Source organism: Melopsittacus undulatus, chromosome 5 (assembly GCF_012275295.1).
Source record: "Melopsittacus undulatus isolate bMelUnd1 chromosome 5, bMelUnd1.mat.Z, whole genome shotgun sequence".
Taxonomy (NCBI): domain Eukaryota; kingdom Metazoa; phylum Chordata; class Aves; order Psittaciformes; family Psittaculidae; genus Melopsittacus; species Melopsittacus undulatus.
This window is the reverse complement of record NC_047531.1, coordinates 36,274,523-36,509,704: the sequence shown is the minus strand read 5'-3', so window position 1 is coordinate 36,509,704 and position 235,182 is coordinate 36,274,523. Positions and strand designations below refer to the sequence as shown.

The 235,182-nt window shown below is 41.6% G+C and overlaps 7 protein-coding genes and 2 long non-coding RNA genes across 15 annotated transcripts; 5 read left to right on the top strand and 4 right to left on the bottom strand.

The window, feature by feature from the left end:
• Window positions 1–2,221: 2,221 nt before the first annotated feature.
• On the bottom strand, window positions 2,222–20,772 carry LOC117436204 (uncharacterized). Of its 2 annotated transcripts, none has more exons than XR_004549627.1 (5): window positions 20,713–20,772; window positions 20,307–20,612; window positions 20,141–20,224; window positions 17,313–17,490; window positions 2,222–2,521 (listed from the first exon to the last, which is right to left on the bottom strand). It is a non-coding gene; the product is annotated as an uncharacterized lncRNA (long non-coding RNA). The 2 variants fall into 2 exon arrangements; XR_004549626.1 differs by lacking the exon at window positions 2,222–2,521 and adding an exon at window positions 5,922–8,434.
• Window positions 3,904–13,619, top strand: ECHDC3 (enoyl-CoA hydratase domain containing 3). The gene is made up of 5 exons (XM_034063059.1): window positions 3,904–4,071; window positions 4,178–4,299; window positions 6,574–6,671; window positions 9,340–9,540; window positions 11,577–13,619. The coding sequence occupies exons 1-5, from the start codon at window positions 3,941–3,943 to the stop codon at window positions 11,904–11,906; spliced, it is 882 nt and encodes a 293-aa protein (XP_033918950.1). The 5' UTR covers window positions 3,904–3,940; the 3' UTR covers window positions 11,907–13,619.
• Window positions 20,773–23,514: 2,742 nt separating the features above from the next.
• LOC115945543 (uncharacterized) lies at window positions 23,515–36,148 on the bottom strand. Its single transcript, XR_004549625.1, has 3 exons — window positions 35,652–36,148; window positions 24,311–24,518; window positions 23,515–24,232 (listed from the first exon to the last, which is right to left on the bottom strand). It is a non-coding gene; the product is annotated as an uncharacterized lncRNA (long non-coding RNA).
• On the top strand, window positions 35,574–61,434 carry PROSER2 (proline and serine rich 2). 2 transcript variants are annotated; one of them, XM_005143354.3, is made up of 4 exons: window positions 35,574–35,705; window positions 45,206–45,421; window positions 56,613–56,865; window positions 57,715–61,434. In XM_005143354.3, the coding sequence occupies exons 2-4, from the start codon at window positions 45,236–45,238 to the stop codon at window positions 58,704–58,706; spliced, it is 1,431 nt and encodes a 476-aa protein (XP_005143411.2). In that variant the 5' UTR covers window positions 35,574–35,705; window positions 45,206–45,235; the 3' UTR covers window positions 58,707–61,434. The 2 variants fall into 2 exon arrangements, with proteins under 2 accessions (XP_005143411.2, XP_033918948.1); XM_034063057.1 differs by having other exon boundaries at window positions 56,613–56,868.
• A 12,093-nt stretch (window positions 61,435–73,527) lies between these two features.
• Window positions 73,528–136,647, bottom strand: UPF2 (UPF2 regulator of nonsense mediated mRNA decay). The gene is made up of 22 exons (XM_005143327.4): window positions 136,544–136,647; window positions 130,692–131,071; window positions 129,120–129,899; window positions 124,593–124,753; window positions 122,363–122,560; window positions 120,316–120,465; window positions 112,124–112,227; window positions 111,529–111,614; window positions 105,412–105,520; window positions 104,088–104,201; window positions 103,057–103,173; window positions 97,058–97,243; window positions 96,327–96,530; window positions 95,501–95,776; window positions 94,536–94,719; window positions 91,821–91,960; window positions 89,180–89,284; window positions 88,173–88,271; window positions 87,275–87,442; window positions 82,665–82,806; window positions 78,621–78,741; window positions 73,528–74,811 (listed from the first exon to the last, which is right to left on the bottom strand). Exons 2-22 carry the CDS (start codon window positions 131,051–131,053, stop codon window positions 74,802–74,804), a joined length of 3,816 nt encoding a protein of 1,271 aa, XP_005143384.1. The 5' UTR covers window positions 131,054–131,071; window positions 136,544–136,647; the 3' UTR covers window positions 73,528–74,801.
• A 7,978-nt stretch (window positions 136,648–144,625) lies between these two features.
• Window positions 144,626–162,302, top strand: DHTKD1 (dehydrogenase E1 and transketolase domain containing 1). The gene is made up of 17 exons (XM_013127547.3): window positions 144,626–144,791; window positions 147,402–147,557; window positions 148,392–148,603; window positions 150,400–150,594; window positions 150,902–151,171; window positions 151,972–152,143; window positions 152,835–153,033; window positions 153,886–154,198; window positions 155,369–155,453; window positions 156,126–156,265; window positions 156,643–156,793; window positions 157,696–157,802; window positions 158,780–158,944; window positions 159,302–159,384; window positions 160,448–160,617; window positions 161,125–161,210; window positions 161,917–162,302. The coding sequence occupies exons 1-17, from the start codon at window positions 144,638–144,640 to the stop codon at window positions 162,016–162,018; spliced, it is 2,760 nt and encodes a 919-aa protein (XP_012983001.3). The 5' UTR covers window positions 144,626–144,637; the 3' UTR covers window positions 162,019–162,302.
• A 1,791-nt stretch (window positions 162,303–164,093) lies between these two features.
• On the top strand, window positions 164,094–180,374 carry SEC61A2 (SEC61 translocon subunit alpha 2). Of its 3 annotated transcripts, XM_005143328.3 has the most exons (12): window positions 164,094–164,316; window positions 165,406–165,473; window positions 169,094–169,159; window positions 170,967–171,045; window positions 173,175–173,306; window positions 173,451–173,560; window positions 174,157–174,310; window positions 175,637–175,797; window positions 176,945–177,142; window positions 177,656–177,847; window positions 177,984–178,060; window positions 179,295–179,681. In XM_005143328.3, exons 1-12 carry the CDS (start codon window positions 164,310–164,312, stop codon window positions 179,479–179,481), a joined length of 1,431 nt encoding a protein of 476 aa, XP_005143385.1. In that variant the 5' UTR covers window positions 164,094–164,309; the 3' UTR covers window positions 179,482–179,681. The 3 variants fall into 3 exon arrangements, with proteins under 3 accessions (XP_005143385.1, XP_030899827.1, XP_030899826.1); XM_031043967.2 differs by lacking the exons at window positions 164,094–164,316; window positions 165,406–165,473 and adding an exon at window positions 165,516–165,606 and having other exon boundaries at window positions 179,295–180,370; XM_031043966.2 differs by lacking the exons at window positions 164,094–164,316; window positions 165,406–165,473 and adding an exon at window positions 167,809–168,241 and having other exon boundaries at window positions 179,295–180,374.
• Window positions 180,375–181,343: 969 nt separating this feature from the next.
• On the bottom strand, window positions 181,344–195,262 carry NUDT5 (nudix hydrolase 5). Of its 3 annotated transcripts, none has more exons than XM_031043958.2 (11): window positions 195,069–195,260; window positions 193,256–193,361; window positions 190,934–191,038; window positions 186,978–187,045; window positions 185,810–185,862; window positions 184,760–184,867; window positions 184,130–184,225; window positions 183,100–183,201; window positions 182,681–182,689; window positions 181,919–181,972; window positions 181,344–181,667 (listed from the first exon to the last, which is right to left on the bottom strand). In XM_031043958.2, the coding sequence occupies exons 3-11, from the start codon at window positions 190,994–190,996 to the stop codon at window positions 181,561–181,563; spliced, it is 660 nt and encodes a 219-aa protein (XP_030899818.1). In that variant the 5' UTR covers window positions 190,997–191,038; window positions 193,256–193,361; window positions 195,069–195,260; the 3' UTR covers window positions 181,344–181,560. The 3 variants fall into 3 exon arrangements, with proteins under 3 accessions (XP_030899818.1, XP_005143387.1, XP_030899819.1); XM_005143330.3 differs by having other exon boundaries at window positions 190,934–191,041; window positions 195,069–195,259; XM_031043959.2 differs by lacking the exon at window positions 181,919–181,972 and having other exon boundaries at window positions 190,934–191,041; window positions 195,069–195,262.
• A 12-nt stretch (window positions 195,263–195,274) lies between these two features.
• CDC123 (cell division cycle 123) lies at window positions 195,275–233,841 on the top strand. Its single transcript, XM_005143331.3, has 13 exons — window positions 195,275–195,437; window positions 196,432–196,503; window positions 200,197–200,251; window positions 201,038–201,070; window positions 205,562–205,657; window positions 206,596–206,702; window positions 215,051–215,099; window positions 217,075–217,150; window positions 220,428–220,550; window positions 224,128–224,156; window positions 229,612–229,740; window positions 231,518–231,655; window positions 232,415–233,841. The coding sequence occupies exons 1-13, from the start codon at window positions 195,364–195,366 to the stop codon at window positions 232,439–232,441; spliced, it is 1,008 nt and encodes a 335-aa protein (XP_005143388.1). The 5' UTR covers window positions 195,275–195,363; the 3' UTR covers window positions 232,442–233,841.
• The last annotated feature ends 1,341 nt before the right edge of the window (window positions 233,842–235,182 follow it).

The following is a 235,182-nucleotide window of genomic DNA, read 5'->3' as shown; positions in this document are numbered from 1 at the left end:
TACAGGCCCTTGTCCAAAGCCTCTCTCTAGATTTCTTGTTGGCCCCTTTAGGCACTGGAGCTGCTCTCAGGTCTCCCCTTAAGGAGCCTTCTCCAGGCTGACCCAGCCCAGCTCTCTCAGCCTGTATCTGCAGAAGAGCTGCTCCAGCCCCTCTATGTATGTATGTCTATATATGCATGTGTTCATGTGTTTTACATTTCCACCATATCCCAACAAGGTCTGCCTTTGCCCTGGGATGAGCTGCTCTTTGTATTGACCACTGGGGTGAAGCATGTATTCCTGCAGGGTGCATTTCCCACCTGGGTGCACTGTAAGCCAAGGAAATAATGACCCCAATAAATATTTGTGCTTCATAAAAGAGGGGATCCTGCATGCTTGCTTTGTTGTCCATGCATGTACAACATTAGAATGGAGACCCTAATGTGCTTTACAACATTCCTGAATTTCAAAACATCTCTTCCTAGCACAGCATGATGCCCTGAAAGTTTCTGTAATGATCTAAGTATGAAGCTGTGTTATGTCCCTTAACATCTCCCTATTATTTCCTATGAAGGATCAATACAGATAAAGGTCAGAAAAGCCTTGTCTGATACTTGCAATCCTGGCTCCAAGTTGCCTCCAGTTGGAAGTGTGAGCTCAGCTGTAACCACAGTGCTGCAGCAAATGCTATAAAAAGGAAAACTCCTGAGACTGGGATGTATCCAGGGTATTCTCAGAGAAGGCAGGAGGGGGTCTGTTTAATGCATGGGGAAAGCTGCAGCCAAAAACAAATCTGTAATGGGGGTGAGTGTGTGTCCTGGGTTCAGCAGTAGCAGTCATTTTTCTCCTTCTTAGTAGCTGGTGCAGTGCTGTGTTTTGACTTTCAGCCTGGGAACAACACTGATAACACCAATGTTTTTAGCTGTTGCTCAGTAATGTTTACTCTGATCAAGGACTTCGTGAGTCTCATGTTCTGCCAGGGAGGAGGGAAGGCCAGGAGGAAGCAGAGACCTGACCCAAACTAGCCAAAGAGCTATTCCATACCACAGCAGGTCATGCCCACTATATAAACTGGGGGTAGTTACCTGGAAGAGCTAGATCACTGCTCGGTTGGGCTGGGTATTGGTTGGCAGGTGGTGAACAGTTGCATTCTCTTCCCTTGTTATTTTCCTCATCATTATTATTATTGATGGTAGCAGCAGTGGGTTTGTGTTATACCTTAGTTACTGGACTGCTCTTATCTCAACCTGTGGGAGTTACATTCTTTCAACTCCCCTCCCCATCCCTCTAGGAATGGGTGGAGGAAGAAAGGGGGGAGTGAGTGAGGGGCTGTGTGGTTCTGGGTTGCTGGCTGGGCTTAAACCACAACAGTGTAAAAGGAAATATGAGGTTGTCAATCAAAGTGAGGAAGAACAGAATTTCCAGGGAGATGAAAACACTATATTAAAAATAAGCTTTCTGGAGAACACAAGAAAAACATTCTTTAGAGATGGACAGAAAAGGGACAAGAAGTTGGAGAAAGAGAAAGAATCAGAAGAAACAAAGTAATGTTGTACTCACAAAGCCACAGTTGCAGGGGATTGAGAGCTCCTCAACAGCTAACACACATGTTATATTCTCTGTGTGCTGGCCTTTGCCTCACCAAGCAGGGTCTTAGAAAACTGCTGTGATCCACTTAAGATGATCTCATTTTCTTCTAAACGGGCAGTTTTTTCTTCTGCTACAGATTCCTCCCACATATTAAAAGTGAATTTGGGAAGAGCTTTCCAGTGAATGACCGTGAAATACAACCAACCATGTGAAAATTAATATGGGCAAGTGGGAAAAGACCAATCCAAGCACTGAGAGGCAATCAGGCCTGTCAGTGTCCTCCAACACTTTAAAATGTACATAAACCCACTCTTGCTATTACAGTAGAGCCACAAAGCCTCGTGATTTGATGGGTCACTGTTTTAGGCAATACAAAATCAGTAAGCAGGAAGTGTATCCAGAGTAAGCTGTAAGAGTAAGATTTGCATATGTATTAAGCACAAACCTGAAGTTGTTCTTGTATGAGGCTGATGCTCTGAACTGAAAAGCCACAATTGCCAGCATAGTCAGATGCTGCTGAAAACTAGAGGCGCATTTGGGAGCCTCCAAGTGCTTTGTAAGAACTCAAAGGAATGGGGAGATCAGGAAGCAGAAGCATAGATTTACATTTACAGAACATACCTGGACACATATCTATTTTATTTTAGGGTACTTACTGCTCTCCCAGAAAATAAGGTACTAACAACAAGGGCTTGCATGTGTATAAAACACTTCAGCGATCAAGACTTTCCCCTCTCATTTAGGAAAGGATACACAAGGAGTAGGTGTGGTAAGGAAGAGCAGGGAATTGTAACTGGGGCAGCCTGTATCTCCTGGAACAACACTGCTTGGTCTTTGGGCCTGTTGGCATTTGGTGGCAGATGAGATTGTTCACTAATTGCCTTATATGCACAGCTGCTGCCTTCTCGGGAGACTGCCTGAGCCAGGTGTGAAGGAAGAGAGGTCACTGCTCCTGCAAGTAGAGAACAGAAGAAAAAAGCAATGTGAGAAGTTACATTGCAAAGTGACATTTTCTGGAAGAACTATTTTGAGTAATTGGGGTCTGCAGAGTGCTATGCATCTCTCAAACTAAAAATGCTTACCATGCATCGTACCAGCAGGTGGCAAAGGAGAGCTCTGGGGTTCTGCAGAAACACAAATGGAGAGGGACCCACTCCCCCAGATCCATCCCTCTGGTAACTTCAGCAGAGACATCAAAGAACCTCTTTTAGAAGCCTCCTGAACCCCCTCTTAAAAGAAACAAGCAAACAGGTTTTATCCATGAGGCTGCTATGGTAAGGCTATGCCACACTCTCATTCATCTAATAGCAGTATCTTTGCTCCTTCATTTCTGGTTCAGATGTGTTTCTGTTCAGTGTATACCCATCTGCTGTAGTGCCCACGTAGTTCTCCATCTTACATAGCCTTTTGCCCTCTCAGATTTCAAAATGCCTGTCCTCACAGGCTCCCCAGTCTTTGGATCACCTTTGTGCTCCTTCTCTGACCCTCTCCAGCCTGTCCACAGCTTCTCTGCACAGCAGGGACCAAAGCTGCACCCAGTATTCCAGGTGTGGCCTGACAGGTGCTGAGTGGGACAATGACATCTTTAACTCCTCTGGTGATGCCCTTGTTGATGCAGCTCAGCATTCTGTCGGGTTTCTTTGCCACAGGAGCACACTGTTCACTCATATTGAGCCCACCAGGACCCCAGGTCCCTTTCCACAGAGCTGCTCCCAGGCAGGAAGATCCCAGCGTGTGCTGGCTTGTGTTGTCCCAGGTGCGAGGCCTTACACTTGCCCTTGTTGAACTCCATAAGGTTCTTGTTACCTCACTCCTCCAGCCTATCCAGGTCATCCTGCAGGGTGGCTCTGCCCTGCAAAGCATCCACTTCCCATTCAGTTCAGCATCACTTCATCGGGGTACACTTGACCCCATCATCCAGATCACTTATGAAGGTGTTAAACAGCATTGAACCCAGCATCGATCCCTGGGGACCCCACTGGTGACAGGTCCCAGTTTAAAAAGGACCCTCTTGACCCAGATCCCAGCTTAGTGTCACTGAAGAGTTTTCAGCACAGTGTGGGAATTAATGTGGTCACAAATGCAAATGCTCAGTGGAATCTAAATAAATTATAGCAAAAGTCCACATTTTATGGAGTGTCTCCAACATCCCTAAGATCCTCATAAACCAATTCCACTTTCCTGCCCGGCACGTCTCACGGCAGAGAAATGGCGCCTCAGGACCGAGGGCCGGTCCCTATATCCGTACCCCGTCCCCGGGCTGCGCTCCCGGCCGCCGGAGCCGCCCCGGTCCGTGTCCCCGGTGGAGCTCCGCCCCTCAGGCCTAGGGGTCGGTGGCGAGCCGGCCGCTGCCCCGTCCCGTCCCACAGCCATGGCGGCCGCCGCTCTGTGGCGGCTGAGGCGGGCCTTGACCGCGGCTTTCAGCAGCGCGGCGGCGGGGCCGGGGCCCGGGCCCGGGCGGCAGGAGAAGCTGACGGTGCGGCGGCAGGCGGACGGTGTCCGGTGAGGCGGCGGCCGGGGCGGAGGGAACAGGCAGAGCTGCGGCCCCGTTCCTGAGGCGGGGGGTGCGGTAGTGTTTGTTGTAGTAACTGTGCTTGTGCTCGTGCAGGAACGTCATCCTGAACAACCCCAGCAGGAGAAACGCCCTGTCCCTGTCCATGCTGCAGTCCCTCAGGGAGGACCTGCTGCACGACGTCAAAAGCAAGGACCTCCGAGTTATTATCATCTCAGGTACTGAGACAGGAGAGAAGGGCAGGGCGAGGGGAAGAGCAGGAATGGGTAATAGGGAGTTTAAACCAAAATCTCTCACAGAGTTAATGTTCAAGTGTTAAGAATGTGTTCAAGCCACGTTGGACACAGGGGTTTGGAGCAGCCTGCTCTAGTGGAAGGTGTCTCTGTCTATAGCAGGGGGGTGGAACCAAATGAGCTTTAAGGTCCCTTCCAGCCCAAACCAGTCTGGGATGCTATGACTCTAGTTACAGAAAATGGGATGGGACTTGCATGTTGTTTTCCATAGAGCTGGCCAGGAACATGCAGGGGTATCTATCCTAAGGGTGCCTTCACCCTTCAGATCTTGCTGTCCTGCTGTTCTTCTATACACACCTCAGTTTCCACTCTCATGTACTTAATTCCTCATTCTTGAACACGGTATTAACCACTGAATTGCTTTTTTTGTTATGTTTTTGTTGACAACTAACATGTCTAAGAAGAAACACCACAGAAACACTCTTCAAAATGTCAGCATTCAGTCAGGTTTTGCAATGCGTTTACAGAGTCAATGAGCTCTTTCCTTTTGTATAAGCAATCAGTAGGTTGAAATAACTGTGTGTAAAGAATACTTTAAACAGAACAAAACCAGGTACTCAGACTAAAGAAATATCATTCCCAGATACAGGATTTTGTACAGGAATGGGCTGAGCTGGAGTGACACTTGTTGCCTTGTAGTAGGTATAGATGGTAGTAAACAGGGCTCACTTGGTTTCTTCAGTGTGTGCTCTGTGCCCCAGCTGTAAGCCAGGATCAGCCTCGTCATCTTTGCCACTGGTTTGTCAAAACCACTTTTAAAACTCTCTGAAGAAGGGCAGGCCAGAACCCAATACTGCAGTCACCCGTAACCTGCAGATGGGAACAGTCTCTGAGCCTATTAGTTTTCTTCCATCTAGGTATTCTGCTGTAGAGTTCTTAAATATAATGAAACTTGAGCTGTTCTTAAGCCATTGCTTTTTCTTCTGCTGTTTAAGATAATTTTCCCCTGCCTCTGTTCCAAACATCTTAGAGAAATAGGTTTATTAATTTAGGATGCTGCTGTTTCATGTATGTAGAGGAAAACACAGTGTGCTAGTGCACACAAACATGAGAGTGGAAGTAGTCTGAATTCACCAGGATGAGTTTAAATATATATATTCAACATTTCAAACAGCAGTTTCAAATTGTGTGAAACACCTCCTATTCTTCTTTGGGAGTACAAAAGTCTGGGAGTTCGCAAGCACAGTTTAATGGGTTTTTTTTGTTTAATTTAAAGAGAAATTTCATGGTTCTGTTGATTTCCAATTCTCTTGCTGAATGGAACACAAAAGAAGAAAGAAAATAAAAGGACTTCTCAGGAAATGGTTTGAGTCTTTAACACAGCCTTTTCAGTGGCTTCTTCCTGAATGAGGCACAAATGCTGTTGTGATTAATTTCCAGATGGGTATTGGTGATCCTGTGAGCTGACTGGTGTTAACTGTGTGGCTGTTTCTGGATACACAGTGTCACAGTAATCTGATTCATAAGAAACGAGTGCACAGATTGTATTTGCGTAATTGTAGCTGGAAATATCACATCCATACAGATACCAGAGGAGTTCTGAAGGATTCAGAAGCATCAAATTGGTTTATTGTTATGGCAGATACCCTCATGCTGAAGGAAAGCTGTTGTAAAGGGTGTTTTATCTTAGCTGCTACTGGTGGCAATCAAGTTTAAAGCTCAGGTCCACAGGAACCTGCTCTTTTGCTGCACAAACCCTGATGTGGTTTTTGGGATTCTCTAGATGACAGTTTTACAGTAGAGGAAGCAATGCCCCAACAAGCCTTCTGGTTCTCCTCCAGCAGAACAAACTTTTTTCCTTTTTTCACTGTGGCCTTGAGCGCTGTGACACAAAAATCTTGATGCTTATTTAGCAGAAGTTAATCATTAATGCTGGGTACAATAAATAGGGACTAACGGTATTTGTGTGAGAGCAGAGCACTCCATCCTTGCTCCAGCTGACTTGTTTACATTGTCCCAAGGAGCTGTTTAGAACAGTATCCTTATAAGAAGCTTGACTCATTCTATTATTAACAGAATTAATTAAAGTTGTTACAAAAAGCAGAAGGCAGTATTTTGGAACTCTCTGTGGAACTCCTTACCCAAGCTCCTTTTTGGCCTTGGACACCTCATTGACATACCTCCCCCTGCGACATTGACACTCCTCTACCCCTGGTTTCTTGATTAAACCAGACTGACTTTTCCTGCAATTCTTTGCAGCTGAAGGACCTGTATTTTGTTCCGGCCATGATTTAAAGGAACTTTCAAGTGAAGATGATGTGAAGCATCATTCCCAAGTATTTGAAATGTGTGCAGAGGTAAGCAGTTCTTACATGCCACCCCTTTGCTTGGTATCAAGAGCAAGCAATGGTACTGGTTCAAGGAAAGACAGCATTGCTTGTCTGCTACCTAAAGCACAAATGGTTGCTCCAGATTCTTTGCTTTTTGCTGCTCTACCATTTTAATATCTGATCCTGGTGAAATTATGAGAATTCCATGGAGAAATCCAGAGATTAAAAGGGCTAGAATGCCAGAGTGCATGTCTCCTAAAATGGATACAGGCATGACGTGTTCCTCTGTTCAACCAGAGTTCCTTGCAGCCTAGTATTCGGGCAATGTCTTTCCTAGAAATCTAGGAATAACCACCTTCAAATTACTTGTGATCAAGTGTTATTTCCCAGCACCTATCTACTAACCCTGGCAGCTCTGCCTGGATTCCATCTTGGTACGCTAGTCACAGAGGTAAGTGCCAGTATGAATGAATTACAGGTTAGTCCCTTCATCGGGAGGGAGCCAAGGTCTGATGGTTCAGCAGCCAATAGTTTTGCAGTTTCAAGGCAGAATACCAGCATGTCGTCAGTGCAAAACTGAACCATGCAGCTTCCTGGTCACAGAAAAGGAAAGATAAGGCAGAAAAAGTGTCAGACTTACTCCGTATAGTGTGCATCAAGAGCTGGTAAATGACGCACTTCAAGAACTAAAAGGATTTAAGTTCTCCTGTGTGTATATAAAGCACTGTGGCTGTATTTAGTATTAATGAGTAGTAGAGCAAGCTTTGATAAATAAAAATAGAAAAACATCAGAATGTCAGATTTAAAGTTAAAACCAAGCCTAGCTATCTTCATGAGAATGGAGCTCTACTGTATAGTAAGTTTAGTATAACAATTTCAGATTAGTATTCTTGAGAGCATGAAATGCAGAGACCTGGAGATACTCAAAACCCAACCGGACACAGTCCTGGACAACCTGCTCTGCTTGAGTCTGCTTGAGTAGAGGAGTTGGACTTGATGATCTTAAGAGATCACTGCCAACCCAAATGCTTCTGTGAAACTGGCAAAGCAAGTTAGGGAAGAAATTAAATGTAAGAGATGAAATGGCATTTGAAGTGATCCCTTTTTTGGATCACTGGTAGGGGTGAGTGCTTTAAACTCTCTACCTGAGTATCCTAAAGGAAATTAAGTTACTCATAAATCACAACTCACTATTATCACTGTGGAGGAAGAAGGCCTTACTGTTAAATAATAACGGCACTTTACAGGCAACAGAAATAGAGAAATTAATTGAGGCTCTAGTGCAGTAGAACAACGGACTTTTGCTTTTGTGGTGGTCAATAGAGAAAGAAAGGTACTTCTGAGGGCTTCCAAAAAGAGATTGTGTTTTCCTGGATTTCAGTACTTCAGTGGAATGGATAATACCCAAATGACATGCCTGCAGCATTGAGGACTAAGGGGTCCAGAGCACTGGACTGGTTTTCAGGAATCTCAGCTTCTACGTCTCCTCTATAATGGTTAAGCAGATCATCTCAGCTGCTCCTCCTCTGTTTCCCCATGTATACAGCAATGCTTGCCATACTATATAATGCAGTATCTGAGAACTAAGAACTTGCCATGTACAAGCTGGGGACAGTTGAGAATATCACATGTCCAGAAGCTTTTCAAATACACAGAAGTACCAGGTTGGGGGTGGTTCAGAGGTCTTGACCTCAAGTTTCTGCAGCCACAAGAGCACTCTATACTTGTATGTCTGCACATGTGCACATACTCTTACTCTTGTGTTGTCTGCTTCTCAAGATCCACTGAAACTAAACAAAGACAGAAGAACAATGACAAAGACCGATCAAATTCAGAGCCAAATGTAGGTAATTTTACCTAAGCAACATAGAATTTGCTGGTTTTATCTTCACCTACTGGAGATACTGTAGTAGCAAACGAGTATTTGTTATCTTGCTACATTGTGCTAACATGAGATTATTTTATTTTAATCCAGATAATAACTGTTATCATTTAAGTAGCATTTTCAATCTTCAGGTATTAAAATTAGGTAAATTTGTTGATTCCCACTGTATGAAAGGGGAATCAGAGTTAGGAAAGTTAAGACAAATTCATCTTCCTTAACTTCAGCTATTTGAAATTGGATGTCCAACCCTCAAGAATTATGTAAGAGAGTGAATGAGGCTTTTTTCCCTTCTTACATCTAAATGGTTTGCTGTCAGGAAAAATGGTTTGCTGTCAGGTCTCTTCCTGGATTGAAGAGTAAGCCTAGAAAGACATCCAGTGATGGTGTTTGGGTGAGACTAACCCAGGCTAGAGATCATGCAGAAACCAACAAGAGGCTGGTTTAATTTCTTGTGACAAAGTCGGTTTTCCATTATAGGGCAAATTAAAGTGGGGATGGTGTGTCTGGGATTCACATCTTCCCACAGCCAGGAACGCTGGCCTGTGGTGCAGAGGTACCCAAGCTCCATGCAGATCTGATTACAAGTGTTTCTGCCTCTGATTCTTGGGTTTCTTTTGGGTTTCATTCTCATGAAACCCCAAAAAAATGGGTTTACTATTTCCACTGGAGTTAACAGGACCAGCTCATGCTACATAAACCCAGCAGATACTGGTACAGCAGTGGTCTATAACTGCACATACCAGGTGTGTTTTAGAACAGCCATCGTTTGAATTTACAGGGCTAACTGACCATTTTCTTTTGTGCATGCAGGTTATGACTTTAATCCAAAAACTTCCAGTACCAGTGATTGCCAAAGTGAACGGGTTGGCTACAGCAGCAGGCTGCCAGCTGGTGGCCAGCTGTGACATCGCAGTGGCAAGTGAGAAATCTCAGTTTGCTACTCCTGGGGTGAACATTGGACTGTTCTGCTCCACACCAGCTGTGGCCTTGGGCAGATCTCTTCCAAGAAAGGTAGGCTTCCTTCCCAGATACTCTGTAATTTTGCAAGTAGCTTCCAATGTTAGGAGATTTCGTTCATAGAATCATAGAATGATTTGGGTTGGAAGGGACTTTAAAGCTTATCCAGTTCCAATCCCCTGCCACAGGCAGGGATACTTTGGTTGTTCCAAGCCCGTGTCCAACCTGGCCTTGAACACTGCCAGGGATGGGGCAGCCACAGCTTCTCTGGGCACCCTGTGCCAGCGCCTCAGCACCCTCACAAGGAAGAATTTCTTCCAGATATCTAATTTAAATCTCTCCTCTGTCAGGTTAAAGCCATTCCCCCTTGTCCTGTCACTACCTGCTCTTTTAAAAACCCCTCTTCAGCTTTCTTGTCAACCCCTTCTATGTACTGGAAGCTGCTCTAAGTTCTCCCTGGAGCCTTTTCTTCTCCAGGCTGAACAAGCCCAGCTCTCTCAGCCTCCACTCTGCAGGAACATCTCCACAAAGTCCATTGCCTGGACTTTATTTTGCTATAGTACAATATTGAAAATACTTTGTTGCAAAAGACATCTTTGTCTAGGACTGGGAAAAATCATAAAGGGATGAACTCTGCTTAGGGAAAGCAGCTTCCTGCTGATGTGGTTCCAGCCAGCATGAGCTCGTCCCAGCAGCACAACAGCTCAGCCATCCCTTTCCTTTCCAACACACAGCTCTGTGTTTTCGCCAGTGATGTTCTCCCCTGATGAGGAAACCCCTGCAAGTTCAGGATATCAGTCCCACAGAGGTATCAACTCTTGCCAGGCAGTGACATTTCACTGCCAGCAGGAGCTGCCTGGGTGTAGATCAAGATGCTTTAAATAGCATCTAAAACCTTCCCATACTTTCTTCCTGCTTTATTTCCTACTGATTGTGGCTACAGATTTCTCACTGCATAAACAACAGTATGATGATCTGTAAAGCTTCTGTAACTGAGAAAAGGCATTTCCAGTTCTAATGCAGTTGGATTCATGGGGACAGACTCTCCAAGCCCAGCAGGGCTCTGCTGAGATGCAGTGAATTAACTGCCCAACTTCAGTTGCTGGGTAAGAGCTTCAACTTTAAATCTCCCATCCATGAGGCTGTCCTCTTTACATGTAGTCTGTCTGTGGGGTTTTGTGCCAAGTCTGCTACAGTGAACAGTCATAACTGTTCCTGAATTGGTATTTCTGGGATTTATCATTACCTTTTTAAAATATGTGGGAAATACTTTTCTCTGTGCCACTTTTCAAAGGAGCAAGAACATTCCCCACAGTTTTCAGGATGACTGATTTTACCTTATAGAATCATAGAATAGTTAGGGTTGGGAAGGACCTTAAGATCATCTGGTTCTACCCCTCCTGCCATGGGCAGGGACACCTTACACTAAACCATGGATCAAATGAATGTGTAAATACCAGAACAAAGATACCAACAAGGATCATCAGTTCTTACAGTTCAGGGCATTGGGTAATTACATCAAGAGTCATGACAAAACATTGTTAGTGTTATACAAGATTGAGTAGTCACTATGTATTTGGGGGACATCTTCATTCAAAACCTCAAGTACAAGATGGTGGAAGCAGCAGGAGACTGAAATAGTTAATGGCTTTAAGAAGGACATATTTAAAACCAGCCCTAACCAGCTTAACACTAAGGCTGGCATTTTCAAAACCTACACATTCACTTAATAAATCTTTACTTCTTATTATATGCCCATCTTAAAATGCTGAGTTCAGTCATTTCAGTTTGTGAACCACCCACATCTCTCAATTCCTACTGCAATTATGGGCTTTTGAAAAGAAACCCAGAGGCATCAGCCTAGGACAGTGGGAATCAGTGGGCAGGTTTGAAACAAGCCAGCTTTACACCCAGTCCTCTTTGCTGAAACCTCTTGACAATTCCATGGCAGCTTAAAGAAGATAAAAGATTTAAATCTTAAGTTTATGAAAAGAGTAACTTGTACTTGAAGGAGGAGGCTGAAGCTGCCCAAACAAACCAAAGCGATAAGGCAGTTGAACTGATGTAATACCATGTTTTGTCTTGTTCAGGTGGCATTAGAGATGCTTTTCACGGGTGAACCTCTTTCTGCCCAGGAAGCATTAATGCATGGACTTGTCAGCAAGGTGGTACCAGAAGACAAGCTGGAAGAAGAGACCATGAAGATCTCTCACAAGATATGTGAAAGCAGCAGATCTGTCCTGGCCCTGGGGAAAGCCACCTTTTACAGACAGATGGCCCAGGACCTCGATAGTGCTTACAGAATAACTACGCAGGTCATGGTAGACAATTTGACTTTGAGAGATGGGCAGGAAGGGATTGAAGCCTTTATTCAGAAACGTAAGCCTGTCTGGTCACACTCTCAGGATGAGAAGAAATGAATCTTGTTTCTGAGCTAACCTTAGCTGTGCTTTACGATTCTTCACGCAGTTGCCTTTGGGAACTCTATTTTTGTTCTTACTGAAAGTGAAATGCCTCTTCTTACATATGCCAAAGACACAATAAATTTATTCTAAGTATATAATAAATGTTAGGAAAAATCAAACACAATGGGTTTTTTCAGCAATGAATTTAATCTATGGTTTTAGAAGGAACTTCATGCTGCAAAAATCAGTTTAGCATGTCCCAGGTTACTCAGGGAATCATAGGGACTGGGAGATAGCCCAGATCACCCTGTTCAGTACCTGTCTCCATCATTCTGGAAGAGAATTGCCATTACTGTTATTAATAGAGAATTAAATGGCTTGGACACATTCCAGATATGATGGTAATGCGTATCATGATGGATTCCAGTGCTGTTTAGATGTTACAGACAGAAGCCTATTAACAGTACCCCATTGCTCCCTACAGATACCTCTGCTTATGAACTGCAGCATTACTAGTTTGTCTCCCTCAGCAAATCCTGGTTTTCCATCATCATCTCAGTCACTTATCCCAACTTCAGAGAATTTTGCTGTTGACTCCAGTGAGGCTGAACATGTTTTAGGAGTGTTTAGCTTCACAAAGGGCACACTGTGAAATCCACTGCCTGTCAGCTTCAGCAGAGATTCTCACCTTGGCAGGGTTTTGACCCAGCTGTCATTTACAGGCTGTAAATCTTCAGTTTATCACAGAATCTCAGATGTGTTGGTTGGAAAATCCATCCATGTGCTCAGAGCTGGGATTTTACTAACACTGAAGCAGCTTCTCCATGGATTTATGTTCTTGACAACAGGCATTCAGCTGCTCCTCTGGGTAACCTGTTACAGTGCTGTACAGCCCTTCTGATGAAATGTTTTTTCTTAATGCCCAGTCTGAGCCTCAAAGCAGCAACTTTTTTGGCCACTGCTCCCTGGTACATGGTGGCAGTGTGTTCCCCCCACACAACCTGACCTTTATTTCCTGTATCCCTGATCGAGTGACAACCAGTTGTGGTGTTCATAATGGATGTGTCTGGTTGTGATGGTTGCATCTGCTTTAAGGTGGATTTGGGGAGACAGGTAACACCACAATGGCCAAGGGTTAATCTGAGCAATGCACCCAACTGACTGCAGTGTTGGTAAATGTCCAATTCAAGCCAAATCTTGAAAAAACTAACTCCTGAAGTCAGCATGTGAATGTGACTGTGAGTGAATTATCCTACTCCACAGATAGTGAATGGCATACATCCTGTGGAGCTCTCCTGCATGGCAGTGGGCTGTGTGCCAGGATCTCCCCTCTAGCAGGGACAGCTCAAGGTCCCTCCGCAAAGTTTAGAGAATCCTCATCACATTCGGTACTAAATAATTGAACTGGGAGTAAAAGCACTGAAAATCTGAAGTATCACACTTGTAAGTGATATAAAGGATTAATTACACATCATAAACTGTTGACCAAATCTGCATCCAGCTGCACTTAGACTCCCCTCTGAGAAGGAGATTAGAAAGCAAGGGCGTCCTTCCTGAACCTCATGACTCAACAGGAGGGGCTCCCTGACTGTTTTGTCTCACCCTGTTCTCTATGTAGTAAATAATCAAGTGTACCTCGCCGCAAAATCTTGTTAAACCACTATTGCATTTACTATCAAATGTTGTTAAATTGCTGGTTTATATCAATAAAATACATTGCTGCTTCTCTGTGATGAGTGAAGTGCCTCACTCCATCCACAACATACATTATCTGACACCAATGAGAAACTTCAGCTCCATTACCTCTGTAATTCTCTTCATGTAGTCACAAGCTACAGTTGCACCAGACTTGGACTCTACTGTGCCAGACTGAACACATGGAGCTTCCTCCACTTTCCTTGTAGGTCATGTTCTCTAGGTAACCAGCTTGGTAACTCTCCAGTGGACCAGTTCCAGCTACTCCACAATCCTTTTGTACTGGTTGTGCCAAAACTGGACTGTATTCCAAATAATGGCTTCACCAGTGCTGAGCAGAGGAGAACAAAGCATTTCTTCCATCTGCTGGTGTCATGGGTTCAGCAGTAGCAGTCATTTTTTTCTCCTTCTTGTGGCTGGTGCAGTGCTGTGTTCTGACTTCTGGGCTGGGAACAGTTGCTGATAGCAAGTATGTTTTGGGGGTGTTTTTGTTCAAGGCTTTTTCTGAGCACGTGCTCCAGCCAGGTGGCGGAGGGGAGGCCGGGAGGAAGGAGAGACAGGACACCTGACCCAGGCTAGCCAATGAGGTATTCCATACCATAGCACGTGATGCTCAGGATGCAACTGGGAGAGAGAGAGCTGGAAGGGTGGAGCTCTGGAGGAAAATGGAGGAGGGAGCACGCGGTGCTCGGCCGGGCAGGGTGGAGTGAGTTATGGGTCGGTGGCTGGTGGGGTGTTGTATTCTTTTTGCTTGTTATTGGCTGTATCATTATTATTGTGTTATGCCTTAGCTATTAAACCGTTCTTATCTCAATCCGTGGGGGCTACATTCCTTGGATTCTCCTTCCTAACTCTCCAGGAGTTGGGGGACTTGGTTTAAACCACGACAGCTGGCCACTTTCAGCCAGTCTAAAATGCTCAGTACTCATTACTTGTGATGAGAGTGCACTGTTGGCTTATGTTCAGTCATCCACCTGCTGTGAGCCTGGTTTCAGCAGGACTGCTGCTCTGCCAGTCACCTCCTAGCCTGTACTGGTCCTTGGGGTTATTCCTCCCCAGGAGCAGCAACTTGTGTTTCCCCTTAGATTATGGTTCTTGTGGATTGAAGTCAGACCACTCGGTACATCAGCCATTCCCCCCAGTTTCACATGATCTGTAAATGAGCTGAGGATGTATTATTGATGATGATCTTGAATGATAGGAGCCTCAGTATCAACCCATGGTAATCAACATGGGATGGCCTCTCAGCATTTGTTCTGAAGTTCCATGTAGCCAGATTATGAAGGCTCATCCATTTCATATTTAAATAGGCATCTTAGAAAGGTGAAACACACTACAGATGGGTCCTTTTTCCTTTGTTGACAGTCAAAGTAGCCAAAAGTGCTTAGTTCAGATTCAGTGTCTAAAGTTAGACCAGCTGAATCCTACCAACAGCTACTGAAATTCCAAATGTGGAAATAGCATGAATCAAAAAGGATTTTGTTTAAGGTATGTTCGCTCCTGCATCCTTGGTTCTCTGTCTGTATGAGTGTTAGTTCACTCCTCAGTCCTCCTCTGGAATGGCAGATACTCAGTAAACTCCTGGGACAGTTCTCTCCCTTTCAGGTTAGATCTAAGGAAGAAGTTCTTTACTGTGAGGGTGATTAGGCACTGAAACAGGCTCTCCAAAGAAGCAATAAATGCTCCATCCTTGGCAGTGTTCAAGGCCAGGTTGGACAGGGCTTGGCCAACATGGTCTAAGGCGAAGTGTCCGTGCCTGTGGCAGGGGTTGGAACTGGATGATCTTAAGGACCTTTCCAACCCAAACCATTCTATAATTCTATGATGCTGCGGGGATCCATTACTCCTGATCTGTTATGGATAAGTCCCCATCAGCTTTGGCTTACTCAGCCCTTCATGGTGCCCTGATAGTCTCCCCGTAGGCTTTGCCTAATGCTGCTGAGCATCATCAGCAGTGCTAAAACCCACCCTGCTGAAGGCCTGCCTGTTACTGCAGGTACTTTGAACTGAAAAACTGCTGCAAAGTTACCACTTTTGTCTTTGGGTCTTTGGACAATGATGGTACTGTATGGAAGCAGAGGAAGCCCAGGCCCAGTGCTGTGCACTGCAGTTGTTGCAGGTCTACTTCAGAGCAACCTGATCATGAAGCCACCTTGCAAAGGGTGTTGATGGCAGTGCCAGCCTTGCGTGTTGTCCCCCTGTTACTAGAGGTGGTCTCATGGTTCTGGCAATCTGCTTCTGACATAGTAGCCATGAGCTGTACTCTAGCAGGTGCACTGCTGCGCTCAAGGCATTGAATGACACTTTGCTTCCTGAGTAGTGGAATGAAATTGTTATTCCTTATACTGGAACAAGACCTGGACTGATTGGAGTAAAAATCAGCCTCTCTTCTTTCTAATTGCCCTACCCAGTTTCATTCAAACCAGTGATACTCATATCATTTATGCATATACAGACCATCAAAGTAAGTCTCTTTCCATCTGTGTTGGAAATGAAAAACAGTGAAAAGAGCAATAGTCAGTTCTGCTGCTATGTTTAATTTGAGGAATGGAAACTTAAACTTGAATTCACCCTTAAACATAGTTTCTTTCTATAGGAATGTGAAAAATGTGGATCATTTGGAATAATTGTTTTAAAAATACAACATTTTATTGTTACCACTAGGAAAGATGGGGAAGTTTTATATAAACTCACATAGTCTTTGTAGGTTAGAAACTATCAGGAGCATTTAAGAGATAGAAGGGTTAAATCTGGAACTCAGTAACCTTCATCATGTCCTTTTTTAATGCAGTAAGATGCTGCACTTAGCCTCTGTTCCCACATGCTGCTCTAAAAGCATTAGGAAAGAGTAAATTGTTTTTAAAAATATTTATATTTAATGGCTATTTTGTAACTACTCAGCAAATCTCTACTGGGTCTTTTGTTCCAGGCTTTTAGAAATAAGTACATTATCTGATTTTTGCAGAACAAGGCTCTTTCCAGCTAGCAGCAGTAATCAAATGGTGTCACTGGTCATATTAAAACATGAGGGATAGTTTAGATGAGAATATTCTCTTAAGCATTTTGAAATATTCCTTCTGCAATTGCCACCTACATGAGATGGGGTTTGGCATTGTTATTAACTGGTGGTTATAATTTTTGAAGAAAAAAGCCCTGTGTTTTTAAAGAATAATTACTTCATTTGAATTAATGCAATGGGATTGAATTCTGGTAATCTTATTTCTGTGCATGGAATTTCTTGAACTTGAATGGCCTCGTAACATACTACTAGTTCAAAGGCATAGAGGTCTTTGCTGGTGAGGGACTCTTCATCAGGGACAGTAATGACAGGACAAGGGTTGATGGGTCCTGACTTAAACAGGAGAAGTTCAGGTTAGATATAAGGAAGAAGTTCTTGACTGTGAGAGTCGTGAGGTACTGGAATGGGTTGCCCAAGGAAGTTGTGAATGCCCCATCCCTGGCCGTGTTCAAAGACAGGCCGGATGGGCTTGGAGTAACCTGGTCTAGTGTGAGGCGTTCCTGTCCATGTCAGGGGATTGGAACTGTATGATCTTCAGGTCCTTTCCATCCCTAACTATTCTATGATTCTAGCTACAGTTAGTGTTTTTCACTATGAGTTCAGAACAGACACACCTTAGCAAGACAAAATGGTGATGGGAGGGGAAATTAACCATCAAAAATGGTGCTCTGGTTGTTCATATGATAGGCAGAAGGTAGAAACTTTACCTTATCTTTGGCTTTCCCTGTAAAAGACCAAGCTCCTTCACAGTTCAAATCCATGGAAGCTGAGGAAGTATGGAGCTCTGGACAACTGAGTACAGATCCTTGAGGACACTGCTTCTCCAGGCTCGTGGTCTTTCAGTCTTATTCATGGGTATGAAAAATGTTTGTGTTGTCTTCAAATCTTGAAGAGAAAAAAATATTTGTAAGCATGTTTTAACTGAATTTTCACAGTACTTGTTTGTACTATTTCATGCAATAAAGTAATTGTGCAATTAGTAATCATCAGTTCCAAAAAGGGTGGCATCCACAGGAACACTCCATAGAGTCATAGAATGGTTTGGGTTGGAAGGGGTCTTGAAGCTTATCAGGTTCCAACCCCCTGCCATTGGCAGGCACACCTTCCAGTAACACAGGTTACTTGTCCCACTTGCTGAACCACTAGACACAAAAACTTCAGGTTTCAGAACATTCTTGCACTATAGCTGCACTATAGGCCCCTATAGCTTGACTAAGCAATATAATTTTTCATTTCTGTTTAATTTAATGGATTTACAGGCTATTCCTGCAAAACAAACTGGATCCAGTATTGCTAATTAAGTTCTACATCCAAGAAACAGCAAACCAAATGATGGACTGGGAGCCTTTACCGCTGTGGCTATCTGCTGCCTGAGGATAAGTTCTGTCCCAAAATAGCAAGGAGCCTATCCCTTGTGCCCCTGTTTATTTTTATCAAGGGATCTGCTCTGCAGCAATGTCTGACAGGTAACTAGCCCAGTTTCAGGTGACCTTAAGAGCATGTGGCATATACACAGCCTTGCCTGGAAACTAAGTACGGCTCCATCTGCATACATCTTCTAGGATGCAGTTTATCCCTGCAAGTGACAGGGACATGTTTTCTGCCTGTATACACAGAAACAGCTGGAATAAAAACTGATTGAGAAAATGCAAGCAAGGGATTGCTGGTGTGAATGTAATGAATGATCCAGCCACTGACCTCAGACTCCATGGAGGTCTTAGAAGACTGGCTTTGAGTCTTCACCTGGAAATTTCAGACAAGATCTATATGCAATACCTGGAGGGTATGATCACATCCCCATTCCTGGCAGTGTTCAAGGCCAAGTTGGAAGGGGCTCGCAGCAACCTGCTCTAGTGGAAGGTGTCCCTGACTGTGGCAGGGGGTTGGAACTAGACGAGCTCTAAGGTCCCTTTCATCCCAAACCATTCAGTGATTCTCTGATGCCGTATCACTCATGATACAGCTTCAGGCACCCCTCATGAACAAGGCAAACAAAAAGCCAGGGTACAGCAACAGCTAGATAAACACTCATCACAAGGTTGTTCCTCATTCATGGACCAGGCAACAATCTGCCTTGCCACATCATTTAGGATGTATAAGCTGAAGATATAGAGAGGTCTTGGGTGATGAGCAAGGTATTTAGACCTTCCACATTCCATGGAGGCAAAGCACAGAATGGGACTTTATATAAGCTTTTATATAAACTTCGTGTGGTTTTCTCAAGGCCTCCCAGCCTAGAATTAGGCAGACTGGGTGAGAATTAATTTTGTGTTGGTGTGAAGTAATCTCCTGTGGCTGTGAAGAAGAGAGCTTGAAAATATGTACTACAAATGCACAAAGAGCTGGACGTAGTTAACATTAAAAATACATGACTAACTCACTGGCAAAACAGCATCACAGTTTTTACCATCTAGCTCCTGATTCCTGAGCATTTAGACGGCAACACTGTGTCCTTCACGAGATTGTCGTTGGGTAATTCCTATATGGTCACACCTGTATTGCAGATGGGGAAATTGAGGCCAAAGCTGCTTTGCCTGAGGTCTCATGGTGACAGTGGCATTCAGAATGCCAACACCTGCTCTTTGCACTGCTTCAGCAACTAAGTTTTCAGTAAAATCAGCAGAAATGCAGGATGATGGCATGCCCTGGAGAGACTGCAAAGGCTTATGAACAGGAATTATGAGCTACTGCATCAAAGGCCCCACACTTGACATTTATTGGCTTTTTGATGAATGCTGGGGTAATTTTCCTGTCAACAGTCTCTCATTAGGAGCCTAGCAATGTTCTTTCTGACCATTATCTTACTCAATATCACATTGGGTTGCTACAAAGAGCAGAAATTGTATGTACACCCCATCTATCTCTGTAGCTGCAAAACCTTCTAATCATTCTACATTTAAATTATCTCATGAAAATGTGGCTGCCTTCTCCAAGCAAGCAGGGGAATAAACAAATGGTTAAATTTCCATGAGGACCTAAAGCTGTAGGACAAATCTCATACTGCAATTAGTAGGACTCATTTGTCTTGATTTCACTGATACTGCACTTCAATTATACTATTCCTGAATTTAGCCACCAAATAACACATCCCCATCCTGTTGTATGCTCCCAAAGGAGGGAAAAACCATCAAAGCTGTACCTTTCTGACTCTTCACTGTAGGATGTACCATCTCCTGGCTGCTTGTTGTCAATATTAGGAGTTATTTTTGACAAACCCATAGCTTTTACAAAAATCAAATAGTAGAAATATATTCTTAATACCACTGTGGATTTGGAAAGGCTAAATCATTCATTAAACTTTAATGTGGCCAATGGTAGTTATTTTCATGATATGACCTTAAAAAAGGTAATTCTTACTTTAATGTTAGTATCCTGGAGCTGTGATCATGGGAGCATCCCAGAGGTATTGTATGTTCATAATAGAAACAAAATCAAAACCAAAACCAGATGATAAAGTAACAAGTTGAATTTTTACTGCTAAAATCTCAGCCAGATTCCTGGATTGGATTCATGGCTCTTGTTCATAGCTACTTACCACAAGAGATTTTCATTTTTCCTCCTTAGGTAGGACAGTATTTTCAGCCTGCTGAAACCAAGACTTGTCATGCTGTGAAGTTAACTGAGAATAAGAAACATTCCTGTAGCCTAGATCAAAACAGAGCCAACTCTTTACACTAACTTAAACTGCAGCACAAGCTCACCTGTTGGACTTGATAGGGATATAGGTATTGATCTCATTTACTGATCCTGCTGAATGCAAGTCACCTCCTGGAAAGGCAGGGCAGGAATGGATGGCAACATCTTAGACTATCCGCAACCTGGCTCATTAGAGCTGTATGTCAGGGAGATCTGATGTAATGGATCATGTCTAACCATTGGCTGCTTTCCGAAGAAGTTTTTAAGGACAAATCAACTGCAATAAGAGAATGCTGACATTCAGGCTGCCTCAGCTGCTGATGACAGAGGAAGTGCTAGTGGCACTTGGATTTTATTCCAGATCTGTCCTCCTATAAACAATTACAGGGGATGAAATCATTTTTGGAAAGATGAGCGATTATTTCCTTGTCAGCTCTGCCCTGTCAGCATCAAGGATAATGTGATATATACCTGCTCTGCTCTTCTCCACTTCCTGGCCCCAAATCATTCTTATTGTAGACAGAGTGATGCTTCTGTAAAGGAACAATAAAGAATTATTAAAATGTATATAGAACGTGGGGGAAAGGAGAAAGCAAATGAATACATGAAGTAATTCTCCTAATGTGGTCTTTAGTCTATATAAGGATATTTTCTTGTACCTGTTTCATGAAATATACCCTTCATGCCATTAAAACTTTATCATCTATTCTTTAACGCAGTTAATCCTGTAACAAAAATCTCTGTTCTCAGTGTTAGGATATTGTATAAATACAGACTTCTCAATCAGCATCCCTTCTCTTTCAAGACCCCACTAAATTAGGTTAAAATACTTTAAAATTAGTGGCTTTTTCTTGGTTTTTTTTTTGCTTCTGAGTTCTTAGTGTGAAGTCAGAATTCTTTGGGTTTTTTTTCTCTCCCTCCTTGGGGGTTATTTGTTTTGTGAATGCTGAGATTCTTATATAAGTACATACAAATACAGAAAGCTTTACAAAATACCACATACCATAAAATCATGGAATCATAGAATGGCTTGACTTGGAAAGGACCTTAAGATCATCCAGTTCCAACCCCCTGCCATGGGCAGGGACAACTCACACTAGGCCATGTCACCCAAGGCTGTGTCCAACCTGGCCTTGAACACTGCCAGGGATGGAGCATTTACCCCTTCTCTGTGCAACCTAACTGGTATCACGACTGGATTGGGGGAAAGCATCAGGTTTTAATGCAAAAACTGTAAGAAGTGAAATTTAACAGATGAAAGAGCAGGGTAATGAGAATGTTTGGTTCTCTGACAAAAGGGCCTGCAGGAGGAATACAAAGGTGCTCTCCAGAGTGCCCACACAGAGGACTGGAAAACTGACCTATTTACCCCTTTTTTCATTGGGACCAGCAAGAATATTCCTGCAAGGATAATCAGCCCCTTATTCATTAGCCTGAGGTTATTACTAATCATCAATATTATTACTTACTGTTGCTGTTATTCTTGCTATAACCTATTTAATACAGTGACATCACTACAGTTCAGAAATTACAATGTTATGCCTTCCCCCCAGAGCTGGGCTTGGAAACTGGTCTGAATCCCTGAAATCTGAAGCCTCTGCTGCTTGAACAGGGGTATAACATTTATCTGTCAGCAAGAGAAGACTTTTGTCCTTTTACACAGCCTGTGAAAAAAAACTTAGTACTTCCCATGTACTCAGCATGGTAAAATGAAAGCTGCCAAAGATAAAGTCTTTTTGTTTGCTGTCTGTGGATATTCACATAAGCTTTTAGTCTTTTTCTATGTGAGCATTTATTTAGAGCAGATGATCCAGGAATACTTCCATGGACAGCTTGAAATCTTCATGAGGCATTGGATGTTTGCAATGCAACATCCATTTATTCAGCACACACAGTTACCAAAGCAGCAAAATGCAAACAGTAAATTTACCTCAGCAAAAGTCCTGGTATAGAGCTCAGTAGCACATAGGCTATAAAAAACTCTGCTAAAATGTCCTAGACTTTTCTGTCACATCCATCACTATAATATTTAAATGCATTCCTATAATGAATTCATATATATATATATATATACAAATAAAATTCCTATAATGAATATAAAGTTCTATAACGACATGAGGATGGTGAGACACTGGCATAGGTTGCTCAGAGAATCATAGAATCATAGAATAGTTAGGGTTGAAAAGGACCTCAAGATCATCCAGTTCCAACCCCCCTGCCATGGGCAGGGACACCTCACACTAAACCATGTCACCCAAGGCTCTGTCCAACCTGGCCTTGAACACTGCCAGGGATGGAGCATTCACAACCTCCCTGGGCAACCCATTCCTGTGCCTCACCACCCTAACAGTAAATAATTTATTCCTTATATCCAATCTAAACTTCCCTGTTTAAGTTTTAACCCATTACCCCATTGTCCTATCACTACAGTCCCTAATGAAGAGTCCCTCACCAGCATCCGAACCATCCCTGGCGGTGTGCAAGGCCAGGTTGGATGGGGCTTTGATAAGGACACTTTTGACCCAAAACATTCTGTGATTCTGTAATATGATTCTATCAGCCATTTGTTAGTTCTGTAATGTAAACCAGAGGGAAAACAGTTCAAAAACCTGTGAAAAACCAAACCTGGATTCCCTACCCAGCTTTCTCACAGAACTCCATTGCCAGTGTGACCTTGGGCAAGCTGATGGAGGCAAAAAAGTAATGTGACTCTGCAGTCCAGCCTCCTACTTACCACAGGTCATTTCTTCCTGGCCTGCTTACCCCTATAAGGCATCGGACTGAATTGCTAAGGAAATATAACCTTGTGAAGAAAAAAAAGAAGGAAAACAAAGTGCCAACAATGTGATCCATTCCTCTTGCAGTAAGAACTTGCAGCTTATTTCTGCTTTGAATTCATCTGACTACAGCTTCCAGGCAGGCCAATAGAGCTGCCTTTTGTGGGCTCAGCTAGATCCTTCAGTAGCTCAGTGGCCTATATGTGAAATGGAGCTTATCGTTCCCTTTTTATGCACTGTCCTTTATCTGTCTTGTCTCTGTAGACCACAGGCTCTCCAAGGGAAAATTGGCTCTATGTGTACACTCAGTGCTTTGCACAACAGCTTCGGCTGGACTCATCTCTGATGTGGGATGGTTGATATATAGCATGGAAGTTGCAACATTGAGAAAGGACACTAAAAAATCAAGCAATAAACCCCGAAAATCTCTGTCTGATGGAGATTTACTGCAGATCTTCAGAAACTTGTATTACCACACAACATACATTTTAAGCCGATGGCACTATGTAGCAAGCTGTCAGCAGAGGGCAATATTAGCTCACATCTTGAGGCAATTCCTGGTTAATGTGATTGGCCAGTTGGTTTTCTCCTCGTTATCCCTCAGGGAACGGTTTAATGAGGCAGCTCTCTGAACAGCATATGTGAGAAAGTGCTCTTGAAGTCATGCAAGTCGTAGGTCTAAAGTCTCTTCTCCCCCTTTCCTTAAAGCCCCGAGAGTCTTTGTATCCTTACTGATTATGTTGGAGGACCAGTCACAATCCAGTTTGTCAAGATTGGTGACTTGGTACCAATCTCTAGGAAGATATTTGGAAGCGGGAGGAGACTCTGTTCTGCTTTAAGAAATACATCTGTAAGATATACAGATGTGTTTTGGGACCTGGACCATTCAGCAGAGCACAGTTTTCGAAAGCCTGGCTAGTCTGGCTTCCTAGGGAGTTCTATTTATAGATCCAAATGAGTTTGTGTAGAAAGGTAAGAAGTCCTGGAGAGAACAAGGGATTCCAAAAGACCTTCCAGGAGCCTGGGTCAACAAGACATATAGAAGAGGTGAGCAGAGTGTGACAATCATGCCTTCATGCCACAGATTTTCAGGAATAGGTAGCAATCCAGAGGAAAGGTGTCCCAGACAGAGTTCAGCCCACCAGGATCACAGTGTCACCCTTTCCATCCTCCTTAAGTGGTGAACTCTCCTCTCCGTGACTCAGTTTCCCCATCTGTAAAGGAAGTTACAAAGTTTTCTGTGACATACTAAAAGCAGTGAACGGTAAAAACTCATCAACTGTGCTACTCACAACCTGGTGATGAACTGATGTGCTTGTCACACTGCTGGCTGTGTAGAGAAGAAAACTGCTGAAGGTGTTAGTCCAGAGGAACTGTAGATGCCAAGGCACAGGATGTTGACAAAGAGTCCTCACCCAACAGGAACAATATTCCAACTGTAATGCAGATAGCCTGCTGAGTCATTCCATCCCTCAGGGCAGGTGAACACTTTGCAAGAGTCTGCAACGGTAATCATTAGACTATTGTAAATATTAAAGAATACAAATGCCAGGTGTCTCCTTATCTGAGCTTCAGCTTTTATGCCTGGCTTCACAAAAAGTAAGGAAGTGTGACCACCTGTAATGAATACCATAAATAATACTTAGAATCTCAGGGCTCACTGATTATCAGCCTGAATTAACCATTCTCCCCCAATTCCCAAAACAATGGGGAGTGATTACATTGTTGAAAGCCACTGTAGTAAAGGAAGCCAAGAAAAGCTGTGGCTGCTCCATCCTTGGCAGTGTTCAAGGCCAGTTTGGAGCTTGGAGCAACCTGCTCTAGTGGAAGGTGTCCCTGCCTTTGGCAGGGGGTTGGAACTGAATGAGTTTTAAGGTCCCTTCAATCCAAACCAGTCTGAGATTTTATGATTCTAAGCCTGTAACTTCAAACATCAAAACAGGCAGGATACCGAGCTGTGCTGGAGCTGCAGAGGAATTCACATAAACAACATTCAATGACCAGTTCTGGAATGCAATGAACCCAGGTAGGTCAACAAGCACAAGATAAATCTGCAAGGTGACAAGTGGGGTCCAGCCTAGGCTAAACCTCCAGCAGTCCATGGTAATGGGGTAGAGGTTATGTCAGCTTTGTGTCTGGCAGCTTCTGCACAGCTCTCACCAGCACACTGAGAAGATGTGACCTAACCGCTTTTACTCCAAAGGCTCCACTTGGAAAAGAGCCACCCCTGTCAGGCAGGATTCAATGCCTTCTCCACTGAACAACATTTGGTCCTGTTGTACAATCATGCTCCTGCAAAGCTGAGACAGACATGACCTGTGCCCTCTGTTTCATTTTCCTCTCTGCCACTCTAGATCTCTCTCTGACTCACAGAAGCCACTTCAGACCATGGCCATCTGTAGCCACAGAAATTGAGGCACCACCAGCAATAAAACTAAAAGCAAGCAATCGAAACTTGGAAACAAAAAGCAAATGTTACCTCAGGCTGATAAGCAGCTCTAATAACAGACCTGGCAAGACAGTATTTTAAGCCAAAAATGCACTAAAAGAATAGTTTTGCAACCTTTTCTTCAAAGAAGCTAAAATGTTGGGTTTAGGAAAAAGGACTGAACGTCAGTTTTCAGCAAAGTTATGGTGTTTTTTTCTCAATTAGAAACTTACATCTTAAAGGATTTACACAAAAGTTTATGTAAGCATTTCCATGTAGATGAAAAAGAAAATAACATTCATTATGTGCACAGAGAGTTACTGTTAACGTGGTTGCATAGATGATACAAAAATAACTGGGAACATAAGCACATAGGGGATGCTTAGGTGCTAATGAGACTGCTCAGGGCTGATTCAGAGCTGCCCTGCAGGCATTCAATGACAGCTCTTCCAGGAGGTGTCCCCAGCAGCCATGAGTCAGGTCCCTGCCTCTGTGTCAGTCCTTCTGCAGGAAACTCCTTACAAAAGAGCTGGCAGGTATGTCATTAAAGGCAAAGGAACCAGGGTCTTCCCATGCTTTAGCTCTTCCAAGTGCAAGAACAAATCGAGGAGAAAGCTTGAGGTGAGCACAGACAAAACCAGCCTGAGAAGTGTACACAGAACAAGCAGAACCCATCTGCATTGTAAAGATACAATAGATGGCTGTAAGCCAGTTTTGTTCCTGTTGGTCCTTGAATTGATGATGGCTCTGACACTCTTGTGATCCTGAACACAGGCCTAGAGGACAGGCTTTTTACTGCCTGAATTGAAATTCTGCCCTCTGTTACCCTAGGCAAGGTTAATGACTGTAATTTATTAAAAGGTCTGTAATGATTTGTTAAATGATGTTGAAAACCTAGTTTCATGAAAACAAGTTACAAAGTGTCCCAACAACAAAAGATTTGCTCTTTACTTCATTTAAAAGTCCTTTTACTTCCCTTAAAGCCTTAAAATATCAGTTAAAAGTTATTTGTCACTTCTTTTGAGCCAAGAACAATGCATGAACTATATATATTTGTATCTATCTACCTTGCACATGCAGGTGCCCTGTACCATACTGGTTGTTGATGCCCCAAATGCAACTGAGTGATGGTTTCCTTCCCATCATTTGTACTCCATGGGCTTCAAGAGCAGCACCTACAGCAGAGTTTGTATGGAAAACTATAAGTGATCTGACTGCAAATCACCTCTCTCATCACTGTCTTCCTCTAGCAATGTGAAACAGTGAAGCATGCCCTTCCTTGTGAGAATCAGAAAAATCCACTGGCATTAGCTTCCAAGAGGCAGGGCTGGCCGGAGAGGAAGGGATTAGTGCACAAGTGATCTCGCCTGTTCTGTTTGTACTGATGTTATTCATAAAACACTTCTACAGCTATTCAAGCAAAACTCAATATTGAAGACTGGCAATGTTACTTTGGTATTTAGCATTTGCAAGAGCCTTTGCATGACTGGAACTCAAAAAGGCCTCCAGTATTCAAACCATTTTCTTCTGTTCCCAGGGTCATATTCTCTCACTGCAAATCCCCTGATATCCAGGGGATGGGTCCCCAGCCAAAAATGATATCCAAGCTCAGAGCTAATTGTCTAAGTTCCTTCTGTAGTTATAAAGAGAAACAAATGCTTCAAAAGATCAAACCACCCAAAATATGGGGAGGTAGGAGCTGCCTGGTAGGAACTGATGTCTCTGAGCACCTGACTTTCTCCAGGGAACTCCCTGGGAACTGGAGTCTGACACACTAGGAATATTTTCAGGAGTAGAACAGAGCTATTGTTTTCCTCTTGAAACCCACGGATATGAAAATTATCTTTTAAAATGCTAGTCTACACTTCTACATAGTGACTTAGCACTTATTTAAGGGCTTGAATATTGTTCTCATCTTGATACAAGCCTTTTTTGATATACCCTTGGTTTTTAAGTAGGGAATGCCTCCCCTGTTCCAGTTTTAGAGGTGCACATGATAGCAGTGTCCTAACCTTAGAAACTGAAGTGTTACTTCAAGACCTAGTACTGTCACACTACTTCCATGTGTCTTTGCACAGCATAAAGAGGGAAGGGGGGAGGGGGGGGGAAACAGCAACAAATGTACTTTCATTCTTCACTTTTAAGGGTGAGATTTCCCTTTTATGGAGACCTCTCTCAACTTATTTACTACGGGAACATGAAGTCTTTAATGATACCTTCTTGCACCAAGAGAACAAATTATTCTGTAGAAAAGCCAGCTCTTTGCTGCCACTGCCAGCCTGTTACAAGTACAAAGTTACAAAGTACTCACTTAAATGAAGTGCATACTTCATTAAACAATTAGGCAATAAGGCAGAACAAAGGCTGTGGTTTGCAGGCCTTGTTCTGTAATTGTATCCTCCCATATTAGGATAAGCAATGCCGGTTGCAATTTAGGATTATCCTCTAATGGCCTTGTCCTGTGGGATTAGTGGATTGTCACAATGGGGAATTCTTTTATCTGTCCGTGGCAATGTAAAATACATGATTTGTGTAGGTTTAGAGGTGAGGATTTTAATCCCTCTTTCTTCCTTTCATTTGTGACACCCTGGTTAGAAGCTTTTATCTTTGCTTTTGCTTTCTGAGCCATGAAGGCTATAAACCAGCCCAGTTTCTGTGAAGGTCCAGTACACAGAAACACACTTTGTAACTAAATATCACTGAGCCTCCCCAAACACACTGTAGACAGGTTGAGCCTGAGCGACACTGAGGATGGGAAATGGCTAAGTTACTATGTTGAACGAGGTGGTGCTTTTGCTGAGATTCTCCCTTCACCTCATACAGCACGTGCAGCTGGTGAACTTTCAGGTGAAACTAAAGAGGCACCTACAGAGATGAGGTAGATGCAGGATTAGATGGCTGGTAAACAGAGATTGAAGATAAAATTCAAATGTCTAAAGTCCACGTACAGTCTGCTAAACCCCTTTCCTGGTCTAGTATTCATCTCCTAATGAAATTACCAGTTTCTGTTCCACTGACTTGAAGTTGACCCTGGACAGAGCCCACAACCCTATCAGAATCCCCTTCTACACCAGTTACAGAACACCCTGGATGCCAGCAGCAATACTTTTGCTCAAACATGATATACAAGGAATCTCTCCATGCCCTTCTCCATAAACCACTCAGTTCTGCTGAAACAGAAAATAGAGTTCAAATGCAAAATACAGCTCACTGTATGACAGGACACCCTGTCCTTGGGAACTGGAATTAAAATCATCCAGACTCATATCATGGGCCAACGGGAGACCATTAGAAGAATTAACTTACAGTTCTAACAGGAATCAAACTAGAAATTAAAACAAGAAAAGAATGAAAAAGAAGAAAAAGGAAATGAAGAAGAAGGAAAAGAAGAAAAAATAAAAGATCCAAACCCTAAAAAGCCATAACACTTTAAAAAAAGTTTATTTCTGAGTACTTATATTTTATGCTTTCTTGGAACTTTCTATATTTTCTACTAACATTCCTTCCCTTTGGAAATTATATTTATTATATTAAACATTAAATATAATGATTAAATTAATATTTAATTCAATTCAGTGATACATGTCTCCACTCCACACAGGAAAATAAGTTGCTTTCATTTCAAACTCACTGACATTGGAATATAGCACTTATTGGGATGCATGGAAGAACAAACTACTATTAAATGTCAGAAAATATATGTTTTAAATAGTAGAAGCCAAGGAACAGCTATTTGGAATACTTTTTATTGCATTAATTCTACAGGAGCCTGCTAAAATTGGGCCACTTTCAACCAGATACTGCAAAAACAGCAGAAGGCCATCCCACTCCTCTCTCTTACTCTAAGAGTAGGATCTGCTGAAGGAAAAGATGAAGGACTAGATCCAAGAAAGGATTTAAGAGGCAAACCGAGAATTTAAGCGAAACTGAGATACTGAATGCCAAAAGTACACCCCAGCTCCTCTTCCTCTCCCCACAGCTGAACTGCAGACAAACCCTGCAGTCAGCACAACTCATTAGGTAGCTACTTCTTCCACTGCAGATTTTTCCTCATACCTGAAAATCTTGTTTCGCCAGTGAGGTGCACTAACATCAGAAGTAAGGAGATAAGAGAAATTAGGTCCAAGTTAATACACAACTCACTAATATGCCCAGGAGATCAGGCTCTGGAGCCAGCAGCAAGGAAGAGGAACATGGCTTGATATGGAGAGAGGGCAGTAGGAAGCCACCAAGGCAACATGGAGAGTTCTGGTTATAGAGAGTAGGTCAAGAAGCACTGATGGGGTGGGGGTGATGGTGGAGGAAGCAGAAGGAATGGCTTGGAAACGGTGAGACGGCCTCAGCAATACAGGAAAGAGATAAGGTACTGAAGAGAGAAAGGAACAGGGGTGAATTGGGGTACCCAGAAGATAAAAGGAAAACTGGCTGGAGAAGTTAATAACTGCAGCTCTTGATGCCTCCAGCTCTGCTTCTGCACAGAACAGCCAGCCACAGCAGCTTCAGGGCTATTTCTCAATTAATTTAGAACATAGCCTGGAAAAGAGGTATTCTTCTGATTTAATCACAAACAGGACTAAATGCTAAAGTTGTTCCTGGAAATAAATGCTGACTGTATGTTCTTCACAGATCCTATCTTGGCCATTTTGTACAGCAAGTGATGGTATCTCAAGTGCCTTGTCTAGGAAGTGTTAATTCAGGACGCTCAGTTGTCTCTGAACCATCAAACTGTTCAAACTCATCTCTCACTTTCCACACATGTACCCTCATCACCCAGGGGAGGAATGGAACTTGCTCTCTGCAGCTCAGGCATATTCCTGTCCTTATGGCAGTGGATCTGGTTCAGAGGTTGCTATCTGTCTTCCTTAACCTAGAGTTTGGGTTTGTCCCACAACACTCTAAACCAAAAGTAGAAATAGCTAGGTAAAAAAGAGATACAAGCTCCTTTCAAAAATGTCCATAGAATCATAGAGCAGCCCAGGCTGGACAGGGTCCTCAAAAGATCATCTGTTCAAGCCTTTCATGGCAAAGGGAGTGAGCCTAAATGAGATTATCCAGCACCATCTCCAGTCACATCTTGAAAACCTCCAGCAATGGGGACTCCACCATGTCGCTGGGGAGGTTGTTCCAGTGAGTGATTGGTCTCACTGTAAAGAAAGGTCTTTCTTAAATCAAGATGAAACTTCTCTCAGGACAGCTCATACCCATTGCCTCTTGCTGTCTCCATGTGGCTCCTTGTGAAGACAGCCTCTGCTGTCCTTGCAGCAGCCCTCTAAGCTGCTGCAAGGAGCTTAGAGTTCTCTCAACTTTTCCTTACACAGCTTTCCAGACCTTGAATCATCTTTGTGGGCCTTCTCTGGACCCTCTCCATCCCATTCACATGTGGTTTTTCATATAGCAGGGACCAAAACTGCACACAGTATTCCAGGTGTTGCCTTGTTTCTTTTTGTCTAGTTCACTACACAAACTGCCTGACTGACAACCCCACAAAAGCCATTGAGCTGGCACGAGAAAGGCAGCAGAGACATCTGAGCTAGGATGTCAGCCTTCTGCTGAGTCATGGAAGAATCCCAAAGTTTTGACTACTCTAAGTTTATCTCACTGTTCGGAAATTCATTCTGCCAGCTAGACACTGAAAAGCAAATTGTGCTGTGACACCAAAGCTTTTCATCATCTCTTGCTGGAAGTGCCTTGCCAAAAACAAAGGACATGGTCAATCATGAGGAAAAGTTGTGTGAATGAGTCATGAAGCATATTTCATGTGGGATTACTGATTGTAAACAAGAATAACAGTAGCTTTATGCTACCTGGTATTTGTACAATACTTTGCATAAGCCATGGTCTTGTCTTGAGATTTCCAGTGGCCACCCTTATACAAATAACACATCACAATACCATGTTGATCACAACAGGAAGTCAACTCTAATGACCAGGAACGTAACTCAACCTTTACATTGGCTAAACCCAGTTTCATTCATGACTATCTCATATCTCAGTGAACACACATTCCCTATTTTGTCTATCTGTTTCCCTATGTACAAAATGTAAACTACCAGCTTTCTAAAACAGTTGCTTTTGGGCTTTTGATTGTTTTCTTTTTTTTCTTTTTTTTTTCTCTTTATACCACATGATCGCAGAATCAGAATGATTTGGGTTGGAAGGGACCTTAAAGCTCCTCCAGTCCCAACCCCCTGCCATGGGCAGGAACACCTTCCACTAGAGCAGGTTGCTCCAAGCCCCATCCAACCTGGCCTTGAACACTGCCAGGGATGAGGCAGCCACAGCTTCTCTGGGAACCTATGCCAGTGTCTCACTACCCTCACAGTACAGAACTTCTTCCTGATATCTAATCTGAATCTCCCCTCTGTCAGTTTAAAGCCATTCCTCCTTGTCCTGTCACTACAGACTTTTGTACAGAGCTCCTCTCCAGCTTTCTTGACAGCCCTCTTTTAGCTACTGGAAGCTGATCTAAGGTCTCCCTGGAGTTTTCTCTTCTCCAGGCTGAACAAGGCCAACTCTCTCAGCCTCTCCTCATAGGAGAGGTGCTCCAGCCCTCTGAGCATCCCTGTGGCCTCCTCTGGATTCACTCCACATCCTTCTGACATTGTTGTCTCCAGAGCTGGACAGCAGACTGCAGATGGAGTCTCACAAGAGTGGAGCAGACGGCAAAATCCCCTCCCTCAACCTGCTGGCCACGTTCTTTTTGACACAGCCCATGATATAGTTAGTTTCTGGGCTCCAATCTCACACTCCCAGCTCATGTTGAGCTTCTCATCACCCAATACTTCTGAGTCCTTCTCCTCAGGCTGGTCTCAATCCATTCTACTCCAAGCCTGTACTTGTGCTTGGAGTTGCCCTGACCCAGGTGTAGGACCTTGCACTTGGCCTTGTTGAATTTCATGATGTTTGCACTGGCCCACCTCTCGAGCCTGTCAATGTCCTGAATGGCATTCCTTCCCTCCAGCCTCACCACACAGTTTGGTGTATAAGAGTATATATCTTGGTGTATACAGCTTTGTGCATATACACTGCCTCTCACAAGGGGGTTCTGACTTTTAACTGTGGAGCTTTCTGAGCCTATTGAAATTCAAATAACTAACAGATCCCTTTCCATCATTCTGCATTTTCTTTCCAACTGCTCAGTTCTATCAATTACTCATCAAATCCGTGCCACATGCAGAGGGGAAAAAAAATCCAAAATAAAAAGTATATGTGAATGAAGTCCAAAACATATAAATAAAATCCTCTCTGACCACGCTACTTAGCTCAATGTGTCTAGTCTCATCTATTTGCAGTAATAAGTGCATTATCTGAGAAGAAACTTGCATTTTGGCCTGTAACACAAGATAAAGGGTTCAGATTGCCAAGAGCTTTGCAAACATGGGCTTGTTCTAGTGGTTCTGTTCTAGGTAGCATTTCCAGAGGGGCTGTAGAATGAGCTTCCTATAGGTAGGACTTTACTGACACTAACAGTTGTGACATCAATGCTAGATTATGATAGGAGGAGTTAGAAATGCACATAAAATACTGTTTTGCTTTATTAAGTAGCAACCAGAAATGTCAGTATCACATGTTAATTAATGATTAATGTTAGAGGAAGGAGATGCATACCTGACATTTTTAAACTGGTAGAACAAGTTTTCACAGCACAGAGGAGGGAAGTTCTCTGTAATACACAGTAATGGGCTGTGTACTTGGAATCGTGCACAGCGAATTTCCCCACCTTCAGGACAGAATGTATCAACACACAGTTGCTCTCCCAGAATAAAGTCGGTGCTGGGGTAAGCAGTGGGTAATGTTGAAGAATGAGGAAAGAAGAAAAAAAAGCATACAAATGATGATCAAAAGGGCACAAAAACTCTTTCAGGCACGCCTGGGGTAAAAAAATGTCAACAGAGCACATTTTTAATGTAAGACTAGACCTCATATTACAAGGTGCTGAAAGTCAATCAAGAAATAAAGAAAGCAACACTGTGGAGCTGACAAAGCCCTGGAACTGTAAGGTGTTCCTCAAGGTGATGTCCTACTTCGCAAGGAGTTCTTTAGGTCAGGCAGGGTGAGTTAGTATACATATAATGCTGTAAGAGTAATACATTGAAGTTATACAACATCCCACACTGATAAATCTCAAAGCACTCCAGCCTGATATTCCCACAATGGAAATCAGTACATACTTGCCTTTAAGTGTATGTAGTAGATACCACTCCTACTTTGCTCCTTGATGAAACAAGGCACTTTCGTCTCCTGCACTGTTGTGTAATAGATGCTACATGGGACAGTCATATGATCCTCTACCAAATCATTGGCAGAGCCAAGAATACAAAATAGAGGTAGGATTCATCAAGCCTAACATTAGCAAGCTATAAACTAGGCCTCCAGTCAAGAAAGACACATAGGACTCTGCTCAGACTTCATCACTCTACTACCACTGGAGACACGTTTCCTCACAATCTGATTCGCCCAACCTCTCTTAAGGCGCTGGATTTACGCTGTGTTGACTGTAGAATGACCAAACAGCTTCGATTAGAGACCAACTTTAAAACAACCAAAAATCACCTCAGGTAAATCTCTGGGATCTCAACCATTTGCTCTTCTTCTGGACACCACTCCTGTGGCTCTGAAGGATATTCAAGAAATCTGCAAACTGGGGATGATCTAACCATCTCATCTTGCTGACTTACTTTGCACAGTTCCCCCTTTCTGCTAGTGTTACACCATTTCTTTTGGGTAAGGTCACAACTTGGAAACATTATATATAATCCATCTTCATATAATCCTAGAATCAGAGAATAGTTAGGTTTGGAAAGGACCTTAAGATCATCCAGTTCCAACCCCCTGCCATGGGCAGGGACACCTCACACTAAACCATGTCACCCAAGGCTTCATCCAATCTGACCTTGAACACTGCCAGGGATGGAGCATTCACAACCTCCCTGGGCAACCCATTCCAGTGCCTCACCACCCTCACAGTGAAGAACTTCCTCCTTATATCCAGTCTAAATTTCCCCTGTTTAAGTTTTAACCCATCACCCCTTGTCCTATCACTACAGTCCCTAATGAAGAGTCCCTCCCCAGCATCCCTGTAGGCCCCCTTCAGATACTGGAAGGCTGCTATGAGGTCTCCACGCAGCCTTCTCTTCTCCAGGCTGAACAGCCCCAACTTTCTCAGCCTGTCTTCATACAGGAGGTGCTCCAGTCCCCTGATCATCCTCGTGGCCTCCTCTGGACTTGTTCCAACAGTTCCATGTCCTTTTCATGTTGAGGACACCAGAACTGCACACACTGCTGCAAGTGAGGTCTCACTTTGAGGTATTTCCTGCTCTAGGCATTTTTCTGCCACTACAGTGTGGATGAGAAATAATCATTTCTGAGTGAGGCTTGGAATTTCTAGTGTTTATAAGGCAAATGGTTCATTTGATGGTTGCCATAGCTTTTCACAATGAAGGAAGGGACGTGATTACTTGATAAATAACAGTGAGTATGATGATATACTGGCAATAAATAAAAGTGCATATAGGCAATATTTGTTATTGAGCTGTTAAATACATGGGTGGCACAGATTAACAAGGCACGTAGACCTTTCTTTTCCTTATTGAAGGGGAAGGCTGAGGCAGGAGGCGGGTTAGGACAGCCACTTTTCACCTATTTTACCCTCAGCATTTCCCAGTAGCTCCGTGGCAGGACAGCCTCCACAGATCCACCATAATTTACCCTTCACGATCGGGCTATCCCTGCCACCGGCCCGGAAGGGTTTTACCTCAGGGTTTTCAGACGAAGGCAGAGGTATCGCCTTCCTCCTCACCCACCGCGGGCCGCCATGACTCCCGGCCCTTCCCGTCCTCACAGGGTGCTGTGGAGACCCACGGCCGCCACCCGGCGCACACTGCTGGGGAGGACACGCGTTTACACCGTACACCGTGGGGTTCTCCATAGCAAACTCCCTCCCAGCAGACCGCGCTGCCAGCAGCCTCAGAGGAGGCAGCACCGGCCTCATGCTCTGCCCAGCGCCCGGGACAGGAGGGACCGTCCGGCCCTGGCGAGGCGGAGCCGTGAGGAGCCGCCGCTCCCCTCACCGAGCTGCACCACCCCGCCCCGGCGCGGCGCCTGTCACTTTAACCGCCCACCGTGGGTGGCGGCGGGGCGGAGTGCGCATGAGTTCGGGGCTGGCTGCGGCGGAGCCCGGCTCTGAGCGGGGTTTGGACTCTTACCGCTCTTGTTCCCGTTCCTCGCTCTGCTCGGGAGAGGGCTGCTCCTTGGAGCCGGTGAGTGCAGGCTCCCCTCTCGCTGCGCGCAGCCTCGGGCTGAGGGGATCTTAGCTTCTATTTTACCTTTGCTTCAGCGCTCGTCTCCCGGGAGCTGGCGGCGAGTGAAGCCGCTGGTGTGAGGCGATGAGCTCCGACCGTCTTTCTGCGCTTCCCTCAGTCCTTTTCAGCCTGTAGGGAGAGGTCGCGGAGCGCTGCACGCGTCCGGCAGCCCGCGACAGGAGCTGTTCTGTTGTGGTGTTATTGCTCGCTAATGGGTTTTTAATGATTTCCACCCCTTGTCGCCGGCTGCAGCGGTCGGGACGGCGGCTGCTCCGTGTCGCTGTGTTGGTTCTCGCCCGCTGCTCCCCCGGGTTGGGGCTGCGGGCTGGGACCTGCTTGTAACAGCTTTGCCAGCGCGGGGAGCGGCTGGTGCTGGAGAGGAGAAAAGCTCCCAGTTAGTAACTGACTGCTTCCCGCTGTGTGCGAGGCGTAGTTCACAGTACTGAGGTGTGCGAAGGGTTATTTTAATTCTGTTCCCCTTGTATTTCTTGTTCTTCCCCATCATATCCTGTCTGAAAGCAATCTGCGTGTCTTAACTGGCTACTCAGCGAAGTCAAGGTTTCGTAGCCGTGCATTGTTAAACTTTGGATGCATGGTGTGACTAAGGGTGATGGGAAAGAGCTGCCTTACTCCTCCTCGTTGTTTTCTGACTGTCTGCAATTGAATGTTGCCATTGGAAAAAAATGTTGGTGTAAACAGTAGCAGATTCTAGTTCAAAACGCTTCTTTTCCCTACCTTCTATCAGGTGCCTTTTCCATCTGGTGATGGTATGTGTGAGATGGCGGGTTCTTATTAAGGTAATCCTAGGTAGTTCAGGCGAGGTTTAGTGTGTGTGAGAGAACCACAGCCTTAAAAGCACTCCCGGCATTTTCAGTAATGCAGGATCTCAGTGGCATGTTTCCTGAGTAGTTTATGCTTTAGTGTGGCACCGAGAGGAGCTGAACGCGGAGCTCTGGTGCTCTTGGTCCCGTGCATGGCTGTAGCAGATGATTCCTGTGGGAACAGGGATGCAGGTGAAAGGAAAGAAATTTGCAGGATGTTGTCTCTGTTCTGAAAACTTTGCAAGGCTTTTAAGTTATAGCAAGCTTCAGAAGTGTAAATAACAATTATTTCCTTTCCTGTTCCTTTTATGAAGGGCATAGGAGGAAACACTTATTTCCAAACCCTAAAGCATAAGTCTTAGTTTTAAAGGCTTTCACAATTTCTAGCTTAGGCTAATAAAGAGGTTTTATTTTAAGACTTTTCTGCAGATCGTTGACTAATGGAGTGTTGCAGATGGACTAATTTGTACAGGTACTACTATGAAGAATAGTGGTTGTGGCTGTTTCGCTTTCTTTGCAGTAATTACTGCTGTATAAGGGGGAACTGGTGTTTAAACAGGAAAAAAAGAAGTTGCTCACTGGTATGTCCAAAAAATGAAGACAGTCATTATTTCTTAGAAGTTGAATAGGTTTTTTCAGCTGTGTCTTTCTTATCAAGGATTTGTTTAGGGTTTTTATAACAGTGTGAATGAATAAAATGTATTTTTATGCCTGGAAATACAAATAATACCCAACATTGGAAAGGAACATAGAGATTCCATATTGCATCTCTTTTGTCAATAATAAACCTCTTCTCCTCCTGTCTGTTGTAACTGCTTTTTCTCGGCATGCCTCTGAGAGAAATATTAACCAAGAATGTTGGCAGAGGGGCTTGCTCTTTGGATATAGTAACTGGAACAGCTCAGCTCCTGAGCAGTTGACAAGGCTCAGGCTGAATGACCTTCTGAAATACTGGAGCATGAAAATAAATGAGGAGATGAATGTGGCTTTCAGAGCCAGCCAGGCAGGCTGTGTCAAACATGTTACCAAGGCCTCCCTCCTCTTTTTTTTTTTGTTTTTGTTTTAATTAAGAAATGAAAGCAAGGAATTTTAATTTCCAGTGTAACCAACTGCTTGATGAGATCCTTTTCAAGTGGGTGTGTATTGATTATCCCTGCACCAAGGAAGGTCCAGGGTGAAACTTGACTGCTGTTTTCTGTCAGTGCTGTTCTCAGCTCTGTTTGCTTTGGGCAGGCAGACCTTTATGTACTCACATAGGAATGAAATGAGCATTAAATAAGCTGCTTTTTAAAGTAAACACCTCGGCTTTGTGCTTTGGATGTCTGCTGCCCTCCTCCCTCTGCCAGCATAGCAGTAACAAGAAGAAACATAGGAAAGCAGCCTAACATCCAGCTGTGAGACTGTGACACAGCCATGCCAGAGCTGAAAATCATGTTGCTGTCTTAAATACTTTGTAAAACAGGATTTAGTTCACCTTTGCTTTGACTGTGGCAGTACTTGCATAATGAAACCCTAAACCCCAGTGATGCTACACCTCTAACAAGACAGAAGTTGACTAATTACAGAGGAGTCTGTGCCTGAAACTGTTTATGTGGATTTCATGTTGCTGAAGTGTTGGTTGTCACAGATAGCACCACCCTGATGTTAACAGGGGAGGTGCAAAAAGATGTGACTTTAAAAGAATTGGGCACTTTGTTGAAATTTGCATAAGGGCATGTGAAATCAAAGGAGAACTCAGTCATCAGCTGAATGTCTAAATGTGAATGTGATGTATGATACTGCATAGTATGATGCTGTGATGTATGATACTGGTCTCTGGGTATCATGGTTAGCTTTACTACTAAGCAGATGCTGGCCATCAAATCTCAACTGGAGAGAATCAGTGAGAGCCTTATGTTTGTCCTTGGGTAAGATCTTAATCTAAAGAAAAGTAACTACTTGTCACCTGCTTTAGTTTTATTTTTAGTTGGGGCAGGGAGGGATTTTGTCGATGTCAATGCTTGGGGAATGTGAGCACTTCAGGCTTTCTCTGTGGATACCTGTGTTGGATGTGTACCTTTGCCACTGGCCTTGGCTTTAGGCAATGGGCTTCAGCTGAAGTTGTGATTGATGTAATGAACTGGGAGCAGTTTCCTTCCAAGGGATAAGGCAAAGATGCATGAGAATATGTCTCACTATTTTTTTTTCCTAGATAAATTGTGTCTAGAGAGTGGACCAGTGTATTTAGCATCATCAAATCCTGCATTAGTATTCCACTGTAAGCAGTATTTCCCAAACACTCCAGAGGATAATGAAGTAACAATGATCTAAGCTGTCATCTTGTGTTGCTTTGGTTGTCTTCAGTAGGTAATAAAGTTTCTGAAGTATAGGGTCTCCAAAAAACCTAAAAAACCTGTTATTGAAAACCCGGACAGACCAGTTAAGAATGAAGCACAGTATTAAACCCTCTTTTTCTGCTATCTTGAGGCATGGATTAACGCGGTCAAAGGTATGACCTTAGGCATTGTTTCTGAGCAAAGCATGATTTGGAGATTTCAGGGTAGTAATTGATTTATTACTTAGGTGATGAAAATGTTAGTTTGTGATTGTTTCCATTCTTTTTAAGTGGTTGCTACATATAATTTGAGATCCAATTCACCAAACCGTTTAAGCGTGTGATGAAATGTTGTAGTGAAGTCAGCTGGATGTAACTTTTACTGAATTGGTGCCTTGCCCATCTAGTTCTTTTAAAACTTATGTACACAGGATTAATTATTTCACTGTTGGCAGCTCTCACAAATTCTAGTGCGAGTTGTATGAATGACATTCAGTGTGTTTCTTGAGGCTCCAGCTTCTATAGTTACAACAAAGATTCTCTCAGTCCTCCTAATTTTAAAACTAACGGATTTTGTAGCCTGTAGGGGAAAGTTTGAATTGTCACAAATGCACCACAGAAACCAGTAAGTTTAAAACAAAATATTGGGGTTCTTTGCATTACATTCCCTTGAATTCCGGGAGTCTTGTGTGGTTGCTGGCACTCCAGTTACTTTGGTTGTAGTTGCATGTCTGTCCTGGGATATTCTCACGGTAGAGTGGTAGCCTGAGTTCACACTTTGCTAAATATTGTTCAGACTTACTCATCACCCCTTCTGTGAATCTCAGCCAGAACTGATGCCCAAGTCTCTGTAAAGATGCTGTTGGCCTGGTTCTTGTTCAGAGGATGATACTGTCATAGACTGGGGGAGTGGGGTTTCTGGTTTTGTTCTTTTTTCTTTTTAGTGGTTACCATTTCTATTTGGCTGGATGTGCTATTGGGACAGTCCCTCTCTAAACAAGGGCAGGACCTGGTTACTGGATGCTAAATAGCCACAGATGTTTCGGACAGACAGGATTGCTCATGAGCAGATAAGGAATGTGCATCAAAATAAAATGCATTAGCACATCATAACCATCTATAATTATGATATGGAGAAGAAAAGTCAGAATTTAACTGTGTTGGCCAGTTTTGGTTTATCTTGGTTCCTAAAAATCAGGGGTTGTCATCTGTTACTTCAGTTTTGTTCTGACTCTTTCCAGTACCTAAAGGGGGCCTAAATATAGAGAGGGACTTTTTACAAGGGCATGTAGGGTTAGGCCAAAGTGGAATTGCTTTAAACTGAAAGAGGGAAGATTTAGATTAGATATAACGAAGAAGTTCTTCCTGTGAGGGTGGTGAGGTCCTGGCACAGGTTTGTCCTTTGTAGACAGTACTGTCACTTATCCTATTCTTGTACCAGAAAGCTTAAATTTTATTGTATATCACAAGAGTTGGACATGGGTTACCTCTAAAGCTCAAGGATTTACTCCTCATTTAATACACTGAAGAAGAAAAGAAGAAAGGTGCTGATAGCTCTGCTTATAAGGAGGAAATACATCCACCACACTGGATCAGTTAGTTTTGAGGAGCTTATAGCAGCAACGGCTCAGTGAAGATGTGTGTCATAGGCCAGTGGGTTTTAGTTTAGCTGTGATCTTGTACAGCAGGTTCAAAGGTATGTTGCAGGAGCACTTAATATAAGGAAAAAATCATCAGGTTATTAGACACAAAGACCTGGCCGGTTTTGAGAAGCCCTGTGGTCTCCTGACCACAATGTGCAGGAATGTGAATGAATTCCTACTTGCTGCTTGTCTTGTTTTACATACTCATCCCTCAGCACCTGCTGCTGTCAGAGGCCAATGCAGATGTAGGTCTCTCATCTGTCCCTATATAATCTCTACAAAACCTATTCCATGGAATACTTCAGTGACCTCAGTACTTCCAGTTGTGTTTTTAAAGATGTTTAACTCTCCAAACTTGAGCACTGCCAAGGAATGCAAGACAGCTGATGGTGTACACAGAGCTGTGTGCATTGGTATATCTGTATACAGCTGACTGCATACACATACTTTGAGATTAAAACTGGAAGTTCACTGGTCAGTTCTTCTGTTTCAGTTGTATCACTAAGAAAAAGCTGTTTGAGAACAGGAAAAGTGTGTGTAATGACTCTCAGAGAACAGTCCAGGCTTAGAAATCTAGCTTGAGAAATCTTTTCTGTAAAGAGCATTCTGGAAATTCTATGTATAGAGAAAGGAGGGGGAGACTGATATTGCACCCCTTTAAAAATGTATGATAACTATCTAAAAATTGTCAGCTCTGCTTACCTTAAATGTATTGTGCAGTAAATAGCATGATGCTGTCAGCTGGCTGGCTTTGGCCTCCTGGCTTATGGAACCCTTGACTTTAGCCTCTAAATGCCTTCCATTTTCATGGGATTGATTTTTTTGCTTACTAAGCTCAGCCTCAAATAGGATTGTTAAACAATTTTTCCTGTTACTACAGGAACAGTCCCTTGTAAATGCTAACATTGAACTTCAGTGAAGAGGTGATCTTAGTCAGCAAAAATAGCCCTTTTAAAAGGACAGGCTTATCTCAATGGCAACTTAATACAGTCTCTCTGAATTATGTGCTTCTGCCAAAGCAAAATTAAATCTTCAGAGGTAAAATTCAATGTTCACTTCAGTTTTTTCCTCCTGCCCTCTGACAGCTATGCATGATATGTGAATTGCACTGTTTTACATATCTCATAAGGCTAGCGCTAGTGTAACCAAGATAATTTCAGCTGATAGAATCACAGCTGCCTTAAGATGCCTTTTTGCTTTAATATTTGTGATCTTCTCTCCAAATAGTACTGCTTCTGTCACTTCTGCACTCCTGTATTACAATCTGAATTTTTTATTGCATTAATCCCTAATGGTAGACACACTTCGCTTAAACCAGGCAAAACCTCCCCTAATGCATCGAATAGACCAAGCAAGTAATCCTGTTGTGAGCAACTTTCATATTTAATGCATCTCTGAAGGTCAGTAGGAGCAGCCACCTGTCATCCTGCTGTTCTTGCTCTCTTTGAAGATGCGTACCTTGTGTTTGAACCCTTGCTTGTTGCCTAGACAATCTCACTGAAACAGGCAGTGGGGTCATCTTGAAATTCATTACATTTTTTTTTTTTTCTATTTCTATCTTAAATCCACAGTCATTCACTTAATAGAGGGGTCATAAAAAGGGTGAAGGGACTTCTGTGATAGCCATAGATAGGAGGGGGATTTGTCTATAAAGTGTGCTGTATGTATTGCAGCAGTGCTGGGTGGCCTCACATCAGCTGTAGCTGTACCAGGCACTGTACAGATATATAGGAGTTTCTCACTTAAACATCAGAAACCCAGAAAAGCGGAGAAATAATATATACGAATGGGTTATGATCTTACTGACGTGTGCCCTTGAAGTGTTAAAAGTTACGTCAGAGAGAGAGAGCAGGGAAAAAGTTTTCCCCCCGTGCCCTGTTTACAGGCTCACATGCCTTTCTGAAATGAATAAAACCTCCAAAGAAGCCACAGCTTACAGCTCAAAAGTGGAACTGGTGTGGTAATGCTTGCTACTTGATCCTGTGTGGGTGGCTCTTCTTAACCAGTGGCACTCACTGCCTTTATTTGTTGTTCAGGAGCTTTGTGTAACATCTGAGTTTGAGCTCCAAAATGAGTAACAGGAGCTTGTGGGAAGCAGAGTTATTTGTTGTCGTTGTTTAGAACTTGTGGGTTTAGTGTTTACTGCTACCGAATCTGGGTGTTCCTGCTGTCCTGGGAGCAGATAGCTTAGACCTGGTTCTGCTGTTGGAGAATGCAGAACAGTACTCTTAAATACGTTCTTCTCCATCAAAGTTTTGGGTTATTGTTTGGTTTCTTGATGGCTTGGATTAACATCTTAATTTGGTTAGTCTTTAAATGTGGATCTTGCCTATGATACCTGTTGTCATCTGGAGCTATGACCTCTCATACTCTATAAATGAACAGTTTGGAGTTTAATTCTGAAGATCTAGTAGTTGTCTGTAATAATCCCTGAGGGACTGAGCAAACATGGCATGCCCAGTTTGTATTGTGGGCAGCTGGATAAAAACTGGTGCTGCAGTTTAAAAGGGCTGATGAGAAGTAATGCATATCTTTCTTATGTTGGATGTCAGTACTTGCCTTCTGCTGGTCCCTCCTTAGAAAAATACTTGTTTTTATAGCATCATAGAATCAACTAGGTTGAAAAAGACCTTTAAGATCCTGAAGTCCAACCATCTGAATAGTTTTCCATCTGCACATCACCTTAAGCCATGGGATAAAATCCAAAATCAGTGGGAGTTTTTTGTGAGTTTGAGATGTTAAGTTTTTCTCTGATAGTTTTGCCTTCTGAAATACATATTTATGTATTTCTGCGTGTAGCATGACAGGCATCAGTATCTCCATGGATTGTGTTGCAGTCTAAAAATGATGTATGTTTTCTTGTGTGTGTGTTTGTGTGCGGCTGTTCAGTGCCATGGGTTTTGTTGCAGATGGAGCTGTGGTTGCAGGATATGTTCTCGATTCAGGCTGCTCTTTTTCAGTGTAGCTTTCAGCAGCACACAGCTTTTTGGTTTGAGCCTGTATGTGGCAACCAGAGGTACAGCAGCTACTGCAGTGCTTTTGTGTCTGCCTGGCTTGGGATTCTGAAAACCAGGACCAAGAATATGTTTCTAGCCCTGTGGCATCACTTAAAGACTGTTATCCTGAAGATGGATTTTATCTATTATTAATATTATTAATAGAAGAAAGGAAGAATGTATTTTTTATGTAAAGGCAAGGCTAAATTGTAATCATTAGACCTAATGTTCATCAGAAAAGCTATCAGATGCTTTTATTGTGGCAATCCAGTGCTCTGTTTATGTGGGTTGTGCTCCCATGTTTAGCTACATTGTGTGGGAGCCTTCCCACAGGACACATGCTGGTGCTACAGCATAGATGAGGGAGTGTTCGTACGTACCTCTGGTAATGTCATAGCCCTCTCCTGGGAGGAAAGGATCAGTGGGATGGAATTGTTGCTCAGTATTGGCAGATGTTATCTCTCTGCTATGAAACACTAATCAGCTTACCAGGAGGCTCTGGTTTCTCAGCCCTCAGCTGACAGGTAGGGAGGAAGGAGAAGTAATCCGATTGAATTGGAAATGCAGACTTGACTTTGCTTCTCATGTCACCTCTTGAACTCTAATAAAGGGAGAAACACTTGGGAAGCAGGACCATCTCATTTAATTTGGACAATGTCAGGGTAACGGTATCCACTTCCCAGCTGGTTGCATATAACGTGGTACTTAAGAATGAGCTGCTGCTTCCTGGTCATAGGCAGGGTGAGTGAAAAGATGGACTGTTAAAGAATAATGCAGTTTCCTGTTGCAAGGGAAGTCTTACTGTGTGGAAAAGGGAATGTAACTAGGTCCTACTTTTTACCAACCCCATGTTTGTGCTGTTAGTGCAAAAGGGTGACTTTCGTCTTTGTGAGACTTTGAGAATGAAGCAAGAAATTCTGCCAGAGTGTCCTGGGAGATGACAACAGTTCAGAAAGGTACTACAGAACTGAGCACTAGGATACCTTGAACTGGGAGCTTTTGCTCCAGTAAGCACTGGTGCGCGTCTCTTCCATTAAGCATCTTCCAAATGTACAAGCACTGTTTCTTCATGGCTGACTGAAATAAAAGCTCTGTTGCCTTAAAATGCAATTTTGCTGTGTAACATGATGGTGCAAAAATGGCACCAAGTTCTGCTCATGGATCTTTCACCAGGAGCAGTTGGCATAGAGCTGCTTCAGTAACACACAAGTTAACTACAGCAGTGTTAGGAAATGGACTGGATTCTATTTCCCTCATGTGATCCAATAAACAGAGTACTTGTCAAAAAAGCTAATGAAAGATGAAGACATCTGAACTGGGTCAGTTGGTATCTCAGCTGATGGGATTTTATTACTGTTAATGATGTGTCTTAATGGAAAACACAAACCCAGTTTGTAGGATGGGTATGTATGTGTGGTCCATGCTTGTAACTCAGAGACGTCCGATTTGGAACCACATGAGATGGGGTACAGAACCTTGCTATGTTGGATTTTTAAAGTCACCTTCTAGAATAAGACCAGTTCTTCTAAAAGGTGCCCATAGGTAGTAGCTATGCTTCAGAACATAAAGATATGCCCTTTATTAACTTGTGTGGGATCTCTTTTCACTACTTATTTTCCACTTCTTTTCAAGTACTTTAAAACCAGATTTAAATGTAACACTGTTTTCATTTCTCTGTTTTCAGAAATGAATAAAGCTAGCAGCCATACATAATATGCTGATGGCATTCTGTGCTGCATCGGGATCGATACATGAAGAGAGTGTGATGCCTGGAAATCTCCTCTGTGATTCTCCTGAAATGGCATCTGAAGGCTCTCCAAAGCATGCACATGGGAGCGTGGAGAGGGGTGGCAGTGTGGAGAACCGTGGCAGCCAAGCTAAGGGCAGAAATCTTGCCTTGGTAAGTGTTTAATGAGCCTTATGCTGAGTGATATAAATTACATTACTAGCTTTGTTTAAATCACAGGATTATTTGTGTTATTTAAGCATTGATATTTGCCATTTCTGGTCCTAAATGGTTGTTTGTGGTCTTAGTTATTAGCAAACTGAAAGGCCAGAAATGACTATCCTGATTTGGTACAGCAGTTATTCTGATCTGATTGTGTCTGAGAGCTTGGAGTGTGCTTCTCTGACCATTCCTCACAGAGAACCAGAGATGGTGGTAAGGATCACAAGTTACATTGGACTGATGATCCAGCCACCACCGATTGGTATACATCTGCCTTCACATTAAGTAGCTTGTAAAGGAACTTAAGGATAGTGTTTCATGCTTAAGCTTTTTGTTGACACTACTGAATGACGGTCTCAGCTTATTCCATCTTCATGTAATTAGGTGAGTAACAAGTACGTCACCATAAACAAAGGTGTCTTCACATTAGTGAATATGAGTGTGCGGCCATTTAAATAGTATGTGAGTAATTGAGGGAGTAGGATGCACTGCTGCATTTTTTTGAATGATCACGATGATTCAGGCAATGAACCCAGCAGTACTGTTTGTACTGTGACAGGCTAAGTCTAGAAAGCAGCTATGGTTCCTTGTATATGGTTTTTGTCATTGCAACCATTTGATAAATATCCATTTTTAATTGAGGAATCTGGTAAACTTGCGTCCTCTTAATGTGGAATTAGGCGTTTAATGTCTTTCTTGCTGTCCTTCCTGCTGGCTTCCTTGGAGTGAAGTTTTCTGTGAAAGAATAAGTGGTAAAAATAAGTTAGCAAGTTGATACCTGTATTTATCTATATACCTCTGTGGTTTTGTGTTACTTCATGAGCTTTTTGGTAACTGGAGGTAATTCTAAAGATACTCCTTTTTTGTTGTTTCTAATGAAAATACATCTCTTAATACTGTGCTTGTATCCTCCAGCTTGTGCTGCTAGCTAAAACACAAAACAAGTATTACTAAATGTAGTCCCTCAACTGCTTCTGATCTGTGCTAGAAAAACGTTGTGGGGGAGCCCAGGAGCATAGCCAAGTGTTCCATTTGGGCTTAGGTATTTAGAGCATGATGTTTACTGTATGAAAACTGTTTGGATCTTAGAGAATTACAGTGGGAGTTGCACTTAGTTAAGGGATTACACCTTCATTTGATGCAGAATTATAAGTTAATTGTATGCATTACTCTGACTCCAGTTTTTCAGGTTATCAAATCATGTTTTCATGCAGTTTATTCTTAGCTGCAGTAGCAGGTGTGAGACTGGCCATTTGAGAGAATCAGTGTTAAGTAATGAGGCTATGTATAAATCGGTGTGTTTGTCCAGCCTCACCTTGAGTCTGCTGTGTCAGAAAATGACTTAGATTCCCTTAGTCTAAGTAGATAACATCATGTGATAACCTAGATGATGATGCATCAGCTAGAATTGGAATCCCTTCCTGCTCTGTAATGTTGTAATTTATAGATGGAGAAAAAGCTGGCTTCAGGTTTAGGCAATTCCCATCAGACCTATGCATCAGCAAAAGAAGTTCCAGAAGCCTTTAGTTTGTCTTGTTTGAGTTTATGCATGAAGTGAAGCATGTACCAATGAGTTTAATTCTGATGCCACAGATTCCCTTCCATGACTGTTCTTCTGGCATGTTCTAGACTGATACGGCTGACAGCTATCAGGCATGGAATAACAGGTTAGGGAATGGAAATGCCTTTCAATAAAATCATAATTTCAGTTTGAGTTTGAGGCTGGGTTTGAACTGAGTGTGAAGGAAACTGTAAATTGTGATTGGGTAAATAGTAGTCAAGTCTTTAGTGCTGCTCACATCTTTCCTTTTTGTGATCTGATGGAAGTATTGTTCCTATGCCTGATAGCTTTTGTCTCTTCAGTACTGAAACAGGCTTTAGAAATCCTCAGGATAAAAAGCAGTATTCTTCAAATATTTTTTATATCCTTGTGTAATTGTCTATTAAAAGCATGGGGTTTATAGCTCATGTGGGGATAGGGGGATTTGTAAGAGGAAAAGCTCGTTGCTGGAACATGCTCCTGGAGACCTTAACTTCCTGTTTCAGTAGTTTTGTTGTAAAAGCTCAGAAGATGCAGCAGCTTTGGCCTAATGAGAAGGCAGGGATAGATAACTGTAGACAAATAATCTCGTATTGGACCAGTTCTGAGAAAGGAAGGGGCAGATTTTCGGACACGCAAGTTGGAAATGGAAGTAATTGCAGACTTACCTTCCTCTTACTGTATCACTTTTCTGTGTTGGTGCACCTAGAGACACAGCAAGGAAGGTCAGAGTTAAGTCTGATTTATAATTCTAATTTACAATTACATTTAATTTATAATTTTAATTTATTTTAGTATTAATGGCTTTGCAAAGGAGCAAAGTATGGCAATGTGGTTTTTACGACAGGCCTGTACTGCTGTATGTTTCTTCCTACTTGATTACAAAAAAGAGCTACTTAAGCTTCTTGGTGTCAAACTACATTAGTCACTAAATATAACCTTTGTATTGCATCTGTGGAATTCAGACCTAGGGATGTGATAATAAAGACAAACACTTGGACCAGCTTTAGCCTAAGCTGGCTGCTTAGAGCTGGTTTGGCTGACTGTTGGCTGTCCTTGCATACTCTGTGTCTGCGCTGGCATTGCTTGCTGTGGAACTGGTTGTCAGTTTAGGGATGATGGATGTGAATTGCCATGTGCCAAAAAGGTCTTAAAATTCCATGTCAGTGATTCTTACCAGTCAGCTGTTGTCAGTTCAGTTTAATTTTGGCACGTCTCAACTTCTTACCTGCACAGGGGTGCTTTAAGTTAATCTTTGACAATTGCAGTCTTTAAAGCCAAAAGTATTTATTTTTAAATGGAAAGCAAGGTGCTGATATCCCGTCTTCATTGCAGTAGAATTTTCCATATAAATAATACATGTTTGGGTCTGTATTCATGCTGCCAAATCTATTGCAGCAGCTGAAGACAAGAGCTTACTTTTAGATGGGAGGGATGCTGGCCTTTATTTTAGTCTCATACCAACTTCTATAACCATAAAAGCTCTTATATGTAAAGACATTAATTTGAACATATATTCTGTTTTTTTTTTTTATCAAGGTGGTATCCATAGTCATGCTTGGCAAAAGCATGTGACAGTTGTACCTTCCTGATACATGGAATCAGTTGTACTATCCAAAGAGAAGGGAAAAACCCCAGCTCTGTTCTCCTTGGCAATTCTGACTGCTGAAACCCATTCTTGAATGACACTCCTTGATATGTGGTGTAAGAATTAACTTGCAGTGAAATACAGTTGCAGCAATTTCAGGACACTTAATTCAGAGATAAAACTAGGTCTTTGAGTTTTTAGAAGCAATTTGACTTGTTCCATTGACTAATGAGAACAGACCAACTTCCTAAAACCAGTCCTTCTTATTCAGTGCTTCACTCTGGTAATTGTACTGTGCATCTACTCTCAGCCATGAGTAACTGCTTTAGTTTCTAGGTGTGAATAAGATGCTAGGACAATAGTATCACCTGTGCCAAAAGGTGGTGGTTGTACCTGAAGTGAGCTGTGCTATTTAGAATAAGCTCTATCAGTGCCTCGGATCTGTTGATATGACTTCAGTGTTATACCTTCTGTATGTGAATATATTTTATTGAGTCATAGGTTTGAGAGATAGTGAGTTCTTGCTCTCAATGGATCATGCTGTGGTGATATTGATTTCATTTTTGCCTCTGGTTCAGACAGATCCTCAGTTAATGCTAGAGTTCATCACCACTCTTTTTGGGGCAATGGTGACCCGCAGACTTTGGTCAAATGTCTCTTTTGTGGCTTAAATAGGCAGATGCCCAAGATTCTAAATAGATGTTGCTTATTCTGTTTAATTCTTCATACAAGCTTCCTCTGTGACTCTAAGACTTGACACCCAGTCACTGAAGATGGTTTATCCCTACCAGGCACCTTCTATGGTACAGGAGACATGCTGAACACTGGTTACATAGACAGGAAGAGCAAGTATCTTAAGAGTAGTCTGAACTGTCTCAGTATCTTATTTCACACACTGGGCCATTTAACTGAGGGTTGACCTGGTTATTTTGTAGAGATGTTTCCTGGAGCCTAAAAATGATAGTTGCTATGGCCTTTATCTGAATTTTTTTGATCAGTACAGCTAATTCAAATGCAACAGACCTGTCTTTTAAGTGCACTATGTCGCTGTCTCTTTGCCCCAGCCTCTCTGAGGAGGTCCTGGGATTCCAGTGTGGTTTTAGGAGTTACTGGGAAAAGGCATCTTGTCTGTTGGCCCACTGCCACTTTTTCTGTCATAATTTGAGTGTGCAGAGTCTTGTGATACTGAGCTGCACTTTAGGTACAGTAAAGGGAAAGTCCCGAGAGACTCCTTTGATAAATTAATGTGTGTTTTCACCTTGATATAGATACTCTGCAGGCTTTACTGTACTACAGGCCTTTCACCATGCCTAAGGTCCTTGCCAAATAACAATACACACAAAAATGAGAAGAATTTTTGACTGTTTTCTATTTTCTATGATTACAGCTGTCTTTAGGCAGGTGAAAGCCATTCCTTACAGGGTGTGGAGGGTGCTGTGCTATATTTCACCCACTTGAAATTGATATTAGTATGACTTGGAAGCAGTATGCCTTGGCAAAAATAAGATTCATTGTTCCTACCAGCAGTAGAGAGGAATTGGGGCTGGAGGACTGCTTGCTTTGGAGCATGAATGTGGAACTAGGGTTCCCACTAGCAAGGAATGGCCTTGCTGTGAAATGTGTTGGTGAAAATACAGATCCTGAATGCAATTTAGTCTCTGCGCATAAACTGCATCATAGAATCATAGAATAGTTAGGATTGGAAAGGACCATCCTTCTGTTTCAAAGCAGGATGTGGTAGATGAAGCTGCAGGTGGGCAGCTCTGCTCTGAAACCCTCACTGATAAGCAATCCTGAACTCCCAAGGTGGTTTCTTTGTGCTTCACTACTTTTCAAGGAATACTTGGATTAGAGTTTCTATAATGTGAAAGCAAATTTCCACTTGCCTTGCCTTCTGTGCACGTAGAGGTTTGTTGTAATGATGTGGGTGGTGAGCTTGTATACTAAAATACATACAGGCTGAATCTACCTACCACCCATTCATTCTTCCCTGTTTTAAAACATAACATGCTCCATTCTCCCAGCCTTCCTGTGCAGCTACGCTCTGAGCACTCCTTGCGTTGTTCTGGACCCTGCCCAACTTGGCTGCATCCTTTCCAAAGTTCAGTGACTGAATCTGAACTCTGTGTTCCAAATGAGGATGTGCTGCTATTTCATCACCCTGGTTAATATATCCCAGAATGACACTTGCATATCTGAGCTGAGCTCTTTTGACCTCTTTATACCACTAAAACTGACCTACAACTTGTGTTGCCACTAAGACACTTCTTATCACTCTATATTCATGTGGGTTTTAGCTGAATTTCATCTGAAGGGCTACCAGCACACTTGTATGGCTCAGGAAGGTCTCATTCTGTCCTGCCCAGCTCTTGCAGCAATGTGTTCCAGCAGAAGGGGATTAACAAATACTTAGTTAATTGTCTGCTGTTAGTGAAGCATCAAAAGTTCAGAGGTGTCAGGATAAATCTGTTTAGGACTTGTCTCATTATACAGTTTATGATGCATCATGATACTTTTCAAAGCCAGCAGTCTCTGCCCTGCCCTTCAGTTGCAAGGATACCTTGCAGTAACTTCATCCAGGCACAGCTTCCTTATTCATCTATGAGTGTATTTTTGGGGGCCATGTCATAAAGCCTTCATATTGAGATACATGATGTCTTGTGCTTATACCTATTGGCCAAGTCACTACCTCTCTTGTGAGAAATAAGATTGGTGTGAAATGACTTGTTTTTTGTAAAAAGTGTTTAGTGGCTGTTGCCTGAAATGTCTCCCAATTTTTCTCTGTGTTATTCCAACATAGAAATTAAAGGGAAGAAGAAATTACAAGCTGATCAGCTTAACTCTGATAACCAAAGAGCTGTCTTCAGAGTTTCAGTAGATCTGGCATTGCTTTAGCTTGCTTTTTTAAAAGTAGGTTAGGAATAGCTTAATCTGTTTATGACTTTAGTTTATTTTTATATACTTCTAGATGATTTGTTTCCTCACTTAGGACCTATTGATTATATGCTTTGCTGACTATTAGAAAGCACACAGGTACAATTATGTTAATAAACTGAAGGAGACATCATTCACTACTATAGTTTTCTTCACCAAATGAAGTGGTATTATCACAATCATCAGATAGTGGCTTGTAAAGGAAGTACTTTTTGACACAGCACACAATTAATCTATGGAACTCATTGCCACAGAATGCTGTAAGTGCCAGCCATTTACATGAGCTTAAACAATCAGATGAATTCATGCTGGAAAAGCTCATTAAGGGCTATTAAGTTCAGATACGGATGCAACTGGGAAGTCCTTAAGCCATGTATTGCTGTAAACTGGAAGGGTGTAGGGAAGAAAAAGATAAATTCATCCAGTTGATGGCACTACTCTTCCCCTCAGCCCCATTCCCCTGACCTGAGCATTACTGGTGGCTGAAGGCAGGCTACTGAGCTAAGTGGGCTTTTTGTGCTGATCCTGTATGGTAGTTCATGTTCTTATCTGTAATTCACTCGCTTCCAACTTCAGCAATGCAGCAGTATAAGCCATTGTTTCCCCTTTCTGCAAACATAATCAGAGGTACTTGCCTTTTTCTTCTGTGCTGAAGCTTTTGTACCTGTTCTGATCCTGTTCTTACATTCAGGGCTTTCTGTTTCACCCTTTTCACAAGAACTGCCTGCCTTGTTACTAACAGCCTAGGGCCTAAGTGGTGCTGCACTGGTCTCTTTCTACTACATATTAGAATAGTTTGCTCCCTTCATGTTTTTATTTGAGAAGCATCCACTCACTTCTCTCCCATGGAACCGTGCCTGTGAAGTCTTTGGCACTGTCAAGTGATTGATGACAAAAATCAGCTGAATCTGGTGTTCTCCTGGTATTTTGCTAATTGACTGCTTGGTTCTCTAGCAGTGATCAGAAGAATGATGTTTCTTTTTTTAACCACTGCAGATGCCTTGTGGCTTTCCCTGCTGTTCTGCTTCTGTCAAAGCTGTGCTGGGCTTACGATAGTAGGTTTGGATTCAATGTGAAGAATTTCTTCAGATCAGGTGAAAAATTGTGGGCCTCTGCTAATAAGTCCTTGTTTTGAACAGATAGGAAAGGGATCTTCTCTATGAAACAGTTTCTGTTCTTTTTTTTTTATCCCTCCTTTTTTTCTTGTTTCTTTATTTTTTCCCCTCTTTTCTACCAAACACTGTCATAACAGACTCTTCCTTTTTGGTGTAAGCAGGAAATGTTTGGCTGCACAGAGATCTAAAATATTAATGCCAGCTGAGCATACTCAGCTATTTCAGCTGTTTGCATCCCAAATTCCTTCTGTCCAAGCAGTCTTTTTAATCCTCAGCTAAAGCACAGTGTTCAAGTTTCAAATTTGGGTGTCTTTTTATTGTAGCATTAGTCAGCAGTGTAAATCGCATGTGAGATTTAGTTTTGGGAGATGTGTTTGTGTATTAAGAGTAGAGAGTTGGTGGAAAGTATGAGGCAAATAACTTGAGTAGCTGAAAAGACTCTGGTAAAACCCAGGTTCTTCAAGGAGAAAGGCCTGGACTGGAAAACCAGCCCAGAAGGAAGAGGAACTGTGCCAGTCCTTGGAGTATGTGGAAAATGAACTAATTACAAATAGATGTGGCAACCTGAGCTGAAACTGGCACCTGTTAACTATAGCATTCCTCCCATCTTTCTGAAAGCTTTACTATATTGCAAGTGATACAAGTGGGCATTTTATAATACACCACTGTTGTCAGACCAGTGGTAAAGCACGTCACTGCTTGCTTTACATCTCTGAGCTCCTTTGGTTTGACCAACTTGAGTAGGTTTATTTTCACTGTGCTATTATGTGTAAAATGGGATTAATTCCGTTTGTCTCGCAAACTGCAACATGCCTTGCCTGAGGGAGTTTGTAGCCAGGTTGGATGCCTCACATCTCAGTACGGTGACCTGCCATAACACTGCCCGTTCTCCAGAGCTGCTGTCCTTTGCTGAGGAAATGTCACATTGGTCATCTTGAAGGGAAACTGCATGAGGAAAGAGATGGAAGTGCTAACTGAGATGAGGTTGGCCTTTCACATCTAGGTATGTGTTTTACTACAGATGTATTTGCAAAGGGATGGTCACTTATTTCAGGTCCTTCATCTAACAGGAAACTGCTCATTTCAACAAGATCATAGAATCATAAAATCATAGAATAGTTAGGTTTGGAAAGAACCTTAAGATCATCCAGTTTCCACCCCCCTGCCATGGGCAGGGACATCTCACACTAAACCATGTCACCCAAGGCTTCATCCAACCTGGCCTTGAACACTGCCAGGGATGGAGCATTCACAGCCTCCCTGGGCAACCCATTCCAGTACCTCACCACCCTCACAGTAAAGAATTTCTTCCTTATATCCAATCTAAACCTCTGCTGTTTAAGTTTCAACCCATTACCCCTTGTCCTAGCACTACAGTCCCTAATGATCCATGAGGAATGGTAATTGGGCAGAGCTCTGCTGACCAATCCTCCTGCAAATCTTACCTGGTGTGGGAAGACACTGTGTCTTACAGTACAGAAATAGATGGATGGAAGAAAGGCCTTTTGCAAGTCTTTGCTTCAGTTCACATACTGTTTTACTGAGGTCTTGATCAAAGGAGTGAAGCTCATGTGGGAGCAGTTCTTTTAAATGAAGTGTGGTGCAGTCACTTCTGTATTTCTCCACATTCTGGATATGCTGCCCACTGTGAACTTGAAAAGAGGGGGTTGTGTTTGTTTGCCTGTGGAAGTCGGGCTCTTGCAATGAGCTCACCCACAACAAAAGTCTCTTGGAGTCCTGTCCAGCTCCAGCTAGTGCCTACCTAACAACAGCTCCTTTCCTGTCATTCTCTTGCCTACTACACATAGCAGCTGAATGAGTATTTGGGTGGGGAAGGAAGGAGATTGCAACATCCATTAGGGAAAAAAAGAGAAGAAAAAGGCCTGTCTGTGTCTGACTTTTCAAGTGCAGCTGTAAAACTTTCCTTGGCCTTTGAAAAGGGAGCTCTGCCATGTGGTGGGTGCAAGCTGAGGAATACGTCAGCCTTTGAAGTTAGTCCTTTAAATAAGCAACTGCAAATGGCATCAAAACTTCAGCTTTGGTAGCAGTTTTGCTGCAAGCTGGAGTAAATGACTTACTCTGACAGTGCACTGTGGATGGTAAGACTTCAGTTACAAACACCCACACCTCTGTGTGTCTTTCCCAGCCATTAGACCATATTCACCCTGATGCCAGGAAGTCTGAATCTCTAGGACTGTAGTCGTAGCATGAACCTCTTGCAGGGAAACACAACATTGGTTTCAACAAGACTCCAGTGCTCTGCTTTAATAGAAAACTTTGCCAGCAGTGACTGCAGACTGCTGTATTCACATGATTGCAGCCACAGATAAGAGAACCTGCCCTGAAGTGTCTGAACTAAGAGTGGCTGAAAGGCTGTGTCTGTCTGCTGTAAAGAAATGCATGAAATACAGGGCAAGTGTTCTACAAGCCACACAGCAGAAGGCAACCAAGAGCCCTAAAGCATCTATTTTCTCATCTGTAGTGTCTGGAGTGCTTAGATACTAACTGCCACATGGTACAATGCAGCACTTCAGAGCTCTTAATCTATAGGCATTGCTTTTCTACAGAGGTACATTGTTCTTATTTTTAATGCTGAGGATGGGGATAAAAGCTTTGTGCAAGGAGTTGAGTTAACAGGTAGAGCTGCACACAGCTTAATCTAATGTAAGATGATCTGAACAGGTATGGTGAGTTTGAAGCAAGTTGTGCTGCCCTGGCAAGAACATGTCTACCTCTTGGGTATTTGTACTGTATACCTTAATGGATTTACCTAAATTCTCCCAATCTTCCATTGAGAAGTAGCCTTGTTACCTTGCCTGTATGCATGATTAGATGTCCTTGGAGAAGTGAAAAGTAGAGATGAGAAGGGAAACTGTCTTGTATTGCTTTGCTGGTGCCTTCTTTTTAACTGATGGCAAAGTTTCCAGTGTATGCTTGGTGGGGGAGAAATTCAGCCCAGAAAAGGGAAAACCTCACTTCTCAACAATAGTTACATTCCAGAACTTACAGAGCTCTCCTGGGAAATGTCTTTCCTGTATCCATTGTCTTAATGTAGTGCCTTTCCTAATCGTTCTTTGTCATCTCCAAGCTTCTGGAAAAGTGAGTGTTTCCCAGGGTGTAGGTGGAGGGAAAAGAGTTTGTGCATTGCTGCCTTGTTTCTCATAGTGATATTGTGTTAATCAAGTTAATCAAGAGCAGTGACTCATAGAAAATGAAGACTGGGTAACCCAAGTGGTTACTTATCACTTCTGTGCTCTACAGGATTGCTTCCTGCTGGAGAAAATAGCCCAAGGCACTTCATGAAGATGTGCTCCCTAGCAGTATTTATTCTAAGTTTTTCCTTTCTGTAACTCAAAGGTCTTTAGACACCATCTCCTCCTTACTATTAGTTCCTTGAAATCTGCCTCTAGAAGGCAAGTCCCATTTGGTCTGGAGCAAAGAGGGAGTCAGCTTATTTGCTGGACTGCCCCAAATGTACTTTTTCCCTCCCATGCTGCTCCCCAAGCCTTGTCCCTGAACCTGGCACAGCAACTGAAGCAGCTTACTTCACTTTGGAGCCTGGAGAAACTTATCTTAACCCTTCTAAAAACACAGATTTAGTTGTTCCATTTCCCCTCTGCTTTTTATGATCTTCTAGCAATTTGTTCAGTCCAACTCAAATGGATGCTTCTTTGCTCAACTGAAGTTAGATCCTTTAAAGGATGAAATACCAGTTGCTGTTCTTCAGTCAAAACTAATGCCCTGTAAACTCCTGTATTCTGTTTTTTTTTCTCCTGCATTGTACAGGAGAAAGTGCCTCTTTGGGCAGGGATGAAACAGCAAGCAGGAGTTGTTTCTGATGTGACTGCTGCCTGTTCATCCTGCCCTTTTCTACCTTTGAAAAGGAGCTCTATGTTTGCTATCAGTGGACTTTTACCTGTACTTGCCTGTAGGGTGTTAATCTCTTTTTTTCCTTTTTCCCCATAGGATGACGAGAGTCTGAAATACTTAACTGATGAAGAGCAGGATGTCCTCATGTTCTTTGAGGAAACCATAGATGCCTTAGAAGATGACTTGGATGAGCCAGTCCTACGTGACAGTGGCATCCACTGTCAGTCTCCACGATCAACGGAAGAAACTGTGTCCAGTCATTCAGAGACTGAAGATATCATCGACTTAGTACAGTCCACACCTGAGAGTAGTGACCATGAAGGCCCTCCTAGCAGAGATACAGAACCAGGTAGTAGTATTGCTTGAAAGTGTGTGTTTTCCCTTTGACCCAGCCCTACATATTCCAGTTCTCCTTAGAACAGCTAAAGAAATTCTGTACCTTCCTTACTACCTCCAGATGAATCTCTTGCACATTGGGAGCAGTAAGGACCATGATCTTAATTTGACTCAGGAGTCCTGAAGTTCCTGTTGTTATTATAACGCTTTTTCCTCATCTCATGGAGGTCATGGCTATGATTAAGTTGTTGGGCTGCTATCTCAGCCCCTGCCTGGTGACTGCGGTGTAACAGAACTGAGTGTTGTGCAGAGTCATTGCAGCAAGGCAGACTGGTGCTCATCAATGTGTTCATGCTCTGCTTCTCTTTAAGACCTTTTAAGACCTTCTCTAAGAGTTTTAGGACAGCAGATTGCTTGTAGTGTTACTTTGTGTGAGGCACATGATCCTATCACAGTAAGTTTGCAACAAGATAGTGTCATGGTCTTCACCCTGGGGAGTTTTCTCTCTCTGTTTCTGGAGCGTGAATTTATCAAGTAGTACATCCAATGTGATGTAATGTGTTTATTAAAAATAAGAATTGCAAAACTGACAGAAGAGCAGCCACTGAAATGCTATTTTGTTGAATGAGTGGCAGAAGCAGCATTCTAGTGAATGCATTGTAAATATGGCAATGTGAACTACAGTGTCACCTATGAGATGCCATTGCTTGGAGTTCAGTTAGAGTTTCCTCCAGCAATGTGAGCTGAGTTTTGAGTTGGAAAGTTTGGTGAGGGGAATACTGATTCTTGCTGATCCTAGGTGAAAGCAAGCCTTGTATTCTGCTCTGTGTGAAGGCTTAATGTTGCTGCTTTGTCTTTCCAGTGTTGGATGCTACCAGGAGAACTGAGAGCCCGAAGCCAGCTGTACCGGCTGACCTTCCCCCACATCCCCCTGTACCACCACCACTGATGCCTGAGACCCCCCCGCTTCCTCCTCCACCCCCTCCTCCAGTGCAGCATCCCAAACTGCTTCGTTCCATCCCCACTCCACTCATCATGGCCCAGAAGATGTCTGAGCAGCAGGCGGAGAGCAGGGCGCGCTTCTCCAGCGCCCTCAAGGAAGGGAATTCAGACAGGAAGAAAACCCCAGTAGCCAACAGTGATTACTCTGTGGCTCCAAAGCACCCTCCTGCCCCTGCACCCAAACTGCACCGGTTCCCCAGCAACATCAACATAACAAATGTCAGTGGCAAAGAATTCAATGAGACTATTTCCAAAGCAGCAGTTAATGTCCAGGAGCGGAGAGCTCAGGTGCTGGCCAACATCAATGGAGGAGCTCTTCTGGCAGCTGAACTGGAGGAGAAGCTGCAGAAGAATGATTTCTTGTCACGTAACAGAAGTTCTTCCTTAAGGGATCTCTCCTCTGAGCAAACACGATATGAGGCCCTGACAAAACTTGGCCTAGTTAAGGGAAAGACAGCTCAGGACCAAGTGGACCATGCCCCAAGCACTCAGCGGCTTGATGTGCAGCCCAAACAGGCAGATGCTGTTCCCAATGGATATCAAAACATCCATGAGATCTTAAAAAGCGAGCCCAGCCCTTTCCTTCCTATGGGCAAAACTGTAACAATCAAACCAGAGGTAGCTCTTGCTGCTAAGAAGGTCAGCAGCACACAGCAGAACACAGCAAAAAGCTTTAATGATTATAAGCAGCCTAGTCTAAACGTGGATATGAGGAGGAGGTCAGGTTCACTGCCTCGACCTTCAGGATTTCGATCCCAAGGGATAACGGTGAAGTTTTCCGGCCGTGGCTCAACAGAAGAAGCAAGGAGAGAGGCACTTCGGAAACTGGGACTGCTGAAAGAGACTGTGTAATCCAGATGGGAATGTTGTGGCAACAGGAGAAAGTCATGGCATGGCTTTGTGCTAGAGAAGTCCCAACAGGACTGGGATCCATTTGGAATAAGGAAGGGGAAGTTCTCTGCTTCAGGCAAGCTAAAGAGGTACTAGACACTGTGGAATGACCACTTGTGTTTATCCCAGAAGGACTGGCACCACATTATAGTCATCTACAGCAGAGGGGTTCAGCTCTCCTTCCTACAGAGATACTTATCTCTTGCTCTTTGTGACTAAGAGGAACTGTATTGAATGCTGTAGCAGACAGCAGGGTGTTAATGGAGAGTACAGTGCAGTATTGTTGTACATAGCAGACTGAATGGTGAACCCTCCTCCTGCTTTTTCTGCAGCCAAAACAGAGCGCTCTGTTTGTCTCACCCACACGTGTGTGTATGCCTGTGGGAGCTTGAGATAATGTCAAAGCTGAAGTGACTGTGGCCTATGTTATCTGGCTTGGCTTCCTTCCCTACAGTGGTGGAGTCTCCTGCTTCCTTGTGCCCGCTTGACTCAAGACAGTACAAAGGGTGGTTCTTTTGACCTTCTCAACAGAGCAGCCCGGGATCTGAGTGGGGACTGCATCCCTCTGCTGCTTCGCTTTGAGTCCTGCCTTTCTTCCCAGCCACCTGCTTCTTGGTCACGCTCTGGCAACCCATGTGTCCAGTGAAAGGCACCAGATAAGCCTCAAGGATAGGCACCATGCACCGGTTCTCGCACTGATGGCCAAAGAGTCTCCTGACAATCTGTGACCCCAACTGTTCTGTCCTGGTGATGATCTTGCAGCAGAGTAGCCATAGGAACAAGTTAACTTTGTACCAAATGGAGAACCTTATGTCAAAAGTCTTATCTTTTCGGGTTCCTATAAAGAAAGTGTTACTTTCTGAACAGTAGCTGGACTACAGGGAGTAGTTGTAAGGTCTGTTACTTCTAAAAGGTGTCATTTGGTCTTCCTGTAGTTTGACAGCACTAATAACCCTCTGTTCACAGCCTTATTTGTTTCTGCCCTGCCAATGCATAAGAGAAGTTACAGCCAAAATTCTTTCAGGCTAAGTGGAGTTACAGGAGAGCTGTATGTTAAGAGCACAGTACTCATGGTCCAAGTTGGTGTTATTTTGTGTTTGTTCAGTAGAACTGTTTTTAAAGATGGTCCCAAAACAGCTTTGTATGTTGTTATGATGGGTTTTTTTGTATGGTAAAGATGTTCTTCCACATTAAACTCCCTTTGCTTTTTGTACACCCAAAACCATCACGGATAGCCATTTAAAAACCATATGCCAAACTCCAGACCCTCTAAGTTGTGTAATATTCCTCCATGTTGAAGAGTTCTCAGTGGTTTGGTTGTTTTCTACAGGGGAAAACTCACTCTCTGCACTTTCTAAAGCCTGAAGCAACCCCCTCTTCTTTCCTGAGTAGCTGAGTAGCAAACCTTGGAGCAGAGGAGGGGAGTGGCTATACCAGAAACTGGCACACCCTTCAGCCAGGAGCTCTGACATAACTGTGATAAACAAGCTTGTAGTTCTGATAAAGTATTTCAGACTTGCCGAGCTGTACTTGTAAGTGAAGCTGTCGTGAAGGAAAACTCTTTGCGTCATTCTCAACCTGCCTCATAAGTTAAAGGGGGTTTTGGGGGGTTTATTTTAATTATCTGCTTGCTGCTTCAGTTTTGAATTGTGTTATGGTATCTGCCTGGTTCTGTTATGTACTTATTCTTCTCAGCCTTTTCACTGGGTAGCTGATCGTGTTCCTCACTGTGACAGGCTTACTATACCTAAGCAATCAGTAATTAAAGTATGTGGCCTCAGCCTGGCAGAGCACTTGTGCATGCATAATCCAATGTGAGAAGTGCTGCTGGAACAAAAACCGCTGCTTGTATGCTGTGAGTACAGCCCATACTTATCTTGCTGGCCTCTGAGTCTGTAGTCCTAAATCAGAAAGACAAGGGAGTACATAAAATACACCCAAGCACCTAATTCAGTGCAGCCTGGAATGGAGTGGCTGCTGCATCATAACTTATTAACATAACCTGCTGAGTAAATTTAAATGTTTCATCACCTTTGTGCTTTTAAATCCTGTTAAAGCAAATTCTTCATTATGGATGTGAAGTGTGTACAAAGCAATCTTCACGTCTGTATCATTTCTTGCTAGCTCTTCTTTGAGTTGTTTACAGCTAAGAGTCCATGCTAAGCAAACAAGGGGGAAAAACCCCAAACCAACCCTGACGCTAATTGTATTCAGGCCTATTTGGTAACTTTGTAACATAGCCCTACTTAAAAACCCATAAGGTAGATGTTTAGTATCTAAAGTATAAATTTAATGCAGTCTGAATTAGCTGGGTCATGTTCTTTCATCCTTCGTGCAGGGCCATGTCCTCAACCGCTGGGAAGTGAGAGTTAGATCTTCATTATGTAAACCCATTTCTGGCCATTAGGACTTGGGGCAAGGTATTCATTGCAGCCCTTCATTATAGCAAATATCCTACTGGTAAATTCTTCTCTGTGCCTAAAACTGTAGTAACTAAAGCCATGTACTAAATGAAGTTAAGAGTCTAGCTGCTAATAACCTGTATATAAGTTTAGCTCTATTTTGTGTACCTTGTTTTGTGTGTATATGTTGCTGTGATTTTATTTTATCCCTTTGTGTTAGAGGTAACTGTCTTGCACAAATCTGATAAATCATCTATTAAACTGGGATAAAACCAATGAAGCCATGACTGATGGGAGGTGGCATTTTATTCCGTGCCATGCAGCAGTATGCAGCTTTCTTGGAGAAGGGAAGTAACCTGTTTTAATGGCTGATAGCAATTGAATAACTTTTCTTTTTGGAACAGTGGATGTGTGTGTGAGCCTGAGCCCAATCCTGTCACACAGTGTGTGAATGAGGAAGAAGGGGAACAAAACAAGAGCTAGGACTGTGTCTTCCAGAGGTGTGTATTGTCACTGCTGGACTTCCAAGAACTGATCAGGGTCCTTGCAGGAATCACGTTCATCCTGAACAGTGTCTGAAATAGACAAAAATACCCTCTCCCAGTGTTTTGCAATGATAAAGTTACTTTTCCAAAAGGAATATTGTATATGTGAAAGATGTAACCCACCTTTGTGTTCTTATGAGTGTTACCCTAAGTGAGTGTTAATCCTGCTGAGGGTAGAATTCTTTCTTGTTGCACAGGATGAAGTTCCCCGTGAGAGGATATTCTTGCCCATCTCTGCTGAGTGTGTATGTGTGCTTGCTGCCTTTCTGTCTTTTGTTTGGACACTTGCATATCAAGACTGCTGAGATACTTCCAACCAAGAATGAGTGCTAACTCTGGAGTTACTTCTGTGAAGCAGAGCATAGAGGTGAAGGTTTCCTAATGAAATACAGCAGAGCTGAGGTGGTGGCTAAATCATCTTGTGCTGAGACTTGTCCCAGTTTGAGCAGGCAATGGTTTAGAGCCAAAAATAACAAACTTTGATTTAACAGCCATGATGACAAAACCCTCGGAAGAACAGATGTTTGGGAGTGAGTGTCTGCTCTTTGCTCAGACTTACCCAGGGTAAGGACTGCAGTCAGTAGCTTCAGCCCTTACTTCTCCATGCAGGCTGCCCTGAGTAGGGGCTGGAGGGTGGCACAACCTGGGAACCATTCCACTGTTTTGAAGATGGATATTTTTATATACAGGTGTTGAGTGTTTGTCCAAATATCAGGGACCATAAACAATAAAATTGAAATCACTCGAGGGGAAAAATTAACTTCAATTTGCATGAGCTCCTTTTTCATGCCCCAGGGGGGATGTTGGTGGTAGCCAAAGAGCAGCCTGTCCCTGGATCTTTCCAGGGCTGCTTCAGGGCTCAGGTACATGTCTCAGCCAGGACAGGGCAGGTGGCCTTGTGTAACCATGTCCAGTTCCAGCCTGGAGCCAGTGTGAGAGATTTCAACTTGGCTCAGCCTATAATGAAGCTCTAAGTTAGTGCTCACCTTTTACTGTGGGCTCTAAGACTTGCATATCAGCCTGTGTTACTGTTGGCCTTTCAAGTGGCTGTAGCTTTGGAACTGAGCTTTTGATGTTTTGGCTTGTCCTCTGCTTGTTTTATACACACACACACACACACACACACACACACACACACAGATTGGCTTCTCCCTTAAAAACAGCTTCATTAAGTGTTATCTATAAACTGATCAGGGAAAGCATGAGGCTAAAGGTAGATGATCTGTCCATGCCAGTGTTCAAGGCCAGGTTGGACAGAGCGTTGGGTGAGATGGTTTAGTGTGAGGTGTCCCTGCCCATGGCAGGGGGGTTGGAACTGGATGATCTTAAGGTCCTTTCCAATCCTAACCAGTCTGTGATTCTATGAATCTATGATTCTATAATCTTAAGGTCCTCTCTAATACAAACCATTCTGTGATTTTAGCCCAGTAAGTTGGGCTGTTTTCTGTACTGGCAGAGGCACAGGCAGGAGAACTTTGACTTGCAGTGCTCCTGAATGAACTCAGACTGGTTTGTAACTGAACTCACTAAGGTAAAAGTTACAGAACCCATTTTTTCTCTGGCTGGTTGGGCATCATTATTCCCAGAGGAGCAGGATAGCACAGCTCAAATACAGCAGTGTGTGACACAGTCAGGGTGTGTGTGGGGTTGCTCAGGCTGCTCTGGAGGTGCCCACAAAGCTGACGGTTCACACCTCAGGTGTATTCTTTGCCCCTACAGCTCCAGCTGCCTTGGTCTCGATGCCTTGGATGCTAAGCAAGTTGTTTGTCTTTAACAGGTCAGCACTGAAAGAGGGATGTCAGCATGGAGTGAGTGGAAAAACTTGAAAGTCTGTTTACCTCCAACACACACACACACACACACACACACACACCTCTAAATGTTACCTTTACCTGCTGCTGCTCTAAGGGTCTGACAGCTTTATCTACCAGCCTACTTTACATAGTGTGAGAGGTTGTGAATAGCACTGAGGTTGCAGTGGTGCCGGCCACAGGTATGTTGGTAACAGTTGTGCAGAGAATGGCAGCTGGGGACCTGTGTTCAGAAGTTATGTGACTGCAGTGATGAGGACAGAGCTGGGGGAGGAAGGGCCTTGGAGCAGCTCAACCCAGTTAGAGAGGAGGCTCTGCCTGCACAATGAGGCAGTTCTGCCATCCCCTTAGCACTGCTAGGGCACTGGCTGAAGAGTGAGTTATCTCTCGAGGTATCTGCTTTGTATGTAACTTTGTCCTGTACTTACTGCTGTTAACTCATTGGAACAAGTTCCAACACCATAAGCTCATGTACTGGCACCAGGAATTGAGCTGAGTATAGTGACCCTAAAACAGATGTGTGTGTGAATACGGATTCTCCCTTAGATGTGGATCTTGGAATCATAGAATTGTTTAGGTTAGAAAAAACCCTTAAGATCCTTGAGTCCAATTGTTAACCCAGCACTCCCAAGTCACCACTAAACCATGTCCCTGAGCACCACATCTACATGTCTTTTAAACACCTGCAGGGACGGTGACTGCAGCCCTGCCCTGGGCAGCCTGTTCCAATGCCTGAGCACCCTGTGGGGAAGGAATTGTTCCTCAGCTCCATATAAACCTGCCCTGGTGCAGCTTGAGGCCGTTTCCTCTTGTCCCATCCCTTGTTCCTTGGGAGCAGAGCCCAGCCCCCTCCTGGCTCCATCCTCCTGTCAGGCAGTTGTAGGGAGCCATCAGGTCCCCCCTGAGCCTTCTCTTCTCCAGCCTGAACCCCCCAGGTCCCTCAGCCGTTCCCCATCGTGCTCCAGGCCCTGCACCAGCTCTGTTGCCCTTCTCTGGCCCCGCTCCAGCACCTCAATGTCTCTCCTGCAGTGAGGGGCCCAGAGCAGAACACAGGATTTGTGGTGTCATCTGCAGATGTTACTGAAGGTGCACTCGATCCCCTCATCCACATCACTGATAAACATATTGAACAGAAGTGGCCCCATTACTGAGCCCTGGGGAACACCACTTGTGACTGGCTGCCAACGGGATTTCACTCCATTCACCACCACTCTCTGGTGCTCCTGCACCTTTAAGATTTCAATTGTGATCATTTTCCATCCTTTCTGGCCTCCCCTGCCCTTTGGAACTGCTTCCCGAGGGACTCTGTCAGCCAGTTATATGAGAGAAAGCTTTGAATTCATCACTTCTTTGTGTACCCCTCCACCTGCACAGGGTCTTGCTCTCAGATAGTCCCTGCATCACATGGAGGCAAAGGCATCTTCATCACAGCAATGACTCCCAACTATAAATATCTTTTCCCTTGAGGTAAGGAGGGTCCTTTGGATGGAGCCAAACCCTTCCAAGGGAACACAACCTTCTCTTGTGTGTGGTGTTTTTGTTTGGTCCCTTGTTTTCCCCTCAGACCAGGGCTTTCTCTTCCCATTCGAGTAGCTCCTCCCAAAGCAGGAAATTCCTTCCCTGGAAAGTCATCGGCGCATCCTTGACAACTTCACCCGATGGTCAGATGCGTCCTTACCTTGAGGGACCTGCAGGCAAGATAAGGTTTGTTAATAGGGATAGTCATTAATTCCCAGCCTTTGGAGTTTTCTGCTTGGTCAGACTTACCTGCTGCTACCTGCAGCCAGCAGAACAAAGTAACCCAGAAGTAGCTTTTAGGATTCAAGAGGCCTAAGCAGAGCAGATAAACCAGCTGGCTGGCCTGAAGGGGCAGCTTGCCTTCAATATCTCTTCTGTTTGTGGGTCTTAGAACCTGCCCCTGAGCTTCAGTGAATGTTTTGTGAATGATTCAGGAATCCCAAAGGCATCAAGAGGTCCCCAGAGCTGCTCAGGCACTGCTATCGCAGGGCTGGCTGTCTGTATGACAAAGACATGCAGGAGCTATGGTATCTTCATGAGAGACAAATGGAGCCCAAGTGTTCTGGGGTTTGGATTTTTCCCCCTCATTATTTTTAAACAGAAAAGTGTAATTCCTTCCCCAGTACAGAACTTGATAAAAATGAGAACATTTGAATTTAAAAGAAACCAAATATACAAAAATCCTTTGCTTAACCATTGCATGGGGATGCAGTTCCCAGCTCCCTGTGGCTAGGGAAGAACCTGGTGGAGCTGCTGCCTGAGGTCCATCACAACTCTTCGCTTCAGCCCCTCCACGTGTGCCTGCTGCACCCACTGTGGTGTCTCCACCAGCCCTGCATCACTGTCCCCTTGGTTACCTGGCTCCTAAACCAGCCCCTCCATGTGCTGAGCAGCAAAACACCCCATGGGGCAGGAGGTAGCAACTGTCTGGTTGGGTCAGGAAATGCAGCTAAATAGTGCTTTCGTAGCACAGGAAACTGCTGTCCACCTTCTAGAACCAGCCCCGATGTGCTGCTGTAGCCAGGAGCCAGAACATCCTTCCCCTCCCTTTCCTGGTTTGCAAGTGGAGTTACTAAAAAGACTCTGCCCAGGAGACCAATGAGACAGGGCTGGCACCAGACAGGGGATGTTTCACCCAGAGACCAGCCACATGTGCCAGCAGACCCAGCTCAGTGATTACTGATGAACATCACACTTATGTATATAGAACCAGACAATGATTCGGGCTGGGAGGGATCTTAAAGCTCCTCCAGTTCCAATCCCCTGCCCCAGGCAGGGACACCTTCCACTAGAGCAGGTTGCTCCAAGCCCCTGTGTCCAACCTGGCCTTGAACACTGCCAGGGATGGGGCAGCCACAGCTTCTCTGGGCACCCTGTGCCAGCGCCTCAGCACCCTCACAGGGAAGAGCTTCTGCCTTATATCTGTCCTAATTCTACCCTGTTTAAGCTTGTTCAAGTTACCTGTGCATCAGTGCACAAAACTACCCCCAGGGTCTCCTGGAAAGTGCACATCCACCTCTCAGCATCACCATGCTCCTGCCAAGGCCTCCCATGGACGTTAGGGCAGGTCCTATCTCCTTATCCATGGCTTCTTCGTCCCAGGAGCAACAGGGAAGCCTTATGTTATGCAGGGCAGCTGTGTGTCCAGGCACAAGCATCCTTCATGAACCTGGGGAACCAGCATGGAGCCTCAGAGCCCTGGGCACACTCATGCTCAGTGGCACCTACCACAGCACCCTGCTCTTATCTCTGCCTGTGCAGGTCACTTCCCTCCCTGCTTCAGCCTTGGAGCTCTCCTGTAACAGGATCACTCATTTCCTCAGAAGTTTGGGGAGGTCAGCATCACCATCAGATGTTCCTGATTACTTTTTCCTGTCATTGCAGCGGAAGCTCTCCACTCTTTGAGCTGTTGTTATTTTAAGCACCAGAAAACTGTGCAATCTTTTATCTGTCCTCTGCTTGCTTATCCAAGCCTTGAGGAAGGGCAAAGGCTGCGCTTCCCAGCCAGGAACCAAGGACAATGATGTCAAACCAAGTAACAAAGAGCAGCGATGAGCTTGACCTTCAGTGCAGTCTGATGCACTGATCCTGAATCATGCTTCCTCTCCCAACACCACACCTACTGCTCCAGAGCATTTAATTGCCAGCACAGGAATAAACTTGGAGCCTGGAAGCTCAGACTCACACGTGCAATGAGTTGTTCGTGCCCTGACTGAAGATAAGCCACACGTTGTACTGATGCTAAGGGTGGGATGACCCCAGAAGGAAAAGAGAATTCACACAAGCTGTCACAGCAGGAGAGGGATTATTTCTTCATATTTAAGCATCTATTAGGAAACAGCTGTCACCACATCTCTATTTCCAATACACAAGCCAGCACAAAGGGTAGAGGATCAACAGGGTCTTCAGGCTTCATGACACAAACTTTATTACTGTGGAACATTTCCTGCCTCCTAAATGGATTGAGTTTGCCTGATTAGGTTTCACTTTTATTTATGGCATGAGTTTTCCAGCATGCTCAAGCCCAGGGAATGGCCCTTGTGTGCTCACACTGTCGTTCCTGGTTCTCCTGCAATAAACACCTGGGCTCTGTGCTGAGAGCAGAGACATTCCTCTGCAGCAGTGATGCTTCCTCTGCAGCCAAACCTGGATTAGTTTTACGTAAGGTAAGACTCACAGCCAGTAGTAAACCTGTAGTTTCATGGGGCATGGGAGCTGGAACCAACCTGAATAATAAACCACAATTACACCACTCAGGCATTACAATAAGAAAGGGAGAGTTTTTCTAAGCGCTGCTGTTGGGTCCATCTTTCCCCTGGAAAGGAAAGGCTGCTGCAGGAGGGATGAGGAACCTGTGTCTGCCCAGAACAGCTCGGCTGAATTCCTGGAGAGAAGTGGACTGGACTGATCCTCTCATCCAGGCCGACTGCCGGCCTTCCTCCCAGGAGAGGGCTCTTCCTGCCAGGAGCCTGAGGAGGAAGCTGGAGTCACTGTCACCGCATGAGAAGCTTCTCATGAGCAGGGATAAGAAAAGCCAAAGCCACCTGTGAGCTGCCTGTCACTGCTCCGTTACCTGGGCTTCATTTCCATCACTCCAGGGATGCAGTTTAATAACCACTTACTGGATTAATGCAGGAACACTGCCATCAAAAATCAAGCAAAATCAAGGCTCTCGTTACCACTGCTTCAGTGTTCCTTCTCCTGCAGTGAGCTGACTGCAGTCAGAACAACCCAATTCATGTGCTCACATGTATTTATGCCCCAGCAACCCCTGTCTGAGCCTCTGCTACCACAGAGAAAGACATGGGTCCAGCAGCTGTGGCAGGACTCTGATGCCTCGCACACATCACAGCCAATGTCCACACTCAATTCTGCATCTCTGTGAGGCTCTCTAAGTACCACAGGGCTTGTTTTTAGTGGAACCAGCAGGACACAACATATCACTCTGCAGCATCACCCCCTGACTGGCCACAGCACCTTTGGTGGTGCTGCCATAGAGCTTTCTGCATTTTAAGGTCTTCTTCCAGTTCATTCCTCTTTTGAGGAAGAGCAGTGCACAGGAGGAGTCTCCTCGTGCACACAGAGCTCAGATTCCTGCATCTGGGAGGGAAATTTACAGTCTCAGCTATCTAAGTGAGAGGATACAAACTCCTACAAGCTCTATCTACCCTGAAGTGAGGCTCTTCACCTCTGCCACTGCAGGATGCTGACAGTGATAGAAGAGCAGGGATGACTGAACAACCATCAGATGATGGAGCTGACTTAGGACTAGGCAGCACTAAGAACTTTGGCAGTACAGCCTCTTAGGTGCAAAGATAACAGCCTGCAGTAGTGCCTGGAAGGGGAGTGATAAAAATCCCCAAGGATTTCATACCATGAAGATAAATTACAAGTTCATGTTTTTTCCCAAAACTTCAATAACTTACATGGAACTGATGGAGCAAAGCACACAGCCAGCTCCCCACCACAGCCATGTGACCCAAAACAGATACTCACTGGCTTCCTCCTCATGCTGCTGACACTGGAGCTGGATGGTACCTTCAGAGAAGAGCATCACCAGCATCCGAGATTGCTCCAGGTCTCGCTCATGAGCATTAGGGCTGTGAAACACATGAATAAGTGCACAACAGCAATGTCCTTCCCAAGACAACCCTGGGGTGCTACCAATAAACTGCAAACAAACCCAAGCTAAAACAATTAAAGGGTAAATACAACCAAGTTTTCAAGCTCGTGGGCTACCAACCAGGACTTGTTCCCAGCAGGAAATGTCAAAGAACAACTAAATGTTAGCAAACTCCAAATTTCTCCTTCCTTTTTAAGTGTCTTGACCATTTTTTAACTGCCTGATGGCTTGGATCCAGGTAACGGAGGGAAGGAAGGAAGGAGGGAGTCTTTTAATAAACCACTGTTTGTTCTTCCAGTAACGGTCCTAACACCAACTGTTTTAATGGCACAATCATACCCCGACAATAATAACTTAAAAGCAAAGTTTATAGTTTGAACAATACAAGTAAATGTTTTGACGTTTACTCACTTGTTTGATTCTTGCTCAAATAGTTTCCTACTCCCAGTACGCTGGGATATCCTTAGGAGGGGTTGGAAAAAGCCTATTTATAGTTGAGTTTGGAGAAGAGACAGTGAAGTGTCGTCTCGGACAAGCATCTTCAGTGCATCAGAACGGGATGTGGCTGAGGAAAAACCTCAGTGTGGAAAAAATCTGTGATGAAGCTAAAAAGGAAAGGGAAAATAACAGGGAACAAAATAATGGATTTATCAGGGACAACAGCAGGCTCATGACATGGCTATTTTTGTATTTATTTTGATAATAGTCACTCAGCTGGCTGGGTTATGGGGTCTTAAAACTACAGCACCACTGTGGGGGAAGAATAGTGATTAGCAAGTTTATTTACTCACTTTTTAATTCCTTTGCCATCATTTTACCTCCTGACATTAAAGCACAATGGCCGTTTCAGCAACAAGTGTGTGACCAACAGCAGCTCAGTGACTCAGGTTGGATGGGGCTTGGAGCAACCTGCTCTAGTGGAAGGTGTCCCTGCCTGTAGCAGGGGGGTTGGAAATGGATGAGCTTCAAGGTCCTTTCCAACCCAGAACACTCTGTGATGCTCTGACCCAGCTCGGCCAGTGCTGACACTGCTGCCTGTCCCACCAGTACCTCAGGTCTTTCAGGTTGAACATGCGCTATGGACTATTAACTTCTCCCCCTTGGCTGCAGCACTTCTGAGTTGGATCTGTGGGATGGGCTGGGAACAGCTGCACTGCCATCCCACAGAGCCCATCCGGGACTATTTCCCAAGTCAGCACTTTTGATCAGTGCTGCATTTACTTAAGTCAAATATATTCCCATGTAAAGAAAAAGCTGCATCAGCAAACTGTCAGAGCCTAATGGGGCAGCTCCTCACAGCTTTCCCTGTGCTGCTCCGCCAAGCACACAATGATGGCTTTGCTGGAAAGGGCAAATGAAAGAACGTGAAAACTGGAGCAAATCAGGCCATTTCCACAATACAGTGGGGTTTGCTATGCCTTAATATACATCAATTTACATTATGTGTGTGTGCTGCACTGTATGTACAGCAATGTGTTTGTCTACAGTATTTTTAGCTCTGTAACAGAAACAGCACAATGGGTTTCTTTCTCCTGGGGCCTGGAAAGTTCATAAAATTATAGCAAATGAAAATTCTGCAATTCATGGGAAAATATACATATTTACACCCTTTCTTCTTTATCACATTACAGCACTGCAGGGTAGAGGAAAATGGTTGATAGCACCAGCAAGATGTTGCCTGGGTGCTGACATTCCTGGGTCAACTTTCTGATTTCAGAGCTCCCCAGCCACCTTGGCTGCATCCTGGAGCATGGATGAACACAGTGCCTCAGCCCAAACAGGCTGTCAAGTGATGTGCCATATGTCATAGAATGGGTTGGGCTGGAAGTGACCATAAAGCTCCTCCAGCTCCAACCTCCTGCCCCAGGCAGGGACACCTTCCACTAGAGCAGGTTGCTCCAAGCCCCTGTGTCCAACCTGGCCTTGAACACTGTCAGGGATGGGGCAGCCACAGCTTCTCTGGGCACCCTGTGCCAGCGCCTCAGCACCCTCACAGGGAAGAGCTTCTTCCTAAAATCTAATCTAAATATTGCCTCTGGCAGGTTAAAGCCATTCCTGTCCCTACAGGCCCTTGTCCAAAGCCCCTCTCCAGGTTTCTTGTAGGCCCTTTAGGTACTGGAAGGTGCTGTGAGATCTGCCCTTCAGGAGCCTTCTCTTCCCCAGGCTGAACAAGCCTAACTCTCTCAGGCTTTCCTCACAGGAGAGGTGCTCCAGCCTCTGGGATGTCCCAGGCTGCATCTATCAGGTCCCATGGACTTACATATGTCTAGGTTCCTCAGGTGGTCACAAACGTGATCCCCTACAATAGAAGGGTCCTCATTCCCCCAGTCCCTGCCTTAAGCTTGAAAGCTGCAGTAAGAGATACCACCATCAAAAACCGAAGCAAGAAAAATCACTGAGTACAATCATGCAGCACGTTCTCTGGTCACCAGCAGGGCAGCTCGATGAGCCTCCCAGCAGTGAAGACGCAATTGCAAATGCCTGGACCTGACTTTAGTCCAAATTCTTTCCAAAGAACAGTAAGATAACAGAGATCTTTTACACAATCAAGGACATGGAACAATTTCTCCTTCATCTATGTCCATTTTCCCTGATTTAACTACTTCCATGCAGGCTCAGGAGTGCTGCTTTGGAATTAGCCTTTGCAAGTGCCTTATTTTTAGACTTGAGCCTGAAGTCAGGGAAATCCCCAGCTGACCCCAAACTCTTTTCAGCAAATAATTACATAAAGATATTCCCATTGATCCAAATTCCATCCAAGGCATTAAACTGACATATACAGAACAGGGCTAATATTTCATTTTTATGCAGTTACTTGATTTGGATAAATTAAATACTTTTGAAACTAAGCAGCATGTTGAGAAAAGGAAGTTGACTTCATCTTGAACTCCAATTAGATGCTTAATTCACCATTAGGAATTGGTAAACATTAAGCATCAGGGAATGGAAATTAGATTTGACTGATGGGTAATGGTTATATTGCTGGAGAAGACATTCCTGGAGGAGCACAGTTACAAATGTGATTAATAAATGTACCAAAGAAATCTGACATGGAAAAAAATGATATGAGAAGAATCACACAAGAACTGAAACGAAGAGCTGGTCTTCCTACATCACGCTGCTCACTGGAGGGCCTGTGCATCCCACAGCCACGGCACTGAGAGCACCTCCTCCAAGCACAGGGACAACTGCACATGGAGACGGTTGTGGACAATGGGAGTTTTGGGGTACTTGCTTCCTTACATGCGATGGTATAAAAATTTTGGGCCACACTCTGCAGACTAGAGCATGAGCAGCAACATCCTTGGACAAAATGTGTTCCAGCAACTCCAGAGCTTCTCAATCCTGCACTGCTCTTACAGCATGTTAACAGCACTCTTGGTGCTCAGTTCTGTGATTAAAGAACACAACTTTAAGTAGGTATCACAGAATCAGACAAGTTGGAAAAGACCTTTAATATCTTCAAGTCCAACCATTACGCCAGCACTGCCAAGACCATCGCTAACACATGTCACTGAGGGCCTCATCTACATGGTTTGTGAACACCTCCAGGGATGCTGACTCCACCACTGCCCTGAGCATCTCCCCTGGTACAACTTGAGGCCATTTCCTCTTATCCTGTCACTTGTTACTTGGGAGAAGAGACCAACCCCCATCTTGCCCCATCCTCCTTTCAGGTAGTTGTAGACAGCGATAAAGTCCCCCTGGATTGCTCATGTGTGTTCTAAAACCTTGAATTCTTCTTTCTGAAGCAACACTCCTTGTTTTGACCCAGGCCAGTCTGGGGGTTCATTTCATCACATGGCTGCACAAGCCCTGGCTTCACACAATACAAAGGGGGCAACACAAGGCTGTGGCAGGTGAGGTGGTGTTGATGTCCCATCTTTCAGAGCAATTGTGTGCATGCAACAGCTTATGCTACAGGAAAAGATGATTGCAGTTTCACAACTCCTTGCTAGACAGCAAGAAAATCTGGCATTTACTGAGCACATTTTGAGTGGTTTTCTCAGGGCAGGAATCCTCCTGCCATCATAGAATGGTTTGGGATAGGAAGGACCTTAAAGTTCATCCAGCTCCAACCCCCTGCCATGGAGGGTTGGGGAGAAGGAGGGTTGAGGGGGCATCCCTGCCTCACACTAGACCATGTCACCCAAGGCTCTCTCCAACCTGGCCTTGAACACTGCCAGGGATGGCGCATTTGCCACTTCTTTGGGCAACCTGTTCCAATGCCTCACCACTCTCAGTAAAGAACTTCTTCCTTCTATGTGTGTCTATGTTGCCTGTATGAAGCACAGTTTGAGCTACAGCCCCACTATACACCACAAACTCTTCAAACCCTCATTGTAGAAAACGTCATCAATGTGAAAAGGCAGACACTAGCAGTAAAGTACAACACTTTATTGCAGCATTGGCAAAGGTCAGATTTCTGAAGCTGGTGAAGATCGGGCAGCATTTCTGTATGAAATGTTACAATTTTACAAGTCTCTTCCTACATGCAGAAACCCAAAACAGTGGTAAAAAGGATTTTAAAAGAGCTAGAAAAAAGAATCAGTAACATACAGATGAGCTCCTTAACTCAATTAACTACCTCTACCTGAAAGCAAACAAAAACCTATGCTAATAAATAACAGATTGTCAGAAACAGACCAAGAAACCTCATGTCTACTTAAAAAAAATAAAAACTCTACTTGTTTCCAGACTTAAATCTTTTTTTTTTTTAACTTTTTTTGTTGTTTCAATAGACACAGAGGCTGATCAACCCATGAAGATCAACAAAGTATCTGGATCCACCCCTTGACATCCTCCTGTTATGCTGACTGGCACAGTTTGGTTTTCAATGATACATACAATGGGCTCAACTACATCCCTGTCCTCAGGCTGGTGTCAGGCTGTTCCAAGCAGTACGAGTCAACACCCTCTGTTCACCAACTTCACGTTCTATTTTAAACCTCAACAGACATTTTACCTCCTTGGCTCTGAAGTGTTTCACCCCTCCCCACTCCCTCCTTCTTGCTCATCTGGCAGCAAAAGGCTATTTCTTAACCACAGACTTTCTTGCTGAGGAGTGTTTGATAAGAAGTTTTCCTCTGTGTTCAGGGTTTTCTTTTAGACCTCACTGTTTGCTCTATGTTTTTCTACTGTAGCTTTGCAGCCCCCAAAGAAAATCCTTCCAACACAAAGCACTCAATTCGGAGATAACGCAACTTAAGTCAAGTTTAGAACTCTGCCCTCCCACATACTAAACTGGCAAAAGACCTTTTCAGTTCCAGTATAATCCATCTGAATTTCAGGTTGATCTTCGTTTTCACTGAGCTGCTCACTCGTCAAGTTAACCATCTCCTTCATTTACTTCTGCTCTCATGAGAAGATTGACCCTCGAGGTGGTTCCTGTAACAAAAAGCTGCTTTTTTTATATATTTTATTTTTATTTTTGGTAGGCCATGACTGGAAGCTTCCACTTGTTCCATGAGGGTTTGGGGGGGAAGAGGGGAGGCGGTTGTTCTGCCCCACGGCCCCAGCCTGTCCCATGTTTCGATTCTGAACGCTCTAGACTGACATGCTGAGATGTGTCCACTGCTCTCATTTAATCGCTGGAGGACTCCACTATCCACAACATCAGAGATACAGGACCTAATGAAATGACACTTGCTGCTGGATCAACGTCTCCTAAGAAGAAAAAGGAGAAGAAAAGATACAGTTTAAAATTAGATATCCAACACCAGGTGGGGATCCCTTCTAGAACTGATGACTTCCCTCTTTTGTTTTTGTTTTAAAGAGTACAAGAGATAATTGAAAATGACAGCTAAAGATTGTGCAAGCTGCACGATAAACTAAGACGTGGATCTGTCACTTCAAGACAGTGCCATGCCAACACCAGAATGTCTGGTTTGAAGTCAATGACAGTGATAGGCTACAACAATAAGCTAGACTTAGACCAACAGAGAAATTATATTTATGTTGCCAAAGACTTCTGAGTGAATTCAAAGCTTCAAAATATAATATACACCAAGTACCTAGTGGGTGATGTATAAAGTGTGTTTGTCCTGTAACTGAAACAGGAAATCATGTTAAATACACATTTCTCTTTATTATCCATACTCTGATTTTTCAGCATTAATGCAATACTCTATTATAAGAATATGTTACTAATAAAATCCTAGCATCCTGTTATTACCCTTATGCTTCATTTTTCTTTATTAAATGGGATAAAGAGAAGTCAGATGCAAATAGGAGAACTAAAATTACCGATTAAATGGAATATGATTTAGTTTGTCAGCTTATGTCCACATCCCAGCCGGCCTTTTGATGCAGACAGGTCCCCCTCTTTCTTCACTATACTTTGAGAACAGCAGTGAGTTTTGAGGTCAGTGCTTTTAATAAGGAGAGGGTTAACAAGATAATGAACTCCCTGGTAAGGCCTGTTCTCCATAGTGAGGTTTCTCATTGCAGTTATTTTTTCTTTCTTGGCAATCAATGTTTTTAAATAGATTTCATAAAATGTGAGTTTAATTCACTTTATAAGCAAGCCATTTTTATCAATCCTCTATAAATAAAGAAAAAACACTCCTTTATGAAGTGAGAGGCTGTTCTCCAGAACTGCAAAAGGGTATTTCCATGTCAATCTCATCATTGCAAAGAATTACTTTTGTGAATGATATGTTTCCTGAAGGGATCAGTTTAACAGCTCCATACCCAAAGTCCTCTGTTAGGGCCCAAGTGCTACAGAACTGGAAGCAAGAGTGAAAACTGTTGCCTTCCCTGTTCTCCTGAAGCAAATCAAGGAACCCTACTTTTAATAGAATCACAGTAAGTTATCTTTAAGGCCAACCAGCCTTAAATGTATGAGTCCCCAAAAGAATCTCCCTGCAGGATTAGCAGGTCTTAAAACCTGAGGCTATACAAGGAGGTGATTATAAACAGCAATAAACTCCACTTTTTGATCCAGCATTTTGCACATGCTAAATAACAAGAAATCTGACAAAGCCTGTATATCTCCCTGCATTTAACTCAATACAGAAAAAGGACATTAATAGATAAAAATAAACACCACAAAAGATTTCTCTCTAGTTTGTTTTAACAAAATGCATTCTGTACAGCCACAGCCACTACTCCATTCTTCCACTCACAGCAGGCATAGGCAGAGGAGGCAACACTTCTGTGGGTTTTTTTTGGGGGATTGTTTTGGCTTAGCATCTCATTAGACTAAAACAGAATCACAGAAAACTTTAAGTTCCAAGAGCCCTCTGGAGGTCATCAGGTCCACATCACAAAGCAAGATCCAGTTGTTCAAGGCCAAAACTATACAAGAACACAACACTGCCTTCATCACTTTCTGAATCATCTGGTGTGACGGGCAGATTTGGATTTAACTTGCTAAAAGATGTCTTAAACATGGTGCTTAGGACATGTTTAGCAACACAAGAGTTGTCTGTGCATTACAATGGAATCAACCGGGACATGTAGTTACTCAGATGATTCCTAACCTCAGTACATTTAGAATAAAAAGTTGCATACCTTAAAGAAAGTAACATGCATCACTACTTCCCATAAATTTGAGTTACTACTGCAAGAAAACAATGTATCTTCTTTATATACAAAGAAGAAACACCACAACACAGCTCACTCATTATCTAAGTGATAACATCTGTAATTATACAAATTGGTTCTATCATGTAGGAAAGGGAATACTTCTCCCAACATATACTAAAATTAATAGCTCAGTTCCTATTTGTTCTTGGTAAATAGGAAGATACTCTAGTGTCCTCAGAGTCTGTGGGGTAACTTCTTCACTAAAACATGAGGGCAGTCTGGGCAGGGTCTGCAGTTCACACTTCAAAGTCAGAAGATAATCCTCAATATATCCTCTAAATCAGAAGCTGTATAACGTAGGTGACAGAAAACTCATTCCAGAAGTGGTAAGCCACAGACTCCAATAAATACTATCCCTGCTAAAATGCTTAAGTTCAGTTAGAGTTAAGAAAAGTAACATTCCCTCAGTACAGGCTAAGATGGCTCAACTGAGGCATGACTGCAAGCCTGAGCAGTCACTATACAACAAATAAATATGCCTGCTAAAACAAACTTCCTGGTCCCTGCTTTAAGGAGCTTACAGATTAAATGGAACAAAGAGTGAATTACATAAACCAAAACTACACCAGAATTGCAAGCGTATGGCACAGCTATTTGAACAAGCAAACACTACTTAAACTGCTCACTGGACAATGCCTGACCTAGTTTACAGTGAACAGTTTAAGTCCTACATTATATTCTTCCAAAACCAGCTGAAAATTAAAAGCTTTCAAAAGAACTGCATTTGAAGAAAAACAATCTTTAGAGTTAAATCACATCTAGTGATCTGGCTGCTGTATGTAAAGAACAGTTGCAGTGCTCTCCTTGTATAGGTTACAAGGCGTTTGGGAAAGACAACAAGAAGGCAACTGCGTAGTTATTTCTGAAACACCTGCAAGTATTACAGCAGTTCAGTGTAACCTCATATTTTGTACTTCTATAACAGTATTAGGCCACAGTGGTATGAAACAGCTAAATGGACAGCACTGCTTATTTTATTATTACATCTGGTCAATAGTTATTTTAAACTGCAGTCTGTTTTCCAAAGAGTACAATCAGTATCTGTAGAGGGTCTCAGTGGACTGAGTGACCACCGGGAAGTTATTAAATGACTATAAGAATGTACCACAAAGTAGTAAAGAAGTTGGCAATGCTACTGTAGCATAGGATTAGTACATTAATAAAGACAGACCCATTAGCAGGTAAACTCTCCCTTCCCAGTTGCTGCTCCTATCCAGCCACCTCCAAAATTAACTTGCAAAGAAAAGAGAAACATGAAAGCAGTCTGTGTTTCACCTGAAAGCATTTATTCAAATTTGTGCTGCAGGGCTAATTTAACGGCTTATTTTCAAGCTTACTCTGAGTGAGAAGAGACACACTGAGATATATTAAAGCTGTAAAATGTCTATTAGGCAATCTGGAATGGCTCTTTTCATGTTAATACTGGTTTTGGTATGCTCTGGCATGCCAGGAATCTAAGGTTCTCCTCCCCCTTCCCCACCTTTACTATATTTACTTTTCATTCAGAGCTTTGAATACAGAGGTATAGCTCTCAAATTCACCAAACTGAAAAAGCACAATGGGAATTTCTCTGGGTACTCAAAAATAGCCTCTCCTCCTCACAGAGAAAGCAGGACTTGCATCTTTCACCCTATAAAAAGGCTCGGATGCTACCAGCCATTTCACAACTGAAAAATAATCCTCTGGTTTCCAAACCTCAGTCTAGCAGGCATTTACAGACACTGTGTTAGAAGCACAAACCACTGCTCAGTGTTTTAACTGAGTGCTTTAGAAAGGAACCTACTACCAACCGCACTTGCATTACAGAGATCATTACAGGTTTCCAACACGAAATTAATTACTTACTTAGAACCAGAATTACCACAGTTAAAGGAAGATTGTCCTACCTCCCACCAGTCTTAAAGATTAGATCCGCATTAGGTGCTCCCTTTGGATGCTGGTACCGAGGCCGCCGTTCACGATTAGTATTTGCTGGAGCTGGACGCTGTGCCAGAGACTGCAGCATTTCTGTAAGTTCATAGAGAACAAAGTGAAATACATTTTCTATGCATGAGGAATTTACACAAGCACATTTCACTGCCATAAAGAGACACCTTGTTTACACCTTGCTATGCTTCAGGGTAACACTCCTCAGGTAATTCCACAACAGCTAATTTTTAAAGAGTTACTAAATTGCACAGTCTGCTTTGACAAATCCAAACTACCCCATAATGTGAACTTGCATTTCCAGGTGTTCTCTGGAACAAAAAGAACTGCCAGGGATGGTTTTTATCACAGGTGCTTACGAAAGGGGCTGTGACCTTTTATTTCTAAAGATATCAGCCACCTCTTTCTTTATCAATGATCAGGGACAAACCTTCGCAGCAGTAAAAGAAGCCACAACATTAAACTACCTTGAAATAGTAACACCTGGACAATGTTGCTGCCAATTAAAGACTCAGCCAGAAACCTGCCCTAAAATTAGGCATTGCGAAGCCATTTATTTAAGCCTAAGCTACCCATAATAGGATCCTGTTACAGAGAAGGCAGACACCTGAAGATGTGACTCAGCTGACCTACATTACACTATCTATGGATCAGATTTTCACTTTATGATCGGTTAGGAAGAAATAGGTTGGTGCAGAAAGAAGCCTACACTACACAGTTTAGCTCTGGCCATCTAACTTTTGGGCAGTTTAAGCTAGGTAATTACCGTATTTTGGCATTTAGTACAACTTCATTTCTAAAATATGATTTAATGACAAAAATAGTTATCAGGCCAAGTTACTGGTTATTAAGTACCCACTATAATTACAAACACATCATAGGAACCTCCATGTAACCCCCTGCCCATATGTTAGTGCATCTAATGAAAGTATTTCTGACAGCCCACCCTGTGCAAGAATCTACATTACTCATCAAAGAGACAGATGGAATAAATGAAGAGGAAAAGCAGAATAAACTGTTAAACAGATTATGTTTGAAAGTCTGCTGTCTGGTTCTCTAATCTCTGGTAATCTCATTGGAGACACATACTCATCATCTGCTAGAAACGAACTTCCACTACTCTCACAATGACTTGCAGATCTAGAGACTAATGAGATTCTCTGACCACTTACGAAACACACACAAAGTTTTTGGCAAGATATCTACCCAATCTTTAAGGACACTGGGAGTCTATGCAGGATTCAATACACAGTATTTGTGTCAACAGTTATTCGTGCTCTGTGTATCTCTCTTTCAACACCTGGAAAAGGCAAAGCAAGCCCTTCAATACACTGACAATCCAGCTTTGTAAACATCATGAAATATCATCCTTCAAAACAATTCTGCATGCCAAGGGAGAGCTCTGCTGGCAATGACAAACTCAGGAAGAAAATAAGAAGAGTTTATGGTTCATTGCCAGCCAGGTGCAATGAAGCAGTAAGCATGTGCCTGCCTGTCTCTTCTGTTTTCCAGACTGCAGGTGAAAGAAAATATCAGGGTTTGTGAAAAGTCGGTAACTGAGAAGTTGAGTAATGGAGAAGGTAACAGAAGGAAGATGGAGCACCACGTATTAGCTAGGCTGAAGGTATGTCACCCATCTATGGTTTTAGTGAAGAAAATAAGTATCTACACAGAAAAATACTAGTCTAGAGTCACCCGGTTCCAAATATCTAAGTTAGAAAGGCATATAATACTAATAAACATTGCTGAAGTATAAAATAACCATCTGATACTAACTTTTAGTAGTGAATTTTCATCTATCAGCTACCTTGTGCAGATGAAAAGAAACCCCCAACCCAAATATATGTGAAAATGATAGGACAACTCTGAGGCATTCTTCCAGAAACAGAGATTTCTTAGAATCATAAAACAGTTAGGGTTGGAAAGGACCTTAAGATCATCCAGTTCCAACCCCCCTGCCATGGGCAGGGACACCTCACACTAAACCATGTCACCCAAGACTTCATCCAACCTGGGCTTGAACACTGCCAGGGATGGGGCATTCACAGCCTCCCTGGGCAACCCATTCCAGTACCTCACCAACCTCACAGTCAAGAATTTCTTCCTGATATCCAATCTAAACCTCCTCTGTGTAAGTTTTAACCCATTAACCCTTGTCCTGTCACTACAGTCCCTAATGAAGAGTCCCTCTTCCTCCCTTGCTAACTCCAAAGCTTGAAACAGAAACGTAAAACCAATCCTTTCTTTCAATGCAAACTACAGGCAAGCAGCAGAGAACCGCACAAAACAGAAATAAAAAATAGTTTCAAAGAGGAATATATTTTGGTCTGTTTAATTTAACCTGACTAAATGGTTCCTTTTAGTTTGGTTTTATTGTGTATTGCCCAAATTACTAAAAAACAAATCAACAGCTGTTTTAAAAATGGATGTCAATTACAGGAAAACCTATTTCTTCTATGTTGATTTTCCTCCTATTTTAATTCTTTGGAAACAGCACCTGTAAAATCTATGAGAAAGTTAAAAAAAATAAATGGTTTCTTTGCAAGCTGACTTGTTCTCAATTGGGATCAGTTCCTGATTCACTTCTCCTGACCAAAACCAGTGTGATCCTTGTTTTTGGATAAGAAGCACAAGTGCTCACAATAAAATCTTATATTAAACAAAGTAATTTTAAAGATACCAACAAAGTCATATGACAAGGCAGAAAAATCCAAATACCCTGACCAGCAGAAGTATCAGAAAGACCATTAATGAGGAAAACCCACGAAAAGCCTGAGAAAAGCACTGTAATGTCTAATTCTAGAGTCTACTGTTTCTTTTCTTTTTTCACAAGTGGGCTTTATTAGAGGGGAGTGCCTCAGAAAATAAGTTTTTAAGCTGATTACAATGTTTAATACTAAGAATATATTGTGTTACCATTCCAGAGCTCTGTAGACACTCTGGAAAAAGACCCCTTTTTAGCTTACAAGTTTAGTTCTTGTTACTATCCATGTTCTGAAAGGAGTGGTAGATTCCATAGTGGCTTTAGAATTAGAGCTGTTTTAATTTAAATTTCCCATTTCTTGATGAATAATGACCTTTCACTAAATACTTTAAATGAGATTTCCTGCTAATGAACTACTTATAATGTAATTGCCACCTGACTGCAACATCTTTACCAGAACAGTGGAGATGTTAAATAGAAATGCTAAGAGCTGAATACCATGGGTTTTATTGGTCTGGCTTTTGTTTACTATCTGAGTAAGCCAGATAGTAAAAACAATACCAAAAAGCTAAAACAAACCACCCCACAACCAAACACAGCAAGCACACAAACCAGTTTAGGGCTGTATAATCTGTTGTATTAACTGTTTGCGTCAATCTGTTCAGGTTCCAAAATGCCAGACTTACCCATCTTTACAAATCAAATTAGGTCATATCAATTTGCATGAAACCTTCGCTCTGTTAATATATTCTTGTGCTCCAGATTTGTAGCACCCCTAGAATCTTTAGCAATAGGAAGCAGAGACAGTTTTTATTTCTCAGGTGAAGATTACCTCTTAGTATCTGCAAGTCTCAGCAAGACTGATGCAGATTCTAAATACTATTAATATCTAAAATACCTATCAATATCTAAAAAGCAGAGCTTAAGTTGCATAGAATTAATTCCTCTTGTATCCTACTCAGCTGTCTTGCAGTAATGGATACAATGCTACATCAGATTAATTTTGCATTACTTTATTTTTAAGGTAACAATCTCCTTTTTTCTCCTTTCCCAAAATAAACGGAAGATCTGAAATTTCAGGACCACTTGAACACTCATTTTCATTGAAGAGCTATACAACTCCTTCAAGCACAGAGACAAGGGTGTAAATAATGAATGACAAACTAAAACATAGGTTTTCCATGAAGTATTACAAATCAATGTTCAAAACTTGCACTGCTAATTATCACAAAGAATATTTTCTGTAGATCCACAAAAGTTCCTCAGAAAATAAAGATTAAATACTTGGTAATGTTCGTACCCTGGTAGTCCTCTTGTTCTTGCCGTTCATTGATATCCAAAGTGAGCTTTTTCATCCTCATTCTCTCCTCCTGTTCAGCTTGCTGTTGGTTCCAGTGGTTTGCAGCAAGTTGGGAAGACATTGGTACATTTAGGATCTTAAACTGCAAGTGAAAATAAGTTTTTAAGTGCTCATCACAACACAAAACAATCCAAAATACAGGAAGGTTATGGGTATTTCCAGGTTATTGGGATGAGATGCTTTCTACTGAAGTTTCCAGTGGAAAGCGTGCTGTTGGTTTAAAACTGTATTTCACATACAGATGCATGAGAAAATACAAGACATCCAACCCTCCTAAAGATACAGAGAACATACAAAAGGCTGATGCACTGCTAAGGCAAAGCACTATTACATACAGTATTTATAGGAGAAAAACTAACTTGCACCAGGAATACATAACTATATGCTTTCTTTCTTACATATTCATAGAAGAAAATACCCTCAGAGTGAATTACACTGGTCTTGAGATAAAAGCACTGTAGCTGGCTCAAAGTTGCATCATCCTCCAAAGTCTCTCCTTCCAAAAAGATGAAACCCCTGAGCAGAGTTTCTACTGTTACCCCTTGTGATAACAGAGGAGAAGCGTTTCAAGCATTTCAGATATCCCGCAGCATTCCTTGGCTGCTACTTTTCCTTTTAGGAATGATTTCACCTCCACAGTGCTTATTAATCTGGAAACAACTGTGGTGTCAAATTTAACCTTTTCTTCCTCCCCCACACTCAAAACATCCACACTATACACCCAACACATTATCTGATTTGCCATAAGCTACATGAAAGGTAAGCTTGGTTCTAACTCCTACAGAAGTACCCGCTACACAACATAGCTGAGATTTTCAGAGAGTAGGGAAAGCGCTTTTTTCCCCCCCCAAGACTCAGAAAATCCAAGGTTTTTTTCCCATAGAATTTTGCTTTTAATTGTTAAAAAAAAAGAGCAGAGATTCTTAATCTTATTTGCAACTGAAATAAAAGTTTTCAGAAACTCCTTGATGCTGAAGTTAGTGAACACATTTAGAAAAATGTAACTTCTTCATTCAGCTGCATGTCCACTAGAAATAAATATTTCCATGCTGTAAGCAGGGTAATGCATTTAAGGGTAATAACTCAATATTCCATGAACTACTCTGAATCCTGCTGCTTGCTCTTGTCATCCAAGATCTATTTCCATTGACATAAAAGTAGAGCAGATTTCTAAGTGTTCTTTTCTGCTACACTGCCAAAAGCTGCAGACAGATGTTACCGAAACCTCTGTTGAGAAGATTTATGTTAAAAGCAAAATCCTCACTGCATATGGTTAGTGTTTAACACAATGATTAATAAGCAGTTTCAAGTAATCTATTATATAGTAGTGCCCCACTAGCAACAGGTGAATGATGAGCGTAGGACACCACTACTCAGACCCAGCATTTGAAAATAAACTGTGGCTGAAACAGTTAAGACAGACTCTTGCAAAGACTTGAGATAACCCTGGGTAGAGGAAGCCCTGTCAACTAGAAGATTTAGCTAGATGAGACAAATCATGCAAAAGATTACTTTTTGGGAGGTATCAGCATATTATATTGAACATAAATACAAACTTGTTATTAAAGTATGTGTGTAAGAACAAAGATGAAAGTTCCTGAAATTCCAGCAGAAAAGCAAGCTTTAGTTACTTATTCTTGAGCATTCTATGCATGTTCTCAGATCTTGTCGAATGAGCTTTTCACTAGCTACACAAATAACTAACCGATTAGCAGCATTTCATGATAAAAGGAATTCCTTAGCTTCACCATGAAGCTCCTAATCCATCTTAATATGTGCTTTACATTATATCTGTTCTATGGATTTATCAGCTTAATAGGATTGGTGTTTTCAGACAGTATGCTTAAAGTAGAAAAAAGAAAGACAAAATATAGAATGGTGCACATGAAAGAACAGATACAAAAACCAACCAGTGATTAACAGAGTATCACTGAGTCACTACCTCAAGGCAATCACACAGTTACCGCCTCAAGTCAAGTCACTGATGACAATTACTAAAGGATATGATGATTACTTAGCAAATGAAACATTTCTGATTTGCAAACAGTTAAGACATACATGAAACTCTCTTACAAAATCTGAGATGGTGACATAAGGCCTTCACTCACAAGATGGCAAACTGAAGAAAGATCAAAAATGATCATTCAAATGACTAGACTACAGATTTAATAAACATTTCACTGAGATAAAGAACTTCATATTCAAGGGCAGACTTGACCATTCCATGGATATTACTGTTCACTAGGAGACACTAGGAGACTTTGTCATCTAAATCCCACTTTAGTTCACACCTACCTACCATTTTCAAAACCATATTATATAGACCTCAGCTCTGATGCCTCATGACGGCAATGTCTTTATTTCCCCTTGCTCTCTTGGGGCTTGTGGATAAACCACAATGCCATAATCTAATCTCCAATAACCATGTTCTGTTTTCCTGCTACTAGTTCTGTCATTTCTATCATACAACTCTTTCTGTGGGTGAAAAACCCAGTGATCTACTGCAAGACATTTGCCTACCCACTATCCCTCCTACTGCTTGTTTCTGTAAATCACAGTGGGACAATAAAGATAAAATATGGTGTCCCTGTTACTATCAGGCTGCAATGACTTTAATTCAGGTTGTATGATGCTGGCCAGTAAAAGTCAGTTGTTTTTGTGTTTCTTAAAAGAACTCTAGTTGACAATGCTCCACTAAAACCTGACTGAACACTGGCACGTGAACTGAGTGCTTAGTGACAGGATCCTTGCTATCCCTCTACCTCTGTAAGGAAGCACAGCACGTTCCATCTCCATCAGTGAGCACTTTCTTACAGTGAACACTTCTAGCTTCAGCAGCAGCACCACCACCAACAAAGAACAGAGACCAAACCAATTGCTAACACAGCAACTCTGCATACATTCTGCTCATGCAGATTGAAAATAAAGTACTGTAAGAAGGAATAATTATTTTTGTTTCAACTCCACCTCTTCTTTCTGCTCACTTTTTATTAAAACTGACTACTAAGACTTTTTTTCCCCTGAATACAGAATCTGGACAAAGAACCCTTTCACTGACTCAAGAACTGAAGTTGTCTATAAAGCAACTGTTTTCTACATTTCTAGAAACACTGAGAGGAGTTTTGGCAGGAAGAGCCTACTCCCAAAACCAAATATTGGGGGAGGAACAGGGAAAACTCCTGAACAAGTTCTGCTTTCTTTTTAAGCCACATGTTGGCAATATTTTCCCCTCACACAGAAAATGAAGATGCTAAAATTCCTGGTAGCTACAGATACTCCCCGTAAATTATCCTGAAAAAGCTGAACACCTTTTTTAAACAGCATTCTTTTAAATCTTTTTAGTCTAACAACAGTCAAAATTCCCTACTCAAAAGTTCTGTAGAACTTTGTATACAACAATCAAGCTCCAGGAAAACAGAGTAACTTAACTAATATAGTAGGGAAATCAGTTAATCATCACTAGTAAGTGCAAGCATGTGTGTGCCCACTCAAGTAGGTGTCGCCACTTACACGAAGCACTTGTTTAGCACAGCACACATTCACTAGTTCAAGTGTTTCATGAGATGAGACCGTCTCACTTTCTACATGGAATTTTTGCAGTGTCTTTCACGTGAAGTAAGAGAAAGACTCTGCTTCATGTTCATATACCTCAACTGTTACACTACGGTCACAACTCAGGCAATATGTCAAACCAAAGTACTAACACAGATCCAAACACTTAAAAGGCACAGATGCAGAGAATGAAACAATGCTTTGGGTTTGCTTTCCATGTAAGCTAAATCATTCATTTTCATCACCAATTTATACAACCAAAATGAAAAGGTTTCTTTAAAACACCTAAACCATGATGAGAAATGTATCTGGAATGCATTAGGTATTGATTTGTATACTATGCATTTGCTGACCTAGGAAAATTCAAATATGTACTAGAGAAAAGAGCCAAGACAAATATATAGCTTGGCTGCATGAAGCAAAGGGCTTATTTGTTTTATCAACATGATTTCCATTTGAGCTTCTCTGAGAGATTCACTCAGTGCATTCTGGAATTGTCCCCTAAAATTTTTCAGAAATAACTATTTTCTTTGCAAGTTGAACAAATTCAGCCAAGTGGGAAATGGAATTTAGCAAACACCATAGATCTTGACTTGAAGCTGAAAGTGTTTTCAGAAAAATCTGTAGAATTTTAAAGATTCTGGAATATTCCTTTTTTTCCTCCTACTCCTTTCAGCATTCAGTGGCAGTCCACCAACTGCATCCAGTCATCTTCCACATCTGTATTTCAAATCCATGTAAGACATAGCTCTGTCCTACTGGTGTAACTGCCAAACATAATTAGTAATGGTGTAATTTAGCCACAGAACTTTTCTACATGATTTCTATTAGCAACCAAGATTCCAGGAAACTATATATGGTATTTTCTATGTATCAAAACTGTTTGTATCCCCTTCTGAGAACAGGATGAAGAAATAAAAAATCCTGTGACTTCCAGTCGCAGTGTGACTTTCAAAAGAGGTTTTGTTTATTAAACAATACCTTAAGTAAAACCTTACCTGCTGCTTGTTGCCTTTTCGTGTTAACATGACAAATGGCATTGTGTCTCCAGACTCGGATTCTCCTTCCCCACCTACAAGTGGAGGACCCTTCTTGAGCTGACTTTTCAGATGGAGAGGAATAGCAACATCCAGCTGATGTACTTTAACAGATTCACCACTCCGTTGCTATTATAAAAATCAAAAGAAGTAAATTCAATGAATGATCAGATGCTAAACATGTCAGTCAGTCTGGTAACATTCTTATTTTCATGACTGAAAAAAGGTTTAACCTTCCAGGAAAACGACGTAATATATAAATACATGCATTAGGCTTTATTATATTTTCCTTTGGTTTCCTTGCTTGTGAAGAAGAAAACTACAGGGACAGAATACTTTTAAAAGAAATTTTGGGTAACAACCTTTTAAGGAAGGAAATCTAAAGACTTGATTAGACACAGTTGTGAATGGACATTCTATATTCAAGAGGGTTTTTCGTAGCATCTTATTAATGAATTCCTCAGCCAGGGCTTGCTTTACTCAAATATTTACCAAATGTGACTAAAACAAAACAAAAAGGACTTGAAGGTTATATGCATTTAAATGCAGATACATTATAAACATGTTAAAATCTAGGCTTGGATAGTCTAGGGTAAGGTCCAAAGCACTGTGTAGTATCTCATGCAGTTATTCATCCAGTAAAATATGTCAGCATGTCATATATTCAGCGGGCAAATACAATAAACAGCTATTTTACTAAAAGCTACTTATCCAAATATGTCAATTGCAGAGAAGAGACCACAATTAAGAGAAAAATCCATGTTCTCTAATATGGTAAGATAAGCATTAATCACTTATTTACTTAAATACAGTTAACTGGACAGCAGATTATATTAACTTTAGAAATAAGTATTTATACCTGAAGATTTTCCAGCATCATTTTATCCAATGCCTGAATGAAGTCTTCATCTTCTGCACAAGGGACATGCTTTAGTCCTCCTCCTTTAATCATTACCTCCTATTGCAATGGGAAAAAAGCTTCTATTACACTAATTTCAGAAATATAAATATTCAGACTAGAAGTGGAAAAATATCCGTATTGTTTCCCCGCCATACAGAACCAAAATCTTGAAACAAAAATTGTTAAAGAAGGAGTTTACAGCCTGGATTATTTCCTTGAAGAAGTATTTTCTGATGTTTATGGCATCAATTATTACAAAGGCTGGTCACTCATAGTATTCTGACATACAAGTGTGGGTGTATAGAATTGTATGTACACATCCTAGATACGGCAACAATGCAAGGAAAGCCTCTATCCCTACCACAACTAATTTAACTGTTTTTTCCAGTAAGTTCCATAAAGTTAGATGGTCTTTTCAAGACAAAATATTGTCCTTCTGTATTTGGAAAACACAACATGACAGCAAAAATATTTAAACATGTTGTTCTATACTTTCATTACTTTTCAACTGCAATTCAGGCTCAACCAGATGGGTTCTTTTGCTACAGATGTTACAAACTGCCAATTCCAAATTCACATTTTAGGAATTCTGAACTTCTTGGTTTACCTCCTTCTCAGTTTTGAGATCTAGTGGAGTGTAAATAGTTTACCTTCCTGTACCATATCAGTGTGCTACCACCATTTATGCAATCGTTTTCCAGTCTAGCTACCTGTGAAAGTGCACAGTTGTGTGAAAACATGTTGTGGGAAAAGTTGAAAACATAAATATTTTCAAAAGGTAATAACAGTAATTTGCAAAAAAAAAAACAAACCAAAAATAAGCTCTAAAATGTATTTGAAAGAACAACAGGGAGTGTTCTAGCCGTGTTTTCCCACTCATAACAGCAGCACTGGCAAAAAACAGTCAGTAAAGAAAACCAGAAGATGGAAAACTCAATACAATTAGCTAAAGCTATAACACATACTGTATTTTCCTCATCAGTTTCATTTTCCTTATTGGAGTCTGTAAGATAATCTGTGTTTTCTTCCTCCTCTTCTTCACCTTCTTCTTCCTCATTGTCTGAGCCCTCCTGAAATATTAGATGAACAACTTATGACTATTTTAAACCAAAAAGACCACCGGCATCCCATTCCTCATACACATTCTCTGCACCGTTCTCCCCATCCAAACTTGTTCAGTTCAGTCTTTGTAAACTTGTTTATGTTTTGTAGTTACTGTTTCTGTCTGAATTCACTGGGCTTTATCCGGCATTTTCACAAACATACAGCAGAAAACTGGGAGTAGTGGCTGATGCACCAGATGGTTGTGCTGCCACTCAGGGGGAACTTAATAAGTTGGAAGAATGTATTAACAAGAACTCCTGAGGTTCAACAATGGGAAATGCAAAGTTCTGCACCTGAGGACTAATAACCTCATTCACTAGTACAGGCTGGAGGCTGCCCATCCGGAAAGCAGCTCACTTTCACGAGAACCTGGGTCCTAGTGGACAATAAACTGACCAAGAACTAGCAATGCACCCTTGAAGCAAAGGCAGCTGACTGCATCCTGGGATGCACTAAGAATATATGCTGTTGACACATTAAAGGAAGTGATCCTGCCTGCTCAGCACTGGCCAAGACACATTTGGAGTCCTGCACTCAACTCTGGGATCCCCAGTACAAGACAGATATGAACATAGTGGTGCGAGCCCAGCCACAAGCCATGAAGATGATTAAGGGATTGGAGCACCTATCACAGGAGGAGAGGCTGAGAGATGGCCTTGTTTAGCGTGAGGAACAGAGGGCTCAGGATGGGGGAGATCTTCTCAATGTGTGTAACACCTGAAGTGAGGGTGCAAAGGGATTTGATCTCTTCCTCATGATAGACACAGAGGCAATGGACACAAATTGAAAAATTTAATTTAAATGTGATAAAAAAGGCTCCTCTTTACTATGATGGTGTTTTACCACTGCAACAGATTGCCTGGAAAGGAGCCTCCATCCTTAGAGATATCCAGACCTTGACTGGACTCAGGCAACCTGCAGTGGATGACCCTGTTTTGAGCAAGGGAGGCTGGATAAGGTGATCTCCAGAGTTTCCTTTCCCACACCCCAGCATTTATGTTTCTAATGATATTATTAATTTGTGGGCAAAGGCAAAAAGCCAGCATAATTCAGGAAAATGAATGCTGAGAACAGACCAAACAAAACCAACAACACAAGCAGAAGGAGAAAAAGTGTTTCCTATTTCCTTGATGAACTGATTTTCTCATAACACAGCCATTATCACATCAACTTTGCTTTGTCATAGTGACAAAGTAGAATTTCTATGTACAGGTCTTTCCTTTATTGGCTCAATTTCTGATAGAAAATATTATTGGCACAGTAAACAAGGAAGGTTGTTATGCTCCATAAATCTTTTGTTTATTCATATTAAACAATCATACTCTGAATACCCACTGTTTTTCCTGCATGACTGCTTTGACATCTAGTCAATATATTTGCTCCTACAACAGATGAAGAAAATTATCTGAGTGCTTCCATGCCAGAAAATAAAGGCATCTTTTTATTGAGAGGGTTAAATGCATCTATGCAAACGCACAGAGCATGGGGAACAAACAAAATGAGTTAAGAGACATGTACCATCTTATTGGTATGATGGAGACATGTTGGGATGGCTCCTATGCCTGGAGCGGGGGAATGGAAGGACACAGGCTCTTCAGGAAACACAAGGAAGGGGTGTTTCCACCAGTGTCAATGACGAGCTGGAAAGGATGGAGTTCTGCCTGGAGATGGATAAGGAGCAACCAAGAGTTTATGGGTCAGGATTAAAGGGAGGGCATGGAAAGGGGCCATAATAGTGGGGCCACCCCACCAGGAAGACCAAGTAGATGGGGCCATCTACAGACACAGAGGAGCAGCCTCACATCCAAAAGATGCCACAAAGATGCTCAGAGGGTTGGAGCACTTCTATGAAGACAGGCTGACAGAGCTGGGCTTGCTCAGCCTGGAGAAGAGAAGGCTCTGGAGAGACCTTAGAGCAGCTTCTAGTGCCCAAAGGGGGCCTGCAAATATTTTGGAGAGGGGCTTTTTATAACGGTGTGTAGGGGCAGGACAAGGGGGAATGGCTTTAAGCTGAAAGAGAAGAGATTTAGATCAGACATGAGGAAGTTCTTCCCTGTGAGGGTGCTGAGGCGCTGCCACAGGGTGCCCAGAGAAACTGTGGCTGCCCCATCCCTGGCAGTGCTCAAGGCCAGGTTAGACGGGGCTTGCAGCAACCTACTCTAGTGAAAGGTGTCCCCTGCTGTGGCAGGGGGTGGTGGAGCTAGATGACCTTTAAGGCCCTTTCCAACCCAAATCAACCTATCATCCTGAGTATCACGTTCCTTGAGCAAAGTTGTCAAGTTTAAGCTTCTGACATAAGCTCTCTAGAATAAGACTCAGATACTCTATTCAGTTTTCCGTATATATGAAACTAGGATCTAAATATCCTCAGAGTACTGATTGGCCTGTGTACACCCACATTTCACCTGTTAACTCAGTGACATACAAGATATTCGGGAAGTGGTGTTATCAATATTTTGATTACTTATTTTTACGCAAGGCAAGGTAAATTATTAAGTTTACCTCTTCTTCTGGCTCATTTACTTCACTTTCATTTCCAGATTGTTCCTCTGTCTCTGCTCCACCTTCTTCCTCCTCTTCATCCTCTTCCAGATTCTCTCCTTCTGTAATGGAGTCTTTGGAATCTTTGTCATTCACAATTCCTGAAATTTGAAAAAGAGAAAGAATTAGAATATTAGAACTCACATAACTGCTCAAGTTATATGTGGAAGATCACCTCAAAAGCCCATTTTCACTGAACACTAAAGCTTCCAATGGGTCATAATATTCAACTCCCAAATATAGTATTTTCTATATAGTTACCTTACCCGTAAAGAGTAATAGTTTCCCTGCCAGAAGAGGAGGAAAGTATTATATAAAATATTTAAAATCTCCCACAGAATAGCAATCAAGAAGCTGTTCTGTGTGAACTGCTTCAAGAAGAGCCTCAAACTAAACAGGCAACCCTACTGACACATGCACTGAAATAGGAGCACTAAACTACAGACACTCTACAAAATCAGCAGAACCCAAATGATATCAATCCCCTGCAGTCTTAGTTCCAGTACTTCACACTGCTACTAAGTAACAGTTTTGAAACCACTTTACAAACTCAGTAGCTATTGAGGATTTCAGTTCTGTATTAACATACACTTCCTCCTCCATATTCCAGAGGTTTCAAAGCATTCTTCTTACGTTTCCTATTTTTAAACATTGTGCACTTCAAAATATGTGCTGCTCCACAATCCTGCAAGATTCTTTTGAATCATTATATTCTCACCAGTACAAAATCACCAGAGCAGCACAGGAACCAAGAGTCAGTCCCCACTGCAAGATATGCAGGCAACAAACTACTGTTCCGCCTAGAATTAGACTTCTGACTGAAAAAGAGCAAAGCACATCATGGTCTTTAGCACAGTAACTTCTCAGTGTTACTGTCCATGGGTGAAGGAACTGCAGGGACAAATTAAGAACTGTGGACTTACTAGAGATTTTGCTGAAGTATTAAACACTCATTTCCTTCAGATATGCTTATACCTATCATAACCTTGAAAGATCAGAAAGGTAGACGAAGATCTTCCTGAGACCACCTTCAAACAGTCCCAATAGGAGGACTAGGATCTGTTAAACTGATGTTTAACAGCAAGCCAGTAACATCAGTATCAAGAAGAGCAACACACTTGGGGGCGGATGGACATGACGTAACCCCCTACAGTAAAAGCTTTACTGTCAATGGGCTTTGCTTGTGCCAAAACGCACACAGTAAGATGTTCTCAAACACTTTCTCACATTTAGTGACCATGTGTCTCCCCCTTTACCACCACTACAGCAGTTGGATTTGGTGTAGTTAAGTTCTTATGATTTGTAGGAAGTACTGAGTATCTTTCAGAAGAATATTACTTCATGTAACTGGTTGTTATTTCTTCGTTATCAGTTTGAAAGCACAGAAGCTAGTAATTTACATCAGACCAAAAAGAAACTTTAATCTGCATTTCAGTTACTACATAGGTAGTTTTAAGGCATGTCACTAAATGACAAGCATATTAATAAAATAAATTCCTTCTAAAACAGAAGTTGCTACATATTACCTGGCAGTGACATGTCCTCATCATCCCACTAGATTAAAAGATTATTCTTACAAGTTGAACTTGTGTAACTAGCTTAAGTGCTATTAAGGCCTTAATTTACACGAAGTGTAAAATTTACACATAAAAACTTTTCATGAACAAGCTTGTCTTCAAATAAAAATGGAAGGTTTGAAAACAACTAAATTTTTTGAGAAATTAGCATAATAGTATCTAGTAATTGGCTAGAACTGAAATGTACAAGAAAGTTTAAAGGTTAAGATGATAGCACTTTTGGATACATGCTAACCAGTATCTTGTCAATTGAGCTTTGTTGCAAGACCTTTTTTTCTTCTGAAATTAACTGATTTGTAACACCACGAGATCTATACTTTATAAACATCTATCTATCTATCTGTAATCTTAGCAGGAACTACAAGCCAGCACTCAACCTAGCTGACACATATTTTGAGAAGAAAAACCCCACATTAATAATCCAACCAAAGCTCTAATTCATTAAAAGTAAATTATCCTCTGGGCTCTACTGAAAGGTAAAGCCCATTCAAAATTATTCCAAAGGAAGTGTAAGGCTCAAAGTACCTGACAGTGTTTTAAAAGCAAAACACATTCCACCTTTTACTGTAGTCTTAATGCTTGCTTTGACAGAGCACCTTTAATCAACAAGAACTGGGGAAGGAACAGAGTTGCAAGCAACTAATCTACCAAAATGACCAAGCTGCTTTCATCAGTGCTTACCAACCAACAGGCTGCAGTAATCAGGTGTGCAGATACTTCTTGCTTTTCATACTACAGCATGCTTCCTAAATTCTTCTGATGAAATTAATTTTCTTCCTCATCATTTGCACCTTACTAATCCACATACGTATATACACATATATTTCTCTTCAAATACTACCATATTACATGTGTACTATATATATGCATTATATACTACTATATTAACAGTATTCATATTGACTTCTTTTTGAACACTCAATCACTTTAGAGTTATGGTTCTATATGATATCTATGGTGATCAGAAAAATGCAAAGAAGTTGGAAAACTATGTTATGAGAATACAAAGATTATATGAGAACAACAGCCACCATAATACAAAAGAACTTTAATACAGGAATTGTCAAAAAGGCCTCATTTCCTTTGCACATTTTCTTACCTAATTTTATTAAGAATTCTCGTTCCAAATCCTGCACCTGTCTGACAGCTTCTTCCAGAGAATTGCAGAGTTTTATCTTTGGTCTCAGCAGTTCCAGTGTATCACTGATCATATAGTCTATGTCTATAGGAAATGGATGGTCTTTTGTCCAAACATCCAGACTTTTTTTCCACCAGACATACCGCTAGAATACAAAATATTTAAATAAATTACATACACACTAGCATTTATAAACTATTTAACTCAGGAAATTTGCAATGCCTGCTCATGTTTGTACAACAGGAAATGCAAAAGACTTTACATCACTATTTTCCTATTTCATACAACTGTTACATATTTTGATATCACTAAACACTGTTTGATTCACTGGGTATCATAAACGAAGAATAGGCTCCTTTTATCATAGCAACTTAAAAGTATGAAGACTAAGCAAAAGAAAATACCACTGAAAAGTGCCTTATAAGTGTAGACCCACTTCATCAGCCAGCTTTCAATTCAATTTTCAAGAAAATTAACTCTCCCCAAGTTACTTGCTTTTGCACAAATGGCGCAGAACTTAATGTCATGTTCATACAGTTCAGGAGTCTCAGCTGCATTCCTGCAAAGCTGCTTTCTAAGGAGTCAGTGCCAAGCTACTTTGTTGCATGGAGCTCCTCCATCCCAACTAGAAGACTTGTTACTTACTTTTGCTGGAACTCAGAAGATTTCAGCCCATTCTTTCCATTGCTGAGACCCCATGAAGGGGGGAACCTAAACCCTTCAGTGAATTAACTGCTACCCCAGTGCTCTGCAAGTTTGTTGGAACAGCAACATCTACATATAACTGAACCTAGACATTACTTTAAAAGAAAACTATCAGACAGACAGGATTCTGAAAATTACAGTGCTAGAGAATAACGTGAGAAATACATAACATTACTTCATTAAGAAATCTACAGAACTATGTAAAATTTAGTTTAGAATACCTGAAAATATACAAGGAAGCAATCAAGTTTTCGTTTGCTGGATCCTCTGTCAAAATACTGCCCACAGGTATCAAGAATAGTACACACTAATCTGATTCTGAAAAGGTGCTCTGGAGGGTCCAGTGGACTAGGACTACCATCAGGGTTCACACCAAATGATGTGAAAGAATAGAGAGTTCGAAATATTACAGCTGATTCCACCATTCGATAGTTATAAAGCTCTCCCAAGAACTTTGCACTGCTGATCCGCCGCTGGTTAAATTTAGGCTGGTTCACCTTTATCAAAAAAAGTAACAAACAATTCACTTTATCACACAGACACAAGGAAATCTTTGTAAAAGGTTTGTTGTTTGGTAAAGAAAAAAGCAGTATAAAAAATTTGATAGAATTCATTATAATAGAAGTTGGTTATTTATGGCTACACACTTCACACTAGAAGTAAATATGAAAGGAGGGCAACTTGTAGCTATTATAAAGTTTAAATACATTTAGCATAAGCTCTTGAACCTGTGATGATTCTTCATTGTCCAGAGAATTCTTATAATAGTGATCAAAATATGGACTAGTCTCTAAAGTTAAATGAAGTTGTGTGAATCTGACCACACTGAAGAATAAATTGTGTGCCCTTACTATGACAAGGGAAGGCAAAACAATCTGTTGGAGTTTTCGGGGGTGGGGTTTTTAATTTAAAATAACCTACATAAACAACTGAGGTAGAAAAATCAGATAAAAATCCAAAATCCAAGGATTCCCTTCTTTAAACAAGGTTGTTTTACTCTTTTCCTGTCAACATAAGTACAGCTTATTGAGAACGTTAGTTGGTTACCTCCATTCCTAGTCGAATATCTTCTAGCACTCCATCCACCACATGGATTCCAACATCTTCCTGATAAAGGACCAACCCTGCTAAGAGGTTGGCTACACAATGAATACTATTATATTTCACATTCCAGATGTTGATCATGCAGCATATAACATAGTCTTTTACTTCTGTGTCCTGCCAAGGCAACTTGCGCATCTGTCTCAGGACCTAAACCAAGTTTTAAAACAAGCTTAACAATGCAGCAAGCAAAATATGAACACTCACTGTCATTCCCAGTCTCTCACTGTTTGGATGAAATCCCTTTAAGCACCTACAAACAACTTCTTTCTCTTTGTCAAGCATCCTCCAGATCTGCAGTAGCTACAGAAAATTTAATATATGAAACCCAACTGCTGTTCTCTAGCTACTAATCAAACTTTTCAGATCTCTTCCATAATTGCCTTGCTCTCACAGGATTTAACTACAGTCTTGTCTCTTACTATAAGCACAATATACTTAGCACAAGACTCTCATTTCATTCTCTTCATTCAGCACTAAACACTCTGGCAAATGCAGATCCATGACTGGAGCTTCTATGCATTACAATAAAAGAAACGAAACTATCTTGACTATCAGGGATACAAAAATGATCCCTCTTCTTGTAATTAAAACTGATAACCTTCCCCAAACCCTTCAGCAGTTAGTACTACATCATTTCCAGTAAAAACTGTATTAAAGATTTCAAAAGGATTTACCTTCTCTGTGGTGACCTTGGAGAGATCCTTGTAAAGAAGCTTACGAATATATTCTTGCAAAGGAGGACGTTTTTTCTTCACAGTTTTTTCAGCTGGAGGAGGGTTACAGTAGTAATAGGCATTTTCTACCATTGTAACATAGCGTGCATCAAGATGCATTGCTTGTTTCTTTCTCATCATTTGCTCCTGGAAATAAATATAAATGATCATTTTAAAATGAAGATGTCACACTACATTTTCAAGCCAAAGGTTTTTTACGGTTACATCTGGGATAAAGGAAACACAAAAGGCTGGAGAAAAGAAAGCTAAAAACTTCAGTAGAAAGAAGAAAAGGACAAAGCATATAGTTCTGTGTTGCTATTTCCAAGGCAATTTTTCTTTACAAACCCTGCTTTTATAATGCTTCACTTGTGGTGAAAAAGCTTCCAGAAAATTATTTAAAGTTTAACTTGAGATCTAAATGTTACTGTTTAGATAAAGTGTTAATAAGATTATGGGCAACTCTGTTCAAACCAGGATTTTATTTAACTGAAATAGCTGAAATCCTTATGTCTTGACACAAGCACAGTGAATCATCACAAGAGTGGCAATTTACTCTTTACATCAGCATGCAACTCCAGAGAGTTCATGGTTTCGTTTCAACATGAATTTTCGGTGTTTAAGGCAATGGCATTTCCCTTATTACATATTCCATTGTTGCTGTTTACCCAAGCAGAACAGACTGCAGGAAAACCTGCACTTCAGGAAAAACATCAGACAAGTAAAAGGTTACTACATTAACATAATTACTGTGCTTCATTGTCAGGATTGTCCTAGCTTCCCTCACAGAATACAATCTTTCCTCCATACTTCCTTTTGGATACATACTTTCTTATTTTGTGGGGTTTAAAATTATCTTGTATCTAAAAATTCTGTACAACTAAAGTAGCAGTTCTAAGCTGCTGATTCTTACAGCAGAAGATGAGGATGAGCTTAACTCCATTATAAAAGAATTTTTAATCTGCATTTGTGTGTATTTGTATGATTCTGGAAGTTGCATTAAAATTTTATGTACACCATATGATCCCATATGTTCTAAATCACTCCAAGGTGGTCAAACAGGAAAAGAAACTGCACAGGTTTAGACTTTATTTAATAGAGGTTGGCTACACAGTAAACTACAGCATCAAACAGATGAACAAAACTAACACGGAGCTACTGTTTTATCACTGCACATCAATGTTGGGATATACATTCATGCAGTGCTGTAAACTCATGTAAAAGAGCCTAAACCTTCTTTGATCACTGGTAAAGAAGCACACTTTTTCATGCTGGTGGAATAATCTGGAGTTTCTTTTACAAGGCAGTGGTTCAGTTCAACTGAAACATAAATGCACTCAAACAGCTCCTGAACCTCAAGTTTCTGCTGTTAATTCAATAAGGAAGAGTAGTTTTGTGTAGCACAGTAACCCAACAAATAACATCATTTTCCTCCTAGATGGCATGAATCTACTGCCAGAAAGGTCTCAATCTGACATCAATCCTAAGGCATTTTATCTTAACCTTTTCCATGACACAAATGGCCTCCCCCTTGATTCCTTAACTGAGACTGCTCCCTTCCAAATGGCAAATTTCTGTCAAGAAGTAGTGAGTTTACCTAGAGGTGCTTAACAGATGCACAGCACTTAACAATTGTGAGTACGTAAATTGTTTGATGTGGGGGGGAATAAACCCCAGCACTTACAGTAGACAGTACCAAAAGCTTCCTGTCATATATGCTAATATTGCCTTCAAATTTTAGGCCTGTTCTAGGTGCATCAGGAGAAAAATACATCTTTGCTACCTTAGTGACATCTATCACGTTTTACCATAAGCTAAGAAAATTAAGTGGAGCAAAGTAAAGCATAACACAGAATATGGCAAAAGGGCTTGCAAATAAAATTTATTCTGTCCTGAAACTACATAATTTGTATATTTGCCTGTTAAAAGAAGCTGCATGTTATGCTGTAAATAATGGGTTATAATTACATTTCTTCCCAGAAGAGACAACATGCGCTACCCCAAGACTCAAAATCAATGTCATTTATAATTTTCTGAGCAATCCCAAGTACATATCCTAACTTTAGGTAGATGGTATTGGTATTAGTCTTAACCTCCACTAAAAATCATCAACATTTCAAACAACTGTGTGTATTTCAACCCTTTTTCATTTAAGGCATTGAATTGGAGAAGCAGGAAAGAGAAACCATAGCAATATACTCGCTAGAATAACAACAACTTTGACACATTTCAGAAGGAGAAAATAGGCAAGATTTGCAGTCTAAAGCACTTCAACCTTTAACAACTTTGGGTCTTTATTTTACTAGGCTGAAATGAAGATTCACAAAGGTAAAGCATTACATTTGAAGATTAAGTTTCTGATGTTTCCTTTGATAAAAACAGATCACAAACAATACTGAAATGTCCAAGTTAAAGGGTTTGTTGGTTTGGTTTGTTTTTTCTTGGTAACAAAATCTCCCTTTTTGCAAAGCAGCACCAAAGAAAAACCAAAATAATGTCAGTCATGCTGAAATGCTTTTCTGAATTGGGCTTTCTGACATTTCAGTTGTCAGGCTGCAATAAGCTACTGGAACTGTTCAGCTCCTTCTCCCCTTTACTACCCTGCTACTTGTCCCAGCAGTTAAAAAAAAAAAATCACTATTTTAAGTTTCTTGGAAGCACACTACTGTTACAGTGAATTAACGCAGTCTCATTCTAACCACAATGACTCTGCCACAGCCTTTGTCTGTACAAACAATGTTCTCCCACAGTTTCAACTCCATCTATAAAAGGAGTCACCCTGAGAAACAAGCCACCATGGAGCTGAAGTCCTGTATGTTTATAAATACAAATAAGCTTGCCCTAAAAAGACAATTTCACACAACGTGTAAGTTAAAGGATTAAAAGTGCATCAGAAGGGTCTTAAAAGAAGATGTGCAGGTTTGGTATTAACAAGATCACAATAGCATGACACAAGAATTTGATATTTTAACATTCATTAGGGACTGTAGTGATAGGACAAGGGGTAACAGGTTAAAACTTGAACAGGGGAAGTTTAGATTGGATATAAGGAAGAAATTCTTTACTGTTAGGGTGGTGAGGCACTGGAATTGGTTGCCCAAGGAAGCTGTGAATGCTCCATCCCTAGCAGTGTTCAAGGCCAGGTTGGACAGAGCCTTGGGTGACATGGTTTAGTGTGAGGTGTCCCTGCCCATGGCAGGGGGGTCGGAACTGGATGATCTTAAGGTCCTTTCCAACCCTAACTATCCTATGATTCTATGATTTCATTACAGAAATGTAGATCAAGATAATGCTGTTCTTCCTTCCAAAGCACCAATTCACATAATCAACAGACCAATCCTAGAGTCAAGTGAGTTTTACAGTAACATTTTAAATTACATGAAGGACACCCAAGTGCCAAAAGCTTGTGAGGAAGAATAATTAACAAACAGCATTGCTCTGATGAAAGAATTGTTAAATCATTGCAAAACATGCCAGCAGTTCTACAAAACCAGAATGTGCTCATTAAATGTTTCTTTCCTGCTAAGTTTGAAGCACTCTTACAGCACTGCTTTACTACTTAATTTTCCCTTAGTTACTTTTAAAATAAATTCTTAGCTTTCTTCCACACCAGAAAAAGCAGTATTGTCTCTAATAGGAGACAAAGACCTTGCTTGGCATCTTATTACATACTATATCATCAGCATGTATTAAGACAAATACTTATTTGGCAGATCAACAGACCTTAATCCTACCCCGAAGAATCATTAGTAAGATCAGCTTTACATTTACTTAGATTTGTACAAGATCCTAATTAGCTTGCTTTGGGGACAATCTCATCTACAATTCACACTAACTGGTACTGTAAGTCTATGATCCAATTGGTATAAGACAATTTAAGTCAAAATTAATTGCTATAGTTTTTGTAGGGCAGCATTAGAAGATGTAGCTATTAACACATCTGTAGAATATAAATCTCTGTAGCCAATTTTATAAAAAATTGGCTAATTTTTAAATCTGTGTAGCCAATTTTATATCTTAATCAATAGATATTCCACACTTATGTGCCATCTCTTTTCTCCTGGTTCCTCAATGCATAAGAAAAATAATACTTATACAGAACTGTGTGAAGTTTTATGAGTTACTGTGTAAGAGAAACTGTGGTTTCTCTTGCACTTCACAGTTAAATCATGTTTACTGCTCATCCAGCAGGTTTCAGAAATATAGCAATCGGTGGTTTTGTAGTGCATAGAACCAAAAGCAGTCAGTTACAAAAGGCAGCTTTGATAAAGGTACTTCATTTTTCCTGACTTCTAAGAAGTTTTAACAACTACCAAAAACATGGCAGCAATAGGTGAAGTTTCTTTTAAAGATATTGGAACAGTGTTTTCAGGGGAAAAATACTTGGTTATGGAAAGGAACATATTTAACAATAAAACCCATCAGCTGGCAAACCTTTAGAAAATTGAGACATTCAAACCTTTCAAGACACAAAGCACACTGCAACAAAAAGCATGAGCCAAGAACCTGCAGTTATTTGCCCACCTCTTGTGACTAAACCACCACAACAAATGTTATGACATTCAAAGAGATTCAGAAAGAAACAGCATTTTGAGAGGAAGAAATTGTACAACGTAACAAATGCACAACTGCTTCTCCATTAACTAGAGCATGTGAAGAAAGACTATAGATTCAAGAGAAAGACCTGTCAAGAGTAAGCCTGTGCTCTGGTAAGAAAGCAGATAAATACAGCAGAGACAGTGGGTTTTCACAGCTTAAGAGCTCTGTTTTTAGGAAGAGATTCTAAACATTTAAATTGCTCCCTTCCAGAAGCGCAAACGCACAGACTACTTTCTTTACCAGAGATGCACACCCCTATTGTTCCTGCAGTACACAAATTTGAAGGGAACATTAAAACATCTAGTCAGGCTCCAAATACAATAACATGGTCTATTAGTTGGTCTGTATCTGCTTACGCTGCTATTAATCTAATGCCATTTCCCATTGCTAGTATTCATCCTTGAAGGATTTCTTCAACCATACTGGACTCAGTCTCTTGCCTTGGACACAAGAGTTGTAGGATAGTCTCAAGCCAGTAAACATGTTATTCAGGGCTCATACACTAAAAAAGACCCAAAGATAACCCCTGTTATTTTTGAATCTAGACTTACAGATACCACTTCTACTCTTAATTACCAAGCTCTACTTCTAAAAGCTATTTCTACAGTGCCTTCATAAATTTCTCCTTCAAATTTGGAACCCCAGATCATTACACAGCCACAGAAACGACTTCTTGCACAACTGTCTTCACCTTGAGTTGAAATATCTCCAGCTCCATTCACTACCATTTTTCCCCTCAAAAAGCATTTCAGGCATGTGCAGGTACAGCTATTAAATTCTTTCAACCTCAGCCTCTGGTTTTGCTCTATCTCCAAATTATTTGTAGTTCAAAAGCAAAGTCTTTTGCTTCAGAAACTCAATTCTTTATATTTTTTTTTAAGTCATGAACAGATTTATAGGTCAGCTGGAGCTCTCCAGAATACTTTCAAATAGCTATTCTCACAAGAGCTGCAATCTCAGAGCTGAGACAACACTGGACAGGCTGTAAATAACAAGATGATACAAGTCCACAGGATTACAAAAAGCCTGATAGCATCAAAGCAGCCTAGGACTTGAACATAGGTAACACCAGTCCATCATTCCACAATGAGGTGAGATTTCTGGGTAACAGATTCATTGTCTTCCCATACTTGTCTCTGTTTTTATTAAAGTATCAAGAACTTTATCCTCCCTGAGCATCCAAAACAAAATCTAATGTAAGTTTTCACTTACTGTGCTTGAATGTTGTAACTGACAATTGAGATGTTTATCACAATCATCATTATGGTAAGACCACATCACAAAGACAGAAAATCAAAGTAATCATTTGTTTAATTAGGTGCATGACACTCCACCCCATAAGATAACAGGTTTTCTCTTACCAGAAGAACACTGGTTCTTAAGTGAGATTCTGGTGATCTGAAGAGGAATCTTCCACAGGTTTCCAGCAGAGTACAAGCCATTTCAATATGGTGATGAGAAAAATCTGACAGAAGCATCTGGTATATATTTATATAAAAATACAGTATGTTAAACATCTTTTTCAACTGCAGAAAACAGAAAGTTACATCTACCAGACAGTATACTACTGTGGTGTTCCATGTTCTTTAAAAAGATGCAAACTGATTTCACTGGTCAGATGTTAACAAAATTAAACATATTTCTCATTAGAAAGAGTATTATAAGAACAGTCTAGAACCCAAACTAAGGCTCCAGAAACCTGAAAAACAGGATGCTTCCCAAGCCTAGCATGAAGAGACTACGATATTGAAACAAACTCCTATAATCTTCCCTATACCCTTTCCAACTCTGTCACATCTGCTTTAAAATTCCTGTTGCTAGCCTAGAAAACCACCAAATAATACTGCACAAGGACACAATAACCTCAATGCACATCTAAATTTAATTGCATTAAGTTAAGCAGCAGCTGAAAATTAACAAAGCTTTGCTTTTTTCAATATTTTATAGATGGGAGCAAAAAAGAAAGATAATCAGATAATCTTTTTAAGAATTCAGCATTGATACCTGAGTCAACAAACACAAAATATTCCCACAGGAAGTGATCTTAACCCCTGTGAGTCTTCAACCACCTTTATAAAACACGCTTTTATCTTTTAAAATCCATTTTTAATCTGGGACTTGACCTCAAAGACAAGTTTGGATGTTTATCAGCATGCAAACTGAGATTATATGCCTGAAGACTAATACTTTCCAAAGGTTTGTTCTTCAATGAACAAAAGCACCCGCTAAAATGGCATATAAGCCTCTCCTTGCATCACTGAAAAGCTTTCCACTCCTAATGCTTTCCTCTTACTGTTCTCTGTAGAAACATTAATTGTGATCAACGTAATGAAATCTTTGGAATGCATAGCAGATGAGTAAGTAGCAATGTTTTTACAATCACAACACTAACCTTTAAGCAGTGGAGAGTATCATTTTTGGAGAACATCTTAAACTTGGTAAGCTCACCAATGAATCTCACAGTTTTATTCTTTGTTTCAATGTTGATCTGGTCCTTTTTTCTTACCTAAAAAAAGGATGCATTTGAATGTAGGCTCTTAAAAATACCCACCTCTTAGGATTTACTTCAACACAAATGTGTGTATAGCTTAGTAATTAGGCAATGTTTGGTATTTGTTCAGTTCCTTATGTTCTACCTTTAGCTAACACCAGGTTTCCTAAAAGTCTCTCTACAACCTTGTTTCTTCAAAAGCTTTCCAATTTCTTTCCCCATCCCTCCACCCCCCCCACAAAACCACCCACCACACTTTAACCTGGCCAAGCCCCTTTACCACAATGAAGTAGGAGTTATGTATTCTAGATTCTATATTTTTAGAATCATTACGCAGTACCTAAATGAATGGGACCACCTAGTCCTTAAGGAAATATTAAACACTGACAGCTTTTCAAGTCCAGTTTAATAATGTGCAACTACCCCTTACCCCTTTTTTTTCTTTTAAAATTACTGATATCCAGTATAACCTGCAAAATGCACACCTGTATTTATCCCCAAAAGAAATAGCTTTTCCTGAGTACAAACAGTTAATTAACAGATAGTTAGACTTAAATAAGTCTGTAACTAAGAGCAATTCATACACATTCTAAATGTCAATATTAGAAAAAAAATCATCACAGTGATGATTTCTTCACTGGTTTTCACATTTCATGCAATATTTTTATGCCATATAAAACTTGGAAACCATTGAAGGAATCATCAACTGTGCACCATAACCAATTTCATTAATAAACTTAGAACAAAATGAAAGAAACAACACTGAAAACATATTTGTGAGGAAAATTTTGGTTGATGAAAAGAGTAAAAAATAACTGACTTAAGCACTACATTACAATAGTAAGACTAGATTACAGCAGTAACCTTGTCGTGGGGAAAGTGTTGTTAGAATAGGTCAATTCTCATTTTAAATGCGAATTATTAATTTACAGAAAACTCTTAACACAGTTGGAGCACAGTTTAATTTTTACAATTTGGTTTAGCTGTTATACAGCCCATTTTAATATATATATAGAGAGAAATACGTATCGTAAATTGTAAACCAATTTTGTTTTAAAATATACAAGTGCAGTATTTGAGAACAAATCCACTTGGATGACAGAAATACATTCACTGAATTTCAAAATTAGCACCTACATAATATCAAGCATTATTTATTCCCCAAAGGGTGACTATTATCAGATTGGTTAATCTGAATGCAAACCACTGAATCAGCAAAACATACATGAAATCTGAAGTCCCCTTTCAGCATGGAACAAAGATCCTCTGCTACATCAGACATACAAGGATGCAATGTGGCAACCAGTCTTGCATAAAACGGTAGCAAATCCAACCTGCAACAGAGATGATAGAACAGACAAGCAATTCATAGACAAAAATGTATTTAGGTCTGTAAGTATGGTTACAATTTTACTTGTGAAAGGAATGAGTGTGCATATACCAAGAGAACTACTATTACACACAATTTTATGGGCTCACACTTCCAACTGCAATACCATTTAAAACCAGCAATACAAGAAGGTATGTTACCCCATCCTACTGGAATCCTTCACAGCTCATTTCCCTTTCAAAACGACTGCCTCGGGTGAAATGCCAAACACCATCTCAGCTACAGAATTTGACCTTTAAGAAACTACCAGATACAAAGAGAATCCTGATGCCTCTCAATAAGCAAAATGAAAAGTTCTTACAGACGACTACATTTGCCTCTTCTTTTATTTCTCTTCTCTGAGTATCAACAGACATAACCAGGAAGGTAAGAACATCTTTATTTTTAAGGCAATGAACTTCTAAGTGAATGCCGTAGTTATTACATAAACCAAAGCTCAACAGATGTGCTGCAGCAACCCTCTGCCCCAAACCTCACGTGGTACTTCCACAAAATGTAATATCTCAAAGTTTTCTATAAAACTTCCCTTATTTTCTTCCCTCCTTGCTCGATCACATGCCTTCATACTCGTTTCATAGTATCACATTTCCCTTAGGGAATTTTGGAAGGCAATTTGTGTTCTCCTTAAGTTATACTTTGTTTCTTTCCATTGAAGACTATCTTATCCTAAAAACTGGATAAATGCCCTTAAAACTGGTTTGTGGCATCATGTAACAGGACATAGTATATAACATAACTGCTTTGCATAAATGTGCAGGTATCACTTTTAAATGCAGAGAAACCAACTGCCCCCTGAGGCCTCATAATAGCATTTAAAAAATTGAAGAAGGCATTTTTGGTTTACTTTCAGAACATAAGTAAATGCAGTCAACAGATGAACCATAAAACAAGTTTTAAGTGGAGAAACATCTTAAATCTGCATGTTACAAGTGATAAATTGCCTGTAAGGGAAAATGGATCTGGAATTTACACTTTATGAAGGGTTCAAGTTTTCCTTTACAGATAGGGAAAAGAAATGGAAAATAAAAAAGGAAAAGAAGAAATCTAAAAGCGCAGATTTTAGATGTAGATACGTCTTGCTCTGGCACAAAGTAAAACCAGAAAATCATCACGTCAAAACTAAAGCATACACAACTGCCTCCCTTCTCCTTTCTACAGCTATGCCACTAGAACAGATTTCCGAGATCTGTAATATCCATTCACAGGAAGAGGGCTAATTATGTAGTTGATTTGTGGATCAGAAGAATCAGAATATACTACCTGAAAGAGGCAGAGGTAAACAGCCTCCTTGTAATCCCTAGAACTCCTGGTGAAACATTACAGGTATGTCAGTTACCTATTTAACCTTTTTCATTCTCTCTTGTTAATGAATAACTGAAGCAGTATTTACATTTTTCAAGCCTGTTGGAACACACAGTCAAGGGTGACTAGCCATAGCAAATTACTGTGATGTTATTAAGCATTTAGCCATTAACTCTTGGAGAAGGGAAAGTCTTATTACTTCACATGCAAAAATAAAAGCTGAACTAGAAGGGGACTTCTGCATGGCACTTCTTTTAAGACAAGTAGCAGAAAGCTTTATGCTGAACAAGTACCTGCCTTCTGAGAGCTAATAATTTCATCTCTGTAAACTGAACATACCCAGGGGGAAATTAAAGTCTTAGAGCACATTGCTGTTATTCCCTGACAGAACACAAAAGGTTTCTTCATGGGGATGAATGCTAAGATTGGGTGCTTTGAAACAGGTGAAATATAATAAGGAAAAGCCTTGGGTCAATTACTGTGAAACTGGCAATCGGAGATGGAATCCATTCCCTTTCACGGGGAGACAAAAATTCCTGTTCAGAAGTGGAGAGACTGCAGTATCAGTGGCACCATCTACTGGTACCTGCATTAAGGCCGATCCATTTTTCTATTTTCTCCAAAAGCATTTCTTTTTCTTGAGAAGTTGAGCAGAAGTTAACTAGGATGACCACAAACCCCATAGTGTTGCTTCTTTTCCTGCTCTTCTATGTTACGAAGCAAGACCCAGCACCAGTAAACTATCACAGTAAAAGAGCGTTACTTCTGACCATTGTCATTTTGGCCATAAGCCTTGGATTGTAACCTAGTCAGTTCTGGACCTCTGGATCACATGGACAGCACTTCAGTGAAATACTTAAGAGCACGTATTTTAAAACCCAAACCCCAAAACTTTACCCAATTAAAGTCCTAGCTGCAAACTCTCTAGAAAAGGCGCATCCAAAATTTTATACCTAGGAGTGAAGGGGGCATCTTGGACATTTATTAAATAGGATTCTACCAGAAAGACAGCTTAAAGTATGAGGTAATGGAGCTAGAACTCCTGCCTCACAAGCAAATCCAAATCCAGAAAAATGCAGTGTATTCAGTGGGCTTGAACAGGTACCAACTGCCACCAACACTGTTCAGTGAGAAGAGATGGATATCATAGAAGTGGCATGTTACCAGATAAGCACTTCTTTCTTTTATTTCTTAGCTGTGGAATGAGCTCCTTGACCTCAAGTACATCTCTCAATTTTATCATTGAATGAGACAGGCCACTGAAACACTGATAAGTCAAGTTCACATGAACAGAAAGGACCTTGCTATTGAGGATTCTCAGGATAGAGAGTTGAAAGGGTGTTCACAACTTCCAAATTAAAATGCTGAGAACTATTTAAACACTTAAGCAGCAGCCAACTTCTGAATTAAGAACAACCAAGGATAATGCTAAAACCTTCCGTATGATGAACAACAGATATCTTACTTAGTAAATGTGCAACTTAACATATCACCATAAATGGGGATGGCAAAAAAAATGAGAAGCCGCAACAGCTCCTATCTGCTGTTTAGCAGTTCTCTAGAATTGTTTAGAAGTTAAGGCCTAAAAAGAGATTTTAAACTGCAAAATTGCAGTATGCAGCTAGACAGATCCATGTGTATCTGTACAGGAAGATAATGCAGTTTGACAGCAAAGAAGTACACATAAATGCTTTAAAGCTGTGAGCAGTATGTGTTAAATTACTGTGCTGTCACTTTAGTGCAAACTATATAGTCCTGAATTAAAAGGTTAATATTTAGTATTAAACCAATCCTCTAATACAAACCTGAAAGCCACTTGTATACTAGCTCTGAAAAGAAATCTTTTTAAAAGGCTTTCTGTTCTGTTGAGTTAGAGGTTCAAATCACAGCTGAAAATGTAAATGCGATCCATTCATAAGTATTCAGCAGAGCAGTGCAATTACATGTTCTAACACTAATCCACAGTTAGCGGAGGAAAAAACATCCCCTTTTGTCAAATTAAGTTTTCTGTCTCTGTATTTGTCCCAATTAATTCAACTTCAGTGAGAGCAAGAAAGTCTACATAATAGTACATGATGACTTTGACTTTACAGTGTCTGCATCACTCCTCAAGCACAAAACCAGTTTTGTACTTTCTTGGTAAAATTGTGCCTGCACATATTTCCTAAAACTGATCTCTCAGGAGAAGAAACAGAACTCACTCTGTTATTGAAATATCTTATTCTGGCTGATAACATACTATATAGACTTCAACAGCATTATCTGATATGCTTGAAGACTAAATGCTTTTGGAAAACATACTGCTTTATCTATATCCTGTAACGACACTGTTCCTCTGAACCTTTTGCAAAAGAAGCCCCAAAAAAACTCCTAAAGAACATAACTGCAAAAAACTTTCTTCTCCCTTGGTATCCAGGAGAGATATTGCAGAAACTACTGGAATTCATAGTAAAAACTAGGATGCAACAACAATAATGGAAGGCAAAGGCATATCATATGGCTCAGTGAAGAGATACACAAAGCAAAACCATAGTTAATGGAGTATACAAAGCTTAGAAGCAGTGTTTTATAATTTTCTAAATCAGTCTGTAGCATTTTATAGCAACCATTACTACCATATGCCATATACACACCTGGAGTTTTTCCTACAAGGATTATAAATGGTGATTTCAAGACAGAAAGCAGAACTGCTCCCTTACCAACTGCAGAAATAAAGCTAATGTAAATATTAGGATAGATTGCCCTTTAAAATCATGTGCATCTATGGGCAATTCAGCTGGTACTTCCACTGCAACTGTTTGTGGCTCAGGACAAGAAGCTCAGTCATCCTATTTCTCCTGCTTAGTAGCCCAGAGCTGGGCATCACTACTGCAGACAAGAGAAGAGGCAGATATATACAACTGAACTTAAGATCTTACAGCTGGAAGCTGGAATATTTACTTGCCCAGCAGGTCTCAGAGCAGACAGCAGAAAAAGATACTAAAAATAGAATTGTACATGAAAAATTAATATTTCTTAATAGTAATAATTAATATTTATAAGAAAAACCATAAGCAATCAGCTGAGCCATTCACTTCAGTATTAGCTCCAACTATTAGAGAACAGAGCTGTCACAAAGGCAGCAGCTCCTTGAGCCAACCACACCATCTATACTAGTCCAAGTTCCTACAGAACTGTAGATGTCCTAGGCTATGAAAAATGTTCTCAAATTGTGTTTTGATGCATTTCAAGATTAACATTTCTATTTATCAGCCTGCTGGTATTTCCTCTACATCATAAAATTGGACTGAAGACCACCTTGTTACCTCTAACACAGAAGATACTCAACTTCCTACCTCCTCTGTCAGTAACTCATACTTCAGGCACAATCAGGCCTCTGTCAAAGTCTCCAAAGACTGAGGTGTCAAAACCATAATTTTTTAGAGAAAAGAATACATAAAGAGAAAGATTATGTGCACTTCTAGTTGCAAAAGCTAGTATCAACATAGAGACAGGTTAATGCATATAGTGAGCAAACAAACCACTGGTTTATATCCAGCAAAGAGAGTAATGTTATTAGCACAGCAGACGCTTATTACAGATGGGATGTACAAATAAGCTAGAATTAAGGCTGAAAACACAGTGCAAGAAGTGATTAAAAGTAATGAAAACAAAACACCAGAGCCTGTTTATTCAAAGCAGTTTTCTACACAAGCCTTCAGACAACACAGACACTCAAACTGTATTTCCACACCCTCCGCTAGTGTTAAAAGGCAGGGAATGAAAGCAGAGTGAACTCTTAAGAGGAAATCCAAGATGATGATGAAACACTGAAACTAAAAGCAGCATCAAAACAACCTCTCAGGAGAAACAGGGTGAGGTGAAGCAAGAAAAGCGACTCCCTCATAATTGCACCTATTTAAATTGCGCCTCTTTAAGGTACAAGTTTACCAGAGAGGAAAAAAATACATTATTCTTCCAATGAATTTTAAAGTTTCATTTTAATATTTGCACTCATTTTTGTAAGCAAGGCTCTTTTTCTGTGTTTAGGGCTCTCACACAAGGAGAGACAAGGAGAAATAGCAAAACTCTACATGGAAAAAATCTACACAGACAGAAGGGACCAGGCTCCAGCTTTTATATTTGCTTTCTCTGAACTGGCTGGCCTAGAACCAGCACTGCTCCAGAAGATGCAACATACATATTCTAGAAGATACATATAATTGCTATATATCAGAATCAACATATCACAAGAAATCCTCCTTCCTGAACTACGCTGTGCTCTAACTATTCACAGGTTCTTAAAATAAGTGCAAGTTCTCCTGAACAAAATACATCCTCTTTTGCTACAAGGTAAGTTTTGCTGCTGTTTTAATGGTTAAAAAGTCATTAAAAGATCCACTATAAACACAAAAGTGCCAGAAGACAGAAACTAATGTTTTAAAAAAGAAATTATTAAAGAAAATTTACACTGCTATGGCAAAATACCATGGGGAATTCCTTGATCATTAATGCATAAATCACTCCTGAAGCACAACTCAGAAATGAACAAGTGCAACTTGGAATATACACTGGTTTTCAGTAACTTAAACAGTTAAAAATCATATATATATATATATATATCTCAAATAACCAAAGGGTGGATCCATCTTATTCTCCTTCAGTTCTTACCTTTGCCTAGGAACTATGAAAAGTGCTCGTACGAGTTTTCTTCTGTTGGCTTTTGTATTCATATTCATGCAAAAATCCATTGCTGCCTGTAAAGAGGAAAGTTAATGGAACACTTCACCTTTACTGCAGTGTGCTTTTATTTAAAGTAATACAGCATGCTTTCCAAAAGCATCTTTACTGAGCTATTCCTGTTACATGCAGATGCTTTATGAACAGCCATGAAGGTAAGTTTTCCTTTTTGTCTAGAACTGACATAGCTGCAAAACAAGTCCAGTTGATTCTTTGGATCAACACAAGGAAGAAAACAGCTTTAGGCAGATGGGGAGTAATTTGTCAGAGAGGAATGAAGGAAAATAGGAAAAAGCCAAGTCTACTTCTAAACCAAAGTAACACATAAGAAAACAGGCAGACAAAAAAATCAGTATCACATGGTGTCTTGGCAATTACTGATTAAGTGAGGGATAAAAAGGTTTCCTCCAAAGTAATTACTTTAAATGTAGTTCAGCTCCTGACAGTCTCAAAAGCTTAAAATCTTTGCTTCCAATCTATTTGATCTAGCATTATCTTTAAGAGTGAATAAAAATGAAAACTATACCTTGTCTATGAGATCTCTGTTGACACAGTTTGGAAGCTGCTGAAGGAAAGCATCTACTATAAGTTTTAAATGAGATCCAGTACTGGCTTCTTCATCCTCTTGTTCTAACAGAGTGAAATAAACAAGCAGCACACATCTTTAAGCTATGAAATACTGCAATTTATGATCATATCACCCAAACATTTGTAATGTTCAGTTGTTAAATATTCATTCACAGATTCAAACATATATAGAGAGATAATATATAAAGATGAATATAAAATATCTTTTTTAATGAAGAAAAAAACCCCATTTATTGCTTTTCCTAACAAAAGTCAAAAGTAGTGTTCCTATTCATGAAATTCCCTGCCTCCCACTTTATACTGCCAGAAGCAACAACAAAACTATATTCCTAGAAAACGATGGTAATTTCTTTAGCTGATAGGATGATCACAAGAAGGCCCAAACATGGGGGAAAACAAACAAAACCACCTTAATGCAACTGTAGACTCTACGTTTCTTGTATGTTTGTCCTGCAGGAGAAACAGGATTTTTGACCAAAAGCAGCCATTAAGGCTATTCTTTCATCCAGTATGTTCTTGACATCTTTTCACTTTAGGCTGTAAAAGCTAGAGGCCAACTCAATTCCTTCAGCAGTGCTGAAACCAGAGCCTAGAACCATAAAGCAACACGGATGGAGGGCTGATCATGCAGCAGCTGCAAGACAAGTGGTAACTTGTTTTTCAAAGCAGGTGCTTCTGTGGAATTCGCAATACAGGAAGCAGCAACAGTGACCTGTGTCTACTGACTGAGTCCCTAACACTACTCAAATAGAAGACTGTAGGATAACTCTACCACTGGAATTCAGCTTTTCTGACATCTGCTCTGAACACCTCACCAGAGCAATCCCCCTATAGTTACTGTCTAATTGTAAAACCTGTGGTATGCTTACAAAACTCTTTCAGATTTTAGTAAGTCCTACAAAAGAGTTTAGTTTCCTCTATAGCACAACACAAGCCAAAACAACGAGCTGCAACACAAATGCTTGGGAAAGTCTTCTTTGGCCAAAGCAACACAGAAGAACGCTTCTTCCTGAAAAAGGAACATGATGAAGCTTGGTTTTCTTTCAGTTTGAGGATGTTCAGCAGTAACAGGAATACCCAGGAAAGTATTCATGTGGTGGAAATCACACCCAAGTAACCTACAAAATACCCAACATCTGGTAAATTCAATATGTCTTTAAAGGCTACATGGTAAGATAAACCAGCATGAAGACTCAGGTTCATTTTTCAAGTTGCTGAAAGGGAAAGAGGTAACTACTATAAGGGAAAATGATGCTACATTGTAGGACCATTTTTTTTATTGTTTCTGGAAACTGCTCAGGGGCAGTGGTTGAACTTAGGTAGACAAATGCTAAAATCTGCTTCAAGAAAGACTGCATCGTAGCACTTGAAGGTGCTAGAGATTAAAGCAGATGGCATCACTTCCTCCTCTCTGACTAGAAGTCAGAAAAACAAGAGAAGAGTTCACTAAGAAAGGAGAGGGAAAAAAAAAAGGAAGCTGCTCCACATGTTCAACAAGAGGACCATGAAGTTTTAAATGCTTAATGGAATCCCGACTCTCTCATCACCCATATACTCAGACTTCACTAGGATGCATACAACAGCTCAAACAAGACAATTTTTAGTACCAAATTTCATTTTAATGCATTCTTCCATTTAGGTATTTACAGCCACACCTTCCTGTCTGCCTCTAATGTTCTTTTATCTTCCCCTTTTTCCTTTACAGCAGTTAGTTTTCTTACCTCAATCATCTATTCAAACTGACTCACGGTTCTTGAAATCAATTTAAAGAAGTCTTTGACATTTCAGTCACTATTCAAGGCAATCTTTCAAGAACCCCTGTTATCACACTGAATTTCAACAGTTCCCAAATGTATCTCCCCTTTCACTGGTCCTCTCCTTTGCCGAGGGCCAAAGATATTCTCCCACTGCATTTCTTTCTCATCACAGCACTGTGGAAAGGCTCTTTTCTTTTAGTACCTGAAGCAGGTTTGGGACTTAAGACAAGAGTTTTACAGTGACAGGAAATGAAACAGCCAGGGATTCCAAGTACGCAATTCATATGAAAAAATCAGTTAATTTCTTGCTTTCACTTTGATCCTCTTGAGTTTCAGTCTTCCAGTAGCAGCACATTTTAAAACTGCATTACCTCTTTTAAAAATTCACTACAAGTAGTAATGTACAACCATTACTTAGACTATTTATAATGGTCTATCTGGGTGCAGATCGAGTTGTGCAGCATAATCACTGTACACAGTGAAAGAAAAAAAAATTACTTTTTCTTTTTAAACACCTTTATATTTACCAGAAATGAATGTAATGCTGCAGTTTCCAGGGAGTAGAACTGAGGAACCATGAGAAGATGCTAAGGACTTACTGAAGTAATTCTCCTGCAACGAAGTAAATTCTCCTGCAATGACTGGCATCAAACAATCTTCTGCTTCACCAAAACTAGTTGTTTGCCTTCCCTCCTCCCTACACACATACCTTCTGAGAGAGTCCTGGCTCCTTTCATGTCAACATCATCTTTTCAATTTACTAAACTATAACCTTGCAGAGGGCTTTCTCCTCAAAACCCGACTCTGCCTGAAAGGTTCAGTCTACTTTTTATAATGTCACCCAGACAATGGAAAAAAGCCAAGTGCTTCTGTAATGTCTGGAGCTATTCCTTTGTAAGACAAGGTTCTGAAATGAACCTTGCATCCTGGTGGTACAAACTAAAACTGTGAGCAAATAGTTGGCTGGATCCCCCTCTCTGCACAACACTTGGCATAAGCATAGTGTTAAACATCTTGTTGAAAAAAAGCCTGGGGAATGTGTTCAGAATCTAGTCTCACAAGTCAAAAAAAGATTTCTTAGTTAATAACTTCAGATCTGCTTTTAAATTCCTGTTCTTCTGATAGGAACTCTGCTAGCTCTTTAAACAGTGTAGCAAAGTTAATAGGGTTGTCTTCATACTCACTTCTACACATAGTTTCTGCTGCTGACAAACCTTATAAAAACAGGCACTAGGAATGTATTAACATCAGATGATTCCTGCTCCCGGTACCCTTGATGGCTTCCACCCTGGCCATTCCTTACTTAACATCTTTGTCTCCATTCACACAGCTTCATGTTTAACATTTTATCTTCTCTTTCAAAAACAACCTCAAAACTCACTTCTTTCAGCATGCTTGCAGTGACTATTTGCAGCTCTGGTGCTATCTGCTCTCTCTCTCTTCCCTGAGCATACTGAAAATAAGAAAATTAAGATTCACTCAAAGTTAACACAATAGAGAAACAAAATAAATTACCTGAATTCCTAGTAAACAAACCTCTTCAACTAAATGCATCATGTCAAATTTTCCTTCTATATGGCATACCTTAAACTTAGCCGATTATAGTCTCTGACCTTTAAGAAGTAAATGTAGGCACAAGCACTGCATTGCTGTGAAGAATGCTACCCCAGCGGAGATCTGTTTTGAAAACACACATGTTGGAAAACTTGTCTCCCTCATACTGAGCTTGTTCAGCCTGGAAAGAAGGCTCCAGGGAAACCTTAAACCAGCTTCCAGTGCCTAAAGGGACTGAGAAGAAATACAGAGAAGGACTTTTGACAAGGGCCCGTAGGGACAGGACAAGGGGGTATGGCTTTAAACTGAGAGGGGGGATCTAGATGAGGTATCAGGAAGAAATTCTTGTACTGTGAAGGTGCTGAGGTGCTGGCACAGGGCGCCCAAAGAAGCTGTGGCTGCCCCATCCCTGGCAGTGTTTGAGGCCAGGCTGGACAGGGCTTGGAGAAACATGCTCTAGTGGAAGGCATCCCTGCCCATGAAAGGGACCTGGAACTGTATGAGCATTAAGGTCCCTTCCAACCCAAACCAGTCTGGGATTCTGTGATTCTATATTTGGACAGGGAGAAAAGACTGAAGTGACAGAAGGTGATGAGGAAGTTATAAGAGATACACAGTACCTACTATGTGACTAGATTGCCTACCCTGTTTATCCTATTTCCCCATCTATAATCTACTTACTCCCCCTGCTAATGAAATCCACATCACCAAATTATCACAATACCCAAAACAACTTTTGTTCGTCTTGGACCTTGTGTCATGTTTGATGGGTCTCTGAGCAACTTGATCTAGCTGAAGGTGTCCCTCATTGCAGGGGGATTGGACTAGATGAGCTTTAAAAGTCCCTTCCAACTCAAACCATTCTGATTCTATGATCTATGTCCCTGCTATACCTCATGCATCCTTCCTTTCTACACTCAAGGCCCATGTCAACCCATGAATCCTCTGTTTTATGTCTGTATGTGTGTAACATGTGTAATGCAGTGGTTTCATTCTTCACTAGCTCTGCACAAACATTACTAACTTACCTCAAGTACAGATGTACAAAAAATTCCGTACATATGAAGAGAAGGTAAAGCTGTATTTTGTAGCTGAAGGACACCCAGTTTTCCTAATTTCAAACCTAAGGGAATTTTACTTAAAAAAGGCTGGAAAAAAAATACATCTTCCAGTTCATTAGATGAAAACCCATCACAGAACTTGAAACAGCACCTAAATTAAGATTTTTGTTAATTTAGTATATCTGGTGCTGCCAACAAGGGGTGTTCAGAATTACACACACCCCAAAACAATCATTGTGTTTTGCTGTATGTTTCCAGTAAAGTAACACTCACATGCTGCTAACTTACAGCCTAGTTTTCATGCAGAACAAGGATTTACCAATTATATCTATTTTAGTTTCCTTCATTCATTTCTGAAGCTTCTTGCCAGTATCAGAGCTATTTGACAGGGTATGGAATTCCCAAAGACACTAAGTTTTCACCTGTCTCACAAAAATAAACTCATGAGCAAAAACAACTAGGAAGCAGCAAGAAAAAGCCTACAGGGTGAATCAAATGATATCACCTTCACAAGCTAGAGAATAAAAGGCTTTCATAAATGGTTGGCTGTTTAATAAGGAAAAAATAAACCCTATTCTGACATATTTTAGATTAACGTTTCAGATGAGAGCATGTTTAATGCTTAGTCAGCAGCTCATTTGAAAACAGAAACTAGTACTGATCATTCATTGTTAATAGACAATGATGAAACCTCCTACAATCAAGAATACGACCATCAATCCCCTCTGAGCTACTCAAGCTGGTATTGCCTCCCAGAGACACTGGACCTTCCATATCTTGTCTCCTGTTATTCCTTCCTCACTTCTACAGGATCTCACTTTCATGTTATTTGTCTTTATATTCAGAATAATCTTCATCCTCCTATCACAACAATAATCCCTTTCTAAAAAATCAAGAAATACCCACATTCCTTTAGATGTCTATTGACAAACTGTTTTGGCCTATCTAGCAGGCTGTGAGCAACCCAGAACGAGCTGCTCTTTTTTCCTTTGATTCCAAGGGAACATCTAGGTGTACCACCTTTACAGGCAGTTGGAGCCAAGCTCTTCACCGGTTTTCTCAAGATCTCTGACCAGAGGATAACAGCTCACTAAAGGTGAACATCCTGCAATTAAAAATTAAAATCTTACCCAGCCAAATGAGCTGATGGCTACTCAAAGAAGAGAGTATATAAATAGAAGGGAAAATTCATCCAAAAAGGATATAGCCTTTTCCAATCTGTCTGGGTAAACAAATTAAAAAACCTAAGGAAATACGTGATAGCATTATCCTAACAGTTTTCCTTTCAGGAGGAGACTGAAACAGTCTGATTCCAGAGCTGTCTCTTTTTTGAATTTGTGACGTGGCACAGATCAGCACAGTTTCAAGATCAAGTTCAGCTCAACTAACTTTCAGTACACAAGTCACCCAATTTGAAGATCCATATGCCATACCCAATCCCTATTGTCAGCTGAGAGAGACTGGAACATTGAGGATTTGTTCAAGCCACTCTATGCCCAGAACCACAGATCCATGCATCAGCTTGGTTCACTGAACGCATGCTTTGAACACCAATACACAGTCTTTGCCAGGACCTGAGCTTCTTTGCTGTGGTATGAACTCCACAGCTTGAAGTTCTGGCTTTAACTTCTCAGCTTTTAAAGCACAATGCTGTTTCAAGCAATTGAATTGTTCTCATCAACGAGGGAGGGGCTGGTAGGGAACGTGATGTGCAAGGGCAGCCTTAGCTGCAGGGACCATAAAATGGTGGAGGTTTTGATGCTTAGGGCAGCGAGGAAGGCATGCAGCAAGCTCATCAGCCCAAGACTTCAGGAGAGCAGACTTTGGCCTCTTCAGGGGTCTGCCTGCTAGAGTACCAGGGAATAGAGCCCAAGAACGCTGGATAATATTTAAGGATCACCTACTCCAAGCTCAGGAGTGATATATCCTAACAAAGATGAAGTTAGGCAAAAATGCCAGGAGGTCTGCATGGATGAACAAGGAGCTCCTGGACAAACTTCACAAAAGGAAGCCTACAGGAGGTGGAAGCAAGGACAAGTAGCCTGGGAGGAATACAGAGAAACCAAGTGCTCAGTGATCTGGTCAGGAAAGCCCTGACAGAATTAAGTCTGGCTAGGAACATCAAGGGCAACAAGAAAAGCTTCTATAGGTATGTCAGTGATAAAAGGAAGACTAGGGAAAATGTGGGCCTTCTCCAGAAGGGAACAGGAGACCTGGATACCCAGGACATAGAGAAAGCTGAGGCACTCAACAACCTTTTTGTCACGGTCTTCACCAGCAAATGCTACAGCCACACCACTCTCATCGCAGAAGGCAAAGACAGGGACTGGGAGAATGAAAAACCACCCACTGTAGGAGAAGATCAAGTTGAAGACCATCTAAGGAACATGAATGAGCACAAGTCCATGGAACCTGATGAAATGCATCCACAGGCCCTGAGGGAACAGGCAGATGAAGTGGTTAAGCTGCTGTCCATTATGTTTGAGAAGTCATAGCAGCCTGGTGAAAAGGGGAAACAACCCATTTTTAAAAAGGGGGAAAAAGGAAGACCAGGGAAACTACACACCAGTCAGTCTCACTTCAATGCCCAACAAGATCATGGGACTGATCCTCCTGGGAACTATGCTAAGGTGCTTGGAAAATAGGGAGGTGACTGGTGACAGCCAACATGGCTTTACTAAGGGCAAGTCATGTCTGACAAATGTGGTGGCTTTCTATGATGGGGTTATAGGGAAGAGCAACTGACATCATCTACCTGGACTTGTGCAAAGCATCTGATGCTGTCACACATGACATCCTTGTCCCTAAACTGGAGAGACATGGATTTGACGGATGGACCACTGTGAAATAAAGAATTGGCTGGATGGTCACACTTAAAAGAGTTGTGGTCAATGTCTTAATGTCCAAGTGGAGACCAGTGACAAGTGGTGAAAACCATTCTATATTAGGAATTCTCTAGATCATAAGTATTTTCAGTTTTAAGCCACAGAATCTCCAGCCAGTGGACTCCAGATGTGATTTTTTTCCCCAGCATTCTAGACATAGAACAAGTTTCCTGCTTTAGAAATGAAAGAAAAGAATCTGCATTGGTCCTTGGAAATGCAAAGTAAAACCACTGTGGTTTACAAACCAGGTTCAAAGACATTGCCTCACTTGCTCCTCTGAATTTGGCTTTTAACACCTGATATTGCTTTTCCCATTATTTATTACCACTAAAAGGAATACTTGTGATTCACAAGAATCTTTAAGAAACCTTTCTCTGGCTCCCCTGGAAAAATTAACACAGCTAGAGGTCCACAGGTTCCATTTGCAGCCCTTTATGCACAATCAGGTTAGAATTCTTAAATCCTGTTATGTAAAGCCATAACAAGACAGAAAGGCAGAGCTGAATCTCGCAGTTCAAGTTTAAAACGTATTTTATTAATACCCTAAGCACAATTGATGATAAAATCATTTACGCACTGAAGTCTACATTCTTCTTTGTAAGTCACTTCTCAGACCACTGCCTTCACATTTGATTATCTTTAAAAGCTAAAGGAATCAGCAAGTGTCATTACATAAACCTCCATGTAATTCTTTTCAGTTGTTTCTGAATATCCTCTTACAAATGTTTTGACCACAGTCCTAACAGCTTCTAGTTACTGGTTTCATAAATAAATCATTCTCCTTCCTGAAGTTTATCTACTGATTAAAAACCATCAAAAAAAAAAGTGCCCCAAAACAGAAAACAAGTCATTCCTAAAGCCAATTCTTTTTACCTTGCTCATCAAGAAGCTTTTTTGTAAGATCTTCTGCCTCATCTCCACAGTCTAACTCCAGGGCATCATCATTAATATCCAGGTTCTCCAGCTCCAACTCCAAATCCTCACTCCCAGGTGCTTCCTTATTATCTTTGGCATCTTTTGAATCTATTTAAAAGTTAAATAGAAATATTAAATTATTAAATACATGCAGGCATCATTAGAATACAGGAAGACTCATGTTGCTAAACCTGTGTCTCTTTACTGTTTTGGTCTTGGAGTATCTATTTCTTGAGACTAGAATGTGTCATCTGTTAGGTCTCAGTGGTTTGAGATCCTTCATATAGCTTTACTCCAATGCCTGAAAACTGCAAACATTTACCTACATTAAGGTCTGCTTAGGATTGTTAACAGTTCTTAGTGCTTTGGTTTGCTCTGAACTATACCTGGTATATCATCAGTGGATGACATGCACATAGTCAAATGGCTCAAGATATTCAGAAATGTAGTCCAGAAGTGCTTAAAATGGATAGGCAGGCCATCACATGGGAAGTGCAAGCAAAAAATTTGCATACTGGGAAGGTCAGACAGAAAACCAGTAACCTCCAAAATAATACCACAAACATTATTCAAAAATAGCCATTTTCAAAGATAAAACCCCTAAGTTAATGTTTGCAGTGCATATTCTTCATAGCTCAACTGAAAACAAAGTTAAGCAAAGCAAACAAAGCTTTTACTTTGTTACAAACTGAGAAAAAAGGTCAAAAAACAGAACAGGAGGAAGATACCGATTAAAATGCATTATACAGAAGGTCAAATAAAAACCATATTTTCCTTGATAACAAATAATTTGTGCATCTCCAGTTGAAGATTTGGAAAGAATAGCTAATGGTTTTCTCGGACTACAACACTGGTCCAACATAGAGTTTGGGTTTTTTTCAGGAGATTACCATTTTGTAACTCTTTCAGGCCTCCTTCAAACCTCATTTGCAGACTATGCTTCATTAAAAAACAGCATTTTCAAGGCAAATAACCTTATTAAAATACTTAAATTTTTCAAACAAAAATGCGACAACTTCTAAGCACTGCACACATCATAAGGAAGTAAGTAGTAAATTCACAAAACAGGCAACTTGGTTAGAATCAGAGACTAAATTAGTCTGCAATGGACACTGATGAGGTTTCCGGCCTTTTGCTCAAAGTGGATAAGCAATGTATTCACACCAAATTTCTCAGGTATTATTTTTGCAGTTGTCTTGCAAAATCTGTTCAAACACAGATTCCAACCTCCCTGAGCCAATATCTATCATTATCCTCACAGGGAAATTTCAGAGTTTAGAGATCAGAAAGAAGGCCATGAGTTCTAATGTTTAAATTCCATTCACACTCAACACTGCTTTCCTGCACACGTATTAGAAAATCATGTAGTCTGTATCTTCGTTGGCATTTCCTCAATGCCAAAACACTGCTCTGATGCAAATATGCACTCTTGTTACACTTTGAGCCAGTGACAGTTACAGTAGAATAAAAATTACATTCGCTAAAGTCTACCAATACCTAGTTGTGAACATGTGCCCAAAGTGAGGAACCTTCCAGACCTTTAAATCTACTGGAACTTTATACTGAGACAGAGTTAGCTATCATTAACAGTTTCGTGGAAAAGACAGAATGAACACTAACATCTTGCAAAGAGGATAAGCTTTCAGGTTTTGCACAGCAAAGTTAATATTTATTTACACTGGTTAATCTCCAATTATTTTAAACTTCAACTTCTATCAGTATTAAAATGCACTGACTTTTTGTCTTCCTTAACCTAGCTGTAACCACTGACAATGCACCCTGTACTGAAAGCATGAATAGTCTTAAATACCACACAAATGCCATAATTCCTAACCAGGTTATATCCCAGATATAATACATACCCTACAGTTTCTTCCCTAAAAATTCCTTCGAACTAGTGTACTGACTTGCTCACCACAAATTATTTCATTAGAGATTCTTTAGTTCCATCAAATTTGCATATCTGTTAGACAAGACATCTTTAATACTCATTGAAGCATTCTACCTCTTGATTCATCTTTGCCAGAATCTTTGTTCTGGGAACATTTTTCATTATCCTTAAACAAAATTGCTGGTACAAAAGCCTTTAAGTCGATGAGATTCTCATAGAAGTTTCTGGCATCTTCATCTTCCCAGATACCCCCCTCCAAATCATATTCTCCAGGCTTTCCTGGTGTGAAAATATCAATGCCAGGTCCGTGTTCTGCAAAAACAGTGAAATCGCAAGAAAGTTACTTACACAAATTTCTAAAAGGAGGCACCTCTGAAGATTAAAACGAAAATGCTTTTAGAAACATTTATTACCACCATTTAAACTGAAATATTGCAATGTGTACTTTAAAATGCTTTTAACTACCCAATTATAATATTAGATGCATCAATAAGTTATCTTAACATTGCAAATTTTACATTGATAGAAAACACTATCAGAGCAAAAGTCAAATCAAGTCAGTCAAGTGAAATCAAGCAGCACATTATGTGGTTTTAGGAAGAAAAGTTGTACCACACTTTAACCACATTAACATAGAAAGTAATCACTGAATACGATGAACTGTACCCCATGGTATTGCAAGAACAGATGTTTAAAAATAATAATTTTAAATTTAGAGGCATTCAGGAAATATATTTTTTCTAAGCTCAAGATCACTTCAGACAAAAGGTGCACTCAACAACATCTCTGAATCCAAGATCTGAGATTTACGTCATTCAACAACTTTCACTTAAAAGCTGCACTTCCCAAGAGGTCAGAGAGCCATCTAGTGACGTATCTTGCTTAACAATACGCTCCTGCTCAGAATCACAGAATCACAGAATCCCGAGGGTTGGAAGGGACCTCAAAAGATCATCTAGTCCAACCCCCCTGCAAGAGCAGGGTAACCTAGAGTACATCACACAGGAACTTGTCCAGGCAGGCCTTGAATATCTCCAACGTAGGAGACTCCACAACCTCCCTGGGCAACCTGTTCCAGTGCTCTGTCACTCTTACAGTAAAGAAGTTCTTCCTGATGTTAACGTGGAACCTCCTATGCTCCAGTTTACACCCATTACCCCTTGTCCTATCACTGGATATCACTGAAAAAAGCCTAGCTCCATCATCCTGACACCCACCCTTTACATATTTGTAAACACTGATGAGGTCACTCCTCAGTTTCCTCTTCTCCAAGCTGAAGAGATCCAGCTCCCTCAGCCTCTCCTCATAAGGGAGGAGTTCCACTCCTTTAATCATCTTTGTGGCTCTGCGCTGGACTCTTTCAAGCAATTCCCTGTCTTTCTTGAACTGAGGGGCCCAGAACCAGATGCAATATTCCAGATGCGGCCTCACCAAGGCAGAGTAGAGGGGGAGGAGAACCTCTCTTGCCCTACTAACCACACCCTTTCTAATGCATCCTAGGATGCCATTTGCCTTCTTGGCCACAAGGGCACATTGTTGGCTCATGGTCATCCTCCTGTCCACCAGGACCCCCAGGTCCCTTTCCCCTTCACTCATTTCCAGCAGGTCAGCCCTCAACCTGTACTGGTACATGGGGTTGTTCTTCCCCATATGCAAGACTCTACACTTGCTCTTGTTGAATTTCATCAAGTTTCTCCCCACCCAACTCTCTAGCCTGTCCAGGTCTTGCTGAATGGCAACACAGCCTTCTGGTGTGTCAGCCACTCCTCCCAGTTTAGTGTCATCAGCAAACTTGCTGAGGGTACACTCGGTTCCCTCATCCAGGTCGTTGATGAAAATATTAAACAGCACTGGTCCCAGCACCGACCCCTGAGGGACTCCACTAGTCACAGACCTCCAGCTAGATTCTGTGCCATGGACCACAACATCATAACCCAAAACATCATGACCCAAAATACACTTGAAACCCATTTTTGAACAATATCAGAATTTAAAACTCTAACATATACAGTCCTTTAAGTATTTAAAAGTGCATTAAATTAAATGGAAATTATTAGGTCAAAATAATTTTCCATTTATTCCCATATTATCTGAAACAAATCTAAAGGGGTATTACTTAAGTTACCATATAACTACATCACATATACAATAGTTATGGTTGCGTGTTAGGTTTAATTAATTAAAATAATAATGTAATATTCATTCACTGTCATCCTTAAAGCAGAAAGCCTAACTAAAAAGAAATCCATGGAAAGAACACATCAGTAAGAAGGTTTGGTTGGCTTTCCCACCACATCCAAGCCAAGCCCAGCATTCCCTCTACTTCCCTTACAAGACAGCCTACCCTCAGGTGCTGGTTTCTCTTGAGGAAGGTCAGGCATATTTTCATCCAAAAGATCAGCCAGAGACTGTGAATTTGCCAACAGCTTCTGATATGACATTGCAAATTCCTCATATTGCTTGTGCCGATCTTCACTCAGCTCTCCTTTGGAGTGAAGGATGCGCCTACAAAATCAAGTGACAGTAAGGCAAACTTTCTTAAAATCTACTTGAGCTATGCTGAACTAATATCATTTTTTGTGAGCAGAGCTGACCTCTCTTCAGCAGAATTCTAGTTTAGACCACAGTAGCAAAAATTGGAGCAACACAACTTTTTCTTCGAAACAACCATACTGAATTACTGACTTCAGTATCGAGTTCAGTAGTTACGGAAGCTTTAACTTCAGTGTCCCAACGAAAAAAGGTAACATTTTTTTTGCCATGATTATCCTGTAATAGTCCTGCACTATGAAAAGACTTGTAGTAAATTAAAGCATTCAACTTAGATGAAAACTAGATAAAAGTTGCTTTACATCTGTAATAACATTTCCATCATGTTCAAATGACTCAATGGGCAATCACTGCCAGAGGCTCAGACAAGTTGTATGTTAAAAGCAGTCTGTTCATTTCCCAACAAATCAAGCTATTTCAAGGCTACCAGTCCAAATGAAGAGCAGTTTGGGGTGTTTTTCCACTTGCTCTATGTTTTCGTTTATGAAAATATCCATACTTATTTTCCATTTAATTTTTAAAACTAAAATCTGTTCTCAAAAGCAACTTGCACTTGAAGGAACAGAATCACTGCTGACACACAATAAAGTGCAACTCAGTTTTCTTACCAAACTACAATTAAGGTCATTCTGGATTTTAAACAAAAATGTCAAGAATTTTCAGTAGTTTGAACCAAATATACAGAACAAGGTAGTGTTTGCTAGTACAAAGATTTTGCCTTCCACAGAAGACTGATTAAAGACTGTCATCCTTGATTTTGGGGTAACTAAGAATAAGCTGATCGCCCAGTACCAATGTTCCAGTTTGTCCTCATCTTGGGCTCCTACTACTGGAAAGATACAAACAAGCTCAGATCAAGCATGGGTTTTCAAAACAGAAAGCTTTTCAAAGGACAGAATGAGCTTGCCTAGCAAGATTCCAGTGTGTTTTACAGTAGCTTGAATAATGCTGGTAACATTGGACTAACCAGCTGTAACCACTGACAATTCACCCTGCACTGAGATGAAAGCACGAGAAGTTTGAAATAGGGTGGCAAATGTCCTAATTCCTAAATTAGGCTGTATCATTACATTACCTTTAGGCTTTAAGCAATAAGTATACTATAAAGTTCTTGCCAAAAAAAACAAATGTTTTATGTCATAAAACTTCCAGACTAGTTTAAGCAATGTAAGTTGATGGATCTCAATGTTGACTTTTGCCAGTTCCAGGTTGACTATAAAACAGAAGTCATCTTCATATACAACACATTCACAGGACAAGCAACAAAATCCCTTGTATCTGCTCAGAAGCAAAACTTGGCACATGTGTCTTGCTAGAGGGCAAGAAGCAAACGTTCTATTTCTTGTCCCTCACACCTATATAACACGTATCACCTGCTCCTGCAAAGTAGAACAAGAAAAATTAACAAATCAAATAATCCATGGTAATTTCTGAAGTACAGGAGTGTAGTTTGGATTCAGGAAACTTGCAAAGTGCCAATTCACAGCCTTTCCATGGATACAGCTATCCACTGCATACTTACTATGAGTTTAAAATGTAACAGAAGCCTCAAACAGGAGCACTGAAGCTGTGCTATTATTAAAAACCAAAAAAGCAAAGTGCTATAACAACAATACAAGAGCTTCAGTTCTCAGCTTCAGTTACTAAAAGACAGTGTTAACAAATTCAAGGAAGCTAAGGCATCCTGAACAGCTTTTAAAAGCACAATTGATTTTAATACAATTAAAAGTACAGCACACAGTACTTCTTACTGCATGTCTCTTCAGAACTTCATGCAGTGCCACAATGCAAGTTCAGAAGATTTTAAAAACATCCTTTAGACCAAAGCAGCTTCCTTGCATACCTAACACTCATTTTTGAAAACTCCTAGCAGAATTCTGGAAACAAACAGTTCCTTCCAGTGACAGAGCCTGCACAGAGTTGCTGTGTTCTCAGCTGTGTAACCAAAAAGATCACCAGGCTCTACTGTCAAAGCATAACTCAAGGTAGCTCTAATTATCCACTTGCAGAAACCCTTGTGTCTAATAATGCTTTCATTTTACCTATGATTCAGCAGATAACACAATATTAAAGCACTGCTGAGGTTAAAATCATATCATACAATCACTGAGTGGTTTGGGTGGGAAGGGACTTTAAAGCTCCTCCAGTTCCAACCCCCTGCCATGGGCACGGACACCTTCCACTAGAGCAGTTTTTTCTAAGCCACATCCAACCTGGCCTTGAGCACTGCCAGGGATGGGGCTGCCACAGCTTCTCTGGGCACCCTGTGCCAGTGTCTCACCATCCCTTAGAGTTAGCATATTAATTTTCAACTCAACCAAAGAACCTGCACAATTTTGAGTTATTTTAAGCTCTCCTGACACAGATAAACTCAAGAGGTATTTATCTGACAAAATATCATAACCTAAATACATGAAATTGTTGATGAACAGGAAGGAACAGTTTGCTCCCTGCTCACTTCATTGATGGCTTGGCTCCGCGAGTGAAGATTTGGGAAAGGCTTTACTCATGCTTACTACACAGTGGGCATAAAGGCTGTGGCTATCAGAAAAGTAGATCAGGTTTCAGATATACAGAAGACTGGTTTTTTCCAATAGGATTATTGCTTTTTCTTTTTAAAACAAACAAAACAAACACCCCAAACAACCAAAAACTAACATCCAAAAGAAACAAAAAGCAAGCAACCAACCAACCACACAATCACAGTTTAGGAGTATTACTATAGAATTCACAGACTTACTAGGCAAGTTTCTGCCCTGCACTTCCCATAGATGCAATGCCAGTATCTGTTACAGACATGTTGTAAGCAAATAGAATTAAGCAGGAAATAGTTTTGATGTCTTGTTTCTTTAACAAAACTTATTCCCCAATTTTTATTAAACAGTTAAACACCTTAAAATTCAGATAAATAATATGATTATCATAATCCAGTGCTAAATGATAGTTCTTCACATTCCCAAAACAAAGCTTTACACCCAGTTGATAGGGATAACTCAGATAAGATGCACGAAGAGGTCTCTAGTCTGATCTACTCAAAGCAGTCTCAATGATGAGATCAGACTAGCCTCAGAGCTCTATCCAGCCATTTGTATCTTGTGTGCATGTAAATATTACCATGTATTTCCCTCTCCCAGATCACTCACATTCTTTCTTCGTGGTTTCTTAACATTCTTTCTATGTCCTGGAAATATTTTTCACTTTACTGCCTACTATACAAACTTCATAACACTCACTCAATAACATCTCAGCCAGAACTAATATGCCCAGAACCAATCATAATTCTGTATACAAGTATAAAATTTATATCCATTAACTTAAAAAAACCCCTCCAACCAAATGACTAAGCCACAACAACACACTTTAAAGGAAAAGATATTTGCAGAATTAATAGTAGCTCCCAAGTCAGTTGATGGTCCTGTGAAACAACACTTAATTTGAGGCCGGACAGGACTGCAGGACAATACCTGTCAGAACCACGGATCCAAGTTCAAAGCCCTCATTTGGGAACATTAAATGTTAATGTACTCCACACATACATTTGGCTCTGGATTGATGTTCAGCTTTTTAGTTGAAACCTGAGCCTACACATGCAGTAACATGTTCATTTCTATCTGCCCAGAATGCTTCCAAAAGGATTTAATAATGATTGTGTTTCAAGACCAGCAGTTGGTTTTAGGCTGGCTCCAATAATGACAACTCAGAAGGCTTTAAGGAAAGGGCAAATGATTATTAAACAATGTCATAACGGTAGAAATTACTCAGATCTCAAAGGTTCGTATACTCATACCCTTCAACATCAGTATTTCGTACAGATATTTAAGAGGATTTGAATCAAACTGTCTGTAACTCCAATATTTTAACATATATGAATTTGCACACACTAAAGTGTAAGGGATACCTAGTTAATCTAACCTCATTTCTCCTCCATAGTAGTACACTCGCAAAAAACAAGCCAAAGCCATCGTGGCATATACTCAATGTGAGTAGAAAGAGAGAAATCAGATTGTGCGAACTAGGAAAGGACAGCACCAGCTGGGGAAGCGTCATTCTCAAGCTGCCAAGGAAACATCATGAAATTAATAGTTAAAAGAATTAAAGTTAAAAATCAGCCTCCTTTTTCTTTAAAGATATTGAAAGAGTCTGTTTGGGTTTTTCTTTTTAAGTATTCAGAGCAAATTTATAACTTTTTCTTAGATACATTGCAGAATACACTTCTATACACCATTAACAGACTGCATTTGCAAATACTGCAACAAATCTGAGCATTTCATAAATAAACTACTTGTTTCTCCATAAATAAAAAGCAACATTTGAGTGTCACCTGTTTTGTCTTTCAATATTTTGTAGCTCCCTGTGGTCCCTTTTCAGGTGTTTGGTCAAAGATGTAAAGTATTCCTTCAACAAATTCTGGAAGGGCTGTTGTTTCTCTGGGCTAATTATCTCACTAGGAGGAAAGCTCAAGTTAAACTTCTCTGCAACAGTTTTGACTTTCCTTGGTACCAAACCAGCAATGTCATCTCCACAGTGCCGACAAAAGCTGATGACCACAGAAACGTGAGTGTGGGATTCTCGATCGGCGTTAATAATGTTTTTAAGCTGCTCATAGATTAAAGACAGACCTTCCTTGTCAGTGAAAATCCCAACTATTGTCAATTCTGCAATGAAACGCAGATCAGTTCTTAACTTGGTAATGTTGGGAGTCTTCTCTTCTTTCCTTGCTTCAAAATGTTTCTTCCAAGCCTGAAGTAATGAAGGAGCAAAATCGGCGTAGCGCTGGTGAAAGAGGGAACACAAGTGCACAGCACAGTTCACATCTGATATTTTTAGTTTGGCTTCCACAATAGAAGCTACTGCTTCTGCGATGTATTTGCTTAAATTCAGGCTATTAAAGTCATGGGACAAGGAGTCCCTTTGTTGCTCTGTAATGGTTTTGAGCTTCTTAACAAAAGCTGTGTTCTTCTTCAGGCTGGAATCCAGTCTGCTGAAGAAGTTCTCCTCAGGACGGTTGTCTGGTGCATTCTGGTTTTTGCTGCGAAGCTCTTTCCTCGCCTGATGGCGCTCCCATGCCTCTTGATGAAGCTGATGGGCTTCCTCTTTTTCTCTAAGAGAAATATAAGTTAGTAATTTTCATTACAGAAGCTGATTTCAGATTAACATTTCAAAGGAAAAAAGGCTTAGTTGGAAACCTCTCAGTAGTTCTACACATAATTTCCCCTTAATAGTCTGGTTTTAAATATTAAAAGTTAATCCCAGAAAGCTAAAGCACCTGCTAAATAAACTCTTCCTTTTGCTTGTAACAAAGTGAAATTTATCAAGTATTTCTATGCAGAACATATTAATCCCAACAAACTTTAAGATATAAAACTCCATTTACTCCAGACAGATGAATTTCTTACAGAAGACAATAACAACCTTTCTACAGGTTACACAGTGAAAGGAAATCTATTATTCCCAGACTACTGAAAATCTTAAGTACGTGAAATACATCTGTACCAGATGGAAGTTAGCTATGACATTGCCTGACTTTTAGAAAATGCTGTACTTCAAATGTTAAGAACATCCAGAAATTGGCTTTGCTGGTCTAAAGATGTTACCTTCAATGCTGTAGTACCTTTTGATAACACACTAAGAAACAGTGTCTTGGTAATAGGGCCCCCTCCTAACTGGCCTACTGAGATATCAAAGCCCTGTATTAGGGACTAAAGTAACAGAGGTTAGAGGTGAAAACTCACAACTATGTGGAAGTCACAAAGCATATTAAGCTAGCTATGTAGAATTTATAATGCTACATACAACTTATTGTAAGTCAAACAGTTCATCTCTTATAATTCTGCCCACAATCCTGACAGGACTACAGCATTCAGCACAATTAAACCATTAAAAGACGACCTACTTCAGTTGAGCAGCTGCTTCTTCTTGTTTCTTTTTCTCTTCCTCCTCTTGTTTCTTTTTCTCCTCTTCTTCAAGTTTCTTTTTTTCTTCTTCTTCTTTCTTCTTCTGCTCTTCTTCTGCCTTTACTTTGTCCTCTTCTTTTTTCTTCCGCTCCTTGTCTTCCTTTTTTCTTTTATCCTCTTCCAGTTTTTTCTTTTTGTCATCAGGAACCTTCAGAGTCTCTCTCTTCATGCCAACCTTGACATCTTCTTTTGGCTTGTCCCTGGTGCTCACTGGTCGCCTTTCAGTAAATTCTTTTTCTTTATTATTTAAGGGAGATTCTTTTTCTTCCATATTTGGTGGCTTTTTGCGCTCAGCTGGCATTGTGTTACCCAGGCAAGCCTACAGAAACACAGGAAAATAAATACTTTTAACTTATTGTTGATACATTACTCTCTTCCACAGCCCATCCATACTCACTTGGTTCTTAACTAAGATAACTCATGAATGCCTGACTTACAAGAATAAAATACAGGTTTCAGGCAAGTTTTCTTGAGCTAAACAATGGACCTAGAATGTGTAAAAACTAATCATTTTGCCAGTGTTATATTTTCAGCATGAATTGTGATGTAAAAGCACCTGAAGTTTCTAAAACCAGGGGAATACAAGATCTCAGAACATTAACAGAATTCCACCTGACAAAACATTCAAGACTATTGAAAGCACATGCACCTGAACCTCACTGACCTTTCCACACATCTCCTATGAATGATCCCACTTCGACTACCTCTACTTCGGATCACAGGATAGCACACATTAGATGGAACCTCAAGTGATTTAAACCCCTGCTCAAAGTACAGTCAGCCATGAGGTCAGAGAAGATTGCTCCAGGCTTGAAAACTGTTCTGGTTTCAGCTGAGTTAATTTTCTTTCCAGTAGCTGGTGCAGTGCAGTGCTTTGGTATTAGTCTGAGAATAAATTGATCACACACCAATGTTTTAGTTGTTGGTAATCAGTCCTTACTTTAAGTCAAGGACTTTTCAGTCTCTCGTGCTCTGCTAGTGAGGAAGAGCAGAAGCTGGGGGGGAGCAGAGACAGGACACCTGATCCAAACTAGCCAAAGGGATATTCCACACCATAGAAAGTCATGCTCAGTATAGAAACTGGGTAGAGTTGGCAGGAACAGGCTGACCACTGCTTGGGAATAAGCTGGGCATGGGTCAGCAGGTGGTGAGCAATCGTATTGACTATGACTTGCCTCCCTTGGGTTTTATTCCTGTTTCCTTTTATTATCTTTCATTTTATTTCCATTATTAAACTGTTTGTATCTTAACCCACAGGTTTTGCCTTTGCCCCCCCCCCCCCCCCCCCAGTTCTCTTCTCCATCCTACTGGGAAGAGGGGGGAGTGAGTGAGCAGCTGCCTAGTACTTAGTTGCCAGCTGGGGTTAAACCACAGCACAACTGCCAAGGAAGGAGACTGCAGTACCCCTCCAGTCAACCTGCTCCAGTACCTGACTGTCCTCATTGTGAAAAGGCATCATCTTGATCCCCTCTTTCCTCACGCCTCCCAAGATCTCCCCTGTCACCTCAAACACTCTTCCATACAGCACAAGTAACAGCTGGCAGAGCACACTGTGCTAAGATGTATACACAAACTTCCCTGACAGCAGAATGAATGGAAATAATAGCAGATACGCTACAATTATCAGGAGTTATCAAAGGCTCCAAGTTTATATCTCTTTCTACTTAACCAATGTTCTGGGGACTTACAGGAGTTAATTTAGCATCTTTGGGGTTTCAGTTTCATTTGGCTGAGGATATAAAATTACAACATATAGTAACCAATGAAGGGTAGAATCGCATAACAATTTACATTAGAAGGAAACTGTGAAGGTTATCTAGTTCAAGCCCTTGCTCAAAGCAGGTCCAGTCAAATAAGGGGTTTGGCTTGATAAGTTCAGAGTATCCCCAAGGACAGAGATGTAACAACCCCTTCTGTGCCCTGTTCAAGAATCCCAATAAACACACTGTGAAAAAGCTTTTCCTGGTAACATGCCAAAATTTGCTATGCCCTGTCTTGTGTCAGTTTCTTTCCATCCTATCCCTGTATAGCTTTAACAAGAATCCAGCTCCACCTTCTCCATACTCTCCCATTAAGACTTTCTATTCTCACAGATTAAGAAACTCAGTTCTCCAAGTCTCCTAATGATGTTGGTGGCCCTCCAGAGGATTTCTTCAGCATGTCAATACCTTTACCAGAAGAGAGAATCCACAACTGGATGTGGTATCCAGATGTGGGTTTGTAAGTACCAATAGAGGGGAAGACCCACCTTCCCCAACCGGATGGGTAACCCTTTTTCCTACAGACTAGAATGCAGCTAGCCTTAATGCAAGGAAGGGCATTCTGCTGACTCATGCCCAGGATCAGAGAGGGACAGACAGGACTGAAAGAGGCAATTCCTATCACCTAAACATTATTTACTTCATGCTAAATCAATTTCTATTTGTAGAACCCAACATAATGTAGAGCACTTCTACAATTATTTACAACTACTTTGAAAGCTATTTCTAGGTAAGATATCACACTAAATATCTTTGTTTCTAACAAAACAGTAGATTCATACACTGACTATCCCATACGGAATGCTGTGTTACAAATTTGAAGATGCTTGTCCAGGTCTTCTGAAGAAAAAATTGTTTGCATAACTTCATAGGATATTCAGGTATAGACAGTGAGAATTTACCACTGGAAAACCTATTCAGGACTTCGCCTCTCTGACAGTAACTGGCAACAGCACCAGTGAAGAAATGTTTCTGACACTGATTTATCGAAGCTAGCCTAATCAAATCAGCATTTCTTATACAAGTACTGGCAATTTTGGCTCTCTCATGCATGTCTGCAACTAAAAAACTTCACAGGTCAACATCTCAGAACTACCTGGATTTTAAAAACACTGAGCTACATCATCTTAAAGCAGTTTTATTATAAAATCAGTACTTATGGAATTGACAAAACCCAGAAAACTAAGCATGTCCCCAGATTCCTTCATATTAAAGGTCTCTGAACTAATTTTTCTATCTCTGTAGGCTGTGTATGTGGAACCTGTTCCTCACAGATCTGGAAGGTGCAAATCCTCTGCATGTTCTGTTTCAAACTCAACAATAACTATTTATTAATCTTTTTCACTACAAATCTACATTGGAAGTTCCATCAGTTTGAGATGTCTAAACTATTTCTCTACTACCATTTCTAACAAAACAGGTTTGAAGGGAAAGCTTTTAGCATTCAAATATTCCCATAAGAACACTGCATGAGACTCTCTAATAATTTTATTAAAATGTATTTCACCAAGAAATCCATTAAACAAACAAAGATTAACACATTTATTTAAAAAAATTTTTGATTCTAAAAGGCAAATTGAGAGCAAAATTTAAAAGAAAAACAAAGGAGAAAAGGGTTGGTTGATTAAAAGAATGCTGGAAAGGCATGTCACAATTTCAATGCTCCAGCTTTTACCTTCGTCCCTCACCTGTTGTTAGCATTCTATTACAATTTGGAAAAAAAAAAACTAAACTAAACCAAACATCCAGCTACATGTGTAACTTTTACCATCATGTAACTTTTACCAAAACCATTACAGTACTCCAACTCTCATGAAATGTAGGGACTTGGAATTCTGTTTTAAAGACATAACTGACACTTGCTTGTATAAAGGCAAAATAGAGAAGAATGGAATAAACAGAACAGGGATGGAGCATAATTGGGTACATTGTGGTTTCCACAAGGCAGTATTATCCATGTCTCACACAAGAACACTGGTGACCAGAAACACCCCACAGTCTAGTTTATAATAGATTTCTGTCCCGTATCACAGAATACCAGTGTTACATTGCTGCTCACTACCTGCTATGTACACAACTCCTTATCTCACAAACCCTTCTGATGAGGCTGCTAGCTCATTTATGTGTACCCACCATGGATGGCAGGAGGTGCAGTTGCTGCCTCCAAGATATACACAGGGTAGTTCACTGGGCAGCACATGAGCAGTGGTCAACAACACAGCCAGAACACAACTGTACACTGAGGTGATGCTGTCACCCTTCCCTCATCAAGAATGGTAACTTAAGACCTTGGTACTTTGCCACAGCTGTCAGTTATCACAAGACCTGCAGAACATTTAGACCTTCAAAGCATCTGCTGAACTTGGCTGAAACTGGCCAAAAGGTTCAAAAGTTGTGGGAAGGTGATTAAAAAGGAAACAGAAAGCAGCAAGCTTGCCTGGGTCTCATTTCCATAGGCAATAAGGCTGAATATACATCGTTTGGGCCAGATTTAGGAATGGTAAGGAAACATTCAGAGAAAAGCATTGAGAGAACTTTTATTTAATAGATAGTATTTATATGAATGCACTGATGAAAAGGCACAATAACAACATGAACTTCATAAGGTAACAGACACAAAGAACAGGCACTTGCAGCTGAAACTGAGAAAGGACAGACACAAGGATCCATATTCATTTGGACCCTTGGCAGCCCATTTCCAAACTGACATTCAGATGCCTTTACACTCTTGTCATCTTGGTTTCATCACTTACACATGTTATTTTCCAGGAGAAAACTATTTCTCATGATTTTTCACTATTTGACCTAGCTTAACTCAATCTTAGTTAAGAAATCTTTTATTGCTCCTGAATTTCACCTTCCTGGAATTTGAAAAACTGACTGGCTTGGGCTAATGAAACTCTAGGCCCATAAACTCAAAAACCAATATTGCAATACAGGCGGTGTTTCAGGAAAAAATCCACCTACATACTTACTTTCAAGGAAACCAAAGACTCATATTAAGTATTCAGCATTATTAATCTAGACACCCTTCAGAATAAAAGGACAACTATCAACACCTTGGCCTGGTATGCCTAAATTCTCTCAAATCAATAAAATTAGCTTATAGTTATAAACCAGAATCTCAATCCTTGCTAACACAAGTATAGGTGGGAGAAATTAAACTAAACACACTGAGATACTCCACATTCTTTTCTACTGCTACTGGGCATCAATCACATAAACATTCCTTTATACAGCTACAGAAGAGATAAAGGAAATAAAGAATGTAGGCAAAATGTTCCACTTCTGACTAGCTGAAAATCCTCAAAGAGCAACAAACTGCTCCATTACTAGAAATTATACCCCGAGAAAAGCTAAAATTCCAAGAAGTAAAATTCAATTAAGGTTTCTCTTAAAAGCAAGAAGTATTACAAAAATACTATGGACAATCAGCAGGAAACAAACTTAACCACAAGTTTTGAAAGATGAGACACAGAGCAGTGCAGGAAATTCTAGTGCAGGTTAAAAAGACCCCTCTATACAGTACTCAACCAGCTGGGCACTTTTACTTTCGATACGTCTCGGAGAAAGTGTTTTGCTGTCAGATGTGCAGGAGCACGCTTCCCACTGAGAAAAAGGCCTACAGGCAAACCACTGACTGCATGCAGAGCAAAAGAGCTCGCCCCTCATGCCAGCCTGCACCCGCGGGCTGCCTCACAAGCCGGCACCTCCCGTGCTCTGCCCTCCCGGGACAAACAGCGACCAGTCCCTGCCACCGCCTCTCAGCGCGCTGCGGGTACTCTCACCCTCGCCAGCCCTCCTCCTCCTTCTTCTCCTCCTCCTCCTCCTCCTTCTCCTCACCCTCACGGCCCCTGTACCCCGGGACGCCTCAGCTCCAAAGAATCCGCGCCGCCTCACGGCCCCCACCTAGGAAAGGCCCCTAAGCCCTTCGCCCGCCTTCCCTAGGCCTTCCTCCCCACAACGGCACGGCCCCACCCTCCGGGCCGCCCTACACCGAAGGCCGATGCTCCCCGCCTCAGGCCTGCTACCTGCGCCCGGTGCAGACATGGGCCCGGCCTCCGGGGACCGACACCTCCTCCGCCAGCTGCGGCCCCTCCCGGCGAGCGAGGCCCCTTCGCTCCTCTCCCCTCACGACGCCCGCCGCTCTCCCTACCGGGGTGTCCGCCGTGTTGCCTGACAGATAGCACCACCACTACTGAGACTGGAACGCTCGGCTGCGACACCCAAGCGCGAATGGAAGAGCAGCGCAGCCATAGCGCTGTCGATACGGCCCCGGCCGGTTCGCAGAGGGGAGCTTCCGACTGGAGGGAGTCAGGCAGAACCTGGGGCAGCCCGGGCTGGGGTCCTGGCGGCCGGCAGAGCTCCTCGGGTTACCGGGAGGCGGCGGAGGCGGAAGCGGTGGGGAGAGGAGGGAGTTTGGTGGCGGGCTGGGGTTGTGCAGGTGTCAGCATGGTGAAATAGAGTCATGGAATCACAAAAGCAACTTGGTTGGAAAATACCGTTAATATCATCAAGTTCATCCATTCTTCGAGCACTGCCAAGTCCACCACTAAACCATGTCCTCTAGAGCCGTATCTGCACGTCTTTTAGGCACTTCCAGGGATGGTGAACCCACCACTGCCTTGGGCAGGCTGTTCCAGTGCTTGGAAACCCTTGTGGGGAAGAATTGTCTCTAATACCAAATCTAAACCTGCCCTGGTGCAGCTTGAGGCCGTTTCCTCTTGTCCCATCCCATGTTCCTTGGGAGCAGAGCCCAGCCCCCTCCTGGCTCCATCCTCCTGTCAGGCAGTTGTAGGGAGCTATCAGGTCCCCCCTGAGCCTTCTCTTCTCCAGCCTGAACCCCCCAGGTCCCTCACCCGTTCCCCATCGTGCTCCAGGCCCTGCACCAGCTCCGTTGCCCTTCTCTGGCCCCGCTCCAGCACCTCAATGTCTCTCTTGCAGTGAGGGGCCCAGAACACAGCGGCGTATTTTTTAGTTATTAATAATTGGTGATTTAATTGCTGTCATCTATTGTGTTTTGCAGTGTAAATCTGGTATCTCCACTTCATCCTGTCCAATCAGTATTCTTGTCTGGACAACCAAAAGCATTTTACAATGGTAAATTTAGTTCAACAAAAACCTTGCAGGTTATGTAAAGTGCTCACAGCTGCAGCACCCAAGCAGTGTCACCTGTCAGGCAGCTCCAGAGTCATCCAGGCTGGAAAAAGCTGTCACCATGCAGAATTTCAGAGTGAGAATCTGGTATTTATTTTACTTTTAGAATACAGATTGTGGCAGAAACTCTTTTCTTTGGCACAGGAAGGCATTTACACCCATGTGGACATACAGTGAACACACACAAGTATTTATTTTTAGCAGGGTCTGTTGTGCTAAGACAAGGGGTGATGGTTTTAAACTAAAAGATGGGACATTCAGGCTGGACACGAGGAAGAAATTCTTTACAATGAGGGTGGTGAAACACTGGCACAGGTTGCCCAGAGAGGTGGTGGATACAACACCCCTGGAGACATTCAAAGCCATGCTGGATGTGGTTCTGGGCAACCTGATCTAGTTGAAGATGTCCATGATATTGCAGAGGTGGTTGGAGCAGATAAGCTTTGAAGGTCCCTTCCAACCCAACTATTTTATGATTCTGTGATGAATGGTGACAGCAGGCACTGTGCTGGATGTATGTAATAAGATTACTCAGCTGTTAAAGACATGTTTTATTCAGAAGCAAGAGTCAGCCCAAATGTAAGACTTTCTTTATTGATGCACAGTTCTGGGTGTTCTCTGCCAAATGGTACAGGACCAGACTGTTTTTTTTTCCCCCCCAGGAAAGAGCTCTCCTCCCTGTTGTTTAATGTCATCACTCATTTTGCCAACATGCCCAAAAATCTCTTTCTAGAAAAGTTTGAAAGGAAGAAGTCATGCTTGTTATTGACAGAGATCATTTAGTTGTCCCTACTACACAAAGATTTAATTTACCAAAATATCTTGAGTCATTGGGCTGATTAAACTTACTCAGTAGAGGAGAGATGATCCATGTGCTGAACACATAAAAAAGGGGGTTAAATGGGGTGAGGAACACCACACTATTGTTGGTGAAGTGTTTTCCAAAGGCACCAATCCTGCAGCCTGCCAGTGGATGCTTTTGAAAGATACTTTTTTTGGGGTTTGGTTTGAAAAGGTGGGCTCAACATGATATTAGGCCTAAGTACCAGTTTCAATGTCAAGAAATATTGGCTTATTTTCTTTTGAAGCATGATATAGCTGCCTTTCCTAATGCAAGTAAGATGTGCTACCACTACAGTTTTGAAAGGAAACAAAATCTTCTGTACTTGTACCACATTTGTACCACATTAGATATTAGGAAGAAGTTTTACTGTGAGGGAGGTGAGACCCTGGCATGGGTTGCCCTGAGACACTGTAGCTGCCCCATCCCTGGCAGTGTTCAAGGCCAGGTTGGATGGGGCTTGGAGCAACCTGCTCTAGTGGAAGGTGTCCCTAGCTGTGGCAGGGGGTTGGAACTGGATGAGGTTTAAGGTCCCTTCCAACCCAAACCACTCTGTGATTCTATGATTCCCCCATAGCTATGACTATGTTGGAACTGCTTTGTAAAGACCATGCAAATAAACCTTGTTTTGCTTTTGTGTGATAGCTTGGAAAACTTTTCCTTATAAAGTACCTTTTTCATTTGTGTATGTACCAATTGAGTTTATCTACTAACATACCAAAATCAAAACCAGGTAGGTCTCACTTCCTGAGTCTTGGTTATAAAGCATGTCTGTCCTTTTTTTAACTCCCTGAAGCAGTTCTTCCCAGCTTTTTCTGTATGTTTCCTCAATTGCTGGCACCAAACATGCACACAGCATGCAGCAAAGAATCACAGTTGAGCCAATACTGGCCTAATGTAAAATCTGTAGGTGTTCTCAGTATTTCCTTACAGCCAAATCCAGAAAACGATCTTTTTTGCAAAGTAATCTAAAATTTATGTGACTTTCTTAGACCAATCTGTTTTATTCCCATGACTTTTGAGATTATTTCTAGTCACTGTTTCCTAGAAAGAAGCTACACGTTGGTCTGTATACTCTTTCATGGTGTACAACCTTGTGTCTTCCTGTTGAAAAATAAATCACATTTGCTTATATTCAGTCCACACTGACCCTCAGATCCAAGATAACCTTCCTTCACCACATAACTCCAGCTGACAGACTTTGTCAGGACTTAATCTGTGGGCAGTTTTTTCAGGTTGATGTAACTACTGAAGTGTCAAGGACTACAGTCCTTTTAGAAATACTCTCAGCTGATAATGATATTGTACTTAAAATATTCACAAAATCATAGAATCACAGACTGGTTTGGGTTGGAAAGGACTTTAAGATCATCCAGTTCCAACCCCCTGCCATGGGCAGGGACACTTTCCACTAGAGCAGGTTGCTCCAAGCACCATCCATCCTGGTCTTGACCACTGCTTGGGATGGGGCAGCCACAGCTTCTCTGGGCACCCTGTGCCAGCACCTCAGCACCCTCACAGGGAAGAACTTCTTCTTAATACCTAATCTAAAATTCTCTTCTGTCGGCTTAAAGCCATTCCACCTTGTCCTGTCCCTACATAACCTTGTAAAATGCCCCTCTCCAGATTTCTCATCAGCCCCTTTATGCACTGGAAGCTTCTCTAAATTCTCCCTGGAGCCTTCTCCAGGTTGAGCAATCCCAAATCCCTCAGCCTGTTTCCATAGCAGAAGTGCTCCAGCCCTCTGGTTCTCTTCATGGCCTGCTGTAGACTTGCTCCTACAGCTCCACATCCTTCGTGTTGCCCTCAAAGCTAGATGCAGGACTGCAGGAGGGATGAGAACAGAGTAGAGGGAGAGAATCCCCTCCCTTGACTTGCTGGTGACACTTTTTGTGATGCAGACCAGGATATGGTTGTTTTTCTGGGCTGCAAGTGCACAGTGCAGTCGTGTTGAGTATTACAAGTTTAGTTTTGCTAGGTAGTCAGCCACATATGATTTAGATAAAAATGACATAGATAAAACCTTGATTTTGAAGCATATCTAGTTTTCTTAGCCAGAACGTCAGGTAGTACTGAATTAACCTCACATGGGAGTATCCTCTAGGACAGGCCCTCTGTCCCAGAAGATGCAGGCCAGGAGAGTTCCCTTGCAGAACCAGAGCATATGCCCTTAGCAGCAGTGTTTCTCCTGGCATAGGTGCCACTTTCTCACATTAGACATGAACTAAAGTCAACAAAACCTCTCATTGACCTAGATAAAGTTACAGCAAGGCTTTTGCCATGTGTTATCATGTCCTACACACAATGATTATTCTGGCAAAAGTCTGAGAAGTACTTTAAATCTTTATTAACTGAATTTTGAATCACAGAAACGAAACCAAGAAGTTGACTTGATGAGATATGTTCCATAAACTCATTCTTAGACTTGATGGAACTGGTTAGTGAACCAATATATGCAAATAGCCCACTACTACTCTGAGATTCGCATTGTGTGACTGAATAATTTCATTTAGTCTTTTGTAACTTTGGGAGGTTTTTAATGTTTAATCCTATTCCTATCAGTGCTAATTGGGAAATATTCAACTACCTATCTGGTTGAATGCAAACCCACATCAATACCTGCTATTTGACTGCTGTTTGCGTAAGAGCTGTGGAAATGTATTTCATCATCATGCAATCTGCCTACAACATTTGTCTTTTTCTCCAAGCACAGAATGGAGATATTTAACCATATCACTTTTTCTGCCTCTCTACTGTGACCTTCACAAAATCATGTAATGGTGCAACATTCTTTTCAAGGTTCCTTTGTTCTAAAATTCTTTGAAAACAATCGATGTGTGAAGTCAGTTCTACCATGCTTTATTCTGTTGGCCACGTCAGCTGTCCTTCTATGGCTGTATCTTTTTGTCTTAAAGGTCATCAACTTTTCTTTTTCTCCCAAATTGACTTTTATAAATCTGCATAAAAACAACCATACAGCCCTCAAGGAACACAAGTGGCCCCTCTGTAGGAACTGTGAATATCATTAAATTCGAGACCAAATGAGTTGTCATAATCAATTCAGTTGTGAAATCCAGTTCCACCTGTTCCTAAAGCATATAACTATGGTTTGATTGGAAGGAAAAATACTCTTTGAATTCCTTGTTGTGAAGGCAGTCTACAAAATAGATTCATGAGCACAACCAGACCTATGGAAAGGCAACTTGCCTGTGTTCTTCCCACTTCTCAGGCCTGCATTCACACAAAGTTTACAGAACCACAGGATGGTTGGGGTTGGAAGGGACTTCCAGAAGTTATCTGGTCTAACGTACTGCTCAAGCACGCCACTTACAGCCAGTAACCCTGGACCATGTCCACACAGCTTTTGAATCTCTCCAAGGATGGAGGCTCCACAACCTCCCTGGGCAACCTGTGCCAGTGCTTGGTCACCCTGACAATGACAAAGTGTTTCCTGATGTTCAGAGGGAACCTCCAGAGTTTCAGTTTTTGCCCATGGCCTCTGGTCCTGTCACTGGGTACCACTGAAAAGAGCCTGGCTCCATCCTCTTCACACCTTCTCTTCAGGTATTTATATAGGTTGATAAAATTCCCTGAGCCTTCTTTTCTCCAGGCTGAACAGTCCCAGCTCTCTCAGCCCTTTCTCATGTCTGAGGTGCTGCAATCTCTTCGTCATCTTCATGGCCCTTCATTGGACTCTCTGCAATATGTCCATTTCTATCTTGTACTCAGGAGCCCAGAACTGGGTGCACGTGAAGCCAAGCGTGGCCTCATCAATGCTGAGTACAGGGGACCTGCTAGCAATACTTGCAGCCTAAGATACCATTTGCCTCCTTTGCATCAAGGGCACATTGCTGGCTCCTCTTCAACCTTGTGTCCACCAGGATCCCCAGCATGTTCTGTGAATGGGGTTGTTCCTCCCCAGGCACAGGACTTTGCACTTCTTTTTGAACTCCATGATACTGCTTTTGGCCCATTTCTCGGGCAAGTTGAGGTCCCCGTGGATGACAGCAAGAGGGATACCCTTTCATGTATCATAACTCCTCCCAGTTTTGTTACATCTGCAAGCTCTGAGGGTACACTTTGCCCCCATCATCCAGATCATTAATGAAGATGTTAAACAGGACTGGATGCACTACAGACCCTTGGGATACACTGCTAGTTTCTAGCCTCCAAGTAGACTTTGCATTGCTGATCACCACTCCCTGAGCCCAGCCATTCAACCAGTTTTCAATCCACCACACTACTTGCTCATCCAACCCATACCTCCACATTTTGTCTATAAGGATCTTACGGGAGACAATGTCAAAGGCCTTACTGAAGTCCAAGTGGACAATACCGACTGCCCTCCCCTCTAGGCGAGTCACTTTGTTAGCTGGTCAAGCATGGTGAGGCCATGCTGACTATTCCTGGTGACTTTCTGGTCCTCCTGTGGTTGTTCATGGTCCTTCTGTGATCTGGAGAAGAGAAGGCCATAGGGAGATGTTAGAGAAGCTCCCAGTGCCTAAAGAGGCAGCAAGAAATCTGGAGCGAGACTTTTCTACAAGGGCCTGTAGGGACAGGACAAGGGGGAATAGCTTTAACCTGAAAGAGGGAGACTGAGATTAAGCATTAGGAAGAAATTCTTTACACTGAGGCACTGGCACAGGGTGACCTGATAAGCTGCCCATGGCAGGGGTTTGGAACTGGATAAGCTTTAAGGTCCCTTCCAACAGAAACCAGTCTGGGATTCTATGACTCAATGAGCTCTGATTCACATGTTTGGAAATGGTTCACAGGCACCTGAAATCTTTAGATGAAGCTTTTAGATTTTGTTAAAACTTTGTTTCTCTATAACTCATGCCTTCTTTTTGGTAGATTTTCCAGAGGAGATGAGGTTATTATGTCTTTCCCAATCTAACCTCTCCCCAGCATACCATACACTGAGGATTAAGCTGTGATACATTTCAGGAGAGCGTTTCATAGGAAGTTTAGGCACTTTCGATGGGACATGCTGGAATACGCTCCTGAAGGTCAAGGATCCAGTGTCAAAGACCCCTGCTCTGGTGTTTGAGTACATCAGTAACACAGGTTTCAAGGTGAGTCTGCCTGCATGTGGAGAGGGGAGGCTTCCCATTTTTCTTGAGTGCTGTGATCTTGGCCTGCTGATTACTCCTTGGGAACTGTGGGGGGAGTTTGGAGTTTTCACCTGTGTCAGTTTTACCTTCCTTTCTCCCTGTAAATCAGAAACCTGTAAATAGGCTCTAGATGAGAAGGAGTAAAAAGCTGGTGCTGAATCTCCTCTCAACTTGGAGCAGTAAATTCAACAGGTTAGATATTCTTACTCCCCACTCAATTTAGTAATTACTGCTGTGCTATATATTCAGCTCAAGTTAATCCCTGTGCTGCTTTATTTACAGCAGTGCAGTTGATGCAGCAGGTAACACCAGTTTGTGCTCGAATCCTTCAGACCTGGGGCTGTAGGTGCAGAGGCTGGAGAGAACAACTCCCAGTGCTTGTGGGTCTGGTAGCAGCGAACTGAGCTGTCTTGAATATATCTTACAAGCTTTTCTGCTTGCCTGAGCCTGCAGCATATTCCATGGCTCTTCTGATTTCTGGAGAGTTCAAAGGGGTATTACTCCTTCCCAAAATGAAGCGTGTCCTTTTCTCTGAGTGCAGCTACCACTGCCTGTGTGGCTGAAATGCTTTTGGCTGGCAGCAGTGAGCTGGACCACAAAAAGAATATCTAATTAGCAGCTACACCTATTTTAATGGTATCTTTGCTTCCACCATGTGAATCTTTAAGTCACTAAGTCAGTGGTGGAGAATTAATTGACCAGTTGCTCCATCCCTGGCAGTGTTAAAGGCCAGGTTGGATGAAGCCTTGGGTGACATGGTTTAGTGTGAGGTGTCCCTGCCCATGGCAGGGGTTGGAACTGGATGATCTTAAGGTCCTTTCCAGCCCAAACCATTCTGTGATTCTAGGATTCTAAGGTGCTGAAAGGCTCCAAGAAGCACCTGGGCGGTCAGAGCCGGAGGACGTGCACACGGACCGGCCCCCTCAGGCTGCGGGCGCGGGGCGGGAAGCGGCGGCTCCACCTCTCTCGGGGGTGGTGGCGGCGGCGGGGCCGGCGGTTGGCTGAGGGCAGCCATGGCGGCAGCGGGGTCTCTGCGTTGCGCTCTGTGGCGGGGCGGCCTGAGGCGTTGGTACCGCACTGAGCGCGGTGTCTACGGCTACAAGCCGCGGAAAGCGGTCAGCAGGCGGATGGTAGAGCTGCGCGGTGCCGCGGAGAGCGGCAGAGCAGGTCGGACACCCCCGTCCACATCTCCCTTCCCACCGGGACTGCGCTGAGGCGAGGGCGGCAGGGCATGCCCCGGGGACGGGGTGCCGCTCGTCCCGCCGCGGCTCGGAGGGAGCCGGGTTACCACAGGGTGGGTCGGGCTCCGCTGGGCAGCCCCATGCTCGCCAAAGGGAGGCGACGGCCCCGCGGACCCTGAAGGGCTCCAGCTCCAAGGGGATTGAACTTTCGGTTTGAAGCGCTTTGTACTTAGGGGGCTGGGGGCGCTTGGATCCGGCCCGCTTGCGCTGGTTCCCTGGAAGCCTGGTGATAGCAAGCCCAGCTCCAGGGGCTGAACTGAATGTGAGTGCACCCGCTGCGGGAGTTAACCAAGTCATGGGCTCGTCTGGAGTTTTACTGCTCATAACAGTACCCGTACCATGCCCCTGTGGTTTTCTTTGTTTATATGAATAGAATCCAAGAGTGATTCAAGTTGGAAGGGACCTTAAACCTCCTCCAGCTCCAACCCCTGCCACAGGCAGGGACACCTTCCACTAGAGCAGGTTGCTCCAAGCCCCTGTGTCCAACCTGGCCTTGAACACTGCCAGGGATGGGGCAGCCACAGCTTCTCTGGGCACCCTGTGCCAGCGCCTCAGCACCCTCACAGGGAAGAGCTTCTGCCTAAGAGCTCATCTCAGTCTCCCCTCTGTCAGGTTAAAGCCATTCCCCTTGTCCTGTCCCTACAGGCCCTTGTCCCAAGCCCCTCTCCAGGTTTCCTGTAGCCCCTTCAGGCACTGGAGCTGCTCTAAGGTCTCCCCCTAAGGAGCCTTCTCTTCTCCAGGCTGACCCAGCCCAGCTCTCTCAGCCTGGCTCCAGAGCAGAGCTGCTCCAGCCCACTGAGGTGCTTGAACTAGCTGAGTATTTGAATTGCTGAGTACAGATAACTGTCTCCTGTTGATGCTTTCAGCTCAGTTTTATAGTAGAAAAATAACTTCAAGCAGAAAAGTCTCAGGGGTAGGAGTGTCATCCCTGCATTAACACTTCAGGAGGCTCTGGTAGGAATTATGCCAGTTGCATACAAGTAGGAGTGCAAGCAGTTTGTTATCTCCTGGACCTGAGTCCCATCTGTAAGCAGCCTCTTTGCTAAGCATGCAAAGGGTTAATATATTGTTAAATCATAATTTTCAGTTGCTTTAAAGAACTTTCTTGCTGATAAGGTGTTGTTGGCACGTGGGAGATGAAAAGGTTCTGCTCTTAAATTGTGGAACCTGCTAGCAAAAAGGACCAGATTTGAACAGGCTGACTGTGTGAATGTAATAGCAGTGCCAGAAACAGGAATATTAGTATGGGGGAAATAACTAAGTGGTCTCAGTAATCACATTGATTTGGAAAATGAAGGTCTTCAGACCCAATACAGTCAGCACACTTTTTTTATCAGCATGGACATTAGAAATGCTTTATTAACTGGGTCATATCATTGATTTGTAGCAGATTCTTGCTATGACTGATGTACAGTTTATCGACCTGGTCTGTGACATGTGCTCTATGACAGCAGCACTGTGTACATGACCTTTCAGTTGGTTGAGTTTTGCGTATATCAGTATTGTTTTTGACATTGATGTGAAATGGTTGTAACTGTGTGTTGCTGGTGTGTGTTGAAAGACATGTCTGCAAATTAGAGTTTTGAGTATGTCTGGCTCAGCACATGCATGTGCTGTCGGGTGGTGGCTCCTGAAGATGCAGGCTTTTTTTGTTGTTTGAATTCATAGGACCTGGCTTATTGTTAACATTGTTATCCTCCTGTCAGCAAGGAACAGGAAAGCCTAAGTGGTATGATGGAGTTGGTTGAGGAAATAAGACTTTGCAGACTGGTAGTGTACCATTCTCAAGTTGGACGTACCTGTTGTAAAGAGATTCCAAGCAAACTTCCTATGGATGATCATATGAAGACAGGCTGAGAGTTGGGCTTGTTCAGCCTGGAGAATGAAAGGCTTCAGGGAGACCTTAGAGCAGCTTCCGATGCCTAAAGGGGCTGACAAGAAATCTGTAGAGGGGCTTTTTACAAGGGCAAGTAAGAATGGGGCAAGGGGGAACTTTAAACTGGAAGAGGGGAGATTAAGGTTAGATATAAGAAAGCAGTTCTTTACTATGAGGGTGCTGAGGCACTGGCACAGGGTGCCCAGAGAAGCTGTGGCTGCCCCATCCCTGGCAGTGTTCAAGGCCAGGTTGGACGGGGTTTGGAGCAACCTGCTCTAGTGAAAGGTGTTCCTGTCTGTGGCAGGGGTTGGAGCTGGATGAGCTTTAAGGTCCCTTCCAACTCAAACCAGTCTGGGATGCTATGATATGATTCTATGAAAATGAAGTAGTTTTGCATATGTTTTCAGGAGCCTAACTGTGAGGGGAGCTGTGGGGGAAATCAGGAAATCAGTGCACTCACTTGAGAATTGGATGGGTGAGCAGATTTAGCAGTTTGATGGGAGCTGTTGTGGGGTGATAAGGTGAAAACTGCTTAGAAGAACTTTCTTTGCAGACAGAATCTTGACGATTATCAGTGGACAGATTACTCCTGTGTTCGTGCTGTAAATGGATGAAATATGAGCACGTGTGTGGTACTGTTCTGCTTTCTTTTTGTTTCAGTTGACCATGCTCTTGCTCGTTTAATAACTGCATACGCTGAACATGGCCACAAGGCAGCCAAAATAAACCCACTGTTTGCTGGCCAAGCTGTTATGAACGCGGTACCTGAAATCCAGAAACTGGCTGATGTTCTTCAGGGGCCTCTCATTACTACAGGTATGTCTGCAGCCTTAGCACAGCATGTTCTCTTCAGGGGTGATTTATTGAGAGGCCATGGCCTCTGCAGAACAGCCAAATATTGAGTGGTGGTTCAATCAGTAATGAACTGTTGGACTGAAAATTGTGAACTTCAGCTTATTTATATGTTGCAGAAATAGTGTAATGAGTGGCTACCTTCTAGCATCTTTGGAAATCATGAAAATTTGTTCTTGTTCTTACAGCTCCTGAAGTTATACATTAATTTCTTGTGTTGCTGTAATATTCTGTGATCTACTATAATACTTAACACTGTAGTGAAGCTGTCAGGGCACTGGGGCAGAAGTCAAAACTTGTCTTTTCTTAGATCTCTTAGATTTTTGCTGTGGCCTTGAACAAGGAGGGTCTCTCTCTGTGTTTTATTTTCTCCATCTGCAAAACAGGTGCTTATGTACTTGTGATGCACCTGGATTGGAACTCATCTGTCTGAGCCATGAGGTACTGAGTGCTGTACTGAGTCACACAAACAGGGGCTTTGTGTCATTCATGTTAAACTCTTTCAGAAAGACATTTTGAGCACTTTACTCGTAATAATTTTTAGCATCTTACTCATAAATAAGCATAATTTAGCTCATGATTTTGAGTACCTTACTCATAAATAAGCAAGAGACCCTCATCTGAGTAACACTGAAGTGTGCATATAAAATGATTTGAGTTTTGTTTTTAAGTGAAGAAAAGGAAGACAAGACATTAATTTATACACTCAAAATGTTAATGTAATTGCAGGACAACAGTTTTGGTCTCAGTGCTTCTCCCTCCTCCCCCAAAGAGCTAAAAACATTTATTTCCCACCAGGGCTTCTAAACATGGGAAAAGAAGAGGCTTCCCTAGAGGATGTGTTGGCTTACCTTGACCATGTATTCTGTGGGCATATTTCCATAGAAACAAGCCAGCTTCCAACTTTGGTGGAGAGAGAATGGTTTGCTAAAAGGTTTGAAGAGCTAAAACAAGAAGCATTTACACCTGAAGAGAAGAAACACTTGTGCAAACTGATGTTGGAGTCCCAGGTGCCTTGTTCACTACTATTGGATTGTGATAGTCGTGAAGTTTGTCATGAGCCCTTTACTGCTCCAGACATTATTCATGCAGGAAAAGAACAGTCACTGTCCTGAAAGGCTTCGACAGTGTGTGCAAGAGGAGAAGTACAAGGTTTTGCTTGAAGAAGTGCTATACGCAAATGCAGTGTATAGCACTTAGTGGAGGTTGTTGCTGTACCTGCTTAGCACCCATTATTGAAACAAATAGTGATACCTTTTGGTTTGTATTGATTACTTTGGAAATTATTTCTAGGAAAATATTTCAAGCCAGTTCCAAACCCCAAAGGCTTTTAGAACTAATTAGAACATGTACTGTGTGTAATATGGATTCTTGTAACACATGGTCTTTATCATCCAGAGACACAAATAATGGCCCTCCAAATCCATGAGTAATCAGTCTTCAAAAGTGAGATTATCTTAGCCTGATCTGACAGCTTATATTAAATGTTACTGCTGGGAAGGGAAGGTTGGGCAGAGCTCTGTGACATCTTGTGCTTTCATGTGGCTGTTCTGTTTTCCTTTCACCCTCATGATAATCTGTATACTACCTTTATAGTATAACGTCTCTTAAGGTTTTGGGAGAACAAAACAGAGTTGGACAGAGGTGTTAGCCGTGTAGCACTGGTAAAGGTGTTTTTCTGCAAAGGAGCATTTGTTCAATGCATTCTGTAGGGAAGTGAAATTTACGTACTTGCAAAATGTTTAGAGAAAATTTATTTCAATGCTTCTGTAGTGTGAATATTTTTCTTTCTGCCCCCCCACCCCCTTTTCCCTGTGTTATCCAGAAGGATGGAAAGGTGGAAGAGCAGGATCTGTGAAGGTGTCCCTGTTTCCAGTTTTTCAAGTGGAAGGAGTGTTAAATATAATATTTACCAATGACTAAACAGAAATATATGGCACATTTTGTATTTTTCTTGCCTCTTTGGCAGTTGGAGGAACTTGAGGGTGACACAGGATGTTGAAACTGGGACCTTGATGAGCCCTATTTTGATTTCAGTATGTCCAGAAATATACTTAAAGTGGAGAATTTAACCTTGACAGGAAAAACTGCTTCTATGTGTGATTAGTTTTGTATACATTATTCCTTAGAACTAAATGTTGCTTAAGTAGAAGGTGTTGAGCAGTTGGCTCAGATCTTTGGTTGTGGCAGAGTCTTTGCTTACAGACTTCGTTTATTTTCAGTCTTCAGTTGTAAAACACTACAGACACATCCAGTGCTTCCAAAACTTTGTCACTTAGAGAGTTCTCTAGGAGTAGATGCGTGGAGTGAAGTGAGGGGAAGATGATGTAAATATGGATTGGTTTCTTTTTCTTCTCTCAAGCATACTTCAACCTGTGTACCAAGGACTGTGTCTATTAGTAATCAACTGGAAAGTTGTGCTTCCCAGCTCTTTGCATCTCAGGATAGTTAAGGTCTATACTGTAAAAGAATACCATTCCTTAATTTTGACCTAAAATAGCTAAACTATCAAGAAATTTGTAAATTGCTCTGGTGATGTGTTTGTTCATGCATCTCCTTCCATGTTAGATAGAGAAAGTTTAGTCCTCAATCCAACATTTTTCTGCTCAAGAGAAGAGAAGCACTGATTTCTTGTAGTCATCATGACTTCTGCTCTTAGACTGTGTGGGTGGAGAATGAGCTGAGACTTTCTAGGCGAGTGCTTAGGTTTGAATGCCTTAAAGGTACAAACATTATATTTCAATTTTATAAACAGAAGACTACTGCTTAAAATAGCCTAATGCTGAACTTTTCCTGGTTTTAATAGGAATTTGATCACTTCTTAGCTACAAAGTTTGCCACTGTGAAGCGTTATGGTGGTGAAGGAGCAGAGAGCATGATGGGTTTCTTCCATGAGTTGTTCAAGATGTGTGCATACAGTGGGGTGACAGATATCATTCTTGGAATGCCTCATCGTGGAAGACTTAATCTTCTCACAGGTTTACTTCATCTTCCACCTGAGGTAAAGATTTATAATCTCATTAGCAGTTGTTTTATTTCAGGTTTATTTGCAATAAAATAAAACTCCAGAAGTTTGTCATGTTGCAAATGCTGGAGTAATAAAAATTAGCTGTGTGAGAGTGTTTTCCCCTCCTGTCAGCACTTCAGCCAAATGTCTGCAGGAGACTGTTAAAAGAACTCTAATGAAGGGATTTATGTGTTCTTACCAGAAGCACCCTGCTATTTCAGGAGTAGGTCCTACAAATGCTTTTCTTTCAATGTGTCAATGAATCTGAAAAGGCATTTTAACCAAATGTGTTTCCATGCAGCTCATGTTCCGGAAGATGCGTGGTTTGAGTGAATTCCCAGAGAATTCTGCAGCCATTGGGGATGTTCTTTCCCACCTGACGTCTTCTGTAGATCTTGACTTCGGTTCCCACAGGCCTGTGCATGTCACTTTGCTACCTAACCCCTCACATTTAGAAGCCATCAATCCAGTGGCCATGGGCAAGACACGAGGAAGGCAACAGACTCTGCTTGATGGAGATTATTCCCCAGAGAGCTCTGCACAGCCTGGAGACAAAGTTATTTGCCTGCAGGTATTTTGCTTATGATTTGTAACTGATCTTTGTAAGACTTCCTGGACTAGCATGTGAAAGGAGGTGGTGTATATAGAAATATCAGTCAAAAGTGAATTAATGTAGAGTATCAAGAACGGGGATCACCTTTGTGGAGAAAGAGGGGGGTGAGGAAGATTTCCAGGTGACATGTGTGATGACACTGGCATTTAAACAATTCTACTTCAAGGTTTTCAGAACTGATTTTGCTACCTTCCTTTATTTTAATAATACTCTGCATTGAGAACCACATGTGCTTTTCCTCACAGACCACTTTTGCATGTAAGCCACCACAGCTAACTGCCTTTTAAATTAAATGGGAGAAGAGCTACCACCAGGTGGGAGTAGGCATTAGTCCCAGTTCACCAGCATTTAACTTTCAAGCAAAGCATGTAGTGAATGCTGTGGTGACTGGCCCTGTTTCATTCAGTGGTCAGTGACTTGCTACTGAATGCTGCAGCTTTGCTGTAGCCACGATACTTGCAGTCACCTATATACTGGTGGGGCAACTACAACAGATTATAGGTCAGCTCCAGGCAGGGATTACATAAGGCAGTCATGTACAGATGTTGACTGCTATGACCTTGTGTTAGCAATAAGCCTAAGTAAATTCTTAAATCATTAAAATGGAAGTCTGAAAGGGGTTAAGAAGTGCATCTAGCTGAAACTGCATCTGTTCTACCTGCTCAACTTAAAAGGTCTGTCTTAATGAGTTATGGATTTGTTTTTCTGTTCCCCAGTGTTTTCTAATGAGATTTTTGCATCTTCTTCCCCTAATGTAGGTTCATGGTGATGCTGCTTTTTCTGGGCAAGGGATTGTTCCTGAAACACTGACCCTTTCTAATCTACCACATTTCAGAGTTGGTGGGAGCATCCACTTGATTGTTAATAACCAGCTGGGCTATACTACTCCTCCAGAGAGAGGAAGATCATCTCTGTACTGTAGTGATATTGGTATGTATAGTTGAATCAGATTCATAGAATCATCATAGAATCACAGAATGGTTTGGGTTGGAAGAGACCCTGAAGCTCATCCAGTTCCAACCCCCTGCCATGGTCAGAGACACCTTCCACTAGAGCAGGTTGCCTCAAGCCCCGTCCAACCTGGCCTTGAACACTGTCAGGAATGAGGCAGCCACAGCTTCTCTGGGCAACCTGTGCCAATGTTTCACCACCATCACAGGGAAGAACTTCTTCCTAATATCTAAATCTATCCTCTTCCAATTTAAAGCCATTCCCCCTTGTCCTATCTCTATATGCCCTTGTCAAAAGTCCCTCTCCAGCTTTGAATTCAGAGTAGTGATAGATCAGGATAAGAAGGAAACAAAACTCCAATTCCCCACATACTCCATGCATATTAATAAGATGAAGGAACTGTGTAGAGAAAGTGTAGGGGAATTTAGTGCTGGTAAAAAAGTTGTGCTCAAACTATCACAAGTACAACAGTTTGAACTAACTGCACTTTCTCTCAGGGGAGACTCCTACAGCTTATCCTAGCTCTTGTCACAGAGAGCATCTTTTGTAGATTTGTTCCTGTTAAATACATGCACATGAGTTGTCTGTAGTTTTTGGCACAGTAGGTGTATGTCAGCTTTCTCTGGAAGGGGTTGGGTGCAATTACTGTTATGTTTTGATTCCCTGGCAGGTAAAATTGTTGGATGCGCAGTTATTCATGTGAATGGCGATGATCCTGAAGAAGTTGTCCGTGCCACACGACTGGCTGTCGAGTACCAGCGCCAGTTCCGCAAGGATGTAATAGTTGACTTGCTGTGCTACAGGCAGTGGGGCCACAATGAACTTGATGAGCCGTTCTTCACAAACCCCAGCATGTACAAAATCATCAGGTAAGGGCAACATCACCTGATGGGGAACCCAAAACCTACCTGTGCCTACACCTGCTCCTACAATAAGAATGTCTGTATAATGAAGATTCTTTGCCTTACTGACAAGTATTTATGCAAGTGGAGCTACACTGTCAGCAGCCCTTGGCTAAGGTGGGAGTTCTTGAATATACAGCTTGATGCCTCTTGGGGAGCAGTCTTGTAGATAGCCCTTGAATTTCAAGTTCATGATTTCCAGTAATCAGAAGGCAAAGATGTCTTGTGTGTCCCATTATCTTCTGTGTAGATAATGTGGAAGAGGGGACAGGAAGCCAGTACAATGTTTGTCTCATCTTTGCTTGGTTCTGCTGGTTCCAATGGGGACTCATCTTGACAAGTATTTAAATGTATTCAGGTTCTTTCTTTATCCCCAGGTTAAAATGCACATGAACATTTACTGGCCAGTGAATTCTGGTGTTTTAGGTGAAGCATTTATGGGATGGATGGCTTGATTTTCAGCTAATACTGAAATCCTACTGTCAATTTGCCTGAAGCAAATACACATGATAGCACAGAGTCAGTCTAACTGGGAGGATTTGTTTGGCTTCTTTATACCTCTAGCTGTGAACTACAGGCACCTTTTAAAATAAAGGAGAGCACTTTTTAAAATAAAGGAGAGCACATATCCAAGAGAGAATTGTTATCTTTCTGGAGGTGCCAGGAAAGCAAATTTGATGTAAATGAGTATAATGTACCAGGACATACTTTATTTTAGTTTTCTGCAGTACGTGACAGTAGTAAGATGGCATTTCCTTGTTCTGCAGTGTTACTGTTTTCAGGCCCAATGTGTATGCAGTTTGTTTCCTTCCCTGACAGATCACGTAAGAGTATCCCGGACACGTATGCAGAGCACCTCATTGCTGCTGGGCTCATGACTGAGGTTGAAGTGTCTGAGATAAAGATGACATACTACTCTAAACTGAATGATCATCTCGTCAACACAACTTCATTTAGTCCACCTCCTACCAACCTGCAGGCTCAATGGAAAGGCTTCGTCGAGCCTTCTGCTACAATCACAACTTGGGACACAGGGATGCCTGTACCTCTGCTGCAGTTTATTGGAGCCAAGTCTGTAGAGGTGCCTGAAGAAATCCAGATGCACAGCCATCTTCTGAAGACCTATGCGCAGGTCCAGAGAACATAATGATGCTTCTAGTCCTGATGCTCAAAGATACAACCTGTTATAGAAAAAACTCTAAACACTGCAAGGCTACCAGTTAGAGAATAACATAGTATTCTTTAGGAAAAACAGCTTGCTCTCTTTTCAAAGCTGAGATTATTTCATTTTCCCTCTGTTTTTTTGAAGACAGACATGTCCTCTCCTCCAGATCTGACCGCATACTTTTGTTATTTCAACCATATTTGGTTGCAATGAAGAAAAAAGCTATAGAAAACACAAATAATAGAAGCTATTATGATCAGTTACTATAGTTTATATAGTTATCTAGTTCATGTATATAGTTATCTAGTTGAAGATGTCCCTGCTTACTGCAGGGGGGTTGGACTACATGAGCTTTAAAGGTGCTTTCCAACCCAAACCATTCTAGGTTTTTATAATTCTCTGATTCTATGATGTACTCTATGGTTATAATGAGTGGCTTATGAGAGAATGAATCAGTAACTTTGTTACAGTGCACACAGTTCCTAAAGCCAGTAGTGAGTGTTCATGTTTTGTATATACAAACATAAGCATAAGCACATGGCCAAGTTTGACAGACAGCTTTTGATAGCTACTAAGTGGGTGTGCAGGAATTGGATTGGTTTGGGGCTGTAAACATTTCTCTTTGATGGGTGCTGACCACATGCAGGTGCCTGGTTGGCAGCTGCAGAGAGGCCGTGAGTTGGGTATTTGGGATGACTGATGTTCTTATGATTTTTTTGCCTGCATTTCTGCAGGCAAGAACAGAGCAAAATACTGGAGACTGAAATACATAGGCCTGGTGTCCTTCCTCACTGCTAACCAGGGAAACCAAAAGTCTGTCAAGCACACTCTGTGCTGAGATTTTTAGTAGTTTCAGACTAAGATCTCATTTGTCAATTCACAATGTGTTGACTGGTAAGTGAACACAGGGGTCATCCATGGCTCGGTGATCCTCAGGATCATAGAGGGCAACCTGCTGCAAGATGAGCTGAACTAAGACAGTGTGTATTCCATTCCTAAGGTGGCTGCAGGAATACAGCATTTCTCTATATGGCATGTTATTTCTTTCTTAGTTTCTACTATTGATCTGTGCCACCAGAAGAGCTACAGGTGGAAAAAGCCAATAGAGTAACTTTTCTGTATTGTTTACTTGTTTAGTCAAGAGTTCGGAAAATGGAGGAAGGAAAAAAGCTGGACTGGGCAACAGCTGAAACTTTAGCATTTGGTTCTCTGCTGTGCCAAGGTAAGAGACATCGAGACAGCAGGCCATGTGCTTTGATGTCATTGAAGTCTAACTTTATACTTCTTAGTGTGTTCTAAGTCTAAAGATTGATCTGATTGATATAAATTTGGCAATTAGCATTTGCATGGTAGTAGGTAGAAGGTAAATATGAATCCTGTATGTCACTAATTGTGGACTGAGTACTAAATGTCTTAAAGAATTATTGCTGCCCCCCCAAAACTCCCCAAAACCATCTATGTGTAGAGATAAGCACATGAGCGATGCAGCTGCCATCAATGGGGCCTCCCAGGTACTTCTAGAGGGTGTTTCATGCTGCTACTTCTTTTCCATCTGCTCTAGCCTGAATTCATATCTCCATTTACATATGATACAGAGTACACACTTCTTGCAGTTTGCTTCAGTAAATTGAACCATTTACCACAAAGTAATTCTTGGCTGCAGAGAGGAGAAAAGAGAAGTGTCTGAGCATCTCTGTAGGCACATCCCACATCTTGGGAGTTGGAGCTGCTGCTGGATAAGAATTCTATCTTGTATTTGATGTTGCTGATGAGGGGAAATCAAAGAAGAGACATAGCAAGAGAAGTAATATTTTAGAAGTGGGAAGTTGTTGTTCTGCATGTTTTCTTTTTACATGACTTGCTAATCCAGTGTGTTGTTTTATTGCTTGGCAAGGGTTTAATGTTAGACTAAGCGGACAAGATGTTGGCAGAGGAACCTTTAGCCAACGCCATGCGATGCTGGTTTGCCAAGAAACAGATGATACCTACATTCCTCTGAATCATATGTCCCCAGACCAGAAAGGTTTCCTAGAGGTAGGTTCTGTGGTCCACAAGACAACCTGCTTCAAGTTATGCTGAAAGAGAATGTGTATATCAAAGCTGCTGAGACATGTAGGTAGCCTGTATGTTTTGGCAACCGACAGATACAGAGAGTAGAAACTGTCAGGTCCCCTTTGTAGTTATCCTTCTTAAATATTTAACAAGGGGTTTTGCTTTTTCTTGAGAGATCAGCTGTTATTCTTTTCCCCTCAGTGTCTTCATTCAAAAGCAAAACCAAGAGGTGACCATCAATTGCCTTTAGGAGTGTGTGTCCTCAGTGTGCTTAGCACTGATGTGCCTGGTCCCAAAGGTTCTTAACCTGGGATTGTCTTTTTCCTCACCCACCTTTCCCAACAATTTCCTTTTGTTAGGTGAGTAACAGTCCCTTGTCTGAAGAAGCTGTGCTTGGTTTTGAATATGGAATGAGTATTGAGAGCCCTAAGTTACTGCCAATTTGGGAAGCTCAATTTGGAGACTTCTTTAATGGAGCCCAGATTATATTTGACACTTTCATCTCTGGAGGTGAGTGGACAAGGAGCTAACGTATTTAAAAATTGTTTTCTAAGCACATTTTTAGAAAACACTTAATCTTTAAAGTAAAAGGGCATCATGTTGAGAAAAGAATTCTGTTTTCTCAAAAAGTCTTGTGAGCCTGTGAGTCCTGACTTCTGTGCAGCTTTTCTCTGAAGACAGTTCATTTAAAATGAAAGTCACCCACCCTTGGCAGAAACAGTCCTTCCAGAAGGACGGTTGATTATATTAACAGCCTTTCTTCCCAGCGCCCCCCTTCCCTCCCCCCCAGTTTTATTTTACTGTGTGTATATGGTTGATAGCTTTTTAGGCTGAACCTTTTCGTCACAAGGCATCCGGAAAAATAGTGATTATTTAAAACAAACCAACCCCACAACAATGACTTACAGCCAGCCTCTGAGTTTGACTGTAGCGTCTTTTCTGAGTGGTCAGATAGATGTCTCTGACCTGGAACATGCTGAGGAAATGCAAAGGTGTTTCTGGAGTAGGATATTTGTATGTAAGTTCCCAGAGTTCTGGCATCTAGCCTCAGTTAGGCATCTGCACTCCCTCTGTAATCACAGATGGAAACTCAGAGGCTGCCTTAGCCCACCTGCCTTCACCATGTGTTTGAGGCTGGGATGAGTTACCTTCTGGATTGGAGTGTAATTGCCGAAGTAGCTTGGTCTTCTGGAAGCCCAAAGTTACATGATAATGTCAGGTCATTCTATATGTGCGGTTTCACTGTTGGGAATCCCATGGCAAAACACCAGCAGCGTGCTTCAGGCTTGTAGCTAATGATGTGGAAATTAGCTGAGTACTAAAACCTGAGTAGTTTATGCAAATTTATGTGTTTTGTAGCTGTATGTTCTGTGGAAATCATGTTTTCCTTCCTCCTCATTGTGTGTTTTTAGGTGAAGCCAAATGGCTTCTGCAGAGTGGGATAGTGATTCTACTTCCCCATGGCTATGATGGTGCAGGCCCTGAGCACTCGTCCTGCCGGATGGAACGGTTCCTACAGGTACCCCACCGCACCTTTTAGGTTCACATATCCCCTATCACAGGACTGGCAATCAGTGCTCTGTAAGTCTTGCTGCAAAATGTCCCATTCCTGATGTACCTGCTAGTGACACCAGAAGCTGGTGATACACCAGATTCATACCATCATGATGAGATAGGAACAGTCTGGGATGAAAGTGGAGGAAGAACAGAAACTGTGATGGAAAGGTGTAGGTCTAGATGCGGTGAGGAAGCAGCTTTGGTGTGTGGCAACATGAGGTTTCCTAAAATGAGATCTGCATAGTGCTTGCAGAGGCACTGTGCCCTCTGCAGACAGTCCTAGTGCCACATGCATCAGTACTGCCCACTGTCCTTGTACTCATTGCTGCTCCTCAGCAATGTCACTGTTCACAGAGTCCAGTAGCAAGCCGGAATTGCTGTAGTGCTAGCAGCAGACCTCTAATGAGCACTTCTAATAGAAAACATTTTTGGGGTTGGCATCCAAAACAGTCAGTCACCCTTTTGAGCAACCATTCATAGATCATACAAGCAGATGCTGGACACTATTAAATATCAGTTAGTAAACTTGTGTCACGTTTTAAAAAACACTGAACTAAATATCCACCGTTGTGCCCTTATGACTACAGTACGTAAATGAAACCCTTCTTCTCTGAGTAATGGCTTAAGGAGGGGTTGAGCATGTTTAAAGGAATGTTGCTGTTCTGAGGAAGAAGTCATGACCTCACCACTTAGGAAAACTGTCATGCCCTGGTTACAGTGTGCTGGAAGGAGGCAGTTCAGATACAATCTTACAGTTAAATTGTCTGAAGCCGTTTCTTCTCTTGAGGTTGTTCTTCCCTTGCAATCAATGTCTGAGCTGGGCTATTTGCTCTTCTACCCTAATGCTAGTCAGTGTGCCTTATGTGCCTGGATTCTCTCTTGTGTATTTGGCTCGCTGCTTGCTTCTTGACAAGGTATTGCTGTGTTCCCCTTGTACAGATGTGTGACAGCTCAGAAGAGGGAGTTGATGGAGACCAGGTGAACATGTCAGTTGTCCATCCCACCACCCCAGCACAGTATTTCCATTTACTCCGGCGGCAAATGGTCCGAAACTTCAGGAAACCTCTCATTGTTGCTTCTCCAAAAGTATTACTCAGGCTCCCTGTAAGCTGAAAACTTTTTTCCATTTTGTTTTTCCTCTTCTTCTTCCTCCTTCTCAGTGTTCTCTTCCAGTTTGTTCTCCCTCTGTTTTGGGGTCAGATCAATGGGGTTTTGCCTGTTTGGGGCTGGATAGGTTAATTATTAAAGCTGGGTAGATGTGAGCCAGAAGTAAGGTTGACTCTAGATCTGGTGGTGTTCTTGAGAATCTTACCATCTCACCTTTCATCAGTGGGAATAGGAGGGAGAGGGAAGACACTATCTTTTGTACTTACCAAAATCCTGTCTCGGTATCCTCTCCCCAGCTGTGGCCTGAGGGAAGAAGCAGTAAGATTTGGTAACTTCCAGCTCTCGCCCATGCAGGCTGCTGTATCGAGTGTTGAAGAAATGGCTCCGAGGACAACATTCAAACCTGTCATTGGTGACTCCTCAGTAGATCCTAAAAGGTAGCTGTACTTCCTGAGAGGAAAAGCTCAGAAAGGATGTCCTTTCCATTTGTCTTACCTAACAGCTCAAGTCTGAAGTGCTATGAAAGAGGTGACTTCACGGGAAAATGTTGTTTTACAGGGGGTGACTTAGTTTTTACTTGTTTCTTTCCTTTTCTTCTGCTTACTTGCTGGTAGTTACCCTACCTGTCTGCACAATAGTAAGGTGTCCTGGACTTCAGCTCTTGCTGCTGTGGAGTTGTGACCATAGTTCTTAATCCGATGGTGATGTTCTATGCTGTGTCCATTAGCTGACAGTCACTGGGAACAGCTGTGATGTGAGGAAGAGGTGCAGAATTCTTGTGCTATTGGAACACCCGGGCTGATGAAGTGAAGGCAATAATAACTTTTGCCTGTGCATCTCCCTTTGGATATTAGAGAATCCTATTCACAGTGGGCAGTTGTGGCCTTTGGGCATTTTTTTTACCTCCTAAGGTTCTTACCTGGTCCTTGTCCCAGTGGTACCCAAGTCTGACAGCATCCTTGATGTTTGCATCCTCAGCCACAGCCAAAAGGCTGGAAGTATCTTAAGTGTCTTGAAGTGGTGTGGTGAAGTTGCTTTTGAAGTTGCTCCTTGCTTTTGTTCAGGCAGCCAGGACCTCACTCATTGCTGGAAGGTACTGTGTGTCTCCAGCAGGCATGGAAAAGAGCTGTCCTTTGGAGGTGCTTCTCTTCCTCTCTGGTTTATTCTGTAGAGAGAGCGCATAGATGAGTAGCTTCGACTATGTGGTTAATTTTTAGGTTGTTAAAGCTAAGAGAGATAAATCCCACTGTACCGTAACTTTCTCAGGGCTACTGACAAAACAGGAACTCCGGGCTTTGGCATACTGCTCCCAAAGGGTAGTTGGTCAGCTGTTGGAGGGGAGTAGGAGGGAGGGGAAGGCAAAGAAAAGAAAAGGTGGTCTAGGATAGCAGTAAAGTTGTCTTTAAAGTTTTGCAGGTTGTTTTTATTGAAAGAGTGAAAATATTCTGCACAGAGTATCCGTAAAATGCTAAACTTGGAAACATTCTTACTTCCCTTTAGTGTCACCCGCCTGGTGCTCTGTTCTGGTAAGCACTACTATGCTTTGGTGAAGCAGAGAGAGACACTAGGACAGCAACAGCACAATGTGGCTATTCTGAGACTTGAAGAACTGTGTCCTTTCCCCCTGGAAGCTCTACAGCAAGAGCTGGGCAAATACAGTCGTGCAAAAGGTCAGCGAGATGGTTACCTTTGGGTTTCTACAGTCTTTGAAGCACTGAACTAAATCTGTTGCCTGCCTTTTAGGATGAAGAGTTGTAGTGGCTTTTACCTCTTCGATCTGTCCTCCCATACATTTGGTGTTTCTGCACTGAGATAATACAGATATTTACCACTTGTGCTAAAAAAAGCTTTTCCTTACCTTCCATAAAGCACTACTAAAAATCTAGGAGAAGCATTTTGAGCAGGTTTTGCATTGGTATTTGCAGTCCAGTCCTTTAAGCAGCTTTTGAAAATGGCAGTAGAAAAGCAGAATATATCCACACCCTAATGGTGGATTTACTTTTGGTTTAACTTTAACAAGCTGTGACCTGCAAGGGAATTTAATCTGGCAATCCTTGATTGCACAGATAATGCCAAAACACAAAAGGCAGAGGTGCTGCAAAAGACAAAGCTATTCTTCTTGAGCTGCTCAGAAGATAAATCTGAGTGTTTGTAATGTACCCTTATCCTTCCTTTAGCTTTCATTTGGAGTCAGGAAGAACCAGAGAACATGGGCCCATGGTCTTTTGTGTCACCACGGTTTGAAAAGCAGCTGGGCCTTAAGGTAAGATGTCCCCATGGTGTTTTAGTTTTTAAAAGGAAGTTGGAAGTTCTTCTTGAATGGAAACTTATGTGGTGCTTAAACAAAAAAACTAATCCTGATGCCTAAACTAAATTTGTGTTCTAATTTAAGCTGCTTCTAGAATCACATAAGAGTTTGGGTCAAAAGGGATGTTAAACCTCATCTAATTCCAACCCCCACCATGGGTAGGGACACCATCCACTAGACCAGGTTTCCAAGCCCCATCCAACCTGGCCTTGAATGCTGTGAGGGATGGGGCAGCCACAGCTTCTCTGGGCAAGCTGTGCCTCACCACCCTCACAGAGAAGAACTTCTGACTAAGATCTAATCTAAGTCTCCCCTCTGTCAGTTTACTCTTTATAGCACCATTTAGTGGAGGTGAGCAGGACTGGAGCTTTATTTTACCTGGTGTTTAGTCAGAGTAGATGGGATAATGAAAGATCACAGGTAGGAAACAGCAGGCTTAAAGTGTGTAGGAGGAGAACCCAAAACTGCTATTTACTCTGGCAGAGTCTGCACTACAGTGTTCTTGGAGACATGGTCTTTGGGAGATGCAGGATAACTTCCTGCATTACTCCTAGCTGGGACTGCTCAGTATCTGACAGCAGACACCATGGCATCAGAGGACCTTGAGATGTGATCCTATGTTTATGTTTCATTAATAATTTCCTCCTGACTCCAATTACAGCTCTGCCTTGTAAGCAGACCTCCTTTACCAGCCCCAGCAGTTGGCATTGGAACCCTGCACCACCAGCAGCAGGAAGACATCCTTACTAAGACATTTATCTAAGTCTTCAGACAACTCCTGTGTCAGTCATGGTTGGTGTCACCTCCTGTGAAGAACAAAAGCCAGACCCTTAACACTCTTTAGTTCTCCAAAATGGAAAAAAAGGAACAAGTTCTGCAATAATGCAGTTTTTCATACAGAGGAAGAGCTAGAGCTGAGAGGTGGTGCCTGTTACTGTAGATACTTCTCATTCTCTTGTAGTATTTTTCTACCAATATCTTTTTAAAGTTTAAATAAATAAAAATAATCCAGTCCAGGATGGGTGAGGCTGGCTGTAATATACCTTGTTTCGCCTTGCTGACTTGCACTTGATGGTTTCCTGGGAAGTTGCATGTGTGGAAACAGTTGCTGTTTCCACATACCTGTTAGTGCTGATTGGATAATGAATGCTTTCCCATGTCTGGGAGAGAGCTGTTTCTCTAGCAGAGTGTTGTGGATTTTCTCATTTCTTTTCCTGTCATCTGGGAATGAAATCTGGGCATAGCTGCTGGGTGTGTGAGTGGTTGAATAGGGGGGACATTGCTGGATGACTTTGGAAGTCTTCAGGCACCACTGTTTTTCTCATGTGGAAAAGCAGTACTTTCACATCAAGCTTGCAGGGCTAAAAGCAGGCTTCAGGGATCACGCCATGTCTTAGAATCATGTTTTGTAGAGGCCAAAGATGTTTCTAGAGGCTTGAAGAGTGACACTACCTCCTATCTGAGAAGTTCTCCATTGCATGGATGTGCTGTGAAGCCCCCAGGCATGCCATTGGGAGGGAGAGCTTCAGTGCAGCTTTCGTTGGTGTTGCTGATGCAGATTGCCTGCAGAACACCACTCTTCCGTGATGGCTAACTGCTACCAGGAGCAAGCCAAGGCATGTGCTGAGTTAGAGGTTAACTGTTTCTTCTACTCATGGAGGAGTACATGCACCAGGCAATTTTCCACCTGGGTAACTGAGTAGGTTCCAGTCCTTGGACAGGAGAGTTTTGTGGGCTATTAACACAAGCAGAAGTGAAGCTTTACATGCTGTTAAGATAGCAGAGAAGCTAACTGGGCAGACAGGAAGTGTTGCAGCAGTTGTGCATTATGGGGTGTCCAGGATTTCAGAGAGAAGTATAGGAATGGAAAAAGAAAAGACATCGGAGGAATGAGATGTTAGGTTGAGCTGTTCATTCAAGACAGCAGTAACTTGGTGACAGGGAGAAAACACATCAGGAAAACAAGCTTTTTGTTGAATCACAGAATGGTTTGGGTTGGAAAAGACGTTAAAGCTCATCCAATTCCAACCCCTTACAACGGGCAGGGACACCTTCCACTAGAGTAGGTTGCTCCAACCTGGCCTTGAACACTGCCAGGGATGGGGCAGCCACAGTTGTGCCATCTCTCACCACTACCAAGGAAACGTACTCAAACCTCTCAAAGACTGATAGGATCCGAGCACGGCTGCAATCCAGAGTGAGGAAGAGACGATTGCCTCCTTCCAGGAGGTGGTCTAGTGTGGACAAGGTGGGGCTGTGGCGGTGTGAGGCGGAGCTGTGGCGGTGTGAGGCGGGGCTGTGGCGGTGTGAGGCGGGGCCTTGGCGGTGTGAGGCGGAGCTGTGGCGGTGTGAGGCGGGGCCGGGACGGTGTGAGGCGGGGCTGTGGCGGTGTGAGGCGGGGCTGTGGCAGTGTGAGGCGGGGCTGTGGCAGTGTGAGGCGGAGCTGTGGCGGTGTGAGGCGGGGCTGTGGAGGTGTGAGGCGGGGCTGTGGAGGTGTGAGGCGGGGCTGTGGCGGTGTGAGGCGGGGCTGTGGAGGTGTGAGGCGGGGCTGTGGCGGTGTGAGGCGGGGCTGTGGCGGTGTGAGGCGGGGCTGTGGCGGTGTGAGGCGGAGCTGTGGCGGTGTGAGGTGGGGCTGGGGCTGTGTGAGGCGGGGCTGGGGCTGTGTGAGGTGGGGCCGGGACGGTGTGAGGCCGCTCCCCTCACCGCTCTCGGAGCACTCTGGGAGCGCTGGCACCAGCGGGTCCTTAGCAGTCATGGCTGTCCGCCGGCAGCCTGACCCGCCCGGTGCCAGTGATTGCTTCCCCCGCGGCGGGTCCCGCTCCTCTCTCCTCGGAGTCTGCAGCGGGGTGGCTTTCGGAGAGCCCCCGTTCTGTCCGATACCGCCTTTCGCCGCCGCGCCGGCAGCGCCGTGCTCGCCGGGCACCGATAGTCGTCCGAGGCGATGCCTGCGCGCCAGGGGGTGGGGCCCTGCGCCGGCGGCACGTGACGGCGCCGTTAGGCGGCGGAGCGTAGCGGCGGTGGTTGCGGCGGAGGGGAGCGGCTGGCCCCGCCGCCATGGGCAGTGAGTACGGGCAGGGGGCGGCCCGGGAAGCCGGCCGGGCCTGTGGGGCAGCGGCTCTGGGCAGCGGGGCCGCTGCCTGCGGGAGGGCAGGGCAGGACAGGACTTGGCCGGCCGGCCCAGCGTGTCTGAGGTGTAGCGGGAGCGGGGCTGCCTTCTCCCGGCTACAACTCATCGTGCCGGGCTGAGGGAGACCAAGCACCGCTCGGCACCGTGTGGGGTGGGCTGGGTTGGCTTATCCCATCCCTTTGGCTTCGGTGTTTTAGCTTGGGAGCCGTCTGTTGCGGGGCGGGATGCGGATTGTGATGAGCTGTGCGGCCACTTGGAGTAAATACAGGGGGAATTTGTCACCGCAATATGTGAAAGTAAACGTGAAATTTGGACTAAAATGTTGATAAATTTGGCTTTCGGTGTAATAAATGCGTTTTCTTCGGAGACGTATGATTATTTTCTGTGGGGTCTGAATGTGTTGGGGCTGGGAATAACATGCAAGTTTTGGACGACAGATTAAGCATCAAACACATGAAAAGGAGCTCGAACTGTTGAGCTTTTCTGTGATGTTAAAGGAGAAACTGCCAAAAGACATGTACCAAACATTTTAACAAACGCCCAAAGTTCTGGTCAGAATAAGAGTTGCAGTGATTTAAATTATGATTCCTGAACATATTTTAGTGATCGAATTATTTTCTTAGCTAAACACTGCTGTAAAACACAACATACCTCTACATTTCTGATGTCAGTATCCTTCTGTGTTTAACCAGCACAGGCTGATACTGGGTCATTTATTTTTAGGTGGAATACTGTTTAGTTCACTTCTGGTGGTGTGCACAGTGTCACATCTGAAATGATTCCAGCGGCAGAAAGAATGTACCAAATTAATTAGAAAAATAACTTCCTTTCACATTTATTCCCTGTTTTCAGCTCTTTTAAGAAGAGGCCGTTAGTTTTCAAACACCAAATTAGTGTGTAGATGAAATAATTCTCTTTATGTTTTCTCCTAGAACTTAAATAAAGTTGTATGAAGCTTTCTGAATTCATAAAGGTTCATTAATATTTTTTCTTTCTTTTTTGTGTGTGTGTTTCCTGGAACAGTAAAATTTTTAGAAGTTATTAAGCCATTCTGTGCTGTGTTACCTGAAATCCAGAAACCAGAGAGAAAAGTGAGTGCTATGTTATGTTCTTCCTTTACTGGTTCACAGATATTGTGATATTAGAGTCCATGCTCCAGTATAAATACAGACAGTGGGCTCTGAAGTAGGACATATTCCTTGGAGGAGGGAAATCCATGTCAAGGTAAAATATTACCATGGTGAATAATTCTTAAGAGCCTTCTGATAACTTGTTCCAATTGATAATCACAGAGTTAGTTCTTCCTTTTCCACAAAATATTTTCTACTCCCCTAGCTGTGATTCACCCTGATGAAGTGGGGAAGTGATCTGTGATATAGGGCAGGTAATTGTTTCTTGTTCACCTACTGGATGCGATACTTTTCTTGGCTCTGAAATCAGAGAGCTGAGTCCACTTACAGGTGATCTCTGTTCCTTTAGGCCTAGAGATGACTCCCATTTCCTCAGCACATTTTCCAGATTAAAATTAATGAATTTCTACAGATCAGGAAGAGACCTGCCTTGGCAAAAACCCATCCCATAACCACTGTACTTTAAAAACTGAAGCAAGCATATATCATTTAGGTGGCAAAGGTTCTAATTGGAGTAAGAAATTTGACTGGCATGAGAATTCCTTAAGAGCTAAATGTTGACTTTTATATTCTTAAAAAGAAAATGCACATCTGGGAAGATGGCACCATCTGAGGGAATCTTCTTTGGTGGATGTGAGGTTGCTAAAGGTTAGGATTGGCTGCAGAGATGTTTGTGTCAGTAACCATAGCTGAGCCAGCCGGATTCAATGGAGAAAATAGAGTTAACAATTTCTGATTATTCCCTTCTGGAACTAAGTTTTAAAAAGATTGGGATTTATTCCCTGGCTCTTTGTTCCATTTGTCCTTCCTTCTTGCTTTCCAGCATCTTTCTGTCCTGGGACAGGTTCCCAAATCAATTTTTTAGGTCAAAGTCATGTTCAGAGCAGTATTCTCCAGAGCTAAGATTTGGATGCTCCGAATCTGGGTAGGAGGTATCATCTTTGTTTCTGCAGTGGTGAACCGTAGTGCAGTCCCCTGGTGCTGATTTGTGGCCTATCTGGGATTAACTGATCACATGCATCCCATTTTTGTCTGGTGGGGTGGATGGGAAGAAGAAGCCAAGAGAAATCTACAGACACTGATGTTTCTATAGGGCTCACTGGCAGTTGTGATTTTTCTCTTGCTTTTGGTTTCTTTTTTCCTCCTGCCTTTCTCTTTGCCAGAGAGGAACAGGGACTCGGTCTGTCCATGTCCTCTAAGAGCAAATGAAGGATTCTCAGAGAGGTGCCAAGATTCCTGTCCTCTCTATTTGGGTCACTTTGTCTTTATTACCATCTAGGTCGCTGTCTGGGCAGTGGCTGCCAGTTGCCAGCTTTGTCCAGATTTGAAGTGAAAATATAACGGGGATTCCTTCTGACACTGAAGAGCCCTTTGACCATCTTAAGTGCTATGCCTTGCTCATGTGTAGTTTATCAAGTGAGTTAGAACATTCTATCTAATTAATTCTTTGTTACTGTTTTCTTGCAAGCTGGCACTGGCAGACGTCATTAGTAGTAATGGTTTTAGTGGGTTGGTTAAGGCCCGGACAAGAAATGAAGATAACAAAATAGAAAAAGAAATCTATTTTGTCTATGCTGTACCAGTTATAGGAAGAAAATGAACTCTGTGCCAGCCGGCAGCAGGGCATGAAGTGAAGGTGGAGTTTTGATTCAGTTGGGCTCTTACTGAGAGATGTTTTCTGTCAGTGGGGAGTGCTGCTTTTGTGTTCTGGCCAACTCAATGAACAGAAGCAATTGCTACTTTGTAGTTAGTGATATCAGTTCGTATTTCCCTCATAAGCACAGATTTTTCTAAGTAGAACACACTGTTCAGAACAGCAAGAAGATGGAGCTTAAGTCCCTTCAGTTTCACAAATTACAAGAAAAATGTCAAAGGAATAAAATGTCCAAGTGAATCTGATCAGATGATGAAAGTATCATCCCTGTGCTTGTTACCACTTGTGCTTGCAGTGTTTTTGTACCAGTCTGTTATTTGTTGTTCCTGGCATACAGATTCAGCTGCCTCCTGGGCTTATTTTTCCCATCTTTTTGAATCAGAGAGACTGTTTTTCTTGGAAATAACTCTGATTTAGGTGATGCAGAATTTCTCTTATGCTCATATTCAATGCACTTACAGAGAGAGCCAGGGCAGTTGTAGAATGTGAGTGATGGCCTGGGAGCTGAGGTTAACAGTGAGGCTGCAGAGATCCTTTGATTAAGTGTTTTTGTTTTACAAGTCTGTACTTAAAATCTGAACTGTAAAATTCAAACAGCACTTGGTAAAGTGGGTCAGCACTGCATAAAGTCAAACACAAGACACTGTCTGGATTTATTTGCTGCTGTCACTATTTGTCTTTTTTTATCTTTGTACTCCTGTATTTTTAGCATCTGGCCTCTTTTAAGAGTGAGGCAGTGTCAGTAAATAAATTGAATTAGAGGCATTATTTTACTTCAAAGTAAGTGCATGATTTAATTTATAAAGATACTGTTATGGCGTTTCTCTTGCTTGAGAAGCTGTGCTGCTGCATCAGTTTGCAGTTTCTCATTTGTGGGTGTTCAGCACCAATAAAACCAGGCACTAATCTTTCTTCTTGTTACTTCTCTCCAGACAGGTTCAGTGGTTGGAGGCAGAAAGCTTCTATTTCTGCTGTATCTGTCTTACCTGTTAGTTCATGTCACGTTCTAGTAGCTGTGGTACTCTTGCCTCCAGTGAGCACACTTATCCCAGTGTTTCTGGTCCATGGAGGAGAGGTGGGAACTTAAAACAGCATCTTGGTGCTCTCTGGTCTCTTTGGGAGCATTTCTTTCTACCTCATACTTTGAGCAATCCTCTGGTTCAAATTTAAATCTTGTGATTCTTCTCTTGTGCCTGGGACTAATTACAGTTGCCTCAAATGAGATTCTCTTCAATGTATTAGTGACTAATGATCATTAATCTGACATCCTTTTAAAAGTAATATATAGTCTGCATCAATAAAAGCATTTTTGAGGGGGGAAAAAAATGGAGTCCAAAAATTATTTTGTGGTCTGTGTTCATGAAGATGATGGTGATTTTAAGCTTCTTCTAACACCCTTTGAAGAACTTAATTCTAAGCATTTTGAATTACTGCCCAAACTTCATGGTTCTTCTGGTTCTTCTCACTTGTCTTCACAGCAGTTAAGTCTCTTAAATAAATGTATAGTGCTTTAGTTTAGTAACTTCCAGCCTTACAAAACAGTGCTTCCAACCTGTTGAAGCCTACAGCACTAATCACTGACATAAAGGGGGGTTTGCATTAATCTTTCCTGCTTGTTCTGGTGTCTCTGTGTTTTTAGCCATGCTGTTGCTTTTCTGTAAATACCCACTATTACAATCCTATATAAAATACATTCTACTGACTGAGTCTCAGCTATGCTGTCTGCCAGAGCCCAGGTTTCTCTAGCTACACAGAAGCCCATGACTGTCTCTATAAAATATGAAATATTAAATTCTAATGAGGGATGATGCTGTTGGTTCAATATCTTTGCATTTAGTTAATTTCATTATTTTTACTCAGCATTGTTTCTGCACAGTGACAGTTCTACATCCAGTGAACACATTAACCTCTATGATCTGTTCTGTAGATCCAGTTCAGAGAGAAGGTGCTATGGACAGCCATCACGCTCTTCATTTTCTTAGTATGCTGCCAGGTGGGTGTTGATGTTCCCTCTGTTCAGACACTGTGTATTCTGTACATATCAAATAGAATGCTAAAAGGGTGAGGTGTTTGTGTTTCATGTTGATCTGCTACTTTACGATGAAGTATTTAATACTTTAGTTAAACCTGATTCTCTGAAGTAGTCTTTATTATGGATTATGTATGTTTTCACAGACTATTTTTTCTATTTAGTCTAAAATACATCTTGTTTTTTCTTGTTATATGAAGGCTCCTATCAGATGAGAATACTGGCTGCAGGGTCAACAGCCGAGCCGATTACACACTGAGCAGCATAAGCAAACTGAGCAATCTGATGTCTTTTTTACCCTCTGCTCATAGCTAAATTGACATTTTAGCAGTGTTGAGTGAAACAGAATTGACCTTTTACCTGATTCCTCTTGAACAAGCAGATGGGTTGTAAAGATTGCAGGAAAATGTTTTCCTGAGGTCTTTAACTTGACATTCAGAACTTGGGTTTTGTGAATATACTGGCAAAGACATCAGCCACCCCCTCCAAAACAGAGCTCTTTGTAAACATTGACATGGTCTTTATTACTCATAGTTGCAGGAGTTCCTAGAACCTGTACCTGGGTTGTAAACAGATAGTGTTGTTTTGCTGGGTTTCATTAAGAATCCATGTATTACTTGATGCATAGTTTTTTAGAGCTTGTAGACCTCTTAGACTGAACTGTATTTTATATTTTCATACTTTAAATGAACTGTTCATCTTCAGAATCAGGCTTTTTAAGTTATATTTATCAACTTACCAATTCCAGACTCTGGAGCAGTAGTTTAATAATGACTGTTTACAACACTGAAGGACTGTTGAAAGGCTAAAACACAGCTCTTGTACTGACCTATTTGTTTGGAAGGAGGAGGTGTGAATGATACCAGAGCTGGAACAACATGTAGTTTATCTACCTGCTGAATATATGCATCATTAAGATTTTGAATCTGTACAAAATATTATAGTAATTGAATAAGAAAATTGGATGATGCAGACTGGAGTTTTCAGGAATAAATCTATAAGCTTGCCTAGGTTCCTGGTCTACTGCTTTTGTGATGCAGAAGAGTTGTAAAGAGTTCAAAATCCCTCAGGATTGACATATAGAATGTTGGAAGGTTTGTATAAACTTGGCTAACTTTGACAGCTCTGCATGGGATATTTTAAAACACATCACCAGCTGTGGCATTTGGATGTTTAAACTTGCTGGAAGAAGGTACTTGCATCGTAATTTATGTTGTATCTTTAATTTGTATGGGAAATAAATTCTACTTAGGACAGTTTAAAAGAAAGAATTAAACCCCTGCTTGCTTCTGTCATCTCCAAGATGCTTTGCTACAGTTATCTCTCTCTTTATTTGAAACTTTGCTGCAAAGATTTGGTGAAATAAGTAATGGCATTAAGTCATCTGATGTTTTCCCTTGTTCTGTGGATGATCTGTGGTGGGTAACTAGTTTTATGCTTTTTCTGTTCTTCTGGGGAGTTGTAGTATTCCAGAATGACATGTCAGGCATTTACATCTTTAACTGCAGGAATCTGGTTTATGGGCACTGATTCTTTCTAGGGGTTTCTGCTTTTTCCTACAGGAAAAAAGCAGAAGGGTCTTAGTTTAGTCCTCTGAGTCATACCCCAGTTGGGGGATTAAAATAGACAGTGTCAATGCATCCGGTTTAATTAAAAAGAATTGGAATAAATTATTCTAAAGACTGTAATAGTTGAACCATTGTGCACTAAGAGTTTTGGATTAATGCATGCTGGCTTTTTGTATGTCTAACACTGTTGTGTGCTTTGACAGATACCTTTGTTTGGAATCATGTCATCAGATTCTGCAGATCCGTTCTATTGGATGCGAGTTATTCTTGCATCAAACAGAGGTTAGTAGATTATTCCTTCCTCTGTTTTTATGGCTGTAAAACAGAGCAGGAGATAAATGGTTGGCTGTAAAATTTCATACCAGATGTCATGTTGAAACACTCTGTAAAGTTCTTAACAGATATGTAATTAAAACTGACTGATCCTCGAGGAGTTCATCTTGGCGATGGGGTTTCCTTTGACATGTAGATGAGATTAATTTTGATTCTGAAGTTCTGGGATGATTCTCTTTTGAATTGTAGAGCAGCCTCTTTCTGATTAATATATGGGACAGGGAATCTTCTGCCCCACCACTTACAAACAGCACTAGTGTGCAGTATGAGAGTCTAGGCTAGACATGTGCCTCATAGTATTTTGACAGCAGTGTATGTGAGTAGTTTTACAGGTGGGAAAGTTAAGGGCAGAGGTGATGAGGCTGATGGTTTAGCAAAGCCAAACTAACTTAGTTTAGAATAGAGAAGTGGCTAGCAACCAAATGTATAAGAAGACTTAAACTAATGCTAGAAATCAAAACTCAGATGGGTGATCTCACATGTGACTCTGAATGGAGACACTGACCTCATCTGTATCATGGAAACTGCTGGAACTAAGAAAATCAGTGGAACCCTCTAATGTGAAGCTACAAATTATTTAGGAATGGCTAATTTGGTCACACCAGTGAAGATAGCACATAGAATCATAGAATGAGGGTAAATAAGCTACCTACTTCAAACCCTACTGCAGAATTTATATATAAAACTCTTATGTCTCATTAGCAGATACAAAATAAGCTGTTCATTACCCAAAAAGAAGATTAGAGAGACTGAAAGCACTAAAAAGCAGGAATGGGAAGGTTACTTTTCACCTAAGTCAAGTGACTGGAGATCATTGGAGGATGGGAGGTAAAAGCTGAAGTTTTTGACATCCTCATTTCCTTGCTGTTGGAGAAGTAGAGATTTGAATTTTTGAAAAGGTAGAGCTGAAATGAAGACTACCAATGGTAGTTAGGCAGAAATGAAGACTCTAGACAATAAGGAAGGTGCCCAAAACCCCTTTGTTGAATTCAAATGACTTATGAAAGGCTCTTCCGGAAATGAAGCTATTGAGCGATAAGAGGGAAAACCTCATGGCTTAAGTACGGGTTGAGAAGCTCAAAAGAAATGCCTGCACACATCTGTAAAGCACCACAAAGTGAATATTGCACAATCCTAATCTGCCATGCCACAAAGGATACAGTGCAACTAAAGAAACACTCAGGGAAAGGCATCAGGGAGCATCTAAGGTAGATACTCATCTATAGAAAGAGAGAGAAAGAGATCCTAAAAAAAAAAAAGAGATTCTTTGCCATGAAATGTGCATATCCCAGATGTGTTCATCTCTGGAAAAAAGTGGCTAGGGGATGGATAGCCACTTTTTTCCTTATACTGTAAGAGGGGCAGTCCCTCCTATTGTTAGGCAGCACATGTCACTCAAAGCTTCTGAATAAATGACTGATCCATAGGAAAAGCCTGATACCTCCCCCCAGAGAGGGGGCCCCTTCCAGAGGTGGGGTGAGACAAAGGGAAGCCACTGGGCTGAGTAGCTGTGTATGTACTGGTCCTTGATAGGCTGTGCCAAAAAGCTGAGCTTCAGTTTACATTGACCTCTGGTGTTAGCATGGTTCCACAGAAGTATTTGAGGTGAAATGCTACACGGGTTTTTCATGCTGCCTTCAAAATGACAGATTTTAGCACAGCAGCCTTCTTTTGTGTGGAGATTACAGTCTTTGCCTTGATCATACCTGGGCTGGAATAGAGTATGTTGGAAGCATTATGAAAAGTGTTCCTTATAGCTCAGAAACCTTTCACCAGACCTAATATCCTCAGAGGAGAATTCTTTAGGAGAGGTGTTTGAGTGGCAATTAGAATCATAGAATCAAGTAGGTTGGAAAAGACCTTTACGATCATCAACTCCAACCATTTCCCCAGCACTGCTGAGATCACTGCTAAACCACGTCACTAAGAGCCTCATTTACATGGTTTTTGAACACTTCCAGGGATGGTGACTCCAGCACTGCCTTGGCAGCCTGTTCCAATGCCTGAGCACCCTCTCGGTGAAGAAATTGTTCCTAATATCCTAATATCTGATAGTGTTACTTTTTCTTCCTGTTCAGGTACTTTGATGGAATTGGGTATCTCCCCCATTGTGACTTCTGGTTTGATCATGCAGCTGCTGGCTGGAGCGAAGATCATTGAAGTTGGTGACACTCCAAAAGACAGAGCCCTGTTCAATGGAGCTCAGAAGTGTAAGCACTGTTCCAATGGAAAGCAGTGAGCACGTTTTTACTCTGGGGAAAGCAGCCTGCCTAAGGGATAGTAGCTCTGAGATTTCTTTGGTAGGTGATTGCAGCAAAGGATATTTAAATGATTTGCTTTCTCTCTTGTTTTAGTATTTGGGATGATTATTACCATTGGGCAAGCCATTGTGTATGTTATGACTGGAATGTATGGAGATCCTGCTGAAATGGGTGCTGGAATTTGTCTTCTTATTATAATTCAGGTTTGTAATGAGCTATTTTGTGTGTAACTGAGGCTGATTGATACAATATAGCTGGAAAGAAAAATCCTTTTTATGTCTGGTTGCCTTTTATTTATTTCTTTTTAATGCTGTAAACTGTCACCATTTGTACCTGTCTATATATGAGAAATCCTAAATATTCCTTAAAGGAGGAGAAAGCTGGGATAGTTAGTATCAGAACTGTTTTAGATAGGAGTGGCTGTTTAACTCAAAGTAAAGGAATTAGTAGACTTTGAAGCAGTAGCTGCTGTTAAGTATCATGAAGGACTTCTCACTGAACAGTACAGATATGGCTTTGAGACATTATCCTGTAGAGCAAAGCAGTAAATGCCCAAAATGCAATGCTTACTGAGTAATCTGTTTGCAAGTGTCTGTGTTGAACAGTCACAGGGATTGTTGCCAGGTGAGATGTGCAGGCGTTTGTACGTGAGAGAGAAGAAATACTGCAGGAATGATGTATAGGTAAAAAACTTCCTCAACACACTCCAACATGATGAAAATACAGAAGCAGGGAATTAATACCAATTCTTGACTTGATTTACTCTTCTTTCTGCTCAGTTCTGTTCCTTTTCCCACAGCTGTTTGTTGCTGGTTTGATTGTGTTGCTGTTGGATGAGTTGCTACAGAAAGGCTATGGCTTGGGATCTGGTATCTCCCTGTTTATTGCTACCAATATCTGTGAAACCATTGTCTGGAAGGCCTTCAGTCCTACTACCATCAACACTGGCAGAGGTACTTGTGCCATTACAGTTAGTTATAATGTGTTTCAGTGGATGTGTACTTACACAGAAACTTTCAGTGCTTATCTGATGGCTATTAAAAATGTTTTAATGTGTGATAATTATTATTAGGTTGAGAGAGCTGGGCTGCTTCAGCCTGGAGAAGAGAAGGCTCCAGGGAGACCTTAGAGCAGCTTCCAGTGCCTAAAGGGGTCAGCAAGAGACCTGGAGAGGAACTGGCAAAAGGGAATGGCTTTAACCTGACAGAGGGGAGATTGAGATGAGCTCTTAGGCAGAAGCTCTTCCCTGTGAGGGTGCTGAGGCACCAGCACAGGGTGCCCAGAGAAGCTGTGGCTGCCCCATCCCTGGCAGTGTTCAAGGCCGGGTTGGACACAGGGGCTTGGAGCAACCTGTTCTAGTGGAAGGTGTCCCTGCCTGTGGCAGGGGCTTAGAGCTGGATGAGCTTTAAGGTTCCTTCCAACCCAAACTATTCTATGATTACCTTCTAAAGTTAAATGTCTAACACTGAAGATCAAAATTGGTCTGACTTACGTGAAGATGAATAAATAACCTGCAAGTTTCCCGTTGCTGATTTGAATTGCAGCAGTTAAAGCCCCCTGACTGAAGATTGTGGATTTCCAAACTGAATTAGTCTTGTTTCAGCATCATTTAGTCCCTACAGACTAAACAGAGAAGAAGTACTGTGTTCAGAGGAGCTGGTTATGGTCCAACCATTACTTGTGGCTGTAGGATGCTTTTATAGTTAGTGCCTCCAAATAACTTTAAAATGGTTTGAGTCTTCAGACACTACCATCTCTTCATTCCTCAGCCAGTCACTGACAGTATCTGGTTGTCCTGAGACACTAGAAATAAGCAATGCTAAATTGCGATACAGGCTGTCGCATCAAGGAGTTAACTAGTTTAATACATTTGGGGTCCTGAGCCATTATTTTAGTTTGCTTTCATTTCACCTTAGTAGCTTTGTCGTATTTTATTACTCCTTTTCTAAAGCTATTTTCCTCATTGTTCATTACTTCTAATCATTTTTCTGCCCCAGAAAAGAAAGGAAAAGTGTATTCTTTCATGTGTGTGACTTCGGGGTTTTTTTATTGGTTTGGGGATTTGGTTGGTTGTTTTAACCAAGAATTATGTTTTGGTAGATTCATCTACAATCTGTAAGCTAAACCAGAATCTTGTATTGTGATGCATCTGTTGAAACAGGATTTATGTCCTATTGTACCAGATTTTACTGTGTCAAATTTCCAAAACAAAGATGCAATTTTTTAACAGATTTTTTAATTACAGATTAAAATTCCTTTTACTCTTCTGTTGCGTGCAGGGACAGAGTTTGAGGGGGCTGTGATTGCCTTATTTCACCTTCTGGCTACAAGAACCGACAAGGTCCGGGCTTTGCGGGAAGCTTTTTACCGACAGAATCTACCCAATCTCATGAACCTGATTGCTACAGTGTTTGTATTTGCTGTAGTCATCTATTTCCAGGTAAAATGAGCAATTCATGGAATCAGAATAGTTATGGTTGGAAAGGACCTTAAGATCATCCAGTTCCAACCCCTATGCCATGGGCAGGGACACCTCACACTAAACCATCTCATTCCTCATAGTAGCTCTGCAGCTGCAGAAGTGGGAGTGCACAGACCCTAAACACTGCAGTCACTGGGGGGAAATGCACAAATTAAAGTCGAGTCTTTCAGCTTTGAGCAATGAACGCTCTTTGTTCCAGTACTGTTGTTCAGTAGCATACCTCTGGGACAGTGTTGCTGTTAAGTTCTGTAGCCCACATTCCATTAAATGACATACACCCTATGAGAGTAATTTTATTAAGAATGGCTTCTGGAATTGCAGTAGTTGTCACACAGATATGGCTGAATACTCATCAGTGACTTGGAAGCATATTCTTGGACACAGTGAAGAGCCTTCCTGCTTTGGGGTGGGTATGAATGGATTTACTCTAGAAACAGCCATGTAATCAGTGCAGAGCTGATTTGGTTGTCCCCTCAGTTTCTTGAAATCTTTAGCTAGCATTAAATATAATTCCTTAAAATTTAAGTATTAACTGCTTAAGCTTATGCTTAAATACCAAGTATATAAGTATAAACTTTTAAGTATTTACTAAAGTGGACACTAAAGCAGGATCCATAGGGTGATTTTCTTGTTTGTGCGTGTGACTAAAATGTGATCTATTATTATTCTTTTTAAGCTGTTGAGTCAGTGCTGGCAGAAAAAACTTGGTTTATGTGGTTTTCAAATCCATGTGGCTTTTCTTGGCTCTAATCAGCCAGAGGCCCATCCCAGAGGGATGGGCCTTACCCCACAATTCCTGCTGATAAATGGCTACTTAAGTTAAAGTCTTTTATTGAGCCCTATTTTATAAAGTGTATGTTAAAGGGATGTCATTTAGCAGATGAGAGATTATGTAAAAAGAACATAATAAAACCAAGCAGTAACACTTACAACTCCTTAAAATTTGGATCCAGGCTGTGGCAGAAAACCTCTGGATTTTACTGTCTCAGACCTTGCACTCGTTGTTTATCCAGTCAGAAGGCTCTGGTCAGGAATGGCTTTTTGGCATTTGAGGAACACCTTCTGTGCTGGAAATAAGCCTGGTGTGTTTGTGTTCTTTCCATAGGGGTTTCGTGTTGATTTACCCATCAAATCTGCACGCTACCGGGGACAGTACAGTAGCTATCCGATCAAGCTCTTCTATACCTCCAACATTCCCATCATTCTGCAGTCTGCCCTAGTTTCAAACCTCTATGTCATTTCCCAGATGCTGTCCGTTCGTTTTAGTGGCAACTTCTTGGTGAATTTACTAGGACAATGGGCAGTAAGTATTTTACCACTTAATATTAACTGTTTGTACATATTAGTTCATTGTGAAACTAATATTTAAGCAGCAGAAAGCTGAATACTTCTGAACATTTATATATAAAAACTTTTCTAAACACTGAAGAGGAATTCTTCTGAAAATACAGGATAGTACTTTAGACAGAGGGGAGATTCAGATTAGATATTGGGAAGAAGCTCTTCCCTGTGAGGGTGCTGAGGCGCTGGCACAGGGTGCCCAGAGAAGCTGTGGCTGCCCCATCCCTGGCAGTGTTCAAGGCCAGATTGGACAGGGTTTGGAGCAACCTGCTCTAGTGGAAGGTGTCCCTGCCTGTGGCAGGGGTTGGAGCTGGATGAGCTTTAAGATCCCTTCCAACCCAAACCATTCCATGATAGGAATGTCAGAGGTCTGTGAGGAGTCTCATAGAATACCAGATTGGAATGACCTCAAGGATCATTTATTCCAACCTTTCTTGGCAAAATAACTGATTCCCTTTTTCTTCCCCTCTCACAGGACGTCAGTGGTGGTGGCCCTGCTCGCTCTTACCCTGTTGGTGGCCTGTGCTACTACCTGTCCCCCCCTGAATCCATGGGTGCAATATTTGAGGATCCTGTCCATGTCATAGTTTATATCATATTTATGTTGGGATCCTGTGCGTTCTTCTCCAAGACTTGGATTGAGGTGTCTGGCTCATCAGCGAAAGACGTAGGTGTTGCGATAAACCTGCCTAGATGTCTTCGTTTAGACCTGCCTGGCTGATCACTCATCAGTTACTCCTCTGACTAAATATCAGGTGACTATGAAACACTGCAGCAGTTCCATAAAACTCTCTTTTTTGCAGGTTGCCAAGCAACTCAAAGAGCAGCAGATGGTGATGAGAGGCCACAGGGACACTTCAATGGTTCATGAGCTGAACAGGTAAGGAAATGGTGACTTCCCACAGGTTGCTTGAGGGTGCTGCCAGCTAGAGCAGGTGTTCTTGGAAACATTGGAGACCTCTTTCCACTGCATGTGTCTGGGTTCTTTTAGCTGTTCCTGGTAACACACAAGGCATTTACAGCAGTAGATAATAGATTTACCTGTAGCAGCCCTTGTGTAAGTGGCATAATGAGGGAATTTGTCCTGAATCTCTGCTGTGTTTGTACAAGGAAGATTCCTTGGGTTTTACAGGTATTTAATTTACCATTCCTGAACTAAGCTGATGCTATAAAAGTGGTATTTCATGCGGTACACAAATCCTGCTGGTCTCTATGGAAAGGTAGATGTATCCCTTTGTGTTTCAGTCAGAGTAGTTATCTGGCTCCTGTGGAGGTTGAACAGCAATTCTCCATACATGTGTGCTATCCTGTGCAGTGAAAAGCTTTGCCAGTGTTCGATTATTCACACAGCTTCCCTCTTGGTGAATATTTATTTTAGTCTTTACTTTGTACAAATACGGAAGATGGCTCATGGCAGAATTCCATTTGCAATGCGAAATTACATAGAACATAGAAAGGTTTCATCTGAAAGGGACCTTAAAACTCATCCAGCTCCAAGCCCCTGCCACGGGCAGGGACACCTTCCACTAGAGCAGGTTGCTCCAAGCCCCTGTGTCCAACCTGGCCTTGAGCACTGCCAGGGATGGGGCAGCCACAGCTTCTCTGGGCACCCTGTGCCAGTGCCTCAGCACCCTCACAGGGAAGAGTTTCTTCTAATGTCTAATCTAAATATCTTCAGGCAGTTTGAAGCCATTCCTCCTTGTCCTGTCTCTGCATGCACTTGTAAATAGCCTCTCTCTTGAGTCTGTACCAGTCCCCTTTAGGCACTGGAGCTGCTCTAAGTTCTCACCTTAAGGAGCCTTCTCCAGGCTGAGGTAGCCCAACTCTCTCAGCGTGGCTCCAGAGCAGAGCTGCTTCAGCCCTCACAGCATCTTCACAGCCTCCTCTTGACTCGCAACAGCAGCTCCACCTCCTTATTATGTTGGGGGCCTTAGAGCTGGGCACAGGACTGCAGGGGCTCTCATGAAAGCAGAGTGGAGGAGGAGAATCCCCTCCCGCAACTTTTGTCACTCAGTATTCCAGTTGATCGCTATAGTAGCAGATGCATTGTTTGAGCCCTTGGGTGAAGATTCATGACGGTGAATACTTTTGTTTTCTCTTTCCCTGTGGTGCAGGTATATCCCTACAGCTGCTGCATTTGGTGGATTGTGCATTGGTGCCCTTTCAGTACTGGCTGACTTCCTGGGTGCCATTGGCTCGGGCACTGGCATTCTGCTGGCAGTCACTATTATTTATCAGTACTTTGAAATATTTGTAAAAGAACAGGCTGAGGTTGGAGGAGTAGGTGCATTATTTTTCTAGCTGTCCAAACATTTCATGGTTTGTGTGGAAAGGGAAAGTATTTTGACAACATGCATCATTTAATCCAACAATGCTATTTTCTTTTGACTTGTTTTCAAGTGCTGGGTGGCCCATTCCTGGAATGGGCACCGAGCAGCGCCTGTGAGCAGCATTAGTACCGGCTGCCTTAAGAATCCAGTTTACATTATCTATCTTGTTTAAGTATTATCTAGTGTTGCCTGTGATGCTGGAAACCAGTTCATCTACCTTGCTGTCCAAACACTGCAGTGAGATGCTCAAATGTATCAGTTTGGTGTCAGTAAACACTTTTTGCACACAGTATTCAAATGTTAACTTTGTCTCCCTGTCCTTAAGAGAAAAAAGAAATCTGAATTCAAAATTAATTGCCATGTGACAAAATGTATCTGGACCTTGAATTTTATGTTAGTTTTTTATACTTTTTTAACTTGCATTTCCCCATCACTGAACTGGGCACTCCTTCTTTTGCACTGTCTCCACTCGGGCATTTCTCTCTTAGCTCTGAGGGTGGACAGTCATGTTTTACCAGAGGCTGATACGCATCTCACCTGGGAGCTGGTTCAGGGGTGGGTTTGCTGCATCACAGGGCCCAGGGATCTTGCCCTGCTGTGGGGGGGACAGTGTGGTGGCAGCTGCTGTCCCACTGGGAATTGAGCCCCGCTGTTCCATTTCAACCTGTACTTGTGCAAGCTGTGCCCTTAAAACTTCACGTCCACTTTGCTTCTGTGAGTTTAAAGAACAAGGCCTGGTTCCTCAAGCACTGTTCAGGGGAGGGAAAGGGAGAATGAGGAGTTCCTGCTGCAGATCTTTGTCGCACTTTACAGCGGCAATGTACAACTGTAAACGTTAGACAATAAACTTATTTAATTAAGCTCTCTCCTGTGTGTCATCTGTGTGAGATGGAATTCAGCTGCAGGGTCTGATGGTTTCTAACATGCTTTGTTGGGGGGAAGGCTCCTTTTTTCTTCCTCATCCTTGTTCTAGAATATAATTCTGATGAGTTTTTAGCAGCTTTAATTAAAATCAAGCCTCAAGATTGCTCCCCTTCAAATCTTTGAGCTTTTCCGCTCGGCTGTAACTAATTCCTTTTTCCCTTTGATTTCATGTTTTGATTTCTTCTGTCTTCTCTCATACTTAACTTGAAAGTAACTTTGTTGTTTGTTATGACAGGGAAATCTTAAGCAAGTTTTCTGCTTCATTTCTAAGGCAGGAAAGTCTTCCCAGTTATGCATGCTCACCCAAATTCATTTCAGAACAAGACTTTGATATGAGGATATGTTTATTACAGCACTCAGATCCTAACCTTTAAGCAGTGGTGGTGGTTTGTGTAACTGGAAGCAGTCAGCTGTGCAGATACACTGAAGATTCACTCAGAAGTAATGGGAGTGAGGGAATGGGCAGCCTGGGGACATATGTGTGTAGTATATAGAGGTGCCAGGCATGTAAGTTCATGCCTCAAACAGAATCCCCTGGCTGGGTCATGGACCCTGGGATGTTGTGTTGGTGCCACAGCTGTGATTTTTGTAGCTAAACAAACCAATTTTCTCATTCTGGATAGTTTAGTTACAACTGGGACAAGGAAGCAACCCCCTCAGGTCTAAAGCATAAGAGGCAGCTTCAAACACAGCAGCCAGAGTGTGTCCCCATGCTGCTGCTCCTGTCATTGAGGAATCACCGATGGCTGTTTTGCTGATGCTACTGGTGTGTGTGGATGAGAGATGAGGAAGATGAACACTGTTCCTGCACCCACCTTGAGTTAACAGGCTTTGGTACAACACCAATCACAGTCACTTGAGCATCTTCCTTACACTGCACTGACAAACACAGTGAGGGATGAGCTGCTCTGAAAATTAAACAGCACTTTTATTACCATTATTCAGTCAAGGCCTGACAGCCTGAGCAGTTAAAGGGACACTTTTTGTTAGTTACATAATTCCAGATAAAAATACTAGGGTCATTCCTACAAATACTTTTGCTCTACAAGTAAAGCAAAGGACCTCTATTACAAGGAAAGCTAAACCTTCCTAACCATCTGAATGGGGCAGTTTCCAATCACATTTCTCACTTCATAAAAGGAACTTGGAGCGGTTTTTCTGCCGCACGCTTGAGGGCCAGTGCATAGGTGTAAACCCTGGCATCCACTGCCAGGTGTTCTTCTGCCACCAGCTCTGGAAAGAAACAAAAATACAATTATGAGATTGTTTAAACTCCTCCTCTACACAAAGGCAAGTCCTGCACTACAACAAAGTTGTGCAGCATTCCAGACATTAACTCTTCATGCCAGTATCTGATGCTGTCACTAACTTTTCCCTTGCTGAGTCTAACAGCTTTATAAGACAGAGGTTTCTCAGAAGAGAAAGGCTATGAGGACAGAAGCTAAGGCTTTCTCAATGTGCATAGCATGTCAGCAAGCTCTTACCATCAATTCTTTGCAGTAGGTCATTCTTTGGAAGTGAAATAACTTCCACAAATTCTAGGAGAGGACAAAAAAGTGTTACACACCTTTAAATTTGCAAACAGTAAAGGAAGTTACCTCAGTGTCCTGTTTCTTACAGTTTAAAAGGGGAAAAACAACTGACTTAATGCTCATCACCATCCAAAAGCTGTTGAGCCTGCACATGTATCCGCAAAATGCCAATTAAATGGGGGAAGTCCGCAACCGGAGTCATTATAAAACAGGTCTGACAGAAAGAAACTGGGAAAAACAGTACAGCTGACAGCCATGGGGGATCAGAACTCTTCCAAAGCAAGACCTTCTCCCTTCTAGAAATGGAAAATATACTGAAATGGACTCTTGTTTGGTTTATACAGGTAGAGTAATGGATTATAGATGCATTTGAAGACTAAAACAGCACAAAGAGTTTGCTCTTGATGAACATGCGTTGACTTACACCTCCTCTGTCCACCTGAATTCATTGTCTTTGGGGCTTCATCTACACCTACTGTGGATTTAGTCATTTGTATGTCCTGAGATACTGGTGCTATAGGTGCAATGCTTGAGAGAACTGACGCAATAATGTTCCACATCTAGGACAAAGTCAGTCTCATGCATGTTTGATTAGGGCCAGGAGATAACAAAGCCCAAATAAGAACCAGTTTTAACTGACATGTTCTCAGTAAAACTTGCCATACGTAGCTCACTCTTGACCTTGCTGTCAGTGGGAGCAGTTACCCAACATACCTCCATCATCTGCAAGGAAAGTAACAAAAAGGAGTAAGTTAAGGGGTTTGACATACACAGAGCTTACAAATAAAAAGCATTCTGATAGCTGACTGGGAGTGACACTGTAGTGATTTCCAAGGTCAAGCCACAACTAACAGGAATATCAGGGTTCACAAGGGCTTATGGCCCTCACTGAAGTTTGGCACCTAGATTTCTCCTTCTGGGTTTGCCAACACCTGACACTGAACATTGAGGTCTTCCTAGGGAATTTAGCAAAGAAACACAGCTCTGCATATCCAGACTGCAGGATATGATTTGAAGGATGTCCAGCATCTACATAGCTAGGACAGATGTCTCTACAGTGGTAAGGCCAGTTCTTTTAAACCCATTCTTTTGTTACCCTCTTTGAATTTTCAAACAAACAGTACAAAACTCACCCAGTTTTTGCTTAGGCCTTGTGTTCTTCGCCTCATCCCCGTTAATGGTGACGCTCACAATGTGTGTGGTGCTGTTTGACAAACCTGGGTCCAAGCAGAGAGCTGCCAACAAGAACAAGCAGAAGTTGTCAAAAGCACAAGTCAGGCACCTTGACATTTTACCAAAAGCTTTCACAGAAATGCATCCTGATGCAAGAGGAGAATAGGCATTTGGCATACGTTCAGGCTGGAAAGGTTGTGAAGAGTTTGTCTTAAAAGGCTCTTAAAAGCAATGTTTCTGTGCCTCTCAGTGCTTTTACAGATCCCTTGTAAGACTTGTTTTCCACAGCTAGGTTTACTTTGCATCCCACAGACTGCGGAGTAAACTGCAAACTACAATTCCCTTACAGGCCTCCTCAGTCAAGTCTAATTTTGCCACCACCTGTCACCATATCAGTCCCCATCATGTTGTACCTGGTGTTCAAGAGCCGAATCTCAACTATAACGACATTTACTTGTAATCCTAGGGAAGCTGCCTCACCTTTCTACCTTCTCAAGTTTAATTTGAAGGCTCATTTTGCCTTCATTTTGCTTTGCATTGGCAACAGTCATGTTCCAAAGGTTCTCTGGATTTACTCCAATTCTTCTCTCCTTTCTGGCTGTAGAACCTGAGTGGTGTCACCTCCCCACAGTGGCATGACGTGGCCTCCACTCAAGCTGCTAGCTAGTTTTTAATACCTAACTTCACAAAAGCTGTTCACATTAATTCCAGCAATTTAGACCTTTATACAAAAATGCCAAATCACAGCTTGAACAATTCGGTTTTGTGTCAAGGATCTTAATTAAGAGCAAAGTTTTCCCCTATAGACATCAAACTGTCACTGCAGTTCAGCTAGTGACTCAGCAATGACCAGCCATGGGATACTGCTCCATGCTCATCTGTGTCGACTTTCCTGCACAGCTCTTTCTCTTTTAGAGCATTTTAGACATTTAGAGTACCTGTCAAAGGCAGAATTAGCTTTGGGTGGGAAATAAAAGACAAAGCAAAGACCTGGTGTACATTCAATGACCTCCCCCTTGTACCCTGTTTCTTCCTCCAGCTCTCGCAATGCAGCGCTTTCTGCAGTCTCATTTTCCTCAATGAGGCCTGTGGGATAAATAACACACAGGACCAATTAAAAGCAGACACATGACCATAACACCCATCCCAGATCAAACCCAGCCTTATGGAAGAGGTGAAACATCCTCACTACACTACTTTTACACAGGGATAAAACTGAAGCATTAGGCAGGCTTCCAGTTCCTGGATTCATCAGGCTGCTGTTCATGTCTTCATATGATTGTCTACAGAAGCCTTCAAAGGCTGGTTATCCGCCACCTTCCCAGGAAACAGCATTAATATCCTCATAAGGGAAAGAAGCCAAATGCTTTGACTCTTAAGGAGCAGAGGGACATGCAATATTCTACTACCAGACTGCTGTGCAAAATGTCTCCAATCTGCTAAAATGAGCCCACTTTGTATCCTTTATCACCAAATATTCCTATTTGGGAATAGCACACTGAGATACAGAGCTCACCATAGTTTTCTAGTTAGAGCTGCTTGAGATTGACACACCCAGCACATCTAAACACACTTAACTGCCAGCTTTCTGTGACCCATCTTAATGCTTCAGCCACTTACCTGCAGGAAATTCCAAGCAATAGCCATTAATTGGGGGCCTGAACTGTTTCACGAGGACAATGCAGTCGTAGTGGAGAGTTCTCTGTAGTACCGCTATCACTGCAACACCTACAGTCACGGAAGACACAAGTACATACAATCAGAATATAGCAGAAGGTACTTAATGCTAGATCTGGAAAGGAATACAAGCACTGTTACTCTGAGCATTAAATGTTTAGATGCCTGCTCCAGAATCCTGAACTATGAATTTAATCTCATTCTGTTAGGCATGGTGAGAGGCAAAAGCCCAAAATGGGATATTCAAAGATCAAACAAGAGGCATATGTACCAAGCGAGACTGAGCCTCAGCCCACCAGCACCTAGGGGTGTGCTCTCTTCACTGCACACTGTTTGGGAGCCAATGTATGGAACTCCCCTATGCACTCCTTTCATGGCTAAATCATCTCCCAGAGAGAACTGTATCCCAAGGCCCTCACAGCAGACCCAATTCACCAATCTGTGAGCTACTCTCTACCAGGGCACCCAGGACATCTTTGAAATTGCTCCACTGTTCTGAAGTGAATAAAATGATCTTGGGAAAACACTCCTACCAGTAAGGTTTTGGCTCTTCAACACTGAAGCCTCTATTTAATTAGCTCAAGAGTACAGCAAATACTGCTGACCTATTTGTTCCCCATCCTCCATTCATTCATAGAATCCCACACTTGTTTGGGTTGGAAGGGACTTTAAAGCTCATCCAGTTCCAACCCCCTGCCACGGCCTTGAACACTGCCAGGGATGGGGCAGCCACAGCTTCTCTGGGCAACCTGTGCCAGCGCTTCAGCACCCTCACATGGAAGAGCTTCCTCCTTACATACACTCTAAATATGCCCCCTTTTCAGTTTAAAGCTATTTCCCCTTCCTTGTCCTGTCCCTGCATACCCTTGTGAAAAGCCCCTCTGCAGCTTTCTTGTCAGCCCCTTTAAGTACCAGAAGCTGCTCTAAGGTCTATGAATTTGTCAGCTCTTTAACAGGAAAAAATTCAAACAAAACCAAGCACCAATGTCTTACCATCAGCTGAGATCCCCTTTTTGTTGCCAGTACGCTTTACAGTTTCCCATGTTCTGTTTAACACAGACAAAGAACAAATGAATGTGTAAGTTATCTTCTACCTTTGATACTTTCATTTAAAAGCAAAATACACCATCACACAGTGAGGGCCTATAGGAAAGCAGTCGGGCTTAGGCAGGCTCTGTCATATACTGGCACTTTAAAATGTCCGTAGTATAATTTTGTTCAGCCTATTTAAAGGGGGAGAGAGAAAACAATTAATGACTGTTTAAGATCACTAAAAATAAGGGAAGGACATGAGTGATTGTCAAAAATCAAGCAAGTCTTGTATAAGTGATCCTGGAAAAGTGCAAAAATAAAACAATTCATACATAATACTCGTCAGATTTTGAAAGACAGTTTTGTAACAGGATCCCCTGCATTTGATCTTTTATCCTGCTTTTGCATAAGTCTTATTGTGTAAGTTACTGGGAGTTCTCAGCTCAATTACTTGAGCACATGAAGAGCACATACGTAGGAAAGACCAAAGCTTCCCTCCCAAAATAAGCAATGGGATAAGTAAAACCCCCAAATCCACCAGCAATAAAAATCCTTTCACAAACACTCCAATCTTGGCTATTTTTTTAAAGGATGAATTGGGAGGCACTGGAGAAAGACAGCAGCAGAGAATCTAACATATTGAGGAAAGGAAAGTAAAGCCACACTGTCACATCTAGAAAAATACACAGAACTAAGGCACACAAAGGAACTGAACAGGTAATACATGAGAGGACAGTTATTTGTCAGTAGTACACAAGATCCAGCACCATGAGCAGGCAAAAGGGAGGCCTCAGTGAAGAACCAGAAAACCCATGGGACAGACTCTGGTCCTTAGTCTAATTGTGTGGCTACAACTTGCTGCTGCACAGTTGCAAGGCACTGGAAATGCCAGGTAAACCAGGGTCCAGTGTGCCCAGAAGGATTTAGGAGCCCAGTTCAATGCCACATGCCAGAATATCTGCTAGAGTAAGTTTATTTTTCTCTGAATAGTATGAACTATAAAGTAATTGGAGAATGAATAACTCTCATCTTGTGTGGAGTAACAGGTTTGGAATGCTCCCGTTCTCTAGCCTGGGGCTATGCTGACTGGGAACAATATAGAAGTCTGAGATGCCAATGAAGCAGTTACCTGGTTTTACCAAAGGGATCAGTGTAAGTTGTTTCTTCAAGTTTCAACCATTTCCTTTCTGCAATTACCTAAAATATAGAATTTTATTTGATTAAATACATTATAAGATTAATCCCAACTTGGGAACTAAGGGGAGAAACACCACTATTTTTGGATTCTCCTGAAGACAAAAATGTCAGCAGTGGAATACATGCTGGAACATGCAACAACATTCCTGCAGCTAACCCAGAAAAACACATTTACTCCAAGTTCTTGAACAGGAATGGAAAATAAGCCCAGTAGCTTTTCTTAACATGACTTTATAAGCAAGTTTCAATGAATTCACTGGGATTTTATGTACTGGGAAGTCCTCAGGTTTTTAGGAAGTCTCTGCACAGGTCATGTTTCAGCTGAAAAAGGGTGACTGGTCTTCACAGACTTCTGCTACGCTGGTGATCATGAGTGTCTACTTACTAGACAGCATGGTCTATACCTGAGCTTGCAAGACTGAAAACCAAATTGTTCTGAAACTCTTCTTGCTGTGATCTCAGACCGTGGCCTTGTGGAACTGCTGTTTTCTGTAAGCAGTGATGCACACCTGCCCTTTTAGGATTCTGAACTGCTGATTGAGTGCTTGGCATTAATGTTATTACAAAGTATCTTTTCTGAGCTGAGTTTATTTTCTCTAGGTATTAGCCCAGCAATTTACTTACTTTAATATAACTTGTATTTTAAGCTTTGCTGAAGTTATGGGCAGACAGGATTGTCTGCAGAATTTTGAATCAAGTTGGCCATAGGTCTGACCGCAGAAACCAGAAGGAATCAGTAAGATGAGCAAAGCACTTCCTGTCATCTAATGAGACACACTACTGACAGCAAGCAAGTGGAAACCTCATGAAGTTCACCAGGGGCAAGTGCAAAGTCATGACCTGGGTCAAGGCAATCCCACGCACAAATACAGGCTGAGAGGAGAATGAATTGAGAGCAGCCCTGAGGAGAAGAACTTGGAGGTGCTGGTTGACAAGAAGCAAAACATGAGCCAGCAGTGTGCTCCTGCAGCCCAGAAAGTCAACTGTATCCTGGGCTTCATCAAAAAGAACCTGACCAGCAGGTTGAGGGAGGTGATTCTCCTGCTCTGCTTTGCTCTCGTGAGACCCTCCCCATGCAGTCCTGTGTCCAGCTCTGAGGCCCCCAACATAACAAGGACATGGACCTGTTGGAGCGAGTCCAGAGGAGGCCGTGGAGATGAGCAGAGGGTTGGAGCAGCTCTGCTCTGGAGCCAGGCTGAGAGAGCTGGGCTGAGGCAGCCTGGAGAAGGCTCTGGGGAGACCTTAGAGCACCTCCCAGTGCCTAAAGTTCAGTACTTTAGTATGTCAATACCTCCTAGAAAGCTGAAGAGGGACTTTTTACAACGGCGTGCAGTGATGGGACAAGAGGGAATGGCTTTAAACTGAAAGAAGAGGGATTTAGATTAGATACTAGGAAGAAATTCCTAAGTGTGACAGTGGTGAGACACTGGCATAGGGTGCCCAGAGAAGCTGTGTCTGCTCCATCCCTGGCAGTGTTCAAGGCCAGGTCGGATGGGACTTGGAGCAACCTGCTCTAGTGGAAGGTGTCCCTGTCTATGGCAGGGGGTTGGAACTGGATGAGCTTTAAGGCTCCTTCCAACCCAAACTGTTCTATGATTCTATGAAATAAGTATGTGTGGAAAAAAAACACAATACAAAATTATAGCAAAGAATGAAGTCTGAGAGGTCATTCACGTGGCTGGCAGACTGAAATGCTCTAGTGCAGGACAGGAGCAAATACGGCTTGTGTGGCCATGCAGATCTTGAACTTTGAAGTGAGAGATTCACCAACTAAAAAAAGGATGTAGAGAAACAAAATGTAGTCTATGATGCAGCTCTATTTAGGGTACACAAGCACAGTACAGCACCAGTTGGGGGCAGGAGGCAAATCTGAAGTGATTCAAGTATCAAGGAAATTATAAGTCAGCTGGATGAACTCATATAATGTGCTCTTCCAAAGAACTATTTGACAGGCAACTGAAATAACAGTGGCACTCCCATGGTTGTAAACCTGCTACATGCACTTTTCATGTAGGAGTTTTGTATTTATTTTGGAAAGTACGTTTCTACGTAACAGGAATTGGAAAAGGAGAGCTGTGTGTTCTCAAAAGGGCTTTCTAATGGCTTTGTGGTCACAAAAACAGAAGAAAGGAGGTTAAGTATATTCTGCTCATTACAGAGACAAGAAGTAATTCAATTTGGAAGCATTTAGATATATTTTAAATAGCTTTGTATTCACTCTTAAATCACTGCAGAGTACAGGAAGATCCAAAAGAGGAATAGAAGAAGGTTGTGTTCCACTGGTTATCCAAAGAGAGGAATATACTTCAGTGAAATCAACACAGCTAAATGTTTTGTGTTAAGGAATGTCTTTAAATGTTGCAGAGAACACAAAGAGACAGATTACAGGTGGTCCCATATTGCTGCAGCATTCAATAGAACTGGAAGATCATTCCCCCCCCCCAGGTTAGTGCTAAGAAGAAAGGGGAAAATGGCTGAAATCAGAACCACATAATTGTCCCCAGGAATCTTAAGAGGTAAAAGAAATCCCTGGTCTGTAAGCAATGAGACCTGTCCACACTCCAAAAAGACAGAAGAAAAATAGATTTTATGTTACAAAAGAAACAACATCAAACAAAACATCCTGTTTTTAATCAGGTATTCTTAAGTACAGCTTTTGGCCTGTAATAGACCTCCCAGAAACAGGAACAATAAAACAAAATTAGCTCCACTTTGCTGGAAGAAGATTCTCCAACATCAGACCATGTAGCTACTGAAGAATTACAGAACCACTTCTAATGTAAGGGCCTCTGGCAGAGGCACAGTAAATACTTTCCTGTATTAATCCTACAGGATGACTGAAAAAACTAAATAGTTTAAAATATTAAAGGCTAATTCCAAACTTCCAATGACACCAGGGAGTACAACATTCCAAAGAAGAGGAACTAAGAGGTAGTATGAAAAAAAAGGGGTAAAATTAAGATGCTGCCTGCAAAAATGCAGGTCTTATTTGAAAACCTCAAATGCCTAAAAAAATTGAAGCCCTTATGCTTGAGAAATATTCACCTTACACAGCCACCCAGGGGAAGAGCCATAAATATATCCCAACAACACAAGTCTAAAGTTTTTTATCTCGAAACCTAAAGAAACTACAAGCCTGTGTGTTCATTCCAAGAATAGAACACCAGATAAAAGAAACTACATTTGTGTTACAGCAACAGCATGATGCTGTTGCCACTATAACAGCAAGGGTTAACTTCTAAGAATTTATTCAGAAGAGAAACAAATAGAGGCAGTTTAAGTGAGGGTGCTCCCAATAAACAAAGCACCCAGAATTACCTTCAAATTCCTTCATTAGGACTTAATACCTTCTGAGTCTGTGAAGATGCACACAGAATATTATTTCAAAACTCTAACTACCTCCTTACTAATGTCTTTAGAACGGCAATTATCTAAATTCAAACCCCTTCAGAAAGCATCAAATAAGGTACAATCCTTGATGTTAAGGCAACTCTTAGTGGTTCTTCATCTTGAAGGAACAGAAACCAAGGCTGAGCATCATGATCCACCGACTGTACAGTCTCTGAGAGGTATCAGCATTACTACTGAACTGTGCAAACAGCCTGGACAGACAACAGAAGAAACAAACAAAAGCCCCTCCCCCCGGGCAACTTAAGATAATACTCTGTAGATTTCTCTCTCCCCATTGATAATTGTTCTGATTATTTCAACAAAGAGAAATGCCACCTTTTTGAAACTCTCTGCCCATCAGGAAGAAGCGTTTTGTCTATTGAACAGATTCTTACAAACACACAGCATCTACAGCATTTCTTACTCTGCACTCACAAAACTCTGATCGATCTCAACTCATTATTTAAAAACAAAACGTGTCAAAGCCAAGTGTTGTACCTCTTCTTTAAGGACGAATTGTCTAGCAGCTTTTCGAACTTCTGTGGACTTCTCAGCTGCCATTTTCAGGAATGTCAGGTTCTCCCCTCTTGATCAAAGTCCAGGCTACTATGAAACAAAGTCAATATTTGCTTTCAGGGAAAAGTTAAAAGGTTCTGCATTCTAAATCAACAAATAAAACTTGCTGGAGAAAGTTAGTGATTTGTGATGACAAGTCAGTTCAGTTTTCAGCTCCACCTGATGGTTTCAGAGTCAAATAAATCAAAGAAGAAGTAGAAGTTTGGGTCAGATCCCTGACTTACATAGTTGTGATAGTCCAATCAGCTATGCTGACTGAAGACACCCTGCTTAACTATTCAAAGGTCAGACACACAGAGAGGCACAATTGATTCATCCTGATGGAAACTGTTTCATCCTGATGTGGTTGAAGTGCTCTGTCAACACAGCATTGCCACAACAAGCCTATGCACTCTACTGTCAAAGTTGGAAAAAACCTTATACCCAGATTTTTGTGGTAAAAACTGTCTGCTATTGAGAAAGAATCAAAACTAGAGCATACATTCATCATCCATGCATCACAAACACGTAAATGACTCAATCCTTCTCCAAAAAACAAGGTTAAAGAGTCATCTCTGTTTCAAGCCTAGGAGGCACATGGAGTCAGTGTGACCACACCACGTCAGTCGTGCTTACTGTGAATGATGTGGCTAACACCGTACAAAAGGCAACTGACCACGTGCCCAAGCAATGCTCTGCACCTGTAGCTCCGTGCCTCAGTCTGCATCTTAACGCTCTGCAGAAAAATAAAACTGTCCACTCCTTCTCTCAATCCAGTTGTAGTTGAAAGCCACACCAGTAAGCAATAAAATATATGCATTAGAGATTCACCATTAGCCCCTGTCTCACTGCAGAGCTATGGGGCACTTTCAGCACAGAAGCTCTTATTCCAAGGAAGCTAAACTCTGACATGAAGTTGTAATACTGAAGTCCTGAAAATCAGCATGAATCATAAGTAAAAAGACAGTGTAAAGAAGTAAACTAGTTTAAACACCAGGAGAGGTGGGCTAATCTTAAAGATATCTATAATACTTAGCACTGATGGTTGGAAAGTTGCCATAAAGTCAACAGGAATCTTTCTGATGACTTCACATTGGGGTTTCTAGCAATGAACAGCACGAGAAGCAAGTAACCACCACCTTTGTCATACCCAATTATAGCATTTTCATCTCTTACTTCACCTTTATCCTTTCCTGATAATATCTACTCCACATTTAATAGCATGCAGCAACAGCTTTCTTACGTATTAGATTTGCTTTTAATTCCACAAAGTAGTTAAAGAGAATAGGTCCTACAAAATATTTCTGGTTATCCGCAGGATTAAAACTAATGTTTAATGTTTTAATGACACTTCCTCAGCAGGTCCTACAAAATATTTCTGGTTATCCGCAGGATTAAAACTAATGTTTAATGTTTTAATGACACTTCCTCAGCATCCACATGGCAGGCTCTTTCTTAAGTCTTAGGACAGTCTTGTTGGATAAAGCAGGTCATAGTGCTCAAATGCTCAGGTTGTTTTTATGTAACACAACTCCTGAAAAGAAACCCTGACCTATTAAACCCAATTCTGTTTTATGTTTTATAATCCTTTCTTAAAACAATGAAGCTCCATCTTACAGCTATGTAAGTTTACTACCTACCTTACCACTATTTGTATGAAACACTGTTCTAGAACCTCACTTATAACTCAATTTCTATCCCATGTTAGCTCAGTTAGCCATTGCCAGTTTGTTTTTGAGCCACCGAAGTCTCCAGCTCCCTTACTCAGGATTTAAGAGCTGTAGCTGGACAATGGCCATGGTCCCTTACTGTGACTCTCAAATACAAGATCAAGCTTTCCGTAAAACCTATGCAAAAAAAGTCCAGCCCAGCATAGCAGTTCTAAGAGATTTCTGGTCATCCAGAGGAAACAGTCAAAGGAGGCTCTGTGTGATGCCTGAAGTATACAGCTTTAAAAACAGAAACCTACAGCAAATTCACCTCCTGTCTGGAAAATTTGTTTCCTTTTTGAATTACAGTATAAACATATCAAGAGAGTAGACAGCAAACCATACCTTTGCTAAACTCCTTTTTCTGATCAGGCTGAATAAATCTTTGTCTTTTAGTCTCCCCTCACAGGAAATTCTGCTCCAACAATCATACTAATCCTTCTACACAAGTTTGGAAGTATCAATGCATCTTCCTCAGACGTGGATTAGCACCAGTTGTACCCTAAACCTCACAAGCTGCTATAGTAATGGTTTGTAGAACAGTATTAATACCTACCTACATTAGTTGCAAAACCATACTAGGACCTCATCTCATGGCAGAAGTTGTTTTCAACACAGCTTTGCTCTCTTCTGCAGCGGACAGATTCGAGGGTGGCTTGTGACTGGAAAGAACAAAAAATTACACAGCTTCAATGATTTGGATTAACACTAAAACTAAAGAGGAACTCACCTCCTGCAGCCCCTGTAGTTTTGATTTCCTCCACAAGTGGGTGCAATAACTCTATGTAGGAGTGACATTTTAAAAAGTTCCACTAAAAAAGGAATTTTCCCAAATTCAGTAGATTGTATAAAAGTGAGAATTTCTGCTGTTAGAAAGCTGAAAAACCATTTGGTTAAATGAAGGCTGAAATTCTGATACCTCACATTAGTTATACTGTCAAGGGTGGCAACACTTTTTGTACCTAAACAAAAATTAGCTCCAACTGCAAATTAAACTTAACACTACAGTGTAAGGTTTCTAAAGCCCTGTGTTAGGTTTCACAATAGACCCTGTCTGGCAGCCCTCAGGCAGGAAGGTTCTTTTGCTGGCAAATCAGGGCTACTTGTTCCATTTCTTTCATGTGAGGGTCAAACTCAGACCAGAAAAGGGCATACCATTTATTTGAAGTATAACTTTATTCCCATGGCTTTTTACTTTACTGAGTGGTTTCTCTTCAACGAAAGATCCCACCATTCTACAGCTTCCAAATTACCCTTCCCAAGAATTAAAATCTTAAGCCAACTTGCAGCTTGTGAATCAGCTTAGAGTGTAGCCAAGCTACCGGGGCTTTACCTTAAACTCTACCCAAGTCATGACAGAGGGATTAGCTTTTATAAATCACTTTTCAAAAGCTATTGTCTGATCCGAAATCCACAACTCAGCTTACAGCAACCAGGTTTAACATAAACTCAGCAATGGTGTCCTAAAGCAAGCTTAAGATAAAACAAAATACAGCATTTCTTATACAGAACGTGCAGAAAGGGACACTGGCAGAGCTTTATGCATGATATAACTAACAATACGCTGAGATACATGTGCTGAAGGTAAAGATCAAACCTCCTAAGTCACTTCAAACTTGTTACCATGAGTCAGTGCCCTCAGAGTTCAGCAATATGACTTTAGCAACAAAAGAAATTAATTAGTGGAAGTTGATGGGAGAGAAGGAGAGGAAAATGTGGGGAAAACGTTTCACCTTTGTCATGGTACTTAACAGTGTGGATGATGCTCTGAGCACCAAATAGAATATAGAAAAACAACTGGTTCTTGTCCTGCAGAACAGACAACAAAGACTATCCCGAATAAGTGGAAGAGGATTAAAGTAATCTCCATATTGTTATCAGCCTTCAGACAACTGAGGTGTGAGGGCTTGGGGAGGCAGCCTCAAATGGCACAGGTGAGAGCATGGAAACGACACAGCCTTCCACACACGGGCACACACGCAAAGAAACGACAGCTTAAGAACGCATTATTCAGTCATTACTTGACTCTCCCCAAAACCATAGACTGGTTTGGGTTGGAAGGGACCTTAAAGCCCACCCAGTTCCAACCCCCTGCCAGAGCAGAGACACCTTCTTACTAGAGCAGGGTGCTCAGAGCTCCGTCCAACGTGGCCTCAAACATTGCTAAGGATGGGGCGTAACAGTAACAAACCGAAACGCAGCTCTGCAGGAGGAGAAAGAGCTCTGTCGTTGTGGAGCTCCGTTGTAACGCTGGAGAGGTAAAACCTTACGCAAGTGAATACAAAGCGGAAAAACAAAACCTGCCAGGCGAGAAAAACACCCGCCGCTCCCTTAAAGCCACCCTGGAACCCCCTGCTCGGGCCACGCACCCGTACGAGGCCGGAGAGCGACCCGGCTGCTGACGGAGCCGGAATCGGCAAAGGCACCGGCTCCGGTCTACGCTGAGGCTGCGGCTGAGGTGAGGGGAGCTGAGCACACGGGGCCACACACCGCCGTGCCGGGCGCACCTCTGAGGCGGGACCGCGCTCTGTGCACCCGCGATGGCGGCTCGGGTAGCGCCGGGAGCAGCGGGAGAGGTTCCGGGTGGATCGGGAGCTTCCGGGATCAGCGGGGAGAAGCGGCGCGGGTCAGGGCGAGCAGGGCCGGTTCGGGTTGAGGGGGAGGATGAAGAAGGAGCAGGTGGTGCACTGCCAGTTCTCCGTGTGGTATCCGCTTTTCCGGGCCGTCACCATCCGCAGGTGAGGGGAGCCAAGGGTGCAGTGTGGGGCTGGGCTGGGTGCAGGCCTAGGCCGGGAGAGGAGTGTGTGGGGTGAAGGTGGGGAGATGTGTGGGGCTAGTCTGCCTTGGGTTGTGTTGGAAATGAGCCTGTGTAGTGGTGAGTGGGGACCTGTGTGGGGCAGAGCTGGGCTGGAGGTGGGGAAGGCTTGGTCGAGCTATCAGCTGGAGTCCTAGGAGCTGGGATCTTCTCCCTGTACCCTGAGGGGTTTTTGGGGGGCCAGACTCCGTGCTCCCAGCTCTCCTGGGGGGACCAAGCACCGTCTGATCTCCACAGCACTGCTGTACACACTTGGTTCCTCAAAGAAACTGAGGCTGAGCACACCCAAACCAAGTGATTCACTTCGTGTTTCTGTGTATTCCTGGAAGCTGTAGGAAATTCTGCAGTTTCTAAGGTGTTGCTGCAGGTTAGGAGATGGTTATGAGAACTGGCAGTAACTCGGGGAAGTCAAGCTTGAGATCATTGCCCCATTGGATCAAAAAGACTGTTAGTAATCAAAGCATTTAATCTTTTATGGTTTGTAGAGTGTACCACGTGTATATTTGATAAGTGTAGTGGCAGTTCTGCATTTTTGGAACATTCAGGTGGTATATGCAAGTTTTGGTTTGGATCTGGAAGGGGAGCCTTTAGGTTGAGCAAGATGTCCACTTCTCATGGGCCAAACACACTTTCTTGGAGTTTCTTAAGAGTTTTGAAGGAATGTGGCACTTTTGTGCATTTAATTTAAAATTTTTGCCTCTTTCTCCTCTACTTTCCTGGGGGGAAAATGGGCATTGATTTGTGGGAAGGAGTGACAGGGCAGACAGAGAAATGTTTTTTTTTCATAGTGTTAGAGAATAAAGCATACCATTATTGAGAGGAGTTCTATTAAAACATATTTATATTAAACTCTTGTGATTACTTTAACAAATAATATTAATAATAAGTTATTAAAGAAATTCTTGTGTTTCTTCTAGTGTGATACTTCCCCTACCTGACAATGTGAAAGAATATTTGCTGGATGATGGAACACTTGTGGTTTCTGGAAGGTAAAGAGTGTTTTCCCCCTATCATCCAGCTAGTAATACTATTTGATATAGTCACAACACTGTTTTGTTTACACATATTATATCTTGCATAATGATTTATTAAAATTTGACTAGTCTGGCTGCAGTAAAGCTCATACTGTATGAGCATGTGAGCAAGCTGGTGCTGTCAGTAAAATGACTTGGTGGTTCCTGATGAGGAACCGAAAATCCATGTAATACATTCAGTCTTGACCAAGTGGTTCTTTTTTTTTTTTTTTCCCCTTGTCTTTCCTTGTGGAGTTTACCAGTCTCTTGGGTGCCTAGTCTGCTGTTTTGCCTTTTGTTGTTTTGATACGGTTAACTCAGTTCAGAGGCTTGATATCTCCCACACCACTCATGTGCCTGCTGCCTTATCCAGGGGTAAAGTGAGTTTTATTCTCAATATCATAGAATTGTAGAATGGTTTGGGTTGGAAGGGGCCCTAAAGATCATCCAGTTCCAAACCCCTCCCATGGGCAGGGACACCTTCCATTAGACCAGGTTGCTCCAAGCCTTGTCCAGCCTGGCCTTGAACACTGCCACAGTAGGAGCATTCACCACTTTTGGTAACCTGATCCAGTGTCTCACCACCCTCATAGTAAAGAATTTCTTCCTAAAGTCTAATCTAAATCTCTCTGTCAGCTTGAAGCCATTCCTCCTTATTCTGTCCTTACATGGCTTGTAAAAAGTCCCTTTCCAGTTTTGTTGCGGGCACCCTTTAATGTTCCTTGGAACCTTCTCTTCTCCATCCTGAGCAAGCCCAACTCTCAGCCTGTCTCCATAGTAGATGTACTCCAGTCCTTGGATCATTCTTGTGGCCTCTTCTGGACTTGCTCAAGCAGGTCTATGTCCTTGCTGGGGACCTCAGAGCTGGGCACAGGACTGCAGGAGGTGTGTCATGAGAGCAGACTAGTCAGGGAGAATCTCCTCTCTTGACCTGCTGGTCATGCTTCTTGGAATGCAGCCCAGGACACTGTTAGTTACTGGGCTGCAAGTGCACATTGTTGGTCATGTTGAGCTTCTCATCAACCAGCACCCCCAAGTCCTTCTCCTTGGGTTGCTCTCAATCCATTCTCCTCCCAGCCTGTTTTTGTGCTTGGGGGTGCCCTAACCCAAGGGCAGGGCCTTGCACTTGGTCTTGTTTAACTTCATGTGGTTTGCACTGCCCACCTCTCAACCCTATCAAAGTTGCTTTGGATGCTACCTATAGAATCCTAGTAATTACTGAGTTCGTATAATTGTTTGCATACACATAATCCATGCATACGGCAAGGCTGAATGTCCTCTATGTATGTATTCCTGTGTCAAGATTTTGAATGGAGAAGAACGAGGTGGATAGATATTGAAATAGTTAGTAAGAGCCCAGGCTTTGTTCTTTGTCTTCTGCTTAGAATCTCACTGTATGGCTTCCTTGTACAATGATTACTGCATGTGACACCTAGCTAATGATCAGACTCAGAAATCAGTCCACACTACATCATTTCCTAGCTGGTAGCTTGTCTCTCACAGAGCAACCAATTAGGCTGTGAGTGTAAGGAAGCCATGTCTAATTTCTTTGTAATCAATTTATTTAAAACTGAAGCTTTTTAAACACCCTGGAAAGATGAAAGGTCTTTTATTTTTTTAATTATTTTTTAATTTTAATAAAAGGAATCCAGAAAACCGTGTCATGGTTTAAGCCCAGCCTGTAACTCAGAACCACACAGCCCCTCACTCACCCCGTCTTCCTCCCCCAGCTCCCGGAGGGATGGAAAGGAGAATGGAAAGAATGTAACTCCCACAGGTTGAGATAAGAGCAGTCCAGTAATTAAGATATAGCACAGAATCACTACTGCTACCACCAATAATAATACTGATAAGGGAAATAACAAGAGAAGAGAATACAACCGCTCACCACCTGCAGACTGATATCCAGCCCAACCTGAGCAGCGATATAACCCTTCCAGGTAACTGCCCCCAGTTTATATAGTGGGTATGACCTGCTGTGGTATGGAATACCTCTTTAGTTAGTTTGGGTCAGGTGTACTGCCTCTACTTCTTCCCAGCTTCCTGTCCTCGCTGGCAGAGCATGAGACTCAGATGGTTCTTGGTTAGAGTAATCATTATTTAGCAACAACTAAAAACATTGGTGTTATCAGCATTGTTCCCATGCTGAAAGTCAAGACCACAGCACTGCACCAGCTACTAAGAAGGAGAAAAATTACTGCAGTTAGCTGAACCCAGGACAAATTGTTTTAAAACCATTTTGGATAAGAAGCAATTTTGTCACCTGCTTCTGTGGAATTGTGCAACTTCTTTAGCAGCAGCTATTTATTTTTTAATAAGCCTTCAGAAAAGCTGCAACTGACTTTACAGCTGTGTTCTGCAAACATTTTGGGCTCTCTTCAGTCCAATAATGAACAGCTGGAGAATTGACTTAAATTATGATTTTTAACATGTTTCCTATTGAAAATCCCTTTTAGAAACCAGTTTTTCTCTTAGTTGAACTGTCTTAGCTAGAAGTGAATGTGATATGGCATTCAAGGCCACAATCTCTTTTAATCTTCAGTAAACCAATATCTGAGCTCTAGATCTCAAAAACTGAATAGATTGTTTAATCCCTATAGAAGTACATTAAGGGGCTGCAGAGACTTAGCTTGTTGAAGAGTTGAGACCTACATTTGAACTTAAGCTGTTTTTTATACTGAGTTGCTGAATAAATCTTCAAAAGCTTGGTCTTCTTTAACATCTTCACACTCAGTTGTATGAAAGAACTTCAGATGTCACCTAAAACTTCAAGGGAATATTTGCAGTCAAGTGCTTTCTTGTTTTGTAACTATCCCATCTGTGTAGAAAAAGGAACTTTTCAGGAAGAAGGTAAGAGCTATGTTATTAGAATCTTTTTGTTGTGTAGGGTGGGAGGATGTTTTCTTTTCAGAACCAAAAATTCATAGATCAACATATGAAACTAAAGTTTAATGAATTTTTACTTGGAAAAGGAGTATGGAGGCAAAGCAGAATTTAAATGAAAGTTTAATTTCTGCTTCTGTCAGAGTACAGTAAAATTGCAAAAGAATCATTCATAGGGAGTTCAAAAGCTTCAGTTGTGGCATTTTCAGAGCAGAAAGTGATCTGCTAATTTGAAAGCAGCAAAGTGTGTTGGGTAGGGCCCAAGTCTAATGCCAGGGTGCTTGGTTTTCAGTTCTCTCTACTGGCTTGCTCTGATTTTTCTCTGCCAGGGGCTTTGGGGCTTATTCTTCTCACAAAAACATTTTGAGATCTGCAGCTGTTAGGTGCTGCCTCGTAGCAGCGTTCGATATCTGACAGGGACCTACAGGGATGCCAGAGAGAGACTCTTCATCACGGACTGTAGTGATAGGACAAGCAGAAGTGGGTTTAAACATAATCAGGGGAAGTTAGTGTTAGATATGAGGAAGAAGTTCTTTACTGTGAGGGTGTTGAGACACTGGAACAGCTTGCCCAAAGAAGTGGTAAATGCTCCATCTCTGTCAGTGTTTGAGGCCAGGTTGGAGAGAGCCTTGGGCAGCATGGTCTAGTGCGAGGCATCTCTGCTCATGGCAAGGTGGGTAGGAACTGGATGATCTTAAGGTCCTTTTCAGCCCAAGCTGTTCTATGATATGGTCAAGTCAAACTCCAGTGCCTAATTTTTTTTTCCCTGCTTATTTTTTGTTTCAGAGAAGATCCACCAAGTCATGCTCAGGAGGGGAGTGATGATGCAGAGGAAATACAGGTCAGTATAAAATGCAATTTAATGACAAGTCTCTTGAGAAAAGTATGAATGTGTAACCTTTTCTGCGTAATTTATAGGTGAGGAGAGTGCTTCACAGAAAGAATAATCATGTGGTAGTTGCCTTGAGAAGCTTAGAAACGTTATTTATGCAAGGTTTAAAATGTTTCTGTGCTCTTTCACAAAAGTTGCTTTTTTATTATTTCTTGATAATTGTGTTTGTAATAGTAAGTAGATAATGTTGAAGGATGTTGGAATTGAACTTAATGCCATTTCATGCCCTGAAAAAATAGGAGTACAGCATTTGGAGGAGTTATTTCAAGAAACAAAGTGTCCGTGGCAGTAATAGCTCATAAGGCTATTCCAGAAGAAAAATGCTGAAAAATATAAGTAAAAGGTGACAGAAGGTACAAAACAGGATGAAAAAGAAATATAACTGAAACTTATGGGTATTTGTCCAAGGATGGAAGTGCTGGAGACAGGCTTTAGGCAGGGAAAGCTGTGGAGTTCTGAAATGTCCAAGTTTGTGATATAAATCACAATTAAAATACACATGTGTCTTCTCTTATCCATACTTTAGAATAGTACTTTGCCAAAGATGCAGCATTTTTCCTGTCTTCATTTACAGCTGTTATAACTGGAGGATTGTGACGTTATGCTACTGGAACTCCAGGGCAATGATTTGATCTCCATCTAGCTTTTAGGAAGCTAGATGAATTCTGATGTTCTCATAAATGATAAAGGAGCTCAGGGGACAAGTAACCTTTGATTTGTTCTTATTTTCAACAGTGGTCAGATGATGAGAATACTACAACACTTAAGGTAAGTCCCTAACATGTGGGTTTCCCAGGAGTACCCTTTCTGCAACCTTGTGATACAAACTTGTTGCCAGTTAGAGATACCTGATGCTGTATTTAATGTTCTTCAGACCCTTCTAGACAGATGGCAGTGTGGATGTATGTAACTTCAAAAAAGTTTTGCTGGCTTAATTTTGTTTAACTAAAAATAAAATGCTTTTCTTCATCCCCAACAATCACACACTTGTTAGACTATAGGAAATGAACTGGAGTTGGCTCTAAATATAGCTATCTTTCATTTTCACCACTTCCAATATCTCCCAATTACTTAATCAGACTGGATGCCGAAGAAATAAAGCCCCTGCAGCTCAATTTTCAAATTTGCTCTTACACCTGTGTTGTGCCACTATTTCCTTCTTCTTTCTAATTTTTTTTTTTCCCTTTCACTGTGCCTGGCTTAGAATCAGGATCATGATAGATACCAACCAGACTTCTTTGATGGTAGGATCACAGAATGGTTTAGGTTGGAAAAGGCCTTAAAGCTCATCCAGTTCCAAACCCCTGCCCTGGGCAGGGACACCTTCCACTAGAGTAGTTTGCTCCAAGCCCTGTCCAGCCTGGCCTTCAACACTGCTGGGGATGGGGCAGCCACAGCTTCTCTGGGCAACCTGTGCTAGTGCCTCAGCACCCTCACAGGGAGGAGCTTCTGCCTAATATCTAATCTAAATTTCCCCTCTGTCAGTTTAAAGCAATTCCCCTTTGTTCTATCCCTGCAGACCCTTGTAAAAAGTCCCTCTCCAGGTTTCTTGTTGGCCCCTTTAGGCACTGGAAGCTGCTCTAAGGTCTCCCCAAAGCCTTCTCTTCTTCAGGCTGAACAAGCCCATCTTTTACATCTTTTTTGAAACTTGCTCTTGCCGTATCATCATCAGAGTTAATATATTTGTGTCACTTTGCCTGCCATTGGTACTGTTATTTCAGTCCTGTTAGCTTCCTCGTGTTCAACAGTGTTGAATTGGTCACACTGGATTAAGTGCAATATAAACACAGCCCTGCTCTGAGTCATACATATGCTAGAACAGAATTTATAGCTTAGATTATAAAACTATTTCATGCCAGATTTGCACATGCTAATAGCTTCAGTTCAAAGATCTAATCTTTGAGAAAGTTGATGCTTTAGACCATAAATTAGTCAGAACAAGGATTTTGGTATCCGTTTTACCTTTTGCAAATTCATGTTAATGCAGCTAAAGAAATACCAAGCTTTTGAATCAGGTTTCATTATGGTGTACAACACAATAAGGAAATACTTTATCAAGACGTATTGCACCCATGAGAAGGGTACAGGCCAAGTGGTTTCAGCTTAGCTATGTAAGCGTTGTAAGGATTGCAGTTCTATAGCTAAAGACATTGCCTTTACTGGGGCTGGCTGTGATGGAGTTAACTTATAGCTGTTGCTGAACAGAGCTTGCATTGCATCAAAGCTTTCTCTTTTCCCTCTCTGCTCCATGCTCCTCTCCAGCAGGTGTAGGCAAGAGGAGAGAGGACAGAGTCAGGACAGCTGGCCTGAATTGTCTTAAGGGATATTCCATACCCTATAGCATGATGCTCAGCAGTAAAACATGGGCAGAGGAAGAAGAGGAGTATTTTGGCCTCCAGGGTGGCTCTTGTTCAGAGTGGTAGGGCTTTGTCTTTTGCCAAACTTGGACGTTTGAAAATTATTAGTAGTGAACATTTTCCAACCTAGTTGATCTGGTATTATATGGTTTATGCCCATGGCATAAAAAAAAATCCTCCAAAAATACACCTACACAGAGAAAGAGGCTCTTGAAAGTAGAATTTCACAATATGCTCTTTATCTTGCAGATTTGGTAGATGATTGGTCTGATGACTCCCTCGTGGCAAATATGCTTTCTCTACCTGAAAACTAGGGACTGCCAGGGAGTGAATGGAAATAGTTTTCTGTGCTTTTAAGTGTTGACTGTTAACTGTTCTGAAAGTGTTGAGGAGACTGAATAAATGATCTGTGCAGAATGCAGAAGGCTGGGGAGCTGCATCTGGAGTTACCATAAGAGATGAGAATGGATCAAGTAGATCACTGTGAGGGTAGTGAGGTTCTGCACAGGGTGTCCAGAGAAGCTGTGGCTGCCCCATCCCTGGCAGTGTTGAAGGCCAGGTTGGATGGGGCTTGGAGCAGCCTGCTCTAGTGGAAGGTGCTGCTGTCCATGGCAGAGGGTTGGAACTGGATGAGTTTTTAGGTCACTTCTATCCCAAACCAGTCTGTAATTCTGTGAAGCAGTGATATGTAAGCTGAACAGGGAGACAAAACAGAACATAAAGTGTAAAGAAGAGTGGGACAGACTGGAGAGTGCTGTTCTGTATTTACTGTCATTCATTTGTATCTTACTGATGATAAATCCCAGGTTATATTGGCATTGGTTTCTTGGCTCAGGGAGCAATACAGTGGGCTGTGGTTGTGATTATTCTGATTTGAAGACCTGCCTTAGTTGCCAGTTTCCCTGTGTGTGTTCTGATGAAGAATTAGCAGATAGGATTATAAAAAAATCTGTGTTTAAAAAAACATGCATAAATATTGATGATTGCAAAGCTGGGCACTCAGAATTTAGGGAATGATAGAATACAGTTTGTTTATGTAGCCTTGGAGCTGTCCTCTTGTTTATATTTCTTCACTTGTATTAATCAAATGACAAAATGATGACATGATGTAACATTCCCCCAGGAAAGTTTAGAATCTGCTCTTATTACATATATAGTGTGACTCCTGACTTGGGTCAAAACAAGAGGCAATTGGATCAGAATGCAGTGGATGAAGGATCTTACTTCTTGCAGGAACAATTTCTAGAGTTTACTGAAGCTCTAAAAATAAAGTAAATAAGATAAGTGCTTTTTCAGTTTTTCAGGTGTAGTTTCCCAGTGGAGACCAGCTAATGTACTAAGGAAAGCTTCAGACAGTTTGAAGTTCAGTCTGGGTCATTGTGCTAAAATGAGAGAGTGCTTTCTTAAGTGTCTGCATTTGGGGGGCCTGCAGAAAGGAGATACCATATGTATGAACTTTTTTTGTCACTTGTGAGGCTCTGAGGGCTGCTTTGGTTTAAAGACATCAGTTAGCTTTAGCCTAGAAGTTATCTTTGAGTTGAGTTTCAGAACACTCAGCCAGAAGCAGTGTTCTTGTATACTTGTTATAAATCCTGTTACATGAAAAATCTCTTGACATATACCTGTAATCCTTTAATATTATTTTAAAGGTCAGCAATCTGGGTTTTTTTTTTCTACTGCACCACATTCAGAGTGGAGTTTACTGCATCCTGAGGAGTTTCTTTTTTCCTCTTATATTTACAGTATTGACAATGGTCTTTACAAGACAGGCTTTTCTAATCCAACCCATACCTTTGCGCATGTTCTCTGTTTTGATGCAATATATTGTTAAGGGGCTACTTTAAGACCTAATATGAGAGCTGATTAAAGTATTGCTAATATTATTTTGTAAAACTAAAGCTTAAATGAGGAGCTGTCACTCAAATTGTCTGTGAATTGATTTATTTACTTCTGCTCTCTTACTGTGCTTCTAAATGCAACTGAAGAACTATTACAAAACAGTAATTACTCCTTTCTACCTTTTAATACTTTGACAGAATACTACAATATTTGTATTTTATATTTTTAAAGAGATGCTTAATTTTAACAAACTATTTTTGAAAGTTTTCTTGCTTTTAAATCGTCTTAGAGCTTATTTATATACAGCGATCAGGTATAAACCAACAGATAGGTGTTTAAGGTCTGTTTATTTGACTTGCACATTTGCAGCTATTGCAGCTTTCATGATGAATGTTACAAAGTTTTGGGTTTTCCCTGAACTTTATGGAATCTTCCAGTAATGAGAGAACTGGAGACATATTTTCAGTTTTCTCTGGTTGAATATGTCAGTTGATTCTTAAGTGATTTACTTCTATGTCATGGGTTCAGCAGTAGCTCATGCTCTGCCAGGGAGGAGGGAGAGATAGGGCGCCTGGTCTGGGCTAGTCGGGGAGGTATTGCATACCACAGCACGTCCTGCTCGGGGAGGGGACTGGAAGCTGGCCAGGGGGGGAGAGGGGAACTCTCTCTGCCGGGCTGGCCTCCTGGCGGCGGGTGGTATCGTACTCTCTCTCCCTGTTTGTCTCTTCTAACATTGATTTGTTATTGGTACCGGTAGTTATTTCTGTTATACCTTAATTGCTGGACTGATTTTACCTCAATCCGTGGGAGTTGTATTCCTCTGGCTCTCCTTCCTATCCCTCCGGGAGTGGGAAGGTGAGGGGGGGGGAGGGGAAACAAAGGGGGAACTGTGCAGATTTAGTTTAAACCACGACATTCTACATATACATTATTTTGAGGGTGTTCTTGGTTTCTTATTTTGAACACATTTATTCCTTGTATAATACATATTTCTAATGGTGTTTGGATTTTTTCACTATTAAATATATTGAAACTGATATTTTTGTTGTTGTTCTTTGTACAGGCACCCGAATTTCCTGAGTTCACAGCTAAAGTTGAAGAAGCAATAAGTTCCTTGGGTGGTAGTGTTTTTCCTAAACTTAACTGGAGTGCTCCAAGGGTAAGAATGCTGATTCCCAAACCTTGGAACAGATGTTATCATGAGGCTTTTTCTGATTATTTGTTTTATCTTAATGCACTGGGAAGTAGAAGAGTGTAGTGATGAAGGAAGAAGTGATAGACAAGATATCAGTGAAGCATGATAGAGCCAATTGTTCTGGTGGATTAGAGCTAAATGGTGCACTGTTTGGTGAGGCAAAGACAGCCCTGGCTTTCTTACATAAAACCCTGTGTCCTTGTCACAGATAAGAGTATGATGGTCAGACTCTTCTCATTGAGGATACTGGCTGGAAACTTTGCCTGGGATAAAGATTAAAACCACTACATTTGAAAAAAAAAAAGGGAGGGCAATAAAACAGGGGATGTTCAGGCTAGATGTAAGGAAGTTCTTTACTGTGAGGGTAGTGAGACACTGGAACAAGTTGCCCAAAGAAGTCGTAAGTGCTCCATCCCTGGCAGTGTTTAAGGTGAGGTTGGAGAGAGCCTTGGGAGACATGGTCTAGTGTGATGTGTCCCTGCCTGTGTCAGGGGATTGAACTAGATGATCTTAAGATCCTTTCCAACCCAGACCATTCTGTGATTCCCTTTAGGTATATTTGGTACTCTTAACTATACCTTAAGGATGGATGCACCCAAATGTGTTTGTATCATATTCTCAAGGGAAACTTGTGTTCAGTCAAGCATTCCAAGGAAGTGCCTGAAACAGGAAGGCAAAACTTTTTTTTTTTTTAAGTGGATTTGATCTGCTTCAGATGGAGTATTCATAAGAAAAGCAATAACTATTCTGTGTCTTGTAATCTTCAGCAAGTGAAGTTTTCCTCAACATGAAATAAATAATCTTCTGTCTGTATTTCAAATACTGTATAATATGTAGCTAGATCTGCAGCTTGCATTCCTGCTAGTTAAGGTGCATTTTGGATAATCTCCTTTTTTGTTTAGGATGCCTACTGGATAGCAATGAACAGTTCTTTGAAATGTAAAGCTCTCAGTGACATCTTCCTCCTCTTCAAGAGTTCAGACTTCATCACTCGTGACCTCACTCAACCGTAAGTAGATTTCTAGCAGTCTTCTATATACCCAGACAAAAAAAACCACCAACCCTCTAAAGGTAACTTTTCTGTTCTTTTGAAAGACCTTACTGTTTACTGCAATGGTAAATATCTGATACAAACATGCATATTCATGTTTAAAAGTTATTCAGGTGCTGTAATATGTTTTAGATATGGTAATAAGTTAGATGTTCTTTGAAGTTCCTCCACCCCTTCCTTCCTTCTTTCTCTCCCTCCATGGTGCAAAGATTAATGCCAGTGTGGAGAACTGCAAGGCAATTTAGTCCAATTTAGTGTGGAGAATTGCAAGGCAAATTATCTTCACTGTTACTTGCTGGGAGTGAGTCTCTCCTGGTAAACCAGAATTGTTTACCTAGCTTCAGTCAACAGGAGAGGAGCAGCCTCTGTTTTAGTCTTCTATTAATTCTCTTGGTCTTAATAAGCAAATGAGTAAAAATCAATACAGGAAGATATTAGGACAAGGGGGAATAGCTTTAAACTGCAGAGGCGAGATTTAGATTAGATATTAGAAAAGAAGCTCTTCCCTGTGAGGGTGCTGAGGTGCTGGCACAGGTTGCCTAGAGGAGCTGTGGCTGCCCCATTCCCGGCAGTGTCGAAGGCTAGGCTGGATGGGGCTTGGAGCAACCTGCTCTAGAGGAAGGTATCCCTGCCCATGGCAGGGGACTGGAACTGGATGAGCTTTAAGGCCCCTTCCAGCCCAAACCATTCTATGGTGACATTAAAATAATGCATGCAAAATGACACTATGGACTGAGACCATTTTTCTGAGTTGCTTTCCACAGAAAGTGATGTTTTAATCTTGGTTTTACAGGTTTGTTCTTTTCCACCCCTTTTGGCATTTGCTTGTTCCTACTTACCTTATCGTTGCTGCTTCTCATGGTAATACACCGTTACTTTGCCATGTCCCTTTCAAATTTTGAAGCTGTTGAAGTTTGTATTGTGCTGTTGAATTTGAAGTCATGGCTGCCCGGAAGATGCCTGAAACTTCTGCAAATGTATTCCTAGAGCTTCTTCTGAACCCAAGTTCTTGTAGCTCTTGAACAAACGCACTCCAGGAACTGTGACTATGGTAATGGTTACAGTTAAAATAACAAATACAGTGTGCTTGGAGTTTATTTTATCTGCTTGCATGAGGAGAGTCTGTAATTGTATAGGAACATACTCTTCCTGGAATACCAGCATGTGATTCATGTCACTCATTTCTAAAATACAGCCTTTTTCTGAAAGAAAATTATTGGAATTTAATGTTCTTGATACTATTTTTTTTTATCCTTTCCTCCAGTCCCCAGGAAAGCAGAATTTCAAACAAAGGCCAGTCCATGGCTTGGATTAGATTGTTTTCCAGTAGTTATTCAATGCTTATTTATATTACTGCAGTATTTAAGCAACTCAATCAAATGGAGGGCCCTACTAGGTACTTTATAGAATGTAAAGTAGCTTATGATGTGACCTCCTGTGTGAAGTAGCTTATGATGTGGTAAGAATTGTCTTGCCTAAAATGTGAAACCAGTTGCATTAAAAGTGGTGCAACTGCCTTCTTTAATTCCTGCAACTCTGATAACACTTTTCTCACCTCCCAGTTTGTTGGTACATTAAAAAAAATATAGGTAGCAGCATCCTCATTCTTACCTCTGCATTTATGGAGTGCTAGCAACACTGTCAGGCCAATTCTAGTGCTAGGCTTTACATTATATCTAACCTGTGAGATTATGTGGTGCAGGGAAAGAGACTGAGAAGGAGGGGAGAGGGTGCTGGTGTGAAAAGAATCATATACTTTGTATTATCCCTTTGTGAACATCAAATAATACGGGTTTTGTATTCTACTGTCCTCATGTATAAAGAGGTTCAGCTGAAAGTACCCGGAGCTCCTTGGAGAATTCCTATTTAGTTAACCATTTTCTAATCAATTTGGAATACAATCAAGTGTTTAGCAAGCACCACTTGGTTTAGAAGATGTGGCATCTCTGTGTGTGTTTGTGCTCTTATTTTATGCTATTTCTGTAGTATAATGAAGTGGTTGAACCACCTTCACTGAGACTGAAATGAGTGCATTTTCTGTCAGGTTTTATCTCACACCAGGTAGAGTTAGTGCCTCAGCCATTCACCTTTGCCCTCTGCAGACAGTGCTGACTTAGTGATAGAGGCAATGAATGCTCTTGTGTTGAGAGATTTCACAGCATGGGTGTTAACTTGAACCATCAGTAATTTCACCTCAAGTTCACATCAGATTGCAAATGGTAGTGACTGAGCAGCCTGTAGCAGGCACACTGTCTTCCACTGATCCTGCTGTGGGAGAATAACCTCTGGCTGAAAGACAACACCTCAAATTGCAGTAGCTCAATCCATTTTGACTCCTTTTCCAGTGTGATAAGACCACACACACTGCTAGATAGCACAGCTCAGGTAGTAGGTGATAAATAAGCAAACCTTGTGACAAGATTGTGGGATCATCACCTAATCTAAAGGCTAAATTGCATTTGAAAGATGTTGAATTTATTTCCCTTCCTGTAAATTCTAATCTAATGTTGGTAGAAATTTGGGTTACTGGGTGGGGTGGGAGGTTTGATGGGGTAGAGTTAATATGAACACTGCAGCCTTGGTGTTTCCATGACTTTGAATGGAAGTTGTACTTCGGACTAGGAGGACATGTGTAATGGGTAAAATCACTTTGGTCTCTGTGTATCTTATATTTTACAAATATGTTGTAGCTGATTAAGGCACGTATCATTGGCCAATCTGTGCAGGGTATTTCTAAATTACTAAGTTATTTGTACAAAATGTCCCCAGCCAAGAGTGAAATGATTGTTGCTGAATCAGAACAGTGCTCTTCCTTAATCATACTATCGATTAGCTGCCAGTTCCCTCATCCTTAGCAAGCAGAAAGTCAAAATGTAGCTGGCATAGGAACCTGAAGTGCTGAACAAATGGAAATTGGATATATAATACATCTAAATCCCTTGGAAGGGCTACTCAGAGGGAAGCTAAATGCACCATATTTCATTAATACTCAATGCGGTCTAAAAGTTTCGTGCTCTCCATAACAGTTGAGATGTTGTATACGATTTTGTTGTTGTTTTGCTTTCTGTTCAATTGTATTAGCTTGAAAATCCACTTTGTGGGTCGTAATATGGGAACAACTTTGCGATAGCCATTTGAAGATCTCTTTCTTAATCCAGCTTTACCAGTGATGTGGGACTTCAGGCAAACCACTTTCTTTGCCTCTTCCTCTTCCATTTCCCATTTGCTTATCTGATATTGATCTGTGTGTTGCTCAGGTCAGGGAACTGCCCTTGCTGTAATCCTCAACTGTCTCAAGTTCCAAGACAGCTTAGCTATGCAAAACTTAAGCAAACATTAAAAACCCATGGCCTTCATGCAGATATACTGAGGATGACTAGATAAGCTTTGACTATTTAAAATGTTTGGGTTCTGTCATGATTTTGACACTTTGGTTGAAATGTTCAGAATAATGAGCTAACTTTCATTCTTGTTAATTTTGTATAAATTAACAAAGACTTCAGAGCAATGCACTCAATGTACTCAGTGTTGTTTCTGCTTCAAAGTGAACACTGCATTTTACTTACCTGAGTTCACAAAAAAAAGCCCTGTGTGTGGTGTGATCCTTATCTTTTCAGGTTTTAATGTAGACTTCCAAAAACTTCATGTTGTGGATACGTGATGTAAAAAAAATTCCTTCTAATTGGGATTTCTGTTAAGTGATTGAAACTCCTCTTTTGAACAAAAATCCTTTTAAAGCCCTGTGGAGTGTGTTGGTTTAGAACACAGTTTTCTTCCTTATGGTTAGAATGTGTGGACTGCATTTATTAAAAACATGATTGCCCACGTTGAGACTGGTATAAATATTAGCAGTAGTTCTAATAATAGATAAGTAATAGCCTTTCAATAATAAGATAACCATGTTGTTATATCAGGCTTGTTAATAAACCTTGGAAGTTTAGTCAAACTTCAGAGATTGTTCCCGTTCTACAGGCCAATACTGAATGTTTTAAATCTGTAGCTGCTACTATTGGGATTTTTGAATGCTTAAGTGTCATTTTCCCAGTTGTTTAATAATCACAACTGGAGAGGTAAAATAAGAAGTCTTGTGAGTTCAGCCTTGTTGGAAAGCAATCTAATGCAGAGAAGAACTTTTTCAAGGATTGCCCTTTGACTTATTGTAAAGGGGCAGTATGAGTCACATGTAGGAATGGCTGTCTTCTAATGTGCACTGCATAGAATCATAGAATATAAGGTTGGAACCGACCTCAGGGATCATTTGGTCCAACTTTTCAAGGCAAAACATGTCCCAGCCAAATCGTAGGTGTCCAGTGCTGGAGAATCCGCCAATTCCCTGAGGAGATTATTGCAATGGATGATTGTTCTCATTGTGAAAATTTTTTCTCTTGTGTCCAGTTGCATTCTCCCCATAGTAACTTGTGCCCATTACCCTTCATCTTTTCCATGTGACTCCTTGTAAAAGGGAAGTCTCCATCGTCTTTATGACCACCTTTTAAATACTGGAGCATGGTGGTAAGTTCTCTGAGCTACCTTCTCTACAGTCTGGACAAACCCAGTTCTCTCAGCCTTTCTTCACATGGCTTCCATGTCCTGGGATCATCTTTTTGGCCCTTCTGTGGACTCTATTCAGCCTGTCCACAGCTTTTTTAGTGTAGGGACCAAAACTGAACACAGTAGTCCAGGTGTGGCTGACAAGCGCCAAGTGGGATAATGTGTTTAGAGTAGGATAATTTAAGTGTTGTAAATTGACTCAGTATTTATTGGACCATCTGGTGCTCTGTACCTGTTACTTGCAGAAGCTCATTCCTGAGAACTCTTTGAGAAGCTAGTTAGATAGGTGAAGTGCCTAAAAGTAGCCCCTGCCTAAGCCCAGGAAACAGAGCGAAACATACACCTATGCCACCTTTAGTAGGTAAGAAATTATCTACTGGGTTAATGGAGCAGGTGAAACAACTCCTTTTGAGCCAAGGAAAAGTTTCCAAATGTATTAATGTGCAACATTCAAAGAAACATGAGGGGAGATATATTTTTTTGTTGGTTGGTTTGTTTTAGGTGTTTGTAGAGTGCTTGATTAGTGCCTATTTCTGAGAATAGTTGAAAGTCTGCTCTTGAGTGAGGTTTAGCCTGTCAGGTTCCTAACACATTGTGTGACTTTAAAGCCTAGCAGATGCTTCAGCCCTTTCTGTTTTCAAGCTGCCATTCTGACTACGTTTTTGATACCAGATTTAATGCTTCCAGATACTGAATTACAAATTAGGAAATTTTTCTGAGGAGTAACCAGCTGTATTCTCCTAACAGAACATAGGAGGCAGTGTTGGCTCATAAATAGGTGCCTTGGCGCTTAGGATACCTTTATGCAGGAGCAGTGGTTGTCAGTTCAGACTTTAGTATAACCTATTTCAAGGTAGACAGTTTCACATGAGAGCATGTGGAAACTGAGGCCCTTGATTTTTTCTTTTTCCTTGAGGTTTTACTTGCATCCCATTTTTCCTCGCAACTTACAGTGTAGTATAAGATCCTTTTCTGAATGGTGCATTCCTGTTTAAGTCCTTTAGTTTCAGCAAGGTTCAGTACTCTTACAAACCTTCTGAAATTGCTTTTCTGTGTGTTGTAAACTAAACCACATAATGGCTTCATATGGTGTATCCTGTTGTGAAATACGTGCATTTGGAGATTAACATGCAGCAGCTATGTATAAAGAGACCTTGATCCTTATGTTCTTGACATCTAAGTAAATATCTATAAATAAGCTGTTGACCACAGCCCAAGGCCTAAAAGCAGTAGAGTTTAATTCCTTTACCCTTAGTAGTATTCCAAATTACAAAGGCTTTGGAAAAGAGAGCCCATATATAATTTTGTGTTCCTAAAGTCTTTCTGATCATTCTTTCAGGTACGTTCAAACTTGACTAGGATGTGGATTAAAGAAACCCCTCCTAGCCTTCTGCCTCATAACATTGAAAGTCCATGTGGAATAGATGAATTCAGCTGGATCTGGACAATTAATGCTACAATAAATTAGTAAAAAATATAGAATTGCAACTCCGTCAAGTTGTCCAAAATTCCGCCTTCCCCCCCAAATAAAGGGGTTATGTCCTTTTTCTTGAGAAAAGCTCATGATACTATTTAGAAGCAAAATGAGACTACAAAAATTTGTCTTTTGCTGCATTTTCCCATCTTTTTTTCCTCATTTGTACTCAGTCCTGTGTCACTAAGGCTCAAGAAAAATAATGGTCCTTATGTCTTGCAGTACTTTGGTCTACATTCATCAGTTTGCTTGTTTGCTTGATTAGGCAGCAATACTTCAGCTGTCTGTGTGGCTTGGGACTATACCCCAGGATTTCATTTTCTGACTTACAAGAAAAGGAGAAGTATCTTTCCCACATAGGTCTTACCCAGGGTTAGGTTAGCTCTTACCCATAGCTTCCTTACCCAGAGTTAGGAAGGGGGAAGTTGGTTGTTCACAAGGCTGTTTTTTGAGTGCTGAAAAGACTGCATGTTAATGGAATGAAACAGATTGCAGGTACCCTGATCTCAAGTATGGAAATCTATGAGAACTAATAAGGGTCCTAGTGCGCAGGGGCTGTAAAACTCTATGGGCTGGACTTCAGCTGCCTTTAAATATACAGTTTATGATTGGATTTGAGTGAGGAGGACATTTTCTTGAGCATGGTAAGCATGTATGCTAGTAAGGGGGGAATTTTGAATTTATCAAGACTGCAAGCTCTCATGGGTTTGTTTCTATTGCCTTGACAGATCTTAGATTGTGGTGAATATAAACTGTAGTTGAAGGATGTTGTTTACATAGGCTTACAAATACATATAATCTGTTTGATTACAGTACTTCTGGAAAGCATGCCTGCTATCACCCTTCTTTTCTGTCTGTAGTGGATATTAAAGTCTAAACTAAAATGTGTGACATGTATTTCTGCTGGCAGCATACTGAATGAACTCTTACAATAGCTCTTCAAACTGAAGGCTGGGCATCCACGTCTTACAAATGCAATGCTTATATTAGAGATGCTGGACTTCTGGATTGTTTAACCAAGTTCAGTGCCAAAGGGAGATATTATAAATGTTGCCATTTAAGACTATTGCTCCACAGTGACCCTTCACACAGTCCTGTACATCAAAGTAGTTTGCCAATAAGGTCAGGGAGTACATTTGGAAGGAAAACACATGTTTTTTTGCTAATTTCCTTTTAAAGTTACAGACCTCATAGCAGCCTTCCAGCATCTGAAGGAGGCCTACAGGGATGCTGGAGAGGGACTCTTCATTAGGGACTGTAGTGATAGGACAAGGGGTAACGGGTTAAAACTTAAACAGCAGAGGTTTAGATTGGATATAAGGAAGAAATTCTTTACTGTTAGGGTGGTGAGGCACTGGAATGGGTTGCCCAGGGAGGTTGTGAATGCTCCATCCCTGGCAGTGTTCAAGGCCAGGTTGGACGAAGCCTTGGGTGATATGGTTTAGTGTGAGGTTTCCCTGCCCATGGCAGGGGGGTTGGAACTGGATGATCTTGAGGTCCTTTCCAACCCTAACTATTCTATGATTCTATGATTTACAGCAAAGTTTTCTGTAAAATGACAAAAAGGTGCGTGGAAATTGGCTTGGGTATAACTGTCTCCATTCTTGATAGCTCCTAAAAGGTTACACACGGAATCAGCTACTCACAGGGGACAAAACCTTGACATCCGCTTGCAGTTATGGAAATAATTTTGTTTATTCCCACTCTCCAGCAATTTGTAAGAGTATTTTTTTAAAGCTCTTAATTTAGAAAGATACTGTGCCGTGGAATCAGAAGTGCGAGTGGTGCTGTTTTGCATCCCTTATTCATGGAAATGAACTGCTCTAAGGCATGATGATGTGTCTCAGTTGTGTGGTTTAGGAAGTTAAACATTAAAAGTACCAGGAAAAACATGCTGCAGTGAAACTAGATTAGTTTATCTGGTTCTTTGACGATCCACTTATGCCAGCATAACAGCAAAGAGCAAAAGAGCAGTACTGTTGATTCAAACAGGAGAAAGTCAACAGTGAATAAATACATTTTAGCCACATCCCTGTCCAAATTTAAGTGCTTGTAAATTATACTAGATGAAAAGGTTGATTTTTTTTTTCTTCTTCCCTCCCCCTGCCAATAATTGTCACAAGGAGGTTTCTTATTTATGTATCAAATGGACTTGGTTTATGTGTCTTAGAGAGAATTTAACAGTAACTTCTGTGATTCACAGTTTGTAATTGTTTTTCTCACTATAGCTAAAATCTTACATGTAAAAGCAGATTTTAATGCCCATGCCTTACTTTTCCAGATTTATTCACTGTACTGATGATTCCCCAGATCCTTCCTTGGACTATGAGGTAGGACTCTTTGCATGACTTCTAGGTAATAAAGGACTCACTCACAGGCAGGGCGCCATTTGGGCTCAGGTAGTGCCTATACAATTTGTTTTGTTTTAACTGTGTTGCTTGGGCAGAGTGGAGAACTCTGGTTAAGAACTACAGGTCATAAGGAATTCATTTAATGGCAGGTCAGAGGAGTTGAAGTTTAGACCGAAGCTTCCGTGCTCTCTTGTTCCATTTTCTTTCATGCCTGTCAGGTTTTGCTAGGAAGTACAAGTTCAAAACTCGTATATACTCTTGATAGGGTGCTGCTTGTGAAGATCACCACTGAGGTTACTAAGAGAGAAGCTACCTGTGGTGGCTATGGACATCCTGAACAGAAGTGGTCTATCATATCTTGTTTCATACGCTCATTACCAAATTAAAAAGTTAAGCTGACAATATAAATACTAACAATGCTTTAAACTGTGTGGTTCTATTGCTTTTATGATAGCATCTCGTCATTTCTCTAACAATGATTTTTATGTAAGTATAACATTTGTCATCCTCTTGTGGTCTTAAAGAGCTTTAGAAATGTGAATGAACCTTTTTTGTTTTTGTTTTTTTTTTAAACACTATCTGATGTGCTTTAAGGGTACAGGGCATCTAAAAGTTGGAGCAAAGAGTTTCATGATTTATGTTGTCATTATGAATATAATCGTTGATTACTGAGGTTTTCCTAATACAGTTGATAGGTGGTGGCAGTTTCCAGTATCTGCAGCGGTACTTCAAAGTAATGTATTCATCTGAATACTTCAGCTTAGGAAACACAGAAACTTGAGAAAGTGCCAGAGATATGCCTTAATTACCAGGCAGTCTGTCCTGATGACTGTAATAGTTTGGTTACTATTTCTATCTCCATGTACTTATTTTAACTGGTTTGCGCCTTCAAAGGCGTCACAGGATTCTGCTTGGGTGTATACCAAAATAGAGTTTCATTTGGTTAAATTTAATTCTGCTCATCAGCTCTTTTGGCTAGGGAGCAACTTTCTGCCAACTCCATCACAGATTTTCTGTGTTCTTTAGCAGGGTTTTTGGTTTCCATGCTTTAACGTTATTTAACTTTGAAGTCTCTTTATAAATAATTTTGCAATTATAAATGCCATACAAACTGGAAGAGCATAAGATAATTAAGGTAGGAAGGGGCCTCAGGAGGACTCTAGTCCAGATTCATGCTCAAAGCTGGGTAAGCGACGAGATCAAATAGGTTGCTTGGCATTTTATCAAATCTGGATAGGGTTCAGTGGAAGGAGGCTGTTCGACCTCTATGTGTTCCAATGCTTGACAGTCCTCATGGTGAAAGAAAGTCTTCTGTTCAGCCTGGAGAAAAAAAAGCTGCTTGAAGGCCTTATAGCATCCTTCCAGTATTTGAAGGGGGTCTGCAAGAATGCCAGAGAGGGACTGTTCATCAGGGACTGTAGCGGCAGGACAAGAGGCTATGGGTTCAAACTTAAACAGAGGAAGTTCAGGTTGGATATGAGGAGGGAGTTCTTTACTGTGAGGGTGATGAGGCACTGGAATGGGCTGCCCAAGGAAGTTGTGAATGCTCCATCCCTGGCAGTGTTTGAGGCCAGGTTGTATGGGACTTGGAGCAACCTGGTCTAGTGAAAGGTGTCCCTACCTTCCACTAGATAAGCTTGAAGGTCCTTTGCAAGCCAGACCATTCTGTGATTCTGTGTCCTTTCTGCTTTAAATTAGTTTGGACTAGATGGTCTTTGGAAATCCGTTTCAACTGACAGCTTTCCATGATTCTGTGGAATGAAGATTAAGTCTAATTGCTCTGAAGTATTTGCTAAACTATTTATGTGAAGTGAAGGTTAAGATTGTTTTGTTTTCTTCTACTGGGAATAATTTCAGAGGTCATCTTATTCCTACAGCAAAACTGTAGCTCTAGAAGGTATACAAAATATTACCTGTTACCTTTCTGAAACAATACTTTGTTTTTCCTCTATAGCTTGTTCTTCGCAAATGGTGTGAGCTAATCCCTGGTGCAGAATTCAGATGCTTTGTCAAGGAAAACAAGCTCCTAGGTAAGGATTTGCTTAAAGATAAAATTATTAGGTGAAGTTCTTAGGAGTTTCTCTGATTTCCTTGAATCAGAGCTAAATCTGAAGACAGTTCTTTATCATGCATAATTTCTAGAATTAGTGTTTTCTTCTTTTTGTAATTTAAAATGTGGCATGCCGCTGTATTGACAACATGGCATGCTCAGTATTACAGTGGCAATATTCTTAATTCTAATTGCTAATTCAGAAACTTCACCCAAAGGCTATTTTGTAAGTGATTCTTTTATATTCAGGAGTGAATTGCATAATCTCCAACTTGCAGAATAAATACAGAAGCAGTTGGGTACTATGCTGACAAAACATGACTACATGTGGGTATTATGTGCAGAAAGCTGGGGAGGTCAGAACACATCCACAAGTATATGAAATGTCTGTGTTCGTATCATATTCAGTGTAGTTAGTCAGAAAACCTGTTGGTCTGTTACTGTGGTTCAAAATCTTCAATGTAAAATGTTTCAAGTGGCACTGACCAGCAAGGGTACCCACAGCATCCAAAGAACTGGTACGTGCATTGGGGGGCTTGAAACAGCTCTGGGACAGGCAACAAGTGTATTAGGTAGCTGTAGGGAAATTTAGCTGAATTATACTTCTCTGGATGTCTTGACTCTTCTCTGCTGAATGTGGAAAGAGCTTAGACACCTACTGCATATACAGGTGCTTGGATTGAGGGGTTTCATTTTAGGCTAAATACCGTTCTGGAGTTTGAATTATGTTTTGGTGTGGAATCTTTAAAGATGAACAGAAATGTAAATAGCACAGGACTGATGCACATTTGTCTTCAACAAGATGGAATCGTTCTGCCTAAATTCCTCTAACAAGGAAATGGTACAGCAGTGATGTAGCAAAGCTCTCACCCAGATTTTATGGGAAGGAGGGTGGTTTTTTGCTTTAAAATCAAGTTTGCTCATTTTGTTTTTCTCATCCCTACACATTCACAAACACCATGGTGGAGATATACAAGCGGTCTGTCCAGCATTCCTTGTTGTGAAATGGAAGGGAAGGGATATTAGATGTCTAGTCCTCATTGCTTTTCCTCGCTACTTCTCAGCATGGTGCCTATGTGCTTGTTTTGGATGTGCCTTTTTGTACCTATTATGTGCTGTCAGCAGTTTTGGTGCTCCATCCTGTCTCACCTCTGAATTATTAGGAATGTATTCCCTGTACTTTGTTTCCTGATCTGGGTGTATTCCTATGGAGCTGCACATAAATGTTTTGGAACGTGCTAATCTAGGTGCTGTCAACACATACCATTCTTATAGCCCTTTTATTTCACTGTTCTTCTGGTGCTTTATGCTCATCTTCCCCATTCTCTTTCCATTTGTGCCAGTTGCAGGGTTTATTACGGTTCTCTGTACCACAGTTTATCTTGCTAATAGCAGAGATAATCTCCCGTAAGTGGGTATGGCTTAATGGCTGCAGACATGGCTTTTTGAAGGGAGAAGAGCTGAATCTTGCTCTGTTACATGCTGCTGGAGCACCACAACTGCCAGAGATATGCATCACTGTATTAACCTCTAACACATTTGAATGTACATTTAATATAGAGTATATATAATGATACTTACTTTTAGATACCTCAAAGCATTAGGCTAATGCCTAAAAACACTCTGTACTATTCATTACTGATTTGAAACCAAGTAGAGCTACCACTATTATAGAATGGTTTAGGTTGGAAGGGACCTTAAAGCTCATCTAGTTCCAGTCCCCTGCCACGGGCAGGGATACCTTCCACTAGACTAGGTTGCTTAAAGCCCCCTTCAACAGTATAGGTGTTTTGTTGTTCTGTTTGCGTTTTTAGCTATCACTCCAACTGCTTTTCTGAAGACAATTTCAGGGTTTTTCACCATCTGTTCCCATGCTTTTAAAATTAATAAGCCTGTCAGTCAAACAAAGGAGTGATACCTGCATGGTGTCAGTGAACGATTTCCCAGTTACACATCTGTATCCCCTGAGATGCCATTGTCTCTTGTTTCTAGACCTGAGTTAAGCTTTGCAGTGGTATTAATAATTCAAAGTTTCAGTGACATCGCAAATTTCATATGAATTTTTTTAAAGGGCACACCTTTGGAGGTAGTCAGCATTGTCCTACAGTAAAACTTAATCTCTGTGTTTTGTGGGTGCTTGTGAGAGCAAACTGCTATCATTGATGCATATTTCTGGGGGGATTCTGGCTTTTTCTTTCCCTAAATGAGTTACCCATTTTGCAGTGATGGGGTAGGTCTTGATGTTGGTCCTGCACAGTACTGCAGTGGTGATGTTGACACATCCTATATGAGAACTCCTGCTACTTAAGATCCATTCAAGTATATAATCCTGTTGATGTCAATTTAAACTATTGTCTTGGTGACAAACAAATATCTAAAATTAAGAGCTTGTGATATAGCTGGGAGAGTTTCTCTAATGTCAGATATGCAAGAAAGCCCTCAAGAAGGTAAATGGAAGAAATAAGACAAACAGGTTGCCCAGGGAGGTTGTGGAGTCTCCTGCGTTGGAGATATTCAAGGCCCGCCTGGACAAGTTCCTGTGTGATGTACTCTAGGTTACCCTGCTCTTGCAGGGGGGTTGGACTAGATGATCTTTCGAGGTCCCTTCCAACCCTTGGGGTTCTGTGTGATTCTGTGACTAGACTGCATGCCATCTCACTGATGTTAGGATTTAAGGATTTGCCTATAGTGAAACACAAACCTTATGAACAAAGTATGTGTTTGGTAACACCTTATGAAAGAGGTATAAGTTACTCTGTGCTTAAAAAAAAATCAGTTGATGAGAATCTTTATGATATGCTAGGATCTGTCATCTTTGCTAATGTGCAAGCTTAGCCTCCGCTCCTTTCATTTCATGGTTCCAAATTCCAGTCCCTACATCTGATGTGCAGAACAGCAAAGGTTTTACCAGAGTAACCAAAGGGAATGAAACTGAAAGGCAAAGACAGGAACTGGAAATTTAAACACAAGTAAAGGTTTCTTCTGAAATTTGCTTAAAGATAGTCAAAGCATGTACCTATCAAATGAGGTTCACAAAATGTAGGACAGAACTGTGCGAGGAAAAGACTCCTGATGCAAGTACATTAAGTATAGGAGGATAAAGACAAATGCTATGTCACTGGTAATGGTTAAAACTTGGGAGAACCCTGTCTTCTGAAATACAAATTATAACTTGCATATCTCTGATAACTGCATTTTGTCTGGTTGGGTTTTTTGCATGCCTAAAACTCTTCATAATCAACTAACATTATTGACAGGTATATCACAGAGGGACTACACACAGTACTACGATCATATCTCTAAGCAACATGAGGAAATATGTAGATCAATACAGGAATTCTTCAAGAAACACATACAGTATAAATTCCTGGATGAAGACTGTAAGTACCTTAAGGCTTCAGTTAACAAGGGGAGCATGGGGGAGGGAAGGAGGATGTTTGTGAAGGTTTTTGAATACTTGTTGCATGCATAGTTACAAAGACTTAGAAATGAAGGGTCTACCTCTTTGAAGCGCCTTTGCAGGGTACTGGGAGGCTTGAAATGGAAAGGGCTTGGAGGGCAAGCTCCTTGAAAACGAGGCCTGTCCTCTTGTCTCTGTGCTGTACTGGGCCAAGCTTGTTTCCTCCACAGCACATTGAGTTACAATGTGCTAAATTCCAAGTTACTGCTGGAGATCAGTGTTGAAATGGGTACATTTTGATAAATAACAGCATCCCCAATATTTTAAGTCTGTGTATATGCATCTCTTTCTTCCTACCTATTGCTTTCACAAGGCTTGGCTCTTTTTAGCCTGGGAGAATCTTATAGCTCTGGTGGCTAAAGCATGCAGAGCAATGTAGTATTTGAATGACTATAAAACTGGTGACAAAAGAACCCTGAATAGGCTAGAGCTTTTCAGGAAGACAACAGATGAGTGAAAGATCCTCTCAGAAGACATAAATTAATTTTTTTAAAGGCTTTTCCCCTTATACTTGTTTTTAATTAGGAAAAGCTAAACCTGAGAAGTGAGGTAGGAAATGCTGAACAGAAGGCATTCAGCAGTAGAAAGAATACTGTTTATACAGATGTTGCCAGATGTTTGCTGCTAAATTTTTGATGTATTCGTCAAAGGAAGGATTAGTAAGCTTCTTTTCAAGAAGTTACAGTAATTTCTCCTGGAATATTGGTGCACAGCAGTTCAGCTGCTGAAACTTTTGAATAAAGGCTGTGGTATTTGATACACCGAAGCAGCCCAAGTAAATTGTCTCATTCTTAAATGTGGAGTCCTTTGCAAATTATATTGGAAATAGTTTCCTTGCATGGTTAAGTGAGAATTGGATAGTGTTATGTTGTGCTAGGTGATCAGTAGTGGTGAAAAATATGATGAAGAAATTAAATTGGGTCTGACATGGACCAAACCTCAGTTTAATAAGATGAATAAACGTAAGAACTGGTTGTATTGTTGTATTGTTTTCTATAAAGGTTTGAAAACTCAGCCTTTAGGTAAGTTTTGATTAACTGTTTTGCTGAGCCACCAGAGCAATTGGCTAGACCTGCCTGACATTCTGAAAAGAGACTTTCTAATGCCAGTCTCTGTTATATTACAATTCTTAATCATTTGGCTCTGCAGGGTTCCTTTATTTCAGTCCCAAGAAGATCTCAAGGATTCCTGCTTGGAGACTAGTAATCTGGAAATCAGTAGATTAATGTAATAGGGCCATATCCCTCATGTTTGGAAGATCAGTCATATGGATCTGACATTGTGATTGCTGTCTTTAATTTTCCTCTGTGTTCCAATGTAATTTTAGCTGGTATGTAATCAACTGCTAGATAAGAATTCAGGACACTATTTTAGGAAATTCATGCCTAGATTTAGGCTCTGAAACTGAAAGGTCTGAACTGTCATCTTATGTAAAGGACATAAAACTATGCCATCGAGTTACCTCTGGGTTAAGGAGGTTTCAGGGTGACCTTCTGGGATGAGGCTTGTTAACCTTTTCTTTGTAGGCCCTAAATGCTGGTGACTTGTCCAGCTGCAGAGAAATGCCATACAGAAAATGTTTTCTGTTTGTTTGCAGTTTGGTTTGGGTTTTTCTACCACCTTTCGTTCATCCCCCATCATCTCCGTTGCTCCACCGTCTGGTAGCATATGTGTTGTTAGCAGTAAAAATCTGGTTTGCTTGTTTGTTTGCTTCTGAAGGAAAGTATTATAGCTTTTCTTCCTGACTTCTTGTTTCGTTGGGGATTGTGATGCTGTTTGCTCTGCTTTTTCCAGTTGGTCTGGTAGCATCTCCAGATGGAAAAGTTGAGTCAGAGCAGCTGAAGCATTGCAGTCAGAGCAGTAGGATAACAGATGGGTGAATGCTTTATAAATAGTTCTAAATGATGTTAGAATCTTCTAAATGCTTTTCATAAGAGCCCAGTAAGAGCAGTGTTCTGGAGGTATCGATACTGTAGAGTCGAACCTTGGCTTACCCTCCATTTTGAGCTATTGCTGGTAAACTTCTTCTACAGTCTCGCTGCCTCCTGACACTCCTGCTCTGAGGTGGTCCCTAAGAAGAGGGAAGAGTTCAGGTTTTCTATGTTCAGTGTTTGTGAGTGTTCTGAACTGGTCACCAGTGTGCAGTCAGTCTTAATGGGGATGTAAATCCTGCTAAATGCCATTAGTCTCAACAATTGCCATAGATTTGCTTTAAGCTGACAGGCATCGTTTGATAATAAAGCTCAGACGTAAGAGTTCCATTAATGGGATCTGACTACTGAGAGTACATGATACAGGCAACATGTTCAGTTGAACAGTTGGAGAAGAAATCTAGGGTTGCTGAGCTCTCTTTGTGTTGATGGTTTAGGTGCTCAGGGCTTTTGTTCTCAAGGAAATACAGCTCTTAATCCCAGAGTGACATTTTAATGTGACGTAACTGAGCAAAGAGCTGGGTGGATTTTTAGGCTAGATGGGCAAAACCAATTATGTGACTGGTTGAGTTGTGGTTTGCCCTTAGCTCAGCCAACTTTACGTGAAATGTTAGATTAAGTTGCTGAGTAGCTTTGCTCATGTGATCAATCGCATTGATGTGATCAATCAACATCCCTGTTACTGATGGGCAGCTTGCTGAGTAGTCACTTAGGCTCAAGTGTTCTTCAGTCAGATCCTGAATTTAGTTTATCCAGCATGTATTGGGAAATCTCTTAGCTGAAATATTCCTTTCCTTATTAGTGAAGGAAGTGACAGTACAGCGTCTGTCTGAGATTTTCCTTTCTTTCTGCTAAACTGATACAAGTCCTGCATGTAGTCATGCCTGAATCTGTCGACTTCCCTAGCTGAATAACCATACAGAACAGAAGCTACTAGAAAGATGCCTGTTCAAAGATTCAGGCTTAATTCAACCAAGGGGAGGGACAACAATGGAGCTATCCAAGGCAGCTTTGCATCACTGAGTAGCAAAGGTTCTTTTTGAAAGAGCTGTTGACAATCAGTAGGTGTGCAGTATCTGCTCTGGGTTACAGTAAACAGCCATTTCACTGCCACCTCCTCCTCAGCACACCCACTGCCCCCTTTGTTCCTACAACCTGTTTGTCTTGTTCTTTACTGCAGTCCTAATCTCTGTCAAGCAGGAACTTTCCCCTGTTAAATGTTCGTGTGATGTCTAGCACAGTGGAGTTGGTCCTTCCTCAAAGTTTCTCAGTTCTGCTGTAAACCAAACAGCAGTAATGTCAAAGATAAACTTCTCCCTGGGCTAAGAGTTTATCAAGTGTTCTTTGCTGGGGGAAAATCTCAACAGACAAAACCATTACTAAATGGAAAAACCTCTTAGTGTATTAACAGTGGTTATTGAAATGCCTCAACTCCTTCTTGGAAATTAACCTAATTTTGGCTTGCAGTTCCTCTGGCATACTGACTTTGCAGACTGTATCCAGTAAGATTTAGATGTCTTCTGTGAAATGATATATCCTAATCTTAACTTTTTTTTTCCTTTTCAGTTGTGTTTGATGTGTACAGAGACAGCAGGGTAAGTGAACTGTGTATAACTTTATTCTGTGGAAAGCTTTCCTGAACTGCTACAGAGGTGAAGCAAATGATAGCTTCATCTTCCTACAAGTGGTCCTTGGGGGGAAAAAAAAAGTTAAAAACACAAGAAAACAAAGGAAAAAAAAACCCAAAACCCAAACAAGCCCCTGAACAAACCTCCAAAAAAAAAAATAGTTGATGTTTTCATTCTGTTCCCCAGGTCTTTTTCTGTGTTAAGAGACTGTATACAGTAGGACGTTAATAGGATTAGGGGTGTAAATATGTCTCTGCCAGTGATGTAATTGTTTAGTAAATACCTTCCTGAGAAGCAGCCTGTCTAAAAGTATGTAATTTTGCTTCAGCTGCAGTTCTCTCAGCTCTATGGATCTACTGGAGGCAATTTAGTCTTCATTATGACAGAGAGTCTTTGCTGAAATAATTTACAATAGAATAGACTGAGATAGAAGGAACCTACAGTGATCCTCTAGTCCAACTCTGGCCAATTCAGGGCTGACCAAATACTAAAGCATGTTATTAAGGGCATTGTCCACAGGCTTGAGGCATTTGAAGTACTTCATCAGTATTGTATGACATTACTAAATTGCTTTAGCGAAGCACTACCTATTGCTGTGGTTCCCTCTGCTTAGTGTTTACTCTGGGTGCTTTTGATGGAAATTTATCTGAACATTCAGCTAGAATGGCTGTGATATTAAAAAAAAAAAAGGTGTGAGTGATATATTGGTTGCTAAAAAAAATTAGGTGATTATTACAAAAAAAATTGTTCCTTCTGGTGCACCACTTCCGTCCCCCCAGGATATTTTTCCCTGTAGTATCTGAACTCATTGAAACTAATTGTTAATATTTCTTCACATTATCCCTGTGAGGTTGGAAAATGGCAACTTGTACTTGATATGTGGAAATCTAGGGTACAAAGGGATAGATGTCTGAAGAGTATATGAATGTAGCATGTGTGAGAGAAATGAAAGCTAATCTTTTCAAACTGCTCCAGCTGTGGTTTTGAGTGTTAAGCAGATCAGAACCCCGAACATCTGGATAATGATGGCATGGGGAGAAATGTCCTGTCTGAACTTCAGGTGCCAAGATCAGAGTTAGTCACCTTGACCTTTCCTAGGAGAGAAATAGGTCAGATGAGCTGTGCTTGAAAGGCACATATGTATTGTTCTAAAATCAACCACAACCAAAAATGCATGATGTAGCTTTAAATGTCAAAACTAGATTCTGGGAATAACAGCCTGATTCGAGAAATCACATTAATGCACGAACAGTAAGTGGTTTAGCTTAAAGTTTCTCCAAATCCTAAACCAGAAATGTGAAACAAATGGCTGTATGCTATTTGCTCTATACATTTATGAGTCTCACTGTTTCACTTGTTTACAATTACGGGATAGGAGAAGGTCTTTATTTCTCTTGAGCTGGGAGTGTTTGTAGTAAGTCCGGGTTCTGACTTTGAATGTAGCTGAAGTATTTTGTAATTGTGTAATAGTAAATCATGCAAAACAGAAACTGAACAGGAACGAGTGTCATGTGAAAAACAGCTGTTGTGTTGTTACTCAGCATGATTTTTAACATGGGTACCTAAAATCAGGCTATGGGCTAAAATCAGCAGTGCTGAATGATAATGGAAACTACCTGCCCAAGCTTAGGTTGTCAGGCTTGAGCACACTGTCAGGCAAACTGAGGAGCAGCATTTCAGCTTTGAACCAGGTTCTGCCATTGGGTACTCTGCCTCCCACCTGAGGCAGGAAGACAGATTATTTAAGTAAAAGGTTTCAGCCTGCATGATCTCAAATGAACAGTGTTCTTTCATCTATCAAGATAAAATGTATCTGTTAGTAGATATCTAGGTGCCTTCTATCCTGAGGTCTTGTAAACTGCCAGATAGCCCTTTGTGTGTCAGATCCTTTTTTCACACACTCTTTTGTGGTTTGTAACTGTATTATTCATTGTTCCCTTTGTATATGAGTTGTAGGCAGCAAAAACAATATTGAGTGTTGCTGAATGTGATGAATTTCCAGAGCCCAGGCTCCTCATCAGGCTGGTTGCACAGCAACCTCACCTACAGAATGAGAGCTGTGTCCAGTGTCTGCTTATTTTAAATTCTTTCAACTCTAAATATTCAGCTTGGAGAAGCTTGTTCTTTGATGTGGTTGTGAATGAGAGCAACCCCGTCCCCATGCTTGCTTTAGTTACTGGAGAGACTGTACAGAATAGGGTGCCACAGGTCTTGCTTATTGAGTTGGGGGGTGGCATAGTAGCAGCAGTGGCTTGATTGAGAACAAGCTTTTGTGTTCACCTTTCCTGTCCTTCTTTACTGAGCTCATCTGAGCTAGTGCCGGATTTTGCAAACAAGTCATCTTTTAAGGAAGAAACACTGTCACACAGTCTTCCAAGCTGGATGATTTGGAGACCTAGTCCTGAAGAGGTTGTGTTGCAGGACTGATAGCCTCTTTTCATTTGGATCCACTTTGGTTTTGGGGGTATTTTTTTGCTGCTGGGATTTCACAGTCATTGTGCAACAGCTGACAAGCCTGAGAATCAGCTCTGCTGCTGCTCTTTGTTTATCTCCCAGGTGTTAACAGCTTCTAACCATATTCAAGACAAGTCACTGTGGTAAGACAAGGAAATGCAATGTGTGCCTCCAGAGCATGACCAGCTCACAGCTGCTCTTGTTAATGGGCCGGCTACTGTTTGTGTCTCTGCCTTGTGAGCATTATCACTGTGCATGAAGGTGCAGCTGGAGGCAGGGAGATGTAACAGTTCAGTTTGCATTTTGTCTATCTTTTAACTTCCTTTAAACAGTCTTTGTCAAGGCACTTCCTCTCAGCAGCATGCTTAATGCTTTAGTAAAACAAAGTGTGTAGCTGACATCATGGGGTAAATCTATTGGTTCCTGGTTTAAGATGAGAGGGAAAAATCTGATGTAACACAGGTTGGGCATTTTTTACCCTCCAGATATGCACAGCATTGCTTTCCTGGCTTGTTCATTTCTGTGCTCTCTTTGACAAAGATTACTAGTACCAGAAGATGGCAGATAAATAGCTTTACTTTAGATGCACAGTGCAAGTTGTCTGAAATTACATTTAAATTGTGACTTTGCATGTAAGACTTGAAAGAGCATTTAATCTTAAGACAGGACAGTTTGCTTACTGAACCAGGGTTATATATGCTCTCTGTAATGAGCCCTGAAAAGCGATATTTAGCTTGTTTTGCCATTTTTCGTCAATTTGCAGCTACCAAAGCTCAGTTCAGATTTAAGACCATCCCATGGAAACAGTTGGTGCTGTAGATGATGTACTGCTGTCTGCAAGGAGTGAGAAATACTGCTAGGTGCTCACAAAAAAAACTGATTGCTTTCAGTAGTTTCAAAGCCAGTTCTCATTTCTTTCCAGGGTATATTTCTTTAGAGAAATGATCTTAGATTCCTATGAAAAAGCTGTTTCATGTATTTGGGCTGAGGAGGAGTCTCTATGAAAGCCTGTTGTAGGGAAGTCCTTCTTTAAGGATAAACATTTCTGATGCAAGGAGTGATTCTCTGAACTGCTGAACTAACTTTGCCAGCCGTTGTCCCTGTATGAGATTAAATTGGTTCATTAGCTTGTTTTTCTAGTGTGGTAGAATAAATCTAACATTCCAGATTCCTGCTCCTGCTGCCTTGGAGCTAACAAGATGTCCCCATTAACAAAAGTCAAATATCACTTATAATGAGAATTTGTGACTGCCTTTTGAAGAAGAACCAAGATGGAAATGGTAGCAGAGCTTGCCTATGTCTGCTCTCTGCACCCATGGTGTCAATATTAGTGCAGAGGTGTTGCAACCTAGCCACGTGGATCTGTGCTTCTTCACTCTTCTGAAGCAAGTGAGAAACCACTCAGGTGTCCCTGCAATGCAGAGTTTCTCTTGTAGCTGTCTGGTTTCAGTACTGCTCCTGTGGTGCACTGGCTTCTTAAAATCTGCTCTGTGAGAGATGTACCCCATCGATCTGTCCTGACAGGGAGAGACCTGTGAAACTCAGTGGTTGGGGTGCTGCCTCAGTTCCAGTTACCAGCAAATACCACTGGTTTTTCTGTGGTGGAACTCTCTGCAGCTGCATGGGTAACTCCCTGTGGATTGTAACCACCAGTATTTCTGTTCTGTACTATATGGGTTTCCATGCTTTTCCTATTCTATAGTGCCTGTGGGGGTGATTTGGGTGGTGTGGGTCTGTATGTTACTCCATGTAATGTCTGTATTAAAAATGCCTTTTAGTTAGTCTTTATTTGTCTGTATTTGTGACTGAAGGCTTCAGAAGCATCTTTGTAAGTTAGAAATCAGATGGCTGTAGTGTAAATCATTGAAGATACTTGTTTGTATCAAGGTCTTTTAAAGAAAGAAGATCCTTCAGGAATGAGGGAAAGAAAGAGAAAGTCAAATAAGTTTTTAGTAGCTACACAGTCTTCAGGTTTGGTTTCCAATTCCAGTTGATCTTTACTGAATGCAATAAAACCCCTCAGTCCTGCTTCTGCTACAGCAACCTTTTTTTCCATGTTTGATAGATCTGATTTCTTCCAGATGTAATACTTGTTTTGCAAATTCTTACTAGCAGTTGTAGTCATGTCATTTTAATTTATTACAATGTTTTGCTTTATTAGAATAGAATATACTTCCTTGGATAAGAAAAAATGGCCATGTGTTGGGGGTTGTATCTTGAGATGACAAGGAATGCAAAATCTTGCTCCCCTGCAGACGTCTCTGTTACCTCTAACATGTTTTGTTAGTCTCTGCTTTTATTTTCAGTTGTAAACCAGGAATGCTGTTGTGCATAATACTAGAAACTGTTTGGGACACAAATGTGTTAAAGATGAGGCAGGAGAAACTAGTCTGGACTCCTAGTAATGGCTGTATTAAAAATGCTGCTTAGTTATTCTTTGTCTGTATCTCTGCAGCATCTTCCAGCTTTCATGATCTCTACTAGCATTTTGCAGATCCTGCTCTGTATTTGTATAGTCCTTCCTAAGACAAAGAATAGCAATTCTTGTAGTCTGCTGAATGTACAGCATTGTTGAGGTAGCTTTTGATGGAAAGCAAAATCCTTGTTCGCCTGGGTTGGTTGGTTTGTTGTTTGTTTCCATTCCTTGTTCATGCTGTCAGAGTGGGAGCATGAGGATTAGATAGAACATCCATGTGAAATTTCATGTGAAAGCACCTTGCATAGAATTGATTTCAGTTTATTTGAGCTTTGTTTGATCTCCTGTTTAAACAAATAAATGAATAAGTCATAGCTTGATAAGTTTTAAATCTGTCTAATATAAAGGATGTTATTTTAATGGTGATTTCAATTTTGACATCTTTTTACCTAAAGACCAAACATGCTACAGTAATATCAGTATGTGTATTCTGATTTGCTTGTTTGTTTTAATTCTGTAGCTTGTTTTAATGCTTCTGTTGTTCCATTGCAGGGTAAGATTTGGTTAATAGATTTTAACCCATTTGGTGAAGTGACAGACTCCCTGCTGTTTACATGGGAAGAACTGACCTCGGGGAAAAACTTGAAAGGAGACCAGGGTGAAGGGGAAGCAACAGAACAGGTACAGCCCTGTGGTGAGGGAGGGCTAACATCCAGTGGGCATTATGGACTTTATTTGTTCTCTGTCTGTCTTTCCAAAAATCAATTTGTGATGCAGATTCCATTGAACTAAATAGTTCTTAACTCACGAAGTGTAAACTCCTTATAAGTAGAATCTACTGTATTAGATGGTAGTTAATCTACACAAGCATCACATCCTGGTTTTAGATGCCTGCAAGGGAAGTTTTAGTTCAGACAGTCCAAGCCCATCTTGTACCTTTGACTACATTGCGGGGAAGATGCACTGGAAATTGCTTTTATACAGTTTTTATGTGTTCTTTTCAATTTCTCTCAAAATCTGTTACTTTTCTATTTAATCACTTAAAGTTCTGTTTTGTTCCCAATATCTGTCATACAGTTTCCCAGAGGTCCAGATTTATGTCTGGGGATAGGCAAAAAGATTAACTTTTGTCTCTTCCTCATATCAAATACCCTTAGGGAAGCCTTGTCCTCCAGTTGAACTCCCTGGACTTGCAGAGCAGGGATTTTGTATCCCTCTTCCAAGCTGCGTTGCCACCATAGAAACAAATAACTTCTCATTAATACAGAGAGGGAGGAATAGTCTTCATTTATTTGTGCTCCAGCTTTTTCCTCACTGTGTGCTTGAGACCATCTTAACGATTCCTTGGACAGCTGGATAGAAGATACGGAGTAGCATGTTACTTTATCTTGAGAAACACTTGGCAGTTGTCAGAGGAGAGATGCTAAGTCAGATAGTGTGAGCTTTTCTTCATCTTCTGGCTGTTAAACTGCATTACAGATAACTAGAATGATAAGCTTTATTGAGCTGATTTTAACATTGGAGCTTTGCTTTAGTTCTGTTACCATTTTCACAACACATTGTAAGGGAAATACACGACTCTCTTAATACTATTTTCTTGTAGTTTCACCACTTGAAGACCCGTTCAGTGAACCTTTCTGCTGAAAGCCATTTTCTTTGTTAAAACACACTCCCAGTTCTTGAGCTGTTAATGAAATACACAATTTTTTGTTTTGAGGATTTTCTATTTCTTTAGTGCCACACAGTTTTCATCTCTGGGTGAAAACTAGAATGACTTGTCTTCATGCTTCAGTTTACATCTGATCACAGAGTCTGGTGTGAAGTTACTGAACTTCTGTCTTTAAAACAAAGCTGCTTATTGCCATACAGTGGACAGTAGCGTTGCATGTCAGTGTCTTAAACTGAAACTTATATCAGGTTACCCAAAACCTGTTGCTGCAATTGAGCGTTTGGAGATATTTTTAGATATCTTATAGATACGTTTTTTCCTTCAGTAGGTAAATTGATTGGAAGTCTTAGATCTTAATTTCAGGAAGGTTATATTTGCAAACACAGCTTTAAGCAAGGAACCAGTGAAGACAAGTTTAGGGATTCTATTGTAATGACTTCTTTTATCTGCATATTTATGTAAATACTACTTCCCGAAGTTTCTCATAGCTCCATTATTACAGCACTGTCATAAGCATATGTACATTAAGTGCAGTAATATAATTGATACATTGTAGAAATTTTAAAGTGAGGGAATAAATGCCTTTATTTGACTGTTACTAACATTTGACTTTTGCTCTTAAGGGGGCAGTTTTTAATATGAAAACTACAATTCTTAGTGCAGGTTTAGTTGAGTGAATGCCAGATAAACTCATTGGCAAAGCGATTCCATCTCATGGAGGAGTTCAGGAAACACTGCTAGCTTTATTCACATGCACTGTTTTTGTCTTATCCAATATGTTTTCCAAAGGACTCTCCAGTTTTCCGTTGTACAAACAGTAAAGTTACTGTCCAGCCTAGTCCATATCTGAGTTACCGGCTGCCAAAAGACTTTGTGGACCTTTCTACAGGAGAGGATGTTCACAAATTAATTGACTTTCTCAAACTGGTAAGAAGTAGTGAAAAACATTTAATTCATCTTTGTGAAATAGCAACATCAAAGTACCTGGAATTGTGCTTTTGTAATTAACATAGGTTACATAGTAACAGCAGAATATTATATGAAGCTATTGTACAACATGTTGGGTTGATTCTTATGAAGTGAGGAAGAGCAAGCCTTCATACTGAGCTTGCTTCAGATAATTAATTTTATCTTCATGGGAGGCAATGAATGCAGTTTGAAAAATCTTACTGAAGAACCTGACTGTTTTCTTTCTGATTTAAATGTAAATGCAAATGGAAATGGAAAGGTACTTTTTGAATGGCTGGAGCTAATGATTTTAAGAACTTCTTTAAAAGTTAGAAGATAAGTATACTAAGAAAAAGCCTGTAACACTTTTACAGTAGAATTTCTTTATTCCTTTGATGAACAGTGACATGAAAACATGGCATCTGTTTAAGCTAGGGTAGGGAGGGGAAGTTGCCTTATCTTGACCACTGACTTTTACCACCACCAGCATGTTTTCTGGTTGTTGTATATTCTGTTGGTTAACATACAGGTCAAATCTTGTTACTTACTGGAAATAAAATGCTATAGCTCGGGATGGGGGAGAGGGCTGATGTTGCTTTGTTCCATTCAAAAAATGGCTTAGAAATGCATTCATTGTCCAAGACCCACTGTATCTGAAAACACTTGTAATGATTTGTTAGTGCTCTTATTTCAGATAACTGTGTTCTAACGTTGTGCACTGTCCTGTTCTGTTGACAGAAAAGAAATCAGCAAGATGATGACTGAAGTATCAAGAAGAGTTTCATTGAATTACAAGCAAGAAATGTGGCAAAAGCTATACTTAGCATAACTATTAAGCTATTGAGTTAAAGAAAACCTGCTTTTTATAGTGAATGAAAGCACCAAAGAGCTGTTCATCTTGCATGTCTGTTGGTTTATATAAAAAGGCTTTGTCAGGGAAACATAAAATGATAGGGTGAGTTCTCACTGGATTCCAGGTTAAATGCAATTATACCATGGTGCAAGCAAGCAGCAATCTGAGTACAACAGACCAACTGTTTTCCTATCTTATAATGTGAAGATTGATGCTGTTGAAGTGTGCCATTGGACTCTTTAGTGATAAATACAACAACATTTAATGCTTGTGCAGTTAAAACATCAAGCATTCTCTGTATTTAGGCACAGCCTTGCTTAAAATATTGCCGAGTCACAAGGAAAGAAAGGAATGTATGGGTTTCTTTCTGTAATAAGCTTTTAAAATTGTAAATTGACTTTGTTTTGGGAGCACTTCTCATCTTTCCTTTATGTAACAAAAAGTGGAGAAGGTGTTTTTTTTTCCTGTGCTATGAAGGCTAATTCTTCATTTTGGAGAGCAACTACAGTAGGGTACTTAAGGTGTCAAAGTTTTGCATTTCAGAAATTTGAAATTCTGAATGCATTTCAAGTAAATAATATTTTCACAATAGCTAAAGTTATGGACTTTGTTAAACTTCACCACATTGTATTTCATTTTTGCAGTAAAGCTTTCTTGAAACTAATTTTTTAACATTATCTCATACTAGACATCATCTGTGGCTTTAATATAAATAGTTAAACATAACATCAACCTGTAATTTTATATGTGGACTGGGTCTTTCTTCTTTTGTATCACGTCTTTGAGTTTCTCAAGAAAATTATTATTCTTTCAGCTCTTAAAAATCTGTATTCATTTGATGGTACTTCATGTTTTTTGTATAAAGGGAAGCTTGGCTAAATTTGGGAACACAGAAGCACTTGTTACCAGTTGCTGTTACTTGGGAGGTGTGGGGAGGACAGTTTCAGGTGAAGAAGCAGCCAACTTTTGGATGTAGGTGTTTGCATGGCCTCAGTAATCTGTTCACAGTGTGCACAATTCCTGTTGAAATGAAAGGACATTTGGAAATGCTCATAGCACCTGGAAACTGGTTTCTATTTCAAACTAGTTATGTGATACCTTCTGTGTGTATATAAAGCTGTTCATGTTTCTTTGTCTTGCTTTTGCTGTCAAATTGATATGGTGCTTGGTTACAATCTGTTCATGGATGTTAAATCTGAGCTTAGATGTTGATCTATTGCTTACCTTCTATATCTTCAGTTTTGAATGAATACTTGTTAAAGATTATACAGATTAAGAATCCAGTTCTACCAAATACATTGATAAAACATCACACATTAAAGCTCCTGGAGTCAGAATACAAGATCTACCCCTACCCTTGAAGCAATGGAATAACCTCTCAGTAGCTTTTAGGACACAGATTATCATTAACTTGGAGCTGGGCTATAACTTCAAGACATTGGATGCATTTTTCTCACCGTTATCAGAGGGTTTGTTCTCTAAATCAGATGGGAACTTCAAAACCTAAAAAAATCAACAGAGCTTTCCTTTTTCTTTTAACATTGCTAGCCATAACTTAAACTACTGTGATGATCTCACCACACTTCTTAATACAGATAACAGCCTGGAATTTCCAGCAGGCTCGTAAATGCTTCTAAACTACAGATTATTGTCTTTTAAACAATACCAAATCTTGGTTTAAAGCTGTAAAATAGTTTCCTGTATCTTTTTCTGTGGGCTCCACTAATTAATTTACCATTATAACAGCTTACTGTGCTGGATATTCCCCGCAACATATGTGTTGTCACGACCAAGTTTGATGGGACCCTGTGCACTCTAGAGTGTCCCTTTAGGTGAGTAGGCTGGAATGTTGTGTCCTTTAACAGTTCTTTGATTCTTGACATTATTTATGCTGAAAATGGCATCACCAAGTGAACTGACCACAATCAATGCAGAGCTCTTAAGCTTGCTGGCAGCTTTCATGTGTTTTCAGGAACTGCAGTCTTCTGTTGATGCTCTGTATTTATAGTTGAGCTCTTCTAGGATAAGTGATGGTGGAATCAGACACTGACCCAGCTCCTGGCTCCCTAAACAGCTTTCCTTGCTGCTAGCCTGTGCTGGTCCTCTACTTAAAGGACTACCATAATAAAGGACCACCACCTGCTGCTCCCATCTCCTACCTAGTGCTCTCTGGCACAGCTTACTTCTCCATCCCTCATCACTTTCAACAGTTGTTTAACAAAATCAAAGACTTCTCTGTATAGTTATATGCTGGTGATGAGTGAATTCAAAGTTTGTTTTCCTCTGCTATGATTTGGGTAACAAATGACCTGTCTGAATGAATGGACTGCTCAGCCAAGCCATTAAACACTGACAATTAACTTTATTTCAGAATTGCAAGAACTTACGCCACTTCCTCTGGGCTTAAACTTAATGAGGACTTGTAAAAGACAGAGAAAAAATAGTAGTCCTATGTTCAGTCCCTAATACAGATAAGTCCCCACTATAAAAAATTTCTTCTATATAATCAGATTCCCCAGAATATCCTTACGATTTAAATAGATAGTTTATATCTACTTTGTTGCTGTGTCCAACTTCATGTAACCAGATGTTGGGGTTTGGGTTTTTGTTATGTCTGCTAGATTAAAGATTCCTCTCCTAAAAGAATTTTCAT

Coding starts and splice junctions, on each gene's coding strand:
- ECHDC3 (XM_034063059.1), top strand. CDS start 3,941: ATGGCGGCCGCCGCTCTGTGGCGGCTGAGGCGGGCCTTGACCGCGGCT. Junction 4,072..4,177: donor CGGCAGGCGGACGGTGTCCG/GTGAGGCGGCGG, acceptor GTGCTCGTGCAG/GAACGTCATCCTGAACAACC. Junction 6,672..9,339: donor TATTTGAAATGTGTGCAGAG/GTAAGCAGTTCT, acceptor TTGTGCATGCAG/GTTATGACTTTAATCCAAAA.
- PROSER2 (XM_034063057.1), top strand. CDS start 45,236: ATGCTGATGGCATTCTGTGCTGCATCGGGATCGATACATGAAGAGAGT. Junction 45,422..56,612: donor AGGGCAGAAATCTTGCCTTG/GTAAGTGTTTAA, acceptor TTTTCCCCATAG/GATGACGAGAGTCTGAAATA. Junction 56,869..57,714: donor CAGAGATACAGAACCAGGTA/GTAGTATTGCTT, acceptor TTGTCTTTCCAG/TGTTGGATGCTACCAGGAGA.
- UPF2 (XM_005143327.4), bottom strand. CDS start 131,053: ATGCCAGCTGAGCGCAAAAAGCCACCAAATATGGAAGAAAAAGAATCT. Junction 105,521..111,528: donor TTCATAGTTCCTAGGCAAAG/GTAAGAACTGAA, acceptor TCTCTGTTGCAG/GTTGGATTTGCTACCGTTTT. Junction 87,443..88,172: donor TGATGCTGGAAAATCTTCAG/GTATAAATACTT, acceptor TTTTTATAATAG/CAACGGAGTGGTGAATCTGT.
- DHTKD1 (XM_013127547.3), top strand. CDS start 144,638: ATGGCGGCAGCGGGGTCTCTGCGTTGCGCTCTGTGGCGGGGCGGCCTG. Junction 157,803..158,779: donor GGATGGAACGGTTCCTACAG/GTACCCCACCGC, acceptor CCCCTTGTACAG/ATGTGTGACAGCTCAGAAGA. Junction 159,385..160,447: donor TCCTCAGTAGATCCTAAAAG/GTAGCTGTACTT, acceptor ACTTCCCTTTAG/TGTCACCCGCCTGGTGCTCT.
- SEC61A2 (XM_031043966.2), top strand. CDS start 167,981: ATGGCGTTTCTCTTGCTTGAGAAGCTGTGCTGCTGCATCAGTTTGCAG. Junction 168,242..169,093: donor TTCTGGTCCATGGAGGAGAG/GTGGGAACTTAA, acceptor TCTGTTCTGTAG/ATCCAGTTCAGAGAGAAGGT. Junction 173,561..174,156: donor GTCTTCTTATTATAATTCAG/GTTTGTAATGAG, acceptor CTTTTCCCACAG/CTGTTTGTTGCTGGTTTGAT.
- NUDT5 (XM_031043958.2), bottom strand. CDS start 190,996: ATGGCAGCTGAGAAGTCCACAGAAGTTCGAAAAGCTGCTAGACAATTC. Junction 187,046..190,933: donor AATTCGTCCTTAAAGAAGAG/GTACAACACTTG, acceptor TCTATATTTTAG/GTAATTGCAGAAAGGAAATG. Junction 184,226..184,759: donor TTGCTTGGAATTTCCTGCAG/GTAAGTGGCTGA, acceptor TTTATCCCACAG/GCCTCATTGAGGAAAATGAG.
- CDC123 (XM_005143331.3), top strand. CDS start 195,364: ATGAAGAAGGAGCAGGTGGTGCACTGCCAGTTCTCCGTGTGGTATCCG. Junction 195,438..196,431: donor CGGGCCGTCACCATCCGCAG/GTGAGGGGAGCC, acceptor TGTTTCTTCTAG/TGTGATACTTCCCCTACCTG. Junction 231,656..232,414: donor TAATTGACTTTCTCAAACTG/GTAAGAAGTAGT, acceptor TTCTGTTGACAG/AAAAGAAATCAGCAAGATGA.